This window comes from Sturnira hondurensis, unplaced genomic scaffold (genome assembly GCF_014824575.4).
Source record: "Sturnira hondurensis isolate 20B ecotype Veracruz unplaced genomic scaffold, ASM1482457v3 Scaffold0000780, whole genome shotgun sequence".
NCBI lineage: Eukaryota > Metazoa > Chordata > Mammalia > Chiroptera > Phyllostomidae > Sturnira > Sturnira hondurensis.
In genome coordinates, this window is record NW_028073411.1 from 18,114,351 (window position 1) to 18,339,151 (window position 224,801).

At 58.1% G+C, this 224,801-nt stretch overlaps 7 protein-coding genes and 1 long non-coding RNA gene across 10 annotated transcripts; 5 read left to right on the plus strand and 3 right to left on the minus strand.

Moving 5' to 3' along the window:
- Positions 1-3,034: 3,034 nt before the first annotated feature.
- CFAP99 (cilia and flagella associated protein 99) lies at positions 3,035-32,881 on the minus strand. 2 transcript variants are annotated; one of them, XM_037046903.1, is made up of 16 exons: positions 32,749-32,881; positions 27,327-27,454; positions 20,496-20,640; positions 19,523-19,617; positions 18,484-18,593; positions 16,885-17,056; positions 15,316-15,396; positions 15,096-15,170; positions 14,244-14,312; positions 13,928-14,016; positions 13,145-13,349; positions 7,375-7,516; positions 7,140-7,291; positions 5,982-6,187; positions 4,380-4,536; positions 3,035-4,271 (listed from the first exon to the last, which is right to left on the minus strand). In XM_037046903.1, exons 2-16 carry the CDS (start codon positions 27,435-27,437, stop codon positions 4,155-4,157), a joined length of 1,926 nt encoding a protein of 641 aa, XP_036902798.1. In that variant the 5' UTR covers positions 27,438-27,454; positions 32,749-32,881; the 3' UTR covers positions 3,035-4,154. The 2 variants fall into 2 exon arrangements, with proteins under 2 accessions (XP_036902798.1, XP_036902796.1); XM_037046901.1 differs by having other exon boundaries at positions 19,484-19,617.
- On the plus strand, positions 8,493-26,801 carry LOC118987684 (uncharacterized). The gene is made up of 3 exons (XR_005066624.1): positions 8,493-8,567; positions 9,723-9,731; positions 26,786-26,801. It is a non-coding gene; the product is annotated as an uncharacterized LOC118987684 (long non-coding RNA).
- A 236-nt stretch (positions 32,882-33,117) lies between the features above and the next one.
- On the plus strand, positions 33,118-77,292 carry ZFYVE28 (zinc finger FYVE-type containing 28). Its single transcript, XM_037046911.1, has 13 exons — positions 33,118-33,408; positions 49,082-49,222; positions 52,864-53,001; positions 53,553-53,755; positions 54,374-54,463; positions 55,519-55,608; positions 61,442-61,543; positions 62,420-63,703; positions 72,945-73,078; positions 74,187-74,303; positions 75,129-75,233; positions 75,440-75,543; positions 76,001-77,292. Exons 1-13 carry the CDS (start codon positions 33,370-33,372, stop codon positions 76,130-76,132), a joined length of 2,679 nt encoding a protein of 892 aa, XP_036902806.1. The 5' UTR covers positions 33,118-33,369; the 3' UTR covers positions 76,133-77,292.
- A 5,047-nt stretch (positions 77,293-82,339) lies between these two features.
- Positions 82,340-96,345, plus strand: MXD4 (MAX dimerization protein 4). The gene is made up of 6 exons (XM_037046922.1): positions 82,340-82,580; positions 82,671-82,770; positions 86,159-86,188; positions 91,510-91,624; positions 92,544-92,706; positions 93,106-96,345. The coding sequence occupies exons 1-6, from the start codon at positions 82,517-82,519 to the stop codon at positions 93,246-93,248; spliced, it is 615 nt and encodes a 204-aa protein (XP_036902817.1). The 5' UTR covers positions 82,340-82,516; the 3' UTR covers positions 93,249-96,345.
- Positions 96,346-100,119: 3,774 nt separating this feature from the next.
- On the plus strand, positions 100,120-203,368 carry POLN (DNA polymerase nu). Its single transcript, XM_037046936.1, has 25 exons — positions 100,120-100,200; positions 109,603-109,747; positions 120,245-120,324; positions 123,020-123,514; positions 126,024-126,220; positions 131,294-131,406; positions 134,286-134,443; positions 136,951-137,019; positions 138,281-138,341; positions 138,965-139,029; positions 143,479-143,562; positions 144,100-144,195; positions 151,183-151,239; positions 152,056-152,109; positions 152,654-152,719; positions 170,374-170,431; positions 170,948-171,025; positions 171,839-171,953; positions 184,426-184,508; positions 190,237-190,368; positions 191,395-191,505; positions 193,778-193,856; positions 200,899-200,966; positions 201,872-201,933; positions 203,029-203,368. The coding sequence occupies exons 2-25, from the start codon at positions 109,609-109,611 to the stop codon at positions 203,212-203,214; spliced, it is 2,706 nt and encodes a 901-aa protein (XP_036902831.1). The 5' UTR covers positions 100,120-100,200; positions 109,603-109,608; the 3' UTR covers positions 203,215-203,368.
- On the plus strand, positions 100,127-107,893 carry HAUS3 (HAUS augmin like complex subunit 3). Of its 2 annotated transcripts, XM_037046957.1 has the most exons (5): positions 100,127-100,200; positions 100,900-101,915; positions 102,690-103,129; positions 104,243-104,471; positions 106,771-107,893. In XM_037046957.1, the coding sequence occupies exons 2-5, from the start codon at positions 101,004-101,006 to the stop codon at positions 107,002-107,004; spliced, it is 1,815 nt and encodes a 604-aa protein (XP_036902852.1). In that variant the 5' UTR covers positions 100,127-100,200; positions 100,900-101,003; the 3' UTR covers positions 107,005-107,893. The 2 variants fall into 2 exon arrangements, with proteins under 2 accessions (XP_036902852.1, XP_036902845.1); XM_037046950.1 differs by lacking the exon at positions 100,127-100,200 and having other exon boundaries at positions 100,626-101,915.
- Positions 203,369-206,754: 3,386 nt separating the features above from the next.
- On the minus strand, positions 206,755-213,589 carry NAT8L (N-acetyltransferase 8 like). The gene is made up of 3 exons (XM_037046970.1): positions 212,425-213,589; positions 211,072-211,236; positions 206,755-208,844 (listed from the first exon to the last, which is right to left on the minus strand). Exons 1-3 carry the CDS (start codon positions 212,765-212,767, stop codon positions 208,477-208,479), a joined length of 876 nt encoding a protein of 291 aa, XP_036902865.1. The 5' UTR covers positions 212,768-213,589; the 3' UTR covers positions 206,755-208,476.
- Positions 213,590-217,475: 3,886 nt separating this feature from the next.
- On the minus strand, positions 217,476-220,871 carry NICOL1 (NELL2 interacting cell ontogeny regulator 1). Its single transcript, XM_037049911.1, has 5 exons — positions 220,807-220,871; positions 219,302-219,541; positions 218,996-219,153; positions 218,706-218,794; positions 217,476-217,587 (listed from the first exon to the last, which is right to left on the minus strand). The coding sequence occupies exons 1-5, from the start codon at positions 220,869-220,871 to the stop codon at positions 217,522-217,524; spliced, it is 618 nt and encodes a 205-aa protein (XP_036905806.1). The 3' UTR covers positions 217,476-217,521.
- Between the last annotated feature and the right edge of the window lie 3,930 nt (positions 220,872-224,801).

A 224,801-nucleotide genomic window follows, 5' to 3' on the forward strand; every position in this document is an offset into this window, starting at 1 on the left:
GCCCGCCCGGTACCTCTCCCGGCCTCAGTTTCCTCGTCTATTAGTGAGGCCTTTGTGAGCAATGTTCTTGGGGAAGCAGGGCCTGGATCCACAGCTCATCCAGGGCCCCCGCGCCCCCCCGACGTGCCGAGCCCTGGGCCAGCGCCTGTCCCCGAAATCCTAAAACAGCCTGCTCCAGGCTGGCAGTGGAGACAGGAGAGAAGCACAGACCGGCCCATCTGCGGGAACCCAGAGGAAGCGGCTTCGGAGCTGGAAACTGAAAGGACTCGAAGAGCGTTCCAGAAGAGGGAGCCTGGGTGGGGAGAGATGGGCTGGCAAGTCCGGGAAAGTGAAGGCCGCCGGGTGTGCCAGGAGAGGTAGGAAGCCGTGGTGGCGGGGGAGGCGAGACTCATACTTTGGAAGTCAGTAACCTGGCCCAGGTGCAGGGTTGAGAGTGCATTACTCTCAGGGCCTTGGGTGTCAAGGAAGGGAGGGCTGAACCCGGGGGGTGGGGTGGGAGCGCTCTTGCCTGGGCTTCCAGGAGCTCCAGCGGCAGCCTGGAGCGCTCAGGGGTTCCTGGGGCCGCCAGTGGAACTCCAAGAGCACACAGGTCTTGGCTCCCTCATTGCCGAGTTCAAATCCCAGCTCCATTGTTTAAGCGAATTTCACTGTTCTCTCTCACCTGTCCTGTGGGGATAATACAAGACCCACCCGCCGATGAAGCAGGTGGCGAGCTGGAGGACTCCATCCCACACCGCACGGCCAGCTGCAGGCCAGCCTGCGGGTGGGGGCTGCCGATGAGCCCCTTCTGTTCTAAGAATACTCGGTTCCCAGGCCTTGGCCATCATCTCTGGCCCCAGGCACCTGTAAGCAGCAAGGATGTCACTCCCCACAATGTGCCTTGGGATGGACAGTTCCCTCAGAGGGGGTCTTGAACATGATTGGGTCATGTTTGGACATGATTAAGCAGGTCGAAACCAGAGCATTCATGTTCTGGTGTTGAGTTTACAAGCACTCTCTGGGTTTGATATTTTATGCAAGCAGAAGGGAATTTGGCGTGGCAGAGTGTCAGAACAATCGATTCCAGTGTGAAGCACATGGTTGCGTTGTTAATTTTGATAGTGATTTTAAGTTGGAAGGTATACGATTTGCCACAGCTTGTAATCATAATGGAATAGTATTAAAGAGGATTTACAGGTTTAAGAGGAATGTAGACATTTAATTCATCTATTGGAATTCTAAAATACTTGACAAGGCAGACAACTAAAATGCTAGAAAAACAAATTCAGATTCTACATGTGTGAATGCAGTTTGAATGTTTAGGGGGAGTTTCAGGTTCTAAACCACCACCCATGACCAATCAAAGTGATAGCTAAAAACGGCCAGCTTTATAAACAGAGTAGTAATTTGGATTTCACAGCCTAAGGAAAAGCTACGGTTTTGTATTTGTAACTTCTGTACATTGAAGATGCGATGTTGAGCCCTGGCTGGTGTGGCTTAGAGGACTGAGTACCAGCCTGTGAACCGAACAGTCGCCTCTTCCATTCCTGATTATGGCACACACCTGGATTGCAGGCCAGGTAGGTCCCCAGTGGGTGTGGGGGGTGCGTGAGAGGCAACCACGCATTGATGTTTTTCCCCCTCTTTCTCCCTCCCTCCCCTTCCCTTTTTTCTCAAAACAAATAAAATATTTTTTAAAAAGCTGTGATGTTGAGCAGCAGAGTCATGACAAATACCATTTTCATGCTCTAAAGCTGCCTCCAAGGCCTCTGCAAAGCTCGAGGGACACTGAACTTGTGATGGAAGCATCCCTGGCTCCCTCACAAGTAGTGCCTCTGACCCCAAAAGTCCGCAGCTTAGAGGCAAGAGTGGTATCCCTCACAGTGCCACAAAGCTGAGTGCGGGCCGCACACCAGGACCTGGGTCCCTGTGCACGAGGAGGCCCGACAACCTGCCTTTTGATTATCTTCAAAGACAGAACTGCTGCCCAAGTGAGTTGCAGGTGTTGTCAGCAAGGATTTTCCAGAGCTACTTATGTGGTAAATACACTTCAGCAGAATGTCGTCTTCCTGGGGGGTCCTGAGAGGGTCCCCTGGGCACCAGCCACACCTTACTTCCCAGTGGCTGGGGCTCTAGCAGGGCGGGGAGGCGTGCCCATTTGCCGCAGCTTCAGGATAAGCCTCCACAGGGCTCAGTGCTGCCAGCAACCGGGATTTCCTGTTACTTGGGAATACAAGTTAGTTCTGGGGGCGGGTTAGGGTCCTGGCAGAGCTCCCATGTTGGGGTCTGCTGGTTTGCAGGGGTGGGTGATGACCCGGGCTGGGTCAGCTGGCTCTGCCCCACGTAGAGCAGGCCACCAGGACGAGCTCCCACCGGGTGGGCAGGGTGCCAAGAGAGCAAGAGGGAGCTCCAGGGCTACTGGGGGCCCAGGCCCTAAGCTGGTATACAGCCACATCCTGCTGGTCAAAGCAAGTCCAGGGCTGGGGGAAACAGGCTCTGCCTCGTGATGGGTGGGCACAAGGCAGGCAATGTGGATGCAGGGAGACAGTTTGCATCTGCCCACCATCCACAGCTCGGGATGGCTGGAGATCCAAGGTGTGTATGGAGCAGAAGCCCTGGGAGCTCTGGTGGCATCTCTGGGCAATGGGTCAGTTCTGGGAGGGGTAGGGGCCTTGTGGTCTGCCAACCACCATGGTCAGCAGCACCCGAATTTGTGGGGCTACAGCCTCTCCCCTTTGCTACCTGTGCTTTGGGCAGCCACGCGCACTGCAGGAACTGGCCTGGAGAGCATGTTCAGTTCAGGCTAGTGACACTGCAATTGAGGTTCACCCAAGGCTTCAAGGACACAAGAGGCTTCCCTCCTAAAGCACCGGGACGTGAAGGCCTGTCTCTGTGCACACAGAGTGAGGCTGGAGCTGCTGTCAGTGTGGAGACAGAGTTCCTGGGTCAGGCAGCTCCTGAAGCCCACCCTACAAGTGGAGCTCCCAACCGACCCTTGGACAGGTCTCATCAAGTATTCCCTTGATAGCAAATGAAATGGGTTTGAAACACAATACAGTGTATCAGAAATGTCACATTTATTTTTCTGAATGAAATTTAATCTGCTCCCAGCTCTGATTTGACAGGGTGGGAAATTCCTCTTTTTTACCAGACTGGGTTGTGGAAAAATCCTGGGGTTCTAATGCTCTTCGGAACATTAGGGGAAAACTCTGTTCTTTCTGTTCTTGTCACTTTGAGATACCTACTTTTCTGACAAGAACGGGCCCTGGGGCCCAGCCTCCAAGATGCCATCTTCTTTGAGGACCCAGGCAGGATGGGGGAGAGGACCTTTCTCCTGCACATCTACCCAATGTGGCAGTTTCCAGCCCTGACAGTTTGCTTTACTGTCCCTTCTTCCTGGGAGTGGCAGGGCAGCCAGCCTGTCCCCAAGGCCACACCCTCTCCAGCCTGGTGCTGGGCCCAAGACCCAGGAAAGCAAACCCATCCCTGTCTGTCCCTGGGCAGGCTTGTGCCTAATGGCCCAACCTTGTTTTCTTGGTGACACTGGAGGAGGCTGGGCAATGCTCTGAGGTCCCCAGGCTTAGCTTTAGGTTCTGGCTCTGGGACCATGTCACCTCACCTCTGACCACCGGCAGATGGGGGTAGGGACAGTTCCTTTGCCATCATCACTGCCCTGTCACTGCCCTGCCACCCCAGTCATCGCTGCTAGGTTTTCATGAGACACCGAATGAGAAGGGCCAGTTCCTTAGTGGCTCAAGAATCCTGGCCACTTCTCTGACCAAACACACTCACACCCAGTTTTAGGGGCCCCCAGGTTAAACCACTGGGCTCCAGATGGAGAGTGGGGGTTCCAGGTTTCCACGCATAGAAGGGGCTCTGGGACCTCAGAAGAGGGCCCGCCAGCGCGGGGCGTGGGGAAGGGCTAGGTGGCCATCTTTAATACATAAAATACCCGGGGGCCAGGTCCATTGGAATTCCAAATAAAGAGCAGATACTCTCTTGGCATAAGTTTGTCTCAATGTGGTGTCCCGCATTTTATCTGATAACGCTGCTCTAAGCAGGTGGGGACTGGGGCGCGGGCGGAGGAACAGAGGGGGATGGCCAAGGAAGTGCACCAGGCAGGCCTCTCACTTTACTCTGGCCGGGGTCTCGGCCCGAAGAAGTGCCTGCCCAGCTCAGGCGGCCTGCAGGCGGCGCGCGGACCCACAGGCCGAGCCACTCCTCTGCATCGCCCGCAGCCTGCGCTCGCGGCTCTGCTCCAGCTCCAGCCAGTGCTGCGCCTTCAGCTGCGCCTGCGGCGGGTGGGTAGGGAGGGTTGGTGTGGGCAGGGGCGTCTACCCCGCGCCCCGCCCTGCTCCATCCCGCCCCGCTCCACCCTGCCCCGCCCGGTCCTGGCTCACCCGGGGCTTGGGGCGCGGGGCCCGCAGCGCCGGCACAGACAGCTCGGCCTCCTGCCTGCGCCGCTCAGCCACCCTCTCTTCAATCCTGCGCTGCAGCTCCTGCACGCGTTCGTCCTGTGAGGGCGCTCCTGGGGCCGCAGCTTTTTTCTCCTCCCACCTGGGCGGGAGACAGGGTGGGCTTGGGAGGGATCCGGAGCGCAGGGGATGGGAGTAATTTAGGTGGCCTGGAGCGGGGGAGCCCTCCGAGGACCTCTCCAGTGGGGCTCGCCGGCGCCGCTACCTTTTTGTTCTTTGCACTTAACATTTTAAGAAAGTATTCCATCTGTACTAATGATGTGCATTTGCGGTAATGAGTGAAGGCCCCTTCTACCTTGCGCGCCCCCCTCTCCATCCCTTTTGCCTAGAAGTAGCCTCTGTTGACTCTGCTATCTTGGCAAACCTCTCCCAAACTAAGCTGTTTTCCTTCCAAAAGGAGGCCAGGATACCGGCTGTTCCCAGCTGCCTTCCGTTGAAGTGCGCATCACAGCCCAGGGTGCTGGCTGTGAGCCTGCGCACATCACAGGTACGGTTCCCTGGTCACCAGCTGCCCTGCTGACTCCAGACCGAGTGCCCACCAAACCACCCCTCGTGCCTGAATGCCGTGGCCTCTAGCTCCTCGCAAGGGGTCCAGGGGCGTTGGTGGTGGGTCTGGAGCTTCGGAGGCTCCCAGTACCAGCCAGACTGCATTTAGGGTCTGTCAGGCACCTGGGAAGTGGTGAGGTGTCCCAGGTGCATGCCGTGGTGGGGACCCCGGAGTTGTCACGGGCCGCCTCTGAAGCATAACCAGAGCAGCAGACACTCAGGATCAATGGTGTTGGGTTTTGTGACTGTCCCTACTTGGTCAACCCCACCTCCATCCGGTTACATTCCAACACTTTCTCTGGAGCCCTGGGTGCTGTCCTTTGGGACAGCCTCCCCTCCCTCCCTTCCCGCCCCCGCAGAAGGATCAGGCCTGGGGGGCCCAAAGGCCCGCCCAGCCCTGGAGTTTGACACCAGCCTCTGCCTGACCCAACTGCTACTTGAAGCTGGAAAGTCGCCACCGTGTCCCCTAAACAAACGAACTGCCTGTGAGAGGGGCATGGGGATGCCAGGCCATCGTCTCTACTAGGAACTGGTTTCAAAACAAAAACCAAAAAACGCTGCAGCGAACAGCCTTCGGAACCCCAGAGAAGTGTGGGAACAGGATGTTCGAGCTGTCAAGAATTTCTGCTAAACTTTCTGCTCGTGCTGCGTGCCGTGCTTATGTGGGACGGTGTGTTTTCTCTCCAGAGACGTGCACCAGTGCTTAGAACAGAGTGTCAGATGCTGGAAACCACCTCCAGACGGTTCTGCTCAGAAGGACGAACTGCGGGCTGGCGAGGGGGAGCACGTGGCAAAGGCGCACCCGTGACCCAGATGCAAAATGACCGGATCTAGGTCATGGGCATCCAGCCATTACTGTGTGATTTTTCATCTTCTCTAAATGCCTGAGGACCACTGATAGAAATAGCAGGGGTGCAGGCACTGCCCGGGCCCGGGGGCATGTGCTGTGAGGAGAACCCCGAGGCTGCCAAGGGCACTGACCTCAAGGCTGCGGACCGCCCCATGGCAGTACGGCACAGCGAGATCTGCTCTAGCACATTCTGCAGCTCCCGACTCTTGGCACGCTTGCCCCGGATGATCTGGTCCCGCCTCTCCTCCTCTTCCCGCTGCTGGGCCTCCTTGAGCAGGGCCAGCCGTTCACGTAGCTCCACAATGGACATCTCTCCTTCCAGGCCATGCCCAGGGATCTGGGGGGAGTGGGGAGGCCCCAGACTGGGAGCCCGAGCCTTGGCGAATGTCCGGCCCAGCGGCCATCTCCTGGACCCTGGCTGTCCTGGGGCCCAGCACTGGTGCCCCTCCCACCTTCCATGGGCCTGGCCAGGCTCCCAGGACCCCACCTGCCCTCTGCCCGGTGGTGTCTGTGTGACACTCCTGCCATCTAGTCTCTCCAGCCCAAGCCCTTGCAGCCCAAGACCCAAACGGAGCCAGGGCTAGGCCTGGGCAGAGTGTACTCAGGACGCCCACGCCCCTAGGACCTGGCCTGCCCCCACCTCACTGAGCCGGCTGGCCTGTCACGGCACTTCCCACATGGGCTTCCAGGCTCTGATGCCCAGACTCAGCTCCTGCCCATCCAGCCACTGGCTGCCAGACACTGAGCTCTCTCTCCCTACACTGCCCTTCCCACCTGGGCAGTTCTGGACCTCCCTGGACACACAGCAATGCAAAGCCCACCCTGTCCAGCCCTGGATGGCACAGCTCAGTGGATTGAGCACGGGCCTGCGAACCAAAAGGCCGCTGGTTCGATTCCAAGTCTAGGGCGTATGCCTGGGTTGCAGGCCATGTCCCCAGGAGGGGGCATGTGAGAGGCAACCACACACTGGTGTTATCTCCCTCTCTTTCTCCCTCCCTTCTCCTATGTCTAAAAATAAATAACTAAAATCTTTTTTTAAAAAGTTCATCCTGTGCAGCCCCAGGAGCCTTGGCCCCTGCCACCAGGGATTACCAAGTTCTCCCCAACAGAACCGTGACCTCTTAGGCCAGCTCCAGCCCTCCAGCACAGCAGTGCAGGGCCTACATCTGGGCACGAGTGGCCGGGCAGAGTTGGGGTGGGCGCCCTGGGTATGCCCTCCTGTGGCAACACCAGGCACACCCAGTAAGACATGGGGGCAGGGGAGGGCTCCCCGGGGGCTGTGCGCTCACCTGGGTCAGGTCCACAAGCTTGCCCTGGCACTTGGGCTGTGACTCCAGGGCCCGGAGCTGAGAAATGAGTTCGCAGCGCCGCCTCTGCTCCTCCTTTGCCTCCGCTGCGCTGCGCTGTAGCCGGGCTCGGCTCTCCTCTGCCACCTCCTGAACTGGAGGCCAAGAGGGCTGCTGAGGGCTCTGAAAGCAGGAGCTGGGGGAGCCTTGCCTCAGGGGCACCTGGCCCCTGCCATACCTGTCTGCCGCCGGCCCTTGAGGAGCTTCATCTGCGCCACCTTAATGTTCTTCTGCCCCTCGGCCACCTGCTCCACCAGCTCCTTCTGGGCCTTCTCCTCCTGGAGGCGCCTCTCGGCACACTGCTGCATGAGCTCTGCCATCTGCTGGGACAGTGACCTGCCACCATCAGGGTGGGTGCCAGGAGAGGTCCCGTGAGCAGACCTGTGTCCCCTCCCCAACCCTGCCCTGACCCACCCCAGCCCCTGGAGCAGCATGAGGTCTGGAGAGCAGATCCAGCCGTGGACACCAAATCAGCCTGGAATCAGATCGAAACTCATGAGCCTCTGGAGGCCAGGCCTGCTGGGGAGGCCCCCACTGGGCTCCTGGGGCACCAGCCCAGAACCTCACAGCCACCTGCCCAGATCTGGTGGTAAAGTGGAGGGCGCAGCCGAGAGTCCTGGGGAAACTGCATGGAGCCACTGGGTTTGCCCCAAAGCCACCCGCCCCTGGCCTCTGGCTCAGAGACAGGACATTGCTGCGTTTGAGCCACAGCAAGCTGGCTGTTCAGACACTGCCCAGGACCCTGCACAGGACGTGCCAGGCTCCCTGTCACTGGCCCTCGGGAATGTCCTGAGGGCAAACCACACTCTTCTTCCTCGAGGTGCCTCGGGAGTGGACAGCACTGGACAGAGGTGCAGTGTTGCTGCTCTGACCATGTAGCTGATGGCCTGTGCGGCGGTCCTGTCTGCCTCTCCTGCTCAGGGTGAGGCGTTTCCTAGCTGCACCCCCTCTGCTGCCTGCAGTGCGGCTGGCTCCTTTTTGTGGCTGTGTGTGGACCACACCATGACTCTTGGTCCATTCCACCACCGACGGGCACTCGGCCTGTCTGCGCTTCAGCTGTCAACCACCGAGAATGAGGTTTCTGGTCAAGACCTTGCAAAGGACAAGGCGGGATTTGTGCCCCGGTCACTGGCCCACACCTGTGGTGACCCGTGGGGCTCCCAGCCCCGGGGACTTTCTGCAGCTGGGAGCCCGGCTGTGATTGCAGGCGAGCGCAGCAGCAGCGAGCAGGCAGCATGGACGCCAGGTTCAGAGCACAGAGTCAGGCTTTGTGAACGGTTTGCAGGCACATCAAAAGCGGCTCCCAGTCACTTCTGTCAATGCTGTACAGTTTCATTCCAGGTTCTGAGAAAAGGCAGCCAGGGCTCTGGGGTACAGCGGGCTTTGGGGGCTGGCGCAGTGGAGACACAAGACTGACTGCCGCGTTTTATAGCGCCAAGAAGTGAGGAAGTGCTCAGAAAACACAGGGCGAGGGCACCTCAAAGGGACCCGGCGGGCAGATCTGAAAGGCGCCCCCCAGGGGCCAAAGCTGGCACCGTATCAAAGATGGCGTACTGGATCCCGGCCCAAGTGTGATGTGAGTGCAGGGAGCCTACGCTGAGGCAGCAAGTGACGGAACACACTAGAAAGCGGGGAGGACTCAGCCCGCCACCCTGGGTTTGGGCTCCGCCTGGCGACCCCCCTGAAGGGCATGATATGTAAAAGGAGAATGATTACAGTGGACAAACCCAGCAACCGTGACCCCGGCCAGATGATCAAGGTCAACAACGGTGGTGCGTGTGTGACTGGGTGGTGGGCAGCCTTCCTGGATAGGCTGTGATGAGCATGTGACCTCTGTGGGCTTCCTCCCACAGCCTGCTCACGGGGCACCCCAGCCAAGGGACGTTCTCTGGGATACCTAGCCAGTACTCCTCAAGATCGACAAGGTCGGAAAACAAAAACAAAAACCCGGACAAGGTCAGCAAGAACAAAGGAAGTCCGAGGAAGCGCCAAGCCAAGAGGAGCCCGAGTCCAGGCCTCACGACAGGCCCCAGCGGTGACCTGGGTGGGGAAAGGGTGTCAGAGGAAGGGGAAGTGACAAGGTCCGAAGGCGGCCACCTACCAGCGTCGGGTTCTTAGCTGTGACACACACGCCAGGGGGCAGCGGGCCAGTGTCGCACCCGAGGTCACGGCTCCCCAGAGGGAGCCTCTCAGTGTGGTCTTATTTCCCACCACTGGAGCATCATGTGAGTCCTGAGTCAGCCAAAAAGTCCCACTGGTTTTCCCTGTGTGACGGCTCTAGTGGCGCTCGGTTGCGTTTCACTGGAAACAGCTTGGTTGTTCGATTGTAGTGCGACAGGTGTCTTATCCGCGTGCGTTTAAAAACGTATCAAAATGGGTGGGCTTTTGTGCAACTGTTTGGATGTTGCAGGTGGAAGAAAATAAGCAACACTTTTGGCATATTATGCTTTATTATTTCAGGAAAGGGGAAAACACCACTGAAACACAGAAGAAGATTTGTGCCATGTGACTGAACGAACACGTCAGAAGTGGTTTGTGAAATTTCAGGCTGAAGATTTCTCACTGGGTGATGCTCCACAGTCGGGTGGACCAGCTGAAGTTGATAGCGATCAAATCAAGACCAAATCAAGACATTCATTAACGATAATCAATGTTATACCTTGCAGGAAATAGCCAACATACTCAAAAATACCCAAATCAGTAAAGTTATTGGTGAAAATGAAAAACGTGTCTTTTATCTTATGAACAGAACTAAACAGACCCCTTGGCCAATCGGGGATTAGTCAAGGGTCTCCAGAGGAAGTCATCATGGATTTAGGATGGACCCTAAACCCAATGACAAGTGTCCGTATAAGAAGAGGCGAGGGCACAGAGACACAGAGAAGATGGCCACGAGGATGTGGGCAGAGGGGGTGAGGCTGGCACGAAACGAGGGATCCCTGGGGCCACCAGAGCTGGAAGGACCAAGGAAGGACCCCGCTCCACAGCAGGCTTAGCCGAGAGCACAGCCCAGCCGACACCCCGGCCTCGGACTCTGGGTCCCGAGCCCCCCAGACTCCGCTTTGAGCCCTGCGGTCTGTGAGCTGCTGCTACCCTGTGGGGGGGGGTATGCGGACTCTGTGCCCCTTTGCGGCTCTTCAGCAACTCCTAAAATGGTTCCACAGTAACACATTCATTTTAACAAGTACCCTTGAAACCCGAGGAGTCCGTTGGAGAAAGGCTTGTGCAGAAACCCTGGATGTAAAGAGTGGGCTTCCAAAGCACTGGGGGTCTCTGATCGCACGCACACCTCGGGCAGGCGGAGGAGGGCAAGGAGCCCGGCTCAGCGGCGCAGTCGGCAGCCACGGTGTGGGATCCACACAGAGACCGAAACCCTGAAACTCCTAGAAGGCAACGTGGAGGCCGCTCCTGGACATTGGTTTCGGCGGTGGTTTTTTTGGATTTGATATCAAAAGTACAATCGACAAAAGCAGACACAAACAAGCGGCCCTGCATCAAACTGAGACACTCCTACACAGCAAAGGAAACCAGCGTCGAGGCAAGTGGGGGCTGTGGAAGGGGGTCCTGTCTGCAAACGGTCCACCCAGCAAGAGGTCCGCACCCAGGATGCACAAGGCACTCACACAGCCCAGTACCCAAAGTGCGAAACTAATAAAACAGCCTCACTGAAAATGGGCAAAGGGCCTGAAAGGTTTTTTCCAAAGAAGACATACAAATGGTCCACAGGTGCACAAAAGGGTGCTCGACATCACCAGTCACCAGGGGAACGATGCGAATTAAAGGGACGAGACATTGCCTCACACCCAGCAGGATGTCTATCATAAAAAGTCAAAGGCTGAGCGCCGGCTGGCCTATAAATCGAAGGTCCCCAGTTCGATCCCAGTCGGGGCACAGGCCTGGGCTGCGTGCCAGGTCCCCAGGAGGGGGCACAAGACACAAACCACACATGGATGTTTCTCTCCCTCCTCCTCCCTCCCTTCCCCTCTCTGAAAAGAAATACATAAAATCTGTCAAAAAAAAAAAAAAGCCAAAAGGGAGCAAGTACTGGCGAGGATGTGGAGACAACGGGCCCCCTCGCTCTGTGGCGGGGGGACGGGGATTTGCCGCAGCCACTGTGGGAAGGAGCAGCCCCAGAAGACTGGAAACAGAACCCAGTGACCACACCTCCGGTGTTTATCTGAAGGAAGTGGAATGGCCATCTTGAAGACATCGTCTACACCCACTGTGCACTGCAGCCTCGTTCACAGCGGGCAAGACGTGGAGACAGCCCAGGTGCCCGGCGACAGACGCACGGCCGGAGAAGAGGGCGGGCACACCCAACGGAAGCTGTGCGGCGCTCCGCTACAGAAGGCGACCCTGCCGTGTGCAACGACACAGACGGACCTGGAGGGCACTACACTCAGCGAGGCGAGTCGGGCACAGAGACGAACTCTGCGAGGCCCCGCTCACACGTGTGTCGGGTCTCAGCAAGGCAGAGTCACGGAGTCCGGGGGGGCGGGAATGGTAGCTACCAGGGGCTGGGGCTGGAGGGATGTGGAGGTCCTGGTCAAGGACAGGCAGGTTTGAGGGCACAGCAAGGCGGCTGTGGTTCACACCAGAGAAGGCCAAGTGTTCTCAGCGCTCCCGCACAGGTGGCTTCGAGGCGCTGGGAGGGTGGGTGCTCTGGGCTGTGGTCATTTCGTAACGTGGGTACATGTTAAAACACCAGGTCACACGCCTTAAATACACACGGAGTGTACCTGTCAGTCACACCCCAAGAAACCGGGGAGAACAGAAAACGGACAGAAGACGTGAGCAGACAGTGCACAGAAAAGGATTCAGAAATGGCTCCTAAACACCTGGAAAGGTGCCCAAAGTCACGGGTGATAAAGGTGAGGAAAATCGGAAATACACGGAGACACTATTTCTCAGCTATGAGAAAGGCAGGATTCCTGAACTTGGCACAGCACCCGGGACGGCAGGCGGGCTGTGGGGATCTGGCCCTGCCCAGCGCAGGAGACTGAATGTGCTTTAAGGACGGCAATGTGGCCTCCGCCTGGACGCCACGTCCCCAGGCCACCGGGGTGAGGCCAACAAAGCAGCCCGCTCACTTGGTCTCAGCTGGCCGCGCCCCTGCAGCGGCTCACCACGACCACCCACAGCAGGAAAGACTTGTGACCCTGCCCGGTGCGGGCGAGGCGAGGAGGGTGCCTTGCGTAGGAAAAGGGAAGTAAGAAGCGTGTATGCACAACTGTGTGTACCTGCTTAGGAAAAAAAACAGAAAAGACGGTCCAGGACTTAATGAAATTAAGGCCGTAGGCAGGAAGATGTAAGTCCCAGACTAACAAGAAGTGAGAGCTCTCTGAGCCTTTTCGTCGCACTGCCTTGACTCTGTGTTTTCGAAAAGCCAACTGAAAGCAGAGCACACTCTAACTCTGAGCACAGAGAGACACAGGGGCAGCGAGGATGCGGCTGGAGTGAGCGCGGAACGTGTCCCTGGCCCCTTGGTGGCACATGTCCAAGGGCAGGCAGAGCCACAGACGGGCCGGGCAGGGAGCCCGGGCGTAGAGGCTGTGTGTCCTGGGCAGGGCCAGACTGACACGTCTGAACCTTCTAAAGTGGAACGTGACGTCCACGGACCCTCCTGTGGGAGAGGACACGCAAACACGTCGGCCTTCTCTAAGTTTCGGCCACAACCTCAGGTGTTCCTGTGTGTGCGTGTGTGGACCGGCTGGCCCTGCTGGTGGGGCGGGGCAGCTGGGGCCCTCAGGCCAGCTGAGCCCCAATGCCCCCAGAGTCCCCGAGGCGGCAGAGGTGGGACAGAGACCACAGCCACCCTGTGGGTCTCAGGGAGGAACGGCCCAGGGCCAGCTGCAAGCCCATGACCTCGAAGTGACCAGGGCCACTGCCCCCAAAGCCCCGAGGCCCTGGGGGTCAGACAGGTCCCCAGCTCCCTCTGGACCAGTCACCTCCTCTCTCTTCCGGGTGGCCCTGTGCCGGTTCTCCCTCAGGAGCTGCTGCCGGGCCAGCGCGGCCTCCTCGTGGCTGAGCTTCCCCCGCAGCCTCCGGCACACGTCCGCGGCCCGCTGCTCCTCCTGGTCCTTCGCCCGCATCCTCTTCTGCCACTCGAGGAACTCTGTGAAATCCCCAGCCCCGTCCACAAGCTTGTCCACTCTGGAAAAAAGGAGAGAGGTGGCTGAAGTTCCCCTGGGATGGGGCCTGTGCGGGCCGCCAGGAGGCCTCGGGGTTCCCTGCGGACACTGAACTCACGGGTGTGGGCCGCTCTGTACCCAGAGCGGCCACGTCTCCCCCCACCTGGTGCCTGCCTGCCGCATCCACAGCCTCCCACCCTCCTGCCTCCCGCTTGTCTACACACCCGCTTGGCCATCGCCATCTCCCCGCCCACCCATCTGCCCATGCTCCACCCCCCGTCCATCTGTCTGTCTCTCGTCCATCTGGTTAGCCACCCCAGCGGCCACCCGGCACCCAGCTCGGGGGCGAGCATGGGGCACGTCAAGGCAGACCCAGGATGGGGCCTGCGGAGGCGCCAGCGCCCAAGGGAGGTGTGGTCTAGGCCAGCGACTGCTGAGCCTGCTCCCACCCAGTCTGACTCCCTCACGGGGCCAAGGTGGTCTTTCAAGGGTGCAGCTGTGACCCCAACACCAGCCGGCTGGGGGGCCCCCAACCTGCAGGACCACAGCCACCAGGCCCTCCCCGTGCCCTGCCCGCCAGCTCCCAGCCCGTTCCCCAACCTCTGCAGCTCCTTCTCCACCTGCCGCTGGTATAAGGCCCCTTCCCGCAGGACGGTGGCCGTGTTCAGCTTGACGGGGACCTTGTTAGGCTGTGGAGGAGGCGGAGAGGCTGGCTGTGGCAGGGGTGGGGGTGGGGGAGCCCCCGTAGCAGGGACAGCCCTGCCCTCTGCCCCTCCACACCCGCACCTGCCCAGGTACTTCCCTCTTCGGTAAGGGTGGCACTCTGGCCACCCAGCCCTTAGGGGCAGAATGGGCTGGGAAGTGGATGCCCCAGGACACCCTGCGCCCACCTGGACCACTCAGCAGCACCCCTCACCCTGTAGAAGGTCAGTTTCGGAGTCTTATGAATCCGGGGCAGGAACCGGAGCTGCAGCTTCCTGGAGCCCTGTAGGAGTCAGGGCCTGGCACCAAGCCCGCCAGGTGCCTGAATGCACCCTGGGAGGCCCACCCTGCACACGGATTCCCCCAGGGCAGCGCCTCTGTGCCGCGACGAACCCGCAAACCTTGGGGGTCACCGGGCTGCGCAGGGAGGGCCAGAGAGAGTGCAGGGCCTACCAGGCTGGGGAGAGCGGGTCCCGGTCAGGAGGGCTCAACCTCTGGCTCAGGGTCCCACTATCCAGCTGCCCCCAGGGCTGACCCCGTGACCTGTGGCGGGATGCTCCCTGAATCTCTGCTCCCCGCGGGTGGGCACCACAAGCCCCAGTGTGGAGAGCCATGGGTAGAGGTGCCCTCCGTGGAAACTCGGCCATCACCCGCCGGGGCATGCTGTTAGGCTGGGCGGCTGCGACTCCACTGGCCCCAACTGAGGGATCCCCAGTGGGAGGCAGGCAGGGGCTGCGCTGGCACCCACAAGGCATCCAGGGCAACTAGCCTTCCTCGTCCTGCGCCGTCACCTCTCCAAACAAACCTTGGGCTTTTTTCTTACAGAGACCATCAAGGCTGAGTATGGAGATCCGGACACCCCCAGAGAGACTGGCCAGGGGCTTCCCAAGAGGCTTCTGGGGCTGCGTCTGCACACCCCGAGATGGGGCTACCCTCGGCCTGGCCCTGGGGGCCTGGCCTCCCTGCTCCAGACGGGAAGGCCACCTGGGGGCTCGTGTGTTGCCACTCCCCCAGGCCCCAGCAGAGGACCCACAAGGACCTGCCAGCGGGGAGGGCAGGCTGTCACCTGCGTGGGGGCCTCCCCTCGGGCTCTGGGCACTGCACACCGCATCTCCTCCAGGTTCGCCCGCAGCAGCAGCTCCTGCGGGGCAACAAGAGGCTCAACCTGTCAGGCTCTGCCCTGTCCTCTGTCCTGGGGTTGGGGGCAGAGGCGCACACTGGCTCCCTCCTCCTCTTCCTCTCCTTTCCCCCCTTCCCTAGGAGGCCAAGTCCTGTGTGTGGCTCACCTCCGCCCTCCTGCGGTTGTATCTCTTGGTCATCTCCAGGACCTTTGGCTCCTTGGGCGGCTGGTAGGTGCTCTGGGGGGCCTGTGGGTGATGCAAGGAAGAGCCACATCACCAGTGGCCTGGGGGGAGGGGCGGGCCATGGCCCCCGAGCCAGCAGAGGCTGGAAGAGAAGCCTTAGCTACGGCCGAGACTTGTCGGGTGTTGGCCATCACCTGGGGGAGGGAAGGGCATCAGGCCAGCAGCAGGAAGGAGGGTGGCCAAACGTGGGCCCAAGCCACCAGCCATTGGAGGGACAGGCCAAGGACCACTGCCTGACTGGGCAGGGGGTGGACGTGGAGCAGCTGGAGCAGCAGCTGAGGCCACCCATTCCTCCACCCATGTGTCCAACGGGTGTTTGATGAGGGCCTGCCGGGGGCCAAGGCTCAGCCAGGCATGGGGACAGGGTAGACAGACAAGGTCTGGTAACAGACCCACAAGCTACCAAACAGCTACAAAGTCTGAGTGGCACCCCGAAGAAACAGAGCTGGGGGTCACAGGAGGACGCGGAGCGAGGGGCGTGTCCGGGGGAGGGCCTCTCGGAACGTCTCTCTGGTGAGGCTGCACTGAGTCCCAGGGGGGCTGGGGCAGGCGGGGGCCCGGGGACCCCCAGCACCACCCACCACCCTCCCGACAGCCCTTGGTTCTGCTGGGGAGCCAGGCTGGTTCTGGGAAGCTGAGTTCGCCGTCAGTGCCCAGCACAGAGTCCGTGTGGGGTCAGAGCACCGCACCCTCGGCGTGGCGGGCAGCTCACGGAGGGGAGGCACGCGACGGAAGCTGGTCTAATCATGCTTTTACAGAACTCTGGGCCTTAGATGTCCTCTGGTGCCTGGATACTGTGCAGTGTGGGTATGAGGTCTGTACGTTTTGCTGCAATGAGAGAGGTTAGCCCAGAGACAAAGTAGACCCACAGCAGGAACTAGGGCAGAGATGGTCAAGAGATGTGGAGTTGGAACCCTGATCAAACTAAGCCTGAAACCTATGCACTGCAGCCACAAATATCTGAGCAAGACTGAGCAGCTTTTTTTTTTTTTTGTTACTTGCAACACAAAGCATCTTGAATGACAGGACCCAGCAGGCAGGGGGAGGGCAGGGGAGGGGGAGGTTCTGGGCAGAGGCTGTACAGTGGGGACAGGCCATGTGACTGGGGTCACACAGATAGACATTACCACCTACCTGTGGTCCAAAGGAAAGGACCCCAGCCCCACCAAACTGACAACGTCCACTAAAGGGCCTGACCCCTGTGAGCGCTCAGCCTGGGCCATGGGAGGCGGTGGCCACAGCAGCAGGACTCAGAGTGGGCTCCAGGCACCGAGTCCAGCAGCTTCACTCCACGCCTCCGGACCGGAGGCATGTGGAGTGTGTGGAGTGTGGCAACCCACGGCGCAGGCTCTGGGCTGGCTGAGCTCCCCTCTCTGTGGGGCGGGCTTGTCGAATGCTCCCGTCCTGGTCCGGGCCAGCCCCACCACTGGCCCACAGGGTCCACTCTCCCGGCCTGGACAGCCTGTGCCCACTGCAAAGGCTGGCACTTACTGGTGTTGCCTTGGCCACGACAGGGACAGGCTCAGGCACTGGAATGGCACGGGGTCTAGGGACAGTCAGGTTGAAGCTCTTGGGCTCTGTGACCTTGGCCTTTGAAAGAGGGGGCTGACTGGTCGACTGGCCCTCCAGCTGGCTGATCAGCTCCTGGACCTCTGGCTGCCACCTTGAAGGCAAAGGTGGGAGAAACCGCTCAGGGTTTCCCGGCCCCAGCCACACCCAGCGCCTCAGACCCACGCTTCCCAGTGTAGAGAAGATGCTGAGGCCCAGTGGCTTCGCTGTCCTAGGTGAGTGGGGAGCGGGGGGGACAGGGACAGGGAAGACCCCCTCTGGCAGAATCCAAGGGCTCTGCAGACCAGCAGCAGCTGGGTGTGGAGCTAACCTGGGCCCGAGCAGATGGCGCAGGGGAAGGAGGCAGGTGGGGAGGAAGGGCGACCCCAAGTGGCTGGCGGTGGGCAGGTGTGGGGCAGGTGGGAGGGACCCCTGGAGCAAGGGTTGGGGAAGGGCCCAGCTGGGTCCAGGATGGGGGGGCCCCCTTCATGTCTCCACACCCCTCCATGTCCCCTCCTGTGGGGCTCCCCTGGGGGGCGATCACAAACATTGAAATAGCTCCTGCCCCTGAGTGGGAACCAGGGCTGCCAGAGGGGGGAAGGGCATATTCGAGGGCCAGCAGGAAGTGGGCAGGGACAGGTCTGTGGTGGCACTGCCCCCAGGGCAGGCAAGGGCAGGCTGCCCGTGGCCGTGGTGGGGCGGGAGGTGGGCATCCAAGAACCAGCTGACAGCTGCCCAGAGGCAGCTCTCGGGCGGCAGGTCCAGGCACCGGGTGAGCACTTCGAGGGGAGGCGGTGAGTGGGCCTGGCTGGGCCTTTCGTTCCACAAGGGTGCAGGCAAAGATGCAGCGCCTGCCTGGGCCAGGCCTCCTCTCCCTCGGGGCGGCCACCCTCCCTGAGCCTCCCACTCTCTTGCTCATGTCAGAACAGTCCGTTTGTCCCCAGGAAGTCTAGGGACAGGGGGTCCCCCAGTTCTATCAGAGGCAAGCAGCTGGGGCAGCAGCCCGCGGCCCCAGCTGCCTCTCCAGGAGGTCAAGGGTGAGGCCAGGCCATAGCACTGGTTCTGCTGCGGCACCAGGGATGGCAGGGCTTGCCCACGCCTGTCAGGAGAGGCAGCGAGGCCACTTTGGGGTGACAGACTCACGAGTGCTGCCCTGGGGGACGCCAGACAGGGACGTAGGCCAGAATCCACCAGGAGCTCCCTGCCCCCCGGGTTTGCAGGAGGAGGCTGGGCAGGGACGAGCCCCATAGGGTCCTGCAGGGCCTGCAGAGCTGGGGCCACAGTTGTAGTCCCCGATTCAGTGGTCAGCTCCAGAGCAGAGGGGCCAGTCTCACCCACAGACTCGGATGGCCCTGGAACCACCCAGGCCATCAGGCCCGCTGGCCACCAGCTGGCCGCCTGTGGTGGGGGTCAGCCTGGGCCCCTGGGCTGCAGGCTCTCACACACGAGCCATGGCTCTCCAGGCCCCCTCTCCCCCATGGGGCCCTGTGACAGGGAGGGGACCTGAAGAGGCCTTGGGAAGGGGCACGGCGCCCGGCCCACCTCAGCAGGGGATCCGTCCAGTCCTTCACGTGGGCTGTCTCGTAGATGAGGCTCCACTCATCCTTAATCCATGAGCACAGGTTTAAGGGGTTGAAGAAGAACCCAAGGAACTGAGGGAGGGGTAAAGGTGGAGGCTCAGCCAAGACCCCTGTGCCTGGTGAGCCCTCAGTGCCTCTTACGGGGAGTCGGTGCCTTGGGGCAGGTGTGGCTGATGTGCCGGGAGCCGGGGCCAGTGCCCACACCAGGTGGGAGACCCCTCAGGACAGGCCTCCCTCCCTGGGGACAGGAAAGGGGCCTGGCCCCTGTTCACTGCCCCTCATGCTGGGCTGGGGTGCCCATTCTGGGGGTGCTGCCCCTCAACAGAAGGGCTTCTGTTCATCATATCTGGGCACTCGGGGCAGCACAGCGGGCTTGTCCTCCCTGCGGGGACCCCTGATCCAGCCAGTCCCTGGCACCTGGAGGCCTCTACCCCCCCCTTCCAGAGAGTTTGTGGTGGGAATAGGCAGACAGCTGCCTGCCGGCCCTGCCCCACCCCACAGGCTCAGGAGTTCCAAGAACGGACCAGACCCCTTTTCTGTGGCCTGGCCTCCACCAGCCCAGGGCCGTGCGGGACAGGAGGGCCCAGGGGAAGTGAGCTGCCCACTGCCCCTCCCCTGGGTGGCGGGTCCCCATGCTGGGACTGAGGAGGCTGTTTCCCCTGGGCAGACCTCAGGGCCTGGGGATGGTGCTGGGCAGCCAGGGCTTCTAAAGACATTTTCCCAGCACCTGGCCCTCAGGAGACCTGGGGTCCCTTTTGGTTGCCAGGGGAACCCCACCACCCCTGGGGGCTGGAGGCACACACCCACAGAGAGGCCTCTGTGGCCCCATGAGGGGGCTCTCTCACAGCTGAGACGGGCGCAGGCCCCAGCCCTTGATCCAACACAGAACAAGCCCAGCAGGGTCTCCCTCTCTTGTGAAAACAAGCCAGGAAGGTGAGAGGTCAGCACCTGGCGGGACAGACCTTTGCCCTTGGGTCCGAGGAGAACCGGCTCTGGCTCACCTTGCGCATCTTGTCCGCCGGCTGGGACCTGACGATGCTGCAGAAGAGCCGGAAGCCGAGCTCCTCCAGCTGGAACGTGGCCAGGTAGCAGATCACTGAGGAGACAGACAGCGTGGTGGGGAGGGCACACCCGCGGAGGGGATGCTGGGATCTGGCCTCAGGGAGTCAGCCGCAGGCACCCACAGGCAGTGACGGTGGCATGACAGGACTGATGACCTGTCCCAGCCGGTGGGACACCCTGTGCTCCAGAGCAGTTCTCTGCTGTTATCTCACTGAGAAAGTTCTCAGAAGTTCCAAAGGCTCCGGTAGAAGTGAGATCACTTTGGGTTTCGTTGCTTGTTCCTATAGACTGCATTGCCGGCCTCAAGCCAGTGGGGACTCCGACTCGCTGAGTGAAGTGGGGGTTCTGGGAAGCAAATGCTTGTCCACTGTCCAATAGGCCTACAGCCCACGAGGCACTGCTGGCCCCGGGACCCTCCCTGAGTGGCAAGGGGGCACCGGGGCCAGGACCACAGCACTGGACCACGCAGCAGGCTACCCAGCTCGGTCTCCGAGCACCTGCTGTCCCCAGCCCTCCCCTCCTGGACAGTGGCACCCAGACACAGTGGTCCCCACCCCCCCTGAAAGCAGGCCACCTGCAGGAAGGCCTGGGCCCAGAGCTCCCATTTCACCCCTCGAATCTGGGCCCTGGAGCCTGGCCTGCAGCACGCCCCCCTGGAGCCTGTGTCCAGGCCCCTAAGGTAGACCCTGTCCACAGTCCACACACTGGCAGGCAGCCAGGGTAGCAGCGGGACCAAGAGGGGCAGGCTGCGTGACAGCCGTCGGGGGGGGGGGGTGAACAGCCAGGAGCAGGCAGTGTGCAGGGGCCAGAGGCAGCATCCTTGGCCGTGTCCATCAGGTGGCCGCAGCATGGGTCTGTCTGCATGGCTCTCGAAGACAGGGCCTACCTGCCGGCTGGCAGCCAGGCACCTACCTTGGAAGAGGTTGTAGTCAGCCCGCAGGCACAGCCGGCCCTCCCGCATGTAGAAGGCATCCACCACGACGGTCAGCAGCTTCCGGTACTCGATGCAGCCGGAGAGCACCTCCCACACGAATGCCTGCTTCTGGGGGCTCAGAGTCTGCAAGAGAAACAGGCTGGGCGGGGCTGCGGCCTCTGCATGTGGCACTCAGGCCCTGGAGGCCTGCAACACAGAGCAAGGGCGAGGCGGGCGAGCGCCCGATCTGCTGGGCACCAGCCCTGCTGGTGCCCCTCCCAGGCCCGGCCCCACAGGTTCTCCTGAGTGACAGAAGGTGGGGGCAAGGACAGAAATACACAGAAAACGACCAGGCAGTAAAAAGAACGGTGCAGCAGGGCCGGCACTGCGGGACCCCACCCACATGCAGTCTCAAAGAGCCAGCCTCCCAGGACAGAAGAGCAGACGGATCCCTGGCTGGTGCGGCTCAGTGGATTGGCCGAGGGCCTGTGAAGCGAAAGGTCACCAGTTCAATTCCCAGTCAGGACACATGCCTGGGTTACCAGCCAGGTCCCCAGCAGGGGGCGTGTGAGAGGCAACCACACATGGATGTTTCTCTCCCTTTCCTTCTTTCTCCCTCCTTCCCCTCTCTAAAAATAAATAGATAAAATCTTTAAAAGAAACAGAGATGGACATTGCCAGGGGCGGGACAGAGGTTGAAGAGTCACTGTTTGACGGGGACTGAGTGTCACTGTGGGGAGGTAGAGTCCTGGAGGCGACGGGCAAATGTGCCTGATGCCACTGAGATGGACACAATGGTTAAAAGGGTGAATTTTATGTGTGTATTTTACCACAATAAAAAAAGAGTGAGGTGCTACAAAAGTTGTCACATGAAAGATTTAAAAAATACTACCCCCCCCCAAAAAAACCCAGAATGACAAGCAAGGAAAGTGGCTGCGAGGGCTGGTCAGATACACAAGGCAGAAGGAGGCGGCCCGTCGCAGCGGGAGGCCGGGTCTCGGGGGGAGCTGGAACGGGGGAGATGGGCCTTTCCCTGCTCACTCTGGACCCATGTGGGGTTTGTCACCATGGGCCATGTGCCGCCCACTCACACGGATGACCACATTTTGGAGACGAGGAGACAGGACACCTGCTGCCTGCACAGCCACGGGAACAGCTGGTGGGTGGGTGTTGGCGGCACTTCCCCGAAAACAGTGTAAAAATGTGCTTCCAGAACTTCCTACTTCCAAGTCCTTTATCCCGGTCATTACACCCGGAGGAGTCCAGGGAAACTGCCCAAAATGATGGAGACGCCGCAGAGCAGCAGCTTCAGCGGTGGCACGAGCGGGGGGGGGGGCGGGGGGGGGGGGGGGGGGGGGGGGGGGGGGGGGGGGGGGGGGGGGGGGGGGGGGGGGTGCTGGGCGGAGTGGCAGCCGAGTCCGCAGGGGCAGCGGGGCCTCCATCTGCAGGTCCCCTCCCGGGGCAGGACGCAGCTGTCAGCGCCCGCCCCAGGGGACAGAGCGGGGTCGGCATGAACTCACCAGCAGGGACGTTAAAAAACCTTTGTTTTTGCCAATCAATTAGATAAATCTTGGCGTCCCATTGTTTTACTTTGATTTTTTATTGTCGGTGAAATTTTTGTGTTTCCCGGACGCTCATTTGTCCTTCTGTGTGTCCCCAACTTGTATTCTTGGCCAACGTTTTCAATTGAGACAATCTTCTTCGTAACAGATTTTTACGAGTGTGTGTTGATTGAGGGGTGACAGGGTCACTTCGTCGGGGCTCTGTGGTTTGCCCCCCACCTCGGTGTGAGGCTTCTCCCCGCATGTGGTGAGTACAGAGCTTCCCTGGGGGGGACGGCAAACCTGTCTTTCCTTCTGTGGTTTCTTCCCTTGTTCTCGTGCTGAGAAGACGGTGGGGCGGGGAGGGCACCCGAGGGGGCCGCAGTAACCACGGGAGGACTGTGCGGTGCAGTCCTGGTGGGGGTGCCACCGCCACTCCTCCTGGAGCCTCTGCGGCCCCGTGTCTGGGTGCTGGGCACAGGGGAAAGCAGGCTGCCCCGATGCAGACCCTGCAACCCCCCCGTGGCTCGCAGCACCAGGGTGAACCAGGGCTCCCTTCCGTGCCTGCCTGGCCTCAGGCTTGGGACCCCGGGCGACACGGCGATGATCCCGTTCTGTGACCACAACCATCCTCTTGGCTCCCACAGGCTCCTCCCTGAACTCTCTGTGGCCCATGGTCTCAGGGCTCAGCCCTCAGACCTCACTCTGTGATCTCCCTGCCCAGCGTCAAGGCTGAAAACCTGCCAATTCCAAGTGCAAGGCAGCCCTCCTGGCGCTCCTGAAGGCTCTGTCCACTCCTGCCCCACCTCCCGCTCAGACGGACAGACAACGCAGACATCTGAGGCTGTGCTGGCTGCCCAGCTCCTGCAGCTTTTCAGACGGAAGCTCAAAGGCCTTCCCGACGTGCCCTGTCTTGTCTGCGCCCCGTCCTGCGGGGAGAGGGTCCCAGAAGCTCTTGGTTCCCCCCATGGTCCACGTCCCACTTAGCCGCCAGGCGTTTCTGCTAAAATGGAAGTCAGCACGTGGGTCCTCTCTCAGAACATTCCAGAAAGAGCCCTTAGTTTGGCCAGCAAGGCCCTCCGTGGGCTGGCCCAGCCCCCTCCGCGTCCCTGCAGTGCCCAGGCCTCTGTCTCCAGCGCCTGGATGTGCCCTCAGGGCCCTGTGCAGGCTGTTCCGTCTGCCTACCATGCTCTTCCCCACAGGCTCACTCCCCACTCCTGTCTTTGCTCAGTTGCTGCCTGGCCTGGGGCACCTCTGACCCCACCCCAGTCAGATACTGCCCAATCCCCATGCCCAGCACACCAGCGGCTGTGGCTGTGCTGCCCCTGCCCTGCGACCATGTCAGCTGGGTGCCCGCCAGACACAGAATGGACACCCTGCCTGTTCAGGGGGATGGGGGTCCCAGTCTAGGTCAGCTCTGGCCTCAGCAACCAGGCTTCTGCCTTGGTGTCCCTCTCAAGTTCCCCAGTCCTGGGGCTGAGCCCACATGGAGGGCACCGCTCCCTGCCCCCCCCCTCCCCGAACCTGGTCCACTCAGTGGGTGGCAGACAGGGTGGCGCCGGCAGGGCTGGCACTGGGGTTGCCGAGTCAGCCCTGCCGGCAGAGCTGAGCGACTCTGCAGCGTGCTGCCCACAGCCCACAGCCGCCTCCGCACCCGCCTGCCCGCGAGGCTCAGAGCGCAGCCCCCACACTTCCCATCAGCAACCTCCGGGCCTCTGGGCAGGGAGTCGGCGGAGGGCGCACTTTTATCAAGGTCAGACAGAGCCCGAGATGCAGGTCCTGATGCCATTGCTCCCCAGGCAGGAGGGTCAGGCAGGGCTCCACTGGGCCAAGGGGTGGACAACACGCTGGCCCAGGGCCAGGTCCCCACCACCGGGGAAGATTGGCCCTGCCGGACACAGAGAGGACATTGAGGCCCGGGGATGGTGCAGGTCAGAGGGCACTGAGCAGGCTGGGCTGGGAGGGGGCAGGGGGAAGCCAGGGTTGTGCTGGGAAGGCCCTGTGCTAGGGCTGGGTCCCGACTCTGGCTAGCCTGTCTTGGAGGTCAGTGGGCTGTGGCTGCCCCAGGGGTCTCTGGGTCTACGATGCCCTCGTGAGCTGCTCCCTTCTGCTCTGCCCACCCTGTCCTCCCCTCTGGCTTGGCCTGTCCCCACCCCTGTCTCACCCATGACTGCTGGTCACCCATCTGCCAGCCCAGTGCTGACCTCTCATTCTCCTGCCCAGGGCATGGCGGCCTTCCTGCCTCTGCCTGGGGGCCCCCTCCCCGGCTCTAGTGCCCAGGCTGTGCGCATGCGGGCCCTCTGCAGCCCCTGCCCACACAGTGCCTGGACTACTGACTCCCACTGGGCCACAGGTCAGGACTGTAGTCCCTGTACCTGGGATCCTCCCACCCTCAGGGGACCTCATGACTTCCTGGAAGCCCCGGGCTGGCTGCTATATGTGATGTGGGGTCCATCCTCTGTAGGTTCCTAAGCTCAGCCTGTTGGCCCTGGTGCCTGAGCTGTCGCACTAGCCAGCCTGGAGGGTTCCGTAGTGGGTGGCAGAGGAGGGCATGGCCTCCAGGGAGTGACAGCCCGTAGGACACATCCCCCTTACAGGACACTCCCATGTCCCTCGTGGTTGTGCCCTAATGAGATGATGTGTGTTCCCCCCAGAGAGCCTGCAGAACCCAGGTTTCGGGGTGGCCGGAGCTGCGTGCCAGCAGCGTGCCTTGCTGCTGGTGCCCCCTGCGCCCCCTCCTTCAGCTCCAGGCCCAGCCCAGCAGCCCAGGCTCAGAGTTGCTCCCGGACTTCAGGCCACTTCCATTGTTCTGCAGCCACGTGGAGACACCCAGGTCTCGGCACCCCACGTGCACGGTGAGGTGATGGGTCCCTTTCTGGTCCCTCCAACCTCCTCTGTGAAGGGCCACTGGACTGCCGCCGAGGAAAGGCCATCCGGGCCGGGGGGCTGTTCCCTGTGTGTGTGTGGGTGTGCAAGAGGACGGTCCTCGGACGTCCGTCTGGAGGAGGAGAGGCTCCACACCCACCCCAAACCCGTGACTGCCTGCACCCTGTGGGCTGCCCTGCGGTGCCAGGCCTGACCGGGGCCCTTGGGTCCCTCCTCTGCACCTGGCCTGGGGCCAGCACTTTGGAGGCAGCACCTTGGAGTGCCCCAGCCTGGCCCTCCGTCCCCCGAGGCTCCTGTCTGAATGGCTTTCCTGCAGCATGTTGCCCCAACTTGCCGGCCAAAAACAGCAAACCGCATCCTCCCACAGTTCTGGAGGCCCGAAGCCCGAAACTGAGGTGTCAGGGCTCAGGCCTTTCCTGGGCAGCCAGAGTGACGGCCCCACATGCATGCCTCCCTCCCAGGGGCCGGTGTGGCCCCCGCCCTGTCTCCGCCTCTGCAGTCCCTCGGCCTTCGTGTGTCTCTGCCATCACGTGGTCTGCGTCCCAACTCCCTCTTCTTAAAAGGACCCTCGTCTTCAAATTTGGGGTTCATCCTAAGGACTATCTCACCTCAAGATTCCTAATCGTGTCTGCAAAGACGGCATTTCCAAATAAGGTCAAACTCGCAGGTAGGGATGAGGGAGCGAGGACTCCAGTATATCTTTGTGGGGGTACAAGTGAGCCCCACAACCCTGCCCCACCCTGACTGCCCTTTTCTGTATGCCCTTTGACTTCTGGCCGGGGCCATCCCAAGATTTGACCCTGACAGCTGGAGATAAATGTGTGCGGCCTAGACTGGTTGCTGTCCCGGGCACCGTCGCCTGGGCCCCCTGTGGCCTTCTGAAAGGGTCAGCAAGGGCCAGCGTGTCCAACAGAGGAGCTGAGACTCTGCCTGCGTGAGTGAGCACCCCGCCATCCCAGAGCACCGGCCACCCAGAGTCAAGGTGGTGGGTGTCCCCTGCCAGACACGCAGACAGACGTTCCCACACCAGGCTCACCCACTGATGGCCAGAGTACGTTTCCCATTCATAACCCACTGGTCGTGGGGATGAGATCCCTCAAACAGTTTGCAGTAACAGCCCACTGTCTGTACCAGTGATGAAATAAAGTCACTAACTTTACCACTTTCGCTTCAGCCGGTGGGGGGGGGGAGGCAGTGAGGACAGAGAGCCAGATGTGGGACAGTGGAAGCCATGGGGGGCGAGGGACCAGAGGGCTATTCTTAAAGATGGAGCAAAGTACCCTGGCTGGTATGGCTCAGTGGCTTGAGCACCAGCCTGCAAACCGAAAAGTTGTGGGTTCAATTCCCCGTCAAAGCACAGGCCTGGGTTGCAGGCCAGGTCCCCAGTGGGGGGAGCACGAGAGGCAACTATAGGTTCATGTTTCTCTCCCTCTCTTTCTCCCTGCCTTCTCCAGCACACAGTAGTTGATGGGAACCCTGGGGGCAGCTGCAGGCAGGCCCTGGGGGGGTGCGGGCAGCAGGATGGGTCGTCCTGAGCCGCACAAGGGCACTGGGCCTTGCAGCCTCGGGACGGATGGGTATGGTTGGGCCTGGCCCTTGGCAGCTTCATCATCTTCCCAAACTGCTGTGGGCTCAGGGAAGGGACTGGAGAGGGGGGTGCAGAGCCGTGGGGGAGGGAGGCACAGCCACTGGCATGCGCCCTCAGTCTGCCAGCTTTCTCTCAAAGGTCCTGCAGCCCCTCCTGTCCTCACGGGCACAGCCCAGAGCCCTGGGTCTCTCTGAAGGGCAGTGATCACCTGTCCTGCCCCACCCCTATCCAGAGGCTTTCTAGCGGCTGCACTGCAGGGCCCCTCCACAACAAGGGGGTGCAGCAGAGACCACCCCTGAGCAAGTAAGGGGGCTATGGGGGCCACCTCCCTGAGGGCCACAGCCCTGTGGGAAAAAACAACAGCCGGGCTGCTGCCCAGGCCGGTAAGCAGATAACACAGGGTAGATAGGACAGCAGGGTGTGTCGGAGGGAGAGTTAGCTGCTGGTGCCCAGCCGCCCCCCGGGGACCGAAGCAGGGGGTGCGCAGCCCGGCTGGGGACAGTCAGGCAAACGGACGCAGCAGCCCGAGGTGCACACTGGTGTACCTTGCAGCGTTACGCACACCCTGGGGGCCAGGCCCCCCACCCAGGGCCAAGAGGGGTCTGTCCCTGGAGGGCACTCGGGTGAGCACTGTCAGCTGCTCCAGTGACCTGCTGGAGTGACATTTAGGATGGCCAGGCTTTGGAGACCAGGATGCCTCCCCAGGCCTCTTGTGTCAGAAAGGAGCCTGATGCCATCTCCTGGAAGGTGACCAGCTCCCTGACAGGTGTCCCTGGCCAGCCCTTTGGTGACCTGAAGCACCATTCCACGCCTACCTGCAGGGACGTGCGTGCAGCCTCCAAGAACTGCCCTGGGCTGTCCTTCTCAGGTTTAAACCGGCCCAGCTGCTCAGTCACAGCCTCCAGGCATTTTCTGTAGTAGGCCATCTTCCCAGGGAGGGGCCCTGAAAGCAAACCGTGCAGGCCAGCTCAGCAGGCAGCAGAAATGGCTGCAGGACCTCACTAACAGGGGGAGAAGCCACCAGGGCCCTGGGGCCTCGTGTGGTGAGGCGTGTTGAGTGGAAACGGGGACCCCAACTGAGGTCACCTGGGCCACGTCCTCGGCTCTCCCTGCACCTTCTGCTGCCCTGGGACTCGAGCTGCCCCACCCGTCCCCCAAACCTTACATGGTAGGGGGTACATGGGTGAAGACGCCCCCTGGGAGGTGCCAGGCCAGAGCTGAGGCACCTCGGGGCGTCCCTCAGCCCAGGGTTCGATCATGTTACTCCACAAGACACACCGAGCGGGGACGTGTGACCAAACCACAGGAGCTTGGGGTGAGAAGAATCTCAGGTCGCTAGTCTCAGGTCCTTTAAAGACGAGGGCGCAAGCTCCAGGGAGGCTGCACAGCGGGCGGTGGCCAGGCTCCCGCAGGCCCCGCCTGCTCTGGCGACACCGGAGCTCCAAGAGAGCAGTGCACCCTGCACCCCTGTCCGGAGGGCCCTGGAGGAGCTGCTTGGGCTGGGCCCCAGGACTGGCTCTCCCAGGTGGCCTCCAAATTGCCCGAAGGGTGTGGCCAGGCCCCCATGGGCTCCCTCCCCACCGGTTCCGAGCTGACTGAGCAGCCGCTCTGGGCAGCACACTGCTGGCCATCCTGGGCACCAGCTGCTGGCTTGGCCAGACGGCTCATGCCCTGGGGCAGCGGGGCCACCTCTCTTCCCCCGGACAGCGGCCCCCAGATGAGCTAATTCCCCCTCCCTGCCCCATCACTTTCAAGAGAATGGGGGCCAAAGCCGCCAGCACTTGGGACAGATTCGGGTTGAGAAACACACGGCCATACAGAGAGCTGGACCCGAAATGAGGGCAGCGGAAGCAGCCCCTTCCTTGTCTGTGGCTCGAGGGAGGGGTGTCCACTCAGTCCCTCCTCTCCTCCCACATGGGGAGGGGAGGTGGGGCAGGTGCTCAGGCAGTGGGCATGCAGTGGGGGAGGGTGCAGAGCCTCCTGGGGGTGGGCACTTTGGCAGCTGCTGGCATGCCGGGTCTGCTGGGCACCTGAGGACAAGTGGCTTAACCTCTCAGAGCCCAGGTTCTGCAGAGGGGACAGGGACCATGGGCAGGTCAGCGTGCCCCCTGCAGCCTTGGTCCTGACCTTGCTGGCCCCTCTGGGTAGGTCTCTGCCCTGCCCCATCCCTTGCCCCGGTGGCTTGGACCCCGAGCTCTCCCTGCTGCCCTTGAGCGTGGGGCCCCTTGTCCCTCCTCCAGGTCACTCCCAAGTGGGAAACCGCCCCAAACTCTGCAGGATCCTCTGAGCCAAAGGCAGCTCTGGGGCGTGGGGTCTGAGCTCAGGCCCAGTGCCCCCCAGGTTCAGGGCCTGGCCCTAAGGGCTGGGGAACACGGGTACACAGGTCCCCGGAGGGTGGGAGGATGCCCAGAAAAGACACTGTTTCCAGGTTTGTGAGCGCCTCCCTGGAATAGCCCAGGGACACTGGCCGTCTATTCTCCACAACAGAGCGTGGAGGGGCAGGATGGCGGCCAGAGCTAGACTGTTGCGGTTCTCAGGGCTCCCTGCACCCAGAGTGGGGCCTGCCCTCTCAACTGGTTCCCTTCCCAGGGCCTCAGGGATGTTCCAGCTGAGGTTCATTGAGGCTGGCTGCACCCACTGGCCACACCAGATCTCCCAGACCTGGCCCAGCCTTACCCCCCAACACACCTCTGTCCCTCCTCCCTCCCTCCCTCCCAGGCAGGCCTCCTGCCAGACAGCAGAGCCTGGGGCCCAGCTTCCAGTCAGGGGGGCCGGGAGGGTCAGGTCTGGGGAAATGGTCTCAGCTCAGGGCAGTCTCCTGCCACTCCAGCTGTCACCAACACCCCCCCCCCCAACCTTCTCAGCTGCCTGGGGACCCAGAGGGGCCTCCTCAGCATGCCCACCCTTTGCAGCCTGGCCCACAGTCCCTGGGACCCTCCCTGCCCCTCCCCTTGCTGCATCTGCTCAGGCTGCTTCCTGCCTCAGAAGCGCCTTCCCGTGAGCCCCCAGAACCTCAAACACTCCCCTTTCTCCTCCCTGGAGAGCTCCTAGGCACCCTTCAATACCCAGCTTTACCGCTGGGTCCCCAGGGAGAGCTCTCCGTTTTCATCTGAAACCGCCTTTGACCTCCTGAGAGACACCGACCCCGGGATCACATTCGTGCTGTTTTAAGCCTTGGGTTTCTTGGATCCCACAGCCCAACCTGTGCTCAGGCTTCTCCCATTTAGCTGGAAGATCGGATGCCGCCATATTTACTGAGCAAGTAAACGAGGAAGAGGAGGAAACCGTGCTGAGACAGGTGTGGGGGGTGTCAGGCTCCCCACCCCCATGGGAAATTTTTCTGCCTGTGGGAGCCCCCGGGCCCAGCACCTGCTCTACCCGACCCCCGCAGCCCCTCGGAATGGGTGGCAGCCGTGTAAAGAGGCACCCACGGCAACATGAAGAAAACAACACCCACGTGTCTGGGCCTCACAGCGGGGAGGGAGACACACCCCTCTGCTCCTCACGTGGGCAGGGACAGTGGGTGGCCTGTGCCTCTGCAGTCGGAGCCGCGCTGGCCAGATGGCTTCCCTGCCCTCCCCGCCTGACCTGGAGCTTGAACATTCTGGAGGAAGGATGATCCCAGGGGCCTGCTGGTGAAGAGGCAGGTCAAGGAACACCATGAAGAACCACCAAGCCCTCCCCAGTCCAGATGGGGCCTGGATGGATGAATTGAGGAGCCCCGTGTGGGGCTGTGGGGCAGGGGAAGAGGTGCTGCCGCAGCCCGGCTGGGCTCCCTGCTCCCATCTCGGAGTGCGGCTGCGCCATGAGGGCTGACCTCAGGAAGACAGACACTTGGGCTGTGTGTTCCCACGAAGACTAGCCTATGAACTTAATCAAAACACTCACACCTCTGGGCAGGAAACAGGCCCTACCATTCGCTCAACTCTGCCGCCAGCTTCCGGCACCTCAGCTGATTTCAGTGGTGCAAAGCCATCCACGTGCACACGCACTGGGGGTTCACTCTCACGCCCACCGATTTTTCTGGCATTGATTTTTAACTTTGCTCATCAGGACCTGACTGTCTCCTATTTAAGGAAACTCCAAAGGTGGGCTGGACCAACACCTCCCTCTCTTCAGCAGACCTTTTATAGACAGAAAGGAGAAGATTTGAACGTTACCAGACACAGACTAGTTCAGTGCTCTCAACCATGCGAGAAGCTCCACGCACACAGATCCCAGATGCGTGCTGATTAAAAATCGACTCTTTTCCTGGCTTTTAACCCCAGGGATTTCTGCCAAGTCAGGCTCTGATGGCCTGAGCTTCAAGCACAGGCTCCCGTGGCAGGTTTTGCTGGTTGCTTTTCCATCTACACTCTCCCTCTCCTCCTGAGTGAACAAAGCTCTGACTTTGTGTTGGGCATCTTCCAGCCTCCCTGGCAGCTGAGTGGCCAAGCAGTGACAGGGGAGTGAGACGCAGGGAAGGTCTCCGTGTAAGGAGCAGGGGCATTCCCTTCTCTTCTTTTCTATCCTGCTGCCTGGACTCAGGAGGTCATGGCAAGAACACAGGCAGCTGTTCAGCACTGCGAGGAAACATGTTAAAGATGGCAGAAGAGCAAGCTAGACCCCAGGTCTCTGATGACCTCCCAGGATCATCTCCCTGTGGATGTCCTTCGTGGAAACATGAATAATTTTGCTTGGGCCACATGACGCTAGGATTTTTCCTCTCATGCAGCCGAACTGAATCCTAACTGATACATTCACTGCCCTGAGGTCAACCTTCACCCTGAGCAATTTCAAACGGAGGTGCTTAGGAAGGAGTCTCTGAGCAGTAACAACAGCCCTGGCCTTTTTATTAGCCAAAGACAGACCCACAGAAAACAGTCCGCCAGGTGTCTACCCTAAGTTCTCCCACTGGACAGGTGGCATGCGGGGTAGCAGCAGCTTTTACTGGGGAGAGTGCAAGCTGGACACGTTGAGTGGGAGGGGTTCTGTCAGACTCCGAGCTGGCAAAGAACAGGGAAAGGGGGCTGGAGTCCCAGGGTGAAGTTCCGGCTGGAGATGTGAGTTTTGGCAAGACTGGGGAGAAATGCTTGCTTACGAGACCATATGACCACAGGAGGTCACCTGCGTAGGGGTGGAGAGAGGGGCTTCCAAGGACTAAGTTTAGAGGCCTGAGTGCTAGGAGGTGAGGCAGCCCCAGGGGAGAGGTGGACAGTGCGACTTGTGCCGGCCAGGTGGGGACAATGTGTCCAGGAGGGTAGCACACAGCCGGCTCACCTGCAGCAGGCAGTTCAAGGGAGACATGGCATGAGGTCTGGTTATGGGACTTGGCAACATCGGGTCAAGGATGACTCCGGCAAAGAGTCTTGAAGGGGGCACTGGGTGAGAATCCGACTGGAGTGGTGGGATGGGTCCAGGAGGGAAGGGGCTGAAAGGCCCTGCAGATAAGAGACAACTCGGAAGGGCTGTGTGCTTTTGGGGAGCCACGGCTAGGTGATGGCCGGAGACCAGTGGGGAAGGCCAAGCAGATCCTCAAAAGCAGGCATAGATGACCACCAGCACACGGGGACATCTTGGAAGCTGGCCCTGCCCAGACGCACCTGACTTTAATGGAATAGAGGGGTCAGGGGTCCAGAACACACCGAGTACCCGCCCTGGGCCAGGGACCCCACAGTTGCACAACTTAGCCTCTGTTTCGGGGAAACCTCACTTCCCTCCCCTCTGTGGCCTGAATCTGCATCTGGTGGAGTAGCCAGAGCAGTGCCGTGGGGGCTGGAGAGCGCGGGGCTGAGCAGGAGGGCGCACCTGCCCTGCCTGGGGATCCTCTTTCCCCTCGTGAGCCACAGCACGGGGCAGCCCCTTCAGGTCTCAGTGTCGTCAGCTGACAATCAGAATGTAATGTGAGATCACCTGCTTGTCAGCTTGGCACATAACAGGTTCTCAGATTTTGCTGACTGCTTTTATAGATCCAAATTAGGGCACCGTTGCGGGTAGTAGTGAGTGTGGGGGAATATACATTTTTAAAAACTACTGTTAACTGTGGCGACTCAAAAAAAAAAAAAAAGCTCCGTTAACTAAGTCAGAGAGCTGGGAAGACCGAAAAGGAAGGTGGTGAGCGAAAGCAAGAAGGCGGGAGCCAGGGCGTCGGGGACCGGCCTGCAGGGCTGGGATGGTGCTGGGGTGCGGGACCCGGCCGCGCCCCGCCACCCGGGCCCCACCTCTTTGCCTCCGTATCAGCCGGCGGCGCCTTCGCACCTTCTTTCTCGCCTCCACCCAACGCCACGGGGCGCGAGGGGACTCGGAAACTTCGGGGGAGTGCCCCACCTCGCTCCTGCTCCGCTCGGAGTCCGCGAGCACTCGGAGAGTGGGCTGTGGGGAACAGGGTGCCGTTTGGGCGTCGTCGCCTAGCAACGGCGTCACACTCGCGTGCCCTAGAGAACACTACAATCCCCAGAATGCACAGCGCGCGAGGCGTGACGAAGGACAACGCGTGCAGGGTCTCGCCCCTGCGTCGCGGGACGGGACTTGTAGTTCCCCAGCCCCGCTGGGTGCTCCCAACGCCCCCGGGCGGGGAGCGCGCCTCGGACTGGGGGTTCGCGGGCATCGGCGCATGTGCAGCGCTGGGCGGTGGGGGCCGGCGGAGTCGCGGGGTGTCAGTGAGCGGCGAGGAGCCGGCGCCCCGTGCCGCGTGAGCCCGTCCGCCCGCCGCTGTCTGCGGGTACGCGTGGAGCGCTGCTTGCGGAGCATCTCCCGGCCGCGCACCTGTGCCCGCACCTGCCCGCTGCCCGCCCGGCGCCCCGGGACCGCCCGCCGCAGCCGGGCCCGGGCGCAGCGCCGCGGAGGGAGGGCCGCCGGGCGGGCCGGGCCGGCGCGGCGATGATGCACAGGTTCCGAAAGTGGCTGTACAAACCCAAGGTGAGCGGCCCCGTCCCGCCTGCGTAGGCAGACCTCCGCCCCTCCACCAGGCACGGACTGTCGCCTTCGCGTGCGGTGGGTCCCAGTTCCAGCCCAGCGAGAGTCTGTGTCCCAGAGGGTAGCCCCAGCGCCGTTACGGTGGACCGCCCGCGCTAGCCTCCGGCCTGTGTGCACCCCTCTCTCCCCGCCCGTGGCCAGGGCGGCCCCCGTCTCTTCCCCTCCCAGTCCGCTCTCATCTCACGGGCATGCATTTCAGCCTGTGGCAGACCCCTACCCCTGGGTCCCCGAAGGGTACTTCCCTCCCCCTGCCTGCCCTGTGACTCCCTCATTCCCCTCTGCCTGCCGCCCCCACCTCTTTACCCTGGGCTTGAAATTACCTCTCAATCTCGTTCTGCACTCCGGAGCGGTCCCCTTCCCACTTCCCTCGGGTCCTACAGGGATCCCGTGCCCCTCTCCCCGGTCTCCGTGTCCAGAGTGGATCCCCATTCACTGTCTGGGCCCTGTCTTCCCGAACCGGGACCCGTCCGCACCTCGGCCAGTGGCGTCCCCATCCGCGCCCGGTGCCCACCCGCACGCTCCCGGAGCAGGACCGGAGGCAGTTCCCCCATTTCCTGGAGCGGCATCCCTCCTCCGCGCGGGGTCGGGGTCCGGGTCTGGGCGGCGCTCCCCGCGCCCTGGCTGCTGCGCCAGTCGCACTGCGGGCGCAGCGTCCCTGCCGCCTGCCTGCTCAGGCTCGTGTCCACTGCAGCCCGAGCGGCCAGGGGCGACGGCGTCACGGAGCCGGACGCAGGGTCCTGGGCTCCTTCTCGGTGTCGGGGTCGGCGCTGTGGGAGGGCCCGGGTGCCCAGGTCTTGGTTGGGGGATTGAGGCTTGGGTGGGGTTACCGGCGACCTGAGGGCACCTTAGATATCCGATATCGTAGTGTCTCTAATGGACCAGGTAGCCAAACCCTTCCCCCAGGCTGACTACTTTTCTGGATCAGGCTTCTCAGCTCCCGTCCTCCCCCACCCCCAGGGTGGTTTCTCGGGTCGGGGTTTCCTCCGTGCCCTCTCGGTACACCCATGCAGGGAGGCAGCAGATCCTTTCAGATCGGTCGGTCCCTGGATGTCCTGGAGCGAGAGCTCAGGGGCCCAAAGGCCTGGAGGCCTTGGGAAGGAAGGGCCATCCCAGTGCGAGTGTTGGATTGAGGGCTCAGGATGCCTGGAGCCCCGCCTTGGGGGCCTTAGATTTCCGTTCTTTCCTGCTGGGGCAGCAGCACTGACCTTCGTGTCTTGCAGCGACTGCTCATTGGTGGTGGTGGCTCCCCAGCGCCTGGGGCTCCCTAAGGTTGAGTGTGGTTTAGGGCCCCCCGCCCTTGGCTGCCGTCTGCAGGCCCTCCCTGGCCCCCCAGGGAGGCTCTTGGTCCAGCCTGCTTTTGCTGTGCAGGCTGCCAGGGGAAGGTGACAGGCGGCTTCGGCACAGGAGCAGCTTTTTGTGTGTGTGATTTTTATCACGGGTTGAAGAACAACTAAGTTCACCTGTCAAAAGGTCATTTGGTGGTGGGAAGCAGCATTGTTTTTTCAATGACAAATGGCAAGGGCCAAGGGAAATGTATCACAGGTCAAGTAACAGTTTGGTCTCTGAAAAGGCCTTGTCTGGGGTCCCATGGCCCCTGGCCGCCTCTGTCCAGGTGTGGCTGTGGAAGAGCCTGGTTTGCGGGGCCACTGTGCCTGTTCTGTTGTTGAGGGGAGGGGAAGAAACGGTGGTCGCTGTGTTTCATCAGTAGCTGGGTAATTTCTCTGGCCCTGCCTGTTTAGGTTTAGGGCAAGTCTTCAAAAGTGGAAGATGATACTGTCCTTGAGCTCATGCCCCAGAATTGGGAATTGTGTCCCTATGTTTCCGTCTTCAGCAGGCTGCTGCCCTTCCTAGGCAAGCCCTGGGTGCTGACCTGGCAAGCGAGGGCCGGGGCGGGTCCGCCAGCCCTGGGGGCTGTGCCCACAGCTGTCTGCTCTGGGCAGTGGGGGTCGACTTTGACCCTCTGATCCTCACCTGTTCCTCACTGTCGTCTCTCATCATGTTGTCAGATACATGTTACTGACCCCTGGACTGGACACACCTGCGTCTGAGACCGGTGTCCTGTGTGGCTTTGTGGGGAGCAGTGCTCTGCCGTAGGCCTAAGGCTGGGCAGCCCCTTGTCCGTGACCTGCCTTGCAGTTCAGTGTCCTGACCATCGGAAGGGGCAGAGGGGTTAGGTCATCCCGGGAAGGTTTTCCTTTGTCATGCTGGAGCTCACATTTCTGCCTGGTGGCATGGATTGAGTTTTTTGCCTCTCCTTCCTATTCAGTGAAACACATTTTGGCACCAGGGAGCACCCAGCCAGTCCTGGAGGAGTTAAATGCCAGCTGTGGGGAGGGCGTGCTGGGGAGGTGGCTGCCTGCTGGAGGGCTTTCCACTTTTGTATTTAGATGCATATACGATTCCGACGGCATTCTTGATTTACTCCCAGCTCTGGTTTAAAACGGAACACTGATCTTCTTGTTCATTACAGTGCAGTGGAAAATATTCTGAAACCAAACATACTCATTGTTCTTGTAGCTCTAGACGCATTTGCAAATGCTTTAAACCGCTCTGACCTGACGCTCACTAATTCCTGTCTGCATCATTAATAACCACCTAAGGTGAGTAAGAAATAAGTCGGATGTGTGTTGCGGTGGTTTAACGCAGAAACACTAGTTGCAGATGCTCACACTTCCTAGAGGTTCTCGAAGGCCGTCTTTCAAACGCCACTGTGACTCTGTTTCACGCCACTCACTCAGGACAAGGGTCTTTGCAGACCGACAGCGGCCTGGGAAGGCCGTGGGGGTGGGGGGCTGCCTAGCCTGTGCTTCCCTGGGGGTGTTGGTGAAATTCGTTCTGGGCCTTTGTTTAGGGAGCACCTTTCCGGGACAGAGTCAGCTGCGAAAGGTGAAGATAACAACATTCATGTTTTGGGCAAGACAGTCATGTTGCTGTTGATCCCTGATGACAGGGCAAAGGGGCGAGACCATGGCGTGGGGGGAGGGGCCCCGGGCTGGCCCCCATGAGGACTTCTCGGCCATCCCCAGAGAGCATATTAGTGGTGGCCTGGCTGACTTTGTATTCTCCATCTCTGAGGTAGAATGGACGGGCAGCGGGTGATGCTGTGCAGGTGGACAGCCCGACCAGAGTGGTGTGGCCGCCCCGCTTGGCCATGCTGTCCTCACTGAGCTCCGTCGGAGCCCCGAGCTCGGCACAGATGCTGCGCCAGGGCTTGGGGTTTTCATGTTAACTGCTAGCCAGGCTGCAGACTGGCTTCTTTTCAGCCGATCAACTTTGAGTGCCTGGCTGTGACTGAGGCTGTCCTCAGATCAGTGGGCTTCTCTCTTAGGGGGGCTATTGGAAAGCCAGGCTTCCAGAAAGCCTGGCTGCACGGGCTGTGTCCAGGCCATCTCCTGCTCCTAGCAGGTGCCCGGCCCGGAACGGGGCCAGGATGTTCTGGGAAGGATGCTGGGCAGTGCTGAGTCAGGGCGGGGCTGGCAGGTCCAGCACACTGTGTCCCCTCCCTGAACTCGCAAGGCATCGGCCCCTCCTCCCCACTGCCCAGTCCAGCCGCCCCTCCCAGAGGCTTCCTTCAGATGCTGGCAGGCACTGCCAGGCTGTGGGCAAGTCAGGCCGGCCTGGCTGGCTCTGAAACCTGGGGTGGGGGTGACTCAGCAGGGTTCTGGACTCCTGTCCTAGGCCTGTCTGCCTGCATCCCTGTCCACAGCTGGGGGTGTGGGGGCCTTGGCCTAGCCCCGGCCACCAGCACCTGCAGGCTGGGCGGAGGCCAGCTGCATGTCATCACCCAGGGCCTGCGCTTTGCTAGTGGTAGTGCACTTTCGGGAAGCGCACAATGTGGTTTCTGTTAAATGGGCGAGGTCTGAAGCATCACCTAATGGTGTCTGGTCTGGGTGTCCAGCAGGAGGTGGCATACTCCCCCCCCAGCCCCGCGCCACCACACCACTCCTCCCGGAAAGGGAGCCTGTTAGGTCACTTCAGAGGCTTGCTGCCTTGCCGAAGCCTCAGGCGGCCCCAGAAGAGCAGACTCACTTGCTTCGAATGTGTGAAATACACCTCTGAGCCACAAGTGACCTGATGGTCTGGACGACCCGGTGTGGTTCTTGCTTCGAGCGGCAGCACACATGCCTCAGCGCTGTGTGGTGCTGTGTGCCACCCCTATTCCAGCTGTGGGGCAGGAGACCCCTGGTGCCACAGGGCCCAAGGACGTGTTGTCCTGCCTGTGGCCTGCCTGCTGCCCTCGGGCCCTGAGGGGGGAGCCGCTGTGCAGGGCAGCAGGGTCGTCCCTCCAGGGCCCGGGTGAGAGCCATCCCACATGCCTCAGTCCGGCCTCAGTTTCCCTGTCTGTTGGGGGGGGTTTGAGAAGGGGACCTGCCGTGTGGGATTTGAGAAGACCGTCTGGGTGGAAGGCCGTCAGGAATGGCTCTGCTCACTGACGGCCGCAGTCACTGCTGGTGGGATGTGCTGGCCAGTGAGAGGGCGTGGCCTTGACTCGGGAGTTTTCTGGAGCCCCAGAGGCCATCAGAGCCTTCTGACGGGTTATGCTGACGGGTTATGCTGACAGCGAAAGTGTCTCAACGGGTGCACCACCCCTGTTTTGGGGGACATGTCAGGTACTCGGTTTGGGGGCACAGACCCTCAGGCATGCTGACGGGTCCTCAGCGCCACGGCACCCACCTCCTGAGTGACAGTGAAGTTCAGCCAGCGTGGGCAGTGTGGGGCCACCGTGTCAGGCTCGGCCCCCAGACCTCTCCACCCGTCTTCCTGAGGCTGGGACCCGAGTCCCTATCCCTTGGCTAGGGGCTCAGGACCCAGGAGAAACCCCCAGGGCCATGGAGGGCGTGGGTATAGGGGTGGGGCTGGTGTGATTATAGGTGGGGGTAGGACTCTGTTGGCTTAGCCACCGACGTTTTGGGGTGCTTGTCAATGGTTAGACTGCCCTAATGAACCCTGTTTTTCAAATGGGGGCTCAGAGGCCCGTGTGAGCTGGCCGGAGCCTGCAGCCACAGCTGGGAGAGCTGGGAGGCTGGTGGGCGGGGCTGGCACTGTGCTCAGTGTTTACAAGTGTCTCGTTCAGAGAAACAATTGCTTTTGTACTTTTCACAGTCGGATGGCAAAGAAACTGAGACACTGATGGGCCGTTCAAGTGCTGGGAGGAGGGAGATGAAGAGGGTGGGTTGGAAGCCCCTCTGAGCAGAGAACGGGAGCTCCGGTGGTCGTGGTGCAGGCCGCGCAGCCGGTTAGTGGGTGGAGGGCCTTCGCCCCCTCGCAGGAAGGACGTGTTTGAAGCTCTTCCTTTTCTCATTGTTTCCACGCTGGGTGGGCGGGGTCACTGGAGAGGGGGACTCCCTTCATGGCCAGGGGTCCTCCCAGCTGACCTGCCTGGGGGGCTCTGCTCCAGCCCCGCTTCACCTCCCACGTCCTCCCACGGTGCCCGGATTCGGGGGTTACTTGGACTGCTGTGCCCACCGTGGGTGCTGTCTTCGGGGAAGCCATTTTTACCTTTGGATTTTCAGTCTTTCAGAACCATTCTAATTATTTTTAGGGATGTTACCATTATAAAAAAGTCTGGCTCTGCCCGAGCAGCTGGGTTGGTTGGAACATAGTCCTGTGCACCAGAAGGTCACGAGTTCGGTACCCCCTTGGGGTGTGTGCGGGAGACAGCTGATCGTGTCTCTCTCTCTCACATCCATGTTCTCTCCCTCTCTCCTCCCCTTCCTCCCTTACTGTCTTTCTAAAACCAATAAATATGTCCTCCGGTGAGGATTAAAACTTTTTTTTTAAGTCTAAACTGAGAATACAGTACTTGGAAGTCAGAAGCATTCACAAATTCACAGCACGCTCACAGCAGCGCTGTTCATCTCAGCCAGAAGGCGGGAACTGCCCAAAGGCCAGTCCACAGGCCCGGACCTAGGGCGGCGCCCACCCTGGGGCATCGCTCGGCCACGGGAGGGAATGGAGCACCTGCGGCACCAGGGAGGGGACTGGAAACGGGGGCGCGCAGTGTGAGAAGCCAGGTGTGCGGGCTTTTAATCCTCACCTGAGGGTATGTCTTTATTTATTGTGTTTTAAGTTATGTTTGACTGATTATGCTATTACAGCTGTCCTGATTCCGCCCTGCTTGGCCCGCCCCACCCAGCACCCCGTCCACTCAGGCAGCCCCCCCCCCCACTGTTCACATCTGTGGGTCGTGGGGATATGCTCTTTGGCCACTCCATGTGCTACACTTTGCATCCCCGAGGCCGCTCTGTGACTGCCCACTGTACTCTGCCACCTGTGATCGCCCTGTGGTTTGCGCGCATTTGCACAGTGTTGCTACACCCGCAGAATCGAATCACTGCACCCCTGTATAATGTGTCCTTCTTTCTCCCCTCAAAACATTCAGCAAACAGAGTGCATTATACGTGGCAAAGTACGGTGTTTGTGCTTCCTACTCCCGTCCCCTTCTCCCACCCTCCCCCAGCCCCCTCCCATCTGGCAACCATCAAACAGCTCTCTGTGTCCGCTCCTCGTGTTTGCTCAGTGTGCTTAGATTCTGTTGTTGGTAGGTGCGTATTCATCGCCATTTTATTGTTCATGGTTTTGATCATCTTTTTCTTACGTAAGCCCCTCTAACATCTCACATGACAGTGGTTTGCTGATGATGAACCCCTTCAGCTTTTTCCTGTCTGGGAAGTTCTATCATCTCTTTGCTTCTAAGTGACAGCTTTGCCGGGTGGAGCAGCCTTGGCTGGAGGTCCCTGCTTTTCAGGACTTTGTGCCTATGTCTCGCCAAGCCCTTCTAGGTGGCAGAGTTTCTTTGGAGGGAGAGAGGAGGGAGAAAGGGGGAGAGAGAGAGAGAGAGGGAGAAACACCAACACGAGAGACCCGGTGGGTTGCTGCCTGCCCACGTCCTGACCAGGGACCGAGCCCGCAGCCTTTCCGGGCACAGGCGCCTCTCTGACCAGCCTCTCCAGCTGGCACGTGTGGCTTTACGGACGTGAGAGGTCGGACAGGGGAGTTCAGAGACAGAGCAGAGCTGGGGAGGACGGGGGGGGGGGGCACCAGCAGGAAGGCGCAGGCCGGGAAGAGGCTTTTCCGCCTGAGAGCCGAGAGTGGGGAGCGCCGTCGGCCGACCGTGCTGTGGAGGTGCGGATGCACCTCGCTCACTTTCAGGTGGTCAGCTGTATGCGGTGTGACTTTATCCTCAACAGAAAGAATTTGAGCGTTTTAGAGATTTTTGCAGAAGTGTCGCATTTTTTGAGATAGCCCAGGGAAAAGATGCTTTTCAGCTGAGTCAAAAGATGCTTAGGGCCAAGGTCCTGGAGGGGCCTGGTGTGCTGAGGCCCAGCTCCTGCGCGTCCGCCCACGGGGTCCGTGGGGCAGCCTGTGCTCAGCTCTGCCTCTGGGGGTGGACCGGGGTGGGGTGGGGGTGGGTGCTGCCTCCTGGGACCACCTGGGGTGGCCCCATGGGAGGTGGCCCTAGGCGGAGCCATGGGTGGCTGGACCACCATGGGGCCAGGGCTGGGGCCCAGGTTGAGGTTCAGAGGGGGCGGGTCCAAGGCTTCAGGAAGCAGTGCCCTCCGTGCCAGGGGCCTGGAGCCCTACCCGCCACTTTGCCCCCTGTGGGCACAGAGTCACCTGGGCGAGTGGCAGATAAGACACCTCTGAGGTGAAGGTCACTGTGAAAAGCTATGAAATCTGGGAGAGTGGCGAGCCCTGGGCAAGAGTCAGCACTCAGCAGGGCCCACCGACCGAGGGCGGAGAGGCAGCCACGTGGAAGAGGAGGTGGAGCCCACAGGGCAACACCAGCCGCAGAGCCCACCCAGCAGAGGCTAGGAGGAAGACCCGCCCCAGAAGTGCTGAAGGGCAGCCCCCTGCCCCCCGCATGTGCCTGTGCTGCCGGTTCCGGTTCCGGCTCAGTGAGCCCAGGTCACAGCGGGTGCTTCACACCAAATGCCCGGATACTGCCGGGTAAAGCTGCGGGCACCGACCCTCAGGCGTGGTCTGCAGCCGAGGACTGTGGCCAGAAGGGCGCCGACTCCAGGGGGTTGGGGCGTCCTCCCCGGAGGAGCCAGAAAGGGAGGACAGTTTTAGGTGGAGACAGAAGAGTCCCTGCCCCAGTCCTGGGGGGTGCACTGGGACGCGCATTCCAGGAGGAGGACCTGGGTTGGGGGTGGGGTCAGGAGGCTGGTGTGGGAGACCCGCAGGAGGCAGGGCAGTGGCTGGGCCACCAGAGTCCCCGAAGCAAAGTGGACCTGGGCGGACTGGGGCAGCACCACCGTGTAGGTCCTCAGGCGTCCGTGGTCGGATGAGCTGTCAGCTGACTCCAGACGGGAGGTAAGTGTGTGAATCAAGCCTGGGTGATGCTGGGGTGTGGCCAGCTGGGCGGGAGGCAGAGGAGAAGGAAGATGTGCGGTCAGAGTGGGGGAGAAGGGAGCGTGGAGAACATTCGGCAGAGGCGGCCTCACCCAAGTCTGCGTCTCAGAGAGTGCGGGTGCAGGGTCTGGGCTGTGTGGGGTGGCCCCGAGGGACCGCGTGTCAGAGAGGCGGGGGGGGGGGGTGGGCACAAGGGCCCGCTCCGTCCCTGTGGTTGGATTCCCAGGCCCAGAATCCCTGCCCCGGGCTCCCCATGGGCGCCGTGTCCAAACCCGCACCGCTGGGCCCCAGGGACCGGCCAGGTGGGGCTCCGGCAGCGTCTGGGGCCTGCCCTGGGCCTGCGAAGTGCAGCCCCGCCATGGCTCCCGCCGACACCAGACCCTGGACTTCTAGGCTCCAGAACCGAGAGAAAATAAATGTGTTTCAGTCCCTGGTCTGTGGAGTTGGTGATGGCAGCGCAGCTGACGGGGGTGGGGGGTGGCACTGCCGTGGTTTCGTGGACTGGTTCTGGGAGGTTCTCTGAGTCCTGCCCTTTCTGGGTTTCCAGAGTCCTGTGCGCTGGGACAGCCAGGCCTTGGTCTCCACACGGTCACCCCCCTCCCCGCAGTCTGCACTGGGCTTCTTTCTGTGCCAGTGCCCTTGACCCGGACAGGGACAAGGTCCCAGAGCGCAGTGGGCCTTCCTCCTCCCCTCTGCACTGGACCTCAGTCCCCACATACCAGACCTCACCCCCTGTGCTCTGGACCTCACACCCCCCATGCTCTGGACCTCATACCCCATTCACTATACCTCACACCCCCCGTGCTCTGGACCTCACACCCCCCGTGCACTGGACCTCACACCCCGTTCACTATACCTCACACCCCCCGTGCTCTGGACCTCACACCCCCTGGGCTCTGGACCTCACACCCCCTGTGCTCTGGACCTCACACCCCCTGTGCTCTGGACCTCACACCCTGTTCGCTATACCTCACACCCCTGTGCTCTGGACCTCACACCCCCCATGCACTGGACCTCACACCCCGTTCACTATACCTCACACCCCCCGTGCACTGGACCTCACACCCCCGTGCCTGTTTAGTGGTGTACCCTGGGTCCTCTTCCGATCTCTCCCAGTCTTCTAGCTCCTTCCCCTTGAGGTGAAACCTGCTGTGACCTCCTGTCTCTAAAACGATAGCCAGGTCACCCACCCCCGACCTTGACGAGAGCCCTGGGGGACCCTGGCTCTCCTTTCTGCAGAAGCCACAGGGGGCTGCCTCCACCCCCACCCCTCCCTGCACGGCCCACTGTGGCGTCGCCTCCTGGAGCCTGCTGTGCTCGCCTCTTCTGCCCCGGCTTTCCCTTGTCCCCATGGTTGGTGGGCACCTCGGGGCTGCACCCTGTCTCACGCTGTCCCTCTCTGTCCCTCGCCCAGCCTCCATGGGCGGTGTGTCCCTGGCTCCAGCCCTTCTCCGTCTCCCTGACTCTGGCGTGTGGCTGGCCAGCTCTCAGCCCTCTGTGCCCTGGTGGTGCTCACACGTGTCCCTGCAGCCCTGACCCCACCCGCCCATCCCATCTCGACCACCCCCGGACAGAAACCTGACTCCCTCTTGGCCCGTCACTGTGCGTCTCCACCAGCAGCAAACCTGTGGTGACACGCCCTCCATCTCGTCTCAGCAGCCTCATTTCACAGTGGTGAGGGCGGCCCGTGTGTCTGCCATCGGGGGATGGCAGGCACAAGGTGGTCTTTCCGTTCCTGTCCAGCCTCACAGAGGGGGACCCTGTCACCTGCCACATCATGGATGACCCTGGAGGATGGCATGCTCTGTGAGATAAGCCAGTGACAGAGGACAGATGCCGGCAGTCCCGCTTCTGTGAGGCCCTCCAAGTGGCCGGGCTCTTCCAGACAGAAAGGAGATGTCAGGTGCCGGGGTGGGGGCGCTGCTCAGTGGGACAGCCTTTGGGCTTTGCAGGATGAGACTGGTTCTCGAGACCAGTGGTGGCAGTGGCAGCGGTGGCACAGGCGCGCGGCGTGCCGAGTGCCGCTGAGCCGAGCACTTTAGGGACGGTTGCAGCAGCAGGCTTTCTGTCCTGTGTGTCACTGCAATTTGCAGTGAGAATAAAAGAGTGTTTCTGGGAGGTGACGCCTCCACCCCGGCACCTCCCCTGTGTCCAGCCAGCAGCATTGCCCTGGTAGCCCTCATCTGCCCCCGTCCACCCCCAGGCTGTCCCCACACAGCAGCTGGAACCGTCTTTCAAACATGCAGTTCATCTCTTCTCTCTTCCCAGACGCCCACCCCTCCCAGAGTGAAGCCCTAGGCTCCACTCTTCACCTCTGGGAACAGGTGGCCCCACCTGCCCCCCCCCCCCCCCCGCAACGCTGTCCTGCACAGTCCCACTGGGCTCTTCCCTGGCCAGCCCTTCTTGCAAATCCCACTTCACCAGACCCAACTGCCGCCCCCGCCCGCGATTCCAGTGGTTAATGGGGGCGGCCAGCCCTCAAGGACATTTGGCAATGTCTGTAGACATTCTGGGTGTCACAGGTTAGAGGGGATGTTCTGCTGGCAGCTAGTAGGTGATGCTGCCCACTGCTCAGCAAGGCCCAGGACAGCACAGGCTCCTGGCCCCAAGGTCAGTGCCAAGGCCGAACAGCCCTGCCGTCATCTACGGGCCCCTCGCCCTCCCCTCCGCCTGTCGTCCCCTGGTCCTCTGTCTGTCCCCACAGTGCTGGCCAGTGCCCAGCATGTGTGCGCCCCTTCAGGGCAGGGCAGAGGTTGAAGGCCATCCCCATGGTTCTGGGTCCGGCTGTCCCTTCTGGCCTGGCACTCTTGGTGACCTTGGTGGCTGGAGAGCCAGAGTGGGCACACCTCCCAAGGAGCCTGCCTGTCCTGCCCCCAGTAGGTGACGATGAGATGTTCATGTCTCCGGCCCAACGTGACGGGCCGCCACCACGGCGGCCCTGGGAGCTTTGGGGGATGGAGCCCCGGACGGAGCAGGACTGAGCAATCTCAAAAAGACTTCCTTCTGCAGTTTTGTGCTCTCACCTGCCCTTGGAAGCGAGCGGCGCGGTCAGGCCACGTTCTTGGAGCTTCAGGCGTCACGTCGGAGTCCTGTTGTGCCTGTGAAACCTGACCGAAGAAAACACAGAGCACGCATGCAGTGCGGCCCTTTCTGACTCTGCCCTGTGCTTGCCATTCGCTTGGGGGGAGTGGCTGTGGCGGGGCCTCGGGCTCGGCTGGCCTGGCTTCCCACCGGCATGGCCAGACAGTGCCGGGTTATTCCATCCGTGCCGCTCCTTTCTGTCCTTGAACATCCCACCCCGATTCATTCCGTTTCCTGGAAAGAAGGGAGAGGCTGGGGAGTGAGGTTGGATTTCTTTTTTTAATCCTCACCCAAGGACATGTTTACTGATTTTAGAGAAAGGGAAAGGGAGGGAGGAAGAGAACATCAATGTGAGAGAGCAGCGTGGATTGGTTGCCTCCCGTACATACCCCTACGAGGACCAAACCCACAGCCGAGGCATGTGCCCTGAAGGGAATCGAACCCGCAACCTTTTGGTGTGCAGGACGATGCTGCAAGCCGCTGAGCCACCCAGCCCGGGCTGAGGTTGGACTTTTACTGGGAAGGTCAGAGAGGTCCTGATGGCTGGCCTTGTTCTTGGTGTGGGAGAGATTTCCTGGTCACCAGCAGAGCCACACACTGCACTGAGTGTGGGTCTGGGAGCGAGCCGAGGACAGGCCTGCCTGCTGGCACCCCAGTCAGCATCAGGGCCCGGGCACCCGTAGCTGGAAACACTAGTGGACCTCAGCTCCAGCTGCAGGCAGGTGCCCCGGCTGTGACTGTCCCCATGACTGCATACCCCAGTGGCCACCACCCAGACCCCTAGGCCCCGCCAACTTGGGACTGTGGGCTGGAAACTCTCCTCATGTGGCCAGCCACCCTGTGCAGGGGAACTCGGGCCCAGGGGTCCAGCACTGGGACGCCAGCCCGTGAGACTTGGCTGCACCCCACTCGGTGGCAGCACACCAGGACCCTGGTGCCGTACTGGGGACGGTGGGTCCTGGGAGCTGAGATGAGGCTGCTGGGTGCAAGCTGTGTGACCCCGCAATGCCACCAGTGGCAGGCACGGTAATGGCCCCAAAACGCTCGTATCCTGACCCTGGGAGCCCATGAACAGCTCGGGCTCCATGGCAGAGTAGGAGGAAGGTCGAAGGTCAGCTGCCCTGGAAACGGTGAGCTGGTCCTGGGGTAGCTGGGGCCCAGTGTGACGGTGGGGAGGGGCTGTGACTGTGGGGAAAGGTCCGAGAGGTTCCCCACTGCTGTCTCCAAAGACGGAGGAGCCACCGAGGGAGGACAGCAGCCTCACCGCCAGGAAGGGTGAGGGAGCAGCTCTCCCCCCGCCAGGAGGAGGGGCAGCCCTGCCGCCTTCGGGCAGAGCCACGGAGACCCCTGCTGGGGCTCTGTCCACCAGACCTGCCAAGGGGTGCGTTTTGTTTAAGCCACTGAGCCTGCGGAGATTGGTTCGGGCTGCAGTGGGGAACTAACACCTGCCTCGTGGGGCTGTGCATGCACAGCGGGGCAGCCGTGAATCTGCCTGCACAGCAAACCCCCGAAGAGCTGGGCGCCCTCGGGGGCGCGTCACGCACTTGTGGGCGGCTCTCAGGGCTGCCATTGTGGGACAGCCAGCCACCGCACGGCACAGCGCACAGGATGTGACAACTGAAAAGCCGGTCTCAAAATACCACATACGCGTGACATGCTTTTTATAGCGTGAAAAACAGCCAGAAATACATTTGAAGGCTACATATGGCAACAACCAAGCTGTGAGGAAGGGGCCGTGTGAGTCGGGATCCAGGGTGTAGGGAGCCTTGCGGAGAGCGGGGTGGGCGGGGCTGCAGCTGGTGGACGGGTTCTGCCTGCGCTGGGTTGGGGGGCTCCCTGGCGTCAGAACAGCTGCGGCTCCACTGAACTTTTTTGCATAGTTGAGAAAAGGCCTTCTCCAGGGCCCCGGGTGGCCTGTGTGGCCAGGGCCTGCCTCCTTCGGAGCAGCAGTTCCAAAGCTTCTCCTGGAGTCAGGTGGTCCGTGACCAGCCGGGAGTGCAGGGGGGACAAGGGGAGCCAGGCAGCTCCCGGGGCGGCGGGGTGTGGGGTGCCTTCCAGTGGCCCGTGTCTGACATGCCCAGCGGTGAGTCCTCTCAGGCTTGCGGAGGAGCACTGGCAGACTTGTGCGGTCGGCGAGACGTCTTTGGTGGCAAGAAGGACAGAGCCTTGCCCCTTGAGGGGGAGCTTTGCAGTGTTACTTCCTTCCAAGGCGGAAGCCAGAGGTCCCATTGTTTTGCTTGGATCTGGAGAGGGAAAGAGCCTTTTCTTGGAACTCTGGGGCTGACGCCACCACTCGGTCCCCTGTAACTTCTGTGAACTCCCTGCAGTGAGCTTCTCACTGAACTTGGGCACAAAGTGGAGCTCCTGGGTGTGGCAGCCGGTCAGGTTCTGGGTGTGGCCAGAGACCGTGCACAGGAGGGGCGCAACAGAGGCGGTCCCCTGGGTTCCCTCTGGCGACTTCTCCTTTGGGAGGGGCGAGGTGTCCAGTGAGGGGCGAAAGGACAGCTGTGTAAGATGCCCCCCCCCCGTCATCTCCTTAGCTGCGGGGGTCCGTCCATCTGGACTTGCTCGTCAGCACTGGCTGTTAGCACTGTCCTTCCCAAATCACACAGGTGGCCGCCTTGATGACTGAACACACAAAGTGGCCAAAATGTACTTTTCCTGAGAGGTGTGTGTTTGGAGCCCTTTTGGGCCCATCTTCAGTGGTCGTTGTGTTTCCAGCACAGGCCGCACTCAGGCCCCAGACTCTCACTCAGGCCAGAGAGTGACCATTCAGCCCTGCTCATCACGGGGAAGTCGGTGCCAGCGAGCGTGTGCTGGTCGGAGGGCTTCTTCCCAACCCTGCACCTCGCCAGGCTGCTTGCCCCCAGAGCATGCCTTTCTGTAGTTTGTTTTAACTAAGAGAAGTCAGGTGATACGATGCGAACTATCGCATTTAGAGCAGACAGGTCCGTGGCGTTTGGTACATTCACAGGGTGGTGCAGCCACCCGCTCCGTGTAGTTCTAACACGTTGCCCCCAAACGAGACCCCGTATGTGGCCAGCAGCACCCCCTGCCCCCTCACGCAGCCCGCAGCCTCCCCCTCTGGTCGCCCTCCAAAGTGCACAGGGAGCAGCTTAGAAGAGTTACAGTTAGGTTTCTGATGACTCATCACTCTCCGTGTGTTGAAGGATGAAGGTCACCAGCGTGGTGGGGGTGCACCAGGCACACCTGACCCCATGGCACCACACTGTACCTCTCTCTGTCCCAGTTTCCTCTTGAGGGGCTGAGCAAGAAGCCCTCTGGGGGCTCAGTCCCCACCAGGGTCCAATGGGAGCGAGCGACGGGCAGCTGGCACCATGGCTGCCCTTGGCCTTTCCTGAGCCTGAATCGTCACCGCCTCCCTGGCCGTGGCTCGACAGCAGGGCCTGTCACCTGGGCACTGGTGTGCTTCGGCCTGAGGTCTGTAACGTGTGCCCTGCCTGCGCCCTCCTGTGGACAGGTGCGGCCACGCCCCAGGTGGTGTCGTCTTAAGCAGACCTGGCCTCCCGGAGGCGTCTCTATCCCATGCCCTAAACTCAGTCCCATCCTGCTTGCTGGTCCAGATGTATCTATCAGTGGATGGGCTGGGCTGCAGGACAAATGAAGGGGGGCTCGGCCCACCCACCTGGTTTCAGTCACCATGTGGTATCTTCTGTGGGAGTGTCCCCCACCCTGCCCATACCTACACTGTGTGAAGGGAGGCAGGGGTAGTTGGGGGCTGGAAGGACCCCAGTGGGCTGTGGTGACCCGGGCCAACTCCTGAGCTAGGTCTCAGGATGTGGTTGGTAGGTGGCTAGCATCCTGGGGCCCCCCGGACCCCACTCTCCCCAAGCCCCTTATTTGTGGGTCATCCTGTCACAGGGGGCTGTGGGGACTTGCCATCTGGCTTCCCCACAGAGACACTGTCCTCTGAGGCCCCACAGCCTCGGGTGGCCTCTGAGAAGCAAGCACAGCCCTGTGGTTGTAGAGGGACTCAGGTGTGTCAGGGACAAGCAGCAGAGAGATTCCTGTGCAGGAAGCTGATGGGAGAGCCCAGTCTGCTCACTGCCCAGGCGTCAGGGCCCTGGGCCACAGCCACCGCTCACGGCCTGGGAACAGGTCATCCCCGGGCCGGCCTGCCTCCTGCCTGGCTCACACCCGCCATGTCTGTTTCCCACAGAGGTCAGACCCGCAGCTGCTCGCCCAGTTCTACTACGCCGATGAGGAGCTGAACCAGGTGGCCGCCGAGCTGGACAGCCTGGACGGGAGGAAGGACCCACAGCGGTGTACGCTGCTCGTCAGCCAGTTCCGCTCCTGCCAGGTGAGCGAGATCAGGCCCGTCCTGGGTGAGGCGAGACCCAGGCGTCATTCGGTGTCAGGGAGAGGGCCTGTGCGGCCACCCTCTGCCACACTCCCTTCCATGTGGCAATCTCTGTCCCCACCCAGTGTCGCCCTCCTTCTGCGGAAAGATGTTCTTCGGTGTTTCACGCAGTGTCTGTTTGCTGGCCAGTTCTTTTAGCCTGTGCTTGGATGGAGAAGGGCTTTGCCTCAAATTTGAAAGATTTTTTTGCTTGGTTTAGAATTGTAAGTTAACCATTTTTCCCTCAATATGTTCTTTCCATTCTCTCTTTTTTATCCTCATCCGAGGACATACATATTGATTTTAGGGAGAGGAAAAGGCAGGGGGAGAGAGGGGGAGAGAAACATCGATTGGTTGCCTCCTGTATACACCCCAACTGCCCCAACTGGTGACCGAACCCACAGCCCAGGCGTGTGCCCTGACCGTGAACTGAACCCGCAGCCTACTAGCCTGTGGGATGACGCCCCACCGGCCGAGCCACACCAGCCACCAGCCAGAGCCCTCCCCTCTCTTCCCACTGGCATTGTTTCCAGTGAGAACATGGGACATGTCTTTTTCTCTCCTTCTAATTGTAAGATCTCTTCGTTTTATTAGTTTTGATCGATTTGACTGTGCTTCGATTTGGTGTATTTTTCTCAATGTTTCTTGTGCTTTGGGTTCACTGAACTTCTTGCATCTGCAAGTTTATAGTTGCCATTGAATTTGGGGAAAATTTGGCTTTTATTCCTTCAAATATGTGTTCTGTGCCCTCCCTCCCCCTTAGGGGCTTTGAATTACGTGTGCAATGGGTTTGTGGGCCTCAGAGCTGCCCCCCAACAACCTGCTCCGTCACTGCTGCTCCCTCGAGCTCATCTGGATTCGGCGGCCGCGTCTCCGAGCTCCTTGGGCTTTCCCTCCGAGTGTCTGACCCAAGGCGCATCCCGTCCAGGGCGTTCCTGTCAGGCACGGTGGTTTTCCTCCCCGCCCCCGTTTGGCTCCTTCTCACTTGGTCACCATCTCATGTAACTTTCTGGACCGTCAACGTGTGCAGGAACTCACTGTGTCGGGGGCTGCCGCGTTGTCCGCAGCAGGTCTTGGTTGGTTTTGACTGGTCGCATCTCTTTCCTTTTCTTCACACCACCCGTGTCCCTAATTCTCTGCAGGCCTGGGGATTTTTCGTGGGCTCCTGACAGTGTGAACTTGACCTTGCTGGGAGCTGAGTGTCTTCTTCTTCCTGTGCACCTCTCGGAGCTGCGGTTTGCTTACCTAGCAACACTTTGGCCCTTCTGGACCTGTTTCTGAGACACTGGACGAGCTCAGACGCTTGGTGTAGTGAGGGACGATTGCTCTCCGACGCTGAGGCTGTGCCCGGGACTTCGCTGCCCGCCGGTTCTAGCCTCGGGGGGCCAGCCACCTCTTGCTCCAGTCCTTCAGGCCCACTGCCTGGTCCTCACCGGCACGGGGTGGCCTGTGACCTGCTGAACCCTCAGGGCCCCGACCTTGAGGGCTGTCCTGGGGTAGTGCCCTCTCCTCTGGTGCCCCGTCCTCTGGATTTTAGCTGCCTCAGTTCCCCTGGACTCTCACCTCTGTCTCTTCCACCAGGGAATCTTCCAGGGTTCACTGGGCACCTCTGCCTGTGCTGTGACCCAAAAGTCCCCTCAAGGCGGCGACCAGGGTGGTCGCAACTCCCGTTGTTTTCTCCTCTCCCCTCTGAGGTCGCCTGGTACCTAAGTCTCGTCTCTTGTAAAGCCCGGCTCGTTTTCCTCCCCTGTTGTTGTTCCAGGGGGCACGTGCGGTTCCTGGTGCTCCCTGTGTTTTGGGGGCCCAGAAGTCCCATCCGTCCCAGCGAGTGTTCTCCAGGCTCACTCTGTGTTGGGCGCAGCTCTGGGCGCTAGGGGCCTGTTGGTGAATAAAAACAAGACCCTGCCCTGGCCCTCGGCCGCTGATGTCCTGGCAGGCCAGGCGGCATGGGGAGCAGGTCCACGCACGCCACTCAGGCTGCCCGGGTGGGGCCAGACCTGCCGCCTCGGCGAGCTTGGAGCCCTGGCCGGTTTTTGTTTTTCAGTCTCCCCTTCCCCGACCCTCCCCGTCGACCGCTGTCTGTTGTCTGCGTCTGTGGGTCTGTTTCTCTTTTGCCGTGTCTGTTTATTTTTTGTTTTGGATTCCACCCCTGCATGAAATCGTGTGGCACTTTTCCTTCTGTGTGTGACTTGCCTCACTCGGCACAACGCCCATCCTTGTCCATCCGTGCTGTGGCAAAGGGCAAGAGTTCATCTTCATGGCCGAGCGGCATTTCAGTGTGTGTGCACCGCGTCTTCTTTACCGGCTTGTCGGAGGGCGGACCCTCGGGCCACTTCCACGTCGGCGCCGCTGCAGCTAGTGTGCGGCGGGCGGCGGGTGCCTGTGTGTTTTCCACCAGTGTCCTGTTCTCCAGACCCTGGCTCTGAACGGGGCTGGATCTACACAGCCCCAGCTGCTCTTTCTTTCTAGCATCTGTTCATCGCTTTACAGAGTCACGAGAAAGGGACCTTCCCGCCCAGAAGCCCTGCAGAGAGAGCTCACACCTGAGCCGCTTGGTGGCTGCACTTCGTCTCTGGGTGGCTTGGGCTGAGGCTTCCGTGGGCGCAGGGCCTCCTGCAGAGTGTGGTGTGCCCACAAAGGGCGCCCTTTCCCGTAGGGTGCTTTCTCACGGCTGCTTCCTCAGAAACACGCGACAAGCCCCGGCGCGGGGGAGGGAGGGGTGCGGGGATCCAAAGTGGCCAAGGGCGAGAGTGCCAGGTGGTGCGATCCTTCTGGAAAGCAGTCTGGCAGACTGCAGTCAGAGCGTGGAAGCGCGGCTTACATCCCCAGCCTTGTCACGCCGTCTCCAGAAGTGCGGGGACCCCAGGCAAACGAACGGCCCCCACTTCAGTGTCACACACCGCAGCAAGCGACTGCTGGTCGCCATGGAGGTGCAGAGTCAGAGACCCCACAGACACCCAGCAGGAGGACGCGGCGAGTCCGTGGGAGGGTCACCTGCTCGCATCTCACGCCACTGTCCGAGACAAGGGGACTTGTGAGGTTATGACGGCACGTCCCCACAGTAATGACAGCCCCAGGGCACAGAACTGAGTGTGTCTGCCTCACCTCGCCGTTTCTCCAGCTCTGTCCCGAGAATCTCACATGTGGGTGCTCAGTGGGGGTATGGGGGGCCAGTCACGGCAGTCAGGCTGTGGGGGGCTTGATGGGTCCGCAGAGTTGGGTCAGAGGGCCATCGAGGTGACAGCATCGTTCCAGGAGCAGAGGAGGTCACAGAGTGACCTGCACTGCGGCCGGTGTTCTAGGTGAGTCCCGGGCGGGCAAAGGCAGGTTGTGAGTATGTGAAACAGTTCATGGTTGTCGTCACTAATGAGCGTGTGGTTTTCCACACGAACAACTGTGAACCTCCTTGGCTCCGCCCTGACGTGGCCTCCCGAGCGTGAGGAGGGCGGCAGGAGGCGGAGTTTCCCTCCTCACTGTGGGTTTTTTGGGCGTCTGCACTGCCGTCGCAGCTGCACAGCCAGTGTGGACGGGCTGCCACCTGGGTGCCCGGTGGGCCTGCCCCGCCGCTGCAGCCGGGCTGCAGCACCCCCTGTCTGTCGCAGGACCGCGTGCTGAACATCATCAGCCAGATCATGGACCTGTGCATCCCCCAGGACCGCGCCCCCCGGGACTTCTGCGTCAAGTTCCCCGAGGAGATTCGGCACGACAACCTGGCCGGCCAGCTGTGGTTCGGCGCCGAGGTAGCCGCCGTGCGCCTGGGTCCCGGCATCATCCAGCCACTTCTCTGTGAGCCCTGCTCAGCTCCGGAGCGTGGCTCTGAGCCGGGCACCGGGGCTGCTCCCGTGGGCTGTGTGGGAGGGGACAGGCACACACGACCCGAGGCTCCACCAGCCCTCTCCTCCTGCCTGCCTCTGGGGTCCGGGTCCCAGGGAGAATGACGGCTCTGGACTTCAGAGAAGCCCGGGGCAGGGGCCCGCTTCCTTGCCCATTGTCCCCAGAGTGAGTGAGGGGCTGTGAGGCAGGGGTACTGGGGAGAGAGGACTTCGGGGGTCTTGGGGATGACAGCCATGTCCCAGACTTTTCCACGTGTGCCCGGCTCTGGGGATCACAGTTCCCTCATGGGGACCAGCCCTGCTTGGGTCAGCTGACTGTGTTGGGGTTCCTGGTCTCTGCAGGCCGGAGGAGCCGGGGGGGGGGGGTGGGCTAGGGAGGCCGGGGCCCCACAGGGGCCAGGCACAACCCTGTGACCCCAAGAGCCGGCACCCTGAGCTCCCCCTGCCCCCGCCCGCAGTGCCTGGCCGCCGGCTCCATCATCATGAACCGGGAGCTGGAGAGCGTGGCCATGCGCCCGCTGGCCAAGGAGCTGACCCGCAGCCTGGAGGGCGTGCGGGGTGCCCTCCGTGACCAGGCGCTGCGGGACCTCAACACCTACACGGAGAAGATGCGGGAGGCCCTGAGGCACTTCGACGTTCTGTTTGCCGAGTTCGAGCTGAGGTGACCTGAGGGCCCAACACAAGCTGTTGGTGCAGGGGTCGTGGCCCTGCCGTGCAGGGAGGGATGCGCCAGCCCTGCGGGGCACGCTGGGTGGGGAGGGGCTGTGGCTGCCCGAGGGCTGTCGGAGCACACGTTGCCCTGGGGGACAGCGTGTGGCTGCGGTGGGGAGGCTGGGACACCTCTCCGGGGGGTAGAGATGCATCCTGAAGACAGGTAGGTGACCCAGGGACGCAGGGGCCCTGCTGTCCACCCCCTGACACCGCCCTCCCGGTACACTCAGGTGCACTAGAAGGGTCCTGCGGAGGGAAATTGCCACGGGTCTGCCACCTCTGAGCTGGTGGCTGGGCTCAGGGGTTGCTCACCCACCTGTGTGTGTGTTCATTTGCTCACTGGCTGGGGCTGGTGACAGCTGGGGAGGTGGGCAGGGCTGAGAGGGGCAGGGCTGGGGCCCCCAGGGAGCAGCCCCGAGGGACCGTGCTGTCCAGCTGGCGCTGTGGACTGAGGTGGCTGCCCGGGCGGGGGGCTGACACAGTGCTGTCACGTGGTCTCATCTGTGACCCCGTCCCTCTGCACGGCGCGGTGGCACAGTGCAGCCCTCACAGCCAGCCTGTGTTGCAGCTACGTCTCCGCCATGGTGCCGGTGAAGTCCCCCAGGGAGTACTACGTGCAGCAGGAGGTCATCGTGCTGTTCTGTGAGACTGTGCAGAGGTGAGTGGCCTCCGCCTGGGGACGCACCGGCGGGACGGCACCTGCTCCTGCCCCTGCTCCTGCCCTGTCTCCCCCTTGGCCTGGGTGGGGGGGTGCCCCCAGCAGGGAGGCCCGCTCCAGCCTTGGTCCTTATCCCAGCGTGCCCCACCCCCGTGTCCCCTGCCCCCAACTCTATCCTTTTCTCTGAGCCCAGAGGGCCGATCCTGCAGCTGAAGTTCAGGTGACAGGAAGTTCTCATAACAGAGCACAGAGCTGCACAGGCTCTGCCTCCAGGAGCTGGGCCTCCCCACCCACCCGTCCACCCTCCCTCGTCTCCCTACCTCCCCCTAATCACCCCCTCATCTCCCCACCCCACCACCGCTCACCTGCACAGGCCCGGAGGGACCCATGCTGGTCTACCGAGCAGGTCTGGGGTAAATTCCCTCATCACGCCTTGCACGTGACACAGAGTCAGATTTTCTGGATGGACTTTGGGACTAAGGTTTTACCTAGAACATTCTTCACCTTTGACCGGCACTCCGGTGTTGGGTTAGTTTTGAAATCTCCTGCTGTCCCCTCACAAGTTTTCTTTTTAAAGACACGTTACTCAGCGTTTGGGTGTCGAGAGAGACTCCAAATCACTAAGTGTAAGACAAACGAGGTGCCTTTCACCGGAGCCCTGGTGCCCGCTCCCAGGGCCTTGAGAAGCCCTGCCCGTGGTTGGGCGAGACTGACCCAGGAGCATCCCTGTCCCCAGGAGTCACTTGTTTGGGGACGTGTTTTGTTCCCCATTTCTTGTTGCTCGAGTCATCTCAGTTCCCTGGCTGAGCAGCCCGCGGCTGAGTTAGCTTTCTGATCAGACCCCGTGACCGTCCTCCCTGCCACCCACACTGCAGCCCTGCCCGCCTGCCCTGGCACTGGGATCAGGCTGGTGGGCATGGGGGCTGCCGACCCGTGTCACCTCCTGACTGCCTGCCAGGCGCGGTCTAGTGGGCCGCCTCCCCGACTCCTCCCACCTGACCCAGGACATGGGCGGGGACAGGCCTGCCCGTCTCACTGCCCCCTTCCTCGCCCAGGGCCCTGGACTTCGGGTACCTGACTCAGGACATGATCGACGACTACGAGCCGGCCCTCATGTTCACCATCCCCAGGCTGGCCATTGTGTGGTGAGTGTCCCTCCACCTGGGCGATCCTTCGGTGGAGGCCTGGCAGGGCGTGCCGGGCTGAGGGCCCTTCTGGGGTCCGGAGATGGCACTCACACCCCGAGAGGCAACCGTTCAGCCGCCCAGAGCGGTCGCCCGGAAATGCTGTTGCTGCCCCTCGGCAGGTGGGAGCCACGTGCCCCCTTGCTGAGTGGGAGCCCCCTCCCTAAATAGTACAGGGTACCTGACTCCCGAGGCCAAAGGGGAGATCAGGGGAGGAGGACCGTCGGGGAGCAGTGACCCAGGAGGGGCTGTGGGGTGACTCTGAGGAATAAGAGGCGGTCCCCCTGGGTCAGGGGGAGGCTGCGATGGGCTCACTGGAATAATCTCACAGGCTGGCAGGGAGGGAGAGCCTGATAGGTTGAGTATGCAGGTGGGAGCAGCCAGGGAATGTGCGGGGGAGCCCCTCAGTGGGAGCGGGGAGCTCCAGTCAGCCTTGGTGGTCTCGTGGGCCCGGAGAGGTCAGGGCCATGGGAGCTTGGCCTTGAACATGCCGAGGCTGGAAGCCCGAAGCCACCTGCAAAGAGTCTCGGAGCACAGGTTAGAGCCCAGGTGTTCTGGGCGTGGCCTGCTGCTGCCCAGCCACCCCCAACTCCCAAACAGAGACCACACCCTCCTGCCAGGTGAACGGGCATGGGGTGGCTCATGGGGCCTGGGCAGAAGGACCTATGGGCTGGCAGCTGGGGAGGGCCCAGTGGGCAGCTGGCATGCAGGCGTGGAGCTGGGCAGAGAGCAGGGGGCAGCTGCCTGGATCTCAATGCCCTGGGATCTGGCCACTGGCGAGGTGGCCCAGGACTGTCGGGTGGGTGTGGAGGCCAGGACTGGTCCAGCGCAGGCCTTGGGAGGCCCCACAGGGCCCCTCCTGTGGGGTGTGGGGGTGCAGTGGTGGGAGAGGCGTGGGGCTGTGGGCGGGCAGCTGCAGGGGCAGAGGGGCCCCTTAGCCCAGTGCAGGAGGAGGGGCGCCAGCAGGGCCACCCTGCCCTGGGCCAGGCCAGAGCTGCCTTTCCGTCCTGAGACTCTGGAGAATTACACGCCTCGGAGACCTGTGGGGCCTGGGCAGGACAGGGGCTTAACTTCTTTATTCCTGCTCACGCGGTACCTGAGACTCCAGGAAGCTTCACGCTCACGCGGTGCCCGTGACTCCAGGAAGCAAGAAGGTGTCCGCAGGCACAGTGGCACCTTGCAATACAATAATTGGCTTTGTATATAGGTAAACATGGAGTTAAAGAATTAAAACAACCGACGTCCAAGACAACTTGATCCAGCAAAGCTATCATTTAGAATGGAAGGACAGATAAAGTGCTTCTCAGATAAGGTCAAGTTCAAGGGGTTCATCATCACCAAGCCCTTATTATATAAAACGGTAAAGGGACTTATTTAAGAAAAAGATAAAAAATATGAACAGTAAAATGAACAAACTCACAATTATCAACAACTGAACATAAAAAATAAAAACAAACTAAGCAAGCAACCGGAACAAGAACAGAATCACAGAAATGGAGATCACATGGAGGGTTATCAGCAGGGAGGGGAAGGGGAAGAATGGGGGAAACGTACAGGGAATAAGAAGCATAAATTGTCGGTACAAAATAGACAGGGGGAGGTTAAGAATGGTACGGGAGCCGTGGCTGGTGTGGCTCAGTCGATTGAGTGTGGGCCTGTGAACCAAGGGATTGTAGTTCAATTCCCAGTCAGGGCACATGCCTGGGTTGCAGGCCAGTTCCTGGCAGGGGACACACAAGACGCAATCATACGTTGATGTTTCTCTCCCTCTCTCCTTCCCTTCCCCTCTAAAGATAAATGAATAAAATCTAAAAAAAAGAAAGAAAAGAATAGTATAGGAAATGGAGAAACCAAGAAACTTCTATATACGACCCATGGACATGAACTAAGCCAGGGGAATGTGGGTGGTAGGGGGGTGCAGCGTGGAGGGGAATACAGAGAGGAAGAACAGGACAACTATAATAGCGTAATCAATAAAATATATTTAAAAATAATTAAAATGAAAGGTTTTTTTCTGAAAGTGTGGGCCAAAAACTTGGGTGCACATACACAGCAGAATACGGAAACTATAGTGAGGAGACTGGGTGCCAAGTGCTGGGACCCTGGGGGCGCGGGGCGCAGCCCCCACCACAGCCCCACACCTGTGGCCCCCCAGGCCCACGGGAAGCTCCCAGACGCCCGCCTGCTTCCTGCTGGCGCCTTTCTCCTGGGTGCACAACTTGGGAAGAGCTAGGCGGGCAGCCTCTCAGCGCAGCGCAGGTGACACTCCCGGTCACCTTCATTGCTAGAATGAGACCGTCACCCTTCACACACAGGTGTCAGGGTGAAGGCCGGCTGTCCCCAGTGGACCAGCTCAGGCAGCCTGGGGCTCCGTGCCTTGAAGCCGGGGCTGCCCTTGTGCCCTCAGATGCAACCCGCATGATTTGTTCCACTGTTTTCTTTCCAGGCAAATGGCTCTCTAAGGCCAAACTCATTTGAAGAAAAAGTATTTTAGGTCCTTTGTTTAAAAAACAAAACGGGGCCCTGGCTGGTGTAGCTCAGTGGATTGAGCATGGGCCTGCGAACCAGAGGATTGCGGTTCGATTCCCAGTCAGGGCACATGCCTGGGTTGCAGGCCAGTTCCCGGCAGGGGACACACGATACATTGTGTGTCCTCAGCAGAGGCAACCATACATTGATATTTCTCTCCCTCTCTCCTTCCCTTCCCCTCTAAAGATAAATAAATAAAATTTAAAAAAAAACAGTAAAGCTGCTTTGAGCTCAGCTGGCAGGGACAGGGAGCTCCCCACCCGTGTCCCAGCGACATGTCCTGTAAGGCCCCTGGTGAGCACCGAGTCCAGGCCCAGCCCTGCCCCCCGAGCCACAGCGCCACCACGCATCAGCGGTCCTGGGCGGGTTTCCTGTGGGACAGCGCACGGAGCAGGGTGGGCACGCTGACCCCGCCTGCTCTGAACTGCCCAGTGGCACCTGTGGCCTCTGCTGCCTCCTCGACGTTCTCATCAAGCCCTGGGTGGGCCAGAGTCCTGGATCCCGGGGACACGAGGGACCACACTACCTCAGGGGAGCCGCTCCTGGGGCTCCTGGACGCACTCAGCCAGCGCACCTGTGTTCGATAACAGCGTCAGGAGCTGACGCCCAGCGTTTCTGGGTTTCCACCCTCAAGTCTGGCGGCGTTTGTTCAGCTCTTTGTAGTCAATCCTCCTTGTCACCACTGCCATCGGGCGAGCTGGGTGGCCAGAGGACAGCGGCCATGGGCCTGTCTGCTCTCACTGAGCTGGCGCCCAGGGGCCAAGCCTCCCCAACCAGTGTGGCTGCACCATCTCGGCCACCCTGCTGGCCTCTGAACGTTTGCTCCCCTTGGTCTGCGTTAGCAGCTCCCAGGGGCCCTGGTCCTGGGCGGGGGCTGGGGTCCCATGGGGCTCAGGCTGGAGGGAGGCCTAGAGTGGAGCTGTGGGGCCACCAGGACCCGCGGGAGGCTCTGAGTCACAGCAAAGGGAGAGCTGGTGACAGCGGGAGCCCAGGCTAGAGCGGAGAGTGGGGCACTGGCCCCATCCCGTGTGGGGACAAGAAAGCATGCTGGCTCCACCTCCAAACTTGCCAGTGTGGCCCAGAAGTCACTGCCCTGGCGTGTTCTGGGTGCCAGCGTAGGGTCAGTGGCTTGGTGCTGGCACCCTGTGGGGTGGACAAGAACAAGCCTGAGAAAGAAGCTCCCCAGGGCCCCCAGCAAAACTCCCGAAGCTGGCGGTGGCGCGGGGGAGCCCAGTGAGCAACACACTGGGGGGGGTGTGCACTTCAGGCCCGGTGGGAGCAGCGTGCGCAGACGGGCTGGGGTGAACACTGGTCAACCACCAGCACTTCTGTGGGAACAAAGACCCCATTGGCATTTCTGGAACTGCACTCTTGCAGGATCGTGTTCTTGAGATGTGGGTGGTCCGGGACCCCCAGGTGTCACCCGGGGAGCTCTCAGAGTAAAGCAGGGGGTAAGCAGGGGAGCCTGGAGGGGTGGTTGGCCTGGGGGCAGAGTCTGTTCCCCCCCCCCCGACCTAGCTCAGTAGATAAACAGGTGCTCTGACTGCACTGTGTACCCAGCCACACTCTGCGCAGGCACAGGGCAGAGGCACCTCTGAGCCACGTAGCCGTAGCCGGCCCATTGGTAATGGCTGTTGGTGCCCCTTCTCTGGAGAACTCTGGCTGACCCAAGAGGTGAATTTCCACATCCTCGGATTGGTCCATGGATCCTTCGACACCGAGAACACGAGCCGCAGGTGGAAAGAGACAACTAGGGCTTGGTCACAACGAAGAGCCTCAGTGCCTCCACGGCGCGGCCCCGACAGCGAGAAGACAGCCCGAAGAAGGGGGCCGCCAGCTTCTCGCCACGCAGGGCACTGCCCCGCTGTGCCTGGAGCTACACCCGCGCCTCCTTGCTGCCTGTGGGGGGCCCAGGGTGGGGGGGGTGTGCTCTTTGCACCGGGAACCCGCTCTTGTTCAGGGAGGAAGTCCTTCTGCTCAGCATTGCACACCCCTGACCATGCTGACTGAGTGTGCTCCTGAACACATGGGCCCCTGCCCATGGCAGTGACTGGACCTCACACTGGTGGTGAGGTCCCACTCACTCGGAGAGTGGAGGCCGCTGCCCTGCTTGCAGGTGGAAGCGTGGGGCCTGAGCTGTCTGGCCCCTGGAGCTGGGGGGGCCCCCAGAGAGCGGTCCTCTGGAGACACAGGCTGGGCCAGGATGATGGCGCATGCTGGCGCTGGGCAGGGCTGTGCACAGTGCGTGGGGGGCTCGCCATGGCATGGTGCCACTCTGCCTGCAGACTTGGCCCCTGGGGGAGCAGTCAGTGGGGTGCAGGGTGCCAGCACAGAGCAGGGGTGCCTCTTGAGGCCCAGGGATGCCTGGAGGGAAGGCTGTGCTGCCTGGGCCATGACGGGAGGCTGCCTGTTGTTCTGTCTGGAGGAGCCAGACTTCCGGGAGGGACCGGTGGGCTCGGGGACCACCTGGGAAAGGCCGGGGGGCACACAAAGCACAGAGCTCCCCATGGGCTCAGAGGGGCTGGCAGGGAGGGGCTGCAACGGGATTGTCAGAGCTGGTGGGGGCCTGGAGCTGGGAGACCACAGCCAGAATGTGCCTGACACAGGGCAGCACCTGGACATCGGGGCGTGGACAGGGCAATGAGACTGGAGGCCTGAGTACCGTGGAGGTGGGCGGGGGGTGGCTGGGAGAGTGCCGGTGCGAGGTCTCACTGTCCGTGCAAAGTGTCCCCAAGACGCTCATCCCCGATCCCACCAGGACCCGGGCAGAGCTCAGTGTAGGCGCTCGAGGCTGCAGGGGGTTGGGGGAAGCCGGGCTCAGGCTTCTTTCTGTGTCCAGCGCAGTGGACAGGGGCTGCCTGCTGCCCCGAGCGGGACTGCAGCTCCGCTTCTGTTCTCTTTGGGGGCAGATGCTTCCAGGCCTCGCTCTCCTGAACCTCTGCCTGGGTGGCCAGTGAAACAGACTCAAAGCATGTGTTTTGCCCCCCGAAGAAAGCTCAGTGACAGCCTTGCGCTGACCGATGCCGTCGCCGTGCTGCGCACACACGTGTGCGGTGGTTGGTTTGTGGTCCTTCCAATGACCGTGGGCTAATCGAACATGGTACTGTCTGTGTGGCAGCTCCCTCTGCTTTTTCCTAAACTAACTTACCGTCCGGCCACGAGGCGGAGTGTGAGGTGGCTGTGGAGGCCCCGGGTGTGGTCTGGGCTCGCCCAGGCCCCGTGCGCAGGGCCCGAAGCCAGGGCAGCTTTTTTGTCTTGAATGCAGTGGCCTCGTGGTCTACGCGGACGGACCCCTGAACTTGGACCGCAAGGCGGAGGACATGTCCGAGCTGTTCCGGCCCTTCCACACGCTGCTGCGGAAAATAAGGTGGGGGGAAGGGGGGTGAGGGGGGAGGGTGGTGGAGGGCAGCGTTTGCCCCGCCCCCTTTTCCTGTGGGTCGAGGTGTGGTGTAGCTCCTTGCCCTCATCTGCTGGAGCCTTGGCCTTGGTCTTAGCAGCTGGATCGTGACCTCAGAGCCCCTTAGCAGTTCTGTGCCTGTCCTCCCCCAGGGGACCAGGCCTCTGTGCCCGAACAGTAATGTGCTGACCTTCAGCATCAGCACTCTGGCTGCTGGCCCTCTGTGGTTCCCCACGGCCCTGTGGGATGGGGGTGAACTGGGCAGTGTGGGCTATGGCAGCCCGACCCACAGGCTGGGCGGTGCTGAGTGGTGCTTCTTTCTGTGCGCTCATCCATGACAGCACCCAGGGTTCCACGTGGGCCTCGGGTCCCAGGCTAGCTTGAGCTCCTCCCCGCACGGAGGGGGCCTCCACTCCCTGGTTCAGGTCCCCCTCCTGCAGGACATCTCCCAGACTAAGCCAGGCGCCCTCCCCCTGGCCAGCATTTTCCTCTGTTGCAGTTGGTGTTACTGGAATTCGATCATCCCTCGCATAAATATTTATCTTTCTGCCTCTTCCCAGGCAGACCCCCAGGGTGGGGACCGCCCGTCTTCCTGAGCAAGCCTGGCACACAGACCAGGTTTGTGGTGAAGGCCTGTGTGGGAACCAACACATCTCTCACTCCCAACTGTGTTTATTAACGCAATTACCGAGTCCCTGAGGACCAGAGCTTTCTTGTTCGCAGCAGGAGGTTTCAGAGCCCTGTGTCCAGAAGGATACTGCTCGTGGCCCCCGCGCCTCACTCTGCAGTGAGGAAACATGTGCACGGGATGGGGAGCCTTCACTTGTTTCGTCTTGTCCCTCACAGGGACCTGCTGCAGACCCTGACCGAGGACGAGCTGCAGGTGCTGGAAAGGAGCCTCTGCGTCTCGCAAGACGTGGAATTCCCCATCCGGGCCGACGGCCCCGCGCCGCCCACCCTGGCCCCTGCCTTCCCCGGGCCCCTGCCCCCCGAGGAGCTGCTGTCCACCAAGGCCAAGAACCCGGAGGCGGAGCTGGCCTGCTCCATGCAGTACGATGACCAGGAGCTGGAGCAGCTCAACCGCATGGTGTGCCGGGCTGGGGATGCAATGTCATCCCTGCTGTCCCCACCCAGCGCCTGTCAGTCCCCTGCACGCAGGCCGGGGGCCGAGGGCAGCCCCCGGGGCGTGGCCTCCCCAGGTGGCGGGCTGCTGCAGCCAGGCAGTGAGGAGGAGGAGGAGGGAAGGGTGTTCTTCATGGATGACGTGGACGGGTCAACAGAAGCCCCGGGCAGCCCGTCTGGGTGGACAGGCGGCCCCTGTGCTGAGCCCCAGGACAGAGAGCAGGGCAGGCAGGCAGGGGCCAGTGTGCCCGGCACCTTAGAGGAGGAGGAAGATGTGAGAAATAACAACAACGTGGAGGACGACAAGACGTGGGCCATGGGCCCCAACTCCTGCAGCTGCCTGGGCGCTCCGCCCCACCTGGACGGCTGGGAGGTGATCGTGGACGACGTCGAGACGGCCGAGATGATCGCCCACCGGACGGGGGGCATGAAGCTCTCCGCCACCGTCATCTTCAATCCCAAGTCACCCACCTCGCTGGACTGTTCTAGCTCCACCCCGGAAGGCTCCGGAAATGGCATCTCCCCGTCAGAGCCCGTGGCCGGGGGGATGGAGGATGGCTCCCACGAACTCAGTACCGCGGCCACCAACTGTCTTCTTAACTCCTGCGTGTGCTGTGGGGGCTGTGGGGGCAGCAGGGAGGACACAGCCGGGGCTCTGCAGGACAAGTGTGGCCCGGAGGGCATCATCAGCGCCTCCTTTGTGGGCATGGCCAAGGCCAGTGCCAAGGGTGCCCCGGAGAGGCCAGAGGAGGCCCAGCCTGCCCTGGAGACGCTGCCGATGGGCACCCCAGCCCCCCTGCCCTCAGAAGACACCCCCAACAGCCAGGAGCCCAAAGCTCCTGTTTCCAACAAGTGCCTGGCACTCCCCTCAGGGCCCCTGGCAGATGCAGCAGACGGGTCGCATGGAGGTGGTGATGGTGGTCAGCAAAAGGAGCCTGTGGCCAGGCCGCAGGATGCCAGACAGCCCACAGAGGCCAAGCAGGGGCACCAGCACCTGCCAGGGTCCAGGTAAGAGCCTTGGGCCACTGGACACTCCTCTCCGGCTTTGCGCTTCAGGGTGCAGTGTCTGCTGCTTCCCACGGGGCCTCTCCAGTGAGGTGCGTGTGTGGTAAGGACTGTGTGTGCTACAGCCAACAGTGTGTGGTGTTGAGGCTGCAGGTGGCTTGTCTCGCGTCAGGCCCTCCTGGGCCTGGTGGCGGCACCCAGCCGGGAGATGGCCCCCACTGGGCCCCCCACGTGCCGGGAGCCTTTCAGATGATGGTGCAGTGCCCCGTCCTTGGCCCGCACTCTTTGGCCGCCACGGCCCATCCTGGCCCTGGCGCGGGTGGGCTGGGCTGGGCAGTGGCGAGCGGCCATGGCTGCCTCTGAGCTCACTTTCCACTTGTCTTTGCTGAGCACCCCGTGCCCCTTCCCCATGGCTGCTCAGCTCCAATGGGCCTCACAGGCCCTCGGCCGGGGCTACCTGGGATCCAGAGACCACCCTGGGGGGATCCTCAGGCAGCGCCCTCCCTGCCCCTGGGCACTCCTCCCTTGCCCCCGGAGGCCCTGCCTGTGGGGTTGGGGGGAGGCCGACCATCTCCCTGAACTCCAGGTCACCTCTGTCCCCGTGCTCCCCACAGCCTGACTCCTTCTGGACAAAGCAGGCTCAGCCTGCCCCGCACCCACTCTGTCCTTGACATTGGGCAGCGCAGGGTGGGACTCAGCCTCCACGGCTCCCATGCAGCTGCCGTACTGTCGCCAGGGCCCTGACTCACAGGCCTGCGCTGTGTCCAGTGGTGTGGGGGTAGGGCCAGAGCTCAGCCTGGAGGCCCGATGAGGCCCCTGCCAGGAGCTGTGGGAGCCGGGCCAGAGGGTGCTCAGCAGGGGGACCGGGGGAGGGGTCTTCATGCTGGGGGTCTGGGTGCAGGGCAGTGTGGCCACACCACCCCCTTTCTGGCCTCATCCTCCCACCAAGTGGTATGAGGAGCTGGCCAGGACCCTGCAGGTGTGGGGACCACACCTGCCCCTCTGGCCACCCCTTGTCAGCAGCACAGCCTGCACAGCTGGCTGCCCCCGTTTCTGTGCGGGGTGGGTGGTGACCCCACCCCTCCTGCGCCCGGCACCCTCGAAGCTGGCCCCACAGACCGGCCTGGTCTGGACAGCTCGCACAGCCAGGTTCCTGCACTCAGTGGCCTCGTGTCCGGTGTCTGGCCGAGTGCCGTGCAGCCCAAGCTCATCTGCAGCAACAGCAGCGCCTAATTCCTCTTGGTGGCTGAGCGGGTCCCGCTCTGCTGCGAGGAGGGACCAGGTTTCGGTCACCCTCCCGCCCGTTGAGGCACGCGCGTGCGCTGCTCCCGCCTCTCAGCCCCTGTGGCACTGCTGCCGGCACGGTCTCGCCCAGGAGCGGGCTTGCCAGGCCACCTGGCCTGGCTCTCTGAGGTGCTGCCGCCTGTCTCCCACAGTGGCCGCAGTTAACACTCCCACCGGCCCGGACGGGGCTCGCTGCTCTGTATCCCCGCAGACACCTGTGGTCCCGTAGGGTCTTGTCCTCAGGGCACACCCGCCAGAACTCACCTGAAGTCCTGCCGAGGAGAGCAGGTGCCCGGCCCACCCACAGCAGGTCCCTCCGTCAGCACTCGCTGAGCAGGAGTCTCCTTGCGCTGGGCCTCACACGTGGTCACGTGAGGTATCCGTGTGGATCCTGGTCGGGGCCACGGGCCGGGACGGGACTGAGAGTTCTGTCCCTCTCTTGAAGTAACAGTTTGAAGGTTTTAAAAATAGATTCTCCCTCCCGTTTAACAACAGTGAGGCACATGCACCCACACACGTCCTTTGGCCACATCCTACAAATGTTCCGCTCCTCGTTGCTGCCCTGCCCTGGCCTGGGGGTCCTCCGTGGCAGTTTCTAGAGAGGTCCTCACTGTTGCTGTCAGCCACAAGGGCCCCGCTGTGTGGCTGACAGCGCACACTCAGACCACTCACTGCCGTGGCCTGCACTTGGCTCCCGCACGCGGGGCTGCAGGGTCAGCCCTGTGCGGCACAGGCCCGGCTGCCTCGGCCACGTCCAGCAGGATGGATCTGTGCACCACGCTCTCCTCGGGCCTGTGACGCAGGGCCCACTTGGTGGGTAAGTACGTCGCTTTTCTGCAAGGCTGATGAGAAAACACCACAAATTCTTGGACAGCACCCACTGATTTCAGTGTTTGACCTGCACCCACTTCTCTTGCTGTTTGTGCAGGTGACAGCCGGTGGACACCTGCCCTGTCCTGATGTGTCCTACTGTGGACATGGCTTGTGTGCGTCATGCCTTTGGCTCCCCAGGCCGTGTCGGCTCAGCACGCACACTGAGGCCGAGCTGGGAGGAGGAAGGAGAGCCCTAGAGCCCTAGAAACGTCCCACCCTCCGGATTCCGGAGGTGCAGAGGGTCTGGGGAAGGGCCGCGCAGCAGGTGGCCAGGTGCTCGGGACAGCTGGGGCTTGGGGCAGGACCTCGGACAGCGGTGCGGAGCCGGCACTGCGGTCCGACAGCTGGAGATCCGGAATCCTGCCAGCAGGTGGCGCCGTCCCACCCACAGGCAGGCCCGGTCCCGTCACCGGCTGGCTCCTGGGTGCGAGGCGAGCTTGGGGCGACCCCAGGAACCAGACCCGGCGGCAGGACCTCGCGGAGCCTGATGGAACGCCGGGACGGAGGTGACGAGGAAGCCCTGATAAAACAGGCACAAAAGACCAGCCTTGTGCCTAGCCATAGGCAGAAATTTCACCCATATGCACTCGGCAGGATTCCCGGAGCCAGGCCGGCGTTGTTAGGGTGATAGCGGCTGGTCCGCTGCGCGGTGCATGCGCGCATCACCCTGCCGGGCAGGTGGAGACACACGGAGACCACAGGGGCGGTTCGTGCCTCAGCTCAGGGCGCTGTCCTACGGGCCCAGCCCGTGACCAGGTGCCGGCCCTCCATTCACCAGGACCACCTGTTGTCCTGATCTGCCCCAGAGACCTAACTGTCCAGCAGGGGCTTCTGCGGGCCCTGCGCTCAGGAGCTCCCAGTCCTCGGCGTGAGCCAGGCCTGGGCGCCCCACTTCGAGGCGGTGCCTCTAAGGAGACACGCGGAGCTGTGGCGGGGGTCTGCTTGCCCTAAGGAGCCCTGGAGCGTCTTTTCCCTGCGCAGCGGAACAGCACCCGAACCCACCCCACTGAAAGGGCCTGGCTGCGGGGGTCTTGGAGGAGGGTCCCAGCCAGGAGAAGCCCGGGCCCTCGGCTTGCTGCCCTGGCACAGAGTCCTGGGCAGAACAGTTGGGACCGAGTGTCCTTGGGTTTCCTTCACTGCCTCCTTTCTTACCTCTTCAGGGCTCACAGGTTAGCCTTTTGAGGAAACGTTAGCACTTTTTAAAAAGCGTGTTGTCCCAGTGTAGACTCAGCTCATTATCCAGAACCTTCCATACTCAAAGGCAGCTGAACCAGCTCCTCGTCTGGAAACAGGAAATTCGTCCACCTAGAGTGCACCGTCCTTTCCCTGGATGTTTTATCACTAGCCTGTGTTTCCAGCCTCTGCGTTGAAAGACAACACAGACTCTCTCTTTTCCCTAGTTAGCAGCTGGGCCCCTTTCACTGTGGACATTTATGAAAATGTAAACGAGAATAAAGGAAGGCAATTAAAGCCACCCCAAATCCTATGAGCAGCCTTGTTATTTTCCCACCAAATATTATCTGATTGTGTTTCACAAAAGACCATTGAAAACATGCTTTTCTTCGTAGACTTTCACCAGATCATGTGCTCATTTGTTCCTGTGTTTCCCGGGCTGGTGAGCCCCGTGCTCATGCCCCTCAGGGCTCCGCCTTCCAGATTGTTTCCTGAGGCACTCTGTGCCTCTGGACAGAGTGACCACAGTGAAGCTGTGTGGTGTCTAAGGCTCTGCCCCTGTTGTCAGGGCTTCCTCGGTGGCCTGTCCCCCACTGTGGCTGTTGGCCCCTGGTCCTCTCAGCCTAAGAGCAGAGCCCATCTCTTCCTGCAGCTCCTGCTGCTTCCCGCCTCCTGCTGTTCTCAGGGCAAGGGCCGGGTGCTGCTGCTCCCCGGGGTGCCCTCTGCGGGTTGTCCAGCTGGGTTGCCAGGATTCCCTTGCTGACGTGAGAACATCCCTTCTGTCTGGCTGTGTTTGCTGCCGGTGGCTTCCCCCAGGCACCCTTTGATTTGGTTCATTGACATCTTTCGACTGACAGACGCTTTTGGTTTTACTTTGCAGACTGAGTTTGCAAGTCCCAGAGACAACTTGCACCCTCTGGTCCCCCTGGTGGACCGTGCTGTGTCGAGTGGGAGAGAACATGCCCCATCAGCAGGGTGCTGGTGACTGGAGTGACTGCTGAGCCCACAGATCATATGGCCCCACCGTCCCAGGCTTGCGGCCCTTGGGATCCCGTCCGGCCCTGACTCTAAGGCCCCTCAATCCCGACTCAGCTTCTCCCGCAGCCTGGCTGCCTCCCCCCCCTCCCCCTTCACCGCAGCCCACCACACCTCCTCGCTGGCACCCGTCTCCCGCCCCACCGCCATCCCTCAGCAGGAAGGAAAGGAATGGTGCTGGGCCATGGGAGGTGGCCTCCCATAGGGCGTGACATTCCTGATATCTGGAGGGGGTGAGCCAAGGTGCAGCCCGAATGGAGGGCAGGGAAGACGAGCAGAGGGTCGGGCTGCTTCCATGTCGCTATCGGCGTCCAAAGATGCCTTTCATTTCTAGACATTGACCGTAGAGGCAGCTCTGCAAGGGCGGGGCGTGGTGGCCCTTTCTGAGCGGAGGACACAGTGCCAGAGCCAGTGACCCACAGGCAGTGGAGATAGTCTGGTGCCTCAGCGTTGTTCCAAACGGCCGAACCGAAACGAAGTGGCCCGTGGAACACTGCCTTGGAGAGCTCTCCCGCCGCGTAGGTGTCCTTTCTCAGACACACCCCGCGCAGGCCTCTTCTCCAGCCTGGGGCTGGTCCGTGTGTTCTGGGAATAGCTTTGAAGAGCAGAAGTTCTTCATCTTAATGAAGCCCCGTTTGCCCAGCTTATCACCTTTTTTGTGTGTGGATTGTAATTTTGATATTGTGCCTAAGAATTATTTTTATAATCCAAGCCACAGCGATTTTTCCTTCCCCCCCCCCAAGGGTTTCATACTTTTTGGTTTCACTTTTAGGCCTCTAACCCATTGGCGTTCACTTTTGTCCACGGGGTGAGGGGTGGGTCTGAGGCGGACTTGGTTTTGGGCAGGAAAGGGCAACGGCTCCAGCTCCGTTCGCTAGAAGAGACGGTCTCTTCTTCGTTGCACCACCTCTGTGCCTGCACCAGACCCCATCTGCTTGGTTTGGGGACTCTCTGGGCTGTCCCCCTGGCCTGGTCTGCATGTCACCCGTGTCACACTGTCTGGGCGGTGGCTTCATAAGGAGCCATGGGGTCAGGAGGTGTGTGTCTCCAGCTCGCTCTCCTTTCTCCAGGTTGTTGGGCTGCTCTGGGACTTGTGTGTTGCGTATGGATTTTAGAACCAGGTTGTCAATTTCTTCCTTTTTTATTTTTATTTTTTAAGAGCCTGCTAGGAATTTTACTGGCCTTATGTTGAACCTGTGCGTCAATTTGGGAATTAAGAATTAATGACTTAATACTATTGAGACTTCCAATTCGTGAACACAGTAAATCTCTCTGCTGATGTAGGTCTTGGATTACTCGCAACAACACTTTATCCTTTGTATCCGGAAATCTTACACATCTCTTGTCATGTTTATCCCTAAGTACTTTATATTTTTGATGCTATTATGACTGGTGCTACTTTGTAATTTAAGTATCCAATTGTTCCTTGCTAGTGGAAATTAAATTAACTTTTATATTGATCTTGTCACCTGCAAGCCTGCTAAATTCTATTAGTTACAGTAGGTTTTTTTTTTTTAAGGTTTCCTACATAGATGAACATATCACCTGTGAATAAAGCCAATCCCCCCTCTTTCTAATTGGATGTCCTTCACTCTCTGGCCGTGCGTTTTGCCTGGTGAGGACACAGGGTGTCTGTGCCTTGTTCCTGGTCTCAGAGGGACGCACTCGGTGTCAGCCACAGAGCGTGATGTGGGCTTCGGCTCCTCAGACTCGGCTTTCTCAGGCTCAGGAAGCTCAGTTCTTTGTATTTGTCCTGTCTTCACCCGAGGACATGCTTATTGATTCAGAGTGGGGAGAGGAGGAAAGAGAGAGGGAGAGAAGCATCGAGTGGGTTGCTTCTTGCACGTGCCCCAACAGGAGACTGAACCACAACCCAGGCAAGTGCCCTGACTGGGTATTGAACCTGTGACCTTCCGGTTTGCGGGGATGACACTACAAAGCGATTGAGATACTGGCATATAGAAAGAGTTCCTACTAGATCCATGATCTGCAACATTTTCTCCATTCTGTGGGTTGTGTTTGCTTTTCTGGATGATGTCTTTTGATGAACAAAGGTTTTTAACTTTGATGAAGGCCAGTTTACCGGTTTTGTCTGGGTCTGTGCTTTTGGTGTTATATCTAAGAAACTGGTGCCTAATCCAAGGGCACGAAGACTCGTGTTTTCTTTGAAGAATTTTAGCTCTTGCATTTAGGATTTTGATCCACTTTGAGTTCATTCTTGCATTTGGCATGTTGATCCATTTGGAGTTCGTGTTTGCATGTGGTGTGAGGTGAAGGCCCAGCTTCCTTCTTCTGCAGGTGGAGCCGTTTTCCCAGCCCACATGGTGGAGAGCCTGCCACTCCCTCAGTGACTGGCCTCAGTGCCCCAGAAGCGTCCAGGTCCCCACCCCTCTCGGTTTGTTCAGTTTCATCACCAGTGAGAGGTCTCCAACTTAAATCTTTTTCTTTTTCAAGATCGTTTTGGTTGTTCTGGGTCCTTGTGTTTTCACGTGGATTTGAAGATGAGTCTGTCCACATCTGCACGGCAGGAAAGGGCAGCTGATACCCTGAGCCGGGTGGTGCTGACCCTACAGACGAGGTCTGGAGAACATCGTCTCCCGTCTGGGCGCACAGCCTGACTGCCTTCCCGTTGGCTTAGGGCTTCTTTAATCTAGCTCAGTGCCGGGCTGCATGCGTCTTTCACTGCGAAACCCGCCCACTTCTTTGTTAAATTCATTCCAGTACCCGAATCGTTTTGACACCGTTGTGGACAGGCGTGTTTCTTAATTCCACTTTCAGTCTGTTTATTGCTACGCCCTCTTCATAGAATTGATTTTTCAAAATAACGGCTCATCGATAAACAGGGAAGGGCAGAGGTGGGTTTGTGGCTGTTCACGTGGAAAACGGCACAGTGATAAACGGACTGGGTTTCGCCTCCTCCCAGCTGGAAGCCCGCCTCTGCCCGCCCCGCGCGCACGCGCGGCGCACACACAGTGAAGACCCGCTCGGCTCCCGCCTCGTGCTGCGTGCCCGCCCTCTTGGCCACGCAGGCCTCTGCGTCTTTTCTCGTGTTCTCCCCTCGGCCTAAATGTTTTTCTCCCGCTTTTTACTTTCGGTAAAACAGACAAAAGTGTGCTGTGTGTCCATCTTCACCTCAGTGGCGCTGTGCGTGCCCCCAGGGCTGCGTAGCCGGTGCCCCTTTCCAGCTCCAGGGCTTCTCTGTGCGTGGCACTCACTCACTCCCGCCGCCCCCGCCCAGCCGCCTCCTGCAGTCCGGCTCTGCGAGGGGATGGACTCGTGTTGTCTGTCCTCGGTGACTGGCGTATTTCGTGCAGCACGTGTCCTCCAGGCTCAGCCGTGTTGTAGCAGGTGGCAGCATCCCCTTCCTTTCCGAGACTGAATAACACTCCGCCCTGGGCGGGGGCACACGGGCGAGGGTCGCTGCGGGAACCTGTACTGCACGGCCGCAGGTCTCCTCACAGGTGCGTTTGACCTGCCTTTGCTGTGACATTGAGCTGCCACGGGAAGCGACTCTCGTCCGCAGCGGGTGCTCCGGTCCCTGACATCCCACCTTGCGTCATGGAGCCTCTGGGCCTTGCTAGTTGGACTCGCTGAGTGTCTGACCCCTACCTCCAGGTCTTTCGACGGGCAGTACTGCAGGACGCCCACACCCTGCAGAATGAGGCAACCCCTTCCCTTGCCCTGGTCCTGGCCCCCCCCAGGCTGAGCGTCAGGGGCTTTGGCCTCAGAGCCCGGGGGGGAGGGGAGAGCTGCAGATTGTTGCTGGGGTTCTCCTGGAGCCTGGAGTCCCCTCAGCTGGCACCCCCGGCCCCACATGGGGCCTCCTGTTCTGCTAAGGCTCCATACTCACAAGTGGACGCACTGCCCACCCCACCCCCCTTTGCAATGGCCGAGGTCTCAGCAGCACCACACCCAAACTCGTCCCAGATGGCCTGGCACTGGGAAGGTGAGCCCATGTCAGACGTGGGGCAGCTCTGTGTTCCTCACTGTGTGTAACAGGGCTCATGCCCCCACCCCAGACCCACTCACTCCCACAGAACCGACCCGTGGGTTTCCGGTCGCTGCGGGTTTCGCTGGAACAGCCAGTGCACACAGCTGCTGCACAGAGCGGGGCGCAGTTTCCAGGGTGCCGGTGACCCGGGCTGGGAGTGGGCCAACCCTGACTTACTCACCCGGAGCCAGAGGTGTTTCCGAAGTCCCCAGCAGGTTTACCGGAGGGGCCTACCTGCCAGGCAGCTCCGCCCGCTGAGGACCTCGCTGGGCAGGGGCCTCTGGCCTTGGAAAGAGATGGCCTCTTCCAGAAATAGGTGGCGGGTGCCCTGCAGGCACCAACGCAGCTTCTTAAAGTTTGTAAGGAGCATTCCAGATAGACGAAAGATGTTGCGTCCACGAAACTACAGTGAGAGCAGGAAATTAAAATGCCAAGGGGAAATTAAAAGGGAAAATGAAGGAAATTTTCCAGAAAGTAGGACCAAATGGCAGAAATCGGGGATGGGAGATAAAGGATTGAAGAACGGGAGGGTCAGTCCGCACTGTGCCCCGGAGTCGAGCGAGTGGAACACCCCCTGGCTTAGCACAGACATAGCTGTCACAGCTGTTGGAGCTGCCAGGGCTCCCCCCCGCCCGCCACGGCAGCCTCAGAAAGGGGGCTGCACCCCTTGGAGGCTGGGGAGGAGCCTGGCAGCCCGGCTGTCCCGAGGCTTGGGCCTGCGTCCCACAGCCTCTGTGTGGGCCAGCAGACACTCCGCGCAGGTGCAGGAGCCCCCCCCCCCGCCCCCGCCATCCCCACTCCCGCCCCAGGAGAAAGTCAGCACACGTTGCTACTGGAGGCCCCTGCCCCACCTCACCCCACACCGCCCGTGTCTGCTTCTCTGTGCAGTGGCTCCCCAGCCAGGGCCCGCCCCTCAGACGAGACTGCAGTGGAGGCGGCCCCCGTGGCCACCAGGGAGAAAATCCGATCCAGGTTCCACGGAAGCCACGACCTGATCCATCGCCTGTTTGTCTGCATTTCAGGTGCCACGTGTGGGCCTGGGGCGGGTGCGGGCTTGCGGCCACATGGGGCTGTGCTCCGGGGGAGCGGCCGGTGCCCATGGGGGTGGGCCCCCGCGTCCACCGGGGCCGAATTCGGACCAGAATGTGATGTGGTGGGATGGGTAGTATGGGTCCTGTCTGGGGCTTCCCCACTGCAACAGGTCTCCCTCTCCACACCCTGCCGTGAGCCCACGTGCCCAGTGAGAGGAGGACTTCGTCTGTGGCCAGGGTCCCCCCTCAGTGGCCCCTCAGCTTCCTGAACAGGGAGGCTCAGCTTCTGCTGCTTTCTCTCTCCCCTGCGGGCGGCTCACAGCTGGAGGCTGGGGGAAGGTGGCTGTTCTGTCTCCCGGGAATTGAGAGGGGAGTGAGCAAAAAGGCATCTTTTTCCTGTTCTCCTTGAGTTTTGTGTGTTTTAAATTAGTGCACGCCCACATGATTCAAAAGTATAAAAAGGGTGGTGTCTTTGCCTACGCCTGCCCTTCCCACCCACTCCCAGGGGAAGGGCCCTGGCCTGGTGCCCCATCTGGGGCCTCCCCTGCTCAGGGCAGCAGGGACAGGGCCACCGTGGGCGCAGCCACAGTGCAGCCCATGGACTGGCGTCTCTGCAGAATCAGGGTCATGAACCCAGGATAATTGCCCAGCCCCCCGACGGGTCGGTTCTGAGGGTTAAAGAGCATTGTGCCTGGAGGGTGCACAGTACAGCCGGCACACAAGAGCCCTCTAGAAGCACGGGCCACTGCCTTGTTGCTGGGAGGGCCATGGGGTGTCTGCATTCTGGTGGGGTGCACGCAGCTCCCCTTGGCTTTGCTGGGAGGGGCTGCCCTGAAAGGGCTCGCATGGCTGTTGCCTGAGAGTGGCCAAGTCTGGAAGGAGGGAGCCACTGCCAAGGGGGCTGTGACTTCATCCCTCAGGGAGCAACTGCTTAGTGGTGGTGGCCATGACCCTGAGGCTAAGACGTACCCCGAGCCTTTGAGTCTGCCGAGGAGTGTCCCTGGGGCTTGGGCGGAGGTTTTACCCTGGCCCACCTGAAAATGCACGGAGTCCCCAGGCCGTCCAGACCACCCTGCCCTCCCTTGGCCCCCTCCCCCAGGCGTGGCTGACCAGCTGCAGACCAACTACGCCAGTGACCTGAGAAGTATTCTCAAGACCCTCTTCGAGGTCATGGCCACCAAGCCAGAAATGGACGACAAGGAGAAGTTAAAAAAGGGTGAGTGCCGGCTCTGGGACGGTGTCTACAGCCATGTGACCATGGTGCCCATCACCTCCAGGGACCAGCATGTGGGAATCGGAACTCCTAGCCCTGGGCACATGTAGCCACTCCATGGCCACCCAACTTTTCCGTGACCTGCCGAACCCCACACAGAAACCACCCAGCCATGCCAGGCTGTCTGTTGGGGACCCAGGGGCCCACCACACAGGCCCTGCAACTTCCCTGAGAGGCCACCGGCCTGCAGCTTTGCAGGCGGGCCACACGCCACACACACGCCTGCAAAGGCAGCGCTTGCCACTCCCCTACCTGCCCTTGGCACACACCCGGCAGGGCCGCCTGGCCTCCTGTGGCTGATAGCGGCCAGAGGGACGGTGCCTGTCTGCTCAGAGATGAGTCCCAGATGTGACATAGCATCAGTTCCCTCAAATCCCATCTGTCACAGTGGTCAGGGGCCAGCCAGAGTCAGAGGGGACAGAGGCCCTGCGTCCCGAGGGGGGAGAGGCCCTCAGGGAGCTGCCTCGGTGTCTGCGCTCCACACGGTACAGGCCCTCAAACGCGCTCAGGACATGTGGGTACATGCACGTGTGCACACACATGTGCATGCTTTCCTGCACACACCTGCACACGCTTGCATGGGCATGCTCACATACACAGCCCATCGCGTGGTGAGGGAGCGGGGGCAGGTCCAGCAGGGTACCTGCCCCTTGCTCCTGGAAGAAGGCCGGACTTTGGCCTGGGTTTGGGATCCGACCCCCTGCTGGCAGCACCCACAGGGGACGGGCGGCGGCGCACTGAGCCCAGCGGCCACCCCCCCTCTTCCAGTCACCCAGACGCTGAGGAGCGCGGCCTTGGAGGACTGTGCCCTGTGCCAGGAGACGCTGTCATCATCAGAGCTTTCAGCCAAGACCCGGGATGGGGACCTGGAAGGTGCGTGGGGGGCTCTGGCCTGGGGGGACACTTCCTCTCTGCCCCAGAGCACCGTGAACACAGTACGCCACTAGCGGCCCCCACCTAGGCCACCCGGGCGTGTCCCAGCACCTCCCCGGCTCCTGGGCGTACACACGGTCCCCTTAGCTACCTCCAAGCAACCTCCGACCCCTCCACCTGACGTGCATCCCACTCTCTTGTCACAGACCCCCCCGAGTGGGTCCCCGACGAGGCCTGCAGCCTCTGCACCGCGTGCAAAGCCCCCTTCACGGTCATCCGCAGGAAGCACCATTGCCGCAGCTGTGGGAAGGTGGGTGGGGCCGCGGACACAGCACAGGGTCTGGGAGTCAGAGGCCCCACTCCCCGCCCTGCTCTGACTGGACACAGATCCTGGACTCCGGGCACTTGGCCCGAGGGGTTGGGTGGTGCTGTCTCAGAGCGGAGACGGGGCGGGCACTGGGAGGCGGAATCAGAGCCTGCAGCAACCTTGGTGTGGGACTCCCTCCTCCCACCTGGCCTCCCAGAGCCATAGCCCGTCCCAGGTTTCCCTGAAGGTCCTGGCCCCACCCTGGGGCCAGGAGACCCCTCCCACTGACGCCCTGTTTGATCTGGCTGGGAGGGAGGTGCCGGAGCCTGGAGGCACTCTCCGCTCTGACATTGTCCTCTGGGTGCTCGGCCTGTGCAGCCGAGGCCAGGGGCAGTGGCCCGGCGGGGGTGGGGTGGGGGGGTGGGAACCCCTCCCCGCTCACTGCCCCACTGCCTTCCAGATCTTCTGCTCCCGCTGCTCCTCCCACTCGGCCCCACTGCCCCGCTACGGGCAGGTGAAGCCAGTCCGCGTGTGTACGCACTGCTACGTGTTCCACGTCACGCCCTTCTACAGCGACAAGGCGGGCATGTGACACGTGTCAGCGCTCCCTGGACCACCAGGGCCCGAAAGGTCTCCCAGGAAGGCTGCCCACACTCCCCACCCCTCCGCCCAGATGCTGGTTCCTGGAGGGTTTTCACTGCATTTCATCAAGCTGCTGCTGCTGCTGCTGCGGAGACTTCCAGAACGTCCAGGGCCTCCGCCCCCGCCGCGCTGTCCTCCCCACCTGTCAGGCCATTAGGAGGTCAGCCACGGCAGCAGGGCCTCCCAGGGTGCCAGGTGGCTGCCCAGGCAGGGCAGGCCCTCCTCCTGCTTGTCCACCTGCCCTGCTGAGGTGCCACCTGGAGGCTCAGCCACAGCAGAAGGCCTGCTCAGTGCAGTGATGGGAAGTGCAGTCGTGGTCGGGGCTCTGGGCAGCCTCAATGCCTGGGACACACCTGGTGACAGAGACACCTGTCAGAGAGGGTCTGGGCTCAGAGCTCCACAGAGCTTCCCTGTGAGCTCGCCAGCCCAGAGGGACTATGGTGTCCACCGCCCCAGTGCCCTGAGCCCAGGGCGCCCAGCTCATCGCCCTGTGCCACCCACACCTGCTCCTGCAGGGCCGTGGCTCAGCTGCACGCACCCCATTGTGCCCAGTGCTCCTGCAGGTGAGCCCTGTCCCCACGCAGCCTGTCCACCCTCATCCCCCTGCTGATGGGGACGGGGCAGCATGGAGACCTGCAGGCGGAGGTTCTGGGTTCTCCGCCCAGGCAGCCCAGGACCAGCGAACGGCGCCCACTTGCCCGCAGCTACCTGCTTCCCTCTGTGCCGTGGGACCAGCGCACCTCCCCAGACCCTGGGGCAGCCGGGCCCCAGCACGGACACCTCCTCAGGCTTAAGTCTCAGGCTTCACATTGCAATGACAATTGCAGCTTTATTTTTAGAGAGAGGACACGCCTCCTGCTTCTTTTATAGGATAAACCCCCCAATTACTATTTAATGGTGGGATATACCTGCAGAAAACAGCTTCTGGGGGGCGGGCAGGATTCTGTATTGAGATTATTTTTATTTTCTAAATGCTGTAATTCGAGATCATTTCCATAAATTTATTTACGGGTTGCAGACGCTCGCTCGTCTCCCTGTGACCACAGCCACCTACCCACCCTCTGTCTGGACATGAAGGGGATCCTGCTCACATGGCCCCCCCCCCTCCCCGGAGGCTGGGGTTCTGGACTTTGGGGATAATCCATGGGAAGGATTGGCTTCCTTCCCACCAGGTCCCCCGAGGAGGGTGGCTACCCACCCCCACCCCTGCCTACAAGGGCTCCAGAGCTGCTGCCTGCCCACTGGGATGCGTGACCACTCTGTCCTTCTGCAAGGCCAGTCCCAGCCCAGGGGCAGGACCAGGACCCGGGGGTGTGGAGGGTTAGTCTAAGGCAGAGACTGCTGCTCACGGCTGGGAGAGCCTGTGGCAGGCACAGGGAGAGGGCCGAGAGCACCTGCCGCAGATTCAGCTCTCGAAAGCCAGCCTTGGACCTTGAGCAGGTCAGCCTTCCTGAGTCTGTTTCCCCATTGCCCTGTCATCGGTCATCCTTCCTGTTACTGTTTTCTGAGTGATGTCTTGCCCACTCCCTGTGACGATCCCATGTCCCAAGTGGGACCCCCGGGTCACAGATGGAGAAACGTAAGCTCACGGAAGTGAGCAGGCAGCACGGTCAGGTCCCCGGCTTTTAGGAGGTGGAACGGTGCGGGTGCTTTGCGGAGTGCAGGGCAGCCCTGGCCCCGGGGACACTGGAGGCCGCTTCCAGGGAGGCAGCGCGGGAGGCAGGGCCTCAGCTGCGTCAGGCACTCCTATCCAGCAGCTGGAGGAAGGCTGGGGGCCACTAGACGCTGGGCACAGCTGGGCACTTCACCACTCTCTGGGCTGTGCACAGGCCTGGGGAGGAGGCCAGTGTAGTCCCCAACACTCCCCTTAAGCTCCCAATAGCAGGCTGGGGCCCTAGGCCTGGCTGCCCACTCCCACCCCTGCCCAGGTACTCAGGACCAGGGGGTTGGGAAGTACATAAAAGGAAAAATGGTGTTGGTGTCCCGGTTTCTGATGAAGGCGGGACTGCAATCCCAGGAGGTCAGGTTGGGTGGCAGCATTGGGGAGACTCCCCTCTTGCCCTCCTGGGGCCCGGCTGCAGACCCTGATGGCCACCAGGGGGCGCCCATCCCTCCACCTCCTCTCCCAGCAGCCTGACTGGGGGTGGAGGTTGGGGGCAGGGGGAGAACTGCCTGGAGGGGGGGGGGTCGCCATACTGTGCTGAGCACTCCTAATTAGTCATGACCACCAGCAAGGCCACACCCGCTGGCCAAGCCCTAATCCTTCAAGTCCTTAAGGGAGTTGGAGGGTCCAGAGAGGCCCCTGGCCTAGCAAGGACCACAGGCAGGGGAGACCCCACCCAAATGGCTCGGGGAGCAGGCAAGAGGGGTCCTGGTCAGAGCTGGACACCTCAGACCCAGGGCTGGGGCACGGAGGTGCACCACGGAGGGGCAGCTCCACCTCTCCTCTGGACTCTGAAGCAGGAGCTGGGGGAGGCAGGCAGGACTCAAACTGCCCACCCCGTGTTGCCCAGTCTTGGAGGCACTTGTCTCCTCCCAGGTCACCCAGAGCCACCTCCTCCAAGCAGCCTTCCATCCAGTGGTGGCCCCAGCCCCCACCCACCCACGCATTCTCAGAGCAGGGCCTAGGCAGGAGGGTCCCCTTGCAGGGCCAGTGAACCTGTCAGAGCCTCTGCTGCCTCCGAGACTGGGCAGGAATGGGCTCCAGGCCAGCACGAGGCAGTGCCTCAAACTCACCCGCACACCAGCTGAAACATGAGCAAGGTCTGGGTTCTGCTGTCTTGCCCACGTGTCCCCAAATGGTCTACAAGGATGGGAACCCTGGCACTGTGGACCTTCCTGCCCTAGGGGGCCTGCAGGCCTGGGGCCGCTGGAGCTGGTGATGCTGACTGGGCCTTGAGGGTGAGCAGGGTGTCTTTGGAGAATGGGGTACCAGTGCTACAGAGCGGCCCTGAGAGACCGAGGGGGGCCAGGGGGTGCCCAGATGGGGAGCATGGCCCTGGGAAGCCCCGGGAGGGCTCTGGGCAGGGGAGGGACAGGTCTGTGCGGGGACCAGAGCTCCACCAGAGGCAGTAACACAGCTTAGCCACAGCCACTGCTCTGGCCTCGCCGTCCCCTCAGCCCCAATCACTCAGGACCCTGTGATCCCAGGGGCCTCTGTACCCTTGGAATGAGGCCACACTCGCCAGAGCCTGACCTGCTACCCTCCGTTCGAGGAAGCCGCTGGATGACGGGCCCCGGGAATGGGGAGCTGGGATGGGTTCTTGGGCTCAGGCCCTCGGAGCAGCCAGCCAGAGGCGAGGAGGACTCCACCCTAGGATGAGCATAGCAACCAGGGCCACCTGGACATGGGCCGGGGGAGGTGGGGGAGCAGACCAGGAAGGCACCGGGCAGAGGAGCCTGGACGGCAGGACTGGGAGAGGGGTGTCGGCCCAGTAAGCCCCAGGCCCTTATTCCTGGCGGCGAGAGACTGCAGGAAGGGCTGTGCGAGCGAGGAGGCAGCTGGCCCTGCCCAGGCTCAGTGAAGGCTCTCTGGAGCACGTGACAGGCACCTGCTGGAGACCCGAACTACACAACTGGACCCCGGGCGCCTGGACCCCGCCCCCACGTGGGCTCCGAGCGGGGCCAGTAGGCGAGCTCTCCGTAGTGCGTCCTCCCTCATCCTCCTGCTGCCCTCTTCCTCTCCCCGACTTGCGACTTAGCCCGCGGCACCCAGCCGCCCAGCCGGGGCCCGTCCCCTCTAACCGCCCCTCCGCTCGCTGTCTCCCCTTCCCTCCTCTCTCTTGCGCTTCGCCTCCCCGCGCACTTAGTGCAGACTCCAGGGCTCCCCTCCGGCTGGGACTCCGACGCCTTTGCCCACGCCAGGCCCCGGCGCTCCGGCCACGCCCCTCGCTCACGCCGCTGACCCGGCCCCCTTCTGCCCCCACTGCCCGCAGAACCACTTCCCGCGGTACCACCGCGCCCACACTCACAGGCGGTGGGGATCCCCGTGGCTGGCACCCGATGTGGCTGGAGGAGGGGTCCCCGAAATGGCCTAGATGTCAGTGGAGGCAAGGTGGGGACTGCCCCTTCTGGTCTCAGGCTAGCACGCGGCTCCCATTGTAAGCCCTGGGAACTTGCGCCGCCCGCTGGGGCACCAGGCGCACCGCAGGCCCCATGGCATCCGGCAGGTGCGCGCACACTGGGTGAGGTGCTACTTAGGCCTGCGGCCCCCCAGCCCCCTCTTCGCAGACGCAAGAATGGAGTGACTTGCAAAATGCTGACCAGCAAGTGGTGAGCCGGAGATCCCGCTTCCTGTCCCCCAGAGCCCACAGTGCTCCCGCCCCTCCCCGGGGCTGAGCAACCCTACGTGGCCCCTGGCTCTCCTTAGGAGCTCTGCCGTGGCCCTGGGGTGGTTGTGGGTCAGGGCCCGGAAGCACGGGATCAGCGCGGAGAGGTGGTTTCACTGTGTGGGCGGGGCCGTCCACCCCGCGTGCAGGCTGCATCCAAGCCCTCCAGGGCTCCACCATTCTCAGGGCGCCCGTGCTGAATCCCACTTCTCACCACACTACGGTGGCTGTCACTCCAGTAAGTCGTGCTGGGCCAGGAGGTGGCTTGGTCTCCACACTGCGTGTCACTCACCCTGCGTCACCTGTATGGGATCCCTAATTTCCATTCTGTGGGGGACTGCCAGGAAACCCTAAACCTCGGGATTCCCTGTGTCCTTGTCTGAGAATTGCGGATGCAGAAACACTAAAGGAAATGCGTGGAAAGCGTCCACGAGGGCTCCGGACCAAAGTCTGAGGTCCTTTTTTTTTTATTATTTTGTTTATTTTATTTATTTATCTTTAGAAGGGAAGGGAAGGAGAGAGGGAGAAAAACATCAATGTATGGTTGCCTCTTGTGAGTCCCCTGCTGGGAACTGGCCCACAACCCAGGCATGTGCCCTGACTGGGAATCGAACCGTGGTTGTTTGGTTCGAAGGCCTGAGCTCAGTCCACTGAGCTACACCAGTCAGGGTCCTGCCAAGGTCTTTATAGTGTTATGTTTTATTTTAGGGCTGGGGGGCAGCAGTACCCCCATTTAGAAATTATGGGGGGGTCCAGCCGCCTTGTCACCCACACTCCACAGCCTGTGATCCCGTCCTCCGGAGCTCCCAGGCCACCAATGAGAGGGAAGGTCAAGGGGGGCGGAGGCCGGTCTGGGGCTGCCACCCGCTGCCCACCCTGCGGGTCAGGGATCACCAGGGCCAGTCGCCAGCTGGGAGCTTCCTGGGCAACTCTCTTGCCCAGTGAGCTTCTCCGTGGCCAGAGAGCCCAGCACCTGCCTCGTGGAGCGCCCCCACCCTCCAGTTCCACAGGAGCGCGCAGCCCTGCCCTCACCGGGAGACCCTCCGGACTGCGGCGGCAGGTCTTTGCCCTTCCCTAGGCCTAAGGCCCCTCCTTCTGCTCTTGGGTCCATTGGACAGCTCTGAGAGACACCCCGCCTCAGTTGCCCAGCTGACATCCTCACGGAGATCTGGCTCTTGGGCTGTCTACTCCCCTCCTCCAAGCCCCGGCCTCTCCTGGGGTCGCCCTGGGTGGGGCGGGGAGGGATGTCCTTTGCAGGCCCGCGCGATAGTGCAGAGGGCACCGCGAGGCCACGTGCTCACGCGGAGCCAGTACTGCCGGTCGTTCCGGGGCTCCGGGCTCCTCTTGCGCACGCTATGCACACCCAGCACTGGCGGGGCTCTCCCGACGCTCCCCGCGCCCTAACGGGTTCTCGCTTAGGGCCCAGCGGCAGACGCTCACTCTCACAGGACTCAGCTTCCTCTCGGCAACCGGACCGGCCGCGGCGCCCTCATTGGCTGCGCGCCCCGCGGCCGGCCATTGGTCTGGGGCCCCTGTTTTACATAGACCGCTCTGGGCCAATCGGCGCTCCGCGCCTACTTAACATTCACGCCGGCCGCCAGTCAGCGAGCGCGGGGGCCGGGCCACCACGTGCTGTTGCTAAGCTTGGGCTTCTAAATTGTTACTAGCGCTGCTGGCCTATCCGAACGGAGCTTTGCATCTGTCAACATTCTGGGCCCGGCCCGAGGCGTTCGGCCGGCTCCCATTGGCCTCTGACTAAGCCAATGCCCGCCTCCAGAGCTCTAGTGTCGGTCCCCATTGGCTGCATCGGCCGCCGCTCGCCCTTAAGTGTCAATTTGAGGGCCCGAAGCAGAGGGTGGCGGCCGAGCGCTCGCAGAGTCCGCGGGAGTCCGGGCAGTGGGGCCGCCGGGCGCGCGGGGCGGGCGGCGAGCGGAGCCGGCCGAAGCAGGCCGGGCAGCGGCCGCCGCCGTCCCGGAGCGCGCAGGCTGGCGCAGGTGGGCTGGAGGATGGAGCTGAACTCCCTGCTGATCCTGTTGGAGGCGGCCGAGTACCTTGAGCGCAGGGACAGAGGTAGCGCCCGCGCCCCTTTGTGCTCCTGGCCGCGGGCGGGCGGGCGGCGGGGCCGGGGCGGGGCCCGCTGACCGCACCGTCTGTCCTCAGAGGCCGAGCATGGATACGCCTCGGTGCTGCCCTTCGATGGCGACTTCGCCAGGAAGAAAACAAAGACGGCCGGCCTGGTGCGCAAGGCCCCGAACAACAGGTACCGCCCCCCGCGCGGCCGCCCCCGCCCTTCTCGGGCGCGGGCCTTTCTTTCTCACGGGTTCCGTCTCCGGCCCCGACCCCCGGACTGCAGCCCGGCCGCCGCCAGCCGTCGCGCGCCCCGGCGGCCAGCCTGGAGGAGGAGGCGCGTTCGGCCCGCGGCCGCGGCCCCGCCCGGCCGGCCCCGCCCGCGCCGTCGCCATCTTCCTGCGGGCCGCGCCTCCTCGGCCTCTCGCGTAAACAGTGCCACGCGTACAGCCCTGCCGCCCGGGGTCTCCTCCCGTAGCCGCTCCCCGCCCCGAAGTTGTTCTGGACTTTTCCTGGCAGGAAAAAAGTTGTCAGTGGGCGTTGGCCAGTGCCCCTTGGTCCCGGGGCAACTGAGGCTGGGTACGAGCAACGTTAGGGCTGCCAGGAGCTTGGGGAGGGGGCACATCTATCCGACTGTCTCCAAAGGCCGAGCCCTGCTAATGGGCTGAGTTTCCCCATTCCCAGGGGCCTGGACAAAGAAGGCTAACGGAGGCCCTGCCCTGACCCCCACTGCTCCATGCTACCCGGTAGCCATGCTCCTGCCCAGCCAGCCTCTGAGACAAGTGAAACTGGGACGACAAGTGTTCCAGTCCCCTTGCTTGGGGCTGGAGGCCCTTTTTAAGGGGGCAAGAAGAGGGGCCAGGTTGCACAGCTCCCAATGCCAGAACCCCCGCCGCCCTCCGGCTGCAGACACCCCGAAGCTATGATATGCATCCCTGGGTGGGGACTAGGGGGGACCTTCAGCGGGGACTTTGGTGGGGTTCCCCTTTCCCAGCAACCAAGAGGACCAAAGCAAAGGCCCACTTTGGCCTTGGCCATGTCACCAGGCTGGGAGCTGCACTTGCAGGGGGCTCTGGAGGGAAACGGAAAGAGAAAGGCTGGCACAGGGACCCATCTCCTGTGACGTCCTCGCGCCCTGGGCCTGGCAAGGGATTGGTTCAGTCTCCATCTGCCCTGGCTTGGGACATGTCTCTGAGCCCCAGCCCCTGGTCTACTGCTGGGGACAGTTTGGGAAAGTACATTCGTGTTGGGGGTGAGGGACACTGCCTCAGGCCTCTTCAGTGAGGTAGCCAGGCCCCTGCTATTGGCCCTCACTGTCCCAAGTGTCCAGCCACCCATGGGAAAGTCCAGGGTGTGACCCCCATGGCCTGGCTGATAACTAGCGTCACAGTTAACACTCTGTGCTTCCTAGGCACCAGGGGTTTTACCCCCATGTCAACTAGCATCCACCCAATTCCATGAAGGAAATGTGTTTTTTTCTCATCATTTTAGGGCTAAGGAAACAGGCACAGAGGTTGCACTACTTGCCTCCCCCCACCTCTGGCACTCCTGTCCGAGGTGGGGTGCTAGTCTCCCACGTCGTGCTGGGATGGAGGCCCCGAGGCTGCTGGGGAGGGTCTTCTGGACTGGGGTGCATCTCCCGCTGCTCCTCTGGGCAGAGCTCTATGTCCCAGTGCCTTGGGCACCCGGGGCTCACAGGATGACCCCCTCGAGCCTGTCCTGGCCCCACTGGGCCTCAGCCAGCTCAGACCAGGGCTAGTGCAGAGCAAGGCCTAGAGTCCCTGTGGCCCTGACATAGGGGGCCCTCCCCATGCCTGCCAGGTGAGAAAGGGTAGGGTTCAGCAGGAGGGCTGGAGCCAGCCTGCCGGGAGTCAGGCCCTGTAGGAAACTGCTCAGAAGAGCTGCTTCAGGGGTTGACACAAGGGGCAAACCATGTGATGCAGGGAACGAGTTCAGGGTAGCCCTGGCTAGGGAGTCCTACCTCTCCCCAGGCTGCTGTGGGAAGCCTAGTCCAGGACGGGGTGCTCCTGGGACCTTTGTGACATATCTTCCCACGAGGTTCCCACAGTGTCTGGGCCCCTCTCTGTCCCCCTGCACCTGACAAGTGCTCTTCCCCAGCAGGGTGGAGTCCGGCCCTGGCCTCCAGCGGGTGGGCAGGTGGGCTTCTCTGCATTGAAGGGCACTCACTGATCCCTGCATCCCTCACAAGTGGGCAGACTACAGAGCCATGCAGCCCATCTGCGGTTCAGGCCAGCCAGGAGCTTGGCGGCTGTGCCCTGTCCTGCACCTGGGGGGTTTGGAGGCACCTTGCCCAGCCCCTGTGACCAGCAGGCACTTGAGGCCCCAGAACCTGGTTCTAGAAGCAGGCCTGCAGCTGCTGCCCCAGCAGGAGACGGGGGACCTTGGGCCCCAGGTGACTATTGGGTCCACAAACCATGACAGGTGGCAGAGGTAGGCAGGATGGGGAGGCACCCTGGCTCCACGGGTGGGGATGGAAGATGCCTCGTCTTGAGTGTCTGCAGCAAGAGAGCCTGAGGGCGGACAGGCAGGCAGGCTACAATCCACAGAAGCCCCAGGCACAGGGCTGGGTCTGGTTGCCCCAAGGGGCCTGGGTCTCTGCTCATGTGGGAGGCAGCCTGGATGGCTTAGGAGCCCGGTGTGACCCAAGAGGCTCGTGCTTGGACCGGGGGGTGATGTGGAGATGCCTAGCTGTCCCACTGGACAGACACTGGCACTGCCCACTGCAGTGCTCTGGACTCTCTGCTCCAGCTGAATGGGCCAGACCGACGCGGCTCGAGCAGTAGATGGGGCCACTGCCTCCGAGACTGAGTGCATGAGCCTCGCCTGCAGGGTGGCCACTTCTGCCAGACCATGACCTGGAAGGAGGTGGAGCGCCAATTCTGATCTCCCACTGCCCGCCCACTTTCCCTCAAAGCAGCCACATCTCAGAGGCCTCACGGGTGGCCTCCTGGGTGCTGGGTCTGCTCTGTCCTTGTGAGTTCCATTGGCGTGATGGGCTGTGAACATGTCTGTGTAGGAGCCTGAGGGGTGAGAGGGTGCGCTGGCCAGTCACATGGGACAGGATCGCTCTCTTGTCCCGAGTACTGGTCTCTGTACCAGCCCTCGCAGCTCCAAGGACACCACTGGCCTTGGGGGGTGGGGAACAGAGAAGGCAGGCCGCTCTGTGCCCAGGCAGTGGCTCAGGGACCAGCTTTGGGGGCATAGGGCGGGTCTGCCCCAGCACTGGCTACCACAGGTCCTAAGGCCACACCCGCCCTTTGTGGACGGGGACCTGGACCTCCCTGCAGGCCTGAGCCCCCACATGCCTCAGTAGGTGAGCTGGTGGGCCCTGGGTACCCCAGACACGGCCGTACCTCTGTGTGGCCTGTCCTTGTCACTGGTGCCAGGTCCCCCCAGCCTTTGGTCAGCAGCTGCTCACCTGCTCGGCACTCCCTGTTCCTGGCTGTGCTGGGGTCCAGATCCCCCCTCGGGCTGCAGTAGAGCCGGGGCCCTCAGTGGAGCTGTTGTCCTCCGAGGGTTGGGCAGTGCAGTGAGCTTTGTTTCTCTGTCTCTCTGAACAGGTCTTCACACAATGAACTAGAAAAGCACAGGTAAGTGACCCTCCCGGCCCCCACCCCCAGTTCCTGGGCGCAAGCTACCTGACATGTCCGGCTGAGGGGAGGCTGCAGGCAGCCTCCCTACCCATCCCCCTGCGTGTGGCTGGCCATGCTGCCAGGCTGTGCCCTCACCTTGGTCCGGTTGGTCCTGAAGGAAGAGGCCAGGCTCTGCTCTCAGGCACTCCTGTGCTGGGAGGCAGGGGTGGGGGCCCAGGCCAGGGGGCTCAGCCCGTGTCCAGAGCCAGGTGGGCATCAGGGACTTGGGGCAGGGTCCCTTGGCCGTGTGGCGGTTCAGGCCAGTTCCTTGGCAGAGGAGACTTATCTGCTCTGGGGTGTCCCTTGGGAGCACGCCTTAGCCCTCCGATGCCGGCCTCTGTCCAGGGGGTCAGCCCTTTGGGTCTGGTGCCTCCTGTGCATCTTGTTTGCAGGGCAGGGCAGGGAGCCAGTCCCAGGCCACGTGGGCCCAGGGGAAAGCTCTAGGCCAGAGCAACACCCAGCAGAGCCCACTTCATGCCCACCCTCTGGCTGCGGGGCTAGGCCCACTTGGGTCCTCCTGGAGGAGGGGGGCCTTTGTCCCTGAGAAGTGGGAAGGGCAGCACAGCCCCCAGGGAGCTGTTTTGCCCTAGCCCCAGTCACCCTGGGCCCTACTCCTTCCCTAGTCAGCTGTGGGGACGAGGCCCTGACAGGCTTGGCCCCTGCAGGCGGGTGCCCTCGGGGCTGATCTTTCAGGTCGGTGGGAGTTGTGGGTGGGCGTGAAGACCCCCCAGGCAGGAGCCCTGATGCCAGCACCAGAGGTGACCCCCTAGGGACACTGTGCTGGAGCTTTCTCCTGGCCTTTGCTCTCATCTGTATAATGGGCCAGTTCTTTCCTCCCTTCTTGGGTTCTGGGGGAGGTGTACGTTCCAGCTGAACCTTCCTGCCTGCTCTGGGAGAGTTTGGAGCTTGGCCAGCTGTCTGTCCCCCCCTCCCCCCCACACACACGCACGGCCACAGCAGCGCCAGCTTCCTCTCCCCTGGGACCAGGCCTGCTCAGGGCGGGCGCTGAGGCCGGGACAGGACGCCGTGTTCTCTAGAGGAGCTGCACTTCCTGGACCAGTCTTGTGCGTTTGAGGGGCTCCCGAGGCCGTGGAGGTGGGGCAGGTGCCCAGACTGTCAGACAGGCTCTGGGGCAGCTGCCAGGCCAGAGGCGGGGGTGCCCTTGAGTGGGACCCAGGAGCCTGAGCAGGTTCGTGGGCCACTCTGGGGAAGACTTGCTGGGGGTGGCTCCTAGAACTGGCCCTCAGTGCAGACAGACAGAGGTGATGATGCTGGGGGAGGGAGGAGGACAAGGGTATGGCAGCCCTTCAGCATGGGGTAGGCACTGGCCTTCGACCTCTGCAACTACCCCTGCTCCTGGCCTTGGCCTCAGCTGCCTTCTCCCAGAGCCCATACTTAGGCTGAGCCTCATGGGGCCCTTCTGAGACACAGAGGCAGGGTGGTTAGGCAGCCTGGGGTCTCCCCTGCCCAGTGCAGGGGTCTCTTCCTGGCCAGCCAGGAGGCAGATGTGGACAGCCTGAGGAACCCATAGGCCTGGGACTGGGGATGCTGGTGGGGACCTCGGTCGCGGCTGTGCCTGTGCTGCCCAGTGCTGCCCAGTGCTGATGCCGAAGGCTGCTGGCTGTGGGCGCAGGTAGGGCTGTGCGCCGTCCCAAGAGAGGGAGGGAGCACCCCAGCATGCCTCTGGGGCTGCGGGCCCCGGACACCATCTTCCCTGGACATGTGCTTGTGTTGGGCCTGCAGGGGCTTGCTCAGGGCTGGCCTGGGTAGCCGTCCCTCCTCCCTCCTGCCTCAGGGACAGGGCTCCAGCGAACCTAGTCTCTAAGGCCAATATTGGACTCCTGACACTAGCGGCCTGGGGATCATGGAGGCCTCGTGCTCCCTGACAGGATGGTCCCTGGGCCCCGCCCAAGACTTGAGCTGGTGCACACGTGGAGTGGCTCATCCCGAAGGCCAGCCCGAGGTCCTCTGTGAGGTCTCCTCTCCTCGGCGCGTCCAAGGTCTGGTGGGAGTCCGCTGGTGTGGCCCCTCCTGGCCTGTGTAAACCTCACAGCCAGAAAATGCAGGCGACGAGAGGGGAGAAGGGGCTACACTTGCTCCCCCGTGTCCAGCACATTTCTCTGCTGCTGCTTCTGTGATGGCCAGGCCTGAAGTGCCCCGAGTATGGACGGCTGGGACGTGCTCCTCAGGTGCTGGGGGACGCTGCCCAAGAGCTCTGGGCCCCCCGCAGGGGAGCACAGCTTGTGGCGAGAAGCTAGGAAGGGCCCGTGTCCAGGGCCAGCTGGGGCATCCGCACAGACAGAGCTGCTGTGGACTCGAGCACAGTGATCCCCAGAGGCAGACTCTGGCTACTGCGGCCACACACACACTCGGTTCCTTCAGGAAGTGCTGGGTTTCCGAAGCTCCCAGGAACACTAGGGACAGCCACGGGTGCCGGTGGGGGGTCTGGCCCTGCAACCACCTCAGAGAAGGTTTGATGAGTGCACCCTGCAGCCCCGGGTGGGCCTGGGGATGCCCATGCCCCACAGCGGTGGGGTACTGGGCCCAGAAGGGCAGGGGCCTGCCCGGGGCCCCGCCACCCACACTCCTGGGGCTGCGTGGGCGTGTCGTCACACATGGTCAGGCGGCCTCTATCTGTTGAGAAGTGTGATTGCTAAAGCAGACGGTTCCTGTCTGTCAGGGATGCTCATGGACTTGCCCCGTGCCCCCCCAACCCCCACCCTCCTGCCCTGCTATCCTAGGCAGCCCAGAGGCTGCGAGTGCCTCCTCCCCTTCCATGCAAGTACTGACTTGGGTAAGAACAAGACCTCATTGTCCACTGTCTCCTCACTTGACCTTTCACCTGGCACTACCTGAGCACTGTCCCCCATGTCCCTGGGCTCGCCTCCTCCCCGCCCAGCGCAGGACCAGTGCCTGTACTGCAGGTTCTTAGCCTGGCCACCTGGTTAACGCAGCCGGGGCTGCAGCAAATATGGGACATGTCGTGTGTCTGGGGGTAGCTTTGTGGGACCCAGATCGAGTAGAAATGTGGGTTAGAGGTCTGAGTCTCTGTGATGGCCTTCAGAACTGCAGTCCGCCAGCAAAACCTGCAGGGCCCGCGCACTGGCCAGCGGAGCCAGCGAGCACCTCGTTTCTGCCTAAACTAGCGCGTCCTCCGTGAGTTCTCACATCCTGGAAGCTGGGGGGCGTCAGCTCTGTGTCCGTCTGTGCTCCACAGCCCACCTGTTTGTGTCCTGTGGCCATTTCCACGTCGAGACGCTCCCCTTTTCGTGTTTGCTGTGTATGAGCTCGAACCGTCATGGATCCTAACCGTTGTCTTTACGTGTACTGCGGGTATCTCCCACTGTTATTTGTCTTTTAGCTGTTTCTTCTTTCTTGTACAAATGTGTCTTTTTCTGATTGTAAAAGTAATGTGTGGTTTTTTTAGCATAGAAAACCTGGAAAGTGCAAAAACAAATCGAAACAAAACACAAAAGCAAAGAAATAAACATTGCCAACCGCCTCCCCTGGAGACGCACGCTTCCTGCTCTTCATTGTGTTCTGCTGAGTCTCTCGTGTGCGTCCTGCTGTCTTCCCTCCCCTGAGCAGTACCGGGGCGCCGGGCACACGGGCGATCCGCATGCCGGCCTTCTCCCCAACGTCTGCGACACGAGCGTGTAGAACATACTGGAACGATGATACTGTCAGTTGTCTCTGGGGGTGGAATTTGGGGGTACCTGTCATTTATTCTTTTCCTGCTGGTTTGGATTTTCTGATTTTTCCCAAGATCACATGTTGAGCGTGTAAACGGTAGAACTGCCGTTTGCTGTGGAATAAGTGGGCAAGGGGAACTCCCTCGCACCCTGGGTGGTGGGTGCGGGGGCTCGAGGTGGAAGGGGGTGATTAGCAAGCTCCTCAGCAGCTCTGCATGGTTCTGGCCCGTCTTCAACGGGGCAAGCACCCTAGCACTGTGGAGGCTAGGAGGCCAAGGTCTCTGGACTCTGGGGGACCAGGGCTCACAGCAGTGGCTGGAGTCCCATAGGTGTGAGTTCCAGAGCCCACCCCCGCGTCCCCTTCCCCAGCCCTGTGTTCATGTGGGGGCAGAGGCTCACCTCTGAAGATCCTGAAGCCTGAGGCAGAGCCTGGGGACTGCTTTGCACACAGGTCTCCAGGGTCTGGGCTGCTGGGGCCCAGGCTCCTCACAGCCTCTTGGCTGACCCAACATAGCCTCCATCCTGTGGTCTGGAAGTTCTTTCTAAAGGTCTGACTTGGTTTCACCCAGAGAACTTCCAGGGCCCAGGGTGCTGGGGTTTGGGGTGCTTAGATATGCTTCATCACAGGAGGGTGCTGTGTGGATGTGGGTGAGAGGCCCAGGCTCTGGGTGCCCATATATCCTGAGCTGGCGCCACCTGCCCACTTTCCTCCAGGGTCTCCGAGGCTGAGCAGGAAGGGTCTGCTGGGCCTTGGATCATAGGGAGCAGAAATGAAGAGGGGCACGGGTAGTGCGGGCACTCCCAGGAGTGGAGCCTGAGCAGAAACAGCACAGCAGCCCGTGAGCGCCAGTGGGGCCCTAGCCATGGCATCTTGGGGGCTGGGGTGGGCTTTGGGGAGAGCTTGAGCCACCCCCAGTCCACCCGCGGGCCTCCCCAGACTGGAGGGATGGGAAAGGCAGCGTCCTTGTGGGCCCGTGGCCTGAGGGCCTGAACAAACCCCCGAGTCCTGTGGCTGCAGTGTTGTGGAAACCGCATCCGTCTGCACGGACACAGGGACAAGATCTTAAAAGCAGCGGTTTTCCAAGGAATGCCAGCCTGGAGGGGTGCAGGGGTCCAGGCCTTGGCACTGGATGGACTCCTGTTTCTGTGGGGACGAGAGGGATCAGTGAGCACCCTGCAGTCGGCGAGGTGGGGGACGTAAATCTGGCCTGAGGCCCCTGGATCTCGGGGAGCCGCCTGATCAGCACCCCACCCACACCTCCCCAACCTCCTCTAGGCTGTCCCCCTGCCCATCAACTCCACTGTGGGGGGCGGTGAGCTGGTGCTCCCAGGCAGCACCTGGCCCTGGTCCCTGAGAGGCGGCAGGGCCGGCCTACGCGTGGGCCCGGCGGCAGGTTCTTTTCTTCTGCTGGGACACGTGGGGGCCTGTGAGTGCCAGGCCACCCTGAGTCTTGGGGGGCTGCCTCCCTGTGGGGAGGGGACTCTAGACGGGCCCTCAGCAGCAGTTCGGCCTGCCGCCTCCAGCCCTCCCTCAGCCCTCTGCGGGCCGGGCTGCCCACCTGACAGCTCCGTCTCTGGCTCTTGCAGACGAGCCAAGCTCAGGCTGTACCTGGAGCAGCTGAAGCAGCTGGTTCCCCTGGGCCCCGACAGCACCCGCCACACCACGCTGAGCCTCCTGAAGCGCGCCAAGACGCACATCAAGGTGAGCCGGGCCACGTCCCCTGCCCCTGCCCTGACCCCCCGCCTTGTCTATCACAGCCCATCCACCTGTAACCTAGGGGCATGGCCGAAGGATGAGGTGGGGAGCTGCCCCACAGGTGTACATCCGGGGCCTGGGGGTCTGGTGGTGGGTGGCGAGCAGCAACAGGAGCTTTTGAGGGTTGAGGAAGTCTTGGGCACATGTGGGGGTCATTGGGTGGGACTGGGGAAGGTGGAGGTGGGTGACAGTTGGCTCTCCAGGGTCCTAGCTGTGAAGAGCAGCTGGAAGGAGAGGGCGCCAGGAGGGCAGAGTGCCTTCAATGCTGGGAGGTCTGCAGGAAGTAGGTGCCTAGCGGTGGGGGCCTTTGGGGCTGAGGGTTGGCAGTGGGGCATGGCTGAGTGAGACATTGCTGAGGCGGACCCCCAAGGTCTGAGACAGAGACCTCCTGGTCTGGGGTCCCGTGATACCTGGGCCAACCAGGGTGGTCTTAGCCCCCTTGCAGGGCCCCTGGGGACTCCGCAAGCACGGGCATGGACAGGCAGGGTGATGGGCACAATCAGAGCAGGCAGAGTCTGTGTGCAGGGGAAGGTGAGCAGAGGGCCAGGGGGCTGGGCGGGGCAGGCGTCGTGCGGCAGGGGAGGGTGGCCCAGGGCAGCACTCTCCTCTGGGAGGCGGGCCCAGGCCAGGACTAAGCAGTGCTGTTCAGGGGCTTCAGGCCTGTGGAGGACTTGGTTGGTCAGTGGCTGTGAGCTCTGAGCTGGTCGGCAGAGCCCAGGGCTGGGAGGTGGTGTCTGATGTAACCCCCGCCCGAGCTGAGGTGAGGTAGGAGTGCACCTACTTTGGGGGCCTGTGGGGACAGGGAACCTGCTCTGGTCCTGGCGTGGGGCAGGGGTGTCCCCCGCTCACAGCCTCCCATCTCCAGAAACTGGAGGAGCAGGACCGCAGGGCGCTGAGCATCAAGGAGCAGCTGCAGCGAGAGCACCGCTTCCTGAAGCGGCGCCTGGAGCAGCTGTCCGTGCAGAGCCTGGAGCGTGTGCGCACGGACAGCACTGGCTCTGCCGTCTCCACAGACGACTCGGAGCAAGGTGGGCACCGGCTGTGTGCTCCCCGAGTTAGGGGAGCTGGGAGGCTGGGGCGGGCCAGGGCGGTGGCCGGGGAGAGCGGGGATGGGGGGCAGGGGGGACGTCAGCAGCAGGTGGCAAATGCCCGTTGGACAGCCTGTCGCCACGCTGTCAGGGGGCGAGCTGGCTAAGGCACGAAGGCCAGGCGGCCTGCCCACCTGCGGGACATACCTGGGCTCCATCTGGGCACTGTGCATGGGGGCTGGTGTTCATAGCTGAGCCGTGGAGCTGCAGCCGCCTCTTGCCTGCACCCCACCCCTGGAGCCTCTGCCACCTCCACAAAAGGCAGAGGTTGCCCTGACTTTGCCAGGAGCCTGGAGGGCACGTTCACAGCCCCTGACCCCATACCCTCTGCTCCCCCAGAAGTGGATGTAGAGGGCATGGAGTTTGGCCCTGGCGAGCTGGACAGTGTTGGCAGCAACAGTGACGTGGATGACCACTACAGCCTGCAGAGTGGCGGCTATGGGCCCCCCTGCCGGCGGCCTGCCCGCCCCGCCCTCTCGTAGGCCCGGCACCCTCTGCTCCCAGCCCGCCTGCTGCCCAGCCAAGTGCACCAGCCCTCCAGCCCTCTCCAGCCTCTCCGCGGGCCCACTGCTGTGCCATTCTGGGAGCTCCAGCAGCCACCTGGGCTGCCCACCTCCACCCGCCTGCCGGTCAGGGCCCACCTCGCCACCCGCCACTCCCAGCTGGGCAGGGACCCCTGCAGGGAGGCGGGCCCAGCTCCTGAGTCCCGGAGCCCAGCATAGCCACCCATGGTCTGTTCTGAGATTCCTAATCATTCCAGAAGTATTAAATGTCATTGCTGCAAACCTCGGCGGGCACCGTGTGAGGGGCTTAGTGACCGCCGTGGGGAGCTCAGACCCCACCCTGGACACCAAGATAAAGAAGTGGACCGAGGAAGGAAGGAAGGTGTGGCTCTCCGTCGTCCATCTGTTCGTCTATCTGTTGGTCCATGTAGGCTCCTGAAGCGTGGACAGAAAGATCCATGAAGGGCGGGACTCGGGTGAGCACCCTGGGGCAGGAGGTGGGGAGCCTTTGCAGGCCAAGGGGGTCAGAAGCCAGGGCTAGGCTCCTGGGGCAGGCTGGGCCACCCCACACCCAGCTGGACAGCTCCTGCTTTGTTAGGTCCCTCAGGGGTACACACACACGCACCTAGGCACATCTGCCTGCCTACACACACGCACACACAGTCACATGTGGTCACCCGACCCAGAGGGGTCCTGGGGTGGCTCGTCTTCAGGGGTTGCCCAAGCTGATGCTGGCCGCTGGCCCCTGGCCTGTGCCTGGCTTCCCTCCCACCCCCATTCACCCACCCAGTCTTCGTGGGAAGGGGTTTCACCTCCCAGCAGAGGCCGAGGTGTGTGCTAGAGGCCCTTGAACTGAAGCCACTGGGTCCTCGGGGCTTCCTGGTTCCCTATTTTTTTAAAAAAGCAAAAAACAACCATCCGGCTGCACGGCAGAGCAGGGCTCCCAACAGGGAAGCTTTCCCAAAAGACAAAAGAGCGTTTTTAAACAGAGGAGCCCGCTTTCGGGTCTCTGGAGAGCGCTGTCAACCTGCTGCGCCGCCTCCTTTCCCCTACGAGATTTTTGTACTCTATTTTCCTAGTCCTCATTGTGTCCCCGTTTGCTGAGGGTTGGGAGCGACCCAGCATCTCAGGGACTCGCCTGCCTGCCACCATCATCCAAGTGTGCCTTGTGTCCTGTGTCTGGCCCCACCCCAACCACCACCACCAGCATCTCCCTTGTGGCTTGGAGGACCGCACCCCTCCCCCAGCCTGCCCAGCAGGTGTCGTCCTGGCCCCTCCCCATGGAGCTGCCCCTGCCTGCAGCCATACCATCCAGGGGGTGTGACTGCAGGGCCAGGTCAGAGGCTGCTTTCTGTCACCTGGCAGGAGGGGCCATGACCACCACCCCCAGTGTCACCTGCCCCCGTGGCTGGCAGGGACCCACTGTGGCCTCCAGGTCGGGGGGGCCTGCTAACATGAACCCAGTGTGAACCCTCCCTGCTCCCCTGCCTGGGGCGAGGGTTCCAAACTTCAGACATTGGCAGCTAATGAAGCAACATTCACCCTGGGTGGCCAGGCCTGAGCACAAGGCTGCTCCTGGCCTTTCGTTCTGAAGCCCTTGTCCCCAAGGACCACCCGGCAGTACGTAGGTGGTGGACAGTGGGCCGACAGTGTCTGCCCCCTCCCTGGTGCACTGTAACCAATTTCCAGATTGTGTCTATGTTCAGTGATGCCAGCAGACGGGTGCCCAGGGTGGGCAGCCTCACCGAGGCAGAAGGGGTCCCTGGAGACGGCCCTGGCACAGAACCTGCCCCACGGCTCAGGAGGATGGGTGAAAAGCAGGCCTGCAGAGTCAGAGCTGGGGTCGTGAAGAAAGCCATTGTGTTGGTGCCTCCTTCCAGCGGCTCTGGGGGCTCGGAAGACCCTAAGAGGCTCCTCCCGCCTGAGCATGTCCACTCACCCGCACTCCTTTCAAGCACCCCACGTCTTCGGGGCGGGGGAGCACACCTGCGGGTAAGAGCCTGCCCCAGGACAGACCAGGCAGGCTCCAGGTGGTCTGTGTTCTGATTCTTAAAGCACCAGTTTGCCACCCTACCCCCCACGCCTGGGGAGGTTCTGGCCTCAGCACCCTCCCCACGACCCTCTGTGGCCCTTGGCCCACTGTACTGGCAGCTCTATCCATGGCTTTTCAGGCTGTGGTTCCCATGTGGGCCAGGTGTTGGCCTCATGGGCCCCCCAGGGGTGCTGTGGTCCCCGCTGCTGCCCCTTGTACCGAAGACGTGAGGAGGCGGTCCTTGGGACCAGGGTCAGGTGCTAGGAGGTGTACATCCGCTGCCCCTCCACTGGCTCCCTACCGTTTGCACGGGTTGTCTCCTGCTGGTGGCCAAGGGGACCTAGAGAGAGCCTTGTTGAGGTCATATCGGAAGGTTAAGAGCACACCTCAGCATTGTTAGGCCTAGAGAAAGGGGCCACTGGGGATACCACCCTGTCTCTCCATGTGCCCTCCCATGCCCAGGCAGGCCACTGTGGCACTTGGTGGCTGAGATCCCGGAACCCCAGGCTTGGCTTTGCTCCCCACCCTCGTTGGGTGGTGGCCCCCACACTCCTGGCCTGCATGCCGGTATAGGCCCAGCTGGCCAGCGTGGCTGCAGGAAGGCTCTCCCTACTCAGAGCCTTGGGCCCACCCTACAGGTTGGGTCTCAGAGGCCCTGTGCCCAAGCCTGCTTTCCTGGGCAGATGGCGCCTTGTGCTGGACTGTGGCCCTGCAGGCCCTCCTCCTGCCTCCCCTAGACAATCCCCATCTGCTGGGCCAGGCAGCCTTTCCTCATTTTCCGCCCCTGCTTCTCGCTGGGCTAGTCAACCCCGGGCCCCCTCCCCACTACTGTGCACACAGGACTCTGACCCTGGGCCACAACCAGGGCACTGGGGCAGGTTCCGTGCCAGAGTCTGGGGCTGCCCAGAAGGCCTGGCGCTGGCCAGGTGGGCACATAACAAGATCCTCGCTGGAGAGACACAGGTCACTCACCCACCTGCTTGCCAGGAGGGACTGTGCTGTACCGTCTGTCTTTGTAATATAAATACAGATTTTTATACCTCTCCCCTGTGGCTTCTGGTTCTTTCCATCACTGCTCGACTTTCTCCCCTCATCCCTGTGGGAAGCCTCTCCTCACCCTCTCCACCCCGCCCGAGGCCTTGGCTGTCTGGGCACCTGTTGGCCATGGTCCTCCTGCTCCTGCTGGCTGGCACCACTGAGACCCCCCATCACAGCTGCCTTCTTGGACAGTCGCGGCCGGACCTGAATGCAGGTGGAGGTTGAGGTGAAACATGCCCCCCACACACCTGTGTGACAGCCAGGTGCTCTAGTGGCCGGCATTCCAGCTGCGCTTCTGGCTTTGTGGCTGGGCACTGCCTGCTGAGGGCCACTCAGCCCTGGAGGTACTCCCTGCTGCCTGGATATCCTGGGCACGTGCCCTGGGCCTGCCTCCACGGGGCATTCTGTACAGCCACTGCTGGCCTTCTGGGGTGCACCTGAGAAACGCTCCCCAGGCCTGTCCTCAGAATCCCCAGAACATCTGAGACACGGCCTCTGTCTTCCTCCCTTGGGGTCTGCAGTGCAGAGAAGGGGCACGAAACAGTATGCCCCCCCCCCTGCAGAGGACAATGGAGGGGAAGAAAAATGCCTGCCTGGAGTGATGGCGAGTCAGGCAGTCCAAACAGGCTGCCAACACAAACAAGGTGGCTTGAGGAGACCCAAAACAGGTGGTTTGGGGGGGTCTTGGGGGGGTCTAGGTTCTTTCCCCACAGCAGCAGTACTCTAGCCTCTGGAGCCACTCTGGGTCCCCTGTGGGTCCCCTTAGAAAATGAGGGGCTTCCTACTGGATGATGCAGCTGGGTTCCAATGTAAAGAGGGACATCGGAGCCATCTGATGCCAATGTCCACCACGTGCTACTGAAGGCAGGAGGGCTCTCGGAGCTGCACTCCGCACTTGGCCAACATCAGCACAGATTCCATCTCTGTGTTTCAGGCCTGGGTTCCAGCACATGCCCCCAAGAGGGACACTGACCCTGTCTTCCTGGTGCCAGAGTGACCCCAGTGGTGGCCTTGCCCCATCACCTCCAGGAATAAGCCAGGTGCCTGCTTCCTCCCCACCTGCTCCTATGCCTTCAGTGGCGCCCACCCCTCCTCTTCGTCCCTGCCCCTCTGCGGCCTCCGCCCCTCCGCGGGGAGTCGGGCCCTGAGCTGCCCAGGCTTCTTTCCAGCACCTTCTTGCCGGGCTGCTGGCTGCCCAAATCGGGTGCTGGGCTAATCAGAGAGAGGCCCCTTTTTATGCTGTTTCCTTCATTCCCAGTCTGGAGCCAGGCCAGGTTCCCAGGCACACTGGCCCTGTGGGGTCTTCCCAGAATGTCAGTGGGATTATGCCACTTGGCCCTCTGGCTCGTGGTGGCTGGCCCTTAGCTCCTCCTGCCCCCTCGCCTTCTGCCCCCTCGACCTGTCTAAGGCTCTTTATGAGGCCACGTGCCCCCTCTCGGGCCCCGCTGCTGCCCCCTTACTCCCATAGCTGTCCTGCTCCCACCCCCACACCCCCCTTGGTCCAGTCTGCGCCAGCCCGTCTTGGTGAGCTCCAAGTTTGAGGACTGAGGTTCCACCTTCGTCACCTGAATGTCAAAGTGATGGAGGACGAACCTCTCTCCCACCCTCCTCCAACTCCCCAGTGTAAGCACATCTGCCTTCTCTAACAAGGGAAGGATGAAAAGGAAGAAGTGCTACTTCCAGCCAGGCACCCTCTTGCCGGGAGGCCCAGGGCTCTGCCCCCAGGGCTGCTCTCTGTCCCTCTGTCCCCGGCCCCCTGAGCCAGCTCCCTCCTCTTCCCCAATGCAGTGGAGCCCCCTGCTCCTGTCTCCAGGCGCCTTTCCTCACTTTTGGTAAAGACAGCTTGTCCCGGAGGTAAGTGTAACATACTGGTTTTCCTCAATTCCAGATGCAGCCTCAAGTGCAGATACCCTAATAAGTATGCAAAGAAAACTTTTCGAGTCTGTATAGTTGAACCTGTTGTGTTTGTAATTTGTGCATGTGTGTGTGTGTGTGGGGGGGCTAACACCATTGATTTTTACTTTATATTTTATGGGGAGTTTTGGCCCCACTAACATCTCCACTAACATCATTCAAACAATTAACTATGGTCGGTTATTAACTACCGGCCGTGATATTAACTACCGGACGGTTACTAACTATGGTTGTGATATTAACTACCGACCATAGTTAATATCACGTGGAGAATCTGTGGGTGCAGGAAATGACCCAGGAGCCACTAGGAAGAGTGGGCTTCTGGAACCACCTCGTGTGCTCGTGGGCTCACCCTCCTCTCCCCCTAGGGACTACTCTGTAAAGTAGCCCCTTTTCTTCCTGGCATTGTATCTCCTCTAAGTCTATAAAGATTCCTGAGTTCCTCCCTTGTTAAAACAAACCCAAACCCAAATCCTCCCCAGCTCTGCATTCCCACCCCCTCATCCATGTCCTTCTGCCCCTTCTCTCTCTGCTCTTCAACCTTTGCCTCCTCAGCAGAATTTCTTGAAGGCACTGCTCGAACGGCCTCCACTTCCTCCCTACCAGCCCAGGGAGCTCCCATCTCTTGTGCCCCACCCCCACTCCCCCACCCCCATCCCTCTCCTCCTGGACCAGCGGCTCTAACCTAGCTTCAGAAGCTCACTTGCAGGACCCATCTCCCAGATTTCAGGCAGGACACCGCCCAGTGACCCCTCTCCATGTTTGTTTTTCAGATTATTTCAGGCTTTGTCATTTTAGGATAAAAAGTAAAACAAACGAATTAGTAAAGTATTTTCAACTCAAGACTTGTGATATATGCCTTAGAACAGCTTCCCCCCTTAAACATATTAAGAAATATTATGCAGAAAAACTCGCGCCCTTCCAATGTCACACTAGGCGAGGACGTTGTCTAACCAGCCACCTTAACCATTTGATGCTGGGGGTGTGGCTATAACCCTTGCTCTTTAGTTGATTGGGAAGTGAGAAGACTTTGGTCTGGTAGAGATGTGAATGAGTTGCGTTCAGCACGAATGAGAATCCCAAAGGTCTGGGTACATTGGAGGGGGCATCAACCAGGTTTTCGTGGAACTTTGCAACCTGTTCCAGGGCGTTCTTTCTTTCCTTGCCTACACACGCTCGCTTCTAGCATCCTCTAGAAACAGTGCTGCATACTGAGTTTACAACGCCTTGGAAAGTTATGTTTTGAAAATGGGATTGTGGAGGACTTCGGCTTTTGCTTAGTGGTTAGTCGAGGACTGACTCTCGAACTGCTATACCAAAAGAATGTTCATGGTAAGAGATTATAAAGCGAGTAATAAAACAGGAGACCACCAAGCAGTGCTCCGATTGCTTTAGACCCACGATCTGCTCACTCCCTCGCCCTCTCCCAGGAAGCGCGCCTTCTGCACCGCTAGGACCGGACCCGGGGGCTGAGTCAGGGCTGCGGGGTCGAGCCAAAGGGTTGGCTCTGTCCGCGCGCCTGACAGCTGAGCCGCCCTCTAAGAGTCTGTCGCTAGGGTGCAGGGGTTTGGGTGCGAAGAGCGCAGGGAGCTGAATGAACGGAGGCGGCCCTGGTCCAGGAAAGGCACAAGTCGATGGGGTGCAAGGACTCCAGGCCTACTCGGGAGCGAGAGGCCAAACTTCCCCAAGACCTCTTCTTCCACCCAACGCGCACTTCGGGGCCGCCACAGCCCCGCCCCTAAATCAGGAAGCCAATCAGCTCTCGCCCTGCTAGTCGTCGCCCGCCCCTGCGGTCGAGCAAAAACAGTTGCCCAGTAGCCCCGACTGGGTCCTCTGCGCACGCGCGGTGGCGCGCTCCCGTGAGGCAGTGCGAGGAGCGGGACGAGCGGCGCGGAGCGCGGCGACCGCGGCCGCTGAGGGAGCGGCAACGGAGTCCGCCTTGCTGAGGTGAGTCACGCCGGCCTTGCAGTTCTGGGCGGCGCAGAGCGGTAGGAGCGGCGGCAGCCCCCTGCTGCCCCCTCTTTTTTCCGGGCGCCCTTGGGGACTCCTTTCAGCAGCGCGAGGAGCGCCCGCAAGGCTCATTCAGAGTCCGCGGGTCGCGAAGCCCGGACCAGGGGCCCGGTAGGCCGGCGCGGGGCCCCGCTGGCCCCGAGGCGCGGTGGGGACGCGGGTGGACGCGCGGGGCTCCGCAGAGCCAGTCCGTGTGCTGACCGCACTGAGCGGTTGATCTTCGCGCGAGTCGGTGGTGTCTGTGGGCGCGTCCTGTGAGCATGCGCACTTGCCGTGAGCGGAAGACACCCCCGGGGGGCTCCGGTCGGTCCGCGCGGCCGTCCCCGCGCTGAGGCTGGGCGGGTCGCGCCGCCGCGGGGTGTTCTGCTTAGTGACGGCCCGGCCCCGGCCCCGGTGAGGGTCGTCGTGGGCCGCCAGGCCGGTTGGCCCGCGCCAGGCGGGTCCCGAGTGGACGGCGGGTGGTCAGCGCGCGGCCGCGGCCGTTGTACCGCGTCGAGAGCCGCCCGGGCTCCGGGGAAGCTCGGTCTCCCCCTGGGGCGGGAGGCGCTCCGGGCCGTTCGCGCCGCCGCCGCTCCGCGTCCCCGCGAAGCGCTCCGCGCCGCCGCCCGGCCTGACGCCTGTGTTCTCCCCGCCCAGGAGAGGTCGTTGCGGGCGGGAAAAAGGCGGCCCTCCCTGTGGACGTGAGTGGCCGTGTGCGTGCGGCGCTGCGCCCGGAACGTCGCGGACTCGGGCGCTCGGCCATGAGTTGTGGGCAGGACTTCGTGGAGACGCTGCGGACAATCGGCTACCCCCGGGCCGAGTCGCTCCACGGGGCGGACTTCGACTGGCTGTTCGAGGCCGGCGGCGCCGAGCCGTTCCTGCGGTGGTTCTGCGGGAGCGTGAGCGAGCGGAACGTGCTGTCGGAGGAGGAAGTGCAGGCCTTCGGTCGCCTCCGCGGGTCGGGCCGGCCGGTCCTGGAGGGCGCCGCGCTGGAGGAGGCGCTGCGCACCTGCGCGGCCCCGCTGGCGAGGGCGCCGGCGCCGGGCGGCGCGGAGGAGGAGGCGCTGGAGCGGGAGCTGCACGCCCTGCGGGACCTGCGGAGCCTGCGGGTGCGGCAGCGGGACCAGCGGCGGCTGCTGGCGGCGGCCACCAGGCACCGGGCTCTGCGGCTGAGCGCCGCGGAGGAGGCGGCCAAGGAGCCGCTGAAGCGGGGGCGGGCAGCTCTGCGCGCCGCGAGCGGGGAGGTGAAGGGCACGCTGCGCGCCGCCGCGGGGGCGGTCGACCAGCTGATGCGGTTCTTCGGGGCGCCTCCGAACGCGGCCGCAGGGCCGAGCCCGCCGGTGTTTCTGTACCGGTGCCCCTCGGAGCAGTACCTGGGCCAGGAGGAGAGGAGCACCGCGGCGCTGGCCTGCTACACCAGGACCCAGTTCTTCCAGGGCGTGCACGCGGTCGTGGAGAGCTCCAGCGAGGAGCACTTCCAGCTCGTGGACCTGCGGGCGCCGGCTGTGTGCGACAGCCCAGAGGACGCGCAGGGGAGGCGGCTGGAGATGGCGCGGCTGCAGCTGGCGTTCATCTGCGCGCAGCACCAGGCCGTCCACCTGCGGGCCGGTAATCTGAGCCTGAAGGCGAGGATCGAGTGGGCGGAGGAGACCCTTCGCGGCCTTGCCACCCAGGTGAGTTCGGCGTGGGCGGGGTGGACGCACTGCGTCTCTGCGGTCAGTGCTTGGTCGGCGATGTGTCCGCGTTTCCCGTGAGCCCCGCTGCCTTGGTTCACTGACTTGAAACGAAAGCGTGTCTGTGTCCGGACTTTGGGTTCGGTTTGGGTCGGTTGGGACACAGACGCAGGAGCTTCCTGTCTAAGCAGCGAGCCTCAGTGCGGGGCTGTTTTCCGCCCTGTGCCCTCTGCCCTTGTGCCCTCTGCGAGGTCCGAGGGGCCGGGCCCTCGGGGAGAGTGGGTGCATGTGCTGCTTGGAGAGCGTACCTTCTAGACAGTGTGACCACCACCTGGGTGAAAACACCAAATTAGTTCTGACAGACAGACTTTGGAATAACGTGCGAAATCCTGTCATCCTCTAGAATGCCAAAAGTAGCTGACGGAATGGGCAGAATAGTTACTGAGAAATTGTTTTTATTTCGAAAGCAAAATTAAATAGTATTGAGTAGTGTGTTAATAATTTTTGCTAATTGGGACAAGTATGACAAGGATTTTGTGTTTGGTAGCCAGGACTGTACATGTGTGGCAGTAATAGTGTTAAATTCTAGCAATGCGAGTTGGCTTTACCCTTGACTTGGTCTGCACTTTTCCTGTGACTTTGGCTTTTGCTGATAGGAAGTTACTTTTTTGTTATTGAGCATGTTATCTATTAGCCTAAAATGGAAGTGAGACTGACTTTAAGACTTTGAACTTCATACATACAGTGTGAAATGTAATCGCTTTCTTTGTGTAGGCTCTTGGAAAAGAGAATTTGGAGGCTAAAATATCTAGCTTGAACACTGGTATTCTGAAACTTGAAGAACAAATTACTCATGTAAAAGAAAACACCTTGCCTGCCGTGATAAAAGAGAATGCCCAGTTGTTGAATATGCCAGTTGTGAAGGGAGATTTTGATCTGCAGATTGCCAAGCAGGACTATTATACAGCAAGACAAGAGTTAGTTTTAAATCAGCTGATAAAGCAAAAGGCATCATTTGAACTTCTGCAGTTATCATATGAGATCGAGTTGAGAAAGCATCGGGACATACATCGGCAACTCGAAAATCTGGTTCAAGAACTGAGTCAAAGTATCACGATACTCCACCAGCGATTAGAAATGCTGGCTGACCCACCAGTATCTCAGCAGAGAAACCCAAGGAACACCATTGACACCAAGGATTACTCTACTCACAGGTGCGCTTCGTTGTTTCAGTGCTGAGTGGTCATTTTGCCTTTTGTAGGATGCTAGAGAGAGTTTGAACTGAAATTGGAGAAGGCTAAAAAATTCTTTGCACTCTGTTTTTGGCCTTTTTATTTTCCCACTTTTACGTGCTTCCCCCCCCCCCTTTTTTTCTTCCCTTTACCATTTATGTTAAATGTGGAAGTAGCTTCTGTAGAGCTGAGAGGGTTGGGTTGGAGGCATGAATATATACCAGATCTTACTCATCTTTAACACCATTTCTTGGATGGCTTATTTTAAAGTTAGGGCAGGAGTTTACCTACCGCAGGAAGGTTGAGTCCAGGTTAGTGTAGAGTTGATGCCACCTTTGGAGAAGGTGGCAGTGGAGGGAAGACTTCAGTTCTGTGTCTAGTCAGGTGAGTCAGTGAGGAGGAGTGCTATCTCCCTGCCTTTTCTGGGTGTCTTAAGCGATTTGATGGTGTGGGGGGGGGGTCCTGCAATTGGAGGGCTAAAATAGTCAGAGGCCTCAAAAATCTGGATCCTACTCCTGACTTTTCTCTAGGGCCAGAGGAAAATCATCTGATCCCTTGTTGTTAAATGAAATGAGACATAGGTACCTCTGCTGTTACTGTTTATGTGGCTCTTTATTGTTCACTCTGTACACATTTTTCATATTTGCAAATTATCTCTTCTAAATCAACAACAGTCCTTTAGCATAGGTAGATGTAATGTGAAAATTACATCTCAGGTTGACTTGACCTAGGCCTCATATAACAGCCAGAACTTAGTTGTATTCTGTGAAGGTGTTTTCCTGGGAGGTGTCTCTGAAATGTACTTCGTTTGAAGTAGGTTAATGGCAGTTAAAGTAAAGAAAATTTTATTTTTTATATAGGGAAATTGGGGCTTCACATGCAATAATTTGAATGTATATTTCTCTAGGAAGAGTATTTTTGTTGTAGTGTTTTTAGTTACTTGGCTTAACAGCAGGCAGATTAATATTTTTAAGTCGTTAGCTATGCACAAAGATGCCCCAATACAGTGGATTATAATTTTGAAAACGGCTGATTTGAGGATTTTTTCCCCTCTAATTTTTTTCCCTAACCCTCTAATTTTTATTTTCATTTTAGGCTTTATCAACTTTTAGAAGGAGAGAATAAGAAAAAGGAATTGTTTATAACCCATAGAAACCTGGAGGAAGTGGCTGAGAAATTAAAACAAGATGTTTCTTTAGTACAAGATCAATTGACAATATCTGCTCAAGAACATTCTTTCTTTATGTCCAAACTGAATAATGATGTGGACTTGCTTTGTGATATTTTGTATCAAGGAAGAAACCAGCTGTTGCTTAGTGATCAGGTGGGTGCTTGCCACAGTAAAAAATCTCATTTTTTTTGTTCACATATAAGTATACTTCTCAGATAGTTTTGATAGCGTACACAAAGTTTTCAAAATTTATAAAATATTTCAGACATACAAGAAAATGTAATGCTAGGCTAAGAATTTTTTAAAATAATACAACCACTCATATATATATTTTTACCCATGTTAGCAAACAGTATTGGCATTGTATTGTTAAGATACTGTGTGTACTTAGTGGTAGCAGGCTCCTCCTAAGAGCATTCCCCTCCCTCAAAGGAGTAGCTACTGTAGAGCTATAGAACTGTGCTCAGTTTTATTGTTTCCTTGCTTTTGTTTGTAATTTTATTACACTTACATATTCCTAGACTATATATTGTTCCGTTTTGTCTATTTTTGAACTTTATATACATACTATTATTTTTGTATGTGCTATTCAGTAACTTTTGTTTTTTTTAATAATATTGGTATTCATCCATGTAGGTATATACAAAGCTGTAGCTCATTTATATATTTAATATTCCATTGTATGAAACTCCACGATTTACCCATTTTGTTGACATTGTGTTATTTCCAGTTTTTGCTATTGTAGATCACACTGCCATGGATAGTCCTGTTTCATGTCTCTTAGTTGCACATTCGTGTGTATGTACGCATACACCCTCATCCTTACTCTCACTCAGAAATGGAAATGCTGGGTCCCAGGTTCCATTTCACAGCATTTGTCAGGTGGTTTTCCAGAGCAGTGGAGCCGCACTGCGCCAGCCTGAGAGATGCTGTTTGTCCACGTCCTCCTCATCACACAGTGCTGTCTGCTTTAACGCTTCTCTCAGTCTGTGCTTACAAAGGAACACCCCACTGGCCGTGTCGTGTGCGTTTCCCTGGTTAGAAGGGAGGTTGTGCTTCCTTTCCGTTGTTTACTGGCCATTCTGCTTTTTCTGAAAATTACTTGTTCATCTCCTTTTCCTGTTTTAGGTCCCTTAAAAAAATCATTTGTAGGAGATACTAATCTATTTTAAATGCCAATCGTTCGTTATTTAGATGTCTATATATTTCTTACTCCCTCTTTGTGGCTTGTCTTTTGTGTGTTAACCGTTCTTTTGTTTCTGGCTTCTTTTAGGGTTTTTATTTAGGGTTTTCATTGTTATTTTTTAAGATTTTATTTGTTTATTTTTGGAGAGTGGGGAAAGAGAGGATGAGAAACACCAATTTGTGGTTGGCTCTCTCGCGCCCCCAACTACTAGGGACCTGCCCTGGCCCCCGATTCAGGCATGTTCCCTGAGTGGGAATCAAACCAGTGACCCTTTGGTTTGCAGGTCAGCTCTCAGTCCACTGAGCCACACCAGCAGGGCAGAAAGCTTTTGTTTGATTTTTAAAATACTTTGCCTTTTACATTTTTTTCCTATTGGAGGACTGATCTGAATCTGATCTGAATAACTAGCCTACCTTTCCTTGAAATAGGAAGGCTTGTGAGGAGTTGGTTAATGATTTTTAAAACTCTGGCAAGCAGAAATTTTTCATTTTTAATTTGGGGTAAAATATATAGAATATAGAAATTACAACTTTAGCCATTTTTAAGTGTACATTTCAGTGGTGTTAAGTACTTTCACAGTGTTGTAAAACCATGACCAGTATGTATACATTTCCATAACTTTTCCGCCTCCTTCAATCCCCACTCCTCCTTCCCAGCCCCAGTAACCTGTATTCCACTTTTCTGTCTCTGGATTTGTTCACTCTAGATACTTCATAAAATGGAGTTACAGAATATTTATTCTTTTGTGTTTGGCTCATCTCAGCATAGTGTCCATAAGTTTCATTCATATGGGAAAAATGCTGCTGTGGACATTGTGCACAAGTCCTGTATGGTGCCCAAGTGTCTGAGCCCCTATTTTCATTTCTTTTGGGGAAATACCTGGGGGTGGAATTGCTGGGTCCTATAGTAATTCCATGTTTAACCCTTTTGAGAAACTGTCCAACTTTTCCACAGCTGCTGCACCTTCTTACACTCCCACCCGCAGCACACAAGGATTCCAGTTTCCTCCTATCCTTGCCTACACTTTTATTTTCCTTTTAAAAAAATATCTAGTAGCTATCCAGATGGGTGTGAAGTGGTAGCTATGATTAGTTTTTTAAAACTTGTGTCACTGATTTTTATCTTGACCCAGTAGATAATTGTTTTATAAAATTCTGTGAATGTGTGAATATCACTTATATTAATTTCATGTAAATTACATTTAAGATTTATAATTGATGGTGTTACAAATAGAGATCTGGCATTAAAAGCAATTTTTTTTTCTAGGAGTTAACAGAGCAATTTCATCAAGTTGAGTCTCAACTGAATAAGTTAAATCATCTTCTTACTGATATTCTTGCCGATGTGAAGACAAAAAGAAAAATTTTGGCATCTAATAAACTGCATCAAATGGAGAGAGAATTATATGTATATTTTTTAAAAGATGAAGATTATCTGAAAAATATCGTTGAGAATTTAGAAAACAAATCAAAGGTTAAGGCCGTTGGTCTCAAAGATTGAAAATTACTTAAAACTGCATCTTTACTACATATGTGTAATGTTTTACATATTAAGAAGAGAATAGAGCTAATAAACATTCCTAAAATTTTAAACTTGAGGTCAGTGGAACGGTTAATGAGTTCCAGCTTCACATCAGTTTGTTTTCTTCTTTATGTGACATTCATGTTAGAGGACCAGTGCTTTATACAACTTGGACATTTGCTTGGTGGCACTTGGTCCTGGTAACTTTTTACACACAGGGAAAAAGTACTACAGTAGCGGCCCCCTTATCTCCAGGTTTGCTTTCTGCTATTTCATTTACCTGCAGTCAACCACGGTCTGAAAAGATTAAATGGAAAATTCCAGAAATAAACAACTTACAAGTTCTAAATTGTGCGCCATTGTGGATAATGTGATGAAAGCTAATGCCAGCCTGCTCCATCCAGTCCTGGACGTGAATCATCTTTGTATCCAGTGTCTTCACTCTGTGTGCTGGCTGCCCGTTAGTCACTTAGTAGTTGTCTTGGTGCTTGTGTCCAAGTCACCCTTAATTTACTTACTGGTGGCCCCAAAGGGCAAGACCAGTGGTGCTGGCAACTTGGATGTGGTGAAGAGAAGCAGTGACGTTCTTCAAGTGAAAATGCGTGTCGGGTTCTCTCTGGTTTTGGGCATCCACTAGGGGTCTAAGAATGAATTCCCTGTGGATCGGGGGTGGGTTCTACTGTACTATAGAATGCAAATGTTGTTCAATAGACTGGTACCTTTACTAATTTCTTTTGTTTTTAGAAATAGAAATTTTTTGTTAAATATTTTGGAATTTCATAGTCCTTTGAATCAACACTGTTAAAGCTGTAGACTTTATTACGTGGAATAGCCAAATCTAGACTGTAAAATAAAATTCTGCTACTCTAACTGTGTCCTCCTAATTTTCTTTTGTAGACTTTGAGACTCATAAGGTTCTTTCTTACACCACAACAAATGTCAAGTCTCTGTATGCGATTGTTCATTTTATAGGCTGGGTCTGAGGTCTTTCATTTTTTGTCAGATACTTCAGCAGTTATTTGATTTCAGTGTGACTTACACATGAATAACTTTAAAATGAAATTTCAAAATTCCATTAAAGTGGTGGTTCAAGGGACTCATAATGCTGTTTTAATCAGTTTCTTTGGTGTGAAAATACTTAAATGTTGACTATAGTAGCTGGGATACAAGTGTAGTATTTGGACAGTTAGAAATTTTGTTTTAAAATGTAGCAAGCATTCTTTTATTTTTTTAAAGATTTTATTTCTAGAGAGAGGAAGGCAGGGAGAAAGAGGGAGAGAAACATCAATGTGTGGTTGCTTCTCGTGCATACCTTACTAGGGACCTGGAGCACAACCCAGGCATGTGCCCTGACCGGGAATCAAATCAGCGACCCTTTGGTTTGCAGGTTGGTGTTGAGTCCACTGACCCACACCAGCTGGGGCATAGAAGTCATTTTAAGAGTTGGTATAAAAAACTTGAAGTAGCTTATTTATCAGTTACTACATTAAATGCTGCTTCATTGCTTGATTTATACATAGCCTGTATTATATACCATGTAAGCTTTATAGAGAAAAGATACAGCAAGAATATTCTTGCTCCAAGAATATATTACCCACCCTTCATATCTAAAAACTATATTATAGGTGATCTTTATGGAATTTTTCAACTATGACTATCAAAATGGGTATGTGTAGGTGACAGATGAGCTCTGATAATTTTTTTAATCATTGAGCAAAAATGTTTTGCCAATTAATATTTGTACATTATTTAAAAATTTACGAAGTCTCAAAATTTTGTAGCAAAGATTTTGTCTAGCCGAGCTTGTATAGTTCAATGGCTTGAGCCCAAGCCTGCGAACCAGTAGGTTGCTGATTCCCAGTTCAGGGCATGAGCCTGAGTTGCAGGCCAGGTCCCCAGTTGGGGGTATGCAAAAACCAACTAATCAATGATTCTCTCTCAAGAAAAAAAATCTTTAAAAGAACTTTGTCTAAGTTCTGCTATTAGTTCCTCAGGTAGTTTTTTGTTTCTTTTTCCCCTATTATACTACCTTGCAATAAAGAAATTAAAAATTTTCTGAAGTAATGTGGAAGTGTCACCTGGTGTCTTGCCTAAGAGCGAATTCTGTTTCGTGTCAGATATGTTAGATTTCTGACCAACTACTTGATGCTTTGTGCTGTTCCTTCCAGACCTTCACCTGCTCGGCCCCGGGGCCAGTGCCGCTGAGCAGTGTCGGGAAGGGTGTCAGGTTGTGTCCTTATGCAAGTGAGTTAAAATAGTTTTGTTCCTAAATTCGTGTGTTTGAAGATTATAACAGCTGTTTCAAAGCTCGGGTAGTATTTGAGTAAATCACTTGCTTTGAAATTGGGTCACTAAAAAAGGTTTTTTACTTTGTTACTTATTTATCATAATACCCCAAATGAGCCTCTAACCATTGCTTTCTTCTTGCTATGCAATATGTTACAGGGAAAACTGACTTCTCGTGGTTGTTAATATAGTAATTTTTATGAAAGTCTCAGTACATAAAAAATTTCAAATTGTGTCTTATTTTGAAGTCTCAAAATTAATATATAGGTATTATGTTTATCTTATATTTAGGATTTTATGAAAATGGAAAATTACCAGGCATTCGTAGGCTTTGATCTCTGTAAGATACCACTCTCCGGTGTTGCTCAGAAGGTTATGTCTGCTCTGCATTCAGGCAGTTCAATGGAGGCTGAGAGTTGGAGAGAGAATGAAAAGAGTGAGTAATATTTATGCACCTTTCTTTTGTTACTTTGATGTTCAGAATTCTTAAGACTAAGGTTTGAAGATGAACTGCAGCAAAATTACCCTGTAGAACTTAGGTTGTGTGTTGAAGCTCCTGCCTACAAACAGCCCAGCTTCCCCTCACTTTACTTCGTTAGTGGTGGCTGGGGGTCTGCTCCCTAAACTTACATGTGCTCATGGCCCTTAGTGGCTTTTAAAATGTGTGACACTCTCTCCCTCGTCCCAGGCATTTCTCTCAGACATTCCTTTAGAATCCGATCAACTGTTTAAATCCAACCTTGGAAGAGAGGGCCTCCTCACAGCGCTTGTTGCTTCAGCCTTAGCTCTCATTGAACCCGTGCTCGGTATAGTCGGCCCACGGGTCTCACATCTGCATGTTCCACCAACTGCACATCCAAATGGAAAAATCCCAGAAAGTTCTGGATAAAAGCAGAACACGACTTTGCCATGTGCCCAGCACTATGCTGAGTCCACCTAAAGGAAGTGATGTGTAGGCATGCCCTGCTGTCGCCTTTATGCCTGTGTGGCGTGCATGTAAATACTGCGCCGTTTCATGTGAGGAACTTGAGCGTCTGCGGATCTTGGTCGTCCTGGGGGTCCTGGGGGTCCTGGAACTGATGGCCCACAGACACTGAAGACGACTGTATCTGCCTGCTGTGTGCGGTGGCCTGGGGACGTGTCTTTGATAATACACGTGTTACAGTGCAGAGAAATGCATAAACTCCCACGGGGCAAACATCAGTGCACCCAGTGTGCATGTGCTCACAAGTGGACTGAAATGTTCCAAACTCCTTATTTTAAAAAACTAGCAAAGTAGTTTTTACTTTGAATTTGTAAGTCAGGGCCAGTAATTTGTTTCTTTTTCCAGAGTGAAGTAGAGTTAATTACACTGAGATGAAATAATCGAGAGTGGTGACAGTGCGGGTGCTGTTACAGATGCAGTGCGTTTATTAGGGTGTGGTGGCACTTAACATTTCGTTGTGTTCATATCCAGGCATCTGTTGCTTATGTGTCTCATAGAAGTCACTAATAAATGAGCCGGTGAGAATTTTGGGGTGTGGACTGCATACTTAGTATGTTAGGGGAAATGAGCTGGTGGGGGGAATAGTAAAGAAGAGTAAAAATTTAAACATCAAAGAGCTTTCTCCTGTATTCTGTATGCTTTCTAAAATAAAAGCAGTATTCACTTGACAGGTGGGAATGTACTTCCTTAAATAATCATAATAATGAAATGCCTTTGGTAACTATATTGTGTCTGTTGAGAAAAATTTCTGGCACTCAGCCCGTCTCATGACCTCTCATCATGTTCTTAAAAGACCCTGTGAAAACCCTAAATTTATGGAGAAGGTAATGGAAAAAGATGAAGTTTTATTTTTTTTTGTCAGGTATTTTGGATTTGGAAAAATCTTGGATTTTCACCAGGATTCTGAATTATCTATTACGTAACAACATCAGTACAATCTTAGTGACTTAAAACAACAGTTGTCTCTTTCTCTGGCTCAGGAATCTGGGCCGAGTTTCCTGGGGCCTCTGCTGGGCTACAGAGTGGGTGCAGCCAGAGCCGGAGCGCCGTCTGAGGCTCAGATAGAGAAGCATTCGCGTGCAGGCTAACACGGTTCTTGGCAGAATTCAGTCCTTTCTGCGTCCTTCTGGCTGCAGACAGCTTTGCGTCAAAGGCAGCAAGAGCACGTCCCTAGCAAGACTGGCGTCAAAGTGTTACGTGGCATCGTCACAAACATCCTCTTACCGTCGCTTCTTCCTGTTGTGTAGAAGTGAGTTACCGAGTCCCACCTACACTCGAGAAGAAGTTCACAAGGGTCTGAGTCCTAGGAGGCATGGGTCATGCGGCCACCTTCGAGTCTGCCTGCCAATGAGTCCCACCAGTGTTGTGATCTCACAGGCATGTGATCTGAAGTTGGATTGCTAGTGGGTTCCTGGCAGGTGATGCTGGCCTTAACCTAGTGGGCTCTTGTCATATGCTGCCATTTCATACCAAATAAACATCAAACTTGAACTCAGATCATTGGAGATAAGCTACAAATACTTGCTTTTATAAACACAAGTAAAAGCAGACATCATTAATAGTTACTGTGGGCTCTCCTCTTTAGACCAAATGGAGTAGCTGGAGATACACATCCAAGTAAGGATTGGACTGTGTAAGCTCCTTGCAAGACTGATCTTTTGAAATTTAAAAACTCTTTGCTGTGAAAAAAGAACGACGCAGAAACTAAAACCACAGCCTAACAATTTGTGTAAAGAGGGCGTACGTGTCACTACCGCCTACATTGCCAACACCGCAGAATTTCCCTCTGATAACCCCTCCCTGCTCTGCAGTGACCGCTGTCCTGATTTTCTGTGGCGACGACCACTTCTCTCTTCCTAATCACAGGCATTTCGTGTTGCTCCTCAGGCCTCCAGGGCCATGTTTGCTGCACTACCAGAGTGTCCTTTGCTTTTGTGAGACACACAGACTGCGAGGCTCAGTGTTCTTACGGTCAGGTGTGGCCAAGCAGCAGGTTCCGTCTGAAGCGTGCGTGGCGTCTCCAGGATAGGCCTGGAAACATCCGGCTTGCTTCCTAGCCGGCCGCCTCTTGCCTGCCCTCCAGTTGCAACCCAAAGTGCCTCCTTTCCAACCCTGAAAATGATAGCGGTGCCCCAGAGGACTGTGGAACAGCCTGCTGGAAGGGACCCGGGTTCCAGAGTGACTTCGGGGACAGCTGCACCACCAGCTGGGGCCACTCACCTGAGGGGAATGAACTTGCTGTTCTCTTAGCCATTGTGTCGTGTTGTGCTGTCGGGTCTTCTGTGACTGGTAGTTCTGCTTCTTATCCTGACTCAGACGCCTGTACACTGGGTTCAGAATGAGACTCATCTGAGCTGGATTTTCACTGTTTTCACTGTTGTTTTGTTGTTCAGTAATGCCACTGGGCATCTTTGGTAAACACTGGGGGAGTAGTTTTCAGGGTGATTTCAAGATTGTCGGCTGACCTGGTACTCTGATAGGATTATTTGTGTGACTAAAGCACATACTAGAAACTATCTATGTTTTGTCTAAGTACCTATGGAGATCAAACATGTTTGCTAGTATATTTTTTTCCAGGTTCTTTATTTTAACTTGATAGAGCCTAGAGGTGAATATGGCATTTTCCAGTAAAATAATACTTTAATCTGTTTTTAAGATTTTATTTTACTTACTTTTAGAGAGAGGGAGAGAAACAGCAATGTGTGGTTGCCTCTTGCGTGCCCTCAACCGGGGACCTACCTGTCCAACCATACCCATTCCCTTGACTGGGAATTGAACCGGTGACCCTTCGGTTCACAGTCTGGTACTCAATCCATTGAGCCACACCAGCCAGGGCAAAATAAAAATATTTTTACAGACATTGCAAATTAAGAGTCTGGGCCCCTTGAAGGTAGATACTTGTTAAAATCTGATTGATTCACGTGAAATGGTTTTTTTAAAAATTTTATTTATTTGTCTTTAGAAGGGAAGGGAAGGAGAGAAGGAGAGAAACATCAATGTATGGTTGCTTCTGGTGCATCCCCTGCTGGGAACTGGCCCCTGCTAGGAACTAGCCTGCAACCCAGGCATGTGCCCTGACTGGGAATCGAACTGCGATCTTTTGGTTCACAGACCCGATCCACTGAGCTACACCAGCCAGGGTTACGTGAAATGTTTATTTATTCCTATCTCGTGGAGATCTCTGCAGTTTTAAGGATAGATAACAAAATGATAAAACATGTTTTGATTATATTCATTCTAATCAAGAGTATATGGATAAACATATTATTTGTACTTCTGCCCAATAAACAGCTCTTGTGTCCAACCACAGCACACGTGGCCAGGCGTTGGGTCTCAGTTGCGCTGCCCCGTGCAGGCTGCCTTCTGCCCTTGGGTTTGCAGTCGTTTCCTAATGGCTGTTTGCCTCCAGTTTGTTGTCCCTTTGGTCTGGTCTTTGCTGGGTTTAGCTGAGCTCTTGTCCTTGCTGCGAGGTTAGTCTGCGCGAGCAGCCCTCTTCCTCCAAGCTGGCCCTGCCTGCCCTTTATACTCTGATGTTGCCCCACATTCCCTCTTCATGCCCGGTTCAGATGTGACTTCTGAGCCTGTGGCATTTCCCAACTTTCTACCTCCCCTTCTTTTCCATCCTCCACTCACAGCGGAGTGAAATCGGTGTTTTTCAAGGTTCTGCTTAAATACTTCTTTCATCATCACGATGCAATGCTTCTACATTGTTTCCATCTCAACGGAATTAGTGCATTTGATTCAGCACAGGTCCGTTTAGAGAACTTACTGTAAATGTTCCGGGTGCTTTAACTTGCCCTGCTCCCAACCCCTCCCCCGAAGGCCGAGGTGGACTTCCTAGAGCACAGCTGGGTCTGATTCCCAGGGAACCCAATCTGCTCCAGCCGGTGCCCCAGCTGGTGCCGGACTGGGCTGGGGAGAGCCGCTGTGGTGCTGTGGGGTTTGGCCTCCCTCCCGTAGGCTGGCACGGGTGCCTTCATCACAGTTGTACTTGGGACACAAGTGGCAGCAGTGCAGTTAAAATTGTCACTAGAGGAGGTTGGTCTGTGCCAGTGGAAGCTGTTGCCTGGGCTGCTGGGACAGTACTGCATAGAAGATGATGTGTAAAAGTGGGGGAATGAGGTCCAGAACTCAGGGTGTCTGGGCCAGGGATCTCCCTCAACAGGAAAAGTCCCCCTGCCCAATAGAGAAAGAGCATCGCAAAGCCTCTACAGCCTGGCTGGGGGAAGGGGAAGTGGACCAGGGCTTTGGGAGTTCCTTTGCCCATCTAGAGTACTTGGCCAGCATTTGGTAGTGTGGAGTAGCTGTACCTGCCCTCTGGAAGCCAGGGAGATGAGATGGGCATGACTCTTAACTCCTAATGTAGCTGGAAGGGCTTGCTGCACCTACAAGAGAGGCTTTGAGGTGATTTCTACCTCTTGGGGGCCATGCTTGCCCGGACTAACAATGGCAGCTGAGAAAGTCAGGGGGGACAAGACTACTGGCAGGTGCAACCCAGTGTGGGAGGAGTCGGGAATGGGGTTAGGAAGGAGCATCTACGCCAGGATTTAAACCCAGGCACCGGCAGCCAGTCCGCCCTTGGCTCTACCGGAGCTCTGGACCGAGTGGGGAGGAGAGGAGGAGAGCCAGGAGAGGCGCGCGCTCACTGTTGGACCACGTAGCTTGGGAAGGAGGAGAGCCTCCTGAGTATGGAGCAGCTCTGCCATCTTGACCGCGCAGTTTGAAGGGCGCAGAAGGGCCCCCTGGGCCGGCCGTGAGGGTGTGGTTTGGGGTAAGAGCTGGAGCCCAGCCGAGCACGGAAGACTGGAAGGAGCTGAAATTCAGATAGGAATCCGCCCAGCTTGGCGCAGACTTCTGTTTCTTTTCCTGAGACAATACTGCTGACTGGCCTGGTTTGGCAAGGGGGGGCAGGACTGTGTGTGTGTGTGTTTTGTTTCTGGTGGGCATGGGATCTAATGGCAGAATGCTGCCGTTACTCTAAACCTGCATAACTTCTGAATAAACAGTCCTTTTCCTTCCCGTGAGACTCTGGCATTGGGGGTCACGGGCCTTACAGGCAGCGGACAGTGGAACCCAGTGGCTCGGTTACAAATGGAATTGGTGGCTACCGCTGGGAATGACTGGTCCTTTGGAAAAAGATAAAGGCTGAGACTGATTACTTAGCAATTCAAGGCTGAATGTGAGAACCCCGGGGCTTCCCTGGTAGCCTAAAAAGAGGCCACTTGCAGCCACAGGCCAGTACTTACAGTCCTGAGATTTGGTTGAACTCCAGAGGGTTGGATCCCTACTCAGCCCTGGCAGGTGTGCTACCTCAAGGCCGGGGGCTTGGTCAGGAAGAGGGCCCGGACCCTGAGGCATGTGTTGGTGCGTTCAGACCCTGAATCCCAGATACCTCTGGCACCTGCAGAAGTGGCTGCTCCTCTGTTAAAGGCTAGTGCCCCACCCCGCTCACAAGAGGCTTCTGTCTTAAGAAAGTACACATATTCCCTCAGAAGCTGCCATCTCATCCCTCCTGGCCGTGAAATCCGCGTAAGCTGGTGGAGAGGACCTTGGCCTGCTAAGAAGCTGTGTGAGTGTGTGGGTCAGTCAGGGAACAGCAATGTACAGTCATTTGGTCAGGGGACATTTAAATCAGTTTAACTAGTAATGGGGTTAGCTATGTGGAGTAGAGGAGCCTAGAGATTATGGTATTAGCAGACCCAGGGAGCAGCTCAGGTGGAGTGCAGAGGAAGAGGCAAGCTCAGAGTGGCCAGTTGGTGTCAACCAGCCTGTCACCTGGGGTCCTGGTTCTGGCTCCTTGGGCTCTTTAAAGGAGGAGCTGCAGGCGGGGTGGAGGCCGGGAGGGCCCAGCAGAATGGCCGACTGAGTGCCCAACCCTCCCTCCAACACAGACCGAATGCTGAGTCCCCAGTGGTGCCATCCAGTGAGCAGAGCAGCCAGGCACCTGCTGGCAAGTGGACAGCACTGAGCCCCTCGTGTCCCCAGGGATGCAGAGATGGACCTCGAACGGCATGGGCACGTGTTCCAGGTGTGGTTTGCAGGGCCTCCATGAGCCATTGCCCAGGGCTTATAGAACCTCTGGGGCACTGACACAGAACCCCTGCATAGCGTCGCGTTAGGCGTGGGGACCCACTTTACAGTAGAGGAGCTTTAGTGGGCCTGGGACCGTGGGACCCACGCACTCACAGCCCCACTCCCATAAACGCCAGCCTGAGGGAGCAGTGGAGTGGCCTGCAGCAGAGGCAGCTTAGCGCCCGCCTGAGGAGGACGCCCCGCAGCCACGGACCAGGGCCCTCCAGGGTGCAGGGTGCACTGCACATCAGTGACCACCCAGGGCGGTGTCCCCCAACTGTAAAATTACAGGGTTTGGGGACCAAAAGGTAGAAGTGGGAGTGGCCCCGCTTATCAGCACTCTGGGTTCTGCAGGTGGTCCTGACTCCCAAAGGGGCAGCCCCCCAGGGGCACAGGAAGAACACCATTCAGTTCTGAACTCCAGCTGCCCAGTCAGTTCAAGTTCCTTATGCGAGGAGACTGGCAGGCAAGGTAGGTCATCTCCCTCTTGCTCCAGTGAGCCTCTTGGTCATTGTAAGTTAGGGCTGCTTTGCATAATGGGGGCAGGAAAGCATGTACTTGGCACTGAGGTGATGTGATTGGTCACCTCTTGGTCCCCTGCCCAAATTTCACAGCACACACATCAGCTGTGGCTGAGAAGCATGTAGTGACCAGGGGCTTACATCACTCAGGGACGAGGGTTTGGTTCACTCCCTCAGGGAGCTGCCGGGACCAACAGAGGTGCTCAGTCAGGGTGAGGAGACCTTAGGTGGGTTCCTTAGAAGGAACGCAAATATCATTTGCAACTTTGAGACCAGCTGCAGTGCCATCGTTTTTTTTAAGTTTTCTCTAGGCAGAAGGTCACCAGAGTCCTGAAGTAGCTGCTCCAGAATGCGCTGGAAGCAGGTGGCTGTGAGCAGCAGGCAGTGAGCTGTAGTGCAGGACTGGAGTGAGTGCCCGATGTCCAGCCCCGCAGCTCACCCGCCCATTGGGATATAAACCATTTATTCCCCAGGGGCTGGGAGCCTTGCTGGCAAGCTGCTCACACACAGCCTCCTGGTTCACCTCTGCAAAGAGCTGCTTGGCGCAAGGGCACACTGCTTTCCTAGGAGCAACCCACCCAGTGACCAGTGGGTGCTGGGTATAGAGGTCCCACTCCCTAGACCCAGTGGGACCACTCTGCAGGGCCATGTCAGCTGCAGAGCAGCTGACTGCGTCGTAGCGACTGCGTTGTGGCCCCGTCCTGCCCTCACTCGCCTGCAGACATTGATCCTGAGAGTACGGCCCAGTGACTGTTCTGAACACAAACCTCTGTGTTCGAGGGGGGCACCAGGGCAAGAACTGTGCCGTTGTGCGTGTACAACATACTCGTGAGCACGAGTGGGGAGATTTGGTCACTGATTAAAAAGTGGGATTGTATTGCCTTGGCTGGTGTAGTTCAGTGGGTTGAGCGCTGGCCTGCGAACCAAAGGATCGTGGTTCGGTTCCCAGTCAGGGCACATGCCTGGGTTGCAGGCCAGTTCCCTGCAGGGGACGCACGAGAGGCAACCACACATTGATATTTCTCTCCCTCTCTCCTCTCTCCTTTCCTTCCCCTCTAAAGATAAATAAATAAAATCTTTAAAAAATGGGATTGTATTTTCACTGATTTCTTTATCTTCAAGTCGACTGGTGTGGCTCAAACTCACTCTTTTCAGTGGCGACGCGCATCACGGCGTGGACATGACATGATTTATTCATCGACTTCCCGCTTGATCGGCACGTGCTTTGTTTTTAGTCCTTTGCTGTGAAGCAGTACTGCCATAAATGTCCGATTTCAACCAGGGGTGTCAAACCCACTGTCACCAGGGGCCACATCAGCCTTGTGGTTGCCTTCAAGGGCCGGATGTAATTTCAACTAACAGTTAAGGATAGTTAGTCCTTTATACAGTCCTAAATTATTTCAGCCCTCGGAGGGCAGCTGCAAGGCCGATGTGGCCCCCGATGAAAATGAGTTCGACACCCCTGACTTGAACCTCTGTACTGTTACACAAATTTCTGTGAAACAGACAGGAGTGAGGTGGTTTGGTTAGATGGTTTATATACTTTAAATCTGGTCGTTTTTATTGAAGTTACATACACACACAGAGCACATATATCCAAGTTTATAGCTCAAAATCCCATAAACTGAACACCCTGCAACCCTCTCCCAGACCAAGAAGCAAAACACCAGCGGCACCCGGAGGCCCAGCTTTGCTCCCATTGTATCATCCCGCCTCTCCCCCAACTCCCAAAGGGGGGACACCTGTTTTTAATTTTAGTAAGTGTTGACAGTTTGCTTTCCAGGAAGATTCTAACTACAGCAGGACCTCAGATAATGTCATTCTGTTGTCACTCGGACCAAGTGCCATCGAAACTTAACTTTGCAGCAGTTAGGCCAGGGTCCAGTTGGGTGTGTGTCTAAAGCCACAGAACCTACTGGTGATACCAAGTGAGGACCCCCTGTCTCCATGGCTCTACCAGGAATGCATGAGACGACCTGTTACCATCTGCCCCCAGTTACATTCAATTTCCATTTCCCTGACTGCTAGTGAGCGTGAGCATCATACAATGTGTATTTGCTTTTTGGAGTTGCTCTTTTGTGTATTGCCTCTTCCTATGTTTTGCTCATTTTTCTGTTGAGTCGTCTTTTTTTTTTTTTTTTTTTGACAATGTGTAGGACTTGTAGAATATAGGTATTAACCCTCAGTCATTTTTGTCCCTAGTAATTTTCCCAAAGTAGTGTTTTCTGTTAGAAGTTGTGCTAGTTGTCCTGTCCCTGTTTCTTAACTGAAACACCGTCTTTGTTGTGTATTAAAGTCTCAGAAGTCTTGGGGTCAGTTTCTGGATTGTCTCTCCTGACCTGGAGAGCTTTTCTTCTTTCCCTTTTCAAACACCTTGTGGATTCGAGGATTCAGTTTCTGGATTGTCTCTCCTGACCTGGACAGCTTTTCTTCTTTTCCTATTCAAACACCTTGTGGATTCGAGGACAGCAGCTTTACAGTGTGTCCTGATGATCCGGAAAGACAAGTCTTTGGCTTTTTTAAACTCTTCTTATCTGTTTTCAGATAGTGAACATTTCATGTATATTTTTAAATTATTTTTTCAACTGAAAGAGCCCTGCGTGGTCTCTAGTGGGACCTGCTCGGAGGCTGCGTTTGGGAGAGTTAAACGCACTCTGTGCCTCCCAGCGCTGCGTCTTTCTGTTTGGGCAGACCTTGTGTTAGGCCACTTCACACGACTGTAAGTTCTAATCTTCGAGTGCTGTGTACCTTTCTTGTTGAATTTATGCTAGGGGTAGCTTTTTTCTGTCAGTGAAAGGTCCCCTGCATTTGCATTTCTTGAGTGTTATCACATCTTCAGAGGGAAGGCACGTCACCATGGGCAGTCACTGTGGTCGTGAGCACAGTCCTGGGTCGTGTTGCCTGGGGCGGAGTCCAGACTCCCATCACTACTCAGCCCCAGCTTATTACAATGAAAGCAAAATTTAAATCACATGTTTGTATTAATGATGTTCTACTGAATCTCTCATTGTTCTCGGTAGTATTATTCAGCCTAAGAATTTCCTTAAACCTTTAATACTGGTAAGGTTTCTTACAAGAGTTTTCAGAATCAAGTTTTCAAATATAAATACCAGGTAGTAATCTTTAGTGAACATTTCATGATTACACAGATCTGCCTTCAGTTAATTTGAGGATACTTTGCGTGAGTGTTTGTTACAGTGGCACTAGGCATCTCCGTTATGAATTATGTTGTTTTAAATAAGTAAATAATGGCTAAATAGCACAATTGTAGAGGCCATTTTCAACGTTTACTAATTGTATGACTTAGATATGTGTTTCATTAGTGTCTCAGGTTCCTCCTTTTGTGTTTTAAAAGCCGCAGAAGTGGTGAACAAACCCAGTGTTAGGCATTCAGGACCGCTTCGTGATGGGACAGCTCAAGCACTGGGGGAAAAGGTAAGTGCTTGCAGGTGTGGAAATCCTAAACCGACAGCCTGCCTGTGTTCAGCAAGGACTCATTAAGTGTGTGTGGTATGCCAGGCCCTGGGGATACCGTGTTAAAAGCAGGGGGCGTTACTCTTCTTTCAAGGCTATTGGTTGAATTCATGGGGGGGGAGAGGAAGACGAAGTACAGAGGGTCTCTAGCATGCGGCGAGCTGCATGCCGTGATGGAAGGCAGACCAAGGGCTCTGGGAACTGCAGGAGAGACATCTCACCCAGGCCCTGTGAGGCTTCCATTCACCTCTTCTGGGTGGGAGGGAGAAGAGTCTGGGATGTCTCTCTTTTAATATGAAATTATACCTGAGTTGGGGTCCTAAAGGATAATTAGGAGATGGTTACCCTTTGGAGAGTGGAGTTTGGGGGCTGAGAGAAGAGAGCTTGGAACTTTGGGGCAGTGGACATGAAGAGATGTTCATAAAAGAAAGGCTATAAAATTCACAATGGATCAAGCTGCTTGAGGAGAGAAACATGAGGTCACATCACCAAAGGCCTTATATGAGGGGGACCGCCAAGAAAACTGGAATTGTCCTCTGGAGGGTGGCCCCCTGGTGATACAGCCTTCTCCTGCTGGATGAGTGTTCTGGGAGCCCATCTGAATCAGTGTACCAGCTGGCATTGTTGTGAGAGGCTGCATTCAGCTTCAGAAATGTTTTTTGAAGACTTTCGGTGCATTTGCCCATTTCATGATTGGTGATTTACGAGCACACCTGTGCACACTGCACTGCGTGTTCAGCAGTTTTTGGCCAAAAACGTCATGATCCCCATGCCCCACCGTCCCCATTCACCTGTTCTCATCATGAGAGACTTTTTTCCCCCTGTATGAGAAAAGTCCTCGAAGGGGAATGTTTTGCCAATGTGCCGAAAATTAGCAGAAGCACTGAGACATGTAGACATCGAAGAAGACGGTTATGTCGTCATCTAGAGTATAGCGACTGAAATCTGAACACACTGTGCTCTGGTGGCTTGGTGTCCATGACCATCCCTTTGAAAAGTGCTTCAGCCAGACATTCTCCAACAATCCAAATTCTCATGCTTCCCTCTTCTCCACGAACTCCTTTTCTTTCATACATGTCCACAGAATTTTTTAAAAATATATTTTAAATTTTTTTTGAGATTTTATTTATTTATTTTTAGAAGGGAAGGGAAGGAGAGAGGGAGAGAAATATCAATGTATGGTTGCCTCTCATGGGTCCCCTGCTGGGAACTGGCCTGCAACCCAGGCATGTGCCCTGACTGGGAATCGAAACGCGATCGTGTGGTTCGCAGGTCCGCACTCAATCCACTGAACTATACCAGCCAGGGCCCTGTCCACAGAATTTTTAATGTGATAGAGTTTTATGCTTGAAAATCTTTTCTTGAAAACCACATAGTATTTCTCTGTGATAAAATGAGTATAAATTAAAATTTTCTGTGACCCTATGATCATGTGTTATAACATTTTCTTTAAGAATTATTTAAAAGTACTATTAGGATAGAGTTCAGAACATCATTAGTGGCCCTGACGGGTGCATCTCACTGGTTTGGGCAGCATACAGCAAACTGAAAGGTCCCTGGTTCGGTTCCCAGTCAGCGCACAACCTCACCTAGGTTGCAGGCCAGGTCCCCAGTTGGGGGTGTGCCAGAGACAACCACACATTGACGTTTCCCTCCCTCTCTCCTTCCCTTTCCATCTGTCTAAAAATAAATAAATAAAATCTTTTAAAAAACCCAATACACTTGAATCATAAAATCCAAAAAATAAATATTAAAGATAACATTTTATGGTGAGTGAATTCTATCATGAAATGGACAGACATGATCCTCCCCTTAGTCTGTGATTCTGTGAGTGAATTATGCATACTGCTAGACTGGGACAGAAAGCGGATTCCTGCTGAGCCATATTTTTAAAAAGTTTTAGCCTGTCTGGCAGTGGCAACCACCCCACGACAACATGTCTGTCGCTAAGGACCTCCTTCATCCCTCTCCAGACTGAAGAGGAAGCACAAGAAGCAGCGCCTGGTGCAGAGCCCCAGTTCCTGCCTCACGGATGCGAAGGGCCCAGGATGCTATAAAATCCCCACAGTCTGCAGCCCTGCACAGACGGTGGTCTCGTGTGCTGCTGCGCCAGTGTCCTCTGTCAGCCCACAGGGGGCGCCACGAGGCTGACAGGGGCGCTCCTTCAGTAGGAGGCTGCACTCAAAGCACCCGAATCAAGATGTATGGGGAGCCATCCCGATAAACACATTTTGGATACAGAAAAAAACCCCAAACACTTAGTAGGTAGATTAACATATCAAATAGTTGCAGTGCTTTCATCTTCTCTCTAAATGGCCTTGGAAGTGGTATGTTAGTAACCTTGACCTTCTGCACATCTGCACCAGACTCCTGTCGACCGCATCTCCCCCTGTACTTGCAGATCCAGCGTAGGCTGTGGCTGCACACTTGGAACTCCCGCCTAGCCCAGCCCAGGAGTTTCATAGTCGCTGCTGCCTGGGTCCCAAAGGCAACTGCTCTCGAAGTCACTGTGTAATAACTTCATTAGGAAGCTGGGTCTAAATAGTACGAAGCTGTGTTCTGCTTTATTTTAGATGACTCACCAGAAATTAGTTTGGTTTTAAACCTCTGTCTTATCAGTCCATATGCCCATGAAATATTGTCTGGTTTTCTATAGCGTCATAGTTCTTTCACAAGCCAGACATCGGGAGCTCCCATCAGACTCTCTCCTCGGCCCTCCACGAGCAGACTCACAGATCTGCTGCCCATGGACCAAAAGCAGAACCTCAGCTCACTGGCTCCTGCCCGTTGTCTGATTCCTCCGCATAACCAAGAGGCTTCCATTCTGCAGGAAATGGAACATAAAAGAAAATATTTCCTTAAAGAATATATAAACAATGAAAATAAAGAAAGCGTGAATATTAAAAGAAAACGTATTACATGTAGTGACTCGCCAGAGAAAACCACTACACGTGAGGCATTGGAAGACGCTGACAAGGTGGAAGCCCCCCTAAATTCTGGGGACTCTGGAGCGTTCGGAAACCATTTTTGCGATACCAGGTGTTTGGATGATTTGGAGAAACGCCAGCTGATTGAAATGCTCAAACAGGCAGTAGCCGTGGTGGTAACTCTGATGTATAAGGATGGTTCAACCCAGCTAAGAGCTGACCAGGTGAGTAACCAGTGTGGTTTTGTTTGTCTTGTTTTTCTGGCACCATAAAAGAAACCCATTTTCTTAGCATCTGGTTTTAATAGGAGAGCTAGAAATAAGGTTTTAAGCCTTCCCTTCTCCCACAAAGGTAAGATTTTGGTAATGCACAGTTTACCATGTTTTTTAAGAAAGTGCCCACATCTTTCCCAGAGTGGCTGTGCCATTGTGCATCCCACCAGCAGTGCGGAAGAGCTCCAGAGTCCCCACCTCCTTGCCCGTTCTCGCCGTCTTTTTTGTTTCCGCGATTTGAGCAGGTGTGATGTATTCACTGTGGCTTTCAATTGGATTTCCCTAATGAATGATGGCATTGAGCATCTTCTTGTGTACTGATTAGTCGTTCGTATATCTTCTTTGGTAAAGTGTGTGTTCAGATCTTTCGATTGTTTTTAAGTTGGGTTATTCATGTTCTATTTGGGATGCATAAGGGTTCTTTATGTGTCAGATAAGAGTCTGCTGTCTGAATCCATGTCAGGCCCGTGCTCTGCAATCCTCCAGCTCTGTGGCTGCTCTGTTCAGTTTCTTTTTTATTATTTGTTCCCACCCCGCCGCCCCCTTTTTTCAGTTTCTTGAGTGTCTTTTGAAGCACAAAGTTTTAAAATTTAATGAGCTCTGTCAAGTGTTTAAGTTTTATTGCCCACACTTTTGTTGCTGTACATAAGAGTGCTCTGCCAGCCCAGCTCGTGATTATTTATTCCTGTCTTCTCCAGAGTTTGTAGTTTTAGGTCTTAGGTTTAAATCCATGACCCATTTTTTAAAAGATTTTATTTACCTATCATTAGAGAGAGGGGACGGGAGAAAGAAAGAGAAAGAGAGAAACATCCGTGTGTGGTTGTCCCTCACGTGCTCCCCACTGGGCACCTGGCCTGCATCCCAGGCCTGTGTCCTGACTGGGAGTCGAAGAGGCAGCCCTTTGGTTCGCAGGCCATGCTCAGCCCACCGAGCCACGCCAGCCAGGGCTGTTTTGAGTTAATGTCTGTGTGTGGTGTGAGACAGGCATAAATCCTCCCTTTCACATGTGGGTGTCTAGTTTTCCAGACACTGGTGGTTGAAAAGACTCTTTTTTCCCCATTGAATTTTTTGGATGCTTTTACTGAAAATCAACTGACTATAAGTGTAAGGGTTTATTTATGGACTTTCAGGCCTTTTCATTGATCCAATTGCATTATCCTTATGCCAGTACCACACTCTCCTGATTACTTCAGCTTTGTAGTAGGTTTTGGAATCAGGAAGTATGAGTCTTCCTACTTCATCTTTTTCAAGATTGTGTAGGCTGTTCTGGCTCCTTTGCCTTTCCATATAAAGTTTACGATCAATTTGTCCATTTCTGCAAACATCCAAGGTGGTTTTTCATACAAAAGGTGTTGAATCTATGGATGAACTTTGGGAGGTGTGCTGTCTTAACAGGATTGAGTCTTCTGACCCATGAACGGGGTTACCCTTTCATCCACTTAAAATGTCCGTTTCTTTTAACAGGGTATTGTAGCTTTCAGTGTTGTGCACAATTCTTGCTTTCTACTTGGTTTTTTAAAAGATATTTTTGCTGGATAAAAAATTATGATGCTTCTTTTCTTTCAGTAACTACAAGGCGTTACTCCATTTGTGTTCTAACTTGCTGTGTTTCTAAGTAATGTGACCCCTTCTAGCTTCTTGCTCTTTCTCTGCTGTCCTTGAGCATGGTACGCCTCTCAGCTGGTATCTAGGTCTTCTCTGGTTTCTTTCACCAGCTTTTTGTAGTTTTCAGCATACACATCCTGTACATATTTTGTCAACTTCCAAGTCTTTCGTTTTTTAAAGTAGTTATTAACAGTGGTCATTTACTTTTTTTAAACATGTTTACTTTTACATGTTTATTGCTAGTGTATAGGAATGCAGGTAGGTTCCGGGTTTTAATCTTGTGTCTTGCAGCCTTGCTGATTTTTTGTAGATTCCTTTGGGTTTTCTCTGCAGACATCTGTGTCATCTGTAAACAGACAGTGTGATTCTTCCTTTCTGACTGACTCGCCTTTTATTTTATTTTTTTTCCTGTTGCATCACACTGGCTAAGACCTCTGTTATGATGTTGGACGGGAGAACAGATTTGGAGAGTAAGGTCCCTGGTTTGGTTTTTGGCCTTGATGGTGATTAGAGAGCTCTTCACTTACATGTGGAATTTTAGACCCTTTCTCTCTTCTTTTTTTAAAAAAACATTTTATTTATTTATTTTTAGAGAGAGAGGAAGGGAAGGAGAAAGAGTGGGAGAGAAACATCAATGTGTGGTTGCCTCTCATGTGTCCCCCACTGAAGACCTGGCCCACAACCCAGGCATGTGTCCTGACTGGGAATCGAACCGGCAACCCTTTGTTCCACAGGCCCGTGCTCAATCCACTGAGCTACACCAGCTAGGGCAATCTTAACTATGAACCACCACAGACCTTTCTCAAGTAAACCACTGTGTTTATCACTGAAACTTTGTTTCACTGTGTGTTCACAGGCTCTGGCTCCCTCTGTTAAAGGGGTTGCCATGTTACTGCAGAGCCATGAAGAAGGAGGCCGTGGTCTTCCGGGTGCCCCGGCCTCTGGCCAGGTTCTGGAGGAAGGCTTCTCGCCCAGGGACTGGTACATCTACATAGAAACAGAGCACTCTTCTGTTTGGGGCCGAGAGCCAGAGGCTCACAGTCAGTTTGCCAGGTAAGATGTTTTTACTCAGTACCTTAAAAGCTACTGACATGCCTGATTTATCCCAATTTAAAGTTTCTCAAGCTTCAATTTTATTTGAACTTTTAGACGTCCCATGTGGGCATGTGATAAAGAAGTGGATCTAAATGACAGGAGCCTCTAGACCCCCGTGCCCTCACCCCCAGAGAGTGTTGGTCGGGACCTGCTCCAGGGTTTGTGTCAACATCTCAGCAAGATCTGGTGGGAAGAGCACCCTCCTTGAGCCTGAGGCCCCACGTCACGCCAGAGGCCCATTGGTTTTCCTCATCACACTGGGTCACTCCGTGACAGCGTTGGAAAGTGGGGTTCTCACTGCCTTCACACAGTATACTGTCCTCAGTGCCACTGAGCTAGTTCGGTGACAGTAGGTGAGACAGGTCTTGCTTGGACCTGCCTTCTGAAGGGGTACCTCAGAATTTTAGCCCTGGCAGAGTGCCTCCGTCTCCCCGCCTTGCTCCATCGTGAGAGGCCCTCTTGTGGGGTGGAGCCTGTGCCCCTCACTGTTTCTTTGCTGGTGGTGTCAGCCGTCTGGGGCTTCCACCCTGGCCGGGGGCACACATTTCCTGTGTGCCTGGCCCTTGGAGTGCGGGCTTAGTTAGCTGCCCCATGAGGAGTCCAAGGAGGCTCAGGGCGAGTAGGTGGCCCTGGGCCTGTCCCTTCCTCCAGCACCGTCTCCCTGGGCCCTGGGTGGGGTCCCAGCCTGTGGACCGTGCTGCTCTCTGCTGGGAGTGTCTGTGGCCGCAGCCTGTTACCTGGAGGGAGCCTCACAGACGTGTTCCCCCACAGAGGCCACTGTGCAGCTGGACCAGCTCCTGTGGTGCTTGCTGTGATCACAGAACACGCTGCGGCGAGCACCCCCAGGGGTCTTTGAGAAACAGTACCTAGTACTCACAGCTTCTGGGGGATGCACAGCATGCCATAAGGCCACCCAGAGAGGCTGCTGTGTGTGGGAGAGCGAGACCGAAGGATCCGCCCTTTATTGGCTAATTTAAAGCCTGAGACCGGGAGTCAGGGCCTGGGGAGGGAAAGTCGGGCTGCTCCAGTACCTGGGCTCCCTGGGCGAGGGGCCTCCACGGTGGGGTGGCCAGGCCTCCCAGGCAGCTTCGCTGGCAGCGTGTCATTGGCTGGCAGCACAGCACGTCTGTGCAAGGGGGTGGCTTTGGGAATGTCTGACTTGGCAGTCAAAAACTTAATGCCAGGCACTTGGGCACAATAATTTTTGGTGAGAATGGGACAATGACAAATACAGCACTCTGCTCCCAAGAAACCTATATCCTTCATTTTATACAACCTTTGGAAGAACAGATCTGTGCTGCTGAAGACAGCCCTGTGCTCCGACGGCCTTTTCCAAGTTCTGGATTGAATAGCCGACACTCCACTTGGACATCTAATAGTCATTTCAGCCTTAACGCGTGCAGAACCGACCTCCTGTGTTCCCTGGAGCCTGCCTCCTGCCGCCTTGTCATTCTAGTTCATGGCAGCATCAGCCCACCATGGGCTCGGGCCAAAAGTCTGGGTATTGTCTTGAATGCCTGTCTTTTTCCATATACTACCGCCAAACTCAGTGAATCTTACTGGCTGTACCTTCAGAATATAGCCATGGACTCTGACCCCCCTGACGTCTGCTGCTGCCATTCAAGGCAACCCTGTATCTCCTGACCTGAGCGTCCAGGCTGGCCTGGCCTGCACCTGCCCCTGCAGTCTCAGCACTCAGGTCCTGCTCAGACATAGGCCAGGTCACATCGCCCCCGGCTCATGGTCCTCCGACAGCTCCCGTCTCCTGTGCTGAAGAGAAGCCAGACTTCCCACAGAGCTTTGTATGGCTGCGTCCCTGCCCCTCCACCGTCTCGGACCACATCTCCTGTCCCTGCTGTCCCCGTGCCCCGGACTCAGTGTTGTTTCCAAACGTGGAGAGCCTGTGCCCATGACTTCTAGGGGCTCTTTCCTCTCCTGCCGTCTTCTCCCAGGTAGCTACACCATTCCCTCACTCATTCCTTTATGCTTTTTAAGCAAAACAAGCCAGTTAAGAAAGCGCAGAGACAGAGTGGTGTGATGTGCTGCTGACCCAGACCAGTCATCCGAACAGAAGGGAGGGTTGTGCGGCTGGGACTAAGGGAAGTCCCAGATGTGTTGTTTGTGTCACACGTCTCAGGGTGCTCCTCTAAACACACGGGCTTTTTTTTTTTACACACAGCCACTGTGTCATTCCCAGACTTAAATTTAATACCCAGTCCAAATTTAAAGTTACCCGATTGTGCCCTGGCTGGTGTAGCTCAGTGGATTGAGCGCGGGCCTGCGAACCACACGATCGCGGTTCGATTCCCAGTCAGGGCACATGCCTGGGTTGTGGGCCAGTTCCCAGCAGGGGGCGCACAAGAGGCAACCATACACTGGTATTTCTCTCCTCTCTCCTTCCCTTCCCCTCTAAAGATAAATAAATAAAATCTTTATAAAAAAATAAAGTTACCCGATTGTTTCAGAAATATCCTTCTTCACTCAATGCATTGGGGTCAGGACCAACAAGGCCCACACGTGCTGGGTTGGGCCATACGCGTCTGTCCTCTTCCGGTGAGAGTGCCGTCTGACCCCAGCCACCACACAGAAGGCCTGTGTTCTGTACTTCTCTGTGTCTTCACTGTGGGGCCCCTACACGTGTTCTCCTTTCCTCCAGATGCTCCGTAAGCCGGACTTCAGGTCTGGAGGCAGATTATTCAGGTTCAACTTTTCCCACAAGAACAGTGCCCTAGGTGGTGGCGTGGGCCTCCTCACGCTCCACTTTGTCCTTCAAGCTGTTACTCAGGCGTCGCCCAGACACAAGGTCTCCCCTGGCTGCCGGGTGTGAATCGGGCCCCACCCCCAGCTCTGCACACGCTCCTGAGCTCCCTGCCTTGTAGCTCTCTGTAATGCCACCAACACTGTTCTGTGCATCTGGTGTGTTTGCTTTCTTTGTAAAAAGATGATTCTTTTTATTCATTTTTAGAGAGAAGGGAAGGGAGGGAGAAAGTGAGGGAGAGAAACATCAATCGGTTGCCTCTTACATGCCTCCAACTGGGGACCCAGCCTGTAACCCAGGCACGTGCCCTGACTGGGAATCGAACCAGCGGCCTTTCGGCTCATAGGACGACGCCCAGTCCACTGGGCTGCACCATCCAGGGGACCTGTCTGTTTTCACTTACTGTGTAGCTACCCCTCGAGCTTTCTGAAGGCAGGGATTTTATGTTTTGTTCATCTTTGTGTTTCCACAAACACAACACCAAGAACAAAGCCGAGAACAGCGCCACAGAGCATTGCTTAGTAAATATTTAATCCATGTTGTTATTCAGTGAACGAGTATTGAGGGTTAATTGTTGTAAGTTCCAGGACAATTATATGAATGCATTGCCTCAAGTACTATACAACTGGAAGTAATAATCCCAATGCCATTATAACATCTTGAAATTCAACATGAATTTAAATAAATAACTTTTTGCACAAAATGTATTTAATAACATGTATTAACACCTGTGCAAGGTGTTTCCACAGACATGGTCTCTCTTCATGTTAACATTAACTGCATGCATTAGGTCTCATTAATTCCATTTTATAGATGAGGAAACTGAGACTCAGAGAGGTAGTCATAGATCAGTCTTGCAATTTCAAGTCCAGCCTCCATGTTTTAAACTCAGATCTAGCCTTTTCACATTCGAGCTGCTTTTTTTTTTTTCGAGCTGCTTTTTTGTTTTGCCAACGTGTCATAACCAAACTATACGACTGACTTACAGAACACACTGGGTTTTAGCCACTTTGTCTTACAAGATGGTCTTTTAGTTGTTTGTCTCATCAAGCTAGAAGCCAGAGAGATGCCTCCGTCGTCAGTGGCTACTGTAGTCGGCAGATGACTTTCCAGGGACGTCCGAGTTGCCAGAGTGTAGAGGCAGCAGCAGAGCGAAGCAGCCCTGGAGCCCCAGCTCTGCTGCTCAGGAGCTTCCAGCCCGCTCCCCTCACTCCTCCCACACACCCCTCCCCTCACCCCTCCCGCGCCCCACGGAGCCCCACTGAAGCTGTGCAGTCGGCACCTGGCCCACCCCACCGTCCTGCCCTCCCTCTTCAGGAGAAACCAAGGTGGAATTCAAAGAAAATGCAAAAAGCCTGCAGAGTGAGCCCAGCAAAACGTAACCGAGCGTTGACACTGTGTGCGGAGCTAATGGGGCTCCCCGGTTCCCCTTCCTCAGCCCGTCCGCAGGCCCTTATTAGGGTTCACACGCAGGTGGTGGGAAGGAGTTCGGAGTGCGGGCCTGGGCACAGCGAGGCTGGGACTCGGACCTCAGCTTGTGCTCACCGGTTGTGTAGTGCTGGGAAAGTGGTTTTTCCTCTCTGGGCCTCAGTTTCCATACCTGTCCAATGGGTCTTGTGCCCACCTAATGGACTGTGATGAGCTTTCCGGGCGACAGTCCCTGTGAAGCGTGCAGCGTGCCATCTGTCCAGCGATACCAGAAAGCATTGGCACACGTGCACTGTTGGCAGCCCTGTTTGGGAGCTCGTGCTGTGGCCGTGAGGTGTGGTCACTGCTGTAGCAGCTGTGTGGGCAGCCTCCTGCCTGGGGAGTCGGGGCAGACCCTCCCGAGAACGGCTGGCTCTGGAGTGGGGGTGGGGTGCGGCAGAGTCTGCTGATGGGGGAGAGAACTCTGATCAGAGGGGAGAGGGTTTGGGGGTGTGCTGGGTGTGAGGCTGGAGAGTCCTGTTGGGCGGCTGGGAGGAGTCTAGAGTGTGTATGCCGTGCTCAGGAATTCGGGTCTCTGTAGGTAATGGGGCTTTGTCTGAACTGCTGCATGGCCTTGGGCTCATTACTTCGCCCCTCTGTGTCTCAGTTTCATCATCTGTAAAACAGAATGAGCACTACCTACCTCACGGGGTTTTGGGGTTAATGGATGTAAAGCCTTAGAAGGAGATGGTCTGCCACAGAGCACTGGGTAAGTGGCAGCTGCTAGCGTAGTAGTACTAACATTTTACCAAGGTCAGAAGTTGTCAGTTCTCGTCTAAATCAGTGGATTTCTTTTCCTCTTCCAGGAACTTGCTGTTCCAAACACTGAAATGTGACTGTCCGGTCATCTGTTACAACGCTAAGGACTTTGTGAGGACAGTGCTGCGGGTTTTGGGTGATGATGGCAGTTGGAAGCACGGTGAGTGACGGCTGGTCATTTGGACGTGCAAGAAGCCCAGGACTTGGGACAAGCACCTGGCGTGGGAACAGACGCGTGGGGCTGAGCCCTGGAGCTGCGGGTCCGCAGCAGCTCTGGGTACTTGGCGTCAGAACGGAACCGAGTTGTTGGACCCCCGGCTGGTGCCCGCAGAGAACTGGAGAAGTGAGGCGTGGAGGCCCACCCACCTGGTGTCAGGGGTGCTGGAGGACAGTGGGGCACCGTCACCTGATGACAGCGACTGCCACTGTGTCCAGTCGTCTCCGCATTTCCACACCCCTGGTTGTTCACAGCAGATCCCAAGCACCCTATGATGAATCTGTAAACATCCTGTAACATTTCAATCATACGACTAGATACAATGATTTTGTTTGTATTTATTTATTTTAGAGAGGGGAAGGAGGAAGAGAGAGAGGAAGAGACACATCAATGCATGGTTGCCTCTAGTGCACCCCCTACTGGGGAACTGGCCTGCAACCCAGGTGTGTGCCCTGACTGGAATTCAAACCTGTGACCCTTTGGTTCACAGGCCAGCACTCAATCCACTGAGTCACACCAGCCAGGGCCTCGGATTTCATTTTTAAGATAGTACCATCATTGTTATCTCCCCCCTACAATTAGCAACAATTTTTTAATATTATTAGCTATCCAGTCAGTGTTTGTACAGTACTTCCCAGTTGTCTTTAAATGTTTTTGTTTGTCTGTCTTTGTTTTTACATTTTGTTTGAATTGAGAGCCACACCTGGGATGGGTGTGGTATGTAATTAAGTCCCTTCTGGTCTGTGTGTGTCTCCCTCGGTTCTACTTCTACGTCCTCGCAGGCACTTTGTCGGGGTCGCGGGGCCAGCCTGTCGGTCCCGCGGGGTTTCCACGGCAGGACTCGGCAGCCACACCCTTCTCAGCAGTTAACGCGCTCTTTCTGCTCCTCTCTTTCTTGTAGATGGGCAGCTGGATGCAGAGGCTGGGTCAGATTGCGGGAGGGCAAGGCTGCTGTATGACTCTGACCTTGACCCTGACCCTGCCTCCAGTGCTGACCCTACGTGGCAGTGTGTCCTTCTGTCAGGAGCCACATCATGTTGGTTGTTTGCCTTTTTGGTGGTGTTTGAACTCCTATGTCACATGTGAATGCTTGCCTTTCGTATCTAGTACTTACCTAGAATCTGTTTTTAATCTCTCCATTTCTTTTATTTTAAAATATATTCCTCTCCTCTATTTTCTTTTTTACTTAAGGCATTATTTGTTACACTTATCTGCTTTTATGTATTGCCAGTTTTTATTTCTGAAATATTTTTATTTATGAAAATTTGTTTTATTTCTCTTTCCTGAATTCTTCAGTTTTTCTTTTTCCACGTCACCTGATTTCTAAGTATTTCTAATTTTGATTTACTTATTTTTTATAGATTTTATTATTTTCTTGATTTTTCTTACCTCATTCAAAATCTGTTGTCATTCCTGTTTCCACTGCTGGCTTTCCACCACCGCCTGCCCCGCCGTGTGGTGTTTGCCCTGGCCAGCCTCAGCACATGGGTTCCAGGAGGCATGGGGACCAGCCCCGCACCGTTCCGGGACGGCCAGGCGTCCCTCAAGGGTTTTCAAAACTACGCCTCGATAAGACTCCTTAGTTTTGGAACAGCAGAGCTTTGAAGGGGCAAATGGAAGGAGAGAGCCCTGCTGGGTCAGTTGGTGTCACCAGCCAATGCTATGTCACGTCACGCACTGCTGGCCTGGGTGGCAGGCAGCCAGCACCTGCCACCCCCTCCTCCAGAGCTCCCGCTGTGCCAGCGTGCGACTCCCAGACAGCAAACAGACACCTCGTGGCGCTGGCTGCCCCGGGGAAAGCAGATCTCTTCTCCCCGCACAACGCGGGGCTGCCAGACGGCGGCGCGTGCAAGGCGGCGTGGTCCGAGGCTGCAGGCTGTTGGGAGGCAGACCCCTCGTTTTTGTACGGCACCGGTATTACAGGGACTGGAAAGGCGGTCCGTCGGGGCTCAGATTTACTTCTTAACGCGCGAGCTCCCCAGCCTCTTATAACACCCCCGCTGTGTCTAAAATACTCTGGGACAAAAATGTCCCTATTTAGCAAGTGTTCTTATTTTGCAAAAAGCACCTTCCCATGTGTCTCACACATACACCCAGTCCTCTTCCACCCAGTTTTCAGGTGAGAAAACCTCCCAGCCTCCCAGCCTGGTCCCCTCTGGCTCTTTTCACGCATCTGGCCGTCTCACAGGATGTCCTCCCGCAGGCAGGGCGCATGCCCAGTGTGTCCAGCACCTTGTTCTCAAACACCCACCTGCCCCCCCCGCAAACCCCACGCTTTGTGATCGGCAGCTTTGGAACATGACACTTGGGTTCCCGAACACCCTGAGGTCCTGCGTGGGGTCAGGGTGGCCCGGGAAGGCCGCTCGCTGGAGGAGGGGAGGACTTGGGCAGAGTTGTCATATGGACTGAGAAGTGGGAAGAGGGGGAGGGGAGGAAGGGACGGAGGCACCTGGGGCAGCAAGGGGCTTGGGAACCCGAGAGAAGGAGAGAGGAGGCGGAGAGTGTGGCTGAGAATTCTGACTGGGATTTCGTTTAACATTTTGAGAGGTTCAAATTCCAAGTTGGTTGGGAGTCTCTACCCCTTTGAGGGTTTGGGGGATCAGTTCTCACGGAGATTGGCCTTCTGGGGCCTGGGTTTTTGGAGGCTGCTTATCGAAGTTTATAAATTCCTTCGTATCGAGAGAAAATCTCTTGGTGCTTAGCCCTGTATTTGAGCGGACGGTGATGCTAGGGTCGTGAATTTGAACCTCGAGAACCTTGTAAAGCGGAGAAAAGCACGAGGCCTCGTGATCTGAGGGTGACCTGAGGTGCTCTCCCCGCAGTGGCTGGCTTTGTGGGGCTGGATGCGAGCGTGGCCGCCTGGCTCATCGATCCTCGTGATGCTGCGCTGTCCTTTGAAGATTTGGTGGCAAAATACTTGGAAAACTCCCTCACAGTTAAAGTGAGCAGTGCACACGGGGACTCCTCAGAAACCACGGTGGTGAGTCGTTTTAAGATAAGATTTTATCGACCTTAGTGCAGCCCTAGCTTTTCTCCGGAAGCTTCCGAGACAGCGCAGCCGTGGAGAGGGGGTCGCTGGTGTTCGTTTTCCCTCGCTCAGCGCGGTGCTCTTTGCCCTGACACTTTCCAGGGGTGCCCCACCTTTGGGCGTCTCTGGGCCACACATTAAACACACAAACAGTAGTCCTGGCTGGTGGGGCGCGGCGGATTGAGCTCCGGCCTGCAAAGCAAAGGGTCGCTGGTTCAATTCCCAGTCAGAACACAAGCCTGGGTTGCGGCCCAGGTCCCCAGTACAGGACGTAAGAAAGGCAACCACACATCAGTGTTTCTCTCCCTCTTTTTCTCTTTCAATTCCCCTCTCTCTAAAAATAAATAAAATCTTAAAAAAAACACACAAGCAATAATGAAAACTGATGAGCCAAAAAGTTTTAAGTAAATTTACGAATTTGGGTTGGGCTGCATTCCTGGGCCGCATGCGGCCTGTGGGCTGCAGTTGGTCACCCCTGTCAGGTAGAGGAGGGGAGGCAGGATGGGCGGGTCCTGTCCCCCGGGCAGCTGTTCCTGGGAAAGCCCCCTCTCGGCCCGTCTTCTACACAGACCCTGGTGTCGGAGTCACCTGCTCCACGAGCAGAGGCTGCCTGTCCATCAGTCCTGGGTGCTGGTGCTGTGGCGGCTGGGCAGAGGGCCTGGGACGGCCCCTGTCCGGTGCACAGCCGCCTTCCGCACAAGTGAGGGTGCTCGCAGCTCGGGAGCCGCGCCCTGAGCCCAGCGAGAGGGAGACCCCCAGGCACCCCAGCGGGAGCCTCAGGGTCACCGTGGGGCCTGTCGCTTCAGGCCTCCTTGGTGGGAGCTCACAGCGGCAGGTCAGAAGCATGACTAATAGGTCGTGCTGGGGGCGGCAGGCGGTGATGTTATGGGTGGCAGCCTGGGGGGCACGCAGGGGGCGTTGTGAGCCTGCCATGCCTGCCACCCTGAGCTGGGGATGCCTGTGCTTGCCCTTCATCCCACACACCAGCTGTGTCTCATGGGGGCTTGGGGTCGAAATAGAGAATCCCACAGTCCCTTCATTTAAAAAGGAGGTTTGCCAGAGGGGTATGAGGTAGTTCACAGACTCCCAGGAAGAGCAGAACCAGGCTCTGAGGCCCCAGAGAGCAGGAGCCCAGGGACCCGAGGCAGCAGTGAACCACGACCTGCTTACCCTGTGTCCCTTTTGTCACCCTTTGCCCCCCGGGAGGGGCAGACCTACCCAGATTCCAAGCTGTCCCCAGACGGAAGCCGAGGTCTTAGTGCCGAGAGGAGTCCCCCACCTCAGTCTCAGCAGTCCCGGTTACAGGTGAGAGTGCAGGTGCGGGGTGTCGGCATAACGCGTCTTGTCCGAGGCCCGTGTCTGGCTCTCTGCCCTGATGTCTAGGTGCTTCCCAGGGCAACCTGTGAGTGCGCGGGGGTGGCGGTGGGGGCAGAGCACCTGGCCTGACTGCTCCCTGACCAGTGCTGGGGGCTTGTTCACTCAGCTGCCCCCGCAGGCCCGCCCCTCCGGGTCCACCTGGGAGCTCTCCCCGAGGCCTCGCCCACCCCAGCCTCACGGGAGCGCCCCGTGTGTCTCATTGTCCAGTCACGAGTCTGCGTGGAGGCCTGCGCTGCACGTGGTGGGAGGGGAAGCCTGCCGCCTAGTGCTGCTCTGAGGGCTGCGGAGAGGGCAGGAAAGGGGAGGGGACTCTGGGCGGAGAGGCAGCATGGAGACAGTCGGGGTGGCTCCTGTGGGCAGCCGCAAGGCCCCGCGTGAGGAGGAGGAGGTGCGGGGGGCTGGGCCACCAGGGGCCTCGATTCTGTCCTGGGGAGCCTCTCGCAGGCGGCAGTGTGGCGTGGAAGCGGAAGCGAATGCACTCACAGGGCCCCGCCCAGCGGTTCCTCGGGCAGCGGGGCCCAGGGCTGCCAGGGAAACCCGGGCGTGCGGGTGTGCAGCCAGCCCCGCCCCAGGTCCTGCTGAGTCCTGAGTCTGGGCCGCCCAGGGCCTGGGCTTTCACTTGGCAGACTCTGTAGCTCCAGGCGGGGAGTGAGAAACGGGCCAGGGTGGGGGCTGCGGCGGCCCCTGCTCGTTGTCCAGGTGGGAGTGGACGGCGGGTATGGTGGCCTGGCCCCTCTGCTCCTCGTGGAGGACGGAGCTGTGGGGCCCAGAGGCCAGGTCCCCATCCTCCTGTCTCTGCCGCCAGGTAATCCTCACCCTCTGGGCACCTGGCCTCTTGGTGGCTCATTGTTGGGAGAATGAGCAGAACAGAGGGCTGGGGAGAAAGGGTCAGGCACTGGGTCACTTGGGTTTGCCCAACAGCAGCTCGTCTCCCGGAAGTGACAGGTGATGCCGCAGGTGGGTGCTGTCTGCCGTGGAGAGACGCGCGTGACCCAGCTGGCGGGCACTGCTGTGAGTCATGTCGCTGTGATGACCATGGCTGCCCAGTGTGCCTAATTTTAAATTCTTTTGATTTTTTAAAGCATCAGAACACATGCGCAAACCTGAGGATTCTCTACAGGCTTACGATGGATCTCTGTTCGCAGCTGAAGGCAAGGCATCCCACCCCTTCTCGGAGCAGGCGCTCTCCCCCACTGGCCGGCCAGCTGTGTGTTACCTGCACCCACACTCACAGGAGGCGTCCCCCGGTGTCCCAGATGTGCGGGAAGCAAGCTGGGAGTGCTGGGGCCAGGTTAACCAATGTCACTCTTAAAGGGGGGAGTCCAGATGATAAGGCCTGAAGTTTTCGAAGTGTTTTCTATGGGCTAACCGTTGTAACGTTTTTAAAAGCCTCCGATTCAGTAGGAACACTTCTTCCGCTACAGTTAACGTGAAAGCTGAGAGTGCTTTTCAGTTACTGGTGACGTGGACACAGCGCCACTCACGCTCATTGCGAAGCAGAGGGCACTTGATCCAGAAGAGATGAAGGAAGGGACTGTGTGTGAGCCCAGGGGCCAGTCCGGGCTGGGGAAGCCTCCAGGCACAGGCACTGACTGGGAGTTTCCCCATCCCTGGGCTTGAAGGGCTGGCTGCTACTGGGGCCTGGGAGAGCAGTCGGCCCCACAGGGGCTGCTGGACGGGAGTCGGGCCTGGAGCTGTGGCTTCAGGCCGAGGTGTGCAGCCCACGGCGCACTGTGGGCAGGTGGGGAGAAGAGCCCCTCTTCTCTCTCCTCCTAGTGCCCGAGAGCAGAGAGGGAGCCCAGGCGACGGGGTGGAGGGCGTCAGCAGGGCGGAGGGCAGGGCGGCAGGGGCAGGCCAAGGACGTGAGGGCCGTGGGGAGGAACAGATGAGGCCGAGGCCCCTTTAGAGGGCAGCAGGCAGGAGTGGAGGAGACGGGGACTCTGAGGAAGAGCACAGGCGGTGGTCTGACCGTCGGAGGGGCGTCCCTCCCTTGGGGAGGGCGTGGCCCAGCGGGAAGGGCCCACTTGTCCCACCTTCGTCTGTGCAGTTGGTGCGGGATCAGTGACAATGCTAACCACGTTTTTAGGAGTCCAGTTAGCCCGTTCTGAAATTAAAGTGGAAGCCTGAAAGTACACGAACATGTGTATCACACAAACTGGAAAGAGTAGAGAAAATCAGGGGGGGCACGCTTTCCCATTTCTGAATACCTCCCCTAGGTCCCGGGAATGTTAATACCCTGGGACACTGGATGGACACGAGGGGCTGGGGAGGCATGGCTGCTGGGGGCGAACCAGCCCTGCCCAGTAGAGGAGTTGTCTGAATTCAGCTCACCGAAATTAGGAGGCTGTTCAGCAACGTGCAGGTAAAAATAATCATTTAGAAGTAACATTGGTATTTCTTCCTATGAAACAGGTTTACGGTTTATGGCAACTGTTTTGTACTTTGGAGCTTCCTCTGATACCGATTTTGGCAGGTAAGCTACCACGAAGGTGACGTACGGTGTCTTTCAGGAGAGCTCTACACTGCTGGGAAGGACGGCGAGTCCGAGTGTTCAGGGGCAGGCAGCGTCTCGCAGGAGCCCTGGAGGGGGAGCGAGCCCTTGGCTTTCCCTTTCAGTAGCGAGAGGCGCTGGACCAAATCGCGTCTTGGTGTAGAGGGGCCAGCGGGTTCTGACACTTCTCTCCTGTGGGGTCCCTTTTGTACTGCCCAGACCCGGGCGTCCTGGCCAAGGGACCGTTGCCCTCCTGCTCCCTGACTCAGGAGAGTGGAGCACGCGGGCGGAGCCTGCCTGGACACTGTGCATCAGCAGATGTCAACCTGCAACCCTGGGGGACTGTGGCCAGGCTCTCCCCACCCTGGCCCCTGGGCGCCCCCCTCCTCAGGTCCTGCTGGGTGGGGGAGGGCAAAGCCTCACCCAGCTCCCTTGACAGAGTGCACCTGGCTGGTTCATGTGGCCACGCCCACTGCCACCCTTGCAGGGCTCAGACCCTGGGCCTGAGGGCCCCTTTGCCTCGTGAGGCCGTGTGGCCTGCCCCCGCCCACCGTCTCTCACAGGAGGAGGCACTGATGTGGTTTTTCTCCGCCCGGTGTTTGCAGTGATGGAAAGCCACAGCATTCGGGTGAACAGGGGAGACTTAGAGAGGACCTCAGCGCTCCTCGGGGTACGTGGTCCCGGAGACCCTTTGTGTTGCGGGCACTCTCCTTCCTAACAAGTCGCCCACCCTGTGGCTGCTCTGGAGCGACTCCCCTTTCCTTCCCAGACCCAGGCGACCTGTGCCTCCTCTCTCGGAGGCCGGCAGGGTGACCCGGCGGGAACAGTCTCAAAGGCGTGCTTCCTGTGGTCGCTGTCCCGCCCGCGTGTGTGCTGGGCTTAACGGGGCTGTAGTGACCTGCGCTTGCTAGGTTCTTGCAAGGGCATTGCTCCCTAGTTTGATGACAGGGGTCGATGGGCTTCTTAGACTCTTTAAAAAGCAAAACCCTCAACGAGGGTTTTCTGCTTCTGGGAAACAGAAGTCTGGGGTGTGAGAGGGTGGAGCTGGTTGTGTAGACCTCTGCAGTGAAATCAACACCAAGTCTTGAGTCCGTAATGTGAGGATGGGCTCCGCTTCCATGTCCTTTTACTTTGCTCTCAGTGATGGTTTGTGGCGTTGACTGCACGAGTCTCTCAACTCCCGGGTCACCTCCATGCCCAAGTGCAGGCACAGCTTGTGTTACTGCTCCTGGCTTCATGGTGTTTCGCAGATACTGCGCTCCGGCACAAAGGCAAGGTTGTGGCGATCCTGTCGAGTGAGTCTGTCGGTATCAACTTTCCAATGGCATTTACTTGCTTCACGTTCTTGTGCCACATTTTAATCATTCTCACAGCATTTCAAATTTTTTCACCAAGACCTTGGCCTTGGTGACTTGTGACCAGGGATCTTTGATGTTACTGTTGTCATTGTTTTGGGGTGCCAGTAACCAATCCACATAAGACAGAGACTTTAATCAATAAATGTGTGTTCTTTTTTTTTAGATTTTATTTATTTTATTTTTAGACAGAGGGGAAGGGAGAGAGAAAGAAAAGGAGAGAATCATCAATGTGCGGTTGCCTCTTGTGTGCCCCTTACGGGGGACCTGGCCTGAAACCCAGGTATGTGCCCTGACTGGGAATTGAACCGGCAACCTTTTGGATTGCAGGCTGGCACTCAGTCCACTGAACTACACCAGCCAGGGCATAAGTGCGTGTTCTGATTGTTTCACTAATTGGCCGTTCCAACGTCTTTCTCCCTTTCCTCAGACCCCCCCTTTTCCCTAAACCACGACAATATTGAAATCGGACCAGTGAATAAGCCTACAGTGGCCTCTAAGTGTTCAGGTGAAAGGAGGAGCCCAGAAGCCTCACTTTACGTCCAAAGCTGGAAGTGATCAGCTTGGTGAGGAAAGCATGTCGAAGACCGACACAGGCCGAAAGCTAGGCTTCTTGGACAAAACAAGTAAGCGTGAAGGCAAAGGGAGCATTCTTGAAGGAAACTGCAAGTGCTACTCCAGTGAACACCTGGGACGGTTTTAGGGGTCCGGACAGATCCAGCCAACCTCAACGAGCCCCTGGTAAAGCAGCAGAGCCGATGCAGGCGCTGCAGCAAGTTCTCCAGAAGATCAGCGGGGACAGTCGGTGAAGGCGACTGCACCGAACAGCAGATTTTCAGTGGGAATGAGCCAGCTGTCCACTGGGGGAGGACACCGTCCAGGACGCTCATGGCTAGAGAGCAGACGTCAGGGCCTGGCTCCGGAGCTTCAGGAACAGTCTGGCTCTACAGGGGCCGATGCGGCTGGTGGCTTTAAGGTGAAGCCAGTGCCCATTCACTGTGAAGACCCTAGGGACTTAGGAATTGTCCCAAATCTGTTCTGCCTGGACTCTGTAAGTGCAACAACAGAGCCGGAACCCAGCACGTACCAGGGTGTCCACCCTTGGGGCGTCTCTGGGCCACATGTTAGATACACTGTGACACGTAATCACAAAAAGAATCTCATAATGTTTTTTTAACATTTATTTATTTTTACAGGGGAAGGGAAGGAGAGAAATATCAATGTATGGTTGCCTCTCGTGAGTCCCCTGCTGGGAACTGGCCCGCAACCCAGGCATGTGCCCTGACTGGAAATCAAACTGCGATCCTTTGGTTCACAGGCCCGTGCTCAACCCACTGAGCTACACCAGCCAGGGCGAATCTCCTACTGTTTTAAGTAAATTTACGATTTTGTGTTGGCTGCATTCACTGCCATCCTGGACTGCGTGCGACGCACTGGCTGCAGATTGGACACACCCGGTTTACACGGTTTACTGGGTGTTTGGAGCCCACGGTTGAGACCTACTGCTCAGACAGAAAAGACCCTTCAAAATACTGCTGCGCGTTGACAGTGTGCCTGGTCACCCGAGAGCTCTGAGGGAGGCGAAGGTTACTTTGACACCTGCTAACCCATCCTGCAGCCCACGGACCAAGAAGCAATTTCAGTTTCCAAGTCTTGTTACTGAAGAAATACATTTCTTAGGGCTATAGTGACTCCTTTCGTGGATATGGGGAAAGTAAATTGAAACCTTTTCTAGATTTTATTTGTGGAAATGATGATGAAGCTTCCCAGGAATAATAATGAGATTACCAAGGTACCAAGATGTAAAGTCAATATACAAAAATCAGTTGTATGTCTACATGTTGCCAGTAAACCAGTTACTGAAGTAAACAATGCTCTTAGAACAGCGTCCCAAAATCTTAGGTATAAACCTGTGTGCCGAGAACTACAAAACACTGATGACAGGGATCAGAGAAGCCCCTTTATGCCATATTCGTGGTTTGGAGCACTCGGTGGACTAGTGATCCCCAAATTGACCCACAGATTTAACACAGCCCCCGTCAAAACTCCCACAGCGTTTTTCATCGCTGCCAACGGCGTTTTTCTGTTCATCCCTGGGACCCCGGTGTTCAGGGCTCCAGCCGCTGCGGAACTGTCTGTGTTTTCCCGCAGTTCTGTTAGGGTTTCTTCATGTGTTTGATGTCCTGTCACTCGGGGTGTGCCTGTTCATAACTGTTGTATCAATGTGCTGTGTCAGGTATAAAATGTCATCCTTTGTCCTTGGAACCCCACTTCGGACAGAAAGCCTGTTTTGTCTGGTGTTCATGTGGCCACCCCTGCTCTGTGACGGTCCCTCTGTGCACACAGTATTTTTTTTCTTTTTTTCACTGGTAACCAGTATGTGTTTTGGGATTCAAAGGGAGTCTCTCACAGACAGCACGTGGGGGGATCTTGTGTTTTCACTCACTCTGCCAACCTCTGTCTTGAAGACTTGGCTCCATTTAGGTCTAAGTAGTTGCTGCTAAGGAGGACCTTGGGTCCGCCATTGTGCTGCGTGTTTTCTGGGAGCTCCACAGCGCTTTTGTTTCCCGTTCCCGCATCCCTGTCTTCTCGGCGTTGAAAGTCCTTCCTCGTTTCCTTTTGTGTGTATTCCACAGCCCTTTTCTTTGTGGTTACCATAGGGATGGCATCGTAACGCTACCACCCTCTAAGTCGAATGTACGGCAGCCTGACTCTTGTAACACACAGAAGCTCTGCTCCTTCGCAGCTCTGCCCGCCCCTCTGCGGTCGATGTCACAAAATCACGTTTTTATGCATTGTGTTCCCTGAAACATGAGCTAGTAATTTTTTAAATGCATTGGTTTCTTGAATTATGTAGAAAACAAGATTGGGGATAAACTGAAGTTTTAGTAATATCAGCTTTTCCACTCAGTTGTTTATGGTGTGTTTGTCTTATGGAGATCTCTCTCTCCCCCTGCAGCTGGGAGCTGCTGGCTCTGCCCTTCATCTCGGCCCCAGGCCCACCTCCAGGGCCTGGGTCGCGTCTCCATCAGCTTCTCTGTTCATCTGGAAACTTCTCCGTGTATCCCGCACCCCAGAAGGGCAGTTTTGCCCGATAAGTATCTCGGGTGACAGTTGTTTTCTTTCAGCATTTTGAATATAATGGTCTGCTTGTTCTGGCCTCTAGAGGTTTTGGTAAGAAATCTGCTTACTGTCCTACCGAGGAACCCTTGTCTCTCGCTGCTTTCGAGGTCCTCCCCTTGTTTTGTTTTGAAAGTTGGACTGTGATGGGTCTCGGGGTCGATCTCCAACAGGCCCTCTGAGTGCGTCTACCGGAAGTTTGTCGAGCTACTTGGACGTCTGTATCCATGTCTTTCATCGCTCTGAGAGGTTTTGCGCCGCGGTATCTTTGAACATTCTTGCCTCCCTTCCTCTCTCTCCTCCTCCAGGATTTCTGCGCTTGGTGGCGCCCACGGGTTCCTTGGGCTCTGGCGTGTTTCTTCAGTCTTCGTGCTTCCGTTCTGCAGCCTCAGCAGTTCCTGTGGTTCCCCCTGACTTTCCCCGTCTTCATGTAGTTACTGGGGCATCTCTGAGACAGTCCTTGCGCAGGGTCTGTCTCGCGGCTCTGTCGGCCCCGTAGCAGCAGCCTCGGTTATCAGACGACTGTCGGGGGAGCTCTGTGCTCGGGTTCAGGTGGCCCTAATTTTCCGTGACAAAGGCCCAAAGCTCAGGGGTGGTGATGCTGGCAAACTGGTGACGGGACCGTGTCTCCATCACATTCACAGTCTCGCCTCAAGGAGCTGGAGCAGGAAGCCCATTTTGTCGCAGGGGAGCAGTTTCTCATAACAAGTAATAATCAGCTTCGTGAGGTAAAGCCATGTTTTCGTTCTTTTTTTAAAAAAGATTTTATTTATTTAGTTTTAAGGAGGGGAAGGGAGGGAGATAGATAGAGGGAGAGAAGCATCAGTCTGTGGTTGCCTCTTGAGCACCCCCTACTGGGGACCTGGTGCACAACTCAGGCATGTGCCCTGACTGGGAATCGAACCAGCGACCCTCCAGTTTGTAGACCAGCACTCAATCCACTGAGCCACACCAGCCAGGGCCATTTTGGTTCTTTTATAAAGTGTACTTCTTATTCAGGGGTTAAAGGGAGATTTATTCTAAATGTATGTATCTATGCTATTGTATGTTGTTTATCTGAAAAGTATGTCAGTTCACGTTCTCACACGTTGAGAGACATTACTTCGAAGCCTTTAAGCCCAAGAACAGCAGTGAACGGGCATATAAGCACCTTGCGCTGCACAGCCGGTGTGTCTTCTCCGGCTGGCTGCGTTGCCCTGTCGGGGCACGGTGGGGTTGCTCCCATGCCCAGGACCCTCTCCATGCATGTACTTTTTTCACTAAAGATCCTGTTTGGCAAACTGAAGCTGCACCTGCTGAGCCCAGTGGAGACGCTTCCTAAGACGGGGCCGCGGAGGCACCTGTCCACGTCTGAAGCTGTGGTAAGGCTCAACAGTTGTTCCCTTTTTGCTTGACAGTTGTCCTCCTTTTTGTGGAACAATAGCGTGTCAACAGCATGTGAGAGTTGACTCTCAGACCCACCTGTGTCCTGGGCGGGACGTGCCAGCAGCGCCCATGGCGAGTGGTTCGAATTGGTCATTGCCCCCACCCCACGCTTGCTGCCTCTCTGCTTACGCAGTGGGCAGAAAGAAACAGCTCTGCTGTTGTCCAGAAGCAACCGATCAGCTCGATTCCGCAAGGGCGGTGTGGTGGGGTTTGGCTCTGAAGACCAAATTCTTGACAGTAGCATCCCAGGCTGTCCATTTCATGCCCCACAAGAGACTGGGAACGGAACGGGGCATCAGTCCTCACCTCTCCCACACTCGCTTTAGGGAACTTTAGCTGCCCTTCTCTCAGGAAGGGGAGGGTTTAAAAGGTGGCACAGTGAGATGCTGCTCTCAGAGAGTGGTGGAGCCTAGACACACATTCAGAGCCCAGGTGGTACCCCCTGTGGAGAGGCAGTGGGGCAGCGGGGGACGGGGGTAGGTGCACCAGCCTGCACCCTCCAGGCCCGTCCAGCATTTGGCTCTGCAGCAGAGGACAGTCCCCTTGCAGGCTCCCCTATCATTCTGCCCATCTGAGCCCCGGCAGGGCCCCTTGTGTGCTGCCTGTTCGCACTCCTGTCCCGCAGGGGCTCGGGGCACCCTTGTCAAGTGAGGCCCGGACTGCTGTGGAGCCAGGGTCCGTGGCAGGGACCCAAATCCATCCTCTCCCACAAGTCTCCACCCTCAGTGAATGGCCTGTCCCGCTCTGCACCCCTGGGAGCCAGCTACGGGGAAGCCAGGGCAGCAGGGCGGCCCCCATGCTCACCTGCACAACCGCGGCCACGCTCCTGGACAGCTTTGGGCTCCCTCAGGCTCCTGGTCTGTAGAAGAAGAATTGTAACAGGAATCTCCCTACGAGAGTCTTGTGAGGAGTCAGTGAGTGAGGAGGAGAGGGAGACGGAGGGAGAGAGAGACAGCACTTGGGACCTTGTCTGGCATATAAGCTCTCAAAAGCCAGTGAGTTCTGATTGTTGCTGCCAGTTTCTTCCTCTAAACCTAGGAGCCACCTTTGATCTCCTTTCGGCCTCGTCCGCAGCAGGGCTTACAGGGCCTGCCTGTGGCACACAGGCTGTGCCCACTTCTCTCTGTCTTCATTGTTGCCACCCTCACCTCCCCACCTACCTTCCTCCAGAGCTTCCTGCGCAGTCCCCGGTCTGCCTGCCGCTCTTGCACCCGGGCAGAGCCGTCTTCTAAAGCATTAGAGAAACCGCGTCAGGCCCGTGACTTGAACTCCCAGTGGGGACACCTGGAATAAAATCCCAGCTCTCGAGTGGGTCCCACGGGGCCATGGGTGTGGCTTGTCCCCTCCCTTGCCTCATCTCCTCTGCCCGCCCAGCGCCCACTGAGCAGGCGCAGCCCTGTCCTCTAGGTTGTGTGCTTAAGAGTCCCTTTCAGAAACGCCCCCTCTGGTCACTCAGAGGGCAGCAAGGCCTCAGCCACAACCCATTTCTTCACCATAATTTCTCTGCACACAGCTGGCCATCACCTAGAGTTGCCTTAGTTACTTTTTTTTGGGGGGGGGGAACATGTCTTTATTTTATTTTTCACTTTTCTATAGAGTGTCATCCATAAAACACCAGTTCAGTTCTCAGGATGGCAGCTTCCTTTGCATTTCGGGGGATGTTACTTTGTTTTTGTTTTTTTTTTTAATATATTTTATTGATTATACCATTACAGTTGTTCTATTCCCCCCCTTCATTCCTCTCCACCCGTACCCTCCCTCCCCCACCATTCTCCCCCCCCCTTAGTTTATAACCACGTGTCTCAAGTTCTTTGGATTCTATATTTCCCCCACTATTCTCGCCCTCCCCCCTATCTATTTTCTACCTACCCTCTATGCTATTTTCTGTGCCTTCTCTCCCCTTGTCCCCCTCCCACCCCCCTATTTCTAACCCTCCATGTGTTCTTCATTTCTGTGGTTCCACTACTGATCTAGCTGTCCTCTTGGTTTGCTTTTGTTTTAGGTGTGGTTGTTAATACCTGTGTGTTTGCTGTCCTTTCACTGTTCATATTTTTCATCTTCTTTTTCTTAGATAAGTCCCTTTAGCATTTCATATAATAAGGGCTTGGTGATGATGAACTCTTTGAACTTGACCTTATCTGAGAAGCACTTTATCTGTCCTTCCATTCTAAATGAAAGTTTTGCTGGATAAAGCAATCTTGGCTGTAGGTCTTTGGATTTCATGACTTGGAATACTTCTTTCCAGCCCCTTCTTGCCTGTAAGGTCTCTTTTGAGAAATCCGCTGACAGTCTGATGGGTACTCCTTTGTAGGTGACTGTCCCCTTATGCCTTAGTTACTTGCTTATCCACTGGGACGTAGGCTGCACAGAGCAAAGCTGCCCAGAGCTAGCCCTGGGGGGCTGCCGGAGGCCTGGGCTTTGCACATGGAGCACCGGACAGCAGGGGGCAGGACTCGGCTTATTGGGGAGCCTGGTGTGGATTTCAGTACACCCGGGCCCACCCGGGCAGCAGGCCCAGGTCCTGGCGAGTGGGACCTGGGGAAGCTGTCCATTTCCCCCCCGCAGTGCCTGAGTGGGGTCCTGGGCTGGCTGCTTCTCCGTTTCTTCAGCTCCCCGAAATGACAGCCACGCAGAAAGGAGAAGGGGCTCTCTCAGCACTGGGCGTGCTTTTCCGCAGGCAGAGTCAGACGGCACCCTCAGTTTTTTCCCACAAAGACACGATCCACCTAAATCATGTCCGCCTCACTCTGAGCTGGACCAGGGGCACCGTTCCCTGCCTTTCAACAAGAAACGTCTACTCAGCAGCACATGCTCGTGGTCAGATTCAGAATGAAGCCTCCTTCCCTGCACTGCCTTTCTCCCTCGCTGTGGCCTTCAGGTGGTGGGTGGCCCGGAGCCGCTCAGGGAGCGTGCCACTGTCACCCCAGCTGTGCTTTCATCAGGCTTCACCCTCGACAGTGCTAGGGTCACCGAGAAACTGGACAGAAAACAGAGCCGTCTCACGCACCCCACCCCACCACGGCCCCCCACTGTCAGCACCCCCACCAGAGGGCCTACCAAGCCTGCACTGACACGTCACCTTTGCCCGGTGTCCAGGTGCGTGAGGGTCCCTCCTGGGGCTGCACACCCCACGGGTTCGGACAAACGTGTGGTGACATGCGTCCACCACTGTAACCCCCTGCGGAGCAGTCTCACTGCCCTGGATGTCCCCTGTGCTCTGCCTGCCCTGCAGCCTGCTGGCACCCACTCATCTTCCCCCCGTCTCACGGTTTTCTCCTTTCTAGAATGTCCGGTGCTTGGAATCACACAGTGTGGGGCCTTTCCAGACTGGCCTCTGTCACTCAGTCACGTGCATTTACGGCCCCTCCAGGTCTTTTCACGGCTTTGATGGCTCGTGTCTTTTTAGTGCTGAATAATATTCCATGTCTGGATGTGACCATTTCTTTTTCTGCTCATCTACTGAGAGACATCTCATTTGCCTCCAGCTTTTGGCAATGACGAATAAAGCTTTTTAAACATCTATGCACAGGGCCCCGAGCGGGGGTGAGTTTTCAGCCCCTTTGAGTAAATGACCAGGGAGCCTGACTGCTGGGTGGGGTGGTGAGGGTGCCGTCCGTCTTGGGAGAAACCACCACGCCGCCTCCCAAAGTCACTGCACCTTCACCACGGCCCCCCAGCAGTGAGGGTGTGGTCCTGCTGCCCCTCTGCTGCCGGTACCTGCCGAGTCAGGGTCCTGGGTTCTGGCTGTTCTGACAGGTGTGTGGTGTGTCTTATAGCTGGTTGGAGGCTAATAGGCTGTCATTGTCACTGTATGCAGGTACTGGTGTTGCCGTAGTCCAAGTGACAGCAGTGAAGATGAGGCAAAGTGGGTGGATCTTCAGAGCACTTTAAAAAAATATTTATTTTCAGAGAGAAGGGAAGGGTGGGAAAGAGAGAGGTAGAGAAACATCGGTGTGAGAGAGACACATTCATTGGTTACCTCTCACACACCCCCCACTGGGGAGCTGGCCAGCAACCCAGGCATGTGCCCTGACTGGGCATCAAATTGGAGATCTTGGTTTGCAGGCCGGCACTCAGTCCACTGAGCCACACCAACCAAGGCTTTCAGAGCGGCTTTATAACAGAAAGAAACTTCTGTGAGTGTGAACGAAAGTCAGAACTGTGGGGCCATTGCTGGTTTTCTGAGTTCTGCGCCGGAGCAGAGATGGCAGTTACTGAGGGAAAAATTGGAAGGGAACAGATTACTGGGGCGGGGGTGTGAGGAGTCTAGTCTTGGACTTCAGATGGAGACAGTGACACAGATGTCACGTGAGCCATTGGGTCTATGAGGGTTCCTTGCGCTAGAGATACACACTTGGGGCTGGCCAGCCAGTCTCAGTAAAGACCTGGGCTGGCGGTCCTCCGTCCTGGCAGGAGCTTTGGAAGAACATGCATGCCCAGGCCCGTGACGGGTCCACAGCTTCAGAGTCAGTGGCTGGTCGGCCTAGTCACGGGCGTGTGAAGCTCCCCAGCTGATACTAATAGGCAGCCAGCACTGAGGACCAGAGAACAACTCGGGAACTGCCAGGGAGAAGCCAGAGCGTGCGGGTGCCGCCGCGGGGCCGCAGAGAGCACGGCGGGGGGGGGGGGGGGGGGGGNGCGGGGGGTGGGGGTGGGGGGGGGCGGGGGGAGAATGCGGCGTAGGGAGCCAGCGCGGGGAGTGGTTGATAAACTCGTGGAGCAGCAGGCAGCAGGGCACTCTGCCCGACCTCTGACCAGCTCTGGGCCTCATCCAGAGTTTGTATGGGATCAAACACTTTATCCTTTTCAAGTGTTCTCAGGCAGCTGACGGGAGACTGTGGGGAGACTGTGGTCAGAAAGTTATTTTGTCAGTAAGGTATCAGGATAAGGAGAGTTAGTTGATCTTAAGCAGGGTTTTTTTTGTTTTTTGTCTTTTGGCTAAGGATTTTCATGCACTTTCACCCCCTAGGAATCGCTTTTCTAAGAAAACAGCACGTCTGGCCAGGACTGAGTCGAGAGCCGCTGCCCCCACCGCGCCACCTGGGCAGTGCCTGCTCCCAGGAGCAGCGTCGGCGCTCCCACCTGAGCTTCCCTGGTGGCTGGAGCTCTGTCCTTGGTCTCTGCCAACAGCGGTGCAGTTCCGTGGTTGATGCCATTGCACTGAAGTTAGCACACCAGCTCTCCTCAGATTAATGTGTAGATTGAAAAAATGGTCCTAATCAAAACCTTAGCAGGAGTTTTGTGTAGAGATTGGCAAGCTGAATCCCCAACTTACATGGAAATGCAAAAAATAAGAAGGGCTGAGATGATCTTGGGCCATAGGCACGACTGGAAGGCCATGCGTTAGATATCAAGACTAACCACAAGGCAGTAGAAATGAGCAGGGATGAATCGGGACAACGCAGGGTCGTCCCAAGGACAAGCAGACAACCACGGGACCAAGACCGAGAACCCGCAAGCTAGGGACGTAAACGATTGGACCCCTGTGTCACACCATACACAGAAACAAATTCCAAGTGAATTGTGTATCAACACACAAAAAGCAAAGATTGTGGAAGATACCATAGGGAACGTCTTCGAGACCTTGAGGTCGGCACACAGGACACAGGGCGCGTCAGCCACAAAGACAGAGACTGGAGACGGGGCACCAGTGCAGCCGAGAGCCTCTGTTTGTGAAGAGACGGCACGAATCCCATGAAAAAGCAGCCCCACGGGGAGGAGACATTTCAGTACCTGTAACCGACCGAAAGAGAACCCTGTTCAGACGAGTGGTTGTGTACAAACCAGTTTTTCAAGTGGGCAAAAGACACGAAAAGAGGTTTGATGAGAGACATGCGATTCGTCAATAACTATTTGTCCACTTTCTCACTCACTGGGAGAATAGACGGTAAAACCATAGTGCGATACCAACCAGTTGACCAGGATGGCTAGAATTAAGACTGGGGGTAGCAAAACAAGCAAGAAAAGCAACTGAGGAGAGCGAGCATCACCGGGAATGCGGGGCCACTGGGCTTCCATGTGTTGCTGGTGAACTGGCCGGTGTCGGCCCTGTGGCAGGGCCATCTCGCTCCTCTGTGCCCATTTGTGCTAACCAAATTCCGTGTGCCAGCCGGCTCATGGCAGCACCCTCCAGAATAGCCAGAAATGGCAGCAGCCCACACAGCCATCCGTGGTGGGACGGGTAAACGTCATCCTGCCTTCGCACAAGGCGGCATTACCAGTGAGCCACACGCTCTACCCACAGCAATGTGGTTGAACCTTAAAGCCAGAAGGTCGAATGCAGGAAGCCATGCACCGAGGGTACCCATCCTATTCCACTGGCAACACGTCCAACAACAGGGGGAAGTGGCTGGGATGGCAGCATTCGGCGGTGGAGGGGCAGGTGGAGGGGCAGGGACCTGCTCGGGAGCCTGGAACGTTCCACCTGGGCGAACCTGAGTGTGTTTGCTTTGTGATAGTTTAACAACTTGCATTCATAGGTCATAAGACGTTGTACTTTGCTGTATGTTCCATTTTGATTTTTGCAAACTAGTGTCAAGATCCGCGATCGTGTTCTGATGCTACCTCCCTGATCGCCGTGGTTCTGTTGTTGCCTTTTGTTGCTGAACTATCAAGCCACACATCGGTGGGTGTTTTCGCAGTTCACTCTCCCGGGAGCTGCTTCACGCACCCTGGCTTTAGATTTCCCTCATTGAGATCTCAAGAGAAACCCTGTTCCCAGGTCTTGTGAGGCCCACAGTGGCCCTGCAGGGGATTTCAGGCAGGACCCTCAGTAAACTGACCTGACTGTGCGCCTCATTCTGGAAAGCGTGCTCGGCGCAGACCATTTTCTCATTAGGACTCTCTCCCGGGAAAAATAAGTGCTTGAAATGTTGGAATTAAATGGAGGAATTATCTCGGTGATGTTTATTCTCACTTTTCAGTTGAATGCTCTGCGAGACCTGCACCCGCTGCCCAGGGTCATCTTGGAATACAGGCAGGTGGGTTTTCCTTTTTGTGAGTCGGTGACGAAGGGGAATTCCGCTGTTGTCAGAGCCTGTAATGCCTGAGGTGCCCTGATGCGGTGGGTCCTAAAGGGCTTGGAGTCTGTTCACGGTGACCTGTATTAGTGCTGCGGGGGGCGGGGGGGGGGGCGCGCCCCGACGACGTGGTGCTCGGTCTCCAACCCACCCCACTCTGCACGGGGCGACGGGGGACCTCAGACGGCAGTGTCTGGGAAGCCGCCCCCCGCCCCCGCCCTGCTGCAGTGGCTCTGCGCTGTGTGGCCCCAGGTGCCCTGGTGGTGGTGCTGCTCACTGTCCCGCCTCCCCTTGGGTTCTCGGCTCGCACACCTGCGTTCGCTCCCTGTTGTTCATGAACCATGTGCATTGTTTTCACCAGAGCGGGTACCCTCCGTGCTTTATTTGCTGAACCTGTGACTTGCTGTCTTTGGCTGGGCAGCTGTCAGAGTGCTTGACACTGTCAACTGATCCTCGTCCTTGATGTAGCAAAGGGAATGCAGAGGGGCACCAGCGGGGACACCAGGCGATGGGCGGGTGGGAGTGCCCCTTCATCTCCGTGACTTGTCTGTGAAAGAATTATTCCAGAGTGACGCATTTATCCGAAGAGGGGCAGGGACTCCTTTCTGTGTGGGTCAGTGCTGTTTAATTCTGGGAGCCACACAAGGCCACCTCTGGGCCTCCCGGAGCCATCTCAGGGGCCACCCGGGGTACGTGCCCAGCACTGGATGAAACGTGGCTCTGACGCTTGCTCCTGCCTGCACAAAGAAAGTGGTCGTTTTTGTCTTTGTGATTCAGGTTCACAAGATCAAGTCGACCTTTGTAGATGGACTACTAGCTTGCATGAAAAAGGTAACTGAGGCTGAAACATAGTAGAATGTGGTTTTCACGTGAGTTGAGATGTAGAACTTTAAATTTTAGTTAATGGTGACATAACCTAATTGACCGTCAGCTGTGGGCCATGATTTTGCTGAGAGGCTTCTTTACGGAAGCCAGGGCAGGTGTGGAGGCTGGGCTGCTGACCTCGTGCGACCCCACCCAGGACTGCAGCCAATTTCTGCGGTCATTGCAGGGAGGTCTGCACCCAGAGGCCGCACAGCCTCCTGGGATGCATAGCCCATGCTCAACCCCTACAGCCTATGTCCCACGCACAGGGTTTGTAAGTGACTCAAAGACCCATGCGTCCTACTGCAGTGTCCCGTCCGTGAGGGGATGTCTCCTTGTCCACCCTGATCACACGTCAGCAGTGCCCGACACCCGGGACCTGTCGGGTTGGGGCTCAGGGCCTGTGAACGGGAGCGGGGAGGCTGTGTCGGGGCAGAGGCTGAAGGGCGCAGCACGCCTGACTCCACAGTGCGTTGTCAGAGCTGTGACGGGCCCTTTCTAACCGATGAAGGGCTCCGTGTCCTCCACGTGGAACCAGATGGGGACTGTGACCGGAAGACTTTCCTCCAAGCACCCGGTGAGTCTGCGCGCCTTGCTAACCATCAGTTTCCATTCTGAGGGGGGCCCCCATGCTGACAGGGCGTGCTTTTTCCTGTTTATTCATTCAACTAATATTTATTCAGCACCTACTGTGTTTGGGGAACAGAGAGGTGGACAAGAGGCACGTACTGTGCTATCGTGCTCGGTTAGGGAGGGGCCCCTCCCAGCCAGGGAGCTGTGCCCACAGTGCTGGGGGCACGACCGACCGGTGCCCTGTTCCCACCCCTACCGTCATTTTTCAGATCTGTGCTGAATGCGCGGCTTCTGACGCCCGGAAACGGGCGGAGCTGTCTGAGGCTCTGACACCTGCCCCTGAGAAAAACGCCGCAGATGCCCGAGTGTGGGGTGTGGGTGTAAGAGTTCTTAAAGCTATCAACTTTTTAAATGGTTTTATATTTTTGAATTAAAGACAACTCATTACTAGTTTCTCATTACAGGAACAGTTCCTTAAGTGCAGAAAAGAAATGTAAAAAAAAATACTGATGGAAGTCCCCTGGGGTCCCCCCATGAGGAATTAACTGTGGCTGCATGCCGGGGGGTGGGGGTGGGGCGGCCTCCCAGGAGCTTGGCCGAGTGCATGTGTTTATAAAATACAACTTTTCTACAAGAACGAAACTACACTTCTATTTTATGCTTTTTAACTTTATTTTAAAAGTCTTGATATTACACATCAATATGTATATGAATGTATATTTGGACTTAAATAATGGAATGCTTTAAATATACGAATTAAGTGCATGAATGATTTAAGTATGTACTGAACTGTGTGTACATGTGAACATATGTTCGGGGGAAAGAAATGCAAGGGACGCAGAAATTTAGAGGAGAAAACATGGGAGGCCTCGTTCCCTTCCGTTGTGCTGCTCGTGTCTGTCCTGCAGGTCCCCGCGGCACACAGTCTGCACTGCGTCCTGCCATGCTGGCACCGGCCCACGCGTGCACACAGGCAAGCGGGCGACAGTGGAGTGGAACGAGGCTCGGGCTGCCCAGCGCCCCCTGGGCCGGGTGGGAGTGGTGGCGTTCAGTGGGGGACGCCGTTTGAGGACTCTTGAGCCGCCAGCTGTCTCTTGAACATTGAGCCCTTTCCAGGAAGGTCCTGTTTTGAACATCCCCCTTCAGAGAGCAGTTCTGTGCCTCCACCCTGCCTGCGAGGACCATGGGCAGCGCCCCTCCCAGGGGTCCGGTGAGGCTCCAGTGTTACTTCTTCTGCCGCTATTTCAGCTGCACTTTGGGAGGAGGAGCTGTGAGCGTAGCACGCGCGTCCGGCACTAGGCACTACCTTGACCTGGGAGTCCGCGCTGCCTCTGCTGAGAGGCCGCCCCTGCTGGTGGCCATTTAGGCTGCTTTCAGTTGCCATATATTGGCTGCTTTCAAATGCCATATATTGGCTGCGTTTTCTTGAGGATTTCCATAGTGTGAATTCCTAGAGATGGAACTTCTGAGTCAAAATATGTGTTTTTTTAAGACTTTATGTTACTAAATTGTCCTCCAGAAAGAAAGTTATTTACGTTCCCAACTAACCAATGTGTGAGGTGCCGGTGCCTCCATCCTTGCCAGTAAGAGTCTTCGTTGCGCTTACTATTTCCTGGCCCGATTTGTAACTTTCTACTTAAAATAGTCACTCAAGTTTACGTAAGTGACTGCATGAAACAGTCGCTCTTCTGTGACTTGTCTGTTTGTGCCATTTGTCCATGTCCCCGGAGGGTGCGGTTTGTCGCCCAGGTGCAGGGAAGCTCTCTGTTCAGTGAGGGTTGACCCTCTGCAAAACGTTGGATTACTTTCCTCTGCTTTCCTTTGCCCTTTGATTTCTAAAATACATTCTGTTTGCCATACTTAAAGTGGCTTTTTATTTTACAGATAATGTGTGGCCATTGTAAAAAATTCAAATAGTACATCCAAACATAAACAACAACATAAGAGTCACCCGGAAGTGCAGAGCCTGCGGTAACGACCGTGAACCTCGGGGTAGCTGCCCTCTAATGTTTCTCTCCACGTGTGTACCTCACACACACACACGTGGACAGGGTTGCACCCTGCGTGCTGTCAATGACCGGGGACCCTCCATCATCACACCAGCTGGCAGCCCGCACCCTTCAGCCCAGTGCCCTGGTCTCCCACACTGGCAGTCTCAAGTGTGGGCGCCCATGTATTCCTCCAGACGGACTACCAACCTCTCACAGACCGGCGTGCATCCATCCGTGTGTGCACAGGGGCATGTGGTGACCTCGCCACTTAGTTCACAGAAGGAGAGCCTCGTTTTCCCACACCTTGCTTTTCCTCTCACCAGCAGCTTGACGGCTGCTTGCAGGGCCCCTGGCAGGCCCGTTTCACTCTTGTCCAGTGTCTCCTGCGTTTCTCTGCTGAGCTCCGGAGTGGGCGGCAGTTGGCACTGCGCACGTGCGCCCTGGTGTGCTGGTGCTCGCGCTTGGTGGGACACACAGGCAGGTGTGGAACTGCCAGGTCCAAGGGTGTGACATTTGTCCTTTTCGTAGCTGTTCTTAGCTTGGCCTCCAGACACGCTCAGCTCCTGGCGTGGCTCAGAGTGGGTGCGGCCACACCTTCCTGCCGTCTGCCGTGGCTCCCTGGACTGAAGGCCTTGTCATCTGTCTCTACCCACTGTCACCTTAGAATGGCCTTCCTCAGCCCCACATTAATGGGGCCGTCACCCTATTTTCTCACAGAACTCCTGTGTTTTCATTTTCTCACACATTGAACTTGAATCCAGCCACACATATTTAAACAGGTAGTGTGTTGTGTTCCCCAAAGTGCCTGGAGCCTGAAGTGCATTGTTTTTTGTTCCAAGTGCGCAAAATACACTTGAGTAACATTTTTAAAAATCAGATGATAGCTGTTTTTCAACATTTCCAGAAAGCTTGTCTCTCACACACACACATAGGTCCTCCCCAGAGAAAGCGGTTGTTAAAAAGTGCTCTTACCGTGCACTCTTGCAGTCTGCTTCGGGATGGTTTCTAATAATGGGAAAAGGTAAAGTGTTTTTGTCCCTGGTTGGTGCACGTCTTTCCCATGTTTTGACATTTTCGTGAGTTGGTGACAGGTTACAGTTTGTTCTAAGAACTGGGAGAAAATGGTCGGTTGGCTCAGTTGATTCAACTCCTGTCATAGACGCGATGAACTTGTCGGAGTGTTTTTGTGAAAGCCTTTTAAGGCCTTTCTCAGACAATGCCAACACCTGTGTCATCTCGTCCTCAGTGTCTCGTGTGATTTGGGGACTGTCTGCTTTCTCGAGTGCCTGGTAATTTGGGGCCGTGCACTAGGCATTTTGAACATTGTGTTGTGATGGGTCTTGTTTAGGAATCGCATTAAAATGTTGATGTTTTAGGACTTCCGGACAAGATGGAGGCATAGGTGGAAACACTGTGCCTCCTCACACAACCAAGTTTAAAGACAACAAAGTTTTAGTAACAAAAACACAGCCAAAACACAGAAAATTGAACTGTACGGAAGTCCAACAACAACAAACCAGTCAGCCAGACCAGTAAGAGGGGCAGAGTCAGCGGTGGAGCGGGGTTGGGCTGGAAAGATCCACGACCAACCCAGGCGAAAAGGTGGCCGTTGGCGGATCCCAGGCATGGGGTGGCAACAGGCAGACCCAGTGAGGGCGCAAGGCGGCAGACTGACTGTGGGCTCACATTCGTGCGCAGATAAACCAGGCGAAGGAGCGAGCAGTGAGACAGACTGCGCAGGCTAGGGCCCCAGTGATGGGAATTAGAGCCTGAAAGCACCAAGTGGAAAAACTTTCAGGGTCGAGGTGCCGGGAGAGGCTCCCAGGCTCACACAGAGTTTGTTGGAGAGACCCATAGGGTCCTGGAGGGTGCACAGGCCCACACACCCGGGAACCAGCACCAGAAGGGCCCAGTTTGCTTACAGGAAGCAGCAGAGGGGACCGAAATCCGAGAGAGAGCAGAACAAACACCATTGCCCCTCTCTGACCCCGCCCCCACATATAGTGTCACAACCCAGCAACTGGGTCACCCTGCCCTGGTGAACACCTAAGGCTCCGCCCCTCATACATAACAGGCACAAACAGACCAAAACATTATGGCTCAAGAACAGCTCAAAGCCCCAGAGCCAATAATTCGAAGTGACCAAGAGATAGCCAAATTTTCAGATGCACAGTTCAAAACACTGGTGATCAGGATGCTCACAGAACTGGTCAATTTTAGTCACAAATTAGAGGAACACATGAAGGCTAAACTAATTGAAATGAAGGGAAATGCACAGGAAACCAATAGTGATGGAAAGGAAACTGGGACTCAAACCAAGGGAGTGGACCAGAAGGAAGAAAAAAAATGACCAAAAAAGAATGAAGAAACAAGAATTCAAAAAAATGAGGAGAGACTTAGGAACCTCCAGGACATCTTTAAATGATCCAACATCCGAATTATAGGGGTACCAGAAGGGGAAGAGGAAGAGCAACAAGTGGAAAGCTTATTTGAACAAATAATAAAGGAGAACTTCCCCAATCTGGCAAAGGCAATGGACTTCCAGGAAATCCAGGAAGCTCAGAGAGTCCCAAAGAAGTTGGACCCAAGGAGGAACACACCAAGGCACATCATAATTACATTAGCCAAGATTAAAATGAAGGAGAGAATCCTAGAAGCAGCAAGAGATAAGGGGACAGTCACCTACAAAGGAGTTCCCATCAGACTGTCAGCGGATTTCTCAAAAGAGACCTTACAGGCAAGAAGGGGCTGGAAAGAAGTATTCCAAGTCATGAAATCCAAAGACCTACAACCAAGATTGCTCTATCCAGCAAAGTTTTCATTTAGAATGGAAGGGCAGGTAAAGTGCTTCTCAGATAAGGTTAAGTTCAAGGAGTTCATCATCACCAAGCCCTTATTATATGAAATGTTAAAGGGACTTATCTAAGAAAAAGAAGATAAAAAATATGAACAGTGAAAGGACAGCAAACTCACAGTTATTAACAACCACACCTAAAACAAAAGCAAACCAAGAGGACAGCTAGATCAGGAGCAGAACCATAGAAATGAAGATCACATGGAGGGTTAGCAACAGGGGAGTGGGGGGAGGAGAAGGGGGGAGAAGGTGCAGAGAATAAGTAGCATAGACGGTGGGTAGAAAATAGACAGGGGGGAGGGCAAGAATAGTAGGGGAAATATAGAATCTAAAGAACTTGTGACACATGGACATAAACTAAAGGAGGGGAATGTGGGGGAGGGGTGTGCAGGGTGGAGGGGAATGAAGTGGGGGAAATGGGACAACTGTAATGGCATAATCAATAAAATATATTTTTAAAAAACGTTGATGTTTTTGTTTTACTGGGCAATCCACCCGGTTAGGTTCAGGCTGCAAGCTGTGACCTGCGTTCCATGAGCACTGGTTCCAACATATGTTCAGGTTCCAAAGCACCTACAGGCTGTCCCCTACAGGCTGATTCGAATGTCCCCAAATGATAGCCGCCCAGTGGCCAGTCTGGGAACCAAGCTGTGATCCATCTGTCCCTTCAGTTCTGAAGTCTTGGGTATGTTGTGTAGGGCAACAGCTCCCCGTGTGCAGCCCCAGGCTGAGTCCAGTGATTCACAAACAACACCAAGATGCCAGGCTCCTCCCTGTCCACAGGGAGCCCGGTCAGCACCGTAGCCTCACCACGCTACAGGGTTGTCCTTGTGACAGCATCTTTGAGCTCTGCTCTCTTAGCAACTTTCAGATGCTGGGGGGCACAGAGACAGGCTTACAGTTGCTGGTGTGGAAACACCCCAATGATTAATAAGTCACAATGCAAGGATGAAGCCTGTTCCACGCACTCACAGCTGCAAGCCTGCCTTGGCCCCACCCTGCACACAGCACGGTGTCATCTGTAGCAGTTGTCACGCGGCGCCTGACACCCCAGGGCTGCCTCACTCTGTTTTCACCGGGAGTGTGACTCTTCCCACACTGTCCTTTTTAGGAAGCAGCTTGCTTATTCTGGGTCTTTCGTGTTTTTATTGGGACTTCATGCATAATCAGCTTTTAAATTTCTACCAAAAGGTCTGCTGAGTTTTGCATTGGGATTACATTGAGTCTAGAACTCAATTTAGGGAGATTCACATTTTAACAATATCTCGTCTGCCATCTCTTTAGAAGGGCAGACTCTCTTGGCAAGGTTTTGTAGTTTTCAGGGCACAGGTCTTTTTTAGCATTAAGTGTTCTATTTTAAGATTTTATTTATTTATCTTTTAGAGGGAAAGGGAAGGAGAGAAGGAGAGAAATATCAATGTATGGTTGCCTTTCATGAGTCCCCTGCTGGGAACTGGCCTGCAACCCAGGCATGTGCCCTGACCAGGAATCGAATTGCAATCGTCTGGTTCGCAGGCCCACGCTCAATCCACTGGGCTACACCAGCCAGGGCTAAGTGTTCTTGTTTTGGTACTGTTGTGAATCGAACTGTTTCTATTCTGAAGTGTTCATTGCTAGTACATAGATATACACCTGATTTTTATATTTTGATTTTGCATCGCAGAACCTCAGTTCTAGTAGCTTTTCTTTGTAGTTTCCGTCTGGTTTTCTGCGTAGATGGTCATGCCATATGTGAGTAAAAGAAGTGTTAGTTCTTCCTGTCTAAGTTGGACTTCTTTTGTTGGTTTTTCTTGCATGGTTGTGCTGGCCAGGACACTCTGCACCACGTCGAGCAGAGGTGGTGAGGGCGGGCGTCCTGTCCTGTCTCGTTGCTGGTCTGAGGGGCATGCACTTGGTTTCGTCGGCGAGAAGGCTGTGAGCTGCGGGTTCTATATCAGCACCTTAACCAGCTCCAGGGGTTCCCTTCAAGTAACAATTTGCTGAGCTTGTATCTGGATGTTGGATTTTGTCCAAAAAATATTTTTTGCATCTATTGAGATGGTCATACGGTTTTTCCTCCTAAATTTGTTTATATAGTGGATTACACTGATAGGTTTTCCTATGTTAAGCCAATTCTGCATTCCTGGAATAAAGCCCATTTGGTCTTGATGTTTATCCTTTATATGTGTGTGTGTGTGTGTTTGGTTTAGATTTGCTAAAATTTTGTTCAGAATTTTTGCATCTGTTTTAGCGATGGGCATTGTTTATTAGTTTTCTTTCATTGTTGTGTCTTTGTCTGGTCTTGGTAGCAGATTAATGCTAACCTTAAATAGTGAATTGAACATATTCCCTCCTCTTCAGGTTTGTGGAAGAATTTCTGTAGAATTGTTTTCGTTTCCTCCATAATTAGTAGAATTTACTATTGAAACCGTCTGAGCCTGGAAGCTTCTCTGTGGGAAGTTTACTCCCTGACCATTCCGTGTGCCTTCGGTTATGGGTCGAAGGGTCTCTAACTCCCATTCAGCTCAAGGCGGCCGGTAGTGCTGTCCCGCCTGCCGTATTCTTCAAGGTTTTCTGTGTGACTCTCAGGCGCTCGAGTCTCCATCCACAGTGCAGAGTTGTCCTCTGCCACTTGCAGGCTTAGCTCGTCCATCTCCTTGTAGGTTTTGCTTCCTGGACTTGAAGCTCTTTTGTTTGGGACCAAACCACTAAGGACTGTGGTGTCCTATTATTTCTGTGAAATGACCTTCTTTAATCCATGATAATATTTACTCAAATCTGTTTTGTGTAATATAAAAATATAAATTTAAAATAAAACACATTATACATAAATTCATAAACAATGAAAATGTCATCCACCGTTAGTGTTAAAACAGCCACTGCTGTTTTATTGGGACTAGTGTCGGTGTGGCGTCTCCCAGCATTGTACTTGCATCTTTACATGTAAAGCACGTTTACCGTAGGGAGCATGTCACTGGTCTGGTTTGCGTTCATCCCGACAGCCTCTGCCTCTTCGGGGATCTCGGTCCATTTACGTGCGTCCGTTTACAGGTTTGGGCCAAAGCTGTCTTGCTCTTTGTGTCTGTTTATCCCGACTGTTCTCGGTCCCCTTTCCCTCTTCTTCTGCCTGCTTTTGGGTTCACTGAGTTTTTTGTTTGTTTTTTTTGTTTTGTTTTTAAATATTTTATTTATTTATGTAGAGGGGAAGGAGAGAGAGAAACATCAATGTATGGTTGCCTTTTATGCATCCCCTGCTGGGAGTTGACCTGCAGGGAACCAGCCTGCAACCCAAGCATGTGCCCTGACTGGGAATCGAACTGCAATCCTCTGGTTCGCAGACCTGTGCTCAATCCACTGAGCTACACCAGCCAGGGCTGTTTGGTTTTTTTTTAAAGATAGATAGAACTATAATTTCTATTTATTTATTTGTTTGTCTGTTTATTTATTTATTCATAATTGTGGTTCAAAAACAGTTNCTGGTCTGGTTTGCGTTCATCCCGACAGCCTCTGCCTCTTCGGGGATCTCGGTCCATTTACGTGCGTCCGTTTACAGGTTTGGGCCAAAGCTGTCTTGCTCTTTGTGTCTGTTTATCCCGACTGTTCTCGGTCCCCTTTCCCTCTTCTTCTGCCTGCTTTTGGGTTCACTGAGTTTTTTGTTTGTTTTTTTTTGTTTTGTTTTTAAATATTTTATTTATTTATGTAGAGGGGAAGGAGAGAGAGAAACATCAATGTATGGTTGCCTTTTATGCGTCCCCTGCTGGGAGTTGACCTGCAGGGAACCAGCCTGCAACCCAAGCATGTGCCCTAACTGGGAATCGAACCGCAATCCTCTGGTTCGCAGACCTGTGCTCAATCCACTGAGCTACACCAGCCAGGGCTGTTTGGTTTTTTTTTAAAGATAGATAGAACTATAATTTCTATTTCTTTATTTGTTTGTCTGTTTATTTATTTATTCATAATTGTGGTTCAAAAACAGTTTTCTTTCTTTTACTCCCAGCCCAGCCCACCCACCTACCCAGTGGAGTCACTGGGTTTTGGTGGTCCTCGTCAGTCTTTTCGGTGTGCCGGCAGGGACTGCTCTGTCATCCTGGAGGCTGGCTTAGCAGATGCAGCCCTGGGCTTTCACCTGTCACAGCCTGTCTTCGGACTCCGGGCCACAGCACCAGCCGTCACTCCCGGGCCTTCGTGCTGTCCTCATCACGCATCTTACTCTGTAGTGCGGTTCGCATTCTGCAGCCTACTGTTTCCTTCCGCCTGCATCTGCTTCGTAGGTTGAAACCCCAAGGAAAGCTGTGTGGGCGTGGCCACGCCAGCGCCCCGCCCCCTCGTGCCCCTGGCGATTCCCGGCAGCTCCTTTTTCCCTCGGGCCCTACAGGAAGGGCCTCTGGCAGTGAAGTCTGCCAGCTTCTGTGCGTCCGAAAATGCTTTTATTTCACCTCTGTTTCTGAAAGTTCTTCCTGTGAGGCAGCAGGTTCTCGGCCGAAATTTTTTTCTTTCCACTTTGAAGACGTTGCTTTACTCACGTTGTTTCTGAGAAGAAAGCTACCGTCCTCTGCAGCTTTCTCTCTCTCTGAAATGTGTCTTTTTCTCTGGCTGTTATTTGTTTGTTTCTTATAATCACTCGTTTTGAAGTATGTGATTACGATGCACCTTGGTGTAGTTTTTTCATCTTCCTGTGTTTGAGGCTCACTGAGTTGGAAGTTACTCATTCGCGTCCTGCACTGCTCCTCCTGTTGTCCCCTTTAGACACCCACTTGAACTTGTCCCGCAGTTCACCGAGACTCATTTTTCTTCTTTCCCTGGGATGTTTTTTTCCTGTTTCAATGTGGGCAGTTTCTGTTACTGTCCTATAGTTCACTCATCTTTTGTCACCTTCAATCCAGTGTCAATCCCACTGAGTGTGCTTTCTTATTAAACATGGTAGTTTTCATTTCTAGAAATTCAGCTTGGATTTTTTTGTCATTGCTACCTCTACTTAGTTTTTTCCAATATTTTGGATGCAGTTGTAATAACTGTTTTTCTGTTTTACTGTCCTTGTCTGTACTTCCAACCCCTGCGTCCACTACAGGTCAGGGTATTGTCATTATGAATCTATTTCCCTGCTTCTTTGCATGCCTGGTACTTATGGTTTGGGGGTCGGATGTTGCAGATTTTACATGGCCAGGTCATGGACCCTTGTGTATTCCTGTGAGGATTCCTGGGCTTTCTTCTGGGACGAGCTAAGTTTCCTGGGAGCAGATTGTTGCTTTCTGGCCTTGCTTTTATGATGTGTGAGGCAGGTCTGAGAAGTGCTTTGTCTCATGCGGCTCATGAGCGCCTGCTCCCAAAACAAGGCCTTCCTGCGCACCCTGCCTGCTGTCCCACGAATCGGGACCTTTCGGAGAGTGAGATGCTCCTGGCCCGTGGGAGTGTCCTGCCCCATTTTCTAATCCCTTTGGACGGGCTTTCCCGGGCCTTCGGTCATTTCCTCCCACGGATCCCTGATCCGTTCTCTGCCAGGTACCCGTCTCTCTGCTGGGTTTGAGAAGGGGGTCGCTGCACAGACCATCTGTGTTTTGTCAGGGTGAGACGGCAGCACTTGTTTTCAAATGCCCACAGTCCGAGTGGGCATAGAAGCTCCCATCCACTAGTTTTCAATCCGGCCCAAGCCCGGCATTCTTCATGCCTCTCAGCACTGAGCGGCGCACATGTCAGCATCTGCTTTACCGAGCCTCGGTCTGGCATCCTGTGCATCCTTTTCAGGCGGCCCCTGCACTTGCTCTGTCGGGGGGCTCACTGCAGCGCTTGCCTGCCCGTGCACTTCGGTTTCCTCCCTGGAGTGGGAGGTCCATGAGGGCCAAACCCATCCTGCCTGCCTCACTGACGTATGTCCAGGTGCAGCTCGGTGCCGGGGCCGTGGTGGTACTGGGCACCTACTGAACACAGGACTGGCTGTGTGGGCCAGTCTGATTGGAGGGAGAGCGAGGAAGGGGGTCGACAGAGGGAGAAAGAGGAGAGAGAGAGGAAGGGGGTTTGTTGTTCCACTTATTCACGTGTTTGTTGGTCGATTCTTGTTTGTGCCCTGCCTGGGGATCGAACCCACAGCCTTGGTGCATCAGGATGATGCTCTAACCTGCCGAGCTTCCCAGCCAGGGCCAGTGGGATCCACCCCTGAGCTATTCACCCACCTCCCGAAGTCACCTGGCTTGGGGTCATCATCCAGAGAACAGCGTGCTGATGGGACAGGCCCCACCCCTTCTCTGTGCCGGGCTGTCGAGCTGTCGTGCTCCTCACGCTGGTCACCAGTTGGTCAGGAAGGCTCTTGTTTGCCTGAATTTTCCTCTCCGGGGACTCGGCCATGTTCCAGTGTGTGCCCCTCAGCCCTGCTTTTGTCTTTGCTCTGAGAACTAGCGTGCGCCCTTTCGCCTTCTCCTGGGAAAGCACAGGGCCTTTGTTCTTCCTTCCCCTGCCCAGGCCACATTCTTAGCCCGGCCTCATCATCCAATACCTGCTTATCAGGTGCGGCTTCGACACCCCTTCTAAGGTTTCCACGGGGACAAGGCCACTTTTTGTCGCATCCTGTCTCACTGCAGCGCCACCCAGGGCGCTGGCTCCCTCACCAGCCCTTGTCGTCAAAATGTCTGACCTTTCCCATGGGCTCCCATCAGCTCTCAGTCCCCTCTGCTCAGTCAGCCCCTTCTGACATTTTAAAAATGTTTTCTGTAATGTCAGTTTGAGAATATATTGACTGGAAATGTTAAAATCCAAGCATTATTTAGATGGATTTTTGCTTTGTGTATTTTTCCCCTTCGTTGTCTTTACTTTTCTAACCATCTGTGCAATATTTTGTTAGCATGTTTGGTATCTGAGTCGGAGCCAAGTTGAGACTTTTGTCCTGTTAGGTTGGTGCTTCGATGTAGTTTGTGACACCGTGACCTTTCGTGCTCCCCTCCCCTTCGAGCCATCCTCCTGTTCCCTCTGTTTAGATCGCCTTTTTCTGCCCCTCGCACCCCAGGCACACGCTCCTCCAGCCCAGCCTGCGTCTGCTCGCTGCCCGTTACCTCTCACCCCCGGGGCCTTTCCCCGACCCAGCCCTCCCGCCCGCGGAGGTCGGGTGCGCGCCCTTTTCCTGTGAGGCAGGTGCATTTTCCCAAGTGCGTTCTTCTCAAATCACTCCCCCCCTTAGCCCAACCAACTTCCGTGTTTATCGTCCATTTTAACATGTTTCCTTACATAATAGGTGGGATCTTGCACTGTTTCCAAACTTTGTGTGAATGGTGCCATGTTGTATTCACACACCCCTGCAGCTTGCTGTCTTCGCCCAGCGTTAGGTTTGGAAACCCGCCCCAGTGGACAGGGCCACTCCAGTCCCTGCGCCCCAGCGCCCGTGCGGCCCCTCGCCGTACACGCGTGCTGGACGGTCTCTCCTCCGTCTCTGCGGAGATGAGGCTGCAGGGAGAACAACGCTGTGATGTGTGCCGGGGGCATGTGCACACCTCTGCAGCGTGTCCGCGGTGTGGCCTGGCCGTGGAGCATGCCGGCCGGCCGCTTTCTGAGTCACCCCCAGACGGGGCCCACTCCCGCGCTCACCCACACTCGCCAGGGCTCTGGCTGCCCCGCACACGCTGCTGCCCCGCACGTGCCGCCGCTCCGGGGCTTCCAGACGGTGTGTTTTTCGCCACTTTGATGAGTGCGAGTTCCTCTCTTACTGTGGCTTAATTGGCATTTCTTTTGTTACTAATGAGAGTGAGTATATTTTCATTATTACTGGTCATTTGGCTTTCTTCAGGGACATGCCTGTTGATCTCCTTAGCCCATTTCAGTTTAGTGGTTTGTGTTTCATCGGTTGCAGAAGTTCTTCCTATGTGGTGGACACCGCCTTTCGTTTGCTCGTGTGAACATCTTCTCCCGTCTGTGTGCGCGTGTTTGCGTTTCCTTCCACGCCCTGGTCTGTGTCTCTGAGTTACAGACGTTTTCTTCTTTAGTGTTGTCGGGTTCGCACTCTTTTCTGTCTGGTTTGTACTCTCTTGTGTCTTGTTCAAGGGATCTCTCCTTACTTGGACATCGTAAAGCTTCTCTGATTTTCTTTGAATAGTTCTGGGTCGCACTGTTTATATTGGGCCCACAGTCCATGCCCCCCGCCCCCCGCCTCGGGGTGTGCTTTTGTGTAGACGGGAGGTAGAGATCCGATTAGTTTTCCATTCGGGTGACTGCTCGTTGTAACTGTTGTCCTTGTAGGTTCTTACCCTGATAGTTGACAGTAATCCGTAACGCCTCAGTCCCCTACCAACTCTGATAAACGCATGGGCCTGTTCCTGGGCCCTCGGGCCCGTGCCCTTGGTTCACTTCTGCGCCGCACACGGCGCAGTCTGTGGCAGTTTCACTGTGGCCATGCAGGCCCAGGGCTGGGGACCCTCTGCGCCCCTCGCACCAGGCCTCGCTGTCCTTCTCCCGCAGGCTCTTGGAGCCGCCTCGACATTTCACCCCAGAGACGCACAGTGTCTGCCGTACGATAGGCAGTCACTACATGTTCCTGGAGGAACGAGTGATACTGGGGACTTAAACTTGAGTTTTGAGTGTTAAGTGTAGCCAGCGTGTCACTGGGAAGAAAGCAGTCGCGGCAGCTCTTACAGCTTGTGTTCATGTGGCAGAGGGGCTTCCTCCGCTAGTTTATGGGGCGTGTAGATGTTGGCAGCTTGGACGCTGCGTGTGTGCGGTTTGCTGGCCTCAGGGCCCCGGGCCAGCCCAGCTGTGCCCCCGTTCCTCAGCTCTCGTCCTCAGCCTCCCCCCAGGCCGTGGGGATGCCTCCTTTGTCCCTCTGCAGTGGGAATGAGTTCGTCTCTCTGTGCAGCTTTCAGGAGCGTAGGAGGACACATCTTCCACTGCCACCCTCAGCAGGCGTCTTCCTGCACCTGCCTGGGATAGCCTCCTGCCCCTGCCCGCCTCCTGCCCCAGCCCCTGCCCACTCATTCATCCCTTCATTCCACAGACACCGGCTGAGCCCTTCCTGCGTGCCTGGCTGTCCCGGTGGAGTCGGGGCAGGGGGGAGACCACAGACCCACTAAATGAGTCATGATGTGGGCGATGTTAAAATGTGGAAAACGGAGTCAGGGCCGGGGACTGACAGAGGCAGTGACCACCAGACGAAAGCTTTAAGGAGGTGAGGGAGCAGGCCCCACGACGTCAGAAGAGAGGCACCCCAGGAGAGGTGAGCTGGTGCGTGCCCAGGCCATCGGGGTGGTCACAGGACCCCAACCCCATGCTGGGCGGGGCGCACGCTGTCCCGGGGCTCCGAGCACAAGTGCGCGGCGGCCACCCTGTGGGGCAGGTCTGTGCGGCCCCTGCTCTGCTCCCTGCACCAGCTGTCCTTCCTGTCTTCCTGCTGCCTTCCGTTTCACCCGTTTCTTTTTCCAACATGGTCTTAAGAAAAAGCGATTTCGGGAAGCATCTGGCGCTGTCTGACGGGACTCGGCAGGCAGCAGAGCCCTGGTTTTAGGCAGACCGGAGTTTGAATCCCAGCCCAGGGATGTCACTAGCCATGTGACACTAGCAAGTTATCTAACACCTGGGAACCTCAGTTTTCTCATCCATGAAATGATAAAAATCATGCGTCTTTGCTAGGTTATATGAAAATTATTTCTTTTTCATTTCATTGCTCAACTCTCTGTGGATTGCTCCTGTGTGCTAGGAAGGCCGTAGGTGCCAAGCACGGGGGTGACACCACGGGAGTGACACCACAGGACCGGCGGGCTCCTGGGCACCTGTGTCTGCGGCAGCGTAGTGAGTCCGTTGTCCCTCACTACCCTGTGCACCCTGAGGAGGGCACCCTTGCGGCCTAGGAGGGTGCAGCTGCGGGTCTCCACATGCAGGTCAGGACTAGTGGAGTCGGTGTCTAGAGGCCAGCAGTGACCCTCCTGATGGTCACTGCCCCCCAGTGGAGATACAGCTGCCCTCTCTGTTCCCACCGCCTCCCCAGAAGTGTGGCTGACGCCCAGTCGCAGGCAGGGCCCAGTGGAAGGGCAGGAGCGTCCTCCTGGTACTTTTTTTCTGGAACAATTGATTAACAATTGAAGTCAATCAATTTTATGGGTGTTCTAGTTTGGGGTATCGTTCATTTACCTCTTCTGCTTTTCTCTTTTTAATGTCATTCATTTTAACTACTTACTACTTTTCTGTTACTTACATTGGAATTAATTCACCTTTTTTTTTTCAGTTTCACAAGGTTATAAGCTTAGATAGTTGATCTGAGAGCTTTCTTCTTGTCCAGGTGCTGCTTGAGCTGCGTCCCATACATTTTAGTTCTGTGTTTTCTTCTGCCTTTGGCTCAATGCATTTTCTAAGTTCCCTTGAGAATCTTGCTTTGACTCTTGGCTTAGGCAGTGTGTCATTAATGTCCAGATATTTGGGAATTTTCTAGATACCTTTCTGGTACTGATTTGCAGTTTGATTCCACTGTGGTCAGAGAACATGCTATGTGTGAAGGCTCGTTCTAGGGCCTGGGCACGGTCCACCCCGAGCGGCGTACGCGGTGCACTTGACGGAGTGCGTGCGAGGCTCTGGAAAGGGCAGTGAGGGGAGGCTGGTCGACAGTGCCGTGCTGCTCGAACCTTCCCCACTCCCTGCTGGCTGTACTCTTACATGTCTGCGGAGCCCTGGCCTCAGCGGCTGGACCTCTGAGTGTCCTCGCGTGGTTTGTCTGGGCTCCGGTTCCCCCTCTTCTCCCTTTGCAGGCTCCTGAGTTCTGCCGCCAGGTGGCCACTCACTTAGAATTGTTCCAGGCCCTTCGTAGAGGGACCTTTAACCATCACGTCACTTTCTCTTTGCACAGGGTGAGTCCCGTCTTCAGAAGTCCCCTCGTCTCCTGCTGACGGTGCAGCCACTTACGTCTCTTTCAATTGGTGTTTTCACGGTGTATCTTTTTCCTCTAATTTACCATCAGCCACTCCAAGTCATATTCAAAGTGGATTTCTTTTAGACAGCAAATAGTTGGATCTTATGTTTGTGTAATCTAACAAAATCTGCCTTTGGTGTGTTTAAAGAATTTAAATTTAATGTAATTATCAGTACGGCTGTTTGGGGGTCTACCATTTTACTTTTTCATTTGTTCATTCTGTTTTCTGTTCCTCTGTTCCCTCCCTCCTGCCTTCCTTTGAGTTACTGAATATTTTTTAGAATTTCTTTTCAATGTGTACATTGGGTTTTGGGCTAAATCTCTTTGTCTGGTGTTTTTAGTGATTGCTATGGTAATTACAGTATATATATCAATTCTAATGTATTTTTAGGTTTTACCACTTCAAGTAAGTCGTAAAGCATTTTTGAAAGCCAGTGACATACACTGATAGGTCAGATCGTGTCTACAAGCTGTGAACATCCCCAGAAAGTGTGATGACTTGGGCTTTAGGGGTTACAACCGTTTCAAAGCACTTGAACGCGAACATGGTATTTTGCACTTGCTCAGGTGTTGACTCTCTTGTTCCTTCTTCCTCCATGAAGCTCTCGGTTGACTTTGCAGACGTTTCCCCACGGCCTGAGGGCTCACGGAAGCCCTTCCTTCAGAGCAGGTGCCCTGGCGGCGGGGTCTCTCGTGCCCTCCCTTCCGTGGTGAGAGAGAGCCGGAGCAGGCGGTTCTTTCCTCCCAGCCCGCCGTGCCCCCACCCCCGCTGCTTCCGGGATTGGGTCTCAGCCTTCTGGCTTTAGCAGTTTGGGGGTGATGTTTCCAGTCCCGATTGTCTTTCAGTTTATCCTATTTAGAGTTTTCAGCTTCTTGAGTCTGAAATACATTTCTTTCACTAAACTGGGGGGTTTTTGAGCCATTATTTCTTTAAGTAATTTTTCTGCCCAATTGTCTGTTTTCTTTTTCAGGGGCTCAAATAACACAATGATGTCGTTCCTTTGGTACCCACCCCACAGGTCCCGCAGGCTCGGTTTGCTTCCCCCCAAGACTTCTCCCCTTTACACGGGACGTTTTCTGCGGATTGATCTTCAGGTTCCCTGGCTCTCTGTCTGTTCCACCTCTGCTCTGTTGCGAGCCTGCTGTGTGCACGGGCAGTATGTGTTGGAAGGCCCATTGATTCTAATGTCCAGAGGACTCGAGAGCCACTAGCTTTGCACCTACAGGCCTCTGTGTCCTCACCTCAAAGAGTGAGGGTGACCACACCTGCTCGCCACGGCCCAGGGCTGCCGGTCATCTGGGGTGGCATCTGGGGTGCTCAGCAGTTTTCACAGTAGCGCATGTGACCAAATCCAGGGAGACGAGGCCAGCCGATGCACAAGGAGCTGCACCACTGGGCAACACCGGGCGCCACCACTCATGGCGCTGCCAGGGTCCAGGGGCTGGCACACCTACATTCCCCGGGTTTGAGTGTGAACACAGCTAGAGGCCAGCACTCGGTGTGTGTGGCTGTGGCCCATTGCTCTCGTCCCGACCTGTGATGGTACCTGATGAACAGTCCCCAGGCGCTTTCAGGGGGTACTGACATGTTTTCCATCAGCCACGGGGCCGGAGCCAAGTGCCCAGGGCACCAGAGGAGAGGTGGTCAGGGCGGAGAGACCAGAACTTTCATCTTCACAGATGCTGTTACAGGAAAATGAAAATACAGATCTCACCAAGGTCTGCGTGTAGCATATGATATGGGAATTTTCAGGTTAACTCAGCCGAGGAGCCGCCGTGTGTGACGGGGCCCACTGGGGCCGCAGGCCAGGCCACAGCAACACGCGCCTGCCCTCGCTGAGAATGCGAAGCGGCGTGGGCTGTATTGTTAATGTTTAATAAAACGGATGCATTTCAAATTTCTGTAAATGTACAGATTAACTTGGAAGTAAATCTTTTAGCCGAGGCTATTCTCTTATTAACAGAACATCCAAGGAATCTCCAAGCACCCAATTCAGATGACTAAACCTCAGGATTACAGAGGTAACGCATTTCTGTCTACTTTGCTGGAGTCCTGGGTGACTTTTCTTGAAGACCCGCAGCCTTTGTGAGTGGGCTCCTGCTGCTCCCCAAGCTCTCCTCCCAGTCTGCCTGGCCAGGAGCCCAGCGCACATGGAAGAACAGAGCACAGCTCACGCCATGCAGCCCCGCCCTTGCAGCAGCTGCAAGTGGGGGCTGATGGGAGTTATGCAGGGATGGCGGCTCCCCTTCGACCTTCTCCCCCGCCCCCCCCCCCCGCCGCAACCTCCCAATAATAGAAAAGCACCTGTAGAGGTGGCTTTTATTAGTCTGAAAGTTACTGGAAATGTTTGCACAAGCGGGCTTTCTCTTAAGCTACCTCACTGTCATCCAGCTGGGTGCATTCTGAAAACCTACTCAGACGTGTCCGGAATCCGGACCCCTCTGACTTGAGGATGGCGGTACAATTACTATGTGTGAGGGGCAGCTGTGGGTGAGCTCATGGCCACGCTCACCCCATGTCCTGCACTCACCCCTCAGGGGCAGAGGAGGACACCCTCACAATCGCCCCGAGGACCATGTTCGTCGCAGCCGAGGGACACAGCTTCCTGGCAGCAGGTACGGGCGGACCAGGGCAGAGGCGCTACATGTCCTCGGAGCTCATGTATGCGCTTTGCACCATTAAAATATTTAGAAATTGAGAGTCATTCAAAGGAACTTACACAACTTACTTTGTGAAATAAACCCAGAGGCAAATAGTTATATGAGGCAAAGAGTTCTTGTGCGCATTAAACAAGTACACTCTGCGCCCAGCGCCCCTCACTTCACCACACCCAGATGGCAAGTTCCTACCCCAGCCTGCTCAGCCTGCCCCTCCGGCCAGCCATGCGGGCTGCTCTGCGGGCCCCCAGCTGGAGTCCTCATTTCCAGATGGTGCCTCGCGCCTTCCCTGGCCTCCTCTGTGCCTTTGCTCAGATATCACGGTCTTTATGAGGCACGCACCCACCCCCATCACAGCAGCACGTTTCTGCACCTGGCATCTCCTGGACCTCCGCCTATCCCTCCGTGCCTTGTCTCACCTGCCACACTCCCTGACACACAGGGAGACCTCCCCAAGCAAAGGGGCTGCTGCCCGCTTTATTCGCCACCACTGCCTGGCACACAGTAAGCCCTTTCTGAAATTCTGATGTTCAGAATGAACGGAGGCATGGATGCAGCCCTCCAGAGGCAGAGCCGGCCTCACGGAAGGCCGAGGGGTCTCTGGGACTTGCAGCCACGGTATGGTCAGTGGCCCTGCTGACCCAGGACCCCGGCAGAGGGGCGGAGGTGTGGACCCTGTTGCTGAGGTGCGAGCGGGGGCCGAGGCGTGAGTAGCAACAAGGAGGGACGTTGTTGGTGGGTTCTGAATCAACGCAAAGCTCTTTCTCACAGACTTTTCGCAGATTGAATTGCGCATTCTTGCACACTTATCCGGGGACCCAGAACTTCTGAAGTTATTCCAGGAACCTGAAAGAGATGATGTGTTTTCTACCCTGACTTCGCAGTGGTAAGACATGTGAGCTCACAATAGTATCAGATCTGCAGGAATGCCTGCATTTCAAAAGCCTGAAGTTATTCCAAGGCTATTTTCATAAGAAAGAAATAATATTTTTCTCTAGAGGTTAATCTTTTTGAAACTGAGAGTAGATAAGTAGGTGCCAAGGGTTTCCTGAATGTGAAAACCGAGAGTGCCTAACCACTAGAACGGGGGTGCACTGCGGAAGAATGTAGTAACAAATACTGGAAAAATTGAAAGTGCAAGTCACGAGTTCCCTCCAGGTGACCCGCAGCGTGAAGAGCACAGAGCCTGGGTGGCAGTCACCCTGCTGCCCCACCCCCACCGGGTGGGCCCGGAGCACTGTGGGCTGCACGTGACAATCCTGCCCACAGTGACTCACCCTCAAGATAGCCCTAGAGGAGGTGGCCTCAGGGGCCGAGGGGCAGAGCCTGCCCTTCTTCCCCAGTCTGTGTTAGGGCGCCGGCTTCTCCTGGTCTCGAAACCCCTGCTGCCTGCCTCCAACCCAGGAGGTAGAGGGAGGGTGCGGGCTCCCCTCCTACACCCTGGCTTTGGTGGGGCGAGCCTGCTACGGACGACAGACCGCTGCACCTCGCTTTCCAGAGCCAGGGCGGCAGCTGGCAGAGCTGGGAGAGGGGCTAGTGGAGGGGCCGCTCTAGAACAGAGGGGTACAGTCACAATGTCTCCCCAGGACCAGGTTCGTCACTGCCTGGAGCAGAGTCAGGCTCGGCTACAAGGAAGCAGAGCAGCTGTGGGGGGCTGCGGGCCAGCTCTTGGGAAGGTCCCTGCTCCCTCTTCTGGGTCTCCTCACCCTCTGAGCCTGGCATCACCCCCTGACCCCCTGCAGGAGTGACACTGGAAATGACGCCCCTCGAGGGCTGCTCCGCTGCGGTCTCCACCCCTGCCCTCCCCTCCCTCCGCCCTCACCCTGGGTCACTGTCGCCATCTGCTGTGAAGGCCTGTGAGCTGTGTGAGGGCAGGGCCACCTCCTTCGGCCCAGCGCACTTGCTGGCCTCTGCCCCTCACTGCCCCCCACCCTCTCCAGCCACCGGGCTGGTCCAGGCACACATCCCACCCAGGCCTCTCCCTCCCATGGGCTTGGGAAGCTTTCCCCAAATGTCCACGTGGCTCATCCCTCACCAGTGCAGCGGTTATCCGCACATCCACGAGGTTTTGCAGTCGCCGCCACTGTCTAGTTCTAGAACATCTCCATCACCCCAAAGAGCACCCCGTGTCCACCAGCCATCACCCCCTATTCGTTCCCCCCATGGAAACCACTGACCTGCTTCCTTTCTCTACGTCTCTGTTCTGCACATTTCATGTTAATGGAGTGACACCATATGTGGCCTTTGGTGTCTGGCTGCTTTCACTGAACATGCTGTTTACAGGGTCAGCCACGCTGTTCCACAGATCAGCACCTCCCTCCTTTCTGTGGCCGAGTGACATTCCACCGTGCGGAGTGATGCGTCTGGGCACCCCAGGGTATGGAAGCAGACGGCGTTTCCCTTGTTACCCGTTTGTCAGTTTGTGGACGTTTGGCTTCTTCCCATCTTTTGGCTCTTAGGAGTAATAGTGCCCTGAACATTTGTGTGCGAGTTTTTGTGTGGACGTAGGTTTTCATTTCAGTTGGATACATACCGAGGAGAGGAATTGCTGAGTCACATAGTAATTCCATGTTGTTGGTTTCTGTTGTGGGGAAATAGCGTGCCATAAAATTAACCATTTTGGCCCCGGCCAGGTAGCTCAGTCGGTCGGAGCCGTTGTCTTCAAGCATCAGAGCTGCGGGTTGGTCTGAGGTCCGGAGACAACCAGTAAGTGTGTGAAGGAGCAACGGCTCGCTGCGCCTCTCGCTTGCTCGCTCAATCTCTTCTTCCCTCCCTCGTTCCCTCTCTCTCTAAAATCAACAAATTAAAAAAAATTACCATCTTAGTCACTTTAAAATGTACAGTACAGTGGTAAGTATGTTTTATGTTTTTGTGGAACTGCTGCACTAGTTTCCAGAATAACCCTACCATGTAATGCTCCCACAAATAGAGCTGACTCCGTGCATACGCTCAACACTTTTTATTACCTGTCTTTTTTACTCTGGCTATCCCGGTGGGCGTGAGGTGCTATGTCATTGTGGCTTGGACTTGCATGTCCCTGATGACTGCAACTTTTCAGCATCTGTCTCCTCCTGTGTTCGCCGCTTATTCTTGCTCTCTGTCTTTCTTGTTACACCTGGAACAAAAGTGCACCCTGGGGTGTTTTGCTTACCTCGGATTTTTCTGTGCTTCCTCCCATAAGATGTCCTTCTGTTTGCCTTCCCCTCCAGTTAGGATATAAGGCAGCACTGAATTTTAAAGGTGTGCAGTCGAGTTGCTAACACTCCTGCCCTATCTCCGGAGGTATGGGAAGTCTTAGAAGACAGTTTTTGCCTAGGCAGAAAGAGTATTTTGCTTATTTGGTTCATCTTGAGCTCTGTTGCCATCTCAGTGCTTTGATGGAACAGCGCCCTGGACATCCGCCTGCAGAGGGTGTGAGAGGGTCTGTTTATGAGTCAAGGTGACTGCTCCGATCGCCGAGCATGTCCTTTGTTCAGTGGGCCCCAAGCTACTTTGGCTGTTGCTAACTAAGTGTTAACAGCAAAACATTTTTGTCAGTGTATGAGACAAAGGATGCAGCCAAAGCAGTGCCAAGAGGGAAATGTATAGCCCTGAACAGTCATGTTAAAAATGAGGAAAGATCTCAATTTATCCATGAAGCCAGTCTTACCCTGATACCTGAAACAGACAAAGAGAGTGAAATTAAATAAGACAAACCTCAGAACTTGGAATCAAAGCCCTCAACAAAATATTAGCAAACTAAATCCAACTGTATCTAAAAGTAATTCTACAGTGTGTCCCGGTGGTACTTGCTCCAGGTGTGCAAGCCTGGTTGTGTGTTTGAAAATCAGTCTAACACACCACATGATCACAGTAAAGAATAAAAACAATGTGATTATATCAGTTGACCCAGACAAAGCATTTGATAAAATTCAGCAACCACTTATGGTAAAAATTCTCAGGAAGTTAGAAAGAGTACAACCACAACTAAGTAAAGAACATCTTAAAAAATACCTATAGCTAAGAGCGTATTTAATTGTGAAAGTCTGACTGGTTCTCCCTAAGATCAGGAATAACCTATTAATATTGAATATTGAAGTTCTAGCCATCGATTAAGGCAAGAAAAAGAAACAAATGGTATACATATTAGAAAGGAAGAAAGAAAACTATCTTTATTTGAAGGTAACACCATTGTCTATACAGAAAGTCCCAAATCATACAGAAGAAAAAAGTTAACTTCTAGAACTGACATACAAGTTCAGCAAGGTCATGAGACACAGTATCAACACAGAAGTCAATTACATTTCTATAAGCTGACAATGAACATGCAGAAACCGAAATTAAAAATGCAACACCATTTACGGTCGCTCCAAAGATAAGGCAATACCCGAGTGTTCAATTAACAAAGTATGTGCGGGTCGCGGTGTCTAAAACCGCAAGGTGCTGATGGAAGCAACCCGCGGTCCAGTGAACGGAGAGGCCTCCTGCGCTCCTGGCATTGAACACTCGACGGCGTCAGTGGGTCGGTTTTCCCTGAAACGCTCCGCAGGTTTACTGCATCCCCTATCAAAACCCAAGCACATCTTAGAGTAGACAAGCTGGTTCTGAAATCTGTGTGAAGCGGCACAGCCTGGAAGGGCTCAAATGATCTCGACAGAGAAAAAGGTGGGAGGAGTCGCTGCCCGATCCTGAGACAGTGTGGAGCCACCGAGAGAGTGTGGCGCTGGCGGAGGAGCGGACACAGACCAGCGGGACTGAAAAGAGAAGCTGGAAACAGACCCACGCAGGTACACTCGATGGGTTTTTGAAAAGGCTTCGGATATCAGGCGGAGAATAATTCTCTTCAGACTCGTGTTCGGCTGCTCACCCACGAAGCCAGCTTGAGAAGTCCGTGTCCACACCGGCTGTTGTTTGTCTGTCCTGCACTTTATTAGCTCGTGCCCGAGGTCTGTCGGGGAGAAGGCCAGCCATCGTTAATGTAATGGGGACGGTCTGCGAGATGTCGACACCCCGGCGGCCAAGGAGAGCAGGCTGCAGTGTGCGCGTGCACAGCGACACCTCCGCTGTGCCAGCCGCCGGGGCAGCTTTCTCCCCAGCGATCACGGCCCATCTGTCTGACGAGATGGCTTTCTGAAAGTTTCACAAAACGCAATAAAAATGCAATCCTTGCAGCTGTGCGTTCGGCTCGACATTTTCAGGCCGAGATTCGAAGAAGAGTTTTCCGCTGCAGAATGCCTATGTTTTCCTCCCACTTAACACTTTCCGGTGCTCTCCTGAGATGTTCTCTCTAAGGCAGTCGCGTTCCAGTGTGTTGCCGGCCACCCCTCTGGGAAGGTGGTCCTTCTCTGTCCAGTAGCTGTCAGACCTGGACACGTGATTTGCTCTGGTCCGTAAAACATAAGCAAAAGTGGCATGTGGCCTTCCTAAGCTGAGGCTTCACGAAAGTGCACATGGTGTCCCCTGACCTCTCCTGTCAGCACGGCTGGCCCCCCGGGAGAGGCCATGCTGTGACACCATGTGGCAGGTGGCAGAGACGTGATGGGATGTGGCGAGGAGGAGAAACCAGCCGTACTTGCTGTGGGCAGTGACCCTGGGGGGACACTGTCACAGCCCCCTTGTCCTGCCGCAAGACATGCAGGTCTCGGGGCCAGAAGTAAGAGGCTGCTGACATGAACCCTGACCCACGTGACTTCTGGGATGACCCTGACCCACGTGACTTCCAGGGTGCGGGGCAGGCAGTGAGGCGGTGTTTACTGGAAGATGGCATTTGGCAAGTGGTGTAACATTTGGCGACACTGTCTCCTGTGATCACTTGCAAGGCAAGTAACATCCTAACGATGCTGAGGCTGTAGGCAGACTGGGCCAGCAGACGCTGGACCATGCTCTGGTTGCTGCGGCCACAGGGTACAAGGTCCTCCGATGGAAGCAAGCTCAGGCCGAGGCTGTTGGCGTCACTTGCCCCAGTCCCACGGTGGCATGTGAGCACCACAGTCCATGTGCAGACAGTTTGTTTTTCTATTTTTCAAGATTTTATGTATTTAGAGGGGAAGGGGAGGAGAGAGGGAGAGAAATACCAATGTGTGGTTGCCTCTCCTGCATCCCCTGCTGGGAACTGGTCTGCAACCCAGGCATGTGCCCTGACTGGGAATCGAACCCTGATCCTTTGGTTCACAGGCCTGCGTGCAATCCACTGAGCTACACCAGCCATGGCTTCATGTGCCAACAGTTTAATTCTAGAGTAGCAGCTCCTGACCCTGGGCCTCCGGGAGTTGGCACCCGACCTCTTTCTCGCCACCTGTGGCTGTCAGAGTCCCCTCCCGGGGTTCCCCATCTGACTTAGTGCCCCTTTGCAGAGATTCAGCAGAGCTACAGGAGGGGGGCCAGGCCCTCAGTCCCGACCCTGCAGCCTGGGGAGTGCAGGGGGAGCCCAGCGGAGCCGGGGCTGTGGCATTGAGGTCGCAGAGCCCACAGGAGGCACAGGGGCACTTGGGCCCCCTTCCTCCCACACTCTGCCATCAGCGTTGTCCCTGTCCGCCTAAGCCAGGGAAAGCTAGTGGCTACTAGGACCGGCTGTGGAGTCCTGTCCCTCGGGACACAGGGCGGCGCAGGGCTTTGGGAGGCCGCACACAGAAACCGGCATCAGGGAGTAGAAGGCAGAGCCCCAGCTGTGTTCTGACAAAACTGGGTTGGAGAGTGGGCGGCTCCCGGAGGGGGTGGGCGGTGGGGCATGGGGAGCAAAGGCCCTCAGCCCTCGCGTGGGGAGCACTGCAGGTGTGAAGGCGAGAGCAGGTGGGAGGAGGGTAGGACGTCTCTGGGTGGAGGTCCTGAGCACCAGGCCAGCCGTTCCAGTTCTCAGCAGCAGGGTCCCCAGCTGTCCCACTCAGCAGGTCCACAGGGGGCCGGCTTGACTCCTCCCTTCCTGCCTCCCACACCTGATTCCAGCCTGGCCTGCACTCCCTCCTCTCCCGGTGCCCCCTTCCCCTGCTGTTGTGGCAACTTCCCAACGGCCCCACTGCAGAGTTCCCCTTGTGCCTCCCCACTGACTCCACCCGATCTCACTGCGATGCAGTCTGAATGCGTGACCCCACTGGGCCTTCACTGGCTGATAGCACTTGCCCCAGAGCCAGCCGGCCATGGCCACTGGGCGGGACTGCCACAGTGCCCTGTGGGACTCGGGAACAGAGAAGTTGCTGTCGTGCTGCTGCTCACGAGGGCGGGCGTCGATCGCCTGGGACAGAGCAACAGCGTCCCCAGGGAAGGTGGTGACTGCTGCTGGGGAAACCCTGGGAGTCAGCTAAAGAAAACTCACCGCTGGGGCCTGGGGGGACAAGGCGGTGAGCCAGGCAGAAGGCAAACGGAGGGAGGCGGGGGCGGTGGGAAAGGCACGGCACCTGGGGCAGCGGATGACCGAGTGCGAGGTCCAGACGGAGAGAAGGTGGAGAAGCACGGACACCACGACCGAAAAACTCCGTTTTATCGAGCTGCCACTCTCCGCCATGGATTCCTCCGTGCAGGCAGAGAATGAGCTTGTAGCTACACGAGCTAGCCTGCTGTTCACGGTGCAGAATGATCCGTCCTCATCGGGGAAATTTTGAAGAGGAGCAGTAAGGAAGCCCAAGCCTTACCAGGCCCTCAGCTGTGTTACAAAGGTGCCGCTCGGAATCATTGTGTGGACGCAACATGGAATAGAGCGATGGTAAAAAACTACCTCCAAAAGTGGACCGACACACTCGGGAATTCACGCACGGGAAGAGAGACGCTAGCCCCGCGGCAGACTCTGGCGGGGTTTGCTGGGCACGCGGCAGAGAGCCATGGGTGTCGGTGCAGCCGGTGCCGTGTGCGCAGGAAGGGTTCTGAAATGCAGCAGCCAAGTCTCAGCGGCATGGGTGTGGGTCAGGACGCAGACATGCTGACTTTGGCATCGTTCCCTGGGCCAGGGTGACAGGAGTCTTTTGAGATGCTTCTCACAGGACGCAGCAACCAATTCCGAAGTCGGAGGGTCTTGCAAGACTTCCCAGGGGAAATCCAGAACAAAGGTAGAGGACAGCCTGCAGCAGGGAAGGAGCCCCTGCCAGTTTTCCTACTGGACAGGGACCCAGCAGGACATGCACATGGATGTCCCCAAAATGGGGCCTGGAGGCAACATCCTACACAGCCGCAGGGGACACCACCTCGTTCCTTCTTTAGGCTCCTGTTTGGCGGGGCGGGGGGGGGGGTAATTTTTTTTTTAAATCCTGCTGTGGCTGGTGTAGCTCAGTGGATTGAGCGTGGGCCTGTGAAGCAAAGGGTTGCCGGTTCGATTCCCAGTCAGGGCACGTGCCTGGGTTGCAGGCCAGTTCCCAGCGGGGGACACAAGAGAGGCAACCACACATTGATGTTTCTCTCCCACTCTCTCCTTCCCTTCCCTTCCCTTCTCTCTAAAAATAAATAAATAAAATTTTTAAGAATCCTAACCCAAGGATGTTTTCTCATTGCTTTTTTATTTATAGTGAGAGAAACATCAGTCAGTTGCCTCTTGTACCTGCAAATGAGGCACGTGCCCTGACTGGGGGTCAAACTGGCGACCTTTTGGTTTACAACATGATGCCCTGACCAACCCACAGCAACCAGGCTCTGTTGGTGGTTTTCAATTGTGAAGAGTCAGTGTTTGAGGCCAGATCCTGGCCTCTCTTAGTCAGCATTACAGCCGGGGGGGGGGGGGGGGCCGACCGGGTCNACAGGGTCCATGACCTAAGGCTGTAATCTGCCATCGGGGCCGCTTCCTCCCACGGCCACAGTTGCAACTGTCAGGGCTCATGTGGTCTGATGCTGGGCTCGGGCCATGGGGCCTCTCCCGCTCACTCACATGGCCCTCCGGAGCATCTTAGTTCTTCACAAAGGGCTCCAGCTGCGTTTTCTGGGGGAAGTTTGAGTAAAGAGAGCTCTGCTTTCCTACAAGGTGAAAGCCAGCGGGTAAGGTGATGCGGCCTCTCCAGAACAGGCAGGCGGCGCCTCAGAGAAGCTAAACATAAAGCTCCCACACGGCCCAGCAATTCCCCTGCCAGGCACCTGCCCGAGAAGGGTGGGGACCTCTGTCCACCAGTGTCCCCAAAGCCAGGAGGTGGGAACACCCCGGATGTCCGTCAGCAGAACAAGTGGGCACAGTGCAGCCCACACACAGCGGGATGTCACCCAGCTGTGGAAAGGAACGCAGCTCTGACACATCTCCCCATAGACAACCCACGAAGATGCTTCGTGAAAGAAACCAGTCACAGAAGGACACAGACTGCACGACCTGTTCACGGGACGTGTCTAGAACAGGTGAGGGTGGAGAGACAGAGAGTGGTGGCCGGGGGTGACGGGAGTGGAGAGTGATGGATGAAAATGCTCTAGAATTAGACAGTAGTGGCAGTTGACTGAGCATGTGTGAATTTACTAAAAAATCACTAAACTGTGCACCTTAAAAGGGTGAATGGTCTGTGAATTATATCTCAATAGTAAAAAAAAAGTTAAAGTAATCAGTTACTCCTCCTAACAATTTTTAAAATTCATGTTCAGAACAAGTGGAGCCCCGACTGACGTGGCTGGAGGGCTGGGTGTCGTCTGCAAAGGGAAAGGTCGCCGGTTCGGTTCCCAGCCGGGGCTTGTTGCCTGGGTTGCAGGTTCAGTTCCCAGTCAGGATACCTACGAGAGGCAACCAGTCCATGGTTTTCTCCCTGCCTTTCTCCTTCCTTTCCCCTTGCTCTAAAAATAAATAAAATCTTTTTTAAAAAAAGATGGAAATATGGGCACAGAATTTCAATTCAGGAAGGTGAAAAACTTCTGGAAATAAATGGCAGTGATGGTTATATGACACTGAACGTCCTTAGTGCCACCAAATCGTGCCCTTAAGCATGAGCAAGAGGATAAGTTTCAAGTTATGTGTATTTCCCCCCCAAAAAGAAAGAAAAACCCTCAACTAAGGGAAACACATATTTGAATCGTGGATGAGGCGTTTTAAAGGGGAGCCTTCATCACCTGCTGTTGGGACTTCTGGGCACTCCAGGTCAGAGGTCTGCAGGTCAGTGGCCCTTGCAGATATCCGGTCACCCCGAGCTTGAGAGAAGTCACAGTGGACAGCCGAGCAGTGGGTGAGCCTCCCGCTTCCCCTCCTCGCCGTTGTTGTCTCTGACAGCAGGCTGGTGTTCTGCCTGCCTTGCGGCCCGGTCCGTGCTTCCGCAAGGCCGGGCTATGCCCCTACGCCTGGCTCGCAGCGCGTCGGGCTGCCCAGGCGTCTGGCCTTGGCCGAGGCCAGGATCTGCTTCTAGGAGTGGATGGGTTGGGGTATGCCCTTCTTCCCCTTGGTCAGCTTTTCAGAGGCCCCTCCCAAACTGCTGTCCCACTCTGCATGCAAGAATTGACAAGAGGACCCTCAGAAAACCAGAATTACCTTCTGGAGGACAGGCCCCTTGTAGGACAGGCTTCCCCACTAGGTGAGTGCCCTAGGAACCCATCTGGATCAGGGCACCAGCTGGGGTTGCTGTGAGAGGCTGTGTTTGGTTGCGGTAAATTTTTTTGAACTCTTTCAATGCGTTTGCCCATTTCAAGATGTTTGATTTATGAGTGCACCTGCCCACACCGAGCTGAGTGTTCAGCAGTTTCTAACCAAAAAAAGGCGTGACCCTGTGCCCCAACCTCCCTATTCACCCAATCTCACCCTGAGGGACTTTTTTTTTGTTTCCCTGGATGAAAAAAGTCCTGGAAGGGAAGTGCTTTGCTGATGTGGAAGAGGTGAATCAAAAAACAGCAGACGCATTAAAAGGCATCAGAACCCCCGAGCTCAAAACTGTTCTAAGCGGCAGGAAGAACGTCTCGACGCGTGTGCTGCGTGAAGGGGAGAGCGCTTGGAAGGGGACTGAAGTGTAAACACAGAAGAGTAAATGCACAATTTTTTAATAAATAAATTCTGGGTTTTTAGGGGCTGCCCCATCATCCATCCTTTTCATCCCTCAGTAGGGGACTCATTTTTGCCAGTCGACTCCGTGCAGAGCCATGTGTGTGCTCTGCATTTGCCCCGTACGGGACTGGTAGCGTCCTACCCGTTAGCATTTCGACTTCTCCTCCCATAGGGTCTGTTCACACCCTCTGCCCAGCATCCTGAGACCGCCGGTCCTCGGTGCCGCCTCGAGGGTCTTCGTATGTTCTGGGTAGGGCCCCGTTTCTCCTCCACATGCTAGTGTGTAGTTTCTAATTGTCTCTAAATTTTCTGCGATGCTTTTTATCATACTAAATTTTAAAACTATGATGTCGTAGATTATTATTTATTTCTTATTTACGATTTCTATTGCTATCTTTCTACCAATACTCTTCTGTTACTGGGAACTTACATTCTTGGTTTTCTTTCATTTTATTCGCCTTTTTTTTTCATGTGTAGGCTTTCAATCTGTGTGGACTCTAATTTTGTGATTTGGTGGCACACGGAAACAGAGCTAACTGGTTTCCTCCAACACGGCCAGCCGGGGGTCCCATCAGGCCGTGCGGGGACGCCCCGCCACACCCAGGCCCACGGGCCCGCCACCGCGCCTCCCGTGCTGCTCTGTGCAGATCTTTGCCCTCATCCTTTCTCCAAGACTTATTTTTAGACTTTTAAAAAAGATTTTTTTTATTTATTTTTAGAGAGCGGGAAAGGAAGAGAGGAAGGGAAACATAAACTGTCTGCCTTACGTATGTGCCCCACAGGTTTGGGGACAAAACCTGTAACCCAGGCATGTGCCTGGACCAGGGATCAAACCGGCGACGTTTCGGTTTGCAGGACAACGTCCATCCAACTGAACCACACCAGGCGGACTTTGCTGAATTATTTTATCAGTGATTCACTAGGAATTTCCAACCAGAAGATGGTTTTTAAACTTTTCCCCAATTATTATGCCTCTAATTATTTGGCTGATGTTAACATCCAGAACGATGTTAAATAATAGTGGAGGTGGTGGCATCCCTGTGTGGTTTCAGGCCTTAGGAAGGAGTCCAAGAAAAACAGTCAGACCAGTTTTGTCTGCCCTGGGAAACAGGCGGCGGCTCACAGCCAAGCACGTGCTGCATCCAGAAAAGGGCAGTTTGGGCCGCGGCCGAGCAGCGCGGTGGGTTGGAGTGCTGTCCCCATACCCCGAGGCTGCGGGTTTGGTCCCAGTCAGGGCGCACACAAGAATCAACCAATGGCCCTGGCCAGTGAGGCTCCGTTGGTTGGGCACCGTCCTGCACGTGGAAAGGTGGCGGGTTTGCCTCCTGATCAGGGCACCTGCCTGAGATGCGAGTTCCATCCCTGGTTGGGGAGCATATGAGAGGAAACTGATTGCTATCTCCTTTCCCCCCTCCCTTCCCCTCTTTCTAAAAGAGAATTACGTTTTTTTTAAAGTATCAACTAATCAATACGCTAATGAGTGGAACCACAAGTCCATATTTCTCTCCCTCCCTTCCTTTCTGTCTAAAACTAATAAATAAAATGTAAAAAAAAAAGACAAGGGCAACTTGAACAGTAGGGGGCTTGTGGTGTTTTTGCTTGGCCCGCCCCTCCCACTCCGCAGGCAGCCTTGTGCCCTGCCCTGCACAGGACCCGGTCGATCCCCGGTTCCGGGGCAGCAAGCCCACCGGCTCGCAAAGCATTGTGTTTGTGGGTTCTAACTTGCCTGGGGGACGTTCTGCCTGCCCGAGCACTCAGTTTGGGGAGGAAGGTGGCCGACAGTGCTGAGAACACCGTAAGGTAAACAGCCTGCACGTGACAAGACCCTGCAAGCTCCGGGAGCAGCGGGGAGAGGCCCGCGGGTGCTGGGCTCTTAGAAGGCCCCATCCTGTGCACGCCCAGGGCTGCACTCCTGCTCAGAAGACACCTGAGAAGACCGGAGCTTTCCCATCGGGCTGACAGCTGAGTCGAGTGAGGGCCATGGCAGCGTCTGCAACTTCCCAGCTGAGCCCTGCAGGGCCCAGCCAGGAGCCAACCCCTACGCTTAGGACAGGTTCCTTCAGATGGTCAGATGGTCAGACGTGGCGTCCATCCTTACTCTGTCCGAGTGCTTTAGTCCCTGGACGGCTCAGACACTCAGCCGCTCATCCAGTCCCGCACACAGACAGGCAACAGCCCTGGGACCTCCTGTGGGCAGGCGCTTCTCGCTGAATGCACCCTCTGGTTTGGTTTGTGGGTGCTCCGGAATTTGGCCAGCTGGCAGCTGCTCGGGCCTCCAGCCGGCAGCTGGATGGCAGGCACGCGCACGCCCGGGAGGATGCCGCAGAGGCAGCCGTCTGTCTCCCCACGGGGGTGAGAGGCTGACTTTGGAACAGTGAAGTCTCTCTGGAGAAAGCACCTTGCGGGGCTGGCGGTCCCTCCAGAGACCGGGAGTCGTGCCTGAGACATGCCCCCTTTCCTGCAGGAAGCACATCCCTGCAGACCGTGTGACCCACACAGACAGAGAGCGGACCAAGAAGGTGGTGTATTCCGTGGTCTACGGGGCAGGTAGGCTGCAGCCATGGTCAGAGAAATCACTGTCAGCCTGGGAAGTCCTGCGTCTTTCACAAACACTGATGGGATTTCCCACGCCCACCCTGACGCCAGTCAGACCCCTTACAGACTTGCTCTCCCGGTGCTCACATCTCCCTGTGGGTGGGGGGACAGGACCAGAAGCGAGAGCCAACCGAAGTCATGCCCCCGCAAGGGGCGTGGCAGGGCCTACAGCAACTTCACAGCACTTCCCAAGATGCCCAAGGAGGCCCCCTCCCGCGGCCCCTCCCCCGAAGCCCCAGGGCCCAAGGCCAGGCCCCTTCCACTGCCCATCTCCCCTCCCTGTGACTTTCTCCCCCTTGGTCATGCTGAGTCACCGGGGCCTAATGTCCCCGAAGGAAAGCAAGGGAAGAGTCAGGAGAGGCTGGGGACAGCCAGCCCCTGCCTAAGGAAGGGCCTGGGTGGCTGTGGCCAGGCCCGTGTGACCGCCTCCTCCAGTGGCTCAGGTGGCTTTGGGTGGTGGCATCCTGCACCGACCGGGGCGAGGGCCACTCCCTGCCCCAGAAGCCTGTGCACAGAGGAAAGGCAGCCAGACCGTCAGGACAGAGGCCCATTGGTTGCACGTAGGGGCCACCTTGTACCTCCACAGCGCCTCTTCCCCACCATGGGTGACTTGCTCTGATGGGTCTGGAAGCCACCCCAACCCAGTGGGGCTGGTCCTGCTGCGGGGACCCCTCGCCCCTCCGCCCCACCCACTGGGCTCACCCTGACTTCCATCCGGTCTTCACTCAGCTGCCCCCTCCCAGGCGTTCTGAGCAGTGTGGCTGGCCCCTCCGTCGTCTCCTAGTTGCTGTGGGTCAGGAGTCAGGGCACAGCTTGGCTAGGTCCTCTGCAGGGCTGCGGTGGGGGTGCCGGTGGGGCCCGGCAGGGGGAGCACCCTGCAGGGAGGCCCCCGTGAGGCCAGGGAGACCCTCATGAGGCCAGGGAGACCGCTCCTGTCTGCCACCTTCCTCCCCCAGAGCCAGGGCTCTGCAGCGCCCAGCACCACCCTCCCTCCCTGGCCTCCATCAGGCCTGAGCCCCTCCCTGGCTCAGGGCACAGACAGCGCTGCATGCAGAGCGAGGGGTGAGCGGGAGGCTTTCCACCCTGTTTGGAAGGACATTTTGTGTGCACGGTTTGGGGACAACAGGCTACGCAACTGAACTGAGTGGGTGGCAGCAGGGTGGCACTGACCGCTGCCCCGTCACCTGCTCCCCGCCTCCCCCTCCAGTGCCCCTGAACTTCCCCGAGTCCCTGTCTGGTCAGAAGCAGAGTTCCACCTGTCGTGTCAGATTCCAGTGCCTGGCAACCTTGTCCAGAGTTGCTACAGGGGCACCACTGGCTCTGGCTCTGCCAGTGGACGCTGCTTCCTCTTCCCTGGCCATGCAGCCTAGCCGAGTCCTGACTCTCGCCTCCGGGCTGTGTGACCCTGTACAAAGCCCCCCACTGCTCTGTGCCCCGTCACCGGCTCAGGTGATGTGGAGTAGGTTGTTGGAGCAGCAGCCGACACCAGCTAACTCTACATCGGCGTCTGCCTCCACACCTGGGGCCCCTTCCACTCAGTGCCAGGCCAGCGCACTCCCCCGGTGACTGGCAGTGCTGTGGGGTGGCACCCCCCGCCCCCCCCATCTCAGATCCAGCTGGGGGACAGGCTGCAGGGCCAGGGGCTTCACAGGGCCAGCAGGGGGCATCCCCCATTCTCCCGAAGCACCTAGGGCCCCTTCTCGGTGGTGCCGGTTTGGTGCCTTCCGGGTTTTCCTTGTTTCATCTGGAGGGGGGAAAGCTCCCCTCTGGAAGTAGCAGTGAGCCCGTGTGTGTTGACTGTGATGTTGGCGCAAAGGGTGATTTGGCTGCGTTTAGCCCTGGCGGTGACAGGGCTCCCACCCCTGAGCCTCCGTTTCTGCAGCTGCTGTTCCCCGTGGTCACCATCCAGCCTGACAGCCGACCCTTGCGCATTCACAGCAGCGCACAGGCCTGAGGCTGCTCGCGTGTGAGGCGGAGCCTGGTGGGTAAATGTGGCTGCTCTCCTGGGCTGCCCCGATGCTGGGGGGGTTCCACCGAGGGGCGTCCAACCAGCCAGCTTTCCTGGGTTGCAAGGACATGTTGTCACACAAATGTGCGCCCAAGGGTCCGGAAGCTGCTGCTCTGGCTGCTGGGGGCCCAGGGCAGAGGCAGATTCCATGGGGTGGTTGTTGTGAGGACCACGGAAAAAGACAGGGTGGGGAACAGCAGGCCTGGGCCTCAAGCACTAAGGATGCTCAGGAGGATGCCTGGTCTGTGCAGCCCACTGCGGCCTGTGGGGCAGCCTGGCCCCATGCCTCCCGCAGACCCGGGCCTCTGCCAGGGAGGGCGGCCCCACTCCCGAGACAGCCTCCACCACACGGGCCACGGAGCAGCTGTTGCCTGGGGCCCACACACAGCACACTGCTGCCCCTGCCCTCGGTGAGCTCAGTGCCTGTCAACTGACAGGCACTGCCCACCCTGGCCCTCTGCCAGCCCCTCTGAGTTCACCAGGAGACACCACCTCCAGGAAGCAACTCCCAACCTACCCCACGCCCCCGCCCCGGTCCTGCCTGGAGCTCTCACTGCTTCAAGAGCCAGTTCACATCTTGACTCTTCTCAGCGGCCAACTCCAGGTCTCCTCAGTCCACCCCACGCCTTGCCTGATCACGAGGGATCCCCAAGTGTGCGCCAGCCTCGGGCTGCACAGTGGGTGCCAGGCAGCACCCTGCACCCAGGAGGGGCCAGGTGGCCCGAAGGCCCCAGAGTTACCCACAGGAGTGAGGGACTGTTAGCAGTGGTGCGTGGGGCGGAAGAGCGCTGGTAAGAAGGGAGCAAAGAGGGTCTTGTTAAAGTACAAGTCGCAGCACACACATGCACACGCGCGCACACTCGCAGGACGTGATTGCCGTCTGTGGGAAGAGTCAACCCGTGTGTTCATGGCAGACTTGAGAGCTGGCGGCCCTTGCTCTCGGAGAGACAGTCCTGCCTGCGACAACAGCCACACAGCAGAAGCCTTGGCCTTTGGAAGCAAAGTTCAGAGCAAGGGTGGGTGGAGAGGGGGGACCAGCCAACACAAAGCGTGAAAGAAGCCCTCCAGAGCCTTCTTGGGGTGCAGGGGGGCGGGGGGGCCTTCCAGTGGGACACGCCCACTGATAAGGGTGCAGGGAGAAAGGATCCAGGGCGTGGAGGCCAGAGTGGACCCTAGTCCCATTGCAGCCTCTACCTCCCTGGAGCCACTGCATCGTTGGTCCTTAGTGAACAGGCTCCCCACAGGTGCAGGGACCTGGGCAGGCCCACCTCTGCGCACCCCAGCAGGTCAGCGGGAAGGAAAGTTCCTTCTCAGCTGCAGGTTTTGAGAAGAAGGGTGGCTTCTGGGAACAGCCAGGGCGCTCCCGCAGCCCAGCCCACACACTCCCAGGTGCCAACTCTGGAGTGTGGAGGAGTGTCATGAACTACCACCCAGAGGTACTGAAAACTGACCAAAAGCAGACAGAAGTGGCAGGTAGGTGGACAGGTGGAAGGAAGGAGGGGGACAGGGCAGTTTGCCGTGTTGTAGCCCTTCCCCTGCTAGAACAGCAGCAGAGACACATCCCCTCACTAGACGGAAGAACCAGGTGGCCGAGTCTGGAGCAACCTGGGAATCGGCAGAGTGAAGGGGGGTCTCAGAGGAGAACTGGAGAAGAGTGCGGATTCTGAGTTTGAGCTCTGCCCGGGACTCTGGCCGACCCCTCAACCTTCATGACGAGGGCAGACTTCGGACAGCCCAGCCCAGGCCAAAAGGGCTGGCCTGAGGTTTCAGCCACTGCCCCAGCAGAGGGACCGCGTTTAAAGTTTGACTTTAGCCAAATGAACTGCCCCATTTAAAAAGGAAATCAGGACTCAGGAGAGAAACGCACGAGAATGCAGAGTGTCTGCGGCGCACCACCCACAACTGCTGAGCACAGGATGTGAAGCAGCATATGGCCTGACTCAGACTGGAGAGGCAGCCATGGAAGCAGACCCTCCGACGACCCCGCTGCTGGAGTTAGCAGCCGGGCCTTCCAAAGCCACTTTTATGACTCTGTGCAAGGAGGTAAAGTGAAATATGCCCAAAATTAATGAAAACTAGGAAACCTCAGAAAATCAAAACACCCAAATTGAACATCTAAAACTGAAAACTACAGTGTCGGAAACAAAAATGCACGGTATGGGCCTCACAGCCAATTAGACTCGAGAAAAGGTTTGGCTGAGAGAAGGCTCACAGCGCTCGGCCCCACCGGACCTGCCCGCAGCCCCCAGCCCCTGCGGGAGCCTGTCCGAGAGCCAGTACAGCGACAGCAGGCCACAGAGACGGGTGCAGAGGGATCGGCTCTGCGTAGTGCACCCGTGAAGCTGCCCCTGGTCTGAAGCCTGAAAGGGAAGCCGGAGTCACCTCCTTTCCAGCTGAGCCACAAGTGCAGGGCAGAAGCCTCGGGCGGCTCCGGGCACCCAGCCTTCCCCACGCTCCCCGGCCGCCAGTGAAAGCCGACGTCTGCCCCTGCCCTCGGGGGCCGGGCTCCAAGCTGCCGGCCAGCCTCTGTTCCTGATGAGGCCCCACCCCGGGTCTTCGTGCCTCCATCCCCAGGCTGTGGCTTCTGGACCATTTTGTCTGAAGGCCCTTGGGGTGCCCTCCAGTGCGACCCCAGAGACGATCCTGTGCAGAGGCGGCAGGTTCATGCTCGTTCCAGTCATGCTCCTGGGATTCAGGCCTTCACGCAACTCGTCTCCTGGGGTTCCCTCCAGAGACGCAGCCCCTCTGAGCTGGGCGCCGTCCCGTCCCCCTGCCATCTGGTGCCTACATCCCTCCTTGTGACTGCTCATTCCCTCTGGGAAGCCTTCTTTTCTGGATGACATGGGAGAGCGACTCCGCACTGAATACCAGTTGGGGGCCAGTGCGCTTGGAGCTTTGCCTGCCTCAGCTCGAAGGGGCCCCTACCAACCTCAGGGGCCAGGATGTCTTTTCCTCATTCACAGGGAAGAGAAGAAATGGGGCTTATGGCAGGTCAGGTGACTTCCCCAAGGCCACGCAGAACCGCCCACCCTGGTGGAGCTGGACGCAGACCCAGGCCAAGGTGGTACCAGCACCTTCATTCAGAAGGCAGTGCTGGGACTCAGGGTGCCGTCCTGACCACATACCTTGCTATAAGAAGCGTCATTACTTGAAAAACAATTAAAATTAAAAAAAAAAAATTTAAAGCATCATTACAATACCTGCATCCCTTAGGAGGAAAATACTGGCTGGACCAAAAATTCTTGTCTCACCGTGAACTTCAAAGGGTGGAGCTCGTGGGTCCCATTTCCCCCTAATGTGGCAGCGGGGTGTTCCCTCCCTGTCTTCCTCTGCTCAGCCAGCTGCCCGCAATTCTGCACAAGCTGAGTGCCCAGCTGCACCTGCTCCGGGCACAGCTGTACCTGTAGCACCTGCAGCACCTGGCAGGCACTCAGCCGACAGGGCCAGCACCTTGCACTCAGTTATAAAGCCAAAAGCCAACACCATCCTGGCCAATCAGAAGAGGCCAGTGGTGCCGGCTGGTCCTTGGCTGGTCCTTCACTCACCGCATGTCCAGGAGGCCTCCTGTTGGCTCTTGCGTGCATGGAGGTCCCTGCCTAGGGGCTCGTGCTCTTGGTCCCCACCACGTGGGGGTCAGGGCTGCCTCTGATCCTCGCGTTTCTGCTCATACAGGGAAGGAGCGGCTTGCTGCTTGCCTTGGAGTGACGATTCAAGAAGCCTCCCAGTTTTTGGAGAGTTTTTTGCAGAAGTACAAGAAAATCAAGGACTTTGCCCAAGCAACCATTGCCAGGTGTCACCAGACAGGTGAGCCATCAGCAGGTCCTCCCCCCTCCCACGTCTGACCTGTGGCAGCTGGGTGGCCCTGCTCCTCTGGCCAGTGGCTGGACAGACAGCCGGGCGGGGGGTTGACAGTGGGGCCTGGAGGATGGGGATGGAGTGAGTGTCCAGCCCCTGCTGTATGAATGGGACCAAAAGGTTCCACCTGGCAAGGGCCCAGAGCCAGCTCTGCCTGAGGCACCGGAGCCGACAAGGTTGAGTTGGAGAAGGGCCACTGCACAGACGCACAGAGACATGGCTTCCTGCGCCTGGCAACTGCCCCGGGAAACGCGTGTGGTGCAGCACCGGCCAGTGCAAGCTCCGCGGCCATAGTGGGACACGCGGGGGTCTCGTATCTGCCCGTACGCGTGGCTACGTGTCCATCTGCTTGTCAGAAATGTACTGCACTCCCGAGTGACCCAGGGTTGGAAAAGGAGTCCTGGTCAAGTCACAAGTGACAGTAAAGCATCGCCCATGACAAACGCGAGCGAGGCAGGCTGACGTGAGGAGGTGAAGGAGTACTNTGGTGCAGCACCGGCCAGTGCAAGCTCCGCGGCCATAGTGGGACACGCGGGGGTCTCGTATCTGCCCGTACGCGTGGCTACGTGTCCATCTGCTTGTCAGAAATGTACTGCACTCCCGAGTGACCCAGGGGTGGAAAAGGAGTCCTGGTCAAGTCACAAGTGACAGTAAAGCGTCGCCCATGACAAACGCGAGGCAGGCTGACGTGAGGAGGTGAAGGAGTACTTGGAGAGGGTGTTTTTAAGAAAGGAATTGTGAACACAAGTGGTGTGTGTTCCACACAAGGCATTCGGAAAAGAGGAGCAGAGTGCATTTCAGAGAAGGAAATAAATGTAAAATGTGCCACCAGGCAAGTGACGGCCCCCCACCGCCACGCGTGTCTCCTGCCACAGACCGGCTGGCCCGGGCGGAGTCTGAGGGAGCTGCGCCCACCAGGGCACCCCACTGCCCGTCTGCCCCTGCCCTCACCCCGCTTTCCTTGGTGCACCCCAGGCTACGTGGCGTCCATCATGGGCAGAAGGAGACCGCTGCCCAGGATCCGAGCGTGGGACCAGCAGCTCCGGGCACAGGCTGAGCGGCAGGCAGTGAACTTCGTGGTGCAAGGTACCCGCAGCCCCCAGCTTGCCTGCAGGCCCCTGCATTTCCCGGGGCTGGCAGCTGCAGGGCCTGTGACACTGACCAGATCACTGTCCCGTATTTCCTGCTTCTGTCCTCCCTGGCAGGTACTGCCAGGAGGCAGTAGTGGAATGTGCCGGAAGGTGAGAGGTGTTCAATACACAGTGATTTTTATAGTTACAACATTGCCCCCCAAAGACAGTCCCAAAGACAGCAGGGCTGTCCCTGCATCTGCACAGGGACCTGAGATGCCCAGGAGTTGGCTCAGCTGGGCCTGAGGGCCGGGCCTGGAGCCCTTGGCCTGGGACTGTCTGTTGTACCCTCAGGCCTGGCAGTGTAAGGGCTCGAGCAAGGCACCCACGTGCAGCGTGTCCCCGCGCCACAGCCCCCAGCCCCCGCTGCAGGAAGCAGCAGGCAGTGACACCGCACTGTTTGCCTCCGGTTATGAGAACACTTTAATCATCCTCAGCCACACAAATAGCTCCTGTGTCTTCGTGGAGCTGCAGTGAGAGATGGAGTCACGGGCTTCTCACCCCGCATGCGGTGAGCTGTCCCAGCATGGCCTCAGGGTTGCCTGGGAGTTGGGCGTCATCCCAGCCAGGACTCCACAGGGCACAGAGGGAGGGCTGAGGCCCCAGAGCCCAGCCCAAGGGTGCCTGCTGTGCCACCCTACCCGCAGAGGGCTGTTCTGCTGCAAGAGGGTGGCCAGGGACCACAGCAGATGAGGACAGAGGTCGAGGCCCCAGCCAACCCTGTAGAGAGGCCCGCAGGGCAGAGCTGCTTGGCACAGGCCCAGCCTTCCCGTGTCCGTGCAGAACAGGGGAGGCAGCTGCAGCTGGCGGGACGGGCTCAGGGTGGAGCCTTCCCGAGTCCTGTCTCCCAGCGTGACCAGCAGACGAGAGCCCTTCGAATGCTGAGACGCCTCTGGTCCTGGTTCTCATGTCTGAGGAAGCCATCGGTCGTGAATGCGTGTCTGTTCACTATGTGTGTGCCTGGTGCGGGGCAGGTGCGTGCACTGGGCTGAGTGAGGAGCCGTGGAAGCGACTCCAGAGTCCTTCCCGTGAGAACTGCACACAGGAGAGCTGCACGGGCCACGCTGACGAGGAGGCTGGGCGCCCCTGCCCGCCTGGGCCTCTGAACAGGTGCCTGGGCGGTGGCCGCTTCGCTTCTGTGCCGAGCCGAACAAGGTGTCTGGGATGAGCAGTGGCCAGTGCTACAGGGCAGGTCTGCCTCCGCGAGGTGGACACACGCCGACAAGCCGTAGTGCCTGTCTGGCTGGGGCTGGGCTGTCCCCACGCTGTCCTCTCTGCAGCTCTGGGCGCCTGTCCTAAAGTAGCAAGTGTCCTGGCGTCCCGGCCCCAGTGGAGGGTTCCCATGGCCTTGAGACCCCACACAGCCAGCGGGTCTGTCTGACACCAGGCCCTCCTGCCATGGGGACACAGCAAGTGGGCATCTGGGGGCGCTGCCTCAGGACTACCAAGGGCAGCCTGAACTTTGGTCTGAGCTGATCAGAGCAGCTCAGTGCTCGCTGTGCGACTGGCACTGACCAACCTGTGCCCTGCGCCCGCCAGCACCCTGGGTGAGTGCATGTCCCAGTGACCGAGTGAGCCACCCTGCCCCAGCCTAGGACGAGTGCCAGGGCCTCGTGCCGTGCACGTGGTGGGGGGGCCGTGGGAGTGGGCCACATCTGCACTGGGTCACGCTGCCAGGTGGCTCAAGGGACGGCGTCTAGAGCCTGCAGCCCACATGCACACCCCACGTGCAGGCGGGACCTGTGCCCTCGCCGAGACGTCACACAGGACGCTGAGCTGATGAAGAGGGGCCACCCCGGTGGGCCCAACCTCACCCACTGACGGAAGGACTCAGGCGGGGCAGGGACTGACAGCAGCAGGCACCCTCCCGCTGGCCGTGGACAAGCATGCTGCACGCCGGCGTGCCCACTGCAGCAGCCAAGGGCCCCTCCCAGAGCCCCGCGCCCTCAGCCGACAGCCAACCCAGCAGGAGCCTCAGTGGCTCAGCTGCAGGGACGAGTGTTTCCCAGCCCCTCGAGGGCACATGAAGTGGACAGTCCCCTGGCTGAGTCCAGAGGAGTCCACCACTGGGTCCACACTCATCTCCAGACCTGAGCCGGGACTGTAAGACAGTGGACCCAGCAGTCAGGGGGTCAGAGCGGAAAAGCAATACAGCCAGCTAGTGCCAGGCAGTCCCTGCAGGGGACTGGCCTGACACGGCACATGAGACGGAACCTCTGTGCCCGCAGGCTCGGCCGCAGACCTGTGTAAGATGGCCATGGTTCACATCTTCACTGCAGTGGCCGCCTCCCCCACCCTGACAGCCAGGTCAGTGAGGGTGTGCCCCTGCCTTCCCCAGGGGCTGGGGTGGGGGATGGAAGGGCCTGCTGCTCCGTGGCTGGCCTACATACACGCACTCCAGGCTTCCCACCCGCCATGGCCCTGGGTTATGATTCCAGCAAGGTCACTGCCCTCCAAGCAAAGGGACCCCTGAGTTTCAGCTCTTCTCAGCACCCTTGGGAGGGCCCTTTCCTCCCCCCTGGGCTGGGCCATGCACGCAGGGGCCCGCTTACAGCAGGACGAGTGACAACAGGCGCTCTCCCCGGGGCCCTGAGAGGTCTCTCCAGTCAGACCCTCCCCTCGGGGCTCCTGGGCTCCTTTGGGTACAGCTGCTGCCCACCCGCCCCTCAGAAAGGATACAGGCTCCTGCTGCAGGCCCTTCCCAGGCTCCGACACACCTCAGAAGTGGGGCCGTGCCAGGGCTGCTGGGACACAGCTCTCTCTGCTCAGTCTCTGCTGCGGTTGCAGCAGCAACTCTGGCCCCACTCTCTGACTATCTGGGGAGCTGGGCTACAAGGGGCCCTGGCCCAGAACCACCCCACCCAGTTCGCCAGGTCCTGGCCCTGCGTGCCAGGCGGCCAACCTGAAGCCCCCATACCAGCCAGTGTGTCAGACTCCAGTGGGTCCGGCCACCCCCTCCTTCGTTCCCGGGCACATCTGCCAGAGAGTCCCGTCCTGCCACAGGGTCCCCCCCAGGCGGACAGTGTGTCCACCACTGAGGACGAGCTCACAGCAGACAGGCGGCACTTCTCTAGATGATTAAATATTCAGTGGCCTCACCAGCCCCACCCCCAGGGGTGACATGCTCCAACCCCCACGGGCAGGCGTGTCCAGCGGAGGCCAGCTGGATCTGTCCTCCTGCTGCCTTTGGACATCGGGACCTGCTTGCCTGTGGCTGCCCTGTCCCATCTGAGGGTCCACTCCCTATGGGCCTCTGACGCCATTTTGCTCTCTCCGGGCATGACTTCCTTCTCCCTCACCTGGGACCTTTCGTCTCTCTGAACAGCCAAATGGTCTCTCTCGTCACGCATTGCCTGCTGCACACTTTGGCTTCTGAGCGTGTGTTCCTTGGGCGCTTTCAGCAACTTGGTACAGAAGTGCGTGCAGGCAAGGGCCACCCCAGGGCTGCAGAGTAGCGTCCTGGTCAGGGGAGGGGAGAGACTGTCCCCAGGCTGCACAGAACCCCTGTCGGCCACCCCCCTTCACATCCTCTGTCCACGCTCCGCCGTCTGCCCCAAAAGGGTTGGCCAAGCAGGAGGCCATGCCTGGGCTGTCCCTCACCCCACCCTCTGGCCTGAGACCCCAGTGACCCTACAGTAGGCACTGTGTCTCTGGTTTCCATGGGGACCAGGGGGCAGGAGCAGAAGGAACAAGGCTTTACCCTCCCCATGTCCCTCCAGTGCAGCGTCGCATGGTCGCCCGCTCACCCAGGCGCCTCTGGGGGGGGGGGTGTTGGGGGAGGGGATGCGCGGCCTCCTGAACCGGCCTCCTGCATTGGTGACGGTGTGAGTCTGGAGTCTGTCCGTTCGCAGGTGGTGTGGGTTGAGAAGGGACACTGCCATGTGAGGGTTTGGGGTCTTGTTAGTGACAGAGTCCTGAGGGGAGCGTAACAGTTCTTCCCCAGGAAATGAACAGCCCAGCCAGTCACCTGTCTGTCATCAGCCCTTCCTGTCCTCAGGAATGCTTTCCATGACAAAGTGCATCGCGCCACTTTAGAGATCCGAGCAGTCAGGGTGGGGTTGGAGGGTTTCGTGTTCTGTGTTTTCTTTTCTCTCTATATTTTATTAATTATGCCATTGCAGTTGTCCCATTCCCCCGCTTCATTCCCCTCCACCCTGCACACCCCTCCCCCACCATTCCCCCCTTTAGTTCATGTCCATGTGTCTTAAGTTCTTTAGCTTCTACATTTCCCACACTACTCTTGCCTTCCCCCTTTTTTCTATGCTATTTTCTGTACCTTCTCCCCCCTTCTCCTCCTCCCACTCCCCTGTTGCTAACCCTCCATGTGATCTTCATTTCTGTGGTTCTGTTCCTGTTCTAGTTTGCTTAGTTTGCTTTTGATTTAGGTGTGGTTGTTAATAACTGTGAGTTTGCTGTCCTTTCAATGTTCATATTTTTCATCTTCTTTTTCTTATATAAGTCCCTTTAGCATTTCATATAATAAGGGCTTGGTGATGATGAACTCCTTGAACTTGACCTTATCTGAGAAGCACTTTATCTGTCCTTCCATTCTAAATGAAAGTTTTGCTGGATAAAGCAATCTTGGCTGTAGGTCTTTGGTTTTCATGACTTGGAATACTTCTTTCCAGCCCCTTCTTGCCTGTGAGGTCTCTTTTGAGAAATCCGCTGACAGTCTGATGGGAACTCCTTTGTAGGTGACTGTCCCTTTATCTCTTGCTGCTTCTAGGATTCTCTCCTTCATTTTAATCTTGGCTAATGTAATTACTATGTGCCTTGGTGTGTTCCTTCCTGGGTCCAACTTCTTTGGGACTCTCTGAGCTTCCTGGATTTCCTGGAAGTCTATTGCCTTTGCCAGATTGGGGAAGTTCTCCTTTATTATTTGTTCAAATAAGTTTTCCACTTGTTGCTCTTTCTCTTACCCTTCTGGTACCCCTATAATTTGGTTGGTGGATCATTTAAAGATGTCCTGGGGGTTCCTAAGCCTTTCATTTTTTGAATTCTTGTTTCTTCATGATTTTCAGTTTGGTCCACTTTTTTTTTTCCTTCTGGTCCACTCCCTTGATTTGAGTCCCAGTTTCCTTTCCATCACTATTGGTTTCCTGTGCATTTCCCTTCATTTCAATTAGTTTAGCCTTCAATTATTCCTCTAATTTGTGACTAAAATCAACCAGTTCTGTGAGCATCCTGATCACCAGTGTTTTGAACTGTGCATCTGATAGGTTGGCTATCTCTTTGTCACTTAGAAGTATTGGCTCTGGGGCTTTGAGCTGTTCTTCTGTGTGAGCCTTTTTTTCTTCTCTAGGTCTGGTCTTGCCTGTTACCTATGAGGGGCGGAGCCTTAGGTGTTCACCAGAGCGGGGCAACTCAGTCACTGGGTTGTGACGCTGTATGTGGGGGCGGGGTCAGAGAGGGAATGATGGTGGTGGTTCTGCTCTCTCTCAGATTTCAGTCCCCTCTGCTGCTTCCCACAAGCAAATTGGGCCCTTCTGGTGCTGGTTCCCGGGTGGGTGGGCTTGTCTACATTCTAGGACACTGTGGGTCTCTCCAATGAACTCTCCTATGAGGCTGGGAGTCTCTCTCGGCACCTCAGCCCCCACAGGTGTTTTCAATCGGTGCTTTTAGGTTTTATTTCCCAGCGCTGGGACCCTGAGCTGCTCGGTCTCTCTGCCCTGCCCATTTTCCCCTGGTTTATCTGCGAGTGAATGTGTGACCACGGTCAGCCAGCCGCCGTGCGCCCTCACTGGGTCTGCCCATCGCCCCCCGAGGTCTGCTGGCTGCTGCCTGTGTGCCCGGGTCCGAGAGCCACCACTTCTTCCTGCTGCGATGACCCCTCTGCTGGTCGCCGACTCCGCTCCTCTTACCCCTCTGTGTGGATGGTTGCTGGATTTCTGTGATGTTCCGTTTACTCTCAGTGCTGGGTGCTTTTTGGCGTCTGAGTTTTTGTCGTCCTTATTTTGGTTGTGCGAGGAGGAGGCACAGTGTGTCCACCCATGCTTCCATCTTGGCCAGAAGTCGTGTTCTGTGTTTTCCAAGCGTGGCCTGTTCTTTCCCCCAGAGGAACAGGAAGGCCCTGTTGTATGCCCAGGGAGGACTAGGGCGACACGCGCCCCCCGCCCCCCCCCCCCCCCCGTGCGCGCACTCGCGGCCCCGCCCCTCCAGAGCCCCGCCCCGGCGGCCCAGGAGCCTTGTGGGCCACAGTCTTGGGGCCTACGGCCCGGGAGGCTCCCACCTGAGCTCTGCCATTGGCTGGGAAGTCGCTCGTCTCTGGCACCGTCCTCAGTGCTGGCGGGCCCATGGACCGGGGCCTCTGGGAGAAGGCCTTGCTAGGCATCAGCATGGTGGGGCTTGAAAGAAGCTCCTGGCCTTGTCGGCCCCCGCACCTGAGTGGGCGGGGACTGAGGCTCAGAGCACATCCACATTCACTCAGCTGGACCAGTCCTGAGCTTCCCAGCTTGGAGCCCCAGCCTTGCTTTGCCATGCACTTCCCAGAAGGGACCGGGAGCCCCACCTAAAGCCACAGCTGAGATGGCAGCCTCAGGGAGACACTTGGTCTTTGCCCTGGGTAGAGGGACAGCAGGGTACCTGCATTTGCTTATGGACTGTGGCCAACCTGCTTGCCCCTGGGCAGCCACTGACCTCTGGCTGCCTCCCGGGGCAGCAGTACCCCAGGGCACACCCTGGCCAGGTCTGTGGCCAGGTCTGCGCCAGCGCCATGGGGCATTCACCCTGTCAGCCTCCCAGAGGGGCAAGGAAGGTGGCCAAGGTGCAGGGGAGGCAGGAGGACCAGCCATGCCTTAGACATGGCCTCAGAGGACTGGCAGGGGGCGGGGGCGGGGAGCCCTGGGGGAGAGCTCTGGGGCTGGTTCGGAGGGTGGACAAGGAAGCAGCAGGAGGGACTCGGAGCAGCTACAGGGCCAGGCTTGGCCGGCACAGGGGTTCGGCCCGGAGGGCAACGCCCCAGGGACAGGAGACAAGGCCCCTCAGGAGAGGCCCCTGGTGGCATGGCATGGCACGGCTTGGCACCCTCAGTGACGGTCAGGGCTCAGGACCACGGAGGGAGTCACCACAGCGGTCAGCTGGCCTCCCAGAGCGGTGGACCCAGTGTCTGTGTCCCGTGCCCCACACCACGCGCCTCTTCCTGCGTCCCAGTTTCCAGTTGGAACTGTGGCTGTGAGAGGGACCTGCGAGTGACTCACAGCCCAGGCCTATTCCTAGGTCGCTTTGTGCCGAGAGCCCTGCCGTGTGATCTCAGGTGTGTGGACGCCCTTGCGGCTATCTGGAAAGAGGTGTCTGCCAGTCTGAGCACTAAGTCCCTGTGGGAGCCACAGTCCCACCACGGCCTTGAATCTGTCAGAAGTCGAGACCCCTGCCGCCAGCCTGCTCCAATGTCCAGAACGGCACTGCCCACCACCCTAGACCACATAAAACACGGGCACCCCACCCAGGGGCCTCTTGGGGTCTGGGCCCAGCAGGATGGCCCGGGGAGTGCCCGCCCCCCCGCCCTCGCTGTGGGAACGTGCACCCGTGCTGGTGACCCGGCCTGATGGCTGCAGCCCAGACTTCACTCCTGGCCTGAGGCGTCCAGAGCACCACAGGTGCTGGCTTTGGTTCCAAGGTTCAGGACAGCAGGGCCCAGGTCTCCCCAGCCCTGTCCCTCTTGATGCTGCAGCAGAAGTGGCTGCCATGGCTGTCCCTGTGCCTTCCAGGCAAAGAGAAAGTGGTGACGAACCAGTCCGCCCTGACGGAGCCTGCCCGGGGCCTCCCCACCTGGGAGCGAGCCTCAGACGCAGCCCCAGCCCCAGCCCCCCCAGCACACCACAGAGAGGAGGAGTGGAGGGCAGCCCCATGTTTCTGCTGCGGAGTCCGCACGTCCCCCATGGAAATTGTGCGCCGTCCATCTGCCTTGGGGTTGGAGAGCTGCCCTCCCCCAGCCTGGCCCCTTCACGTGCCTGCTGCCGGCCTGTGGGCCTCACCACCCCCTGCCTGTCAGCCCAAGCCCCCAGATTCACTAGGCCGGGTGGTCTGCCCACTGCTCCTTCCTGTACACGCTGTGCCTGCCAGGCAGCAAGGTGAAGGCCTCGCCCCAGAGACAGCAGCCAGGCCACACAGAGGGCAGGGCGCACTGGACCCCTGGTACCCACTGTCCTTCCCAGAAGGCTGCAGACCCCTGAGGTGGTCCTGGGGGTCACTGCTCCACACCTCACCCTCCCCAGGGGGCAGGGGCGCTGTGTGCATCCACCCTGAGGGAGGGGCAGGCACAGGGTCTGGGGTGCAGCCCGAGGCAGGTGTCCCCTGTCCAAGGCACGCAAGCCTGCCCAGACCTGCCTCCTAGAGAGCAGGGGCGGCCCACCCCCAGTGCTGCTTCCTGCAGGTGGCTCGGAGCTTCAGGGGCCTGGGGCGGCCTGCAGCTCCGTCCCCGACCCACGCACACCTTCACACCCGCTGCCCCGTCCCCGGGGCCTGAGACCTGCTGAGGCCCTGCCCCTGGGCCGGCTTGCACTGTCCTTCCACAGGCCATTCTGTTCAACATCTACTCCCTGCCCCTGCTGAGGGGCCTGGAGGGGCTCAGAGGGTCAGCCAGGGCGCAGAGCCAGGTGGCCCCCAGTGAGGAGTTGGACCTGTAATGGGGGGGGAGGGCGGCTGCAGGGCCACAGGTGAGCGGGGCCACGCTGCCCTGTGCACGCTATGGCCTCCACAAGAGGGAAGACCCACCTGGTCCCCGGCACACAGGGGAGCCGGGGGTTCAGGTGTTTTGTTTTGCACTGTTGAGTTTTGACTGTACTTTCCAAATTTTATTAAGTGTTTCTTTGACTTCAAAAGTGAATTTGGAAAAAGGTCTGTCCCTCCCAGCACCTCCCCTGAAGTGGTGTTCAAGGGGGGAGGTGCGCCCACCCAGCCCACCCTGGAGCAGGCCCCACTGCTGGTGGTCAGCAGAGACCCTCCTCCCCAGCCCATGCCAGGGCCCTGACGCCCCCCAGGGCTCTTCTTCAATGCTGTGTGGGCCTTCTGCCCCGTGTGCCCTGCCAGGTTCCCCGGGTGGGGGCAGCCCTCTCTGTGGGCCTTCTGCCTCTGCTCCTCTGTCACTTCTAACCTGTGCCCCCTCCTCTCTGGAGGCGTCCTGGTGACAGGTGACCCTGGCAGCAGGCCCCCGGCTGGACCCTGCCACTCGCCACTGAGATGCAGCCTCCCCAACACCCTGTGCCAGATTTGGAGGGTGGCCAGCTCCCTGCCATGCCTGCACCCCTGTGCGCACGCCCCCTGGCTGGTGCCCCCTTGCTGGACAGACAGAGGGAGGCGTCCTTGCTGCCCCATTGAGGGCTGACCCACTGCCCAGCTGTGTGTCTTTCAGGCTAGTCGCCCAGATTCACGATGAGCTGCTGTTCGAAGTGGAAGACCCACAGATCGCTGAGTTCGCAGGTGAGCCCAAGGGAAACGGGGGCTCGTGTCTCACAGGGAGCTCGAGTGCCCCTGGGTCTGGCCGGGCATCTGCTGGGGTGGGGGTGCTCAGACTGCTTCCCGGCCTCACGCCGTGTGTGCCCAACACCCTGTCTGGCAGCCCTCGGGCCCCCAGCCTGGGGGCAGCCCTGTGGAGGGGCTCCATGGTCCAGGCCCCGGACGACCCCCAGTCTGGGCAGCCGCCTTCTCCTGCGAGTCTTGCCTGCTGGTGGGGGTGGGTGCTCCACTCTGACCTCACTGGTGAGAGCAGGTGGGCAGAGGACAGGGCGGAGTCTGTCTGCTTCTGGGTGTCTGTCCAAACCTCTGTACTAAGATGTCATGGAACCTGGGACGGAGAGAAATGCCCATCCATGGAAGAGGCAAGCTGACTCTGAGGACCCCAAACCACACTGGCCCTGCACCCCACCAGGCTTCTCACTGTGACCAAGGCCTCACAGGGGCTGCCGCACCAGTCAGTGGCTGCCCTGACGGGCTCTCAAGCCCTATTGCTGGGACTCTCTCTGGGACCTGGGAGGGCACATGGTGCCCCTGCCCTGGCTGCTTCCCTCTTCTGGGCCCAGAGCCTCTGCCCACAAACAGCTGGGGGCCTGGGTGACACCTGCCTGACCCTGCAGGAACCCTGAGGGGTGAGGGCGCCCACAGTGGAGAAACCTGGGGGTGGGGCCTCAGCACTGTGGGGCCAGGAGGACCCTCCACACCTGGGGGACCCACAGTCAGGACAGTTAAGGAGCCTTCAAGCCTGCTATGGACATGGTGGGGGGAGCAGGAACCAGGCACAGAGCACTGGTGGTGGGGGGCAGGAGACTGGGGTTCTCATGGCCCAGGCCTGCCATAGGGCTGTGCACCACCCCTTCCCTCTCTCCCAGCTCTCGTCAGGGGAACCATGGAGTCCGTGCAGCACGTGAGGGCCCTGGAACTGCAGCTGCAGGTGAGGGGGAGGGGCAGGGACCAGGTGGTCACCCCGCCCCCACTCCCAGAGCCCCCGGGTGGGAGAGCGCCCAGCACCCAGAGGGCAGGTAAGCTAGGACGGGGCGCGGTCCCAGCTCTGCCTGCAGCACCTGAGCCCCCCGGCTGCCCCCGACCTGCCTTGTGAGGAGCTAAGCTACCCTGGGTGACAAGGCGTGGCCTCTCCGCCTGGTGAGAGCAGCAGTCGGTGTCCCTCCAGGCTTGGCAAGGAGGGTTGTCAGGCCTCCACCCAGGGCTGCCCCCACCTGCCTCAGGGGCACCCTGGGCCCTGCTGAGCCTGGCCCCAGCCCCACTCCTGCCTAGTCACCTGTCTGAGGGCTCCCCGAGGCAGTGGGGAGGGGGGAAGAACAACACGGAGGCCAGGTGGTGGGCATCCCCGAAGCCTGTGAGACCACCTGGGCGCGACAGACATTCCTGTCACTGTCCCTGTCTCTCTGAGGGGGTGCTCCGGCCCACAGGCACCTGGGAGCCCCAGCAGGCAGGGGTGTAGACAGGCTGCTCACCCCCTCCCTCCTCCTCCTGTGGCTGCAGGCCCAGTGCGCGCCCCAGGACCCTGCGTGGCACCCCGCGCCTTGTCCCGCAGCAGTGGTTGATGGGGTCAAGGAATGCAGGCTTGGGTGCAGCTAGACTTGGGGGGACTTCATTCCCTGGGAGCCCGGGGCCCCTCCCCGAAGTACTCCTACAGCTGGCAGGGGCTGCGGCTGTGGGCAGCCCCCACCCACCCCACCCAGAGGGAGCTGTCCTGAGCAGGGTCCGGGGGAGGACTCCCTGGCACCTCTCAGGGTCAGCCAGCCCCCCGGGGAGCAGGGCCCTGAGGTTGCCTGCCCAGGTAGGGCACCTTGCCTGACCCCACGCCTGCAGGCACGCTGGTCCTGGCAGGTCAGGTGGGTAACTCAGCCAGATCGACAGGGGGTGTGAACGTGGTATGAGCCTGTCTGCCTGTCCCTGTGAGCGTGCGTCCGTCTGCGGCGTGTCTTGCCTGTGCACTGTGGGGCCTGGGCGGTGTGTGGGAGTGGCCAGCCTGGGCCTGGTGCTCACCTCTGGCTGCCACCCACAGGTGCCCCTGAAGGTGAGCCTGAGTGCCGGCCGCTCCTGGGGACACCTGGTGCCCCTGCGGGAGGCCCCGAACCCTCGGCCACGCCCACATCCTGCTGAGTCTCCAAGCAACCGCCAGGCCACCACCGGGCCCCTGGTCAGCACCTGCACCCCGAGCCTGCATTTTCCCCCTGAATCTTGTCTGTAGCCCCAGGCAACAGGGGGAGGACAGAACCGGTTTCCACCAGCCCAGGCTGTGGCCTTGCCCACGGTCAGTGGCTGCCGGTCTGTGCCAGCTCCCAGCTGCAGCAGAGCTGGCTGCAGAGAGTTCTGGGCCATCACCAGGAGTAAACGCCATACACAAGGCTGTCCTTGCGCCTGAGTGACTTCCTTCCAGGAGTGGGGAAGACCATGCCCACAGTCCTCAGCCCCCAGACCCAAGTCGGGGCCAGTGCCTGTACAGGCTGCTGGGGCCGAGTGGTCTCCCCATGAGCCTCAGGCGGGCCGACGGCCAGGCTCTAGGGACGGGCTGGCTCCCCGAGCCCCATCCACTCTCCAAGCAGGTCTCCCAGACCCTGGGGCCCAGGGAAGGGCCCAGCTGTGCCCCCCAGCAGCCTCACAGCAGCCTGACCCTCGACCCCTGCTGGGAAAGGCTGCATCTCAGGTAGCAGGGCTGGCAAGAGCCCGGCCCTTCCCCTGCTCTGGGGCCTCTGCCGCAGCCCTGGGCCCCCTTGCTCCATTTCCAGACCACCCTGGCTGCCTGAAGGGCCTCGCCCCTCCCACCAGCCTCATCTGGCCCCGGGCTCCAGCCTGTCCCGGGCCAGGCGGACGTGCGGACAGGCACCCAGACTCGCCCTCCCACATGAGCTGTGGCTGCCCTCCTGTGAGCAGGGCCAGGTGTCGGTGCTGCTGCCTCTGCAGAACCCCCTGGACACGGCTGGGTCTCCTCTGGGGGCCCAGCCCAGCCCTGCTTCTTTCACGGCTCCTGGACCCCATCACCACTCTGGATGGGTGGGCCCATCAGCCAGCCCAGAGCAGGGCGGGCCTCCCCATTGGCGCCTGTGTGGTGGCCCTTTCCCAGGAGCCAGGGGCCTGGCCAAGCGCCACCCCCTCGGGCACAGCCATCGGAGGCCTCCTGGAGGGGAGGCTTGCTTAGAACCAATGCCCGGCCTTGGGGACTGGCGTCCGAGCACCCTCCACGTCCCCGGGGGCAACCCTGCCCACATAGGGAGGAGGCCGTGGGGCTGCCCGTCCCGGGGCTGCTCCTTGAGGCTGAGTCCCACTGACAACGGTCTAACTCAGTCCTAGAGAAGAGGGCACACCTAGGTGCTCGGGTGGCCACAGTGCAGACGCTGCAGGAGACCACCCCTCCCTTGCAGACTCCAGGCCCCACTGCCCCTCCCACGGGGTCCTGAGGCCAGCTGCGGACACGCAGGCCTGCAGTGCAGCCCTCTGCAGAGGCAGCCAGCCCAGTGGGGGGGGGGGGCGCCTCAGCCTCTCGGTCTGCGGGGGGAAGCCACCCAGCGTCTCCCAAAAGTCAGCCCAGCCCGGCGTGCAGGGCTGGGGTTTCTCAAGGAAGCTCGGAGCCAGTTCTGTCAACTGGCTTTACTGAACGCAGCCCCCACCCTCTCCACCACACTCCTCGGAGGCTGGGCTCCCACCCACACGGGCCCTGCGATCTGTCTCCTCCGGAACTCAGCCCACCGCCAGGCAAGCCCTCTCGGGAGCTGTTTTGGCACATCCTGGGGTCTCAGGGAAGCCACCCAGTCACGGGCTCACAGACAGGGAACCAGGTGCTGCCACAGGCTCGGGTGCGCCCAGCCGAAGACAGAGCTTCCACCGCAACGGCGGCCCCGCAGCCTGGCCAGGCTGACCCCACGTCCCCAGACCTAGTCTTGGCTGCCCCCCCAACATGTCCAGAGACCCCAGTAAACATTGCTCTGGGCCCAGCACCCCTGCCCAGGGGGACACCACAGTCACGGCCACGGAGCCCGGCAGACCCCACACCGCAGCAGTGCTCGGGGCACAGCCTCCCCTCCCGGGCTTCCTGCCTGTCACCGCACACGGGCACACAGGCACACGTTCGTGTCACACATGCACACACATGCACACAAGAGGCAGACCCCTTCTTCAAATGGCAACTTCTTGCTGTTGAAAAAGTGTACCCCACGATGGCAGGCTGGGCCCCCCACACCCCAAGCCTCGCCCTCCCTGAACCCCGGCACCGAGGAGTGCACAGTCCAGGGGTGGCCCCTACCCAGCCCAGACCACACACCCCACAAGTCCCATGCACAGGGCCACCTGCGTGGAAACATGGGCCTCGGGCCAAAACCGACAGAAGTGGCTTCAGATGGACACAGCAGCAATGCCGCTGCCCTGGCTGGGCGCTCCCTGGGCGCGACCCAGTCCCCAGAGCAGCCCCAGCACCTTGCCAGCTCCAGAGCAGGGGCCAGGTGCTCCCATTGCCAATGTGCCCGGGAGGTCAGAGCCAGGCCCTGTGGCTCCGAGAGCTGCCCAAGCACTTGCTAATCTCAGCCCCGAGAAGCCACCTGCGGGGTGTGCCCCGTGGCCTCCTCTGAGGGCCTTCTTTGAGGATGGGGACCCAGAGCAGGAAGGGGTCACCCCCCCGCAGGGCTTCCCAGCCTAACCTTTAGCACCTAGGACAGGTCTTCCACCTGCTGAGGGCAGGCCGACCCCGGCCCGCCACCACTTCCACCCAGGGTGGCAGAGAGAGGCCATGCCAGACGTGCGTGGGGTGACAGGTGGGACACACCACCATGGCCCCTCGTGGGGCCTCTCCACAGGTCCCTGGTCCCACACCCGGAGCTGCCTAAGGAAGACGTTCCGGAACACTCCACAGACAAAAGCTCCTGGATAGACAACGAAAGTCCTGGCAGCCCTGACCCCTGAGCGTAGATGCCTGGCCCAGGACGGCCTTTCTCTGAGCCTCACCGAGCAGCCATGGGGGGGACCAGGAAGCCAGTGGGGAGAAGGGGCTTGGGGCCGGCCAAGGCAGAGCAGCTGCCGGACTGCGCTGAGCAGGGCCCCAGCAGGACACCTCACAGAGGGAGAAGTGGCATCGTGGTTTCTGCAAACACAGAGTCCACATCGCAGTGCACATTTCTGGGGCAGTCAGTGCCCAGGCCGAGGGGCAGCGGCCAGCCAGGGGGACGGGAGGTAGGGGACCTGCTCCTGGGGGACTTCAGGGTCTGCAGAGCTGCACACGGGCGAGGCGAAGCCCAGAGCTCAGAGCAGGCCCCTGTCCCTCAGCGGCCAGGCATGAGGCTCTGGACACGTGACCCCCCTGCCACAACTGCACGACTTCTCACCCGAGTCCCGGCAGCAACAAAGGGCAGTAAGGGAAGGTCAAGTCCAGGCAGTGCCCACCCTCTCTACGCTGACTGGGAGGACACAGCAGCCCACCCACATCCCTCTCAGGTAGGTGTCTGCAGAACAAGAAGTGGCCGCACTGCTGTCCAGGAGCAATGTCTGCAGGGCGCCTTGGTCAGCAATGACCAGACACCGGCAGCCCCAGGGCACAGGCTCTGCCCTGGCCACCTGTCCCCACCTCACGGACCAGAGGCTTCAGAGGCACAGGCTCAGAGGAAGCTGGTGGCATCCCCGTGCTATCCCAGCGTGAGCCACCACGCTGACCCCACGAGGCCACCGCCCACCCTCCCCACCCCACCAGGCCCCACAGCGATGGAGGCTGCCCCAAGCCGGACAGAAAGAGGAAAAGGCACAGCTGTTTCCATTTTGCTAAAACACTTTACGTCTGTCTGTATAATCCAGGTTAACAAAATCTGAGAACTGCAAGAAAATAGGGTGCCGATTTCTGTACAGTCTACAAAACTCCCACCCCGAGCGGGGCCCGGGCGCCACCAGGGGTATGTACAGGGGAGTGGGGTCTGTACAGGGGTCTGCAAATATCTCGTTGCGGACAGCACAGAAGGTGCCGCAGGAACGGGCGTTTCGCTCACTTGCTCGTTTCCAAAGGTCCTTTTAAGAATGTCCCTCCGTGGTCCCATATGTGGGCCCTGGTTCAGTGGCCCATTCGACCTGCCACTCCCCCTTCCTCCAAACCCCCAATAAAGGGGTCTCTGTGGCCGGCGTCCAGCCACTGCCAACCACCACCAGCCCGTCCCCATCCAGGCCACCCACGCCCGACAGCCCTGGACTCCAACCTCCAGAGCCAGCCGCACACAGCCGGCCACAAGCCAAGGTGGGCGGCGAGGCCACCGGCCGCTCCGGAAGGCTGCGGCAGGTAAGGGCCGAGGGGGCCGCCCACAGCCTCCCACAGACCAGAAAAACGATGCTGGGTCAGGGTCTCCCTCTGGATTCCGAACTTCGAGACCCTCCACCCACCCAGCCACCCACCCCCACCAAACTGGGCCAGAAATAGCGCATCTTCCAGACCACACACAAGTGTGTGTATGTGTGTGTACGCGCACATGTGAAGGTACGAACTACCGTTTTGTCCCAAGAATTAAAGACATGCAGAGTGCTATTCTGTCTAAATAACTTATTAAAAAAATAGGTTGGTTCCAGGCCGGGAGAAGCTGTGGGCTCAGTGGTGGCGGCAGCGGCCTCGGTTCATTAATAAGGAGTCACAGGGCAGAGCCCATGGGCTGAGAGGCGGGGGGTCCTGGGCAGGCGGGAGAGGCTGCTGGATCTAGCTGGCGCTGGGGGAGAGCCCCCGACCCGCTCTCCTGGAGGGCCTTGACCGAGGCTGGGCAGCAGGATGCTATGGGAACCACACCTGGGTGGTGGTTCTAATCAGCAAAGCCCAGGCAGGGGACAGGTAGGGACCGAAAGGAAAGAAGGTGACTGGGTGTCAAAGCAAAGCTGAACTGGGTGTAGCAAGGGGCTGGGGGGACTGGCCCTCCTGAGAGCAGGGGGAGGCAGGGGCAGGCAGGGGCACTCTCCAGTCTGGGCCCAGTGGGCAGGGCGGCAAGGCAGGAGCCATGGGCATTCAGCATGCTGCAGCCAGGCCACGTGCTCAGCATGCACAGAGCGAGGGGCCCTCGGGGCTGTGGCGGGCCAGCCTGGCAGGCCACACCTCCTGGGGAGCAATGGCTGAGCCAGAGCCTGGCTGGTGGCCAGGAGTCTGCTGGGCAGGGCCCCCCTGCAGAGGTTCTGTGCTCTGGCAGGCAAGGCCGGGCCTGCCTGGACGGCCTCAGGCCGGGAGCCCCGGAAGCTAGAGCGGGGTCCCTGTGTGGGCAGGTGGTGGTCAGTGCTGTCCCTCCTCAGGGCGTGGCCCACAGGCTGGGAGAGCAGGGGCCATGGAGGCGAAGGACCCACCCCCCAGAGTCACAGAGGAGCGACAGCCCCTCCCCACCCCCAGAACCAGCCAGAGAACCACTAGATGTTGAAAACGGGAAAACCCAGCAGATACGCCGAGGTGAGCGTCTGGAAGCGGCCTGGGCGGCGGGCAGGTGGGCGCGGGCGGGCGGCGGGCGGTGGGCAGCGGTCACTCCTCGCGAAGCTGCAGGCGGTAGCGGTGGTAGCGGACCTGGAAGAAGAGGCGCTCGGCCAGCGAGAGGGTCATGCCCGGCAGCACGTAGCGGTCACTGGAGCCCATGTGTCTGAAGCCCAGCGACTCGTACAGCTTGTGGGCAGCCACCTTGACAGCGGTGGTGCCCAGCACAACCGCCGAGTAGTCGTGCACCAGCGCAAACTCCAGCACCTTGCGGCCCAGGGCCTTGGCGATGCCCTTGCCACGGAAGCGTGAGTCCACGGACATGCGCAGGAGCTCCACGGTGTTGTCCGCCTCATGGGCCCGCGCCGCCACGATGCCCACCACGTTGCCGTCCAGCACCGCCACCCAGAAGCAGGAGCCTGCGGGGGACAGGGTGGTCAGGGCTGCGGGCTCTGCTGTGAAGCACCGCTGTCCCTGGGGGCCCAGCATGGCCTCTGACCTGGGCCCGAATTCCACCCCCTGGTGCCAAGAGCTGGGCTGGCCACGGCCCCCAGACTGAATGTCTGGAGAGCCACAGGTAACAACCACGGAGAGGTCACAGTGCAGCCACCAGGAACCCACTGTCCTTGTCTCCAGGTGTCCACACCAGGGAGCCGGGTGTCAGGAGGGAGCATCAGAAGGGTCCTACAGTGGGTGCTGAGAGGGTCCGGGAAGGCAGGCCGGGGTGGCAAGGCCGCCTCAAAGGGCCAGAACCTCCAGAAGGTCTCAGGGGCCTGTGGCCCAGCCAGCCCCATGGCCTCCACTGTCCGGGGTCAGAGGCGGCTGGGCTAGGAGCTCTGGGACCTCCAGCAGGCTCGGGGGCGGTCTGCCAACATTTGAGAAACCCAAGTGAAGAGGCTAGAATGGCCCTGGGCACCGTTCCCCACTGACCCTGGCCTCTCCTGGGCAGCCAGCCCGGGGACCAGGTCAGCTGTCCCCAGCCACAGCCCAGGCCCATCAGAGCCCCAAGCAGAGCAGGGTGGCTGGGGCAGGCCTCAGGGAACAAGACCTCAGCAAGGAAGGGAGAGGGAATAAAGACTAGAGGGCAGAGGACGGCAGGGCGCTGGCCATTGGGAGCACCTGGCGACCAAAGATGCAGGGCCAATGGGGAGTGAGGGCTGGCTGGGGGCGGGGGGCACCCACTCTGAGGGGCCTGGCCTGCACACGCCCTGCTCATGGACTCCCCAGTCTCTGGGCTCTCCCACCCCAACTCCTGCTGTGAGTGGCCAAACTCCGCCCCCTAAAAGCTCTGCACCTGAGCCCTGCCGGGAAAACACTCTGCACTCCTCCACCAGCCCCGGGGGGCCCCCACTGCCTCTTCTCCTGCAGCCCCCATCAGGCCAGAAGCTCAGTCCACAAGGCTCCGGCCACATTCTGAGACCTGACACAGGGCAGAGCGTGGGGACCGCTGAGCCAGCTGCTGAGGGCACACTGCCCTTATCAACCCAAGGGCCTGCCCGCCCACCCACCCAAAGGTCGAGGCAGTTCTGGGAGCCTTGCCCCTCCTGGGCCTCAGTTTCCCCATAATTCCAGCACAGCCCTGTCCGCTACTGCCCAGCCTATCTGCCCCCCGGGGGCCTTCCTCAGACCCACTGGGTGTCTCCGGGGGGAGGCACAGGGCCCCTCCCCACATCACACTCAGGCAGCCTGCAGCCCAGAGAGAGGGTGCGGGCCCCAGCGCAGGGTCCTCATGCCACGCCCCCCTCCCTGTTACGGACAAAGGCAGAGCCAGGCTGCAGCAAGGGCTCCACGAGGCAAGAGAGATGCTTTCTCTGGGCTTACAAAGGGTCGGGGAGGACAGAGGGGCCCGAGGCCAGCCACCAGAGGTGCGGACAGTGCCGGGAAGAGCACCCGTGCTCTGGGTTGCTGCCTGTCTCATCCCCCACTGCCCTTCCCTGACGCTCACCAGACTCTTGCTAGGCCCCAACCAGCCATTTGGGCCCATCCTGTCCCCTCTCCTCAGCCCAGGGAGACCCTCACACCCTGGAGGGCCACACTAAAGAATCTGTCATCCACTCCAGTTGTGGAGAAGCCTGGGGTCCTGCGCCCCAGGACCTGGCCCACCTGGAGAACAGACAGGGCCCCACAGACCAGGTCTGCCCCTGCCCCACCTTGCCCGGGGCGAGACTGTCTGGCTCATTAAGTGGCCCACAGACCAGAAGGAGACTGAAACTTAGGGTCCCTGCTGCCCTGCCACACATGCCCCCTCCCCACTGGGACCGGGTGGGCCAGGCCAGCCCAGTAGCCAGCAGGGCACCAAGGAGCAGCTTGGACCAGATGGGGCCCACGAGACTTGAGAAGGCCCACCCTCAGCAAACGCCAGGCGAGGCCAGGCGGTGGCCCACCCCCACCTTCAGGGGTGTGACAAAGGCCCAGGGGAGCCCATGTGGACACTCAGGGACCTTGGTTCAGCACCTAGGGCCTGGTGACTCTGCCCCCCAGTCTCTGCCAGCCCACTGCACCCCCAACTCTTGGCCAGAAGTCTAGTCCCAGAGCCCACCCTTGCCTGGCCCTTTCCCACAGGCCTGGCTCTGCCACAGGGGCGGCTGGCGGGGGCAGGAGGGCAGCAAGAGGAAGAGGCGGCGGCCGGAGCCCTCCAGGACTCACCGGGGGGCTTCATGTAGTACTGCTCGATGTCGGCCATGTCGGTGTGCAGGGCACAGTCCAGGTAGGCCAGGACCACCTTGCGGCTGTAGTAGTAGCGCAGCCCCAGCAGCGCCGCCGTCACCAGGCCCGTCAGCAGCAGCGAGCGGGTGAGAGCAAAGCAGAGCACTGTGGGGAGAGGGAGCCAGGGGAGAGAGACACAGTGAGGACACCAGCCGGGGTGAGGCGGTCAGGGCTCCGGAGAGGACCTGTGTCCCCAGCAGCCAGCCACTCACAGCAGGGCCCCTGGTACACGAGCCCATGAAGGACAGGAGTGGAAGAGAGAGCACGCCCAAAATGCCAAGACTGCTTTTTCTGGAGGAGCAGTGGGTCGTCTCAGCCACCTCCACAGTCCTGGCCACCTATCACACTCCCTGCTAAGGACAAGCTGCAGGGGACCTCAGGTGGGAGCAGCCCGGAGGGGCTCTGGGAGAGGTCCTCGCCCACCACCCTGTGGCCTCCGGGGTGGGGGAAGGGTGGGCACTGGCCCACTGGGAAGCCAGAAGTTGCCCCACAAGGCTCCTGCCTGGGGGCGGGGAGGGACCTTCAAACGGAAGGCCCCAAGACCACCCTCTGGAGGCCCCAACCAGAGCCCGCCCCAGGCCACCCCCCACCCTCACCCAGGGATAAGGCAGGGAGGCCCAAGGTGGCTCTGGCCCCATCCGAGCGGCCAAGAGGCCCACGCGCTGCAGTGGCAGTTGCCTCCGCTCATGACCTTGGGAAAGTCGCACCCCACCCCCAAGCCTCAAGCGCCTCATCTGTGAAATGGGGAGAAACGCGGCGGGGAAAGCCCCCGAGGAGGCCCGTGCGGGACTGCCCACCCCGAGGGCCCCAGCCGTCGCCCCCCCGCCCCCCGCGCTCGAGTTCTCTGTGCACACCCGCCCGGCACCCCAGGAGCTGGCTGTCGTCCCTCATAAATTAGCACTTGGAGCCGCCGAGGCAGCCTCCCCCGCCGCGAGGATTATATATAGTCACACGCGGCCGGCGCGGAGCCTCGGCCTCGGAGCTACGGGCCGTCGCCGCCCCCACCAGGACGGCCGACAGGGACAGGCCGGTACGCAGGTGGAGACCACCGCGCGCCGCCCCCGCCCCGCTCTCGTTCCCACGCCCCCGCCCGGCGCTCCCTGGCCGGGAGCCCAGCCGACCCCGCCGCGGGAGGCCACCGCACCGGGCCACCGCAGAGCTCGGAGTCGCTCGGGTGCGCGTCCACTCCCCTCCCGGGCTGCGTCCTGGGCCGGAGGTGGGCCAGCCGGGCCCTGTGCCTGTATCCCGCAGGGGCCGGCGGACACGGGCTGTGGCAGGTCCCCGCGCACTGACCGGCCAGCAGAGCGTAGAGCAGCTGCGTGCGCGGGTGCTGCCGCAGGCCGCGGAAGGCCGTGTTGGGGATGCGCTCCATGATGCCGTCGTAGAAGATGCGGCGCGCCGCCTCCTGCTCGGCCGCGCGGAACTCGCGGATGTACACGCCGCGCCCCTCCGGCGGACCCTCGTCCCCCGCACCGCCCAGGGGCTGGGGCTCGGGTGGGGGCGCGGCGGGCAGCGGGGGCCACATGGCGCCGGCGGCGGCGAGCAGCGCGTCCTTCTTGGCCCCCGGCAGCGCCTCATGGTCCTCGGCGGCCACGATCTTCGTCTCGCAGACCATGTCGGGAGGCTCACAATGCATGCACCCGGCCGGGAGGCGTAGCGCGGGGAGGCGGGCCGGGCTGCGGGCCGGCACAGCCCCGGCCCAGGGCAAGGGCGCGGCGCCCTCGGACCCGCAGCGACGGCAGCGGTGGCAGCTCAGGAGCGCGGGGTGGAGGCGGCGGGCGGCCGGGGCGCGCGCTGGGAGCTGCGCCGCATTTTGGAGAAGTATTTATAATGCAGCGGCGCCGGTGCAGTCGCGGCGCCCGGGGTCCCGCAGGGTCCTAGCGTCCACTGCATTGGCTGCCGAGGGTCACCATGTGATCTCGGGGGTGGGAGCAGACGCCGCCTCCGCGCCCGCCCGATGGCACACTTGGGCGCTGCGGCGCGGCCGGGCGCGGGCAGTCAGCTGGGATGTGCCCGGGCGGGAGGCGGTGCGGCGTACTGGGGAAGGCCGGCGACGGATGAGAGCGGGGCAGGGATTCCCGGCCCGGAGGGGTCTATGCCTGTGGCTCCGGGCCCCGCGCCTCCCGCCGGGGCCCTGCGTCCCCGCGCCGCCGCCGCTCCGCGCGGGCCTAGAAGCGCCGGGACGTGAGACCCGGCCTCCGGATCTCTCGGCACCGCGTCGTCCTCTTCCTCTTCAGCCGCCGGGCGCAGTCACGAAAGCACCTCCACCTCCCGCCCCATTGTCTGAACGCGGCGCCCCGCGGGGTCCTAGGAAGGGGCACCCCGGCTTCTCCGGCCCAGAGCCCCTGGAAACGTACAGGGGTTGGGGGCGCGGGGACGCGACCGGAGCGGGGTCGGATGTTCGCGTCGCCCAGCGCTGCGCCCCTCGCTCGATCAAGAGACACCCGTTGCGGGCAGCTGGGAGGAAGGTTCGAGGGCCCGCAAGACCCCTCCCGGACGGGCCCCCGCCTTCCGCGGCCCGCGCATGCGCCCTACGAACTCGGTGCAGGTGCAGGGGGTGCGCTCACAGAGTCCTCCGGCCCCTGCGAGCCGGTTGGGCTGACGCCGCAGGCCACGCGAGAGGGTGGAGGTGGGGGAACAGGTATTCCCAGAACCCCCATCACCACCACTTGATGCACCCAGCCCCCTGCAGCTCTGCACCCCCTTCTCCTTGCCGCGCATTTCCCCAGAGGTGACCTCCCAGGGCAGCCCGGAGTGAGGTCCCTGTGCCTGCGCTGATGGGTACCACGCCCTGGGGTCCACGCCTGAGGACCCTCGGCCCGCGCGAGGGCCCAGCGAGGCGGCTGTAGTTACCCGGGGCCCAGCAAGGGACTGACTACCCTTTGACGTGGCCCTAAGGGACCCAGACCGAAGAGCTGAACTTGTCCGCAGCCAAGGCTGCCACGGGGGGAGGACGCAGCCGGGCTGGGAAGTCACTCCTACACCGTGTTTTTGAGATGCCAGACTTGTCTAGGCCCTGGCCGTGACCTTGCAGGTTAGAAGCGGAATCACAGCAACTGGGGAACCTGCTCAGGACCCATCCGCATGCTGCCTAAGCACTGGTGCCCGGACCGACGCGGGGGCGGGGGGGGGGCGCCCTGCAGCAGCCTGAGCTTGGTCTGGTAGACGGCAGGACATGTCCCAGCCCAGCCAATGGAAGCAAGGCGCCCAGGCAGGAAGAACCAGCACTGGGGAAGGGCACTGCTGGGCAGAGCAGGCCAGGGGCTCCGGAGGAAGGGGAGACTGGGCTTTGCTGGCTGGCTCTGAGCGCCAGGTCTGAACTTGGGGAGCCCTTACTCGTGGTGATGGGGCCTGGGCTTCCATCCACCGGGGAACCGCGGTTCTGCAGGGGCACAGCCCCCACCTCCAGGGGCCTGGACCTCCCCATCAGCCCCACATGTCCCTGACAGCCCCTGAGGGCCAGGATGCCCAGTGCCCCAGCTCCTTGACGGGGGTGGGGGGCAGAGATGGTCAGGATGAGATGGGGGGGCAGCCAGACTCAGCTCAGAAGGGACAGGGCTGACTCCAGGGACAGATGCCTGAAGGGTCTGGGAGACTTCACCATGCTTGGAATGGGGGTGACCTGTGTGGAGACAGCAGGGTGGCCCCAGGCCACTCCTCTGCACCTCACAGACATGGGGGTGCCCCCCACCCCAGGGAGGCTGTGTGCTCGGCCCACACCAGGAGCCTGTTTTACAGACCAAAAACGTGAGGCCAGACAGGTCAGGGCTAGTGGGCTCTCCCAGTGCCCTCCCTCTGAACCCCACCTGTCCATGAAACCCTGCCTACCCCAAGGCTCCATCTGGTGCCTCCCTCCCTGTATCCAACACCTTTTGTCAGAGCTCCACGGGCTCTCACCTGAGGGGTTGTGACAGCAGCAGCCAGCCCCGCAGGCTGTCCCCCACCCTGGGCAGAATGACGGTGCCGCCAGCAGGAAGACGGAGGGACAGGGCAGGACGACAGAGGTAGGCTCTGCGAGCACTGGAGGGAGCGAACCGGGAGGCCTCAGTGGGTTGCAAGAACACAGGACCCGGTCAGCAGGCCCAGGGAACAGTGCACAGGGTCCCAAGATGGGAAGAGGAAGATGACGGTGAGGGCTGTGTCCCCAAGCTGTGGGCTGAAACTCCTGGTCGCAGGCTGGCCAGCCTCGGGGGCTTCCCAGGAAGGAAGCCCAGGCAGCTGCCGGCCCTGGGCAGTTGGAGGCCAGAGGACCTCGTGAGAGAGGGGAGCACCCCAGCAGGCAAAATGGGCAAGGGATGAAGAACAGGCAGGTCCTAGAGGAGGTATGTGTGTTGGGGGGGGGGGGTGCCTGCTGATAGAACCTGCTGGCAAAACAGCCTCCAGACCCCTGGCTCAGAAAGGCGACTCCCCACTCTGATTTCTGGGAAGCTACTTGGCTGAGTGCGTGTGACAGGGACATGACCTGGGACCCAGAACACAGTGGCCCCGAAGCAGAAGAGTGAAGGGTGGGCAGTGGGCTGGAAAGGCCCAGCTGGCTGGGGAAAGGGGCCCAGCAGGGACATGGGGGGGAGGATGACTTGGCATCTGGAGAACGGAAGGACGAGAAGGTGGAGTGTGGGGTATGACAGGCACACTCGAGGCCCAGGAATCGTGAAAGGCTCCTGACGGGTAATGGGCTGCAGTTCATACCTGTCTTTACTCACAGGACAGAACGTGGGTGCCCTTGGCCTGGGCCACTCGCCAGGCTGGACTCAAGTTGCCAGAGTGGACTGTTTTCGCACCCCCACCCCAACCCTGTTTGGTGATAACCAAATGCAGGGGTCCGGGGTGGGGCCTCGCTCCACCTCAGCAGCAGGGGACGCACCGAGCCCCAGCCCCTCCCGTGGCCTTCCCTGCCTCCTGGCTGCCCCAGCCCTCTCCGTACCAGCCTCTCCTGTCCACTCAGGCCTCAGGGATCCCAGCCAGCACCAGCCCCACCTTCTCACTCCAACCCCCTTCCCAGCCCTCCACGCAGCACACGCAGCTGCGACCTGTCCTTCCTTCTCCCGAGTCCATCTCCCTGCCCTTTCCCTCAGACCTGCCAACCGGCCAGTTCTGCCGGCCCCCCTTTCAAATACCACAGCTTCTCCTTCAGCTGCCCCCACCCAGCCTGACCCCGACCCCCACTGCGTCTCCCTCGTGGCCCATTCTGTCCCTGCCACCCCAGGGTCCATTCTCTCCCAGCCTAGCGTCCTGTTCAAACGTCACAGTGTCCTTGCTTGCTCAAACCCCCCAGGACTGCTGAGGGGCCCTCTCCAGCAGGACGTTCCAACCCCTCCTGTCCCCCTCAGCTGTGGGGCCAGGTGCTACACACAGCAGACCTCCGGCCCCCACCTCTTCCCAAAGGGCAGCTCCCGACAGGCTTTGTGACGGACACCCTCCACTGTCCCCGTCTTCTCTGTCAAGAGAACCCCCCACGTTGGGGGCTCACAGTGCTCACCCTGAAAGCTCTTCCGTCTCACACTAGCAAGCGTTCCTGGGCCTGTGTTGTGTTCGCTGAACCCCACAGCCCCGTCCACAACACTGCTGAGAGGCAGGCATCCCTCCCACCAGAGGGACCAAGGGTGGCCCCTCAGGCATCAGCACCCTGCACAGGCGCCAGCCTCTCTGGTGCCCTCAGGGCCACCACACTGGACCTGCCCTGGCTTCAGTGTCTGGCCTGCTGTGGCGTTCACAGGTCATGGCTACCTGGCTCGACCGCCTGGACTGCGGTAGGACCCTATTTCCTTCAGAGAAGCACAAAAGCACTGGGGACAGAGCAGTTGAGGGGCTGGGCAGCCAGTGGGGGTGGGGACAGCAGGGCAAGTCCTGAGGGGCCTGGAAGGCACCTGAGTAGACACGGACCATGCCGCAGCTGCAGAAGGGACTCAGCAGGCGGGTGCAGGCTGTGGGGAGGGTCCCAGCCCCCCACCCCCACCCCAGCAGCTGGGGCTCCTTGGCCATGGCTGGCTCCACGGGCTGGGCCTTGGAGAACAGAAGGGCTCAGCACTGAGGCCGCTGCTGCAGGGACCACGTCCCCTCCTCTGTTCCCCACTCTCGAAACATGGCAGGCAGGCAAGGGCGCAGGGGCCTGGGGGGCGCACCTGCCGCAGTGCAGTGCCCTTGGGTCCAGGCCCCAGGCCCTGGAGTGGGGCCGGATGTGCAGGCCCCTGCTCCACATTGGCACTGTGGCCGCACAGGTGCCCAGAGAGGCTCACCCCTCATGGAACAGCTGGGGAAATCAAGGCCTGGAGAGGGGCCTGCTGGGGACTCTGGGGACGACGCAGGTGGGTGCTGGTGGTCAGAGGAGGGAGAGGACACAGTCATGCCGAGCTGGGCCTTTATTGATGGGGGCGGTGCTGGCCGGGGTCCTCAGCGGCCGGCGGGCCAGCAGGCACACAGGGCGCGGCGCTCGGCCTGCAGCAGGAGGGCCTCCGTCTGTGGAGAACAGGGTCGTTCAGGGCAGGCACCGCCAGCCCCACCCACCGCTCCCAGGGCCCTGCACCTCCCGCACGCGCAACCCACCTGCAAAGCTCCTCCTGACCCCGCCTCCACCCCTCTCCCTGCAGGGACCCCCTGCCCTGCCCAGCCTGGGTCCCCCACTCCCCTGTCTCCCGCAGGTTCCGCCTCCATGCCACCCCTGCCCGGGCACCCTGGCCCCTCCACCAGGATTACTATTCTGGCTTCTCCAACCCTTCCGGGCCCCTCCCCACCCTCTGAGGCCCCCATCTTCAAGGGTGGGCAGGGCTGCTCCCCTCAGGGACCCAGCTCTGGACCTGAATTCAGCCCTCAGACCTTGGGGCACTGCAAGCCTGCATCTGAGCACTTCAGACCTGGCCAGAAAAGGGGGCCAGGCTTGGGCCGCCCCTCCCTTCTACTATGGGAACTGTCCCCGCCCAGAAAGAGTAAAGACTCTTCAGCTGAGCCCTGGCCGATGGTTCAGTGGGTTAGAGTGTCTTCCTGATGCACCAAAGCCTCGGGTTTGATCCCCAGTCAGAGCACATACGGGAACCGACCAGTGAGTGCATCCATAAGTGGATGCAATCGATCTCTCTCTTTCTCCCCCCAAATCAATAAACTTTAAAAAAAGACTCCCCGGCTGAGGCACAGTGACGGCTTTGGGGGCTCACTGTTCACTCCACACTTGGGGGTCGCCCCCTGGTGCCCTGAGGCAGCCTATGCACGCACCCATCGTTCCCAGACCGCCTCGCCCAAGCCCACCTACCGTCCCCAGCACTCCCGCCACAAGTGACCCGCCCCCACGTTTCCTCTCTGCCCCGCGGGGAAGGCTGGACTGGGACGGGTATTCTCCTTTACGGTCTGGCTTGGGGCAGGGAAAGGTGCCCGGTGAGGCCTTCGGGGGCGTTGCTGGACAGCCTGCACCCCCCTACACGGGGCTGCAACCAGTGTGCTGGGCGCCTGAGGAGGCGCTCAGGCCCAGGTGAGAGGAGCGCCCAAACCACCCGGGGATAATCGGGGCCAGAAGAGGGCACTGCGCCAACAGCAGGGTGGGGAGACTGGGGACGCAGACTCGCGGCCTCTGCGGGGCCCCTCACCCGCGTGTCCAGGCTGTACGCCGTCTTCCTCAGATCCTGCAGGGCGCGCTGCATGAACTCGAACGCGTGACAGTCCACGCACGGGCGGCCTGCGGGGACTCGGCTCAGCGCGGGTGCGCCCCAGCCCTGCTCCCTTCCTCCACCCCCCACCCCCCCACCCTCCTCCGAAGGGGCGGCGGCGGAGCCGGGGTGCGGGCGGGGCGCGGGGGACTGCCAGGAACAAAGGCGAGGCGCGGCCTCCCGCAGGCCGGGAGGGGCGGGGCGGGGCGGGGACCTCGCGCGGCACCTACTCTGCGCAGGGATGGAGCTCCCGGTGGTGGGCTCGGTGCGGGCCTGGGCTCCCAGCAGCGCCACGTTCAGCAGCAACAGAAGCAGCAGCAGCCGCCACGGCCTCGGGGGTCTGCACAGCGACGGCGGGGCCATGGCCAAGTGAAGAGAGCCGGCCGCCCTGCAGCGAGCGCTGGTGGATCAGCGCGCCCGCCCTCCACCCCCACCCCGCGACCCATCACCCCGTGAACACTAACCCGTAACCCCCGCCCGTACACCCCGCCCCACGGCCCAGCGACGCCCCACCGAGACCCCAACCCTGTTCTTACCACGGCTCAGGGACCGCGAAAGCAGCGCCGGCGGCTCGGCAAGACTCGCTGCGTTCGCCGGGTGCCGCGCATGCGCTCTTACTGGATCCTGGCCGTTCCCTTCCGACGTCGTCGTCATGGAAACTCGGAGACTGCGATCTGTTGTTTAAAGGGACCCTGGAGCACAACCCCTGTCCGGAGCACTGTCCGGCCCATGGGATGAAGGAGGGCAGCCTGGAGGAGGAGGCATCTGGGCGGAATCTTCAGAGCCACTGCCGGAGGGAGCAAAGCTGAGGACTCGGGAATCTGCGACTGGAGCTTTGCAGGAGCTGAGGAGTCCCTGGGGCCTATCCCGAGGTAGGAGCTGGGCGTACGCGAAAGGCCGGGGGACAGTGAACGCAAAGGTGCACCGCTGCTCCCTCCGGGCAGGTGCGTCCAATCGGCTTGATTACCACGGGAGGTCCGGTCCAGGAGCGACCCAGGCCGGTGGGCAGGGCGAACCCACCTTCTCCGGCCCTCATTGCGTTCGGCCTCGCCTCCAACCCCTTCTGTCCACCTTTCCGCGTCCCCGTATTTGCTACTCTCCTTCCCCCACCCTCGCGCTTCCCCCTACTGTGTGTGGCCTCTGAGCGGTCCCCAGGCCTCTCCGTGCTCTTTTCTCCCCTGTGAACGCACACGGTTGTTGAGAGCCGCGTGTGGCCTCCTCGGACACCCGATGCGCGCGTGTTTCAGGCCCGTTTCCGGCACGTGAGTGCGGGGAGGCCCGTCGCTCTGAGAACCGGGGACCCGGTTGGCGACCACTGGCCTCTACACAGCCCAGCAGGGGCGCAGAAGCCGCGACTCCAGGGAAGGAGCCCCCGCCCACGTCCTGCTGAGCCAGGTGCGGCTGCTCCCGGCCTCAACCGCCACGAGCGGGCCTCTGGTCGGATGTCGCCCAGGCACGGGATGGAGACGCGTGTGTTCTCTGCCGGCTCGTGGCATCCACTCTGCTCCTGCACCGTGGGGCGCTCGCGGGGCCGAGAACCCCGTCCCGGGCCCTGGGGACAGAGTCTTGCTGCAGCCCCGCCTGGTAGATCCTGTGCACGAGGGCGCCACACGCGCGGCCGCACCCACGTGCTCAAAGGGAGCCCTCGGACTCCAGAGCTTGGCTCTGCCCAGATCGCAGTGCACTGCCTCCCGCTCGCCCCACCCCCAGCACCTCTTCTCGCAGTTGTTCCCCTCTTTTCTCCCCAGAGCCCACTCCTGATCCTGCGCTGCCCCTACCTGCCCATAGCATCCAGGAATCAGTCCTCTACATGGCCGTCATCTCCCCGGAGGCCCACTTCCAGCTCCAGCCTTGCCCCTGTGGGCAGGCACTGATGGGCAACCCTTTGCCCCTCACATCTGGTGTCCCCTTTCCAGGGTCCTTTACTGCACCCCATACTGGGTGGCCACGGCTGTAAAGACCGGGCAGAAGCTCCAGGTCCCCTGAACATGTGTCCCCGCCCTGAGAACAGGCTTCTCAGAGCCAGGAATGCAGAGCTCACCTGACTCCAGCCTCGGTCTGTGCCCCACCCCCCAGCCCCCCACGGAGCTCAGTGGCTTTGGCCATGGCCTTGGCCTGGCTGTCCAGGCAGGGGCCCAGGCGGACCTACAGCAGCCCCAGGCCCAGGCCACTACCCCCGTCCACCTGCCCTTGCTGGGCTCCTCCTGCCCGCCCCCCAGGCCTTGAGACAACCAGAACTTTTTCTTGTAGTTCCTTTTTCAAATTGCCACATACACACGTGCATTTAAAATGTGCCATGCAGGGGACACACAGTGTGGGCAGCTGTCCCCACCTTCACCTCTGGGGCTCTTCTGTCTCCCCATGCTGGCACTCCATCCCCGACAAACTCCTGCCTGTCCCAGCCTGACTCCCAACCCCCCCATCTCCGCAGGATCTGACTCCTCCAAGCGACACACGAGTGGGGTCGCTGTGCCTGGCGACTCCACCTGCCGGTGTCCTGAAGGCCACCCATGTGGCGGCTACAGCAGGACCCCCTCCTTTGGAAGGCTGCATGACATCCACTGGGTGGACAGACACGTTTCCTTACTCACCCGCCCTTAGATGGGCACTCGGGCTGTGTTCTCGGCTCTCATCTCGGGACCATGCGCCTCGGCAAACACGCTGACTCTTCCTTGTACCCAGAGTTCCCGGGGTGGCTCTGCCCTCAGGCGGCTGACAGCTCTGGAGTCGCTGTGTGTGGGTGCAGCTGGGGAGAGGGCCCCTGCGGCGTCTCCTGGGGGGCCTGCCCTCTTTGTCGCTGGTGAGGCAGTGGGAGGGGGGCCTGGTTTGGGTGGTGTCCCTCAGAGGCCAGGCCCTGGAGGGGGTGCAGGGTCTGCTGGACAGATGTGTGAGCCCAGGACTGCAGGGACCAGGTGAGCAGACAGCAGTGCCAGGCCAGGGGGCGGGGCACAGAGAGGCCCGCTGGGGGGGGACTGGGTCACGTGTGGTGCATTGAGGCTGCGGACCCTGCAGGCCCAGGCCCAGAGCTGGGGGACCTGGAGGTGGGAGTGTTGGCATTAGGGACACCAGGAAGCTTGGGGTAGTGAGCCCTCTACAGCCTCCCCAAGGGCCACCATGCAGGGTCTGGGGGCATCTGAGCCTGGAAGAGGCCCATGGGCAGCCTCACACTTGCCTGGGCTCTGCCTGGACCATCTCAGGGACCCTCTCCTCCTCCCAGAAGCTCCTTACCTGCAGCCCCTTCCCGGCTAACCCTTTCTCACCCTGACCTCACCTTCCCAGAAGGGGGCCTGAGGTGGGGAGGGAGAGCCAGTGGGTGACACCCATGGACACAAGATGGGAGGGTGGTGGCAGCAAAGATCGCATCGAGTGTGGGGACCTGGGGGGTGGGCTCCAGGGCAGAAGCAGAGTTCAGCCACCATCAGGTCAGGTAGACTGGGCTGGGCGGGCCTGTGGGCTGGCGGGCAGAGAAGTGGTCCAGGGCCCAGCCAGCTGGGGCCAAGTCCAAGAGGCGGGGGCGGGGGGGGGGGTGTGAGCCTCCCCTTCAGTTCCCACGGAAGGGCCCCCAGCCATGGGTCGAATTTCCTGCTTCTGTGCATTGATGACGACTTTCACTGGGTGTCGGATATGGCAGACCTGCAGTGCCCTGGAGATTTTCACTCCTCTCTATAGTTTAGAGCTTTTTTCCAGGAGGCAGTTGGGTTACCTGGGCCTTTAAGTTTCATCGGGGAGCTCAGAGCAGTCTTTAGGCTGGTTCAACCCCACCCCCGAGGCCACACTTTCTCAGATTCCACTCGGCACCCTGTGGCCTACTCCGGCCCTGGGCACCTGGAGGGCTCCTGCCGCTCCTCCCGGCGTGGGCAGTCTACACGCGCAGGTGCCCACCAGCACTCCGCCGGAGTGTGGGGGACACAACGCTGCACCCAGAGCTCCGTGTCTCCAAGTCAGGGTATACCAGCTCCGCCTGGCCTCCTCCTCAAAGTCCTGAGCCAGGACACCCTCCAGGGGCAGGCTGGGCTCCAGCAGGGCACCCAGATGGTTCCCCTCAGGGATCCTGGCGCAGCACTGCTTGTGGTCTGCGGCCTGCAGGGCTCTGCTTCCAACTTTGTCCCAGGTTGTGGATGTTTCCAGTGGAAGACGGTATAGACTGTGGTAAACCACTAAAAACAGCCCGGAGTGAGTGACTCTTCAATTAATACATGTGATAAAATAATAAAGGAAAATCAAAAGGCACAAATGGAGGAAACAAACCCACCAATGACTTTTATTCAATGCTAATGGACAAAATGTCACAGTTAATAGGGAAAAAATGGTCATCGCCCTGAAAAAAAGTGAAACCAGCACAACCACACACTGTTGCCTGTGAGGCCCCACACCGTTGCATAGCACGGACCTGTTGGCAACAGAGCAGGGAAGAGGCGCAGTGTGCAAACACTCACAAAACAGGAGGGCACCACGGTGTTCAAGTTGGATGAAATGGACTGCAAGGCAAGGATAACAGAAACAGAAGACCCCATGAAATGGTGCAGCCCAGAGGGGGCCCCAAATAGGGATTTGGAATGGGGTCCAGAACTCAGGGTGTCCAGGAGGTATTAGAAAGATATAAAGGACGTCCTCACCCCTTCCCATCACAGGTGTGAGTTGGGGGAAGGGACACATGGAGCAGGAACACGCAGAGCTGTTCCGAACAGCCACAGCTTTGGGGTTAACCCCTGGCATGGCCATTTAGCATATCTATAACCTTTAACTGGTTGCATAGATATGTTGAATAGCTGTGGCCATGTTTTGAGTGGGGGGCATGGAAGTGACTTCCACCCAGGATGTAACTGGCCCCTGGCTACTCCCCCTGGTTACAGCGCCTGCGTGAGAGCTTGGAGATGATTGGCTCCACGCCTTGGGGGCCACCCCTGCCCAGACCCACGATGGCAGCCTGATGGCAGCCCGGTAAAGCTGGGAGGATGCCCGAGTGCCGCAGCTGTGGCCGATTGTGGGCGGAGTCGGAAACGGGGCTGCAGAGGAGGACTGGCTCGGGGATTTAAACCGAGACGCGGCAGCCATTGCGGGGAGAACTACATGGCTGTGGCCAGAGTGGGGATTCCCGCAGCCAAGTGAGGGCGAATCCCCCGGCGGCAGGAGAGGGTCCTGCAGCTTTAGCAGAGAATCACCACTCGGCTGTGGCAGAGTGGAGACCCCCTGGCAGCTTTGCCAAGGAGAACCTCGTGGCTTGATCCTGGCCGAGGACACAGCTGATGGTGTCGGGAGCCTGAATCGACTTCTCTTCCTGAGATGCGGTGCCCAGTTTAGGGCAGAGGGAGCAGGAAGCTCTGTGTGCGTCTGCGGGTGTCCTAGAAGACTGACATTTTAATGAAGACGGCAGGTCACTACTTTGTCTGTACAGCTTTAAATAAACACTGCCTTCACAAACCTCTGGCATTGAGAGACGCCTTTCCTCTGGCAGCCGACAAGCAAATCTGGGGGGGGGGTCCTTTAGGTAACAGTGTATCGCACCCCCTTGGTCCCTGTAACACCCACTGTCATGGTCGGAGACACCAACACTCCTCTGTCAGAAAGGACAGACCCAGCAGGCGGAAGGTCAGCGAGGACGTGGTCGAACTCAGCTGACCATGAAGACGTGTTTAATGCATCTGTTAGAAAAGATCTGTAATCAATAATCAAAGCTGCTTCTACTTCAGGACAAGAGAAAAACAAGAACAAGTTAAATTCAAAGGAGGCAGAAGAAAAGAAATGATAAAAATCAGAGCAGAAATTAATACAACTGAAAAGAGGAAATAAACAGAGAAAATCAGTGAAACCAAAAGCTGATTCTTGGTAAAGACCCGTAAAATCAACAGGCCTCTGGCCAGCTCAGCGGGCGCACAGAGAAAGGCGCCCGCAGAAACATGGAGTCTGGCACTGTACTCGTCAGCCTCTAACAAAAAGCCAGCCCGACAGGACGGCCTCGGCCAAGAACGAAGGGGTGGCGCTCCAAGGCGGGAGACGCGGGGCGCGGAGAGGGCGCCCGGGGCATCCCACGACGCG

Excerpts from the sequence above, each read along its gene's own strand:
- POLN (XM_037046936.1), top strand. The coding sequence starts at position 109,609 with ATGAAAATGGAAAATTACCAGGCATTCGTAGGCTTTGATCTCTGTAAG. Across the intron at positions 120,325-123,019 it reads CTCAAGCACTGGGGGAAAAG|CGTCATAGTTCTTTCACAAG; the intron begins GTAAGTGCTTGC and ends GGTTTTCTATAG. Across the intron at positions 193,857-200,898 it reads TCCCCCACCCTGACAGCCAG|GCTAGTCGCCCAGATTCACG; the intron begins GTCAGTGAGGGT and ends TGTGTCTTTCAG.
- ZFYVE28 (XM_037046911.1), top strand. The coding sequence starts at position 33,370 with ATGATGCACAGGTTCCGAAAGTGGCTGTACAAACCCAAG. Across the intron at positions 53,002-53,552 it reads AGCTGTGGTTCGGCGCCGAG|TGCCTGGCCGCCGGCTCCAT; the intron begins GTAGCCGCCGTG and ends CCCCGCCCGCAG. Across the intron at positions 63,704-72,944 it reads CAGCACCTGCCAGGGTCCAG|TGGCTCCCCAGCCAGGGCCC; the intron begins GTAAGAGCCTTG and ends TTCTCTGTGCAG.
- CFAP99 (XM_037046901.1), bottom strand. The coding sequence starts at position 27,437 with ATGGCCTACTACAGAAAATGCCTGGAGGCTGTGACTGAGCAGCTGGGC. Across the intron at positions 20,641-27,326 it reads CTGCACGCACGTCCCTGCAG|ACTCTGAGCCCCCAGAAGCA; the intron begins GTAGGCGTGGAA and ends TTTCTCTTGCAG. Across the intron at positions 7,517-13,144 it reads CCACCCGGAAGAGAGAGGAG|ATGGCAGAGCTCATGCAGCA; the intron begins GTGACTGGTCCA and ends CTGTCCCAGCAG.
- HAUS3 (XM_037046957.1), top strand. The coding sequence starts at position 101,004 with ATGAGTTGTGGGCAGGACTTCGTGGAGACGCTGCGGACAATCGGCTAC. Across the intron at positions 101,916-102,689 it reads TTCGCGGCCTTGCCACCCAG|GCTCTTGGAAAAGAGAATTT; the intron begins GTGAGTTCGGCG and ends TTCTTTGTGTAG. Across the intron at positions 104,472-106,770 it reads AGCTGTTGCTTAGTGATCAG|GAGTTAACAGAGCAATTTCA; the intron begins GTGGGTGCTTGC and ends TTTTTTTTCTAG.
- NICOL1 (XM_037049911.1), bottom strand. The coding sequence starts at position 220,871 with ATGGCCAAAGCCACTGAGCTCCGTGGGGGGCTGGGGGGTGGGGCACAG. Across the intron at positions 219,542-220,806 it reads CAGACCGAGGCTGGAGTCAG|ATTCCGCCCAGATGCCTCCT; the intron begins GTGAGCTCTGCA and ends GTGGCTCTGAAG. Across the intron at positions 218,795-218,995 it reads GAGCTCCATCCCTGCGCAGA|GCCGCCCGTGCGTGGACTGT; the intron begins GTAGGTGCCGCG and ends GAGTCCCCGCAG.
- MXD4 (XM_037046922.1), top strand. The coding sequence starts at position 82,517 with ATGGAGCTGAACTCCCTGCTGATCCTGTTGGAGGCGGCCGAGTACCTT. Across the intron at positions 86,189-91,509 it reads AATGAACTAGAAAAGCACAG|ACGAGCCAAGCTCAGGCTGT; the intron begins GTAAGTGACCCT and ends TGGCTCTTGCAG. Across the intron at positions 92,707-93,105 it reads CACAGACGACTCGGAGCAAG|AAGTGGATGTAGAGGGCATG; the intron begins GTGGGCACCGGC and ends CTGCTCCCCCAG.
- NAT8L (XM_037046970.1), bottom strand. The coding sequence starts at position 212,767 with ATGCATTGTGAGCCTCCCGACATGGTCTGCGAGACGAAGATCGTGGCC. Across the intron at positions 211,237-212,424 it reads GCTCTACGCTCTGCTGGCCG|TGCTCTGCTTTGCTCTCACC; the intron begins GTCAGTGCGCGG and ends CTCTCCCCACAG. Across the intron at positions 208,845-211,071 it reads GTACTACATGAAGCCCCCCG|GCTCCTGCTTCTGGGTGGCG; the intron begins GTGAGTCCTGGA and ends TGTCCCCCGCAG.